Source organism: Leptonotus elevatus, chromosome 15 (assembly GCF_054856555.1).
Source record: "Leptonotus elevatus isolate MCC_2025b chromosome 15, RoL_Lele_1.0, whole genome shotgun sequence".
Taxonomy (NCBI): Eukaryota; Metazoa; Chordata; class Actinopteri; order Syngnathiformes; family Syngnathidae; genus Leptonotus; species Leptonotus elevatus.
The window spans coordinates 16,817,368-17,075,124 of record NC_141253.1 but is presented as its reverse complement, the minus strand read 5'-3'; the positions used below and the strand labels follow the sequence as shown (position 1 = coordinate 17,075,124).

The window sequence follows — 257,757 nt, the reverse complement described above, 5'->3', positions numbered from 1 at the left end:
TTCCTGGATCAGCACATTCAGCGCCTACTGTTGGTCCTCTTTAATTTTTTTCTGTCTCGGTTTTCTATGGTTCCTAAGGTTGAACTTCTTTGCAATAATTCCAGAAAATATGTTTGAAACTAACACAGAAATGCTCATCATCAAAAGAACACCATACCCACAATGAAAAATGGTGGTGAGTGACAGCGTCATGCTTTGGGCCTTGTTGCCTTAGTTCTGTAAGTATTGTTGGAAAATATTTTAATTTGTATTTGAAACTGTTAGCAATATGACATTGATGCGCTATTTCAAAAGGTGAGGCAGTTTTATTTCCATAGCACATTTCACACACAAACACCTACAAACATTAACAAACGCAAGCAAAGCAGAAAAAAAGTAGCTTGCAAAAATTACTAAAAGAACATACATTGACAACGTTAAAACACCTTAACAGATAACTTTAAAAACATTTAAGAGTAAAGAAATTAGTAGTTTTGTAAAAGAAAAGAAAAACCATGATTTAATAATGTTTAGAATACCCTAATCAAAGGTATAGGAAAAAAGCAACCTTTTTAACTTGGAATTAAAAGCATTTACACTCGGGGCTGACTTCACTTCTGTTGGCAGCTTATTCCATTTGTGTGCAGCATAACAGTTAAATGCAGCTTCACCATGTTTACTTTGAACTCCGGGTTCCACTAATAACACAAGTCTGCAGATCTCAGAGCTTTATCGGGTTTATATTCAATCAGTATTTCTTTAATGTATTCAGGACCCAAACCATTGAGGGATTTATAGATGAGTAGCAGAATTTTGAAATATATTCTACAGTTGACTGGGAGCCAGTGTAAAGCTTTCAGGACTGGAGTGATATGTTCTGATCTCTGTTTGGTCGGAACCCGAGCTGCAGCATTCTGAAGGCGCAGCAACTGTCTTTTGAGAGAGTCTAGTCAGAAGACCGTTACAGTAATCGAGTCTGCTGGAGATAAAAGCATGGAAAAGCTTCTCTTGGACTGCTTGGAGCATGCAGTCTTTCAGTCTGTTTTTCATCTGGAAAAAGTGTGATAGTGATTGATTTTATAAGATTGCTGAAAGTCACGTCTGAGTCTATTAGCACCCCAAGATTTGGAACTTGGTCTTTGGTTTCTAAAGACAGTAACTCAAGGTGTTTTCTAACAGCAATCCTCTTTTCTTTATTGCCAAAAACAATGACCTCCGTTTGTTTTTCGTTTAGCTGAAGGAAATTTTGGTTCATCCAATTGTTAATTTGCTCGACAGTGACACAGTACGTTAATTGAACTGCTGTCATTTTGAGTAATAGTGTTTCATCTGCATAAGCCATGATCGCCAACATTGCCATTCTGAAACATCTGACCCAAAAGTAGCATATACAGACTGAACAAAAGGGGGGTCCTTGGACTGACCCTTGAGGGACCCCACATGTCATGGCCATTAGATCAAATTCAAAATTGTGGGATCTTAACCATTTTAGGACCGTTCCATTTAACCCCACCCAAGTTTCCAGCCTGTTCAACAGTATTCTGATCAATCATACCAAATGCTGCATTTTGAGGTCCAATTAGACAAGTACGGATGCCTTCCCTGCATCTTATAGGGGCGGCATGGCTCAGTGGTAAAGTGGTTGTCTCCCATCCGAGAGATGGTTGGTTCGATCCTCACACCTGGTGACTATGACCTGAGTGATTGTGAGGCTTTGTAAAGTGTTTTGGGCACCATATAGTGTAGATAAAGCGCTACATAAAAAGCAGACAAATCGAATTGAACTGAACCCGAAATAGAGAATTTCTGATATAGCAGCAGCAGGAGAGTGTTGCTGAGATTGTGACGATCCACTGTTCTTTTTTCTTTTTCAAGAAGATGGATTATGAAAAAACACTTTTGCTTCTCACACAAACATGGCTGACTACCCACAGGAATGGGATCTCAAACTTGTGATCTTAGGCTATTTCAAAATCACTTAAAGCGGGATGCACCAGAGGCCTTGGTAGACTTTAGCTGCACCCTTGCGTCGCAGCCTAATGAGGCCTAATTAAAGACCAGGGGCTTTTCTATGGGCTGACTGGGAGATAATGCTTCAGATTTATATCGTGCTTTTCTGGACACTAAAAGATGCTTCACAATGAACCCATTCTTCATCCACTCACACATTCACACACTCTGGAACGTGGTAAACTACATGTGTAGCTGCCCTGGGGCAGGCTGAGGGAAAAGCCACCATTCGGATCCAGCCGTACACCAGTGTGAGTGACACTGGATGCAAGGTGGGTGAAACGTCTTGCCCACACTGTAAATACAGTTTGGTCCAAAGCAACCCAATTGTAGATTTAAAAACATTTGACTCATCCATATATTAACTTTCTGGGTTGTTTTATACAAAATGACCCTTTTTTGTTTTTACACAAGTAAGGGATCTGACCAATAACTATGAGTTGTTTTACACTAAAAGACCCACTTCTTGACTCAAATTTGGGTCAAATTGACCCAAGTAGAAGATTGGTCCATTTTTTTACCCATAGTTGGGTTATTTTTGACCCAACAGTTTTCAGAGTGCAACGACACAACTCGGGTTGCCAATCGGAATCATCCCATATTTAGAAATATAAGTGCACGTCCCATAAGCAGGGCTCTAAATTAACTTCTTTGATGACCAGCCAAAGCAAAAAAGTCTGCAGAATGAACACTTGCATCTAAAAAAAACATCTAAGTAAGGTTACTTGTATCTCAACGCACCACTGTACAGTACCAGTTATTAATTAAAAATACATACAGTATGTATGCTGCCAATAATTATATTTACAACAACAAAGATGAAGGGCACGGCTCTTGACCAAAAAAATATGCATCTGCTTAAACCAGTGGTGCCCAAGTCCGGTCCTCGAGAGCCACTATCCAGCCTGTTTTCCATATTTCACTCCTGCAGCGCAGATTAATGTAATGATCAGATAATCAGTAAGCTTTAGAAGCCTGTTAACACTGCAGCTCAATTCCAAATTTTTCACAAGTATCTGATTTTTTTCATGCAGTGTGAACGGCACAATTCCGATTTTTTTCATACCAGACCTGGGCCTTTTTCGTATTTGGATATAAATCGGATATGTATGCAATGGGTCTGCACTGTGAACGCTCATCCGCACGCATCAAACAAACAAACCTAACAGACGACCATTTTCACCACAGTCACCCTTTTCTTGTTGAATTTGAACAGCGAGAGGAGTTTTGTGCATTTTCATCTGGTAAAGATGCTCCTAAGACGAGACGGAAGACGAGATTTTCATCCGTTGCCTTGATTGGTCGAAACAAATGTGTAAAAATGCCACATTGTCCAATCAGCTCGAAGTATTGTACAGCAAGTCCCGCCTTTCACGAACGGGTCTACCGAGGGAAGTACCAGATTGATAATGTGAAGAACTCCTTCGAGTGAATCACAGTTATCAATCTGGCTGGCGAGGTCAGGGTTGCCTACCCCTGGTATAATCTGAATGCTCTTTAGTAGGGATGTACGATTGTATTTTTTGCAGGTTGATACCAGTACGAGTACTCAACTCTTGAGTAGTCACTGACCACTAGTAACTAGTAATTTTGATACATATGGTTTTCATATACAGTAGGCCTGGCATCACTTTATTGTAAAACATACACTGAAGAAACAATGACAGTTACGTAACTGTGCTGGAAGGTATTGGATCGAGTCAAAAGATTTAAGAGTAGACGTCACTTTTTATCAGCAGTTTAAATCTGATCAAAATCAAATAATTGACTTTATTGTATTAGCCGCATGTGTACAGTATATGTGTAGTGTAAGGTAACAATCAGTAGCTCTGAAATTGATGCATTATTATGAATAATTAAGAAAGGCATTTGAAGCTGGAACTTGTGGTTGAGGAGGTACGATAGATATTTCATCCAATCAGAGTACTTTGAATAATTAAACTGATCAACTTAATTAGCTTAATTAAGTTGATTTGACTACGGATCACTGCCATATGGCGCAGGGAAACAAAAAGAGAGGGGAACTAATTAAAAGTAAAATAATGAGGATTTTAATTAACTGGTTCCCCAGACATCAGCAAGTGGGGGATGCGGAGTTGTAATTAAAAAGTCCTGTTGTGCTGGCAACATTCTACCCCTCCCTGTTTTAATATCGGCAAGGGCTCCATCCATCTAATTAAATCTGTAAATGAATTAGTAACATTGAAGGTCCCTGCCTTAGTTTGGTGTCCAACCTTTGCACGCAAACCTTTAAGACATTCTGATATTCCTTTGCACACTGGAGCGGAAAGAGAAATGGAGGCGATTTAAAAAATATATATATATATATTTCCAACAAAGCAAATGTTAAACCCGGTAAGAGCAATGGGAGCAAATTTGACTCACTTGACCTTTTAATTCCACCAAATAGAGAGATGACTGTGACTAATTTTCAGGTAGACTTCATAAGTTACCTTAGCTGTTCAACACACTGTGTCAAAGGAAATTACAGCAAAGATTAATATACACTAATACAATGTAAACAGGAATGCTAATATTCTGTTGGAGAAACCATCATTTGTGAGCAAATACAGTTGTGCTTGAAAGTATGTAAACTAATGAGCGTACTTTATAGTGAAGGCTTAATGCCCATAGAATCCAAAATATTGTGGCAATTATTTTTGATGTTTTCATAGGTTGAAGTTGACATGAGACTATTCGTAGAATTTTTATGTCACTAAGTGAAGTTTAGCTTGTGTACATTTACAGTTGTCCTCATAAGTTTACATACCCCAAACGTATATAAACTATCACGCACAAAATTATATTTGTTCAATAGCTCATCTAGCTGAATATAATAAGATGCCAAAAAGTAATTTTTTTTAACTCTTTGACCGCCAAAAACGTTTAATAACGTTTAGTAAAATCCAAATGAGCGCCGCCAAAGACGTTAAAAGACGTTCACTATATATTTTTTGTTTTTGTTTTTAAAATGGGTGGAGGAAAGCCTTGGCACAAGCTGTGCTGAAAGTATCAAACAGGTCGAGTTAGTATAATGACTATTTTTGGGCACTAGATGGCAGCGATGACTCTCTTTGGACAAGATCGGGTAGGCGCCAGTAGAAGACGTGAGGCGGAGCTAGAGTGTTGAGGGGAGAATGGCTGAGGAAGCGAAAATGGCGACCGGTTGCAAGCAGCTCACGCTTGAGCATTTTTTTCAAAGACGAAAAGCATCGACCAATGCTAAAGAGCACATTGATGATGATGATGATGGTGACTCCGAGGTTGACGCCAAAGTTGGAAGCGTTGACGCCGAAGTTGGAAGCGTTGACGCAGCGGCTTCGATCGCGTCGTAAAGCCTCACCGGCTAGCGATGCTAACGGCGGAAAACGAGCACTTCTGCACAGGCAGACGTTCAATCGGACGATGAAGAGTAGCCCGAGTCCAATGCAAATTCATCGGAGGAGTGGTTACAGTCTGATCACGGAGAAGACACTGGTTCTGGACTACGATGCCACCGTGAATGGAGTGGGTAAGATGGATCAGAACATCTCTTACCACCCGGTATAGGAACTGAAGGACATGAGGAAGCCAGACGTAACACCAGGTCACCGTATCATGATCCTGAGAGTAGACTTGATGACAACATGGCCAAACACACACTGCAGTATATACCTGCTACTCCCCGGAAAAAAAAGGCCGGCAAGAAAGTGCACGCGAAGGGGCAATCGCAGTGAAACTAATCTGTGGTGAAAATCCTGCTGCGTCCCCTTACACGCAGGGGAGTTTTACACAATATACCTCACAAAAAGAAAAACTGTGTAGTTGAAACATCCACACAATTGTAAATAGTACCACAGTTGCACACATTTGTAAATAGTTTGCCAAATTGTTTTGTCAAATTGTTACACTGTTGAATGTAAATAAACATATTTTGCCATCAAAAAACACTTTTTCATTGTTGGTGATAGTGTTTTACAGAAGTAAAGCACTGTTTAGATGTTTGTGGCATCATTCATGGAAAAAAAAAAGGTGTCAAATTCACTAGAGTGCATGAAATAATATCGTTTCACTAAAAGCTTGATTTCTCCGTATTTTGGTCCAAAACAGAGCATTTGGGTGAAACTAACCAATTTTCTATTGTTGATTGCTGAAGAACTGAATAAGGTAGAAACCTTTTTTCTGATGAAAGATGAGAGTTCAATCTTTCATTTGGTAGCATCTGTGTTTCCATAGTCCAAACACAAAATTTTCTGTGGACCTTGAAAGATCAGTCAAAATGCTTAAATCAGCTGGCACCCACACATCCTCTTTTCTGAAAATGCTTGGCAGTCAAAGAGTTAAAGAAGGATTTTGTACAGTATTTTCATTATTTTATTTTGACAAAAAGTTGCGTTTAAGCATATTGCTGCCGTTGGGTCGATACCTTTTACCTCCAAAATATTCACTTTTCAGCAGACCCCTAAAACTGTTTGTTCAACCATTAACATTGCATTATCAACGAGAGCAAGCCATTTTCAACACTTAAAATTGGTCAATAATTGGTAAAAATATATAAAGAAATCATCATCATAACACACACGAGTGGATTGAGCAATAATAAAAAAATATATACGTATAAAATTTACCAAATTGTGAGTTAGGAGGTTTCGGCCCAACGGCAGCGATATGCAGTATAGGCCTATCACTCTAAAAAGAGAATTGTTGAACCAACTTAACATTACAAATTGAATTGTTGACCAACTTTTAAAAAATTGCCTCAAATGGTAACGGTAAATCATGTGTTTGTAAATGAATATCTAATAGGCTCAAACTGCACTTTGAAACATAATTAATGGAGTACTGCCAGATGCCTGAAAAAGGAACTATGCAATGTCAGCATGAGGACTGCATGCAGTGTAGAGCAGCTGTCCTATGATCCTATCATCAACTGCTGCCCATCACTTACCTCCTCTCTGTCTTCATTAGTGTGTATTTATTTCATTTTGTTTTGGACTTGTGCATAACATCACCTCCTACATGAGGCACAGGAGAAGTGTCCCCAGGACCCACTAGGAGTACAGGCTTTCATTAGCACTCTGTAATTAGGAACAGATGCAATCCGCAGCGTTGCACTCACCTTAGACAGAGGCTCACACACAAGAAACTACACGTGAATACACAAACTGTACCGCAGTCGCTGAAATACACTCATGCCGTCTAACCTCAAGCAAACTCACTAGCAAACTTATTGGGATGAAGTCCCTGCTTGGATATTTTGCACTCAGGAATGAAATGCAACTAATTGTATTTCAAACTAACTACCAGTGTAGGAGGTCTACAATGCATTCATGTAAGGGACAGATTTAAATGATTACATTATGTTATAAAGGTTTGAATGAGCAAAATACAGCACTAAAATGTAATTCATTCATTTAATAAAGTTGCGTATGGTGCAGTGCTGCATATTTATATTAAAGTACAGCCTGTATTGTGTGATGTTGTGTAGTGTAATATTCCATAGGGTGGGAAAATGGTACATTTCCATATTCGACCAACTTGGCTTCCACCTTCATCATGTGACCCTCTCATCTCTCTTCCAGTAAGTACACACGGAACACACTTAATCATACAGCAAAATCGCCGTTAGATTAACACTGAGTCTTAAATTCTAACACTAGAATTTTTTTTGTGTCCACACCAATGAGTGTAAATCTGACACATTTCAAACTGTTAGTTTTTTCGCACTAAACCAGTGTTACTCCAACACTGTATAGTGTTAAAAATGTACACTGGTAAACACTGTGCAGTGTTGAAAATACGTCACACTAGTATTAATAGTCAGGTTTTCATCCAAATGTTTCGAAATTTTTATGCAAATTTTGTGAAAATGCACAAAACGGTCATGCCACTTATGCCCGTTTCCATCCGCTCTTCTTTTGCGAATATGCACCGCGAGATGACGTTGTAGTGACGGAACTTTAGGACAATGGGGAGTTCCAGGTGGGAATGTTGGTTTTGACGGACTGAACGGAAGTAGTTTGTCTTGTTGGCTTCCCTCCCTCATGTAAGTGAAGTGTGTCGTGACATTGAAAGCTGATGATAATAAAGCCATCTAAAATTGCATTATTGTATTTTTTTCTTCAATTAATTATAAAAATAATCGTGTTTCTTCGTCTCCTCAAACACATCTTACTTTACCATCCGCCATTTATTGTGACTACAAACGTGTGTGTGACGTAGTATCAGTCAAAACGTGCGACGTATATCCGGTCTTGTAGTCGTTTATTTGAAAACCATCCATTGCCAAAATGAGAATTTTCCTTTTTTCAATACTCTTCAAAAACGTATGGACTACCAAAAATGCCAAAATTAAATAAATGAAGACACCATTAAATAAATGCCATTAATTAATTAAATGTTTCATTTATTAATTAAATATGGAATTAAATAAATCAATGTGTTCTTAAATGTGTCATTAATTAATGAAATTACCTATTATTATTTGTTAATTTATATAATTATTTCTCTATTTAATTAATTATTTCATGGTCACTGTGTTGCGGCATTTCATTAATTTATTTTATCAGTCAAACTCACACATCAAAGTTTGGTGGGCAGGTCCTAACACCTGATTGGTCACCCTGCTCGCCAAGTCAAGACAAATCTATTTCAGAATAATGAATTAATGCACAGTGAGTAGCTAGTAAACACAATTCGATAGGCAGGGTGGCGCTATTGACCTCAATAGGTGCGTTACCATTAGACTCCGATTTACGCTGTCATGAGGTGCTTTTTGAGACGTTTTGAAATGGAAGTCACTTTTTTCGCATATCCTGTAGTCATGTGACCCCGCCCGGTAAAAGGAAGAAAAGGAAGTTGGAAGTACAGGGCCACTCGCTTTTGTGTTGGAATTGCTTTCTGAGGGGACAACAAATCATATTGAGCCAAGGCTGCCGCGTCTCCATACACGCATACTATTTATTCTCGCGACGTTCATGAGGAGTCGTTAGCGTGACGTGACCGCCTACAAGAACTGCGAGATCTCGCGAGAGTCGAGGCGGGACATTACGAGAACTATGCCTCAGAAGCAAATCACTCTTCAATGGAAACACGTCAAAACTGTACTTTAGCGAAATAGTAGAAATATCGCTTTTATATTTATGTTGGTTTTGCACAATAACAAGCCTCAATCACTCTATATCAGCAAAAACAACCATCACCGTAGCCGCCATGTTTCTAATCTCTTCAAGCCGAAGTCGATTAGACAAGATTTGAGTGAATCAGCCCTGCCCACTAACTTTGACGGGCGAGTTTGACGGATAAAATGAAACGCTGCAACACAGGAACATGAAATAAATGAATACAGAAATAATTATATATATATATTTATATATGTAGGTAATTTAATTAATGACACATTTATTTAATTATTGGTTTATTTAATTCCATATTTAATTAATAAATGACACATTTAATTATTTCATGACACATTTATTTAATTATTGGTTTATTTAATTCCATATTTAATTAATATATGACACATTTAATAATTTCATGACACATTTATTTAATTATTTATTAGTGTATTCATTTATTTAATTTTGGCACTTTTGGTCCTCCATAAAAACGCCCCCTCCAAGCGTAAAAACGTTTTTGCACATTTTGGGCCTTTTGTATAAAAACGTTATAAATAAAACGTTTTTAATATTGCCATGGTCCCAAAAAACGGATTTATATGTTTCTTTTTCTTTTTTTTGTTTTTATTCATTTATTTATTTTATGCTAGAGCAGGGGTGTTGAACTCATATTAGCTCAGGGGCCGCATGGAGGAAAATCTATTACTAAGTGGGCCAGATAGGTAAAAAAATGGCATATAGCTTAAAAAACAATTACCGTCAATTATACGAATATTTTCGCTATTTGTGGGCCGGCCCTAAATTACGGAGCTCAACTGTAATCATATTGTTAAAAAAAAATTAACACTAATGCAAATGGAACACGGCAACACTTTGCCTGTTTGAGTTCCGGATGTGTTAAATCTACCTGTTTTGCATGTATACTGTTCCCAGAATGAATTGTGGGATGCAGTTCATGAAGTTATAAGGATGTTAATCCTTGTCATATGTATTTGTGCTCCCAGTAATTGATTTTGTGTTATAATTAACACGTTTATGTTGGTCTATGATGAAAAATAAAAAATTTTAACAAAATGTGACTTCAGGTTGTGTGTAAAATGATGACATTCAGAACAATACTGTGTACACGTTGCATTGCTCATCTGAGGACTGCTTGTGAAATTACGAATTTATATGTTTTGATTGTGGCCGGCTGATTAATTGGTCCAACATTACAATTTTTTTGTTACTTTCCAAAATCGTCTCACGGGCCAGATTAAACCCCTTTGTGGGCCTGATTTGGCTATCAACCGGGGCCACTTAGCTATATTCTAATGCTAATTGCTGCAAAACTGAAACAGATAGAAATATTGTGTTTATAGCAATAGAACAAAATACTCTGTGGGCCTTGCAAAATCAGTCAAAAATCCAGTAAAACAGTCAGGAGCAAAGAGGGTTGCTTCAGTGAAAATGGCTGAGAGTGAAAGAGTTCATTTATATAGCGTTTTTCCTCCTTACAAAGCGCTTTACATTTTGACTCAGCAACTGGGGGTTCAGTATCTTGCTCAAGAATACTTTGACATAGTCACACTGACCTGGGATCAGACGCACACTCTCAGGGTCGTGAGATGACCACTCTACCACTGAGCCACGCCACCCCAACAACAACTGTATGTATCGCTATTGAAATGTCGACAGCGCGCTGGAAAATTGGAACGTTTCTCCTTCACCGGAAATTAGGGTGTGATCAATTTAACACTCAAAGTAGTGCTATGCAGGTTACACCAAACATCCACCCAACACTAAAGGAAATTTACTCTGACAGTGTAACTTTTTATCCTAACAGTGTTAAAATAACACTGCTTACTGCATAATTGATCGAATACTGGAAATTTAACACTGACCGATTTGCTGTGCATAACATTTCGATTGCATTGTTTTCAATAAAAAACACAAAAATACAAAAATAAAATAATACTCTATCATTACACATGCAGAAAAAATGGTTGGAACAAAAAAAACATCTTATAATTTATCACATCTTTTCATTTATGCAGCTTTCCTCTGTGCTATCTTAGTTGTTTGATGTCAACTTGTGGGCTTGTAGCCTATTGAACTTTTACTACCCTCTTGTTTTTTCAGCATGGCAGCCATACCTGCAGAGGTGGTGGTGGAAAAGGGTACTTATATCTTCAACTTCGAAGAGCTAGAGAGACTATGGGACAGCACGTTTTGTAAATGTGTTCATCTTTGCTCTTATGTTCGCAGATTTCCCCATTACACCAAAGAAGGCATACAGATGGCCAGTGGCTCTTTGGATCGCATTTTTCACATCTCCAGAAAGAGCGCAATTGATGATGAGATTGCCGTGGTAAGAAAGATGAGATGTGTAGCAGGGTGATTGATTGATTGATTAGACTGGACCCATGGTGTCTACAGTCACCGAGAGCTTCTTTCTTGAGCATTTCGAAACCTTGTTATTGGTTGCAGCTTCAGGCAGCCAAAGGGCGGGCTAACCTCTATGTTGACTAGTTGAAGTTGGATGTGGAGCTCTGTAATAAGTTCATGGCACATTGTGGGCTGTTGGTGGTAAAGACCCTCCTACTTAAGTGTCCCCTCCGCCGTGTTAGGGATGAATATCTTGCTGTATCCCTGTACCATTGTTGGCACCTTAGATAGTATCAGTGTTGTCAGTCTGCCTGCAGGAATGACAGAGATGCCAGTAGCTATGGCTACAGTCTCTGTCCAGTTCAGGGTCAGAACGGATTAAAGGTCTTGACTTGTCCTCCTTGCCGGTTGACGAACAGAGAAAGTTTCACTGTCTTTGCAAAGTACTTTACTATCCTTTCAACTTCAACTCATGATTGAGATTTGGGATGCACTGACCTGATTGCCCTCTCTTAGATGATCTAGTGAGGCATAGTCGCATTCCTCAGAGTATGACCTTGAGAACTGCTTGAGGCCCAGGTCATCCGTGAGCGCTGCAGTCGCTCTGGTTCACCCATAGTGCTGGTTAAAAAGGAGGAATTTATCATTAGCATGTGTGTCGATTAAACCCCCGTCACTTGCCTGAGTGTGTGATTGTCACATTTATTGATGTGCATTACTATATATATATATATATATATATATTTTTTATTATTATAAAAATTTTTTTAATAGGATTCTCCCCACTCTAAGAGGCCTTGGCCACTTCGTTCCAGATTTCTGAGTGTATTTGGAGCCTTATTTTTATTATTATTTATATTATTATTATTTATTTATTTATTTATTTTTATTATTATTAATTAATTAATTAAACTTTTTGATTATTTTCAAACAAAATAATGCTCATCAGTGGATCTTGAACCTGTGTGCCTTGTGCAAGGTTGATTCCTTGGGTGCAATTCCCAAGGTGGCGTTGTGTAGACATTTTGCTGAAGTCAACACACATGGATAGAATTTTACAGACCCTAATTAAGTTAGGCAAAGTGTCATTGTTGTGCATATACTGTATGTCCAAAGCGTGTAATGTATCCAATTCCCTTGAACTTAAGGAGGAGCTTCACCTTTCAATGACCAAGGTCAACTCTCGAGGGAGTGGTCAGTTCCATCTGTCAGGCATGCAACAATATTTATTTTTTATTTTTAAATTTTGGAGGCAACGCACAATTATGAACTGATGACACACCAGCTAGTAATTGAACAGACCTACATGGAGTGCAGACTTGACACTGTATTGCAATATTTTTATCTTAATCTGAGAATCATGAGGCTATAACTTGTTACTATCACTTATCCTGAATGTTCACAACTACCAGAGGAGATCCAGCCATCTATTATCCGATATAATGTTATAATTGCTATATCAGTATAGAGATACATTTCACTCTTGTTTTTGTTTTGGTCATTAGGTATCATGAACTGGAGTAAAAAAAAATAAACAATAATAATTCAGAGAGATGTAACAAATAATGCATCGGATTTATATAGCACTTTTCTAGACACTCAAAGACGCTTTACAATGGAATGGGTACATTATTCATGTGCTCACACATTCACACTGTGGTGGCAGCAAGCTACTCCTCGCACCTTCCGTACACCAGTGTAAGTAGCACTGGAGGCAATGTGTGTAAAATGTCTTGCCCAAGGACACAACTACACATGACTTGATGAGAGCGGGTTCGAACAACCTTCTGGTTACTGAACGGCCGTCTCTACAGCCTGAGCCATGGCCGCCATGTACAGGATCCCTGACAACCTCACCACCTGCATGCAGTGCAATCAAATAAAGACTATAAAGGCTTCCGAGGACGAGGAAAGAGAGGAGAGTTCCTTGTTTTTTTGTCAGACTACACTGTAACAAATTGACTGTAGAATTTACAAGAAATAACTGGCAAAAAAGTTGTCAGCTAATTCTTGTAAAATCTCATTTAATTACTAAAAATTCAATCTATTATAGTATATTGTTGTTGTTGTTTTGTTTTTTTTACAAGTATTTACTTTATATAAATTACAGTTACTGTATTTATATGTGTTTTAAGAAAACAGATATTCACTGTAATCTAGTTCACAACTGTTTCTTGTATTCTGATTTACAGGAATTTACTGGCAACTAAAGTCGTACATTCCATAATCAGTACATAGGTAGCCAAAAATCGTGTTTGTAGAGGAATTTTGTAAAAATTACAATTCTAGAAATACTTCTTGTATAGTTTGTATATATTGATGATATTGATATATTGATTGACTTATGGTTATTAAAAGTTTGAGAATGCTGTTTTTTTAAAAGGCAAATCCTCAGGAAAAGTTTTGCAAAATTAATATTTAATATATTTAATTTTGAGAAGTGGATCAACCTTATAGTGCCAAGGAACCTAGTAAAAATGAGAGTGAAGGAATTCTTGCATTTTATAAGATAGTTTTGTATATGACAATAAAGTACCTTTAAAGTGACAGTGTGTAAATGTTCACTACTAGATGTCGCTATAGAGTCCAGTGCTGGTGTGGCTCCATTAACTTTGATCAAGTCCACAGTCATCATGGCTTTCAAACAGAAAATTTTAGAGAACTACATGCTTTCCACTGCCAACAAGCTTTTTGTATACAATGGTTTTATTTTCCAGCAGGATTTGGCACCTGCCCACAAAGCCAAAACTAACAAATGAAGGCTTGACATATTTCACTTTATGTGTGGTGAATTAATGTAACATGGGAGTTTCACTTTTTGAAACAAATTATTGAAATAAATGGACCAGCGCCTATAGTTTTAATAGACCTGCAAAATAAGAAATTTTACACCTGGGAATTTAATATCTTTCTTCTGACTAAGCATTCCTATCTTTTTAAAGAGTCCCTTCATAAGTCCAGTTTTGGAAAGTTGGGGCTGAATCATTCACACTATAATCACCCTAGAGTGAAGGGCACAACACACACACAAAACCACATCTTTTGGCATTATTTGTTGTTGCTAATGCAAGTGTTTACCTTCATTTGGTTTTCTTATGAATGCAATCACACCACAAAATATAATTGCTATTGTTTAACCTCCAAGTTCTAACGAGAACCAAGGACGCAGGATCCATTTATGAATAAAATGAGCAAACGTGGATGATCCAGAGAGACACAATTCACATTTGCAAAGGATAAAGCAACCATCTGTTGAGTAATTAAGTCTCTTCATTGGATGTGGGATAATGCAGTTTAATTTAACTTAACGTGACTGTCATCTGTGGGAAATTGCTCGTGAGCATTAAAAGCTATTGAAGCATTTTAAGAGCAAACAGAAGGTTGACCAGATGAGTCTGCAGCGTGGGAAGAGCATTCAATTTTTATCATGTTTCCCATGTCTTTGCTGATCATCGGGGTGTGAAATTTGAGTCATATTCTGTTTACGTCTCCTTGGTCCAGTTGCCATTTTCTGCAAGTATTTCTGGCTCCACAGCTACAATCATTACAACCATCAAGTCACTCCAAGTTCAGTTCAGTTCATTTTCTCAAAAAAAAAATGGTGTATTTATTACACTATATCACCACTGGGTGTTATCCTCAAACTTGTTTTCAATTGCATGTGACGCGTTGTTCATTTGTTTACACCTAAATAAAAAGTTAGGAGTACTTAAATGTGAGTTATTCTTAAGTTTTCAAGTACTTGCATTTGAGCCATAAGTTTTCAAATGCTTGAATTTGCAAGAGCGGGATTTAAAATGTAGGTGCTGTACCTGTTAATGACACCAATCTACAAAGAAGTTCAATTACAAATAACAGGTGTTGTGAAGGAGCTGCCAATGATGTACAGCACTTCTTCAGCACCCACCTCAACTGCTGAGGCTAGCGCTTTTGTTATTTAATATTTCTATCGCAACATAAATCAGATTCCATCCACCTTATTTAATTGTTCAGACAAAACAACATAAAGCGTATAACACACGATGTACTGCAATTACGCTACGTTGCATTCGCCATTCGGTGGCGCTGCGTTACAACGTTGGTGTTCAAATGGGGGTCATGTGTTCCGTCCAGCCGTCTTAGTTAAAACAGCAAAATATACTCAAAACTACAAATAATATTACTTAACGTTATTTTGAGTTAAGATTATGGTTATGTTTAGTGTTATAGTTACATTTAGGCTTATTTAAAAAAAAAATAAGACGGAATTGGAGGTGTTTCCGGTCGAGCTCCACTCGCCCATGGTCTGCAGCTAGACTCTTCTCCCAATTTTAGAGGTTCAAAAGTAATTCCGTTTATGTATGAGATTTCAGACCCTAATTGTCACTTCCATTCATTCAAACCGACGAGCACTTGAGAGTCTTACTGAGTATACATGTTTTGGGAGTAAATGTAAGTGTATTAAAAAAATCTTCACAGACAGGGCTCTACTGGACCAGTAAAGACAATGCTTGCTGTGCAGCAACTGCGCAGAGCATGTACCCCTTTATCACCAGTTTCATTTCATTTATTGAGAGCCCCTTTAGCTGCTGACACAGCTCTGTCTTCCAAATTCATTGCAATCAATTTTTAAACATATGCACTAAACAGAAAAAATAAATACTGCAATAAATGAAAGCTCAATGTCAACACAGTGTAATAACATTAAATAATACATACATAATAATTGTAATCAAATCTGAATAATAGATATGTTCCAATTTGTTTACAATTATCCCCAATTTATCAATTAGTTGATTATTCTTATTATCATTATTATCATTATTATTTAAATAATTGTATTATATGTTATGTATTTATTTATTTTTATTCATATTTGAATTACACCCTTACACATTAACTTTTCAAACAACGGATTCATCTTTTAAATACATTACAAATGTATTTATTACAACGATAACAAAGTATTTGTTTATATTCTCATATTTATCAATTATTGTGTAAACAAAATAAGTTTTAACTTATGTTCTCTATAAAACTTCTCTTGTTATTCTCTAATAACAAAAATCCATGAATTCCATGCATTCATGGCTGGCTCAAATACAGTTCACTGCTTTTGATTTGTTCTACATGAAGGCAATACACACATTGCTTCATTAACCTGGCATGTACCATATTAACATAATGATCTGAAAAAAAATTGAAACTTTGCCAAGAATAATTTTGGGTGTTTTTATTACAATAACATTCCTAATAAATGTTTTTAAGAAATATTTCAGTCTACATTTAACTGTTAACCAAGCCAAGCATTGTTAACACATTTGTTCGATATGGATATGGATTTTGAACAACCTGTAACTTATATAAATTCTGTTCACTTCAAGTTTGATCAAACCACTGATGCATAATGTAAATATTGTTGATGTAACGTGAAAAGCACTTTTCTTCTTTGTCATTTTAACTTTTATGTGATGAAATTGAATGCAGAAATCCCCCAAAATTAAAATAAATAAATAATAATATTTAATAATGCCCATACTTCTCACCATTTTTTGAAGTACATAATGTGGTCTCTCTGAGCCACTGTAGTGTCCATGCTTCGATATGCATGTGCTTCTTTTTTTTTGTTTTGTTTTTGTTTTGTTTTTATCTTTTGTTTTTCTATACATTTTTATTTTGTATGTGGGTGTGTATGTATGTGCATGTGCGTGTGTGCGTGCGTGTGAGTGTGTATGCATTAGTTCACCTAAAACCTATTAAAAAATCCCATACCGTTCACCTAAACCGAACACTTCAGAAGCCAACCAGAGTTGTGAGGCCGTCAGGAGACCCAAGGAAGGACCAAAGAAAATAAATTAAAAAAAAAATAATAATAATAAATAAATAAATAAAAGAGAGCTTTGATGATGACATGTCAAATCGGTAAAATTACCGAATGAGCTGAGCTCTCCAGAAAAATAAAGAAAAAACAAAAAAACAAAAAAAAAGATAAGCATGCGCTTCGGCAGGATTCTATGATATAGTAACAACTAGTGTCAACTATTACACACTGTCACTTAGGCAAAGATAAACTCTGACATGTCAAATGTAAAATAACATGAAATCACTGTAACTGTAAAAACACACAATGTTTCTGTTCTTTTACAATAAAAACTCCATTAGAAATAGCTACATATATTGATTGTTAAAATACATTCAAAAAGGTATCGTAATTTCCCCAAATATTTGTCTTTATTTAATAAAATAAAATGTAAAATTCAACTTTAAAAAAATAATCTATATATATATATATATATACAAACCTATATATATATACTGAGAAATTAACAGTAAATATTTGTTATTTTACCATAATTTCTTTGTGAATTTAATTTTTTTTAAGTGAAAATAACTACAATTTCTGTAATGCCCTATAGATGGTAGCATTCATTGTATTAACATTTATTTTGAACGGACATCTAACGGTGGCTGACTGGTTAGCACGTCCGCCTCCCAGTGCAGAGGACGTAAGGTCAAGTCTGGGCTGCGGCCTTCCTGGGTGGTTCTCCCGAGCATGTGTGGGTTTCCTCCCACGTGCATGCAGACATGCATGGCAGGTTAATTGAACACTAAATTGTCACTAGGTGAGATTGTGAATGTGAATGGTTCGTCTCTGTGTGCCCTGCGACCAGTTCAGGGTGTACCCCGCCTACTGCCCGAAGGTAGCTGGGATAGGCTCCAGCACCCACACACCCCTTGTGATAAATAAGCGGTCACGAAAATGGATGGATGGATCTAATGAGATATACACTGTAACAAAAAAAGTCGTAAAAAAACTGTAATTTTCCAGCAGCTGGGGCGCCAGAAAAATTCTGTGAAATAACAGAAAATTATTATATTAAAATTATTCTTTTTACAGTGTAGTTATTTTTACAGTGTAGTTATTTTTACTGCGGCTTCTGGAGACCATGAGACTCCCTCCCAGCAGCATGTTTGCCCCTCTGCATCAAGGCTACAAGTGAATCACTATCGCAAAGCTGCCACTGTTTCACAGGCATCGATTATATTTTCACTAAGACGCCAAATTACACTTTTCAATTAGTGTTCACTGTTCAGCTCTATGCATGTTGCACAAGCAGCAGGCATATTCCCAATGTTCATTAAGTCTTCCGCAAACAGGAGATTGTGATACCGTCTAGAAGATGCTGATGTCACTTGCGGTTGTTTTTGGGCTTGCTTTATAACTTCACTGTGTTTCTGTAATCCTTTTATTTATTTTATTTTTTTTATTTTTTATAAAGAGCTCAGTATTGTTCATTCGGAAATGTCATCATCATTGCTTTTTATTTTTATTTTTTATTATTATTATTTTTAATTTATTTATTTATTTATTTATTTATTTATTTTTGTGTGTGTGTGGGTGAGTATGTGTATGTGCGTGCGTGCGTGTGTGCGTGCGTGCGTGCGTGTATTTGTTAGCTCACCAAAAAACCTATTAGAAAAAATCTCATACCGTTCACCTAAACCGAACACCGCCGTCAGGAGACCCGAGGGGACCAAAGAAAACCAAGGAAGGTGAAATCCAGCACCGACCAGACACCACCCACCAGAACTCCTCCCCAACCCAAGAAACATCCAGACCCCGACAAATCCAAAAAACATAAAATCAGGGAGGCCTCAAGAGACCGAAGGAGAGACCGAGAAAAGGAAGGAAGGACAGACGAAGCCGAGTGAGATCCACAGACACCAGCCTCCACCGATTCAATGACCTGAGGAGGAAACAGATTGTGTCTGAGTTTCGGTAGATGCTGGTGTGGTGGATCTGGCATGCATGAAAATCTCCACCAAAGAGGGGAGCCGTCGACCCCCGCCGGAACAGAGCAAGCGCAACACCTCAGGGCCCCCCAGGCCGCGGCAGCGCCAAAGGACGACCCCTGGGCCCCGCCAGGGCCACCGGCCGGAGAGCAAACCCAGGAGCAGGAGCGCCCCCCGCCCCAACACGGCCCGTGTTTCTGTAATCCAATGCTACTGTTTTCCTCAATCTAGGTATTTTAGTTGGTACACCATTGGTTTCCTTCTTCATGACATTCCAAATACACTGGTCGAAAAAATAAAGGGAAGACTAAAATAATACATCTTGGATATTGATGAAGATCTTTACTAAACATAAAGGGGACTGTGTTGAGAACAATATAACATAAAAAAATATTGTATAAAATGAAATTATTATCCCACAGGATTCTGACACTTGAGCCACATGAAGCCTGGTCTATCATGCATCAGAAGGAACCCGGCCGGGGCCCATTGCACCAGCATGCAGTTTCACAATGGGTCTGGAGATCTCATCCTGGCACCTAACGGCAGCCAAGATTGTTTGTTTGCAGAGGTGGGCACTTCCTTCGCTCATTGTTTCTCATCATATTTGATGAATGCATTAACGTGAAGCCTCGAAAGAAATACATGGAATGACATGAGCAATAACAATACATTTGATTCCATTCTATTCAAAAGACAGATACAGCCTGATCAAAGTTGTAGTATAAAGACAATACTATTGTCATAGCTTGTGTAGTATTAGCACTTTTTACAAAACCATTGAAAAATCTTGGCATCAAAATGTGTGTTGACCAATGTTATTAAAAGGACAATATTAATGTGTGTAGACTGCTACAACTCAACTAGCATAAAAACGTTTTTATGCTAGTTGAGTTATTTATCCTGTATAAGTAAGATGCTGGAGGTTTATGTTCACAGCACATAGCTCCAAATTACATTCTGTATCCTGATCTATATGCTTTTCGTATGAAACACTCCACTGAACATGCTTTACTGCAACTGATTCATCTCGTCTCATCTGCATTAGATAGAAAGAAAATTGCCCTTGGTGTTTTCCTTGATCTCAGCAAAGCATTTGATACAGTCCACCACAAAATTTGCATTTTTAAATTGAGTAGGTATGGGATACTCAAGTGGTTAACTAGCTACCTTGATAACAGACAGTGTTTGTTTATTTGAATGGTGTTTCTTCAAACAAATGTAGAATTCAGTCTGGGGTACCGCAGAGATCGATCTTGGGTCCTTTACTGTTCTTAATTTATATTAATGACTTCCCAACGTCTTGCAGTTTCTGACAATACCAGTTTACTAGCTGTTGGTGATGACTTGAAATATCTTGCTGTATGCATAAACAGAGAACTTTCAGCTGTTTTTAATTGGCCTCAGATTAATAAATTATCCTGTAAAAAAAATTACTTGTAATTTGTAACTTGTAAATGTAATCTTGTGTTTTGTGTTAAGAACAAACTCCACTTAATGGAACAAGCCAAAATATTAATCAACAGAACTGAAATCTTACAAGTACTTTGTACAAACTTTTTGGGTGTTTTTTGTGGACGACTGTCTCAACTGGAAAAACTATGCCAATCTAGTAACCACAATATCAATGAAAATGCTTGGTATTTTGAAAAAGGTTTACACCCTGGTCCATCCATCCGGCCCATGTAAACCTGTATTATAGGTTGTTTTTTTTAAATCTCCATTTATGAATTATTGTAATATTGTTTGGGCTGCAACAGATTTGACATATCTGAGCAAACTACTGTCAACGCAGAAGAGATTTTTAAGAGCAATTTCTTTATCTGGCCCTCGTCATCCTTCTTCACCTCTCTTTCAAAAAGATTCCATACTACCATTTCACAATCTAAATTACTTACATGTTTGCTTATTTATGTACAAGTATGTCCACAATAAGCAAGATCTCCATGTTCTTTTTCAAAGTTTATTTGCCTTTTCATCTGATTTTCATCTGTATCCTACCAGGAATGGTCATAATTTTCATTTGCCCTTACGTCGAACATCTTGCTAACAGAACAATATTGCATTTAGAGGGTCCTTAATTTTGGAATAACTTGGATACATACATCTTTGAGAAATATATACATTGCTTTAAAAAAGTCACTGAAGCTCCATTTACTTGTGTCCTGAGTTTTCATAATTATTTTCCCTCTTTCTCCAATTACAAGGAAATGTCAAATCTACTTTTACTTTATACTTCTTATTCTTTGTTCTTTCTCGTCTCAATTCAATTAATTTTGTTCTACTGTCTTTATTGTCCATCTAGAAATATTTTAATTTGATATGACCCTTTGAATGTGGCTTTATTCCCTCATTGCACTCTTTTTAAATTGTGCTAAATAAACAAAACAAACCAATTTGACTTGCTTGCTCTGACCTAATGTGAGGACAGAAAAATGCTGACTTTATTTCCTATTAATAAATATGTACGTATCTGCCTTACTTTAACTGAGACAGATGATCCGAGGATCTGAATTGTACTGTTTCTCTTTTGTTGGCTTGAGCCTGTTTTGGGTGCAACAAATGGCATGTTGAATGTTAAAATCAATGTCTCAATGCTGGCTAAAAGCTAAAAATGCAGGAAATAAAAGGGCAGTTGTCCCATTGGCAAACCCAGCTGGCCACCAAAGGGGCACTTTTTACTGGCTTGGCTGATAGAAATCTGCACTGACATTTACCTCTCCTTTCTATCTGAAAGAGCTCTGGACTGACATTACAGTTACGAATTTCAAAGGCCCAGTGAAATTGCTCTTTTTTAAATTAACCGAGGCCAGCTCTCCTGGGACTTCTGACTGGGGGAATCATATAAAAAAAGGCATGAAAAGGTATTTCAAAACCAACATTTTCCAAAAGAGCTGAAAAATGCCGTATTACAGGAAGGAGCACATTGAGGGAAACACAAAGACTTTGAGCACAAACTACACACCAAGAGGATAACATCACAAATGTTTCAATGTTTTATAAAGAAGCATTTTGTGTGTGCATTTTATAACTACCAGATCACTTCCACATTAGGTCTGAACATGAGAACATAAAGTTGTGTATGATCCGACTTATGTTTCAGGTAACAGTATTCAAAATTACTCAATGCTGCACTCTGCTGGTAAATTCCTAAGAAGGACCAAAAGCATTTCACGTTATTACTGCCTTTGTTTTACTCGCATTACTGTAAATATTTTAGATTCATTTTAAATTAACTATTGTGAATTTCATCGTGCCAAATTCAAATTTGAATTGTAACCAGAAAAAAAGATGTTTAGCTACTTCTAAAGGAAGGAATTATACAGAATTTCTAAACAACTACAATCTCATCCATCCATCCATCCAACTTATTGGGAGGAACTTGTTTTGTCCAGTTGTGGTAATTGAGTACTAAGCTACATTTATTTTGGTGTAACACAAAAATATTACATCAAGTTAACCAAATAGTCTGGCATTGAAATGTTTGACAAGAAAATGTTAATTAAACAAGTAAAATGTTTCATTTATTTGAATACTCTAATGGCAATCAGAATGTTCACCTCTTCCAAGGACAAACACGCCTTTTATAAATTCCATTTTAAATGTACTTATTGTAATAGAATAATCCTTTTCACATGGCTTTCACGCACGCCTCAAATTGACTTTTTGTGGTTATACAGGCAAAGGAGCACGATACTCGGGAAGACAAACTCTAAACAAGCAACCAATGTCCACTCACAAATTCCTCCATGTTTTTGGTTGGCAGAATGAAATTCACATTCTGCATATAATGTACATACATTGTGTTACTTAGAAATAAAAGAACATCTTTAGGGATTACCCTGTCTGTATCTATTGTAAATTGACTATCGTTGACATTATGCACAATGAACTTGCCAGTGGAGAAAGAATATTTTGTCAAGCAGCACAAGAAAGCATCATCTATTTGTAATGTGATTGCCATACTCTATACTGTATTTGTTGCCTAGATATGTTTTACATTTATAAAAAAAAAATGGTCACTATGTCTTTATTATTCCTTTGCCGTAGGTTCCAACATAACTAAAAGGATCTATAATGTCTGCTGGTGGAGTTTTAGCAAAGGAGATAATGGATGGATGGATGTGGCATGGCTCAGCGGTAAAGTGGTTGCCAAAAGCCAATTTATGTTTGACATTATGCCAGTTGCAGACGTGGAGTTGTTGTGCACACAGCGTTGTTGCATCCCTTGTGTCAACCTCCACTTGAACATATAGATGATGTCATTTTATCATATAATTTAGTATAATAATAATAATAATAACTATAAGCATAACGCAAAATGTGGCTTATTTGTGCAGTATATTTTGTCAACATTGATTAGGTTATACTCCAATAACAAATTTTCCTACATAATGTTAAAAATATGGATATTCAGATAAATGATTCTGGAAATGGATTTCTCAGGTTGGGTTTTCTCTTCTTCTTCTTTTTTTGTCTTGTTTTTTTACATTTATGAACTTCATTGTGTTTCATCTTATGTCTGAAAATAGGCATGAATTTGTAGTGCTTCAGAATAAGATGTTAGTTAACACTCAAATATAAAACAAATATCGAACCATGACACAAAAGTATTGAACCGTGAATTTTGTGTATCGTTGCACTTGCACCCGTACTAGTATACAGCTTTACTTTACGTTGCTCACAAATGAAGGCATGCAACATTTAAAGTATAAAGTGTAGCATTTGTTCTTCATAATGCCTTTTTTTCTTTCAGCAATGTAAAATAGAGAACTCAGAGTGCACCCCAGGATTTTGACAGCCCCTGGGTGTGTGCCCTTTGATTGATGAACCCTACTGCAAATGTTTTTTCATCCAAGTCAGTGGGAGTTAAAGCGCCTTGCGCATGTTAATACCAAACAAAACATTAGCTGGAGTGGTCCCACTGCTAACTCCCTCTCGGATGATTTCATCAGTCATCTCTCTGACGCTCGGCATGACTCCAGGAGACAGACAAGGTGGGGGATAAAATGGAAGGGGAATTGGGAATTTTATACTCATGCTGTTATGGGATTTCCATAACTCTTATGGTAAATGTCATCATAGTCAATGTATCTGGAAGTTAAAGAAAAAAAATACATTTATGAATCATCTCCTAGTCTTCATAATGTAATGTGCATGTAGCAGTGAGTGATGAAGTTCAGGGGTGTTTTTTATGAACAAAAGTGTGCCGCACTGACAATTTAGTAGATCACAAGGAAAATTTGTGTATTCTCTTTTGTCTTGTAAAGCCTAGTACACGCATAAAGACAATCGGGCTGTTTTTGTCACGATTTCATGCCCGATTTTGTATCTTTATGTGTGGGGTCTGACAAAGATAAAAAAAAAAATTTAAGATATGAAAAATCCTTATGTGTGTACCAGGCTTAAGGTATTCTAAATTATGTATTGTGTGTGTGTGTGTGTGTATATATATATATATATATATATATATATATATATATATATATATATATATATATATATATATATATATATATATATATATATATATATATATATATATATATATATGTGTGTGTGATATCACTAGATGGAGCCTGTATGGGGAGAGATTTGTCTAAAAAATATTCACACAAATATATTTGTGATTTTCACGTGTTTTTGAGATCCACAAATACATTCGTGATTTTTACATGTTTTTCAGATCCACAAACATATTCAGCATTTTCACATGTTTTTCAGATCTATTTTCACGTGTTTTTCAGATCCACAAATATATATGCAATTTTCACGTCTTTTTTTAAATTTTGTGTATGCATTTTTTATTAATTTTGCTTGCGAGATGTCGAAAGTGCGTTTGTATGGCGTGCGACCTTAGTTTGTTTTTGTTTCCCTTGAGCTTGTTTTGCTTTCGCTCAAAAGACACTCTTCTTCCGCTGTTAAATTTTCTTCTTCTACACCACTAAAGCAGCAGCGGCCAAAGAAGAAGAGTGTTTTTCGAGTGAAGCTAAAACAAGCTTGAGGGAAACAAATTAAGGTCGTATTTTGTTTCCCAACTTTTGTAAAATTAACACATAATAGAGGATCAGATAACGGCTCAACTTCTGTTTGTTTTTCAATTTCCAATTTTAAACGAGAAATGGGAGACGGTTCGTTCCTCTTTGGCCGCTGCACTGATTTGTATATATTACTGGATAGCCGATAGGCCAAGAATTTTGAAGCCGTGAGGCCGCCGTATGGGGTATATACCACAGAGGAGGCGGGTTTTCCGACTTCCTGGTTTTCACACATCAGCTTTGTTTCCGTTTCCTGTTTGCGACGTGTGGGCCGCGTCCCAGATCTTGCCCCTCAGTTGCGTGTTTCCGTCGACGGGTGCGAATGTGTAGTGTGGCTGTCTCAGTTGTCCGAAGCATTTGAGAGAGTTGAGACGCCCTGCGCGCTCCCAGCGATTGGCGGGTGCGAGGGAGCGCGGGGTTGTGGGGGCGCAAGAGTGGGGGTGCAAGTGTTGGAACGCGCCCATCAGTGGCCGGAAACGACACTGATGTGTGAAACCCGGAAGTCGGAAGTCCGTGGCATCTACCCCATTACTCCTCACAAGAAACGTTTCTCCGCATATCAAAGTTGGAGAACATTTGAGACAGTACTTAGTAGAAACAGCGTGATTTATGTTTTAAATTTGTTAAACATAAACAAGGGGACTTACAGACATTATACAACTTGCCTTAAATACATGTATAAATTATATCCTTAATGATTTTTACAGGAGGAAACGTGTTTTTATTATTATTATTATTAAAGAATTCAAAAAGAAATCTATGATTGGGGTCTAATATAAATAAAAGAAAAAGGGGGACCTTCAAAGCAGCACATACCGTCCACTTGTTAAAAAAAATAGTGACCACCGCACCACAAGCCACAGTTATATACAGATCAGTGGGCCGCTGCTGCTGTAGTGGCGTAGAGGAAGAACATTTAACAGCAAATGAAAAGTGTTTCTCGAGTGAAAGCAAAACAAGCTCAAGGGAAACAAACTAAGGTCGCATTTTGTTTCCCGACTTGTGCAAAATAAACACATAATGAAGGGTCAAATAAAGACTAAATTTCTGTTTTTCAATGTCCAATTTTAAACGAGAAACAGAAACGGCTCGTTCCCATTCAACAGAGACAGTAACACTGCCTCCCCTTGGATGGTGGAGGAACGGGTCTTAGACACATGTGAATATCTGAGCGCTTGTGTGTGTGACCGTGACATCTCGAAACAGCGTGATGTTTGTCTCAAAAATAAATGCGCGTGCGCAACGATCCACAAACGCACTTTTGACAACTCGCAAGCAAAAGTCATGGAAGATGCACACACAAATTTTTTAAAAGATGTGAAAATCGCAGATATATTTGTGGATCTGAAAAACATGTGAAAATCAAGAAAATGTTTGAGGATCTGGAAAAACACATGTGAAAATCACAAATGTATTTGTGTGAATATATTTCAGACAAATCTCTCCCCATAAGCCCGGACTTGAAAAACTGACAAGCGAGTGGCCGCCATCTTGAAACTGGTATCCCGCAAATGCTCACACTTAAAAACATTCATAACTGGCTGAATTTTTAAATGTTTATTCATGTGGTTTAGTTTGTTAAAAACGTGTGGCCAAAATGTGTGCATTGAAAATGCGTCACACATAAAAAAAAAAAAATACGTTTAAGGAAAATAATAAATAAAATGGACACAACTTAGATGCATGAGAGATACATGTACTGTAATATATATCAAATATATATTATTATTATTATTAGGCGTGTCCAAACGAGTGTATTCATTTTTAGTTAATTTCAAGTTCCTATAACACCACAATTTTTTTTAATGCATGATAAATGACCGGCCCTTACTTGGAAAGCCTGTACTGGGGGAATTACAGTCGCAATGCAGCAGACATATCTACGGAAAATTTTTGCAGTAATAAATTTAATAATGATGCATATATTTGTGGAGACTGGGGTCAAGTGAAAAAATTTGCTGAATTTTCCAAGGTATTTCATGTTAAAGATTAAATAGCTCTTAATATGAAAAGAAAAAATGCACTGAGCTGTCACCAAGGTCTTACAAATGCAATTATGCCATCTAGAGGCAGAAAATTACCTCAACACAAATCAATATCATACTTGTTTTTAATACAGTACAGTAAATCTTTTTAATTTTGACTCAATCTTATGAATTATTGTGAAATTATTGTATTAATGACTAAAAGGTGCATCCATATTTCTGTTAGTTTAACATTTTTCCACTTTTATGTTCACAACAAGGGTTGCGAGTGTGCCGGAGCCTATCCCAGCGGGCTTTGGGCAGTAGGCGAGGGACACCCTGAACTGGTTATCAGCCAATCGTGGGGCACAACACAGAGACGAACAAGCATTTACACTCACAATCACACCTAGGGACAATTCAGAGCGCTCAATTAACCTGCCATGCATGTAAAAACTTACAAATGTACACTTTATTGTACATTTAGAACAGATGTAAAATTTGCGATTAATGGTGAATTAACTATTGAACTAAAGTCATGCGATTAATTATGATTAAACATTTTAATCGCCTGACACCCCTAATTATTATATATTACTAGCGTCGGGTGAAATCCTCCTACCTCCAATATCATCACTTTTCAGGAGACCCCAAAAGTAGGATGTTTGTTCAACCGTTAACACTGCATCGTCAAAGAGCGTAAGCCATTTTCAACACTTAAGATTGATAAATTAATTGTAAAAAAAAACACCCACATGCAGAGTGACCAATAGAAAAAATACATAAATAAATGAACAAAATTGTAACATACTGTAGAGCAAGCTTCGCCAATTCTGGTTCTCAAGGGCCAGAGTCCTACAACTCCAACTTTTAGTTGTTTCCGTCCTCCAACACCTGATTCTAAAGATCGAGATCATTATCAGGCTTCTGTAGAACTTGCTGATGAGCTGATTAATACTCAGCTCATCAGCAAACTCTATATATGAGTTTACGAATCTCAAGGACCAGGATTGGGGAAGCTGGCCACTTTGGACCGGGCCGTGGAAGGCCGCACAGTTGAGAGAATAAATAACTTACTGTACTTCCGGTTAATTGACAATCAGAGGCTTAAAAATATTTTACATTGAAAAGTGACTGGATTTTCTCTGTTAAAACGACGGACTCCTGACGCATGTCAAGATGCTAATTATCTCGGCGACAAGTTAGCAAAATAAGTAAAAAACAGACATATTTGGAAAGTTTCTTTGCAACAAGGAAAATGCCCAGTGCCCATTGCCGTAGTTTCCATCCAGTTAATTTTAAGCCGATGAGGTGACCGAGTGGTTAAGGTGGTTGACTGATAATCTATTGTGTTTTCTTTTGTGTGTCTTAACTTGACTGAAAACTCATGAAACTTGGCAAACACATTAGGCCTGGCAGTAAGTAAGTAATCAATATTTTAATAGTTTACTAATTAGTGACATTAACAAAAAAGGCTCAGTAATGCTCCATACAAACTTTCAAAAAAGCAGCCCCGCTTTTACGCTTCACTTAGATCTACAAGTTGGATGCATATGAAACAGCCCAACCTACCAAAAAAAGGCTCTTGGAGCCATATGTTTAACTCACCTATTTGGATTTAGTTCTAATTTTTGCCCCATTTTTGGCTGATAAGAGGTCACATTTTAAAGATCTTGTTCCACAGATTTTATCCGGTTGATTTGAATCGGTGGTTGTGTCATCTAAAGATGTTGCTAATTAAAAGCAAACATTTTTATTCTGCCCAATGCTTTTGATGTCGCTATGCGTTGTATGCCAAGACATATTTGCTGATTTGGGTGGGCCAAACACGCGTGTGTGAGGGAGCCTTCCTTTTGAACTTTTTAAGGCTGTTTCAAAAATCTGTTTGAAAAAGATGCCTGTTGTATGTGTCATGGCTGATTAGCATAATCATGGTGCTGGTTTTTGAAAAAAAAAAAATGAAGAGCTCGCAATACTGATTCCATCTCATTTGTTTGTCACCAACTCAGATGCCGAGGCCATACTCGCTTGTAAGCAGCCATTTTTTCAACAACAAAACAAAAATCTTACAGCGTGAAAATGAATTATGTTTTGAATACACGTCAGGACTGGCACAAAACAAAAAAAATCCATATGTTATGGTTATCGTGTCTTTTTTTTTTTCCAATGTACCAGTACCCCAACGTGCAAGTACACCAGTGGCCCGGACATCGTGAACTTATTTAATACTGTATGCAAGGCTGGACTGGCCATCTGGCATACAGGGCAGATGCCCGGTGGGCCGGCCTTGTTTGGGGCCAATCCAGTGCTTTTTAATTACTATTTTCCTCCATTTTACCCCAAGAGGCAGGCCCGCAATTTAGAGGGACTAGTCCGTTAATCCAGTTAGAATATTGATATCAAACTGAACCATCATCAATAAACATCTGTGGCAGAACTACATGTCAGGCTGTGGCCTAAGTCAAAATGGCAGGGTAAATTTTTTTCCGTGCCAGTCCAGCTCTGACTGTATGTAAAGTGCCTTCAAATAACTTTTGCACTAAATTATGAAACTGTGCATATGATCGACGCTCAATAAAATACATTGTGAAAATTGGAGAGATGGGGGAGGAAGGATAGATAGATAAATAAATAAATAATTTTGAAAAAAGAACTCTTCAAAAGACGTAGATAAACCCCCAATATGTGGGAGGAAAAAACTAAAAAAGGAATGAATCCACTGTATTAGTGGAAACATGTTAATAATTCCAAAAACTATTCGTTTTTTTCCCTAATTAATCAAGGAGCCACTCAGAGTGTAGGCAAAGGCCATCAATTGCCCATCACTGCATTAAATGGTTGAATGAATAGCACTGGATTGAATCGATTCATGTCAAGCAGATTTTGTGCCAATTCAATCCAAACAACTAATAAAAAAAGAACAATTCAATGCCAAGTGTTAACAATTTCCCTCAACCTTTCCCATAAAAGATGGGACTTGCTGGTGACTATTTTTTGAACTGCATCCACAAGAAATGCCAAACACCATGGGATTGCATCCCACAAAACGAATGTATTTTTTCCGGGATTCTAATCATTGTTCAGTCCTGAAGGTTGACAGTCTAAATTCATAGTGTAACATTAAAGTCAGACTTTCATCCTCTGCGGAAAGACCTTTAGTATATTCGGATAATCAACCGGGAGTTGCCATTATCTCGCCACAGCTCTGCGAGTCGCTGCAGTAAAGCTGCATCTAAAAAGTGCCTCAGGAGTGAAGCAAAGGGCTCTATTTCTACTAATGACTTAATGTGCCCCCCTGACTGAGTTCATTTCAGAGCAACCCAAGCTCATCTTCTCCCCACTGGGCACCTAATGCAATTACACCCTTGTATCTGCAGGGGGCTCTCTCTGTCTCTTCTGGCTCGTCATCAGCCTACTGCTATGACTTTGTGAGTGTGTGTGTGTGTGTGTGTGTGTGCGTTTGGTGTGAAGGAAGAGGCAGAAACCGAGACTGGTAGGTCTCATGCCCACGATACGGTTAATCAATCATCGCGCCGCCTTAATGACACCCTGCTGCTTCCCTAATGTCTTCTGGCAGAGGCAGCCTGCTGCTGGCACAGAGCTCATGCAGGCACACATATGGTTGTCTCAAATTGACTGACAGGACCCCTTTCATGTGCGCTGCCCTGCACGCCGGATGCCATCAGCCACATATAAACGCCTTTGGCTGACTGAGAGGGTTGGCGAAGGAGGGAACCAGAAAAGAAAGGGAGGGAGGAATGATGGAGTGATGCACCGAACAAAAAAAGCAATATTTCTCACCTGACTGCTCGGCCTCCATGGCTCCTAAAAGTAACTTGTCAAGAACAAAGTAGCCTACATTGCGATTAATTGATGCAAATTTTTAAGCGATCATTTTATGGATTTTCACAGTATACGGCACAGGTGTCAAACTCAAGGCCTGGAGGCAAGATCTGGCCCGCCACATCATTTTATGTGGACTGTGAAAACAAATCAAGCATGTCAAATTATATCATGTTTGCTAAAATCTGTATCAAAGCTTCAAGTTGTTTAATGTTCCTTTAATGCCACAAAAAAAATTTAAGCGCGATTAATGACCTTACTTGGAAAGTCTGTACTGGGGTAATTCTACTTGCAATGCAGCAGACACATCCACGTCAAAATTTAGCAGTAATAAATTTAATAATAATGCATATATTTGTGGAGACTAGGGTCAAGTTGTAATTTACCATTTTAAAAATGTGCAGAATTTCACAAGTTACTTCCTGTTCAAGATTAATATGAAAAGAAAATGCACCTTAGCTGTCACCAAGGTCTTACAAATGCAATTCTGCCATTTAGTGCCAGAAAAATGACCTCAACACAAGTTAACATCAAATCTTTTTTTTTACAGTACATCTTTTTTAATTAAATTTTATGAATTTTTATGAAATTACTTGATCAATGACGAAAAGATGCAGTCATATTTAAATTAGTTTAACATTTTCTACTTTTATGTTAACATTTTATTGTATATTTAGAACAGATATAAAAATGTGCGATTATTTGCGAGTTATTTATTGAAGTCATGCGATAAATTACATTTAAAGATTTAAATCGCCTGACAACATAATATAAGGCGGTAATTAAACATTGATATGATTTTAAAGTCATAATGAAACCGTAATCACAGGGTAGCCCACGAAGAAAAAAAACGAGTTTGGACCGCATGATGTACAGGAAAGTTTTTTATTTAGATGGCTCACATTCAGTGCCGGGCAGCGCTGAGCTACTGGAGGAGATGCAGTCTAATTAATAGCAATAAGAGGAGGCAGAGAAGATCACCAATTGAGCTCCGATAATTGTTAATGTTCTAACAGAGCAGAGAGAAAACATACCTGGAAGCATTGTTGTATGTGCATCCTAGTATAAGTTGGCGCCATTTAGTTGACAGCCTTCTACAATGTGGACAAGTTGTTGACTGTTTTCAGCATTTCTAGCCATGACATTCATTGAGAGAGAATATCGCTGCTTGATGTTTGCACCTTTTCGGCAGCACATCCTTGCATTAGGTCTATCATGTTTCCATTGAGGGGAATGTAAACGCTAATCTACCGTTGCTACTTATGGCTGCAGGGCACTTGTTTTTTTTGTGCCCAAGTGGGCAGCAGTTTTGCAGCAGCCCCATGTTGTTCAGCAGAAATGTCAGCGCTGCTGGATTGTCTGCGATGGTACAGCTGGATGGACGGAAGACTGGAGGAGCTGAGGATGAGGAGCGAGGAGCATCTTTGTCATGGGGCCCCAGAGGAGATAACCGACCTTGAGAATCAACAATTTAATGAGGAAACTTAGTAGAGCTTGTCAACCTCTGAACAGCAACTTTTCCTGTATTTCGTGGCCACCGTATGATTTTGTTGACTTATGTTTGTATTCAATACCTACCCTTATGCGACAAAAATATATTGTGAGTGGAAACGTATTTGTGGGAAAATCTCATAATGTACCGTCCTTTCCTGTAATGGTCAGTTGTCAACATTTCGGAGTATTTTTTGTGTGTTTGCGTGTATTTGTCATGACATCGATGAGGAGGAGAGAGGACAGTACATCGAGCTATCATTTCTCTGTATCCAGATTGACAGGTTCTAACTCTGCTTGGCTGTTGATAGTCATGGCATTTTTGGCAGTTTTAGGCAAGAGAGTTAGCTGGGGGATAACAGACTCTGTCTGAAGCTCCAACAACTCACCCATACCCAGTGTTAAACTTTCGTTCATTGAACTTGTTCATATTTTGGGTGAACGTGAACTGAACGTTGTGCATTTTTGCTTCGTGAATGTTTCTGTGAACAACCTCATTCTGGAATAAATGAACGGCATTTTTCCCCAGCTTGCCAAGTTTTCCAGAGTAAAGACACTTTAAATGGGCATTATTAGGCGGGAATGACATGATCTGGCAACCCCAACGGCGACGAACGGTCGGATGGCACATACACTACTCACAAAAAGTTTGGGATATTTTGGCTTTGGTAAAATTGATGGAAAATGTAAAAAGTTCACACTACAGTAATTTATCATTAAAGTAGGATATTTAAAAAGAAGGATGCACCGGTGATTTCCTCATCTCAAACAATTCATTGAAACAAAAGTCAACAACAATGGTGGAAACACCACAACAAAACATTTTCAACATCTCAATAACTCATCATGTGACCTTGAGCATCAATTACAGCTTAAGGACGTCTCATGCTGTTCACAAGTCGACTCATTGTCTGCTGAGGCATGGCATCCCACTCTTTTTGAAAGGCAGCCCTCTGTCATTAAGGTTCTGGGGTGCGGAGTTTTCAGCCTCTACACAGTAACTCAGCTGATCCCACAGGTTTTCGATTCAGGTCTGGAGAAAGTGCAGGCCATTCCATTTGAGGTACACCAGTCTCCAACAGCCATTCCCTGATGATGCCACCACCATGAGCTGGAGCATTGTCGTTTGAGAATTTTGCTGTTGCTGCTCCTCGTTAGAGAACAGCAACTTGTGCAAAAAGTTCAGAAACATTTAACAGTTGGACATGTGCATTCAAGAGCTTAGAGAAGGTCACATTAAGTTTACCTGTAAAGGTTTGAATGGATTTTAGGCTTGTCCTGAAATTTTACCGAAAAGCCAATTATCCCTAACTTTTTGTGAGTAGTGTACATCATCGAATTGCGACACTTGCTTGCCCGGCCGATGTAACTCAGAGCATCGCTGTGTGTAGCTTGTGTAACAAACGCGGATTCTGCCGTCCCTAAGAGTAATCCACAACAAGAAAAAATACACACATTGTATTTTTATATACAAAACCTTTTTCGTTTATAAAGCATCGCTAGCACTAATGCTAAGTCAATGGCGGATCCTATTCAATTGCTAATAGGATCAACGTCGGAAGTGTTATTCCTTCAAATAACGGCAGACTCAAATGCTTTGGAAAAACATACACACAGGTAAGATAACACTACTCAAAGGCACAATTTCTTTTCCCAAGCTGTGAAAAACGATTTGTATTAACATTAAGTAGTTAAAAAACAACTAGTTCATTTTTGGACCAATGAACTTAGTATAAAAAAATTATATTATGTTATGAACTATGAACCGAACTACTTAATTTTCAAATTTGTGATCTGAACTTTGAACTAGTTTGCGAAGACAATGGATTTTCCCAACACTGCCCGCATCACTCTGCCTCCGAAAATAGACTTCTCGATCAATTTCAATCTGGTTTGCCAATTGCAACCTCATCACAGTAAAGAGTCTGCTGATAAATGATAAGGTTGACCACTGACTCGGGAAAGGTGTGAGTTCTAGTCTTATTGGATCTCCACGTGCCATTTGATACAGTAGATTATAATATAACTTTTGAAAAAAGGTTGGAAACTTGGGTATGACAAAATGGAACAGTCCTAAATTGTTTCAGGTCCTACTTGGAGAAATTAGTTATTTTGTGATCATTGGAAGCTATGAATTTGATTGAATGGCCAAGGCATGTGGGGTGCCCCAAGGGTCAGTCCTCAGACCCCTTTTGTTCAGCCTGTATATGCTATTTTTGGGTCAAATTCTTCAGAACTCTTATGTTGGCTATCATGGTTATGCAGATGACACACAATTATATCTAGCAATGGCCCAAATGAGCCCAAACTACTGTAACTAATGAATGATTAAAAAAACAAAAATGCCCACGGCAATGACATAGCAGAAAAACATATTAATAATTTATATTGATATGTCTGTTTATTATTATATTTGTGGCAGTTATAAATGTACGAATTTAAAGCGTTGTGACTGGATGTATCAAATATGACACAAATCAAAGGTCATATGTGGAAGTTGACCCCCCCCCCACCCAAAAAAAGTTCAAAAAGACCAATAAATACTCTATTTACAAAGAATCTGAATTTTATATCTCTCATATATTTCATGGTTCCAGCTTTATAGGGTTACATTGGCTGTTTAGCTACTTGTTGTGTTTTGTACTTCATTGCCACCATAGATATCCATGGAAAAAGCCTAAATGTACAAAGAAGAAATGACATTTAGCCCAATTTAGCATGTACCTCAAGCAAATCCAAGTGTATCACAAAAAGTCATTTGGAATCATTTCCAAGTTGAAACTCCCGTGGCACAAACCTGGCATAGATGACAGCATCACTTTGCTCCAACCTCTTATCTATGCAGATACCTATGACATAGAAGAGTTGGGATCCATTTGTATGCAGGATGCTGTCGGATGCCCATCTGTCCACTGGAGCGCTCTGTAATTTATGTTAGTTGTTGTTGTCAGTGCTGTCAGCACACAGCTTCTTTCTCTATGGATGTGACAGTGGTGGAGCACTAGAATTAAAAGAGCAATCCATCATTTGAGTCGAGCTTTAGTTTGACAATTCACACAGTGAGGAGAGAGAGCTGAGGTGATTCATGACAGACATCAGAAGTCATATTAAAGTGACTTTAAAACTAAATGACTGCCTGCAATATAGACAAGCCTCGGTCAGAAAGGAGTAGGAATTTGTTTGCTTGAAAGCGCAAAGAAAAGAAGTACTGATCTGAATGACGTTTAGTTAACTGCTTTCACAGGATTTTCCCAAGCTATTATATTACATTTATTACATAAAAAATCTATCCATCCATTTTCTTAACCACTTACTCCTCACAAGGGTCGCAGGGGAGCCTATGCCAGCTGGCTTCGGACAGTAGGCGGGGTACACCCTGAACTAGTTGCCAGTCAATTCGGGTACATTAATAATATCATTGAAATTATAAAATTACATTAGTGCTGGGTGGTATAGTAATTGCAGCCAATAATACTCCATATTGAGTAGTACATGGGTGTCCTCGGTGGTGCTTTACAATGGTCACACGCCACCTGGGTCATTCTCCTTGCTTGACAAACCTTTTCTAACATGAAAAAACAAAAAAAGAATGTCAGAACTTTCCTTCATTCTTCCTGGCTGTTCCAGACGTTCAAATGATGTCACTTTCTCTTTGTGATGTCACTTAAAGCAGCAGTCAGTAATTTATAGACAAAACTAGTAGGCTAAGTGTGACGGACGGACCAGTGGTAAGATTAAACTGAGGGATGCACTCAAATGATAAAAAAAATATTACAAATAAATAAAATTACAAATTATTACAAGTAATGTTTTTATTTTTAATAAATATAGTTTATGTGACACACTTATACTCATGGAAATAATAAAAATCTTGAATCTATTTTATGATATTTTAGATGCAAATATTATGTTGGTCAATGCGGACATTTGAAAATGGCTATGTACTCATGAAAGTGATTAATGTCAGTCTAAAAAAAGACATGTTAACAACATTAAAACTTTTAAGCTCTAGAAGCACACTTTGGCATTTTTTTTTTTGCCTTATACATGTTTATCAAACGTGCACTCAAATATGACTCATCTACAGTATATGACGTCTTGTGGTTACGAACACTGCACGATGACATCGTTTGCACCTCTTTCTGTGTACAACCTATTACAGTAAGTTTGTGTTCGAAACATGTTCTGACAAAAACTGGCCTTTGACAGTGACGTAGGAAACATAGCGTAGAAAACGGAGGTTTTTCTGTACTGCACTATGTAACACCGCGTTGTAATGATGCAGTTCAACCAGTTCTGTGTCCTTCACACGTCATAGCACACTTGTGATTTCTACCATGCCGTGTCATCTCTAATAAGCCATATCATCCCACTTTCACTTTATCTCGATCTTTTTGAAAGAAACGATATATAGTCTTAGTCTATCTCTTCATATTATTTTACTGTTTATAAATGTGACACCAAAAGAGTAGCGATCGACGTCAAACCTTTCACATTGAGTAAACCACAATTCATTCATTTTGAAATACTGTTTTTTAAATATTTTAATATACAGTATTATACGAATGTGCATAAATGTATCAACCAGTATATTTATTTTTTTAGCATAGGAAGTTCCAAATGTATGGTTATACTTTCCAATATGCAACTGGTTGAAGTGTAGATGACAGAAAATAAATGTTTGTCGACTTCCAAATTGTTAAAAAAAACACGCCATCATAAAAACTTTATAAAGGCAATGTTTTCAGTAATATCTTTACCAAAAAAAAACATACAGTGATGAGGAGAAGTTAACCATCGTGCAAAACTGCTAAAAAGATCCAGCTACTGATCCGAGAAGGTTGCTGATAGGAAATGGAGAGAGAACTGGAAGGTGTTGCAGAACAATACTGCCACCTAGTGGAATTGTATACAGTTGAAAAGTTTACATTCTGTACACTATACAAAAATACATGGTGGGTGTGCGAGTATGAGAATACTGTATTGTCCTGTGTGCCACCTATCAGTCTGTCGGCAATGCTTCTAAACTCAAGATTTGTGGTTGTATTGGTCAAGTGGCCAATTGTTGGTTGTACATTATAAAACAATTTCACATTTGCAATTTAAAAAAAACTGCTGTTTGTCGAGATACTGTGGTAATTTCGTGCAAGCATTTATCTATTGTGTTTTCCGTGGCATACACTCTTACCACGTGATATTTAACTAAGTGTATTGATACTGATCAGTCTGACATTTTATTTTACTTCAGTGTTTGTATCCACCCCAAAAAGACAAAGAAAAAGCAATCGTGAGGCATTTTGTTCAATCCCGTTCCAAATTTTGACTCCTTCGGAACACTTTTCCAAAACCTGCACACAGGTTAAGTGAGTGTGCGCCGGTGGAGGCAGATGATCTCTTTTTAATTTAAAAAGAAGATGCTGTACAGTACATATTTGTTTGTGTGATGAAATGCAGGTTGTACTGTAACAAAATGTGACATATTTACATTATAAAGCAAAATTTCTCTTTTTTGGGCCGTACTACTGTAATATACGTACAGTGATATGTAACTTTTAATGTGATTGGTTAGACACTATCTTTTTCATACAAGTCACTTGATCTTTCCGAACCAAATTTTTCTAAACTTCTATTGTCAAGTATTTTTTAATGTTAAGGTTCCGTTCCGTTCCGTCTTCAATTCCGCTTATCCGGGGTCGGGTCGCGGGGGCAGCAGCTTTAGCAGGGAAGCCCAGACTTCCCTCTCCCTAGCCACTTCAGCCAGCTCCTCCGATGGGATCCCAAGTCGTTCCCAGGCCAGCCGTGAGACGTAGTCTCTCCAGCGTGTCCTGGGTAGTCCCCGGGGCCTCCTGCCGGTAGGACATGCCCGGAACACCTCCCCAGGGAGGCGCCCAGGAGGCATCCGAACCAGATGCCCCAGCCACCTCAACTGGTTCCTCTCAACGTGGAGGAGTAGCGGCTCGACGCTGAGTCCCTCCCGGATGACCGAGCTTCTCACCCTATCTCTAAGGGAGAGCCCGGCTACCCTGCGGAGGAAACTCATTTCGGCCGCTTGTATCCGGGATCTCGTTCTTTCGGTCACGACCCACAGCTCGTGACCATAGGTGAGGACAGGAACGTAGATCGACCGGTAAATCGAGAGCTTTGCCTTTCGGCTCAGCTCCTTCTTCACCACAACGGACCGATACAGCGTCCGCATCACTGCAGACGCTGCACCGATCAGTCTGTCGATCTCCCGCTCTAACCTACCCTCACTCGTGAACAAGACCCCAAGATACTTGAACTCCTCCACTTGGGGCAGGACCTCATCCCCGACCCGCAGAGAGCACTCCACCCTTTTCCGACTGAGGACCATGGTTTCGGATTTGGAGGTGCTGATCCTCATCCCAACCGCTTCACACTCGGCTGCAAACCGCTCCAGCGAGAGCTGGAGATCACGGCTTGAAGAAGCCAGCAGCACCACATCATCTGCAAAAAGCAGAGATGCAATGTTGAGGCCACCAAACCGGACCCCCTCGACACTCCGGCTGCGCCTAGAAATTCTGTCCATAAAAATTACGAACAGAATCGGTGACGAAGGGCAACCTTGGCGGAGTCCGACCCTCACAGGAAACAAATTCGACTTACTGCCGGCAATGCGGACCAAACTCTGACATCGGTCGTACAGGGACCGAATAGCCCGTATCAGGGGGCCCGGTACCCCATACTCCCGAAGCACCCCCCACAGGACTCCCCGAGGGACACGGTCAAACGCCTTCTCCAAGTCCACAAAACACATGTGGACTGGTTGGGCGAACTCCCACGCACCCTCAAGGATCCTGCTGAGGGTGTAGAGCTGGTCCACTGTTCCACGGCCGGGACGAAAACCACACTGCTCCTCCTGAATCCGAGATTCAACCTCCCGACGGATCCTCCTCTGCAGCACCCCCGAATAGACCTTACCTGGGAGGCTGAGGAGTGTGATCCCTCTAAAGTTGGAACACACCCTCCGGTCCCCCTTCTTAAAAAGAGGAACCACCACCCCGGTCTGCCAATCCAGAGGCACTGTCCCTGATGTCCACGCGATGTTGTAGAGACATGTCAACCACGACAGCCCCACTACATCCAGAGCCTTTAGGAACTCCGGCCGAACCTCATCCACCCCCGAGGCCCTGCCACCGAGAAGCTTTCCAACCACTTCAGTGACTTCGACCCCAGAGATAGGGGGGCCCACCTCAGAGTCCCCAGACCCTGCTTCCTCAAAGGAAGGCGTGTTGGTGGAATTGAGGAGGTCTTCGAAGTATTTTCCCCACCGATTCACGACGTCAACAGCACCCCATCTCCACTATACACAGTGTTAATGGCGCACTGCTTCCCCTCCTGAGACGCCGGATGGTGGACCAGAATTTCCTCGAAGCCGTCCGGAAGTCGTTCTCCATGGCCTCACCGAACTCCTCCCATGTCAGAGTTTTTGCCTCAGCGACCACCAAAGCCGCATTCCGCTTGGCCAGCCGGTACCTGTCAGCAGCCTCCGGAGTCCGACAGGCCAAAAAGGCCCAATAGGACTCCTTCTTCAGCTTGACGGCATCCCTTAACGCTGGTGTCCACCAGCGGGTTCGAGGATTGCCGCCCCGACAGGCACCAACCACCTTACGGCCACAGCTCCGATCGGCCGCTTCAACAATGGAAGCACGGAACATGGTCCATTCGGACTCAACGTCCCCCGCCTCCCCCGGGACAACGGAGAAGCTCTGCCGGAGGTGGGCGTTGAAACTCTTTCTGACAGGGGATTCTGCCAGACGTTCCCAGCAGACCCTCACAATACGTTTGGGCCTGCCTGGTCGGACCAGCATCTTACCCCGCCATCGGAGCCAACACACCACCAGGTGGTGATCAGTTGACAGCTCCGCCCCTCTCTTAACCCGAGTGTCCAACACATACGGCCGCAAATCCGATGACACGACTACAAAGTCGATCAATGTTAAGGTGTAAAATAATAATAACCACATCTGCTTGTATGTTTTAAAGTTTTGCTGATGTTCCATGATGATGGGCCCAAAATAGACCCCCCGAAAACTGTTCCCCCTCCATCTTTATGTGATTTATAATCTACACGTGACAATTTTGTGATATATGTGACACTCGAGAAGATATGCGGTTTGGAAAATTGATGAGTGGATGTCTAAACACATTTCAGGGTTTTGATTTTAATTAAAATAGACCATTTCTGTACAGAACAAAATCCACTATTTCCACAGTCCTTCTCTGTCCAAATATACATTTTGTGTATGTCACAGTTGCCCATGAGTGGAGTGTGGCTGTTCACACTTTAATCCCTCAAAACACTACCGGTGTCCAAAAATCCAGACAAGTGGGGAAATACAAAAAAAAAAGAAAAAGAAAACTCAAGACATTCTGATTTCATACTCCAACATGGCCATTGTTCAGTGAAGGTGTTCCGGAATGTTATTATCCATCTTCTCACTTGTCAACCAAGTATTATGCCAAAACATAACAGGTTGTGCAGGTTTTGGGTTGACTAAAAGTCACGATTGCCTGCAGTGAAATCATCCCAAGCAGGAAGTGGCCATGCAACAAAGCTGGAGATGTCAAAGAACAAGTAGTTTTCCTTAAAATGAGGCTGCTTGTCCTCTGTTTTCAAACCAAACAAACATATTGAGCTCATTTAAGAAAGAAAAAAAATCTGGTCTAAAACACGCGATCAAACTCAGTCTGACTGGTAGTGGCAGGATTTCTGTTCTGGTTGGGCGGCTGTTGGGGCATGTGGCCTCTCCGCCGAGGAGGAGCCAGATATTCAAACATGGAGGTGTTATGTGTGGACAGCATGTTCTTCAGGTCGGACGGCATTGGGTCCGACCAGAAAAAGTCATGGTTGAGTGCGTCGTCGCTGTCTGTACGCTGGGCTGGGTCCAAGACCAGCAGCTTGTCAATCAGGTCCAGAGCATACGGGTCCTTGACGTAAGCTTTGAGACGATCCTTCACTTTCCTCTTTTGGCCTTTGGGCAGCTCCATTTTCTGGTACAGCTCATACTTCTTGTCCACACCTGGCCACACCTTCGTGAGAGACAAAGCCAATGAAAAAACTGTGGTGCGTCGACAAACGAGTGCTCCAAGATATGAGACGTCATGATGCTGTTGATTCAAATGGACAAAAACAATCATTCAAAATGACAACACTTGTAAAGAGCATGGAGTAGAAGCTCACACTGAGCTATGTGTGTGGTAAAAGGTCTACTTGAACTTAGGCCACGCCCCTTAAAAGCATGTAAACACACAAATAATACAGTGTGTGTGGGGGGGGGGGGTGTATGCGCCAACTTTCGGCTTAATTAAATTTTATAAAAAACAGCTCAATATTTACACTTTTTTTTAAATAATTGTTTTTATACAATGGTACCTTGAGATATTAGTTTAAATCGTTGTGTAACCACGCTCAGAACAAAACACTGATAACTCAAATCATCTCTTGATGATGACGGATGATGAATAGATTTTAGCATCGGGATTAAATATAAATAGGAGACCGATTGCTGAGAATACTGCACAGATAATCGAACCCAATGTCCGCTACAAGCACAGACCGTGATCCCTTTCCAATTTAAGAACATTTGCAACGATCGAAGGCTTTTATCTGCTGTTATTGGATCGCAACGATGTTACATGCTATGCTAACGGCCATAGTGAACGCAACTGAACTCGACTCGTTGCACACTCGAATAGGAAAAGTGAAAGTATGGAAGTGGTCTTGCGATTCTAGTCGCAAAATCGTGGTGTTTGAGCAATGCTAAGTGCTAAATGGTTCCGTCACCAAATGAACGTAGTTTTATAGCGCGTGCTGTCACGAGTCTGTGTGCATACTTCCAATTGCAATCATTTTCAGGTCGCTATCCGGGCGAATGGTACTGTAAATTGAGTTCGCCCAACGCGGTTTTTAATCGCCATTGGCGAGCGCTAAAGCTCAGCCCTGAGATTAATAACTACAAAATTCCCTTTAAAATTGTCATTTCAGACTTACTGCCTGAAGCCAGCTGGGATAGTGACCCTTTGTGAGGACAAGCGGTTAAAAAATGGATGGATGTTTCAAATTAAAAAAAAAAGTAATATTGAAATTAGCTGAACAGTTTGAATCAGTCAACAAATTGGCAAATTAGAGGTAAATATTTTAGAAATCAATTTTTTTGTCTTTTATTTTTACATTTTCTAAATAAAGATTGAAATAGTTAAGAGCTGAACAGTTCAAAGTTGGAACGGTTGAATGGTTCAGACATAAGGCACACATTTTAATGGTGAGTTTTTATTTAGAAAATTTCCAACAACGAGATGGATAGAAAGTGGCAGCAAAATAAATGTCTGTCGGTTAGTGAATGTAAGACCAGTGTGGTGGCTTTTGAGAAACCGCGTCACCAAAAATAGCAGTTCCTTTTTAGAACTAAGATTTTTTTTTATAGTTGAGTGAAATCATGTTGCCCTTCTAGAAGACGTACCTCAGCTGTGATGGAGCCACAAAGCTGGCTGATGAGAGTTAGCTGGTGCTGCTCGGTGTTTCCTTGCATGATGGGACTTCTTGTCCACATCTCTGCCATGATGCAGCCTGCTCCCCACAAGTCAATTGGGGGGCCGTAGTCTCGCTCGCCTATAGGTCCACAAAACAAAGACTGTCAAGTTTTGGAGCACACCGAAATTTGTCTTGCTCCGAGAGCTTTGATGGGGTTAAGGCACTTTTGTACATGTTACTTTCAGAAAACCTGAGCGGCATATTCCAGTATGTGTGATTCTTTTCCACTTTTATTTGGGACGTCTATGAAAACAGATCAACAATAACACTGGGGAGTTATCAGACTTCTACCTCGGTTGAACTGCAAAGGGACAGTGTGGATTTTTTTTCAATGTTTATTTTAAAAACCCACTCTTATCTTCAATAATATGCAAAAATATATGTTCTATCATATGAAAGTATTTTTTTTATATTATCAAGTCATTTAATTCTATTAGTTCACCACTAGTTCAACATGATAATCTAGAAATGAAAACTATTTCTGCAACCCATCTGTGATGTATATGTTCCTGTGTTGACTCCTTACCGAGCAGCAGCTCCGGAGGTCTGTACCACAACGTGACCACACGGTTGGTGTAGCGGTTCCCCTGGCTGTTTTTGGCTAAGCTGAAAGCTCGAGCCAAACCAAAGTCAGCCAGTTTGAGGACACCATCTCTGGTGATGAGCACATTGGCTGCCTTCATGTCTCTGTGAAGGATCTGGCAATAAACCACAACATGATTATGTACTTTATTCCTGAGGTTAATAATCAAACTGGTTGACTTTACTGTCAGTGCAACAATTAACATTTGCCTTTTTTATTACCATGTGTTTCTATTTATACAAAACTTTAACATGCATATTTGTCTTACCTTGTTTCTGTGGATGTAGTACAATCCATTGAGTAACATTTGCATGACCTTCTTGATCTCTGCCAGGGTGAACTTAACATTTGTGTTGCTAAGCAGCCCGGCCAGGTCGTGCTCACAGAAGTCAAACACCAGGTAGATGCTGCCTTTGTATCGGTTGTACTGGGTAGCTAGAAGAATGATGACAAACATCAGCCAAGCAATCCAAATTTAAACAATATAACACACTTACTGTCTTATAAAAAGCATTACACTCATCCCTTAACCACTGTAGCAAGTAAGGGTGTTAAAAAAAATCGATTTGGCTATATATCACAATCTTACAGTGCGCAATTCTCAAATCGATTCAATATGCTGCCGAATCGATTTTTAAACATACATTTTGGATGGAAATATTCAACAAAACATCTTACTTAGGATTAGGGTTCACATTTAAAGCATGGAAGAATGTTCTATTGTTGGAACATTAAAGGCATAATATTTTATTTCAGGGCTGTCCAAACATGAAACAGACTGCAACCTGTTTGTTAAATACAGTGGCTTATAAACCTAAAGTTTCAGATAAATAAATACATTTTCATACAAATCACTAAAATGACTGATTAGTATTTTCTAAATCAGAGTTAAAAAAGAAAGAAAAAAATCGCAATAATCAATTTATAGATTTGTATCGGGATTAATCAGCATTGAATTGAATCGTGACCTATGAATCGTGATACGGATCGAATCGCCAGGTACTACGCAATTCACACCCCCAGTAGCAAGTAAAATGTCAAAGCTTTTTTTTTTTAAGTTGAATTAAACATAGTATGAAAAAAGGACAAAGCAGTTGTGTGACAATAAACCTTGAAAGATAGTAATGACAGTATTTTGACACTAACCTTTGGTTCTGCAGATCTCAATCAAATTCACCACATTTTCATGTTTGAGCAGCTGTAGGATCTTTATTTCTCTCAGAGCGGTGATTGGGAACTGTTACAGCAACCAGAGAGCAATTTGATATATAACTGGCCACACAATGATACATTTATAAAAAGTGTCTGAATAAATGAAACGAAATGATACACAGCACAATTTCCTATTCTATTAGGGACATCTAAAGCAGAATTTTCTTCTGGTACTCATGACACCATTATGCCATCAGAACAAGGTTTTAATTCCCTTTTCGCCAGAACCGAACTGTGCCACAGAGTTCAATTACTGTGCCAACATCTGACAAAAAAAATGCATTCAGAGGAAAACAAACTATGGTTCTAGCAGGGGTGTAAGAAAAAAATCTATTTGGCAATATATCGCGATATTACAGCGCGCAATTCTCAAATCGATTTGATATGCGGTTGAATCGATTTTTAAACATATTTTTTTAATGGGAATATTCAACAAAACGACTTACTTAGGGTTAGGATTCACACATTAAGCATGGAAGAATGTTTTATTAATGGAATATTAAGCCTTAATATTTTATTTCAGTGCTGTTCAAACATGAATCACTGCAACCTGTTTGTTAAATGCAGTGGCTCAGTTATAAGCCTGAATTTTCAGATAAATAAATACATTTTCTTTAATTGACACAATGAACGGTTACTGACTGTCATAAATATGCCAAGAGAACACCAATCTACTTGTCCACTCAACCAAACTTCCTCTCAACTGAACTTCTGTGGCAGAAGACTGCCCTTGTGTGAATTTCTCATGAGTCATTTTATATTTGTTACTGACAGTCTAGAGTGGATAAATATGTTGGCTGTGCCCACGTTTGCTGCGGCTGCCCTTTCCCCTTCACATAGCAGGGGCCAGTCTAGTGTTAAAAGTAGAGTGAAGACTTCTTACCCCTTCCTTCTCGTTTTCCATTAAAACTTTCTTCAATGCAACCTTTTTTCCAGTCTGTCTGTGTTTTGCTTTAAACACCTCCCTGTGAAAGACAGAATAAATAAGACAAGTTGTTCAGACACTCACATAAAATGATCAGGTTATTTAACTGTCAAATAATTAGTGTTTTTATTATAAACGCAACATGTAGGCTATAGGCTATATTAAATACGGAGTGGATATTTGCCGTGACTGCCAACTCGCCAAGTAGAGCTATTTTGCCGTGAATCACGCGAGAACTACGAGTACAAATTCTGTGCCTTTGAAAGTGTAAAGTGTAAACATTATTTTTACTACAATATGGTCTAAGGGTTATGGACGGTTAGTCTGGTGATCCTGATAACACCCTATGCTCTGAGGGTTAGGGTTATGGTTAGGCTGGTAATGCCTATCTTCGGTGGAAAGACAAAACGAAAACTTCGTGAAAAGACACAGAAGGGGTGAAGCGAGGCAGGAACCACGCCCAGTGCATGACAAAGTCCGTCGATTGACCAATTAGAGCCGTTCATGGCAAAATAACGCTGGCAGGAGAGTTGCCGGTCACGGCAAAATAGCCACTGTCCCTTTAATGCCATTATAACCATACACACAGTCGCAACAAATTTGCTAAACACTATCTAATTTGAAGAGGTTAATGATAGATTAGCGTGGTAACAACTGGTGAATATTTTCCATCCGTAAACACAGCCAATGGTTGTTTTGTTTAAAAATCGCTAGCGGTAAGCTTGGTACGGCTCGTTAAAGGGGGAGCAACAATTCTCTCTCAGGTATACACATACAATACTCACCCAAATGTACCTTGTCCTATTTTTGCTAGTTTTTCATATTTGGAGAACTCGTCGCAGAAAGGGAATTCCACTCCATCGTAGTATTTGGACATAATGGCGGCCTCTCGGTCAGGCCTGTAGAAGAGACATTGCGGTTGGTATTAAGATAACATTACACACACTGAACAAACCTACGTGTGCATTAAAATTACAAATAAAACACAGTAGTTTTGTGTTTTATGTAGGCAGTCTTACTTTTCAGCACTCGCGGAGTTATTGTTTTTCTCTCGCTGCATGGCTGCTTTCTCAAGTTTGCCGGTTTCACGTAAGTGTGCAGTGTAGGATCTGCTTCATTTTGTTTGGCTGAGTTTGCCAACCTGCGTTTAAGCACACCACCGCCACCTATCGGACTGGAATGTGGATTAGCAGCAAGCATTTTATTTTATTTTTTTACTTCATGGTGTACAGATTTTAACCACTCACTCATCACGTATTTACTTGCATTATCCAATCTAAAACGTGTTGGCACTGGTGGAGTTAACATTTGCACTGTATGGCATTCAGCGCCACCTTAATCAATGATACGATAGTACATTCAAATTGTATAATAATCAATAAATTATATGAATGAATAAACAAACAAACAAATAAATAAATAAAGAAACATTCTTTAACATCCTTGACCCGGTTTTGTCATAACTTTTTTTGAAAATCATATTTTCCACTTATCCCAGCTGCCATCTCTCCTACAATCAACTTCTAACCACGGACTTTACGAAGTCATATTAGTAATGTTTGATACCATTTTCTTCTTTCAGACCGATACCAGTATGAGTGCTCAACTCTTGAGTAGTCACCGATACCGATACAAAGTGCCAATACAATACCACTAGACACTAGTACATTTGATACATTAAAAAAATCCCCCCAAAACAATGATAACTTTAAAGAAAGACCTACATATATTTTTCCTTAAAAGTGCATGAAATAAAAGGAATTTTATATTCTTTTAATTTCAAATTTCTAGTTCCTGATGATAAAACGGCCACAAGAAGGCAGCCGAAGCTGGTATTGACCACCATCGCCAATACTGAAGTAACGGTTACTGTCCATTCCAAAAATAAATCCGTGCTTCGAACTCACTTCCTGATGTGTTGCTACCACTTTCCAATTACCGTCCATCCGATTTTGAAAAACTCACAACAGCTGCATTTAAAAGCACTCGGAATTCATATAATTTTTGCAAGTAATCAAAATCAAAAGTAATAGCTGAAAAATAAATACAACAATCATATTTTGCATGTTTTTAGCCAGTTATGGGCAGTTGTTTGCTAGTAATCAAAATCAAAATTAAAAGTAATTGCTGAAAAATAAATACAACAATCATATTTTGCATTTTTTTAGCCAGTTCTGGGCAGTTGTGGTGGAGGTAACACGTTGCGACGCCAAGGCCGTATTATAAATATTTATATATTGTTTGTAATTGTTTGTAAATTGATGTTTTTTTTCCCAAAGATCTTGTTCTTGTTTTGAATTTATGCATTGATTGTTTTTATTAGAAGTTTTTTAATCTCGTACTTTTTTCTTTATTGCAAAACATAGATGGTTGATCACAAATAATTCCATAATTTACTGCACAGTAAGAAACTGAATGGACAGTTTGCCTTCCGCAACGTCACCAAACACGTCACGCCCCCACACCATATTTGGTGCCGACTTCCCTTGACAGCTCAGCGTCCAATAATGGTCTGCATGTCGCGCGTGTGGAAGCCGTGTGGGTTAGCGGCAAAGCTCAGACGGCAAGTCTGGTCGTGCAGGTTGGCGGGCTTTCCAGTCCAACACTACAGCACGAAGACTGCTCCTCATATTCCGGGAATGGAGTACCAGGTGAGCGCTGTCCATACGAACCTTCCGCGGCACGCCGCTTGCTAGCTCTCCCTGGCTAGCTAGTCTGACAAGTTTTAATCGACACTTTAGAGCCGCATCAAAGTTTCCTGTCAGTCGTTAGCATGGCTGACAGCAGTACACTCCGAATAGGCCTTATTTGACTCTGTCAGCGGAACCTCATATTAGTTCAGTATGAATCTCGTGCGCCTGTGTTATCCGAAGCGTGGACGGATCGTTTGGCTCCTCTGAACTGCCACATGGAATGATTGTGACTTAGCCAAACGTCAAAGTGCAAGCAGATAGCGAACGCAACACGTGCTTATTCTGTTTACGAGTTGAATAATAAGAGCTGGCGTTAACGTTGTTATTATTATGTTTAGTAGGTCGACACTTTGATTGCGTCCCTTCAACTTGGAGTAAACGTCAAATGCTGCTGACGTCTCGCATAGCAAGCCGTGTCGCTGTCACCGTCCAGGAGTGTTTATACGTGTTTTATAGTGTATGAACGATTTTGAGAAATAATCTAAATCGATATTTTCTTTCTGTATTGCGATTTATATACCTATCTATCTATCCAAACTCAAGCAATAAATTAAACTGAACAAACATAAATTGAACAAAATATCATGAATAAACATGAAATACCGTTTACGTAGCTACTTTGGTTACAGTTGTTTACTTTGACTGACTCTTTTCGCCATTCTCTCGGACAGCTTCACAAAATTCTACCAGAAATGAAAGAAAAAGGGAAATATGTGATTTTATCGTATTAACTTTTTCATGTTTCATGAAACAATGATCAGAGGTGTCAAAATTATTAATGTCCATTACTCAAGTAGAGGTACGGACATTGCCATTTAAAAATACTTATAGTAAAAGTATCAACTCAAGCATTTGACTTAAAAGTAAAAGTGATCCAAGGGGGAACATGCATTGAAGTGGAAGTCAAGTAAAAAATGTTCAGTTTTAATATTAATTTCTCATTCGAGGAATAATAATCAACCCCACCCCAATTTTTTGCCTTAAACAAACTTAAACTTAGAAAACAAGCTTTGCAAGTATTTTTGAGCACCTGTTTGCATGCTATCTCGGTAAAAAAAAGGGACACTTTTTATGTAATATCACATTGGGGAGGTAAAAAGATTATTGTGCAGTTCTCCCAGCTGAAGTTTACTTTAAAACTGACACAAAAATTTAAAAGAGATTGGAGCATTATATATTTAAACACCAACATTTTCGACCAAACTATGTAATTTTGTTTAATGGATGTCTGTTAGCTTGTTGCTAACATATGATGCCAAACACCACAGACTGGCTAAGGTGAAATAGCACTGATGTTATGGTAATTGTAAACCTTCAAACAACTGTTACTTTAACATACACACAGGCTTTTTTGACCCAATTTTTCGGATATTGAATGTTTATCAGCGTGTTTGGGAGAATTGTTAGGGTTTAATTATTCTTTTTTCCTAATGCATTTCAATGGGCATCAATTATATGCAAATTTTGCCTATTCGTGGGTAATAGCAGGGCTCAACTGTACAGTAAATAACCAAGTTGTTTACATTACATTGATTAGCTTCTGATTGTATCGGTTACCGTTTTTTAAACTCTGATCAGTGGCCAACTCCAAAATTGTGATTGTGTAAAGACTAATACAGTTCAACTTATAGCTTTTGTTTGTATAAAAAATAAAAATAAAGTTACATGGAAAGAGAAGCTTGAAAAAGAATCGCAAAGCAGCGATGTCCCATTTGGGAAATCTCCAACTCCTTGCCCCTTAAAATAAAAAAATCATCAGCTTTTTTGCTTAATGTTTTTGTTGATTGCTTAATCAGTTATTTAATCAAATGGTACTTGTAAAACCTTCGTTCGTTGACAAAGGTGCTGCCTCACCAATGAGCAATGCCAGCTGGATTTAAATCTATAAATCAATACTCTAATCATTTACAATTGTATTACATCAGCAAGACTGAGGCCCTTGCATGATGAATTCCATAGTATTATGTTATAAAGGCTTTACTGCTTTTGTTTCAGGATGCCATTTGTACCCTCAACACGTTACAGACAAACGCCAGTGCTCTGGAGCAAGTCTGGCGAGAGCGGAGCAACCCTGAGCTTCAACTTCAAGCCATGAAAGGCTTCCTGGAACGGGCTGGCCTCACCGTGAGTACAGTACAGTTTTAAACTCAAATAGTCCAAAGGTCACATTCTATGACTAATCATTACAAAGAAAGCTATTGTTTGATGTGATCGCTTCAGTACTTACAAACTTACTTATTATGTCATTGGTTATCTTGTGTATGGTTTTCAAAGGTGAAGGAACTGGACCACCTAAACATCATTCACGTCACAGGAACAAAGGGCAAGGTGAGCTGACCTAGTGTAGATGTGAGAAGAATCGAACCAGTCTTTTTGTATGCATGCCACTTGCTAGCAGAAAAGTACTGTTAGAAAAGTGCAGTTGCTCGTTAACTTTCAAACTCGGCTTATAGCTAACGTGTGCAAAGTCATCCAGGCTGTGATTGCGAGATTACAATTTCAATCTCGCAGCCATCCACACCTATGATCCAGATGTCCTAATACTGGTCGTTGGAAATGCCAGTTTTAGGCCATTTACACACGTAGCAGGATATTTTTAAAAACTGATATTTCCTTTTCTCCCTGTGTAGAAAAAAATTGTGTCCACATTCACCCCACCATGTTTGTAGAAAAGAAAACATCCACAGCTAACCACATTAATATGTTTTTAAGTACATTCATAACAATGCCAGACTTTAAGGTGGCAACAGTCTCCAAATCCTATTCAATCAGAGTACGCTTCCATCTGGCGACGTCACTTCCACAAATTGGGCCGACAATGAGATGCATGCCAAATACAGCTCGTCTCTTGACCTCACTTCCACCATACGTCACACAAGCACGGACTGTCAGAGCACAGCAGCTTTTGTTGCCATAAGAATGTAGTTGAGTGAATAAGAAGGACTTGACAGATGTTTACACATGTTCTTTTGTGTGTGTGTGTGTTTCAGGGGTCAACGTGTGCATTCACTGAGCAGATTTTGAGAGGTTATGGTTTCCGAACAGGATTTTACAGGTAAAAGTTCAGTGTATGATTATGATATGCACACAGTTTGACACCCATGGATTTGCATATTCGCAGATTGAAAAAAAAAAAAGAAGTATTTATTAGGGTTGTTTATTTACCACCACAATCACCCCACCCCCCATTTTTTTGTGTGGGAAATGTGTATTGAATGTTTATTAGCATTTTAGAATGAGTTTGTCTTTTTTTTTTTTTTCCTCCACCGTCGTGTACTGTGCTTCATCTTTTTCTTTGTCGTCTGCTTCTGTGGTTCATGTCTTTATAACCACTACTTTCAGACACGCTATATGTTAGTAAAGAGGATTAAATTTGGAAATGGCTACAATTTCATCTGTATTCACGTAGTTTCTTTTTTTTTACTATAGCAAGAAAGGTAAAGAAAATGTATGTATTTAAAATCTCAACTTGCACAAAAATATTTAGTCTCGGTCCTGTTTGATTGTTCTTCCTTCAGGGTTTTTCCTCGTCTCTATCGGCATAACGCTTGCTTATATGTAATGTGCCTTGAGATCATCTCTGTGGATTGGCATACACACTACAAATAACAAGATTGATTTGTCATTTATTATTTGTAATGCAGTATGTTTACATTTCGAAAGCTTTCTAGGTGTTTTATTTAAAAGGAACCCCGACTGTCATGACAAGTTTGCTCTATATTATTTATTTGCTTGTTACTAATTTAACTATGAGATTCATTTCCAGTTGAATACATTTTGTAGAAACTTTATTTGGACGTACGCCGCCATTGTTATTTACGTCGCAACGCATTCAGCGTGTAGTGACGTAGAATGGCGTCGGGCTCTCTGCCGAGCAATGTGAAACGCATATAAAGAAAGCAAGGTAAGCCTCCGTAGCATTCCTAAAGGGACGATCAAAACTCTTGAATGCGTCTGGAATGACGAGAGCAGGGCGTGGGTGAGGGTGGCTAAATATAGAGCAAACCTGTCATTTCAGTCGAGGTTCCTTGTAACAATTTTTTTTGTTTGTGTGTGTGTTTTGTTGTAGTTCCCCACATTTGGTCCAAGTAAGAGAGAGGATTCGAATCAACGGACAGCCAATTGGAAAAGACCTCTTTGCTAAATATTTCTGGCATGTTTATGGACGGCTAGATGAAACAAAGGTGGGTTGTGAAGCAAGTCATACACACCTTGCAGTATTTAATTCCCCTTCATACTCTTGTTACTGAATTATTAGAAAACTTATCACAGTTATTGTAAACCGTGTTCTGTTGCATGTTAAGTGCTGGTGTGTTTTGAATGCATCTCTTGTCAGATGTGTGATGTTAGTGTCCTGTTGGATTGTGCCATACAAAATAAGGCCCGTGACATCGTGATGAACATGAGCCGCGCGTGACTGCAGTTGGGTCACATTACTTGCATTAAGTGACTCGAAATTCTTTCCTGTTGGAACTGACTTTGCTGCGGAGTACTTTTGCTTGCTATCTGACGTTTGATTTTTAAGTAAACCACTTGCAAATGTGATGCCAAGTTGCATGTGGTTTGGCTGGGGTGTAGCTTTGAAGAGGGGGGTGAGGGGTGATCCTTATTTATGGTCACTGTTAATATCCTAAAATGTGATATTTGGCTATGTACACTTAGGTCCAAAAGCATTTGAACAGGAAGTATTTTGTTTAGGATTTTACATTTGTGTATTTTAAACAGTAACTGATTTCTTTAGGCTTTTACATTTACACCCAAACATTGTTTATTTGATATAAAAACTTTCAACTCAAACAGGTTTCATAAAAATGCATTTAGTAATTAAAGCTACTTTACTCTGCATTCCTCCAGTTTCGGGGACTGCATAAAGGTCAAATCTTCTGGCCTTAACTATGAATAATGTAATTGATGTCACGTAGTCCTTCTTGTTGAAGTTATTTCATCTCCTTTTACATTTTAGGATGCTCATGATGGGACAATGCCTGCATACTTCCGCTTCCTCACCATCTTGGCCTTCCATGTCTTCCTTCAGGAGAAGGTAGGCATTCACATTACATTGTTTGGACCTTGGACCTGATCTGAATTATGATCTGACACATACTGTATCTCCCCATCACCGTAGTAAAAAGCTTGCCCCTCTAATTGTCAAACTACATTGTTCAAGATATGTAGACAAGAAGCATGAATTGTATTTAGAAGAAATCCCATCAGTGATCTACAGGGATGTTTCATCTCTGTCCTTTATTCAGGTGGATTTGGCTGTGATCGAAGTTGGGGTTGGTGGTGCATATGACTGCACCAACATTATAAGGTAAAATAAACAGTTTCCCCTGTAGTAATGAAATGCTCTATGACTAAATGATGGACAAAGACTAGTTTTGGACATTTGGACTGATGATGTAATATTTTCCTCTTTACTTGACTGCACCTCCTCAGGAGGCCATGGGTATGTGGCATCTCTTCTCTGGGGATAGATCACACGCAGATTCTTGGAGACACAATAGAGAAGATTGCATGGCAAAAGGGGGGCATTTTTAAGGTCAGTGTTGGGATCAAACATGCAATTACTGTATGATACTGCAGAGTTTTCCCCAGCGTTTGATTAACTTGGTGGGCTCTCGGCTCCGGTAGCAGTCCTCTTAAGAGGGGCCGGTCTCACTTCCACTCTGGATTTGATATCTCAGGTTCAAAGACAACCAGTAACTCATTTTCAGTTTGCCAAAACAAAAGTCATGTTATCAATATTGCAACAAAAAACTGCGAGGCTAACATTTTGGGGAGTAAAGAAAGCCCACACTGGCGACTGTCATGTCGCCATGATGCATCTTCTCTGAACATGAGGTTGCGCACATTATGACGCCACAAATGTGCAACACTACCATAGGAGAGGGGAGGGATTAAGGAGTTGGGCACAACTTGAACCACAACAGATGGACCAATGTGGCATGTCTATTATTATCGGTGGATTTCTTTACTATCTGGTTGATCTGAAGACTGTATGACATCAAATTGGTTGATAATTGCCGATTATTATCGTGCATCCCTTGTTAACTATGAAGGGTTTCCTTATTGTTTATGTGACACGAAAAGCTGCCACGGTGGGGCTGCAATGTTCTTTTTAGGCTTAACAAAATTGCATGATTTACTCCAGTTAGTAGTGGCTCCTGTGAAAGAAGTTGGTCTGCTATGGGACTGCCGCTTGAGTATCTCAAGAATACCAAATATTGAGTCTTAAGTGTGCCTAATCGCTTTGTACAAATAATTGTCACACAATTTGCACTCTGCATGGAATCAGCGAGTAGATTTACTAGAGTAAGTCTACTCGCTGCTAGCATTAAAAGTTGGAATTGGGGGGCTAGATCACCAAATGATTCCAGAGTGCGGCCCCTGCTGCTGCTCACTGCTCCCTCAGGGGATGGGTCAAATGCGGAGAACGAATTTCGCCCCACCTAGGTGGGTGTGACAATCGGTGTTACTTTAACTTTAATGTAATTCATGCAAATAGATCTGTAAATATTAACAACGGTAAACGTAAATATTCACAAGTGTGTCACTTTTAGAAAGCCATGTTCCCTTTCTTTAGCATAGATAACATGATTTTTTTTTTTTAATAAGTTGCCATTATGTTGTAATTTAGAAATAAAAATAAAAAGCGGACCGGGGGGCAAAAAAATAGTTTATTCGGTTATATTAAAATGATATATATATATATATATATATATATATATATATATATATGTATATATCTATATATATATATCTATATCTATATCTATATCTCCTGGCTATACATTTGACATGACTGGGAGTTCTGTTTATCTGCATTATTTTAAAAACTTGTTTAGAATAGCATTGGCTTGCTATCATGTAGCATATGTTTGCTTTATCTCATCTGCATGTTCTGTCTACTTTTCTTTTTTTAGCCGGGAGTCCCTGCTTTCACAGTAAAACAGCCAGAAGAGGCGATGGACGTGCTGAGGGACAGGGCCAAAAAGATCAACGTAAGCAGTAGGGGTGGGAATCTTTGAATGTCTCACGATTTGATTCGATTCCGATTTTTGGGTGTGTGATTCGATTCAGAATCGATTTTTGATTAGAAAGATTTTTTTTTAAATTCAAAATGATTTGATTGACTGATTTTTGCTTCAATTTATAGATGTTCATGGTAAAGTAATGATCTATTCCAGTCTGACCCGCTAATGCTAATTAGTGCGCTACTTGCGGCACTTTTATCTACAACTTAGCAGTGTATCAGACTGCGTGGAACCACACTGCCCCTAAGTGGCCAAATCGGGTACAACATGAACAGCGCTCCCAATAAAGGCACACTCAAAGGTAAGACGGTATAAAATAATTTAAATAAAATCGATTTTGGGACATTTAAAATCGATTCTGAATCGTACTAAATAAGAATCGTGATTCTTATGTGAATCTTTTATTTATTTATTTATTTATTTTTGGGCACACCCCTCGTAAGCAGCCATCGATTTGATGAACCTTTTTATGGAAGGCATACAATGGAAAACAAATGTTATAACCTTTAATTTAGACACTTGGAAACCGTTTTAAATTGTGTAAATAATGCACGATATGTCTCCTTTTAAATAAATTTTGTGTGACTGACTCCACCTGACCCGTTGTTGTAGTGTCCTCTGTGGGTGTGTCCGAACTTTGAGGACTATCAGGCAAACTGTGGATCTTTAAAATTGGGCTTGGCAGGACAGCACCAGTGGTCCAACGCTTCACTGGCCCTGCAGCTGAGTCACACTTGGTTGCAAAGGAGATGTCGACCAGGTAAAGGGTGGGAGGCTTGAAATTCACACACCATGTAGAAATGTACGCTTTTAATAAATTGTAAAGAATCAAGGCAGTTTTTTTTTTTAACAGATGAAAAGTTTTTGTCTACCTTTGTTGAGACCTCAAGTATACCTGAAGCAACTCCCTTCACGCCCTCGCCCATCATGAAGAAAGGTACAGCGTTTAAAAAAGTAGTATCACTGTTGATATATTTTCGAACCATAAAAGAGATGACTGTATTTGATTAATTTGTGTTACCCCCCCAAATAGAAACAAGTAATACTGTTCTGGCTCCCAATCTAGGGCTGAACAATGAATCAAATTCAAATCAACACTGCAATTTAGAAGAAAACTATTTTCAAATCGCAAAGGCAAGGAACCCCACTAGGCATGGGCTGGTATTAGATTATCTGACGTTAATATCACGGTATTAAAATGACAGCTCTAAAATTATCTCATTTGAAACACTTGGGTAAAAAACTATCTATTTTATTTTTAAACAAAATATAGAATCATGTGATATCGGTTGTCCGTGCTCGTTCAATGAGGACAAACAGCCAAATTGTGTCTGTCCCAGTGTTTAACCAGAAGATGGCGCCACAGTCATTTTTTTGTCCCAAATTCAAGCTTTCAAACAAACATGCACTAAAATGTCAAAATAATGACCAGGACCCATGTAGACAGCATTAGTAGATATTTGTTTATATAACAAAAATAAAAAAACGTGATTTGGTGTAGTGTTGCACTAGTAGTCTGGCACTTTTGCTAAAAAGTAATCTGTGTTTGCAGTGTCCTGCAACCTCACAAAAAATAATTGCATATTAAATCGCAATTTTGAGGGGGAGAAAACTCAATTGTTTTTCAAAATCGTTCAGCCCTAGTCCAAACCAAAGCAGTTAAGACGGGCATTTTATGATGATCCTGGTGCAGATGAATTGACCGAATCCACTGATTTCTGTTTTTCTTCCTGTGATGAAAGGACTGGCGGATACTGAGTGGGCCGGAAGAAATCAAACGATTAAACATGGCGCAGTCACATACTTCTTGGATGGTGCTCACACCGTGCGTAGTATGCAGGCCTGTGTAAATTGGTTCAGAGAGACTGCAGCCCAGCAAGAAGTGAACACAAGGTGAGGATCAGTCTCAGAAATCCAAATTGACGGAGGATGAATATAAGCAACAATAATTAATACAGTAATGCGAAAAAGCGTTAAAAAAAAAATTCTGATTGTAACCTGACTAATATTTTACCATGAGCCCAAACCATAATTGTAACTGTTTTATTAACTGCTCTGACTGCATTCACCTTCTGAGCAGAAGACACATGCTTTTTACAATGTGCTTTGAACTGTAAGAAATAAATAGAGCAGCACGCGTTAAGTAATTTCCTCACCTTTGAGAGGCTAGCTTAAGGTTCTGGTGTTTTCTAGTTGCTCATATTTAGCGCCATTATCCCGGCCGGCATTTGTAATGCAAAACCTTGACATGTGTTGCAGTGGACCTGTTGCAAGAATCTTGCTGTTTAATGCCACTGGAGAGAGAGACTGTGCAGCCATGCTTAAACTTCTTGTGGTGAGTAGTCTGTAGCAACCTTCTGATATAAATAGATGTTAATTTTGAAATTTGATTGCCACTTACAAATATTAAAATACACAATATTACTTAGAATGCTAATTACGACATATTGTAAAGATACTTTTTGGGTTGACATCCTCTTTAATTGGGAGTGCATTTTTAAAGGGATACTTGACTCATTTAGCCATCCAATATCAGCAATAAAAATATATTTAGTATATAATGAATGTGTTAACTTCATAATTTTTCATGTACAATTAATACCTTTAAAAGGTAACATTTTAAAGACAACCTATTTTGATTTAACAATTATTTTTATTTACAAAATCAGGCTTATGGATTTCACTTAATATAAACAAGCAACTTAAAAAATATATATAATTTTTTATATAGGTATTTCGTGTGTGGTATCAGACTATTTTGTGTCACGCGGAACGGACTCACTGCATACAATAATATTCCAATGACTCCCCTCAGAATCTCTTTGGCTCTCAACTGACTAATGATTACATACTTAGACGATTACACAATAAGTTTGCTAATTTAGTTCCTCCGAATTTGGGAAGTATTACTGTAGATTACATTTTAATAGGAACACCTGGTTTATAAATTTGTTTTTCTGTTGTTTCAGCCATGCCATTTTGATTTTGCTGTGTTTTGTCCGAACATCACAGAGACCATCACTTCTTGCAATGCAGGTGAGATCATTCAGTCCTATGGCATCTTCGTTGGCAGAAAAGGTGCTTTTGCACTCCGTCAAATCGTTTACAATGTTTTTCAATAATGTACAGACGAGTGTGAGTGTTTGTGCATGCGCTGCATTGATGGTGCGCCATACTTTCACATTGATAGGCATTCTTGTTTTTTCCCTTTTAAGCGATGGTGCGGAACAATATTTTACTCTGGTATTATTTTCTGTAAATATTTTATTGCAGATAAAACAATTGAACAGAATGATAAAAAAAAGTCCACTGAAATGATACGAGTGCAATGAGCAACAGTACTTTGCCAAATAGTAAACAATTCTTCAAAAAAAGATGCGTCAAAGTCTTTATTTCCACTCAGTTGAAATTTACTATCAAACTAAAAATAAAACTAAGTGAATTACACTTTGTGTATTTAAAACAACCACATATATTAGCCTTGAGTTTCAGTCTGCTAGTTGAATGCTAATGCTAATTAGCATCTTTGTTGCAATGCTATAATCCAAACACAAACGGTGCAGATACAGACCCACCAACCTCATGGCTAAACCTAGAAACTTACGGCATATCTGGCCAAGGTTTATTGTTGTGTGGATGTCCTTTTAATATAACTGAATAAACCTTTTTTCAGTCTTTAATTTCCTAATTATAACAGCATAATTCTACCAGGGCTACACATTGGCAGCTTATTAAAACTATACAATTTACAGTTTTAATAAACAAAACAAAAAATATATTTAACGCAATGAGTCACATAGCCTGTATGAAAAAATTAAGCTCGAACTTGCGGTATGGGTCCCTGTGGTCAGCTATCTTAGCACAGTTCTCTAAGGGCAGCTGTCCAATGTCCCCCTTTTTTCTTCTTTTTTTTTTTCCAACCACAGACCACTTTCACCTAAGAACATGTATTTATGGACCGTCAAAGCCGCGGTGCATTAGCACGGAAATAACGGTCTTGTTGGTGGCCTTCCTGCTCAGTCCATTGTGGTGCCCTAGGCAAGATTATGGCTGACGCACAACAGTGGCTACTAAGCAACATTTTGCGAGGGTCAACTTCAAAATAGAAGCAAACTAAATAATGCTGTACATCATAGGTGTCAAATTCAGGTCCTAGAGGGCCGCAGTCCTGCAGGTTTTGGAGGTTTCCCTCTTCCAACACAAGCCAATTCCAATCAGCAGGATCGTTATCAGGCTTATGCAGAGCTTGCATATGAGCTGATTATATATCAGCTGTGTTGGAGAACGGAAATATCCAAAACCTGCAGGACTGCGGCCTTCCAGGACAGGAGTTTGACACTTATGCTATATCAATTCCTTACTTAGCTTTTGTTTGAAGTTGGCCCTCAGAAGCAATCACTGCGGCTGACTTGATTTAAAATTGAGGCTAGCCTGACTGCTAAGCTGAATGACTGAGCTGCATTATTATTAAAAGTGCGATGACAGACTTGAACTGCAGCACAACTGTAACTCAATATTCAGTGCTCATGCGCACCGATTATGCACCCCTGAGACTGATTAATTGTCTTTACACTCATTTAAATGAAATGTTCTTTTTTTCTTCTTCTTTTTTTTAAAAAAAGTGTTTTTGAGATACGGGCATGATCACGGACTGAATTAATCTTGAATCTCAAGGCACCATTGTAACTGTTCTGGGAGTCACCAACCATTTTTTTTTTTAAGGAAGAGTGAGCCAGACAACATAACTGTACCCTCCCCATTTTAAATCCAAGGTTCAGAAAATACGTGTCCAGTCTCTTCTGTTGAAAATAAAAGCTGAAATCTTTAATCAAATAGTATTTTTAGTCATTGCTGAAGACACGATGAAAACAGAATCGAATGTGGTTACGTAAGGGGTATTAGGTGTTGTAGTTATGTTAAGAATTACCGTACATTTCATTTTATGTAAGTCAGTGACATGACACATATTTAAGGCAACCCAAGTAGCATTCATCTAATCTTGTAGGATATTCTTTACTGTCATTTGTTGATGCATCTTAGCAAGCGCACATATCCATAATAGGCATCAAGAGTTGAAAACATTGTTGAAAGAACAACTTGGGAGAAACATTCCAAAAAACATCCAAGGCACTGGATATAATGTGAAGTCTTGAGATTAGCAAAACCTTAATATGCCCCACTTTCAAAGTTTCCCTACACCCACAACTGCTTTGTTTTTGTTGGCTGTTTGTTAGTTAGTTAACCTACACCACCGTTCCATCAGCGAGACTGGACAATGTAAGGAACTTTCTATCTGCCGTTGGATCAACTGTCCTCCCTCTGCTTCTCAGACCAACAGAACTTCAACGTGTCAGTGGAGCACATGCTGACTCGCTGCTTGGATAACGAGAGAAGCTGGCGTCTGCACAACAGCGCGGGGAACACCAGTGGCACCCCACTACTCATTTCGGACAGCTTGTCGTTGGTCCCCGGGGAGAAAGCGGACATGCTGGTGTTTCCCTGCATTTTCAGCGCCCTTCAGTGGATCACACAGGGTAGGGATCCAGTGCTAGTGGACCCTTCCAAAAAAGTGATGGCGTTGAAACCCAGCGTGATTGCTAAAGCTGCTCCACTGTGCGATGCTGAAGAGATCCACGTCCTTATCACTGGAAGCCTCCACCTGGTGGGAGGCGCACTCAAACATCTTGTCCCTGAATCCTCCAAGTAAATGGGCTATGAATTTGAATCTGGCAAAAATTGGATTCCAATGCAGGAATATGAATGTCTATTTAAAAAATATATATTTAGGGCTACCACACTAATAAGAGTGACACTAACGATACCTGGTGTGGGTCATTTGGAGCAAGGCCGTTTCCCCACCCAGATTGGCCCCAGTGCAACAGTGCCTAACTAAAGTCTTAAGTCCCACTTGAAGTCAAATGTGTTTACATAACGGCTACATTCATCAAAACAAGATAATATGACATTGTAGTTCGCTGATTCCAAATGCTAATTATTATTATTAGTATAATTTTTTTGTATTTTCAATAAAATAAACATGTCTATATTGGAAGAACATTTTTGGGGGAATACTTGACCACCTTTTGGTCTTCTTTTTTTTTTTTTTTTTCCTGCTTTTCTTCCTCCACATTTGACTTACAGCTTTTCATGTAAATAAATAATACTATTTGCAAGAATCTAATTCTGTACACTGTCTTCCCTTTTGATTATTGTAATATTTATCCTTAACATTTTAATCGTGCAATACATGACAGTATATGTACTGTATATTCATTTATTTTATTTACTATATGTTCTTCGTGCCCCTATTAGTCTAAACACAGTATTCAGATTAATGTTGCGTTTGTGGAATATCAGTTAAGCAGCAAAATCAACCTATTTTTATCCATCCCAGGGGGCGGCCATTTTGCCATTCATTGTCGACTGAAAATGATATCACTGTTGCTCAGTTAATGACCAATCACAGCTCACCTGTTTTGAACCATTATACTCATTATACTTGTATAAACAGACTGTCAATAGCTTATCATGGCTAAGGTGGGGCAGACATCTTACGTTTCCACTTTTACTGACAATTTTTTTTTCTCACTGAAAACACTCGTGTGCGTTTTTCCGCATGTATGAAGTAATGAGAGCCTCATAAAATGCGTACTTCACTGTTTGTATCAACCTTTTAGAGTATATTATCTCATCATGAATTGTGACTCACATACGTCAGGTTTACATTTAGCAACAAACTTTCCTGATGGGCTTTGCTTTCACTTAATTGTTGATTGCTCTGATGTGATGCAGTCAAATCTTTGAGTAGCACCCAGAGAGATAACTTATAAGAGTAAATGTCGCGCTTCTCCCAGACTTATTGGTGCAAGTACAACTGTATGTCATACACGTTGGCATTTTCGCCATGGAGGCAGAAAATAATGTGAAAATGCCGTGGAGGAATCAATGTATGCAAGTTAGCCGGCCTTAGTGAATGGCAATGTAAGATGGCCGCCGGTGGCTTTACTTATTCCAATGACGAGTGTGTCTTTACGTGAGCCCTGAGAAACTAATGTTATTTTCAGTCGACACTCGACAGCAAGTAGCAAAATGGCCGCCCCCTGAGATGGATAAAAATGTGTGGATGTTACTGCTTAACTCAGTTCACAAATGCAATAATCAAATTGCTGTGGAGGCACAAACAAAGAACATTTTTGGGTTGACTTCCCTTTAAGTATCGCAGGCGTGAACAGTCACCCTGCAGAAGCCTAAATGTTAAAATTGTTTGTTTTTAAAAAACATTTACATTTAAAAACACTTGTAATTGCAGTACTGTACTGATGACTAACTCGCCTGAGATCCGAATGTATAAACAATGAAAAACATTCTTTCCTCTTTTGCAATAACCTCTAATATGAGATGCATGTGACATTATCAGTTCATCTTTGTGGCAGAATTGATTGGGAGTACGGGCTAAAACAAAAAATTATTATGGCGTTGACAAAGTTTACTTTAAGCCGTCCTTATTCCATAAACAAATGCTACTAGCCTGGAACTTAATGTACAAACACAACTTTACTCCTCATACATTTTTCATATGGAACAATAAACACATACTTTATAAACATAGGTCAATCTTTCTACAGAGGTGGTTGGACAATGATATTTTGTTGTTGAGTCAACTGTTTAACCAAAATGGACAACTTTATACTTATTCTGAATTTTTGGCTCGCTATGGTTTCCCGGTCACTCCGAAAGACTTTTCAATTGTGTTTGATGCCATTCCACCAGGTATTGTTGCACTTTACAGAACGTCCTTTGGAAAAGACACTCAACCTATGTATCGAATGTTGGATGTTATTGAAACCTATATTGGAAAAAATTGTTTTACAGGCAACTGTAAGAATAAGAACAGCTTAATTAGCATTTTTTTTCCAGCGAGACATTGTCTCCACACCCTCTGCAATTTCGTATTGGTCTTCATATGTTAATATTATAAATTGGGAAAAGGTTTGGCTTTTGCCACATACATTTTTCATTACGAACAAAGTTAAAGAAATGTCATTTAAAATGGTGCATAGATTTTACCCAACGAACGTGTATCTGCTGAAATTTAAGAAATACCTTGATGTTAAGTGCAGTTTTTGTGACGATTCAAGAAAAACATTAGTCCATTTATTCTGGCATTGTTCATACACAAAGCAATTCTGGGGCAGATTGTCACAATTTATTATAGTCCACATTTATCCAGACTTTTCCATATTTTGGAAACATGTATTATTTGGTGTATTTTAATTTGATAAAAATATCTATACGCAATTTTATTTGATAAATCTTATTTTAGCGAAATTGTATATTCACAAATCTAAATTTACATATAAGAAACCGTCCTTTATTGAATGTTTTATATACACGAGAAATTATTTTTCAGCATTGTCTGGTATGTTTCCAAAAGCAGTAAAAACGTACAATTATTGTAAACGTTATCATTTATTTGGATGATATTGTATTATTTTCTTTTTCTCTTTTTGTTATGTTATTGGTTTTATTTTGTTTAGCTTATATGTTTGTGCTGATCAATCTGCTGTTGAAAACGGATGTAGAATAGGCGCGGGGGTAAGTGACGTAAAGGTGCAAGGCGCCCTGCAGCTGGCGCTGAGTTTAAAAGTGTCCTAGTTGGAGGGTAGCAGCAGTAGTAATAGTAGTATTCTTCTCCTGTGCATGCTATTTTCTACTTTTGGCACTTTATTCCCCCGAAACGGAGGTGATGCCAGGAGACAGGTATGGTTATTTTTTATTTGTGCTCGATTTGAAATTACAGATCGGGCGATTCGTTTTGGGTATTCCATCCACCGTGAAATGAAATTGCTATCTTGGGGGTGTTCCGGTTCTTGAATGGCTAATTCTTCAATGCTTAATAAATTTCTAGTTCGCAAATGCGCAATGTTAAACGTGCATCGAGCAACACGTCCCTCTATAATTGCCAGATTACAAAATGAACAAAATTTACCCTTTGCGTGCAACCAACCGCGCTTTGTGGTCGGCGAGCCGCCCGCCCAACCTACCTGTTTCCTTAGTTTAATAAAGCTTATATTAGTGGGGAAAAAGTTGCATATAGAGTCGTTGTTAGTGTAACTTTTCCTAAAAGTTGTGTGCACGTTTGTTTTAGTATTTTAAATGACTTTTTCCTGTATTTTGCGCGGCCAAAAGTTTATCTCAACATGGCGGGTAAAGCTATCTTGCAGGAAAATCTTGTCTCCCAAACTAACTTGCGTCTTCCACAGATTTTAAACAAAAACGAACGAAATATTGTCAGACTTTATCCGCATTAAGAATCCAAACCAAAATTCCTATTAATTTATTTTCCTCCCAGTGTGCCTCTGCAGGATTTGCTCTGCCTCGACGTCCAAGGCTCCATGTTGTGCCAGGGCGAGAGGAACAACAAGCGCAAGTGGCCAGACTCCCTGACTGAGTGCCTGGACACTGAATGCACCCCGACGGAGCTCATTCAACAGTGGTCACCTGGACACATACGGCCACACGATGCATGCAAGGGCAAAGAGAATGACGGAAAGCCTTTTGCCATTTCCAGACGATCAAGGAAGAGGAAAGACTCAGTATCAGGCAAGACAGAGCTTGACTTAATCATATCTTTTGCCAACTCTTATTAATCTTTCATGTGTTGATTATGTCCGGCAGGCATTTCATGGGACTGCCTTCCGGACGAGTTGATCCTCAGGATCCTTTTTTTCCTCCCAATGCATGACCTCCTCAGGACATCAGTCATTTGCAGACGCTGGCATCGCTTGGTGTAAGTCTTGAGTTGACTACTAGATTCTTTACACGCGGCAGCAACAGGACGAAAAGATCGTTGTAGTGATGAAAAATCATACTTCTGATCATTCAATTCTGAGTGGCTGATTATTAATTAGCAATGCCAAGATTTTTTTTTTAATAAACCGTCACTGAGCTATTTGTTTTAACTTGTAGTACCTATTTGTATATACAGTACAGTAGACCAGCAGTTCACAAGTATTACACAAAGTACCACTATTCTCACATTAAGCTAATGTAGTGTAGTAAGCGTATATGTGTCAACAAAATACAAGTTGTCACTCTGTTGATAGTTTGTAAGCCACAGTAACATTATGCACAGTTTTAACATTAATTCAGTGCTTCTATTTATGGAAATTGCACATGTTACAGTGGCCTACAATTGGGGCCCGACCAGGGCTGGACTGGCCATCTGGCATAATGGCAGATGCCTGGGGGGCAGCGTCTTTTCGGGCCAATGCAGTGCTTTTAAATTATTATTTTCCTTCATTTTACTCCAAGAGACAGGCCCATAATTTAGAGGGACTAGTCCATTAATCCATCAGTCAATATCAGTGGCAACAACATAAATGTGTTACGCATTTTTTAAATTTGACACATTTTCCGGATTAACTTCCTTATTAATTTAAAGTATTGGGAAATGCAAATAAACAGTAGGTAGATATGACACGTCCGTGCCCATGGCGGCGTTAAAGCTCGTACAAGCAAAGTGTTTCATGTTTATGGACGTCATAAAAAATCAAGGATACATTTTCTTCTGTTGAGAGCACACCCTTTAGCGTTTTTAAAAAAGCTTCATGAAAACCGGTTGCGAAATGATTAACTTACTGTATAACTTATTTTCTTGCATAATTTCATTCTTATTTTCATTCATGCGTTGCCTTTGATGGGAATGTTGCCGGCACCAACGTCTCTGAGCTAGGCTGCGATTTATCACGGCAGTTGCAGCACGCATGCTTTTGTAGCAAGATATTAGCTTGCTGATCGCTAAGTGAGTCACTAGCGCTGGCATTAGCATCTAGCTTTGTTGCGGTACCGATCACCGGAGCTCAACAATGAGTCTCACACAGCCCTACAGTATTCAACATAATATCAGATTTCTTCTTTGTGCCTTTATTTTTCTTCTAAGTCATGCCATTATGCTAACTGAGACACCGCAGTTGAATTAAACGGTGCCTTAAGAACAAGATGACAAACTTATGTTGCTATAAGTCTGGTTAAATGTTCCTAAATGCTAGTTGTTGTTTTTTAAAGTTAATTTAATCAGGAAATCATTTTTTTCCTGCCAAAATCTGCATCAGACAAAAAAAAACTACATATTTTCATTGTTTGTGAACAGTTAGGCCTACTAAGCTACTCTATTTAAATGTTGGTCATTATGGTGGTACTTGAAGAGCAAAATACAATACAATTTTTTTCCCGGGTGGTACTTGGTGTGAAAAGTTTGAGAACCACTCCACTAAAGGAAGCCCACACTTTGACAATCCCTGCAGTTGATGGTCTCACTCTTCTATGTCTTCCAGCTTTGATGAGTCACTGTGGCAGAGTGTGGACCTGGAGGGGGTGACCAATATGGGTCCAGCACTGCAGCAGCTGCTGAAGACGGGGGTTCGCAGGTTACGATGCCCTCGCTCTTTCATAAACAACCTGCACTTTACGGGCATTTGGTGAGTCAATATGGTTTGTCCATCGACATTTAGTGAGTTACCAGATTGGCTGGAAAGTTAATCAGTCATTGACGTTTTTTATTTATTTTTATTATTATTACCTTGGATGTGCAAGAATGTCTCAACTATACAACAGAAGGGTAACATTTCAGGGTTACTTATTATAATAGTAATAATAAAATAAAACGTAAATGCTGAACTAATGCACACAAAGGCACAGATTGGTCAAAGATGTCATACCTGCACAGCAGCAGTATTAGTAGTAGGGCCTGACTTATTAAATCAAATAGGCTGTTTATATAAAAAAAAAAAAAAACGTTTCTGCAGCTTGGTTTGTGCTTATTTATTTTAGACATTAACAAATTTAAGCCCAGCCTAAAAAAAACTGAATCAACAGATTTTTGCCAATTTTTCACTGCTGTAACTTTAAACAAATACTAAAGGTGGAAGAAAAAAAAAACTGTTCAATGTGTGATGGGTGTAGAGACGGTCGTCCAGTAACCGGAAGGTTTGGCTGTTCGATCCCCGCTCTCACCAAGTCATGTGTCTTCGTCTCTTTGGGCAAGACACTTCACACACATTGCCTCTCGTGCTACTCACACTGGTGTTTAGAAGTAGTGGTGGTTGGAGGGCCCGTAGGCGCACACTGGCAGCCACGCTCCCGTCAGCCTGCCCCAGGACAGCTGTGGCTACTTAAGTACCTTACCGCCACCACAGTGTGAATGTGTGAGCGCACGAATAATGTATCCACTGTGAAGCGTGTTGTAAGGGCTATAGGACCAAAAAACAAGTTATTTTATTCATTTTATCTTTTTTAATTAATTGGTCTGTCTGTTAATGTGTTAATGGAATCTTATTCTGCCAAATATCGAAATCAGCATCTGCCTTTAAAAAAATAATAATTTTGGTCTGGTTCAAATAAGGAGTTGAGTAGAATTTACTTAAAATGGTGTTGCACATGATCATATATAATATTTCACAAAAGTGACGCGCACCCCTCACTACTTGTAAATATTTCATTATATATTATATTATATATTTTCATGGGACAGTTCTGATTGAAATGAAATTTTGTTATATTGTAAAATAGTCACTTTACAACTTGCATAGCAGTACATTAACTCTGCTCTCAATAACTTTATTATCTAAGCTATTGACAGCAAAATGAAAACTGTACACCTAAGAGGAAATGACCAAATTCTCAGGTTGCCACTGGCGTCCTCTTCTACTCCTCCATTACACATTTCGAGACCTTGTGCTTGCTTCTCCATCTCTTTGAGATTACTCAATAGGAGCAACTGGGGGGTTCAGTATCTTGCTGACTCTGAGTGGAATTTGTCTTGTGTCTTTTCGGCCACTGTGCTAAAGCTACCTTTCAGGGTATTGGTAATCTTCTCATCACCTGGGCCGTCTTTATGTGTCTTTTTGTTGTTGTTTTTTTGCCATTAGGCGCAATGTTGAATTTCCTTATAAGGTTTGAGATTGAGCTAAGACCCTTGAACACCACTGAGTCACATGACACTGGGGAGAGAAAATGGCTAATTGGGCTTATGTTATACTTTGTGTGATGTGTGTAGCAAAGTGTTATTCCTTCAGTGTTGTTTCATGAACAGGTACAATACAATTTTTACAATAGTTTGAGGGGTGTACTCACTTTTGTGAGATACTGTACACGTCTGTCTTCTCCAAGCCGTACTTTAATTTTATCCGGAGTTGTTTAAACTCTAGGTTTTTTCTCTCCTGCCGTTAGCACATTGCAGGTTGCTGAAATGGACCTTTCCAGCTCCACCATCACTACATCCACCCTTGAGAGCATCATCTGTAACTGTAATCAGTTAGAGTGTCTTAGTCTGGAGGGTCTGCAACTCTCTGACAACGTTATCAGGTTAGTTCTTTCCTCGCTGTAGTGTCTTGTGTAGTTTTTGGAAACGGCAGCTTGCTGCTGTTTATCGCCGTAAGAGGCAGTGCATCCATAAGATGGTTGGAATGAACAATTTGCACATGACCTTAAAGTGAGGCTGTTGATGCTTGAATTTCTCCTGCAGTAGTCTGGCCCAGAATGTGCGTCTACGGCAGCTCAACCTGAGTGGCTGCTCCGACTTCTCTGCTAACCGTCTGGCTCACATGCTGCAATCCTGCTCCAGGTCCATTCTTCATTGCAAACCCCCATCCCATGCAACAGAACACCGTCATCTTCATTTCCGTCGGTTGTCTCTTTCCTACAGAATAGAGCAGTTGAACATATCGTGGTGCCACTTCGACAGCGATCATGTGAAGAGCGTGGTTAGTCACGTCGGCCCCACTGTTGCGCACCTCAACATCAGCGGATACCGAGATTGCCTCACACTAGATGGTGAGTGCGGGAGATCTGCCTTATTCAAATTGTCATCTGTTATTTAAGATGAAGTTATCTAAGATGACTGTTTCTCTCTTTTCTAGATGTGAAGGTCTTGGTTGCAAGATGTCCTGATATTAAGACTTTAGATTTGAGGTATGTTTATGTTCATCAAGTTTTCACACCAACAACATCAAATAATGGGTCTTCTATTTGTATCTACTTTTGGATTCCAGCAGCCGCTGTCTTTTATTAGAGACATGACATGCAGTCCCATTTTCTTTACAATATGTTTATGTGCCCCAGCTAGTCTAAACACGTTCTGATTAATATTGCGTTTGTGGAATATGAATTGAGCAGCAAAATCCACCTTTTTTTTTATGCATCTCAGGGCGGCCATTTTGCCACTTGCTTTTGCTAGAAAATAACATCACAGTTGCTCAGGCAGTGATGACCAATCACGGCTCACCTGAACTGTGATTGGTCGTATACTGCATTGGAGGATGTTCTTTAGTCAGACTTTTCAGACTGCAAACCGGGAAGTGTGTACGAGGACGCCCACTTAAACTCGGAAATCCTACTTGCAAAGTCGGGAAAAAAAATAAGTACCCCGACTTCACCAACCGACTTCGATGTGACGTCACTCTACAATGGCGACCACTATGGAAACACATACTGTGAATGATAAAACGCAATTTACTGAAGTATAAAACTAGATAGCTTTCTTCATTCATAAATATTCAACATAACTCCATGTAACACAACATGTGACAGTATGCCCATATGATGAACTACTGGACTGTATGGAATGCTTATGAAATAAGATAAATACAAAAATGAAGCAAAATTGCGAGAAGGCACATTTGCTGCAGGTCAAAATATGTTTTATAAATAAAAAACAATTTATCACTATCCATCTCCCGTTTTGGTTGTTTACTTTCGCCTCAAACTCTTTTAGGTCGGAAATGGGAAAAGCCAACTGGCATATCCAACTTCTGACCTTCCTCGAATGTAGCATAAGCCTTGTGCAATCGTGATATATGATGTCAATAGCAAGTGGCAAAATGGCCGCCCTCTGAGAGGACCAGAGGGTGCTATATCAGCTTGCAGGATTGTTTCAAAAACACCAAAATCAAAACCACAGTGACTAGCCTTGTGCGTGTGAATTTTCCCGCCTGGTTGGACTGAATCATGGACTGTGGGCCACCATTTCAGACAGAAATGGATCATACAAGCATTTGCTAAGCGTCACGCTCGCTCGCGCTCTGTCTCTTCCGCCCCTCTGGCCACCACACACTAGCTGGCCGACAGTCAAGCATTACGCTCTGTCATGACTTGGTGTTAGCTTAGCTTCATACAGTCTTAGGAGGTGCAGTCAAACATAAAACGAGATCACAGAAAGTCCAAGGTTGGTCCAGAAAAGGCAATATTAAAGAAAAGGAGTGCAGCCAAATGCGCCAAACTCAAATGTTTAAATGAAATAGTCACAGAGCCCTCAAGCGCCTGATGGAATTGCCAGTTGAGCTAGCGCAATGTCAAGACACCACCAAGAAGTGCAACTCGAAACAATGTGTCAACCATGGTCTAATATCATGTTTGGCTATTGTTATTGTAAAGACAATTTTTTTTGGTTGATTTCACCTTTAAACTCTAGTGGTACAGTTCACTCAGTGGATATTTTTAGCAAGTTCTTCCTGTGTGTAATGTCATGTGCATTCCTCCACTCCAGTGACAGCACTCAGCTGATGGTCGACTGCTTCGCCGTGCTCTCCGAGCTCAAATATCTGCAGCATCTGTCCTTGAGCCGCTGCTACCACATTCACATTGCCGCACTCACGTAGGTTCCACCCGCCGTCCACGCCACTCATTTTGAGCAGTCATTCCAATTAACTTGAGGTGTGCCTGCAGTGACCTCAGGAACACATTCCACACGCTGCATTACCTGGAGGTCTTCGGCCTCGTTAATGACAGCCACTTGTCCTCATTGAGGACGGAAAACCCCGGCATTTGCATGAACTCCTTGCCGTTCTCCGCCATCGCCAGACCCACGCCTGCCAGCATCATGGGCACTTGTGGCGGCCACAGCATGTGGAACAGGACAAGTCGACTCAGGTTCAAGATATAGCGATGTTTACAGTTGGCCCCAAAATGCACACAGTGCATGAATGAGTTTGTTGGTATTAATGGTCTAAGTCAAGATGTTCTAAATAAGAAACAAACGTTTGTAGGTTGTTGAGGAAAGTTTTTAAATCTACTTACCGGTATGTTAGGAAAGTTTTAATGATTCTGTGCACAGGTTAATGTAAACCTGTTGGAATAAAGTGTGGGGTCAAATGGGACCATTGCATGTCTTTCAATATTGGCGTTTGTCTTTAACCTGTATTCTATTCAGTGTTATTGGTGTTAAAATTATATTTTTCTACAAGGAACGTCAGTATAGGCATATGTCTTGGTCAAATAAACATTTCATAAAATGAAACATGCAGCAAAAATGTGTTCACAACTGACCCAGGTCTCTGTAAGCCGCCACAAGGCCATCAAGTTGGTACCTCATACTTTTCTCGGTACATTTCCTGTTTGTAGTTTTGATTCAAATTGACTTTATATGTGAAATTGTCTTACATCTGTTCATAAAAAAATTTAACTGTGCCAAAACCTTTACTTGAGCTAATTAGCTTTTTAGTTCAATGTGCTAACTCTTGACTATTTTTCTTTATATGCGCCAAGTAAAAATTAGTTCAAGAGTTTAGATTAAGCACCAAAAATACATTTTATTGTAGATGTCAGAATGATGCAAATGAAATGAAACGGGCAATGTTTGGAAACCATTTATGTCAATTAAAAACATTCAAATAAAAGTCCCCATGGCACATTGCATATCACAGTTTAATGGCTTTATACTTAAAAGCCTTCCCAGTTTAAATTCGCACCTTAAATGTATCAGCACTCACGTGATTCTGGATCGTAAAAAATGACACCATAATGAATAAAAAACTGCAGGGCTCCAGACTGCCCCCAAACGGTGACATTTTGCCAGTGTTGCCAATTTGGCGACTTTCTCGCTAAATTTGGCATCTTTCCAAAGCGTTTTTCTTTCGTTAAAAGCTACTAGAAACAAATCTAGCGACGTTATTCCTCCCTCCTACAGCATTCATTCCTATTACAAGCAAATTGTCAATTACGCAAATTTGGCAATGCCATTTAGTGACTTCGAGCTTGACAGCCTACTTTCCTTACTGGGGAGTTGGCAACACTGCACTTTGCCCCTAAAATTTGAAAAATGTGTATACACACACTATCGAATTTTTATTTTTTTGGGTTGCTGCCAAACTTCTGCTCCACTCTTAAGTCCATTTCTCTGCCATATAGTGAAAATGAGTGGGATATTTCCTTTGAAAGTACAGACTGCCCCTAAAATATCAGGTTGAAGGCCACTGTGCTCCCAATTAAAAAAAAAAAAAGTTAGTCTGGAGCCTTGCCACTGTCCACAATTAAACCTTTTCAAATGCAATTCTGCTTATAAAGTCATCTCGGAATCATAACATATTGCTTTTTCTACTAAACGTTTGACCTAAGACGAGGAGCATAAAGCTGCTCTTGGTGTTAAATTCTCTTTAGTGCACTCTTAAAGCAGCGAGACTACAAAAATATATTTTCAAAATAATCTGTGTGCTTTTCCTCTTCTAAAAAGAAAACAGGGATAGATGAAATAAATAGGAACACCCATTTGGCTGAATACTGAAATGAAATAACACGCACAAACATAATTCCCACTCAGCTCAATGTCTAGTTTGTGTCTATTCTTTTGGGGTCCATTCAGTCAAGTGTTGCATGGCATGACCTAACTGACTGTGGGATAAAGACTAAAATGCAAGTAGGGAGAAAAAAAAAAATTACGGTACACAAAACATTTTGTTCCAGGCATTACAAAAAGTATATCCCTTTAACCACACGTTTCTGTAGTGGTTTACTCATTTTAGGAAAATCCAGTCTCATATGCCTTTCCTCAGTTATGCAGAACAACCGTACGGAGCTGATCGTCGTCAGTCATGCTGATTGTTGCAATGGCGCCGTCGTTGAACTCAAATGAGCTCCCGCCGTCCACCACCATGCAGGCGTCCCAGCACCGAGAGCGAACGCACACCCTAAAAGAGAGCAGAGTTCAGAGAGGGAACATTTGGACCCCACGTGGGAATGTCAGCGACGGACTTGCTGGCGAAGCCTCTCTGCCGGCTGCTGGAGAAAACCCGGTTTACGATGGGCTCTCGGATGCTGAAGAACAAGCGTCTGTCCTCGGGGCTGAACACCAGTGACTCGTTGTACTCGTCAGTAACTAAGCACACAAAGATAATTGTTGAGAACCAGACGTCTTCTTGCTGTGCTTCAATTTCTTCAATGGACTTTCGCACTATTTCTAGTTAATAATGTTTAGTATCACAAACTGTACATTTTTGCCCATTTGGCATCCATTGCAGCCGGTACATCCTGGAAGGGGATTACCACATTTGCGGTTTCTTCTCAAGGGTTCTCATTTTTTGCCTGTTTTTTTTTTATATAGTTTTTCCTCGCCCTCTTGTGGTTTGATTATGGGATGTTGTTGATATTTGTCAACTGCGGGCATGTGAAGCCCTTTGGGACTCTTGTGTGATTAAGGGCTATATAAATAAACTTGACTTGAGAAAAGAAACTATGAATAATAGTGTTTTATAAACTCACTTTTCTCAATAAATTCAAGGTTTAGTGGAATAGCAAGGCCGGTTTGACATTTTCCTAAAAAGAAGAAGAGGAGAAGTTACCAATTAGCCAGAGGTTTAATGTACGCATATTTTGGCGTCAAAGACTTTAAAATGATGATGCACCTATTTTTAGGATCTCATTCACCGCTTGCTCAGCAAGTTTGTTGATGTTATATGACCTGTAGACAGCAAATGGGGAAAAAAGTAAATCAATTACAACTACAAATTGCACAGGCTGCACTATTAATCAAATTGGATCCCTGTCATTTATTTCACAGGCTCCAGAATGTCTTGATAGTTTTGAAATTTCATAGTACATTCACATTCAAGACGGCTTGTGCTGGATTTAGCAAAGCAGCACCAAAACTTGAGCCTGCTGTTTATTCACAGTAGGTACAGTATATTATTTTCTTTGCCCACATGATGCAAGCCAAATTGTTTTGTTGAAGAAGGGAAAAACTCACTATTGTCAATGAAACAACACAAACGCGTAAATGGGACTACCATGCTTTGGATCCCGTTCCTGTGCAAATACTGAGCCCCGAACTCTTCTGCTTTTCCCATGGCCCGTCATCCACTGAGATTTCATAGTATGACGCCCTGAAAGAACAGAAAGTTATAGTGATTGAGATTGAGAGCTCATGAGATAAACAATGTAGCAGGTGGGCGAGTGTACCTGGACGACAGAGATTCTCCGATGAAGATTTCATTCAGGCTCCTGACAGGGAGAAGACTGGGATTGGAAAAGCTTTCGTTCAGTGTTCCAGTTTCTGTGAAGCAAGTCAAACAACCCCCCCCCCCCAAAAAAGAAGTGTAAACATGTAGTTAGGGTCACAGAACGCAGACAAAGGCTCACTCTGCTGGTGGTCCATGGTGGTGATTCGGTGGGCTTGGCTATGCTGCTCCAGGCTCAGCTGCTGTTCATGTAAGTCTAGCGGAGTGGGATTTATTCCGGTGCCCTCAAGGTGCAGCCGAAGCCTCTGACGCCACTGCCACCTGAATGGGATGCAGAGAAGGTGAACACTGATTTATTTGCTCACTCTCCATCAACACGGTGAATTCGGAATGCTTTCACAACATAGGAACTTGCAAACACGCACAACCCCATTTGGCACATTGTTTTCATGATTGTGAGCCAAAACCCATGTCAAAAATCATAATTACGTTTCGATGAATTTCCCATTCCTACTGCTTATCATGTTCAGGATTGTCCGTGAAATGTTTGCAGCATGACTGCAGCCGGGCACACACGATACAAGTGACAATTACAAAGCCCAGCTGTGGTTATATGTGTAGCACTGGTTAGAAAGTGTAAAATGATATGAAGAATAATGAGTGAACTGATATTCATTTAGCCTCCCAAAAAGTTCAATTTGAACGCCCATCTCAAATAATCTTTTCCCAGTGAAATGAATAAAAACGCCATAGATCTGCCCCATAAAAAAAGAAAACATTCTAACGTGTATTTAATGCGGAAAGTAGAACTCTATAATACTATACTTTACAAAAACATAATAGTGGCATTATTAAATAGAATTAAACCGTTTTTGTCACACTGCATCAGCTAAATGCAGCTACTTCTAATGTGCCAGACTTGGCCAGCTGGGGGCAGTATAAGACACACGGATAAACTGAGGCAAACCATATTATGAATTCCATTTTAAAGCTGCAGGCTTCCTTGCCAGTTATATTGCAGCAGTGCAGGTCCTTGCCAAGATTTCCAGTGGGGTTTATAACAACATCATCTAAACCATAAGTGTCAAACTCTGGTCCTGGAGGGCTGCAGTCCTGCAGGTTTTGGATGTTTCCCTTCTCCAACACAGCTGATATATTATCAGCAAGCTTTGCATAAGCCTGATAACGATCTTGCTGATATGAATCAGCTTGTGTTGGAAGAGGGAAACCTGCAAAACCTGCAGGACCAGAGTTGATGCTGATTTCCATTAACTATGGCATTTATGTTAGCATTAAGCTTCTGGACTTTCGTTATTACAGTGCCTATATAAAATCATCACAATACACCCTGTGAAAAACATGAGCTTTTGACTATTTACACCCTGGAAATTATAAATTAAACCAAACTTATTTAACTGTGTGCACATAATCTTGATCATTAAAGTGAAAATTACAAATATTTTAAAACATTCTGTACAATTATTAAAATTGTGTACGGTAAATGAAATACCTGATTTTGCTAAGTCAGGAGTGCGCAAGTCCGGTCCTCGAGAGCCCCTATGCAGCCTGTTTTCCATGTTTCTCTCCACCAACACACCTGATTCATGATCGGGGTCATTATCAGGCTTCTTCAAAGCTTGCTGATTAGCTGACCATTGGATTCAGCTGGGTTGGAGGAGGGAGACATGGAAAACAAGCTGTACAGGGGCTCTCGAGGACCGGACGTGGGCACCTGTGTGGCTAAGTGATCAGCCCCCAAATGTATACCATTATAAACTTACGCAGGTGCAACAAATCAATTTACAGATATAACACCAGACTAAATGCCCCCCACCTGAAATGAATTACAGTGGTTTTGTTGATTACTCTAGAACAGGGGTGCCCAAGTTCGGTCCTCTAGAGCCCTTATCCAGCCTGTTTTCCATGTTTCTCTCCAGCAACACACCCGATTCATGATCAGGATCGATAGCTGGCTTCTGCAAAGCTTGCTGATGAGCTGATCATTACATTCAGCTGCGTTGAGGGAGGGAGACATGAAAAACAGGCTGGATAGGGGCTCTCGAGGGCCGGACTTGGCCACCACTGCTCTAGAATAAAACCAGTTGTTACAGCAACTACACTAGGTCAAACTACGTAGGAAGTGCGCTGAAGACGCAACTTCCGCTCTCCGCTGATTGGTTCTTGCTACGCTCTGTTTGGTTGTTTCCTCAGAAATGCACTCTATGTCCAGACTCATTCACTCGCTAGTACAGCGATGAGTCTGGTTTCCAGAATACAGCTTCACGGCTCTGCGTCAAAAAACAGGAGAGCCGTGATTGGTTGTTAGCCCTAAGCAACAGTGATGTCGTTTTTAGATGACAGAAAGTGGGGAAATGGCCGCCCATGGATAATGAGAGATGGATAAAAAAAAAAAAAGGTAGACTTTGCTGCTAAACTAATTTTCCACAAACACAATACCAATCAGAATACAATCTTAAGATAAGTGAAGCTGCATAGAACATATTATTGTCAAGAAATTTTGGGGGTTAACTTCCTCTTCAAATGGAGTTTGACTTCAGGTTGTATGCCAAAAAAAAGTAACTATTTCAAAGATGTTTTTCAATAGGAATTGTATATCATTTAATTTGTGTTTAAAAGTACAATGTTGAATTATTTTTGTTTTATGGGTCTGTTTCACAGTAAACTTCGACTAGGAGTGACAAATAACCAGCTTGAGGCAAGCACACATTTTATTTGGACAACTGGCTGAGTCAGTCAATTTCTTGACTGTGAAAAAGTGAGAACAGTTGCTTTAGTTGAAAAGTGTTTTAATAAGTGAGTTTTACTTCGTTTAAACTAGGGGTGGCAAAATTATAAAGTTAATATTACGTTATTTAAAGTTTCTTTAACTCCACAAATTTTTTTTAACGCTCAATTAACGACCGCTCCCTTATTTGGAAAGCCTCTACTGAAGGGAATTCCAGTCACGGCGCAGCAGAAACATCCACGTCGAAATTACCCAATAGAAATGCACTGTACTGCACTGGAGCTAAAACACACCATGTTTAAGGGGCAGAATGTTAGCGTGGAGGAGCCATTTGGACTGTGTAGCACTACCGCCGGTTCTCTGCTCGGTTAGCCGTTAGCACCGAGCTAGGTTACTAAAGCTGTGAGAGCCAAGAGCCGAATGGATGCCGTCTTATTACTTGGAGTGACTCTAAGCTACTTGATCTTTAGATGTGAGGCGTATTTTATTCAGCAACTCCACAAAATAGCTCGTAAGTGTTAAAGTGTAACACATCGATGTGTTCTTTCTGGTTGGCTTTCAGTAAAGCGACGTCACTTTACAATGCGCATCTGAGAACTTACAAAATAGAAGTGTTCAGACGTCGTGAAAAGGAGTCACTATAACGCAATAGAGCAGTAATAAATTAAATAATAATGCATATATTTGTGGAGACTGGCGTCAAGTCATGTATTTTACAATTTTAAAAATGTGCAGAAGTTCGCAAGTTATGCAAGGTGGAAAAGTGCTATATAAATGAAGTACCATTTAGTTCATGTTAAAAATTAGAACAGTCTTAATATAAAAATAACACATCAAACGTTTTTGGTTCGTTCGTAGTAAAGTTGCGTCATTTTTAGTGCTGTCAAAGTTAAAGCATTAACTGATTAATTAATCACAAAAAATATTGCATTAATCATGAATTAACACAGATTAAGCGCACTATTAATTTTGACCATAGATTAACCTTTGGCGTGTGGATCAAAAAAATGTTGAAGACGACCTCATAACATTAAATCTAAAATGTGATTAGTCTGATTTAAAATTTTTATCGTTTGACAATTCTAGTCATTTTACAACGCGCATCCGTATCGAACTTAACAAAATAAAAGCATTCAACGTCATTCAAAGGAGTCACTGTAACACAATTTAGCAGTAATAAATTTAATAACAATGCGTATGTTTGTGGGGACTGGGGTCAAGTTGTATTTTACAATTTTAAAAATGTGCAGAAGTTCACAAGTTACTTTATGTTAAAAATTAGTCAGCTCTAGAAAAGAAAAATGCACGGAGCTGTCACCATTGTCTTACAAACGCAATTATGCCATGTAGTGACAGAAAAATGATTAACACAAATCAATGTCACACTTGTTTTTTTTTGTTTTTTTTACAGCACAGTACACTTTTTTTTAAAGAATTGTTATGAAATTACTGTATCATTGACTAAAAAATGCAACCAGATTTCTATTAGGTTAACAATTCTTCCCACTTTTATGTTAACAAGATTATGAAAAATTAGAAGACAAAATGTACATTTTATTGTAAATTTAGATATAAAATGTGTGATTAATTTGCGATTACTTGTGAGTTAATTATTGAAGTAATGCGATTAAAAGTTTTAATTGGCTGACACCTAATTTAAACAGATTTTAACCTATCACAGGTGGATGGGTGAATGGATACCCACGCCAAGCTCACAATGAATGAGCGTATCGCATTGGCAGATACCGAATATGAATCACACTTATCTGCATTAAAAAAAGAGACCTTATTCCGATCTAAGCCTATCCTTCTTTTTCTACGCTGCTGTGTAAAGGTGGTATCATACGATGAATTATTGAATTAACAGTTCACCCAAAGCCTCGGAATATATTTGAGTAAATACGCACCTGAACTCACCGCGGCAGAGTTTCCCCAATGCCTCTGGGAATTTGCGAGTATACTTTACAGGCAAGCACAGATGACCCTCAGACCTTTATTGGAGAACCAAATACAATTTGTCATTTTTTGAAAGAGGGGTATGAGGCAACAACACCTTGTAGCATAAACATAAAAGAAGAAACACCATGTTGTAATTGTGTTTAACATTCACAATTAGTTCTCAAGTGAAACTCAAAACATGTTTGTGTTGTACCTCTCAGGGTCTGTGTTTACGCCAACAACTGGTTTGTCCTTGCTCAAAACCTTACTGGCAACAAGCAGCATTGTTCCATCACCTAACAAAACAAACTGCAGTTACAGACCATGTATTGTTTATTGTACAAGTTAACTGAAACCTTTGTATGTGTGACTGTTTTGAGCCTTTCTGTTTACTTGCCCAGAACAAAAAAAATATCTCATTGTTAATCACCCCCCCCCCCCCCTTAATTGGATAGATATAATTTAAAATCATTTTAATGAAAGACCTATACATTTTCCTTAAGATTGCTTTAAATCAATGGCAATTTGCCTTTCTTCTTATTTATAGTTCCTAATCACAAAACATCCACAAGACCTTGGCCGGTACCTGGTATCGGTACTTGCCCATCGCTAGAACCATCTTTAAACACCAACCATTCTTACCTCCAGCAGATATGATGGCATTTGCCCACTGCACTACTTCGGTGTCATATTCACCCCTTTTCACCACTTTCACTTCAATTCCTTCTTTCCTTGAAACACATATTTCAAAACAGCTTTACACACATACACACAAACTGTAATAGCAACAAAGCCAAAATGCAATTCTATGTAGACGAATGCAGCTGTGATTATAATTCTCTCTTTGGGTGGTATCTTACTGAAGGCTTTTCACGACATGCTCCACGTTACTCGTGTGGATGTTGTGTCTTTCCAGCAGGCCACTGTAGCTGGAGCCCTTCATAGCAAGCTGCGAATCACATTCAAAGAAGTCATGTAGGACGTTTTTTTTTCAATTAGCAGTTAGCATCAAGTAAGAACATAACATAGACTCACCAGCTGCTTTAGATCCTCCTCGGAGAGTCCTGCATAGCGATAACGTTGCTGCTCGAACTCATATCGGGTAGTCTTGGTAACTACGGCTACTTTTTCCGGTTGGAATCCATATTTTGGTTTGGTTGAAAAGTTGCATGAGGACGTGTGAATTGGGAGAAGTGGGCTTCCGCGTAGGGAGGTTAGACTCGCCACGTGATTCCCAAGACACATCAACTTCGTCACAGAACGGCAAGGCATACTTTAGAAGTGCAAAAATACAAAACTAAAAGTCCCGCAAGATGTGCTGAATGACGCTCCCGTTCGGTGTTACTAGTACAGAACGCGTCATGTCAAGCCATTAATCGTCTGTAGTGGCGATCGAGTGTCTATTCAAGAAGTGGGAGTAGACACACAAAGTCTGAAAGGTCACAGTCATAGATTAAATGTTCACAGCCGATTTTAATAGTTATCCAATCGCTTCGCTAACATGTAACAGTGGACTACAATCTAATTTAGCAATCGAAGTAGTTCTCGTGCCCACTTGTATGTTATTATGGGCACAAGCTAGCCTTACGTGAATAGTTGAAAGCTAGCACGTTGCTTCAAAAACGTAAACAAGAAGCTCCATGATTGATGTACCAACTGGATTCAATCTTATCGCAAGTTGCATTAAATCTGCGTCCTACATACACTCTCAACTGGCTCTTAATACACGACGTAAAACGTCCAATCCCGAAACAAGGGCAGACCTAATGCCTGCTTGCAGTGCTTGATTCAACCATGGGGTTCCCGGACAGTCCTCACAAAAACTCCCACGTATTTATTTTACGTAATTGCGTAACGCACTCTTATTGGCTACGTAGAAGGTGAGGTCGGATTGGTGGGTGTGTTCTGTTAGTAGAGTTATTGAGCCTGTGGTGCGTTCATGAAAATACGCTTATTGGTAGACTAAATAAATTGCCGTTGGTCATTAGTATCATCTTATATTGATGAGTAAAAAATAATTGACTAAAACCTTGTAATTTAGTAATGAAATTTATTTGGTAACAAATACATTTGTTCAACGTGTAAATTATGTTTTCTTACATATTAAAAATTCAATGAAACTGAAAAGTTTTTAAAATACTAGATACATTAAATTATCATGACCCCTGCACTTAACGTATGAAAGTCACTCCTGCCATAAGTGATATCTACAGCTCTAGTTTCTTGAATCCTTAAGAGGAAGCATTGCATATTGTATATTCAACATGATTAAAAATAACAGCATCAACACCATGTCATATCTCCTGCAAACCATTTTTTAATTTAGTGTTTGTGGAGGTTTGTAGGCTATGGATTGGATTTTTAGGGAATGTACATGTGGATTTATGAATTGTGTTTATGAAATCAAAACAATGACAATTTGGCAAAACAATGAAACAACACTAAGAAACAGGATTGTTCTATTTTTACTTTTAGAATTTATTGGCCCCCACATTGAGGAAATGTATTGGTTGTAGGCTGATAATGGCCTTTAATGCAACCTCTTTTTGTTCTTTATTTCTGTGTTTCTCCATTCAGTCTTTTCTTCAAGAGGTAAATTGCATGCTCTATGGGGTTAAGGTCCAGTGATACACTTGGCGAGTCCAAGAGACCTTCCACTTTCCAACCTGATGAAGTCCTTTGTTGTATTGGTAGTGTGTTTTGGGTTATTGTCTTGTTGCATGATGAAGCTTTTCCCAGTTAGTTTGGATGCATTTTTCTGTACATTTCCAGTGTGCCATCTGCCTTCTGGGGGAGCACTTATGCATGTTGTGTCCAAGGTTCCCCTAGAGCAGGGGTGGGCACACTCGGGCCGGAGTCCTGTAGGTTTTGGATGTTTCTCTTCTCCAACACAGCTGATATTTGATCAGCTCATCAGCAAACTCTGCATAAGCTTGGTAACCATCCTGTTGATTGGAATCAGCTGCATGCAGCAGGGAAACCTCCAAAACCTGCAGGACGCTGACTCTTGAGGACCGAGTTTTCCCACCACTGCCCTAGAGTCTAGGGGTAGGCAAGTTCGGTCCTTGAGAGCCACAATCCTGCATGTTTTTTTATGTCTCCCTCCTCAAACACAACTGAGAGGCTCCTGGAGAACGTAATTATGAGCTGATGATTTGAAACACCTGGGTTGGAGGCAGGAGACACCGAAAACATGCAGGACTGCGGCTCACTAGGACCGAACTTGCCTATCCCTGCCATAGACTGGGACATACAACTCACCAGTCATGAACCCCATCGCACGTCAATGCCCAAAACACAACTAAAAACACCCAAGAATTACTTACAGCAAAACATCGCACTATTCTGAAGTGGTCTTCTATAAGCCCTGATCTAAATCCAATTGAGCTCATACCACTCACATTGTTGAGAGGTTGTTATCATACTGCATATCTTATTGTGCAAACTCATGTTTAAATATTGAAAAGAAAAAGCAACCGCTTGATTTTAGGGGTGTTCTACTCCAATTGTTCTTTACTTCATCAGGGACAATTTTTTTTCCACAGAGTGAGGTCATGACGGCAGAAGCTCTGCTTTTTTGCAGCTAATTGTGAAGTTGCATGTCCTCTGTGAAAATGGCTCAAACTATAACATGTCCCCAGTGATGCGATGTGTATCCTTCAGAACTGTGTTTTTATTTTCTGTTGTAGAAATGGCTACATCAAAGCAAGCAGCGTAAACACAAAGGATGGAGAAAAAGAGTCGAGTGGAGGATGAAATGACACAACTACGTTTTGCCTGAAAATGTGTCACCGGAATAAGCAGCCATTTATAATTTGTCTTCTTCAGTGTCCCGCCCTGTCTCTTTTGCTCTCCCCCCTCCCAATTATAATATGAGTAGGAGAGCACCGTCCCTCCTCATATTCTATGTTCAGCAGTTCATCACTCTGTTCTCCTGAATCCTAAAAGAACCCAAGCGGCTTTTCTCATCACGCTTCTAAGGTAACCCTCAGCTGAGAAGAACCAAATTTTCAGAGGTATGTGACAACCATCATTTGTGCTGGCTTACATGGTGGAAATTGCATTAATAGGTGTATATATATATATATATTTACAAATTATTGAACAATAGTGTTGTAGTGTCTAAAGTTTTAAAAATGGATCTCTTTGATGATTTAATGTTAATGGGTGAACAAACATGCCGTTTTTGGGGGTCTCCTGAAAAGTGACCATTTTGCAGGTATAAGGTTTCAGCGATGCCTGCGATATGAATCATAGGCAAGGCAGTGTATTCTAGTTTCTTCCTGCATTCGAAAAACATGCATATTATGTCAATTGCTGACTCTAGATTGTCTATAGGTGCGAATGTGAGTGTGGCTTATCTTCTTGGGTGGCCATCAGTTCAGGGTGTATTTCGTTCCTCGGCCACAGTCAACTTCGATAGGCTCCGACTCATCATTCGTGACCCCGAACATACATACTCACATTCAGACCTGTGCGAAATTTTTAATATTCTGTTGACCTAACATGTACGTTTTTAGAATGAGACTAACCTAAGTTGGAACTAAAGCAGTAGTGAGTAATCAATACATGCACTATCCAGTTCCATTTGTCAACATCACTGACTATATATTTGTGTATTACTGTAGCAGGATGCAGCGTTTTAGAGAAGGCATCCATATACGCACCATGAAGGCCAAGAGGAAAGTGGAGGAGATCTCCAAAGAGGACATCCAGACTTTCCTAAAAAAGAACGCCTTTGTTCTGTTCACGGTTGGTGCAGTAATTGTAGGTATGTATGCCTCATTACACCAAATAGAAAAGTAAATACGTATTTAATCAGTCATGTCCCGCACTTTCATTGTATTTATAGGAATTATTCTGGGATTTGCATTGCGACCCTATAAGATGTCCTATCGAGAGGTGAAGTACTTCTCTTTCCCTGGAGAACTACTGATGAGAATGCTGCAGATGCTTGTTCTACCCTTACTGGTCTCCAGTCTCATAACAGGTAAATATTCACAGTCTTGGTCACAAATCTGTCAGTGGATAACATACAAACAGACCATAATTTGGCGTGTTTTGAACAGATCTGTGGAATTTCAAGATTTGTGAAAGGGGCTAATGTGTTAAATTAGGGGTGTGAAACATATGGCCCGTGAGGACAGAACACAAACTGTAGATGTTCATTAAAATTATTAGTAGTTGCAAAAAAAAAAATCCACTCGAGGGTGCACTGACAACCACTTACATGACATTCTGAAATTTGGCTGTCACTCAGAATTTGATGCAAAAACTTTTTGTTAAAAAATGTCAGTTTACTCTGTGGTATTATAATAATAAATGGGAATAGTTACATAAAGTACTTGTAATTATTTGCACACAAAAAAACAGGAAATGTTTTGACCTGTGGTTATTTATAGCTTATTAGGCCACGGACATACTGGTTTTGCCCACTAGAGATCTAATTTAGATGAAAGTAGCCCCTGAATTAAAATGAGTTTGACACCCCTGTGTTAAGTACTGTTGTATATATTTTGGGACAGTTTAAAATGCTTGATGTAACAGGAAAACAATCTTAACACCGCTTTAAAAAAAATTTTAGTCAGTCTTCACAACAAAATATGTGGACACTTCTACTTATAGCCACTTCAACCTTTGAAAATATCATACTGATTGCCCTGATATTTTGGATTTATTGAACATTAAGCATTTTTGTCTCCTAAGAGTCTCACTATAGAGAAAATAATTTCTTAATGTGAGAAAACAGCAATAAATTGTCACCAACTTTAATGTGCACATCTGTATTGTATTGACTCATTATTTTTTATTTTATGGTCATTAAGCGTTTTCCTCATTAATGTTTGTAATGGAGTTTGTCACTTTTTTTTCAGTTTCCATCCCAATTGTGTCCTACGGTAGCGAACACAACACTACACATGTGAGGGAATGAGTATGACATCACCCTTCACCACTCCAGCCCTCCTAAGAAACCGTGGAGTGTTTGCCCCACAGACACAAGTTGATAGGTGCAGTCGCAGTTAAAAAAGTCAAGGCTCTATGTACTCATCTGTGCATAGGTGGAACATGCAATATGAAGAAAAAGCTTTAATAATAACATTTTAAACTCCACAATGCAACTTTAAGTGACAATAAGCTGTAGTGAGCGCCTATGGAGATGAATACATTAATGTCCATGAAATCCAATTTTTTGGGGGGGCAATCATTCTACTATTTGCACCAGTAGAAGTTGCCATAAGTAGAAATGTCCACTTCACATAAATGTTGGTGATGCTTGATCACCGTTTTCTGACATCAAGTGACTAAACTTTTTCTATGGAGGGGAAAGACTTACCGGCCATAAAAAATATATATATATTGGTGTGATCATTCTAATATTTTAAGGGGTTGAAGAACACACTAGTAGAGATGTGCACATGAATTTCGATGACCATTGATTGCAGTTTTCTGAGAATAAGCGGGTAAGCTTTTTTCCCCTTTCTAGCACTGTAGGATTTGTAGACGACTTGTTTGCATGTCGGGAATGTTTAGAGGTTGTGGATTCAAATCTGGGCTGCAGGGCAAAGAGAGGGGGGTTAGCAAGGGCTGGGTGTGTTCCAAATATTTCCAGAAATTCTTGTATAAGGCTACAGGCAGAAATGCTCAGGTCTGGTTGTTGACAGAGAACTGTTTCTTCCTTGTCACACTCGGAAGGAACATCTTACTGCCTCATGCTCATTTTTTATTTACTCACCTGTGTTTATTCCTTTAGTCAGAAACTAATGGTGGTCCCACTGAAACATAGGAAAATTAAATAGATTACAACAGAAAGAAGATTTAAAAACATTTATGTTTCTTTGTTTTCTACTGTTGAATTCACTGTGAACTACTTTTATAGGGTCCTGCTGCTATGATTTGTTTGGGTGATATACTGTACCTCATGGTGTTATATATACATACCTGGGCAGCTAAAGAAATGTGCAGCTTGTATTTGGCATTGGCATTTGTTGTTTGACATCTTATGGACACAAAGATTCCATGAAAATCCATGACAGGAACCAACAATTACCAAAACTACAGTATTTCACCATCTTGTAAAATGGTTAAATAACTGCAAATCCAAGACAATTGAACAATTGAAATAACATTTACTGTCCTGTAAAATCATGGCCATAATAAGATCATAAGATGAGTGCACAGTATTATTTAAAAGGAAAAAAAAACTTGCCAGTATTTTCTTTGTGTACCAAGGGACCCATACCCTAATTGGGTCATTTTATCAATGAGGTCAAGTGATGTGAAACGGTTATCATGCACAAATGTGAAGAACATTTGACTGTTCATCCAAACACTGGGGCCCTGCCCCAAGACAGTTTGTGGCATAAGTGTGTACAGTATATATTCTTCCAGGGTTTGTCTGGGTTGTGTGGAGCTTTCGTGTGCAGATTCTCAAATACTGTATTGTTTTCCACACTTGTGTGCTTTAGGAATGGCAGCGCTGGACAGCAAAGCCTCGGGGAAAATGGGCATGAGAGCTGTGATTTACTACATGACCACTACCTTTATTGCAGTCTTTATTGGTATCCTCATTGTCCTGATCATCCACCCAGGAAAAGGATCTAAAGAAGAGTTTGGAAAGCAACAGATGATCGAGCAAGTCAGTCCTGCAGATGCCTTTTTGGATCTGATCAGGTAGCGAGTGGCAACAGGAGACGATTAGAGAATGCGTGAAATATTCTTGCTTGCTTAGTTCAAGCATCTCTAACTGCCTTTTCATTTCAGAAATATGTTCCCTCCAAACTTGGTCCAAGCCTGCACACAACAGGTGAGCCACCAAATTAATGATCCATTCATCCATCCATTTTCTTCCACTTGGGTCGTGAGAGCAGCAGCTTTAGCAGGGAAGCCCAGACTTCCCTCTACCCAGACACTTCATCCATTCTGGGGGAATCCCAAGACATTCCCAGCATGACCTGGGTCGTCCCCGGGTCCTTCTCCCTGTGGGACGTGCACGGAACACCTCGCCAGGGAGGTGTCCTCTAGTGTAGACATCTAACCCACATGCCAGGGCCACCATGAGGGTTGGAACATAGATTGACCGGTAAATCGAGAGCTTTGCCTTTCAGCTAAGCTCCTTCGTCACCACGACAGACTGATACAGAATCCGTAAATCAGTAAGGTGGCAAATACTTTTTCACGCCACTGAATGTCAACGCAATTTGAGAAAATGGTTAGGATAGTGGATGGATTTGATCATAATGTGTGCAACTGTGGTGAGCTTGCCCATCTAACCAAACTCCTTCATCATTTCCTTTTCCAGTTCAAAACCAAATATGGAAAACGAGTCATTCATGTGACCATGACAGTTAACGACACCCTCTTTAATACAACCAATGGCACCCAGGAGGTCATGGAGATCACCCGAGAGGAAGTGATACCAGTGCCTGGTCAGGTGAATGGAGTTAATGCACTGGGGTTGGTGGTCTTCTCTATGTGTTTCGGGCTGATAATTGGCAACATGAAGGAGCACGGCCAAATCCTGAGGGATTTCTTTGACAGCCTCAATGAAGCGATCATGCAGCTGGTTGCTATCATCATGTGGTAGGACTTTTCACTTCCTGTTAAATTCGCCTTTCAACCACATTTCTCTTAACGTTACCTCCTTCTGCTGTCAGGTATGCTCCTATTGGTATCCTGTTCCTTATCGCAGGAAAAATAGTGGAGATGGATGATCTTACACAAATGGGTGGCCAGTTGGGCATGTATACCATCACAGTTATCATTGGTCTAATGATCCATGCCATTCTCATTCTTCCCACCCTGTATTTTGTCATCACTCGGCAGAACCCTTTCATTTTCATTGCTGGGCTTCTGCAAGCTCTGGTCACTGCGTTGGGCACCTCTTCCAGGTGAGGCCTGAATCTAGCAAACTCATTGTAACAATCTTTAATATTCCAAGCTGAGGTCTGCTTTGGAGTAATTGTGTGTCATTTCTATGCTGTTGTCTCCCAGCTCAGCCACCCTCCCTGTCACATTCAAATGTCTGGAGGAGAACAACAAAATAGACAAGCGAATTACTCGTTTTGTGTTGCCTGTGGGTGCCACCATCAACATGGATGGCACGGCTCTCTATGAAGCGCTGGCGGCCATTTTTATTGCCCAAGTCAACAACATGGAGATGAACTTTGGTCAGATCCTTACCATTAGGTAAGAATGAACAAAGGAGGACTACAGTAAAGTATAAAATATGCCGTATTTTCGGACTATAAGTTGCACTTTTTTGTCATAGTTTGGCTCTTCCTGCGACTTATACACTTGTACATATTATAAATAGAGCTCTGACTCGCACCCAAAATCCTCATTCCCTAATCGTGTTGACAGCAGTAAACAATATCTGCTTGGATTCAAAACGTTTGCTTCTAACTACAGAAAGGTTTTTCTATTTAGTTTAAAATGGTTTACCTTAAGGTGAAGGTGTCAGTAATGCACCTAAAGTATTTGCCAACCACAAAAAGAAAATAGAAGAAGAAATGGAAGAAGAAGAAAAATAAGTCAAAGAAAGCAGTCATGGCAACTGATGTGTGACTGTCACTATAGCCTACAGCAAGCTAGCTAAATTAGCATGCGGTGTCCGCCGCCACTAGGATTTACAAAGGCACAATAACTGACCAGTTAACACAACACATAATTCTAGTTAAGGTAAGCCATTTTAAACTAAAAAGAAAAACTCTTCCATAGTTAGAAGCGGAAGTTTCGGATCCGACCGGAACTCGTGTGCTACTGACTAAAGGATTAGGGAACGGGGATTTTGGGTCTGGGCTCTACTGTTTTTGTAAACTACATTTCCACCCAAAATTTAACTTAAAGTCCAGTGCGACTTGTAGGCTATGTTTTTTCTTTTTCACCTTCGACTTATTATCCGGAGCGACTTATAGTCCAAAAACTACGGTATCTACAAGTTGATTGTCTGTCTTTTGATCAAGTATTACAGCAACTGCAGCTAGTATCGGAGCTGCCGGAATCCCACAAGCAGGCCTGGTCACTATGGTGATTGTATTGACCTCTGTTGGACTTCCTACTGATGACATCACTCTAATCATTGCAGTTGATTGGTTCCTGTGAGTATGCTGTGTCTTAAAAAATATAATCATGTGACACAGTGAAGAGCAGAGACTGCGTTCACATGTGGACATGAATCATCTTTGTCATTTTAAAGGTAAAAAATATCCCCATCTCTACTACCACCTAGTGACACACTTTTCCATTCTCCCTGAAGTCCTGCTCTACATCTTTCCCTTTGTGTTGAATATTTTCTGGAGTGGGTTTTAACATAGAAACATAATTAGGTTTCCCAAATTAATAATTCCAATTAGAAGACCCTTCTCAGTTAACTGGGGCAATGTGGAAAAATCCCTCTCTCCTCAACTAGGATAGTCCAAATATGAACTTTTTATAGTGCATAGTACAACAGAATAATATAGAACATTATTTACCACAGGGCAGTTTGTTTGTAAATCAGACTTAAAACTGGGTAACGGGTAAACCATGATTAAGCACATTACCACCACTAAAATGAAAGATTCATATTGTTTGATTTTCAAATATAAATCAATGTTCTTCAACATCCTCTTTCTCTTGTGTGACAGCGATCGTCTGCGTACCACCACCAATGTTTTGGGGGATTCAATCGGAGCTGGCATCATAGAGTTCCTCTCGCGGAACGAGCTTCGCAGTAGGGATGTGGAGATGGGAAACTCTGTGCTGGAGGAGAAAGAGAGGAAGAAACCATACAAGCTCATCTCACAGGATAGTGATTTGGAAAATGACAAACGTGGTCACAACGAATCAAGCATGTAGTTCTCCCTAACTATCTGCTCCAGCTTTTAATCGTGTGCAACCAACTGATGCTGTTTTGTTTTGAGAGGTGTTGCTCTTCCCTTTGATTTCACACTACCATTGGTTTTATCTTGTTCAACAAGTGATGATTTTAATACATTCCTCTTCCATCCAAAATAACAAAGACTCCTTTATTTACATAGGACTGGTGGTTTTGTATATTTATTACTTGAATGAATGTACATTAATTTAATATCTTATTATCTTCATGCAAGAATTGTGTGTGTAGCTTTGTGTGCAATTAGATAATTGAAGTACAGTACTGTATTTTTAAAATAAAGCCAAAAACACTCAAAAAAGAAGGCTGCAGGCTAAAACAGTGTCAAACCATGAGTATTATAATTATTTTTTTCCCACCAATTCTTTTTACTATATTGCTTAAAAATATTGAATGTAACGTCCTAAATCTGTATATTCGGCTTCTATTCCCACTATTAATAATATTAAAAATACATGTGGACATTGGCGTTTTTAATCACTACGATTCATTTAAGGTGTGAGAAAATAACCACTATATAGGAGGTAAATACTGTTGGAAACCCTAACTATTAAAATTTATCAGTGAAATAAAAATATTTTTGCATTGTATTCATTATCTACCTGTGTTTATGGCCTGTACTCTAGATTTCTCCCATTGATGGTCATTATGCATGTTAGGTCATTGAATATTCTAAACTGGCCATAGATGTGAATGTGAGTGGGAATGGTTGTCATTTCTCTATGTTTTAGTACTGTAATGTGATTGGCTGGTCATCAATTCAGGGTTTACACCACTGCCCACTAATACAGCAAGGATAGGATCCACCTTCCTCTTGGCACAGGATTATCATTATACGGGTTATTACAATGGAGGGTTGGCGTGCTCCTCAGTGAGTCCACAGTTTGAATTGAAGCAGTTACAGTAGCTGTTCACTGCTTTGCAGAAGAACAAACCTCTCACTCATTCATACAGCTTTGATGTGCAGTGGTCTTCCAGACTTCTAGACCTCTTCCACTAGAGCTGTCCATGATTGGCTTTAGCTTGAAGATGGGTATGTTCAAGGAGAGATGTGGGGCGGCATGGCTCAGTGGTAGAGTGGCCGTCTCCCAACCGATAGAATGTGGATTCGATCCTCACCCCTGGTGACCATTTCGAAGTGCCCTTGAGCAAGACACTGAGCGCAAATGTACTCCCAGTGGACTTGGCAGCACCCTGCATGGCAGCAGCTGACCACTACTGGTGTATGAATGGGTGAATGTGAGGCTTTGTAAAGCACTTTGGGCACCATATGGTGTAGATAAAGTGCTATATAAAAAAAAGAAGTCCAGTCCAAGATTCTGCATAGTGAAATATATCAGATTGAATGGCAAATTGAATTGAATGAGGTGAACGTTTGAATTAGGAATAGGAACAATGCGGAATTTCTAATAGGAAGGATATGAACCAAGGTCTTGAAAATTTTTGAATTTTGGGAAATACTGTGAAAGTTAGGAATGAGAGAGAAATCAATACTCCCTGAACCGTGATTTTTTTGGAACACATTGAAGTTGGAATGGTTTAAATTTGTCTAGAAATTTAGTTAAAGGACAAAAAAGGCATAATAATAATAATAATAACAAGAACACAGATAGAATAACGTGTGAATGCTTTTTGTATTCGCGTGATGTTAAGTCTTTCCAAAAATCTATTCTGACCAAACAGCAGATAATCTAGTTTGAAAAATCTAAAAATGTCACTAAACATTATCAGGAGATGTTTTATTTAAGATGACATGCAAAGCAATTTATTGGTAGAAAGGTTCATTGGTTAATGTCGGCAGGCACCTGCAAGCTGCATGTAGTACACGATGTGCCACAACATATACAAAATTGCTTGATAGTTTGTCGAGTTTACACAATCAAAAGTAGCGAATGCAATGTAGCACAAGAAAACACTCAAGAAAATGTAGCGCATTAATCACATCCTGTTTTATCAAATCATTAAAATAAAGGGGTCTACATAAGTGGCCCTAGTAATACCCTCAAGTCCATCAAAGGTTTCCAAGGTTTTCAGGCATGCTTAGTTTATGTTTGTACAGTGAGGCCGCCACCACGTCTATTTGTGTGCTGAGATGCCCACCAAGCGGAATGCCTCCATGAATTCATTGATATCGATGACCCCGTCCTTGTTGAAATCGATGCTCTGAGCTAAGTCTGCCACGGACTTGTCGCTGATCTCCATCTTGAGGTGAGAGCTCAGCAGTTTCCAGGTTTGATGGAATTCCTCCAGTGAGATCAGACCTGGAAGGAGAATGAGATGAGATTATATGAAGGAATCGAATACAGTGGAGGGTTACCAATGCTACAGACCGGAATGATCTGTGTCTATGATCCGGAAGATGGTTTCGATACTGGAGTGGTTCTTGTACATGATCTCCAGGATGCTGGTGTCCGAGATCTTTCAGAAAGATAAGGAAATCCTTCAATTGCACATTTACAGTACAACCATCAAAATCTGCCTACAGAAACATCTGAAATGGTGAGTAAAGAGGGAGTCAACCCAAAAATGTTTTTTATAATAATAAATTCTATGCGTCCCCACTAGTCTAATCATGGCATTCTGCTTATTGGAAAATTGTTTGTGAAATATAAATTAGGCAGCAACATCAACTCGTTTTCATCCATCTCAGGGGGCGTCCATTTTGCCACTCACTGGCGACTGAAAATGACATCCCAGTTACTCAGAGCTCAGGCAACACCCAATCATGGCTTGTAAATGTCACATGACCAAACTCAGAAAACAGGTGAGCCATGATTGGTCGTCACCTGAGTCCTGATCAACTGTGATGTGATTTTAAGTCGACAGCAAGTGGCAAAATGGCCGCCCACTGAGATTGATCAAAACTGAGAGATTTTTCTGCTTTACTCATATCCCATAAATGCAACATTAATCGAAATACCGTGTTAAGACAAGGCTGCATAGAACATATTGTTGTAATGAAAATTGTTGGGTTGACTTCCCCTTAACGGATGGGGCCTGTTACCAAAGGAACCTAGCCAGAAAAGGCACTCACTGTTCAAATGCCCATAACCCACCCAATTGTTACTATCACTCCCATATCTGTTAGAATTGACCACTAAAGTGACAAAAAAAGGGTTTTAATCTTCAAGATGCACCTCCAAGTGAGGTTCTGTGAGGGAGAGCTCCCTAATCCAGTGCTGGTATTCCACCATGCCGTGATGGGTGCTGCTCAAAAGCTGAGGGCGCAGAACCCTCCAGGGTAGACCCAACTTTAGAACGCTCTCTGTGGCACTGGCCCAGTCTCTCATGGATATCAACCCTGGTGACACAGAGCAGCTGTCGTGGAACGATTCTGCCACCAGGTGGTGTTAAACTACCACGTTGTTGTACTGTATATATAGGACGGTGAAATTGCACTTTTCAGCGAGTACCTGTTCTGTTTGGATCAAACTCCTGAAAGGCACTGCTGAGATCTGACTTGTGGAAGAACAGCTGTTGCCGGAGAGCTTGCAAGGCTGACCTCTCTGTCCAGGAGACACTGACAAGAATACAACTTTAGTTACACTCTAAAATCAGGTGGGTCCAAAATAACCCAATTTGGGTCAAAATGAGACCGACTCGTTACTTGGGTCAATTTGACCCAACTTTCTGGATCATTTTGTACAAAGCAACCCAGAAAGTTGGGTTAAATTAACCAAACTAGATTGTAGACCCTAAAAACAATTGGGTAAAAAAAATCTTTCTGGGTTGCTTTGTACAAAATGACCCAATTTTGGAGGGTGGGGGCAGGTGTGGGTGTTTTGAAAAAAAAAAAAAAGACCCGGAAAGTTGGGTTAAATTGACCCAAGTAGCGGTCCCATTTTGTCCCCAAATTGGGTTATTTTTGACCCAACTGTTTTTAGAGTGTGAGAGGGCTCTTGTAACGAAGGGGTTTCAACACCATTCTAAATATAACTTGCCCCAGGGGATCAATGGATGGTTGATTTGGATCCACATTAGGTTTCTCCATCCTTAGAAGAAGTCTGTGCTCTACTCAGTGCCAATCTCTAGTGTTCGGTTTCTGCAGCAGCAGACGTAGCCTTGGAGCAAGCAATGACCACAGATGAAGTGTGGTCCACCATACCTTTGTCGCAGGGTTAGATCTCTGCACGCCCGGCTGGCTTGATACTGGACCAAGTGAGGGTTCAGATTGGTGCCCATCCTGATGTAGGCTCCTCTGTTGCTGCCCACGTCGTAGTAGTTGGAAGCTGAAAATATGGTCAACACCTGCATGGAAAAGATCTGTGCTCAAATTCAGTTGTCGACTTTCCCCTCGTGGTGCCCTCACCCGACGATTGTGGTGGAATTCGTAGCCGTCCTGTTTGCACTCGTGAGAGCGGATGAGGAGCTGCAGGTTGTGACGTCTGAGAACATCCTCCGTGACGTTGGGGCCCCAGTAGCAGCCGCCGCCTCGCACTTCGTTTGGGAAGCAGCCATTCTGGGGCATGGGGTCGCTCCACAACACATCCACTATCTGGTTTGAATTTCTTCTGTCAGGCAACCCATCAAATGAGTGCATACACTGTTGATATAATTGTACATGTGTTCTTACTTGTTTCCACTCAAGGTCGACTGTTCTGCTGTCCCCGGGTTCTGGAGAAGAGTCATAGTCTGACATCTTCATATCACCATACGACTGGTAGTTTTGGAGCGAGCGGCGCGGGATATCGAGCCTCAGGCTCCGGCTCGTCAGGGAGCAAACCCGACGTCGACTTTGCGTCAGACCATCACAGTCTGCCATCTTAAAGCTGCTACTGGCAGTGTGAACGCTTTGTTTGGGAGGCCTCAGAGTGGAAACATACTGCGACAAAACAAAAGTTAGTAGCGATCAGAACCTATAGTCTGTTGAATGTCCCAGTTAGTTTGATATTGTTGGCCTATCTTACTTTGTGTCTGTCCAGTCTGGCTATTATATTAAGATCTGTGGATTCAGAGATGCCTCCATGCACAATGAGCACTTTGTCATCCACCACGGTTGCCAGTGGTAACCAGCTGAAAATCTTCTGGAGGAGCTTGAGGATCTTTTTGCCATGCACCTGCAACCCAATCCATAATTGAATTACTTATTTAGGAGACTGCTGCTCCTGCTGATGCACAAGAAAAGGAGTTAAGGTTCTTTCTCTGCTTTGTTAAGGGACGAGAGCCAGAATGATTATTTTTGCTTTTTGGTTTGGATACACACTTAAGATGATGTGAAACATATCAGCATGATTTGTAAGGCCCGGCAGAGCATGCAACAAGGATGAATCAGCTTAATTTTGGAAAAAGAAATGTTTTATTTTTTATTGACCTTGCTAGCTACTCCCTTCTTGTCCAGTCTAGCTCAAATTTTTCTACCCAAAAAGGCCCTCTTCACAGAGACCACCCACACACTTCTCAAATGCACTTCCCCACTTATTCCTAACCTTGACTTGTTTTGCATTGAGTATATTTCCACTAGTTGAGATGAAAGCAACATGATCTCAGGACATACCCTGTATTTTCCCAGCACTTCTTTGGTGAATCCATACCTGGAAGAACACACAAACAAAAGAGTGTCAGCAACATCTGTACTCTCTTTGACTGAAACGTGAATTCGCCTTGACATTGCACTTGTACCTCAAGTTAACTATGTGGTCCTCATGATTTCCCCTGTTCAGATGGACATTGTTGGGGTAGACCAGCAGGAACCCAAACAGGATGAGCAGGATTTCTAACGAGTTCTTGCCTCGATCCACAAAGTCTCCGTTGAACACGTACGGTTTCTCAGGGGAAGGCAATCCATTCTGGACACAATTGAGACATTTGTGACAGAACGTCGAGTTGACTGGGTGGCCTTAGCAAGTACCTTGTAGAATATCAGTAATAGATCTTCAAGGTGTCCATGTAAATCACCTGTGAATGCAAACATAATGTCCTCAGTGTTCTTGCAGCAATTTGGGTTCCTCTTAGAATTGTCTGTTTGGGAGGCTTCAACCTCGTGGAAAACATTTAAAAAAAAAATTCAGTTGGTTGTATCTTGGTGAAATTGTATATTGATATATTTTAGTGGTCCTGGACATGACCTTCCAAAACTCACTCAGCAGCACCCACTGGGGGATCCCCCCCCCCCCCCCCCCACCACACACACACACACTCCCACACCAGTTTCACCGATTGCTCCAAAATTCTCAGAGGCCTAAACAGTGAACCGTAAATCCCAAGGTGTGTAATGTGACAAAAACTTACTAGGGAAGATAAGTAATGCTGAATTATTATTATTATTATTTGCTGCTAAGTCCAAGACTGTTAGCTCACAAGCTAGCTAGTGTCTAGGGCATCTCGTCACTGCGTAGAACACGAATGGTCCAGCCACTCGAAGTTTTAAGCCAATATTAATATCATTACGGGATGTGTTTTCCATTTTCCAGGTGGTAGTAGTTGTCTTTTATTGACAGTTGAGAGTCAACTGAGGCACTAAGCCACTGCTGCTAACAAGCTAATGGAAGCACAAGCAAAAACTTGCCACTTCATGAACTTTTAACTTTTGTTCAGCCTTTGGGAAGGTCGCTCATTGTCAATGTGAAGCTTAGGGCTACCTACCGCATATGGTTAGCTCCTTCATATGGCACACGGTGACGTGGTTGATATTTGGCAGAATTCGCAACAGCCTCCAAGTCTCTCCAAGAAGCTGCAGAACATAGCGAGCATGGAGCTGCTACTGGTAGGGAAAAATCGGTCAAACCATCCCATCTGTGGCCTCTTTCTCTTCACAATCGTGTGTCTTTTATATTGATATTGCTTCATGTGCCTACTTGTCTCTGCTTGAAGGCTTCCACCAGCTTGGACACACCACAGAAGGTCAATGGAAAGGTTAACCGTGGGCCTGTGTAGCTGCCGGGCACCTGAATACTCTTGTAGCAAAAGTACAGCTCCCATTCCGTATCAAGACAGATGTCGCTCTCACGGAAGATGTGCGATATCAGATTTCCTGAATCAAAAGTTCGGCACACGGGAGGCGCATTTTGTAAGAGAAAATTACATTTTCACCAGATAAGCTGGCTGTAGCCGTCTTACGCTCGCTGCTGGCTGGGGTGAAATGGTCCATCAGGAAGCCAAAGAAATTGTACAGCTGCAAGGATGAAAGACAATGTGAAGGTTGTGGTTTGATTATCACAAATGACCTCACAAATAGCTTGGAAACCAGTTAAACTAGGTGACGTCTTGAATCAGTAAAACTACAATGACTCCAAACACACACACACACACACACACGCACACCCCCCCCACACACACGCACGCACGCACGCACGCACGCACGCACGCACGCACGCACACACACACACACACACACCCACACACACACCCACACACACACCCCCACCCACACACACGCACACACGCGCATACCCCCACGCACACACACCCCCACACGCACACACAATTGGGGAAAATGCATGAGAGACCATTTAAATAAACATGATTTTAGGATGTTTAATGCAAGAGTACAATTGAAAAGCCTGCCTTTACAAATATGACATCAGGTTTGTTTGACACTAGCATAGCATAGCTAAAACTGGATAGCAAAATTGCCACCTCTACGAATGATGTGATGTTTGGCCCCCAAAGGAATGAATGCAATGTCTTTTTTTTTTGTCCTCACCTTGTTTTGGTCTTGCTCTCCGGCGTATTCAATAGACTGGAAGATGTTCCAAGTGCATCTGCGTCTCATCTCCAGCTGAGCAACATACTGACGGTACCAGCGTTGGATCAACAGAGCTGCTCTGATAGCTGCAATAAAAAAAAATTTAAAAAATGAAACTAATCTTTTGAGGGAATCACATTTATTATTTGGTAGAAACACTCACCGGTAGCAGCTTCACAGTCCGCGTAAAGTTTAACAAAATTGAATATTAAACACAGTTTAACAAAGATGCAATGGAATTAATTAATTATTTACCTGGAACAGAAATACTTACTGGGAAAGACAGAAAGAACACAAATCAATGCCATTAATCTTTTTAAAATGATTTAAAAAAAATGCTATAACTGGAGCCAACCCCAAAATTTTATTTACAATATTATGCTGATTCTGTTGAATGTGCTCCCACTAGTTTAAAACAGCACTCAATAATATTGTGTTTTTGAATATGAGTTAAGCAACACCCATTTTTATCCATCTGAGGGGACGGCCATTTTGCCATTTGCTGGCAACTTAAAAGGACATCACAGTTGCTCAGAGCTCAGTTAACAACCAATCACAGCTCACTTGTTTTCTAAAGCTGAGCAAAATGAGCAAAATTGTATAGTGTATTGTGCGAAGCAACTCCGGTTGTATGTTTCAGCAAGATCTACAAAAGGAAGAAATTAAGGAGCCCAAGACATAAAGAAAAAGTCTCTTGAAGCCGTTTGCTAAAATAAACAGGAAGTGATTTGAAGTCTCCCACCTCCAACACAGATGATTCAAATGATCAGCTCATCAGCAAGTTGAGAAACCTGATAGCAACTAATCACGGCTCACCTGTTTTATGGTCTCCCCCTCAAATGGATAAAAGCGGCTGGATTTTGCTGCAAAGTTCATGTTCCACACACACTATATTTATCAGAATACTGTGTTTAGACTAGTGGGGCTGCATAGAACATATTATTGTTAAAAAAAATGGGGTTGACTTCCTCTTCAAATACAAGTGTCACCTCTGTCACATTGCTTCGGGCGCAGTTTTCCCATGCTGCATCCCATGATCCTTTGCGCTTTTCCCTATCCCAAGAAAGACAAGCAGTCTGTTTAATATGTGACAGCATTGTTTGTTATGAAGCTGAGAAAAAAGAGCTCAGAACGTTCCGAGATTGTCCAACTGAAAGTGATTTAACTGATGGTTATTTAACATTTTACTTTCTAAAATAACACAGAAAATTTTGTGTTTCATGTTCAAATCATAATCAATTGAAAAGACTCCAATAGATTTTACCTTGCCAAGACAGGCCAGTTTGAATCCTCCCCACTTTCTCACAGTAGCCACATTTTCTCCATGAAACTTTCCATTTTCTCGGCCCAGCTGCAACTGGATTCTTCCCCCTTCCTGTGCAGTCACACAGCTATTGCCAGCGCTAATAGCTTTGCAAAGTGTCTCGCTATCGCTTCAAATAAAAACAAGATACAAAAGGATTAGGATTAAAACTTGCTGTGCACACGGATGAAGGCTTCGATAAATGCCAGCAGCTGTCATTGTGATAATATCTTAACCTTCACTGAGCCGAGGCACCAAAATGTTCATTAGAAAAATCTCACAAACCACCAAACAAAAATGGCATAAAAAAACATGCAGTGTATGCTGAACCCTCCTGTGATGTATTCAAGATGATGTAAAAAATATTCTTAGTGATCATTGTTACTATGTTTGTTTAATCAACTGCAGACATCTATTTGTGCATTTTTGAAAATATATATTTTAAACAATGTCATACAGTGTGTGTCATTTGAAACAAGAATGGAAAACAAAATATTCTGTTTCCTTGTCTTGGGAGGTACTACTGTTTGAGTTAGCAACGGTTCAAATGCGCTCAGCAATGAACATTTTAATATATGGACTGAAGCAAATAAAGTTGCCACTAACTTTATTTGCTGAAAACTATTTTTACGCCTTTCTTTTGAGGGAAAACGCCATCTTTTGAAGGATGGGAGACCAACGCCTTAGCTACCGGATCTTCAGCAAAGTACGGGACAAAGAATTATTCGTACCTTTCACAAAGAATGGTGTAAAAGGAAAGATTGGCTTTGTGGTTTCACTTTACATGGTGTTTGGCATTGCTATTGCTAGCTTGATTTTGTGAGGAATTAGGCTGTTTTACAGGGAGATGTTCACTTTATTACATTCTTTCCGGGCGTCCGGGCGGGTTTGAAATTGTCCGTTTTTCGTTGTGCGACAAATGGGAGGTAGAGTGCACTGTAACGTTTACTGTGGCTGGCAGACTGCGCACTGGCTGATGGTGGCCCAGAACTTTAGCGGAGTGCCAAGTGTTGAGCTGCCGCAGCGGAGGCGATGGGTACGAACCCCGCTCGAAGTAAAACATTTTTAAAAAGCACTGTATCAAAAGCACTAGTAGTATCAGTACTTGGTATCAGTGTCAGTGACAAATCAAGAATTGAGTAATCATACCGGCATCGGTCTGAAAAACAATTGGTATCAAACATCCTTACTTTTTAGTATAGTATTGTCACATATGAATTTTGTTATGATACTAAACATCATAAACCATGTCCTTGTGTCACTTCTAAATAAACAATACATAAAAATTCTGTTTTTGAATGATTTTGGGCCCAACTGTACTTATGTGAATTGGTCACTTCATTAGGTACACCCACATCTAATGAGATCCAATACCAAGAGCTGCTTAGAAAAAATCCTCAGCAAATATCAAAACGTTTTTTTGTGGGGGTTTTTTAACTATTAAATGGTGTATTAGGATTCACTTGTGCACAAAATAGAGTGTGCACTCAGTGAGATAACAGCAAATGTCTACAACCATTCTTCTGCCCTGAAACCAAGCAAATTTACAAATGTGGTCTTACAGTTACGGAAGGCACCGCTTGTCATTTCCTCTGCCACCTAAACTCATCACTGCTTTCCCAGGCATGCGGTCATGGAGGAATTCACATGCTGCCTTTCGAGATCACGTCATTAAAATTACTCCTTTTTTTTTTGTCTGCCTTAGAACGTGCTTCTGAAATGTGCTTTATTGTTAAGTGATGAAATATTTGAACTCGGGTTACATTCTCCACATTTGCTCATTACTGGTACGACAAGGAAGTAGTATGAAATGTTCCTCTTTCAAGGACTCTAGTGTTGATGGATGGTCTCCTGTGATCTCAAGTGTGTGCATTTTCAATATGTGTGTTCTTGCATGCTTGTTATTGTTGGATCACAAATTAAAACGTTTTCTTTTTTTAATTATCATCTTTATTTGTTATTATCATCTTTATTTGTCATATACATGAAATGCGTTCGCCTGTGAATAACTGGAGGGGTTACTGTACCACGTTTGTTTAAGCAAAGGGAAAATATGACAAATATCTGTAATTACTTGGATATTGCATCTTAAAATAAAGCAACGTTAAGAACTAGGAACATTGTGAAAAGTTCACTACCTATTTGTACCTTTGTGAAGTGAAACAGCAGTACCCGCTGATGCCTGTAAACAGTCTCTTGTGGATGAATGAAGATGTGGAGACTTACTGCATGTTATAAAAATGCCCTAACAACTGGTAAAAGTACTTAAAAAATACTACTCTGTATTATAGGTGATTAAGAAGAAAAAAACACATACACAAAACTCCCACGGCAAAAAGGTGGAGGCCACACTAACATTAACCTTTGATGTCTAGTAGGGGCCACAACAAATGAAAATAGAAGACCCTTAGCCGTCAGTTTGAGATCACGAGCTGACTTGACTGCAAAAAAAAATAAAAATAAAAAAATAAAATAAAAAGTCAATTTTAGCAAAGTAAGGAGTTCAAAAAATGATTGCACCTGAAAAATCTACTTTTATGTACAGCAGTCCCTGTAAATGTGGTCACTCCACAATACCGTGTGCATCCATGTTTGTTTATGTTCTGCCCAGTGTGTGCATGCTACACCGCTAACGTTGGTTAACATTATTCACAAAATGTGTTTGTATGAGTGAAGGCCTCTCCCCCTTATGGGAACCACATTGGTGCAACCATGACTTTTTTTTTTGTCTTAACTCGCAATTGTTTCAACAATGTTCAAGCACGAACTTCCCACATTGGTTGATACATACCGCAGGTGTGCTTGCATGCTTGGATACCTTGAGTGGAAATCTTCAATCCATGTGTGGCTGTGCTGAAGAATTCCACCCGCTTGTCTGCACCAGCGTTAAACCCCCATCTCCCCCTTCTGCCCCCGGTGTTCCGTCCTTCCACACGGCGGGGGGTGGGGTGGGCGCGGCTGCCCTCTCCGCTCCGCTGTCCGGCCCCTCTTCGGCGCCGGTGCCTGGGTGCGGGTGGTCCCCGGGGGCTGGGGGTCGGGGGTTGGGGGGCTGCCGGTTGGTCGGGGTGGGGTCGGGGGGGGGGGGGCGGCTTTGTTGGGGGGGGGGCGGTGGTGGGGGTTGCGGGGTGGGGGGTGCTGGGGGTGGGGGGTGTCTGGGGGATTGGGGGCATGGGGGCGGCTGGGGCTGGGTTGGGGTGGGTGGCGGGGGTGGATGGGGGCGGGGGGTTGTGGGGGGGGCGGGGGTTGGGGGCCGGTGGGGTGCCTGGTGGGCCTGCAGTGCCCCGTCCTGCTGCGTTGGGCCGGGGGCGCGGGCCGTGTTGGGGCGGGGGGCGCTCCTGCTCCTGGGTTTGCTCTCCGGCCGGTGGCCCTGGTGGGGCCCGGGGGTCGTCCTTTGGCGCTGCCGCGGCCTGGGGGTGTTGCGCTTGCTCTGTTCCGGCGGGGGTCGACGGCTCCCCTCTTTGGTGGAGATTTTCATGCATGCCAGATCCACCACACCAGCATCTACCGAAACTCAGACACAATCTGTTTCCTCCTCAGGTTATTGAATCGGTGGAGGCTGGTGTCTCGGATCTCACGCGGCTTCGTCTGTCCTTCCTTCCTTTTCTCGGTCTCTCCGTTGGTCTCTTGAGGCCTCCCTGATTTTATGTTTTTTGGATTTGTTGGGGTCTGGATGTTTCTTGGGCTGGGGAGGAGTTCTGGTGGGGGGTGCCTGGTCGGTGCTGGATTTCACCTTCCTTGGTTTTCTTCGGTCCCCTCGGGTCTCCTGGTGTTCGATTTAGGTGAACGGTATGAGATTTTTTTTTTCTAATAGGTTTTCTGGTGAGCTAACAAACACACGCACGCACGCACGCACACACACATACTCACCCACACACACAAAAAAAAAAATGTATGTATGTATGTATGTATATATGTATATATGTATGTATATATGTGTATATATATATATATATATATATTTAAAAAAAAAAAGAATAAAAAAAAAAAAGAGCAATGATGATGACATTTCCGAATGAACAATACTGAGCTCTTAAAGAAAAAAAAAAAAAATAAAAATAAAAAAAAAACAACAATGTATGTTTGACTCCAGTAACCAGATTTTTTTTATCGTCACCATTTATTTTGTTGGATCTCCATGCTGTCGGATATTAGCACCGCATACCAGCGGCACCTCTTTTTGCCAGGTGTTCTATTTCTTCCCTCTGCATATCGTCCTTGAGCGTCACCTGCAGAGGGCAATAATATTGTTTGAATTTATCACTGCAGTTTTCTTTCCAGAAAGTCTCCAAACACATTTATGTCCAAATATGCAAAATTTCAATTTATAGTTTAATTTAGTTTTCTGAATGCATCTAAAACACATGTGAGTGTACTACTTGTTATTCTGAATGAAGTATTTAAAGTGGCAAATCCTCAACATACGCTAATAGTCTTGGGTGTGTTCTCTACCAGTTTTGAGCTTTCATATTTCTCACAGCCGTTTCCTCTGTGTGCCGTGCACTCTCACTGGTGGCTCACACACCACCCAACAAAAATGGCATAAAAAACATGCAGTGTATGAACCCTCCCGTGATGTATTCAAGATGATGTAAAAAATATTCTTAGTGATCATTGTTACTATGTTTTTTTTAATCAACTGCAGAATTTTATTTGTGCATTTTTAAAAATATATATTTTAAACAATGTCATACAGTGTGTGTCAATTGAAACAAGAATGGGAAACAAAATATTCTGTTTCCCTGTCTTGGTAATTGCTGCTGTTCGAGTTGGCAACGGTTCAAATGCGCTCAGCAAAAGTTGTCACTCCCCCGCTTGTCATTTCCTCTGCCACCTAAACTCATCACTGCTTTCCCAGGCATGCGGTCATGGAGGAATTCACATGCTGCCTTTTCGAGGTCACACCATTCAAATTACTCCTTTTTGTCTGCCTTGGAACATGCTTCTGAAATGTGCTTTATTGTAAAGTGATGAAATATTTGAACTCGGGTTACGTCCTCCACATTTGCTCATTACTGGCACGACAAGGAAGTAGTATGAAATGTTCCTCTTTCAAGGACTCAAGTGTTGATGGATGGCCTCCTGTGATCTCAAGTGTGTGGATTTTCAATATGTGTGTTCTTGTATGCTTGTTATTGTTGGATCACAAATGAAAAGTTTTTTTTTTAAATTATCATATTTTTTTGTTATTATCATTTTGGTTTGTCATATACATGAAATCCGTCCTCTGTATTAGTGTGGCGCATGCTGGAGCAGAGGGCAACTAGAACAGTACAAAATTGGTTAATTGTTAGCTTGCAGTTGCAAATTTTTATCCCTGTCAATTTCTGTGAACAAGCAGTTTTCTTTCCATTTACATCTGAATTGGATATTGCATTTTTATGTCAAGGTGTGTGGGGTGTGTGTGTGTGTGGGGGGGGGGGGGGGGGGGCTACCAGAAACAAAGAATGACTCACATGCAAGAAAAAACATTTGTTTAAAAAAATACAAATAAACAACGGGATGTCTTCTGAATAGGAGCTGCGCGAGGACGAGGCTAACATAATTTTGTGACCACAATTCTGTACCACAATTGTGACTCACAATTGTGTAGTCAATGGCTCGGCCCAACTATGTGATGACCACACACATTTATGAATTTTAACCCGACCATTTTCTGGTAGATCAGGGCAAAAAATATATCTTAACAAACCCAAGATCACAGGATTATAATTATTTAGGATTATCTATGGATCTTTCAGAGATATCAGATAATTGGGCCTTTACTCATTTAGATAACAAGGGAGGGAAAATGTTCAAATTTGACCCGACTGTTAGTGTGCTTGTAGTCAGTGTACACTCAGGGTTCGCGGATCTTTTTGGTAACCTATTATTCATTGAAAAACTAAAGAACTTGTTGTTTTTGCGCCCTTCTGAAATTCCTCAAGATTGCAGAAAAGTCGTTTTTGGTGCTGCCTTGGCATCTTGCTTCACATTTGTGCAATTTTGTGGTAAAGTTCGCCTGTGAATAACTGGAGGGGTTACTGTACCATGTTTGTTTAAGCAAGGGGAAAATATGACAAATATCTGTAATTACTTGGATATTGCATCTTAAAATAAAGCAACGTTAAGAACTAGGAACATTGTGAAAAGTTCACTACCTATTTGAACCTTTGTGAAGTGAAACAGCAGTACCCGCTGATGCCTGTAAACAGTCTCTTGTGGATGAATGAAGATGTGGAGACTTACTGCATGTTATAAAAATGCCCTAACAACTGGTAAAAGTACTTAAAAAAATACTACTCTGTATTATAGGTGATTAAGAAGAAAAAAACACATACACAAAACTCCCACGGCAAAAAGGTGGAGGCCACACTAACATTAACCTTTGATGTCTAGTAGGGGCCACAACATATGAAAATAGAAGACCCTTAGCCGTCAGTTTGAGATCACTAGCTGACTTGACTGCAAAAAATAAAATAAAAAATAAAATAAAAAGTCAATTTTAGCAAAGTAAGGAGTTAAAAAAATAATTGCACCTGAAAAATCTACTTTTATGTACAGCAGTCCCTGTAAATGTGGTCACTCCACAATACCGTGTGCATCCATGTTTGTTTATGTTCTGCCCAGTGTGTGCATGCTACACCGCTAACGTTGGTTAACATTATTCACAAAATGTGTTTGTATGAGTGAAGGCCTCTCCCCTTTATGGGAACCACATTGGTGCAACCATGACTTTTTTTTTGTCTTAACTCACAATTGTTTCAACAATGTTCAAGCACGAACTTCCCACATTGGTTGATACATACCGCAGGTGTGCTTGCATGCTTGGATACCGTGAGTGGAAATCTTCAATCCATGTGTGGCTGTGCTGAAGAATTCCACCCGCTTATCTGCACCAGCGTTAAACCAGCAATGTCTTTTTGGCTCCAGTAACCAGATTTTTTTATCGTCATCATTTATTTTGTGGGATCTCCGTGCTGTCGGATATTAGCACCGCATACCAGCACCTCTTTTTGCCAGGTGTTCTATTTCTTCCCTCTGCATATCGTCCTTGAGCGTCACCTGCAGAAGGCAATAATAATAAAGAAACGGCCTTTATGAGGGCTTTCCCACACTAAAAGTCATCAATTGCGTTCATCCTGGTGGATATTGACATCTGGTTAGAGAGACAAACTTTAGGAAACATATGGACTTTGGTAAGCATGTCTATCATAAGTAGACCCACAAAAAAAGTTTCAAAAAGCAGTGCCCAAAAAGACACAGCAATCTGCCCTTTTGGTTGGCTAATTTAGACTTACAGTTGGGAAGGTTTATAAATGGCTGCGTTTTTAGGTGGATAGAAAAATAATAAAGTAGAGGGATTTTTGGTGAGCTACCATTTTACCAAGGAAACAGCTGGACTAACTGTCAACCACTGGCTGTGACAAAAATGCTCTGCAAGCAGTATTTTTCTTTTTCAGTATACTGTTGTCTGTTTCCTTGTCTTGTTTGCCTATATAGCTCCATTAATTTGGTCTGCAAGTTTTTTTCAAAGGAGGAAAAGGAAGAGCTTCTTTGCTGTGTCATCATAACATAGTCAGAAGTTAAAAAGTAACGTTAGGCTAACGTTTTTTTGCTATCTAGCAACAATGCAACATTTAATCACCCGTTGAAACAGACTCGGTGTCCTGACATTACAATGTCTGATTAGAGCTAATCTTATATCAAATTAAACCTTGTTGGCATGTTGGCGCAACCCAACCTTAATTTTCTACAGCTGTTGAAGATGAGAATATCGCTTGCAGTGACGTTTGTTGAGTAAACTAGTTGCTAAAGCTACACCACCCTTCCTGTCGCTTATTTATTATGTTCCATGTGGGAACTTGGTACGCCTCTGTGTAGAAGAAAATTTTGAATAAGTATACATTTAACTTTTTACTAGGTGTCTGTGAACAATTTATAATGTTTCCGCGGGACATTTTTGGGTTCTGACTCCCAACCCACCAGTTATAGATACCATGTTAGGAATCCTCCAGGGGTCTGCAACCTGCGGTTCTGAAGCCACATGTGGCTTTTTAGTCCCTCTCCTGTGGGTCCCTGTGGATGTTTGAAAACAATTAGTAGAAATTAGTAAAAGAAAAAGAAAAAGCACATATATATTTAAAATGTTTAGATAAGATATTATTTTAAGTCCAAATTTGTACATTGTCAGAAATAGAAAGACAAAACATAGATGACATAATAATAATAATAATTATTATTATTATAATAATAATAATAATAATATTAATAATAATAATAATAATAATAATAATAATAATAATAATAATAATAATAATAATAATAATAATAATAATAATAATAATAATAATAATAAATCCTAAACATTTCCAAAATTTACACATATAATGTGGGGGGAAAATATAAGAGGAAAAGCAAAAAATGACTGTATAATGTACACAAAATTGCCCCAAAAATTCAGAGAATTTATTTTGGAAAAAAAAGGCAGAAAAGAAAACGTTTAAAAACCCACTATATAAATCGAATGCATTATTAAGTTAGAAATAATGAATCTCTATGTATTGGATGCTGCATATTTTTTCTTATGATGCATTTCTAATGAGCTCTTGGGCCTTCAGTACATTAGACTAACACTAACACACTGTTTCGTTCATCATAATGTTCAAATGTTGGCAGCTCCAGACGGATTTATTTATTTATTTATTTGGCCTAAAATGGTTCATCTGACAGTAAAGGTCGCTGACCCCTGACATAGGCCCCTTGCCTTACTAGCTGTTGCTGGCTGGTGACAAGATGAATAGAGATGCCTGATATCGATCCATATCAACGACATAACTGCATCCAAAGACACGTCGAGATTTGCTAACTCTGGTACTTTCAGGTGTTTTAGTCATTGCGAATTTGATAACCTGCCATAATACGCAAAATTTATGAAAAGTAAACTCAACATGTTAACAAGTTAAAGGGGTAGTCAACCCAATTTTTTTCTTTACAATATGTTCAATGTTCCCCCGGTCTAATCATATCATACTGATTAATATCGTGTTTGTGGAATATGAGTTAAGCAGCAGCAGTCATCCATTCTTATCCATCTCAGGGAGTGGCAATTTTGCCACTTGTTGACGACTGAACATGACATCACATTTACTCGGGACTCAGGTAACAACCCATCACCACCTGTTTTTTGAATTAGGTTGTGACATCCACAATCTGAGCCGTGATTGGTTGTTTGGGTCCCCTTTAAACACCGTGGCAAGGGCTGATGGCTAGCCATTGGTTCATTCACAAATGACGACAGAAAATTATGTGTAAACATAAACAAAAACGCAAACAAATCTCTTCTACTTTTCATATTTCATGAAACAAGTACTGAACATCTTAAAGGGAAGTCAATCCCCAATTTTTTGGGGGGGACAATAATATATTCTATGCAGCCCCACTAGTCTAAATACGATATTCTGGTTAATATTGCGTTAGTGGAATATTAAGTTAAGCAGAAAAATCCAGCTGTTTTTATCAGTATCAGAAGGCGGCCATTTTTCCACTTGCTGTCGAGTGAACATGATATCACAGTTGCTCAGGTCTCAGGTAACAACCAATCACAGTGCAGCTTCAGAAAACAGCTGAGCTCTGATTGGTTGTTGCCTGAGTCCTGAGCAACGTTGATGTCAGCTTCAGTCGACAGTAAGTGACAAAATGGCCGCCCCCTGAGAACAGCTGGATTTTGCTTCATAACTCATATTCCAAAAATGTAATATTAGTCAGAATGTCATGTTTAGACTAGTGGGGTCACATATAACATATTATTGTCAAGAAATGTTTAAGGTTGACTTCTACTTTAAATACTGAATTTCTCACGACTATATTTAAATGAATACAATTAAGTAGGCCACCTAAAGTGATATGGCGGGAGTGTTTGGCCTTGAGTTTGACACCGATGTTGTAATGAGTTATTTTGATGTTGTTTTATTGGGGTTTCTTGGTGCATTACAGAGCACGTGGGTGGCTTTGCACCTTCCACTACCTGCCTGTTAATCTATTCCTTTCTGTCTTTGGGTGTGTGTGCTGGCTCATCATTTACGCTTTCTTTCACACAGACCAGGGGACAGGATAACAATGTTAAGCATCTCAAGGCCAAGTAGGGGTACAGGAAGATAAAAAGCCAGCTTTCCCAGACACTGACAGCCAATGCCTTGTGCAGCATCCTCCCTTCTGGTCACTCCTACTGCCGCCTGCCATCGCAAGAAGCCGCCACCGGCCACCACTCTTGTCAAGTTCGCCCGCCGCCGTCCATCCATCCAAAGACCTGAAATGCAGTCCTTTGCCTCCGTCACCGTGATGGCACTGATGTGCTCTTCTGTGGTGATTGCGTTTATCCTACAGCCCTCCAAGCAAGAAGATGCGATGGCACAAGACTCCAACAGCAGGTAAGTTGATGCTCTTAATGATGAGCAATGTTATTTTCTATGTATTATTTTTATAATCATTGGTGGGTTGAATGTTGTTTCCCCTTGAGGTGTTGTGTTCTTAGAGTTGCACGACGGGACACTTATGCTCTTTCAGGGCCATTTTGGCGCACAGGCCGCAGGTGTCCCACCCATGCTTTACAGAATGTGTCCAGAATCAGTTGACATAATAGCAAATTACATTTTATGAATGAAAAAGCCTCTAATCTCCACTTTTTAACATTATGTTGTTGTATCTAAATTTTGGTAAATGGGAACACAAAGACAAAAAGTTAGCTAACATAGTTTTTCACAAGATTAAAAATAAATACATTTATTAAATATATAAAATTGTATTTGTGTGTTTGTTAATATATTTGGAATATTTTGTGAATAAATTAATGACATGGCAGACAGAGAAGTGTATGTATAAATGATGTATAAATGAATATTGAACATTATTTTTTTTCATATTATGTATTATAATTTTCTTTTGTTTGTTAATATTTTATTTACGTTTTAATGTTTTCTCAACTTTGTATTCATATTTTATTAATAATATTACAGTATATTAATATAATTACTTTCCCTTTTTTCTTATTTGATTTTTTACATAAAGTTGTATTTTATTGTATTTAGTGTGAAGGGATGTTTTTTTATTTTAAGTTACTAGTGATTTTTTTTATTAGAAGTCATTTGTTAGAAGTAGAACACTATGTTAATCTAAAGTTACATGTTAAACATTTCCACGCAAATCATTTTGAAGTTATTGTTGCTGTTTGCGTGCAGGTGCAATGGTGAGTCCCTGAAGTCCATCCGAAAGGAAGTCCTGGCTGCCCTCAACCTGCAGGCCGAACCTCGGGTGTCAGAAGACGCCAGGGAGAAGTGGAGTGGAATGGAGTGGAGTGGAATCGCCCAGCGGCTCAAGGCTGTGGCGGGTAGAACTGGACTGCACATGTTAAGAATTAGAATCTCTGGAACTTTGACGCACAATTTCCCCCCTACTTGCGTAGGTTCGTCCGTCTCCTCCTCTGATGATGGCCAGGACACCTCAGGATGCTGTGCCAAGACCTCAGAGGTTTCCATGAAAGGTACACTTTCACGTATACCCTTATCTCCACTATCGTGACTTTCTGTTTAAAATAAAATAAAAGTAATATAACGGCAATGGCGAAATATAATTTATGATTCAAGCGTTTGAGTAAAACACAGATGTTCACTGTGTTAATTAATCTCACGTTTTTCCTTCAGATTTGGGCTGGGACAATTGGATGATTTATCCCGAGCGCATCACCTTGGTGCACTGCGCCCCCTGTGGCCAAAGCACGTCATGCAGGCCCCAGCCCAACGTCCCCCAATGGGACGACTTGCAGGTGTGTTTGCCGCAGATAAGTTTGATTTGTTGCCTCCTGACTTTTTGTTTTTGTTTTCAAAGTTCAAGCACCTGCCAATAGATAAACCACAGTGTTGCCAACATAAATGTTGGAGTGCTGCAAGTCTTGGCGCTTCCCAACCTCAAATGAATTCAACCTGACAGCACAAGTAGTTCGGCAAAGGCTGCCCTGTTTTTATTCTTTAACCTTGTTTTGGAATTGCAACAGTATTTGTTTTAATTAAGTTGCAATATCAATCAATTAATTATAAAAAAAATAAGTATGTTAATGATGAATAAACTTGAATGACAAATATTGATATCAACTTATTTTTTCAATATTTAATATATATAAGTGTAATGTTGATCAAGTTGGTTCAACTTGACTTAATTTTTTTGTTTTTAAATTTAGACTTAATCAGCTATCTTTTTTTCTCAATCAAGTTGACTAAAAATATTGAATTAATTTGATCCAAAATTAACTCTAGTTTTTAAATATTAACACTGATGAATAACATTATTTTTTAAATTAATGTGATTCTATATTAGCTTAATATTTTTACCCAATTAAATTGTTCAATTTTTCAGAAGTTTTTTTTTTTTTTTTAATCTATGTTGTTGTTGTTGTTTTTTACAAGTCAAATTATGTTTTAAAATTAAATGTATTCAACATTCTATTTTAGGTCCTGTTATGTCACTTCGTCATTCACAAGACATTCATTATTTGTTGTATCGTTCTTGAATAGCTAAATAACTGAAAAAATGTGGTTGCCCAAGTGTGCACACCCTTGTAGAGATAGATTATTGGTCACATTAATGGTGTGGATTTTTTTTTTTAAGTGATTTGTCTTGGGTTCATTATTTTTTTTATTACAAAAACCTGGCATTTAAAAGGGTTGTGTAGACTTATTACATCCACCGGAGAGCAATAAGTAAAAAAGCTTCATGTATTATTGTTGATTCTCAGTGTTGTCGTCAACCCTCTTGTGTGTTCCTGTTTCTGCAGGTTCAGGCACCATCATGTTGCCAGCCCACCGCCCAGGAAGCAGTGCCCGTCATGTACATGGACGAGTGGAGCACCGTGGTCATGACCTCCATGCACCTGACCCGCCGCTGCGGCTGCCCCGTCACCCTGCAGCCTTCCCAGGAGTAACGGTTCTAGCTCACTACAGTTCATAAACGTAAAAAAACTCTACAATAACTTCTGTACTGCTGTAATATTGCACTGTCAAAAAAAGGCCCTTTGCCAAGAAATTGATAATCAATAAAACAGATCAGAGCATTTAGAAAAACTGGCCCATTTTGGCAACCCTGCTACCTTCGATTCGGTTTTACCTGATTGAATCTACTTAGAGAAAATGATATACAATATATACGATAATACAATATTTAACAATACATAATAACCAGGCCCATACACTTACCACTTGTGATATATTTGAAGGCGAGACATGCTGCTACTGCCCCTTAATATATTTAACTTGGGAGCGTCGAACCTCAGAAATCTTCTTTGAAAGTCTGCATTCCACCATAACAGCAGATGGCATTTCATACTATCACATTCGCGTTCCGAAAAATCAAATCCAAATTATGCTCTTCTAGAAATTACCATTTGACATCACATACTAAATTGACACGCTCTAGATTTATTGCTGCTCGTTTTATTCTTGGTCAAATCTCCATGCCGTCGGGTGCAGCAGGTGCGGTACTGAGTGTTTCCTTCAAAAATGTCCAAGTGTCCCAGAGCCAAACACTCTGCTTCTCTCTGCTCAAAAGTATTCTCCTCTTATGGAGAAAGAAGTCTGTTTGGTCAAGTGAATGCTTAACAATCTTAGCAATTTACATCCATACAGAAGTAAATTTGTTGTTTTTATGTTCAAACTTGTAAGGGAGCTGTAGTCATCCTTTTTTAATTATGTTTTTTGTTTGTTTTTAATATAACAAATGTGTGCTTTTATAGATCAGCACTGTCCAATGAAAAGTATGGATTTCCTTTTTTGTCTTTACGGTTAACCCCCCCCCCCCCCCCCAAATACAAGATAAGCACATTAGCCGTGATAACGATACAAAATACAGTAAATAAGGGTTAGGTTTAGTATATTACGACAACTTTGAAACCTCTCATTCACTTAATATGACCACTAGGAGGGGCTAAATATTTGAAGACTTTTTGCAATAATATTGCTAATATTTTATGGGGGGGTTAAATTAAAAATTTAGTTATTCAATTTGGAAAATCTAATTTAACACTTTTTAGGTTCAGGTTTAAGACCTCAGTCAGTAAATAAGATTATATATGACGATGTTGAGAAATGTTGTACTATCATGTACATGATCAATTATAAAGCATAATTAAGGCCTTTATTGACATTGAATACATTTAGAGAGCTTTTTAAACTCGCTTTTATCAAATTTAAAACTTTTTTCTTCACTAATTTTTTGTCTTTTTTTTTTAAAGACAAATTTGATCAAATTAAGACCTCGCATGTGTGATGAGGCCGGGTCCTAACCTTGCCAGCAAGATGAATTATCACAGTATTTGTGAGTTCACAAACGCCGGAGAATACATCTTTTTTTTCTTTCTTTTTTATCACTCACACAAACATGGTCTCCCAGGCGGGGAAGCTAACCCACATTGAAGACAAGTGACGGTTCCGCTCCGCCACCTGGAGTCCAGAGACTACATCTTGTACCGCTCCCGCTGATGTTTGACGTTTGCAGCGTTGTTTAGGCAGGACGAAACAAATAAGCGCCGATGGCAGGAGGAAACAAACAAACCTAACAGACGAATATATGCTGCAATTATTTATGTTCTCACAGAATTACTCAGCGAGAGGAATTTCGTGAATTTTTATTTGGTAAAGCATACTTTTAATAACCTTCTTGAATTTCTTTGAATTTCGGGTGAAAAGAAAAAAAAGGCGATACATGCTTCTTAATAGACAGTGACCGTATAACCGATATGTTAAAGTTCTCTTTACAGTACTGAGTGCTGAACCAAGTTGTTGTTGTGTTGTTTTTTTTTACTTTGGTTCTAGTTATCCTCTCACTTTTTTGTTTTTACATGGTTACCTCACATGAGTATTTTTTCGATGACTTATTATAATGTTGCATGTTTATGTATTCATAGCACCTCAACTCATGTATGCTGGTGAGACATCTCTCACTGACTTCATAATTCACGGCTGCCATTACTTGTTTAATAAAGGCTATTAAAAAAAGCTTCTCATGATGTGTTTGTGCAGTCTTTGTGGATTATTTATACGAGTTTCGAACAGGCGTTCAGGATTTCACGGCTGCCAAACTGTTTGATGCGCAATCTCAGTGGGAAGGAAAATAGCCAAGGTATGAATGTTGGCGACAGCGCCATTCACCAGGAAACGTAAAACCAGCTGCTCCCCAGAGCAAGCGCAACATGTTGCACACTTCGGGATCTTCAGCACTTTTGCCATTTGCGTGTTTCGGTATAAAAAAAAAATTCCTATCCTGACTGCGCTTTAAGACAGATATTGATCTTGTAGTGAGGCAACGAACCTTGCGAGAGGACAACGGCCCGAGTTTTCTGACTGATAGCAAACGGAATAATGACGGGATATTTGGCCGTGAGGATTTCTTTCTGCGTGCTGTCCTCGTTTTTTCTGACCTCACGCTCGAGTGCTCAAGCAAGGAAACGGTGCTCCAACCTCTCCCCAGCGTCTTGCTGCAGCTGACAGACTGCTTGAGGAGGGAGTGCACTGAGATGACGTTCGCCAGGCAAGTAGAGCTGCAGGACAATCGAAGTATACGGATACAAGACTCCACTAAAGGTAAGCAGCCTGTCTGTCATTTTGGCTGGATCGAGGTTACATTTTGGGGCGAATTCAAGGAGAGGCATAGCTATCATAGCTGTGAGGCTATATAATGTTCCATTTTAGGGTTAGAGTTAGGAGGTCGGGGTTAAAGGGTAGGTAGAGTAGGGGTATGAATTTGCATATTATAGAGACAGGTTGCAGCCTCCAAAGACAGCATGTTCCAAAAATAGCTTACTATTGTAATTTTCTAGGAAATTAGAACATTTGAACAATGGAAATTAGATAAGGATACTGTTTCAAACAGGGGTGATAAACATGGTGCATGAGTAGCAATAGTAGTAGTTTTAAAAATAGCTTAGCAGTGAGATGGGTCTATTTTTTGTTGCTATTATGATTAAAAAACAAAAAACAAAAGCTGCATCTAACTTTTTTCATTGCTATTCTTTCTTAAAATGGACCCAAAGATTTTCTTTACAATATGTTCTAAGCAGCCCAACTAGAATAAACATGCTATTCTGATTAATATTGCATAAGTTAAACAGCAAAATGCACTCATCTTTTTCCTCTATATATGGGGTGGCCATTTTGTCACTTGAAAATGACATTACAGTTGCTCAGGTAACGACCAATCATGACTTACCTGTATTTTTTAAGCTGAGCTGTGATTGGTTGTTACTCGAACTCTAAGTAACTATGGTGTCATTTTCAGTTGACAGCATTGACAAAATGGTCACCATATTCCATAAACAACACATTAATCAGAAGCATATTTGGACTAGTGGGGACACATACAATATATTATTGTAAAGAAAATGTTTGATTTGAGGTCTCCTTTAAATAACAATTGCATTGGTACAAATTTGGAAATTACAAAATTATATGTTTAAAGTGCATGACCAAACCGTAGTGTTTATAGAGTTTAAAGCTGCAATATGGAACTTTTTTTCCCCAAAATAACTTTACAATAAGCTTTTTATTTGACCATTTATGACTGAAATGCCTTCTAATTAGGATAGATTAACACCTTATTTGGGGCCATAAATAAGGGGCTTATTCTCCCCCTACTAAGGGCAAATTTAATTTAAACACACCAGACACATTTATAGAAAAAAGAGAATTGGCCCTTTGGTACCATTAATCCCCCCACCTGAAAGGAGGGTGGGAGAAGAGGCGACGGGGGTTTGGGTCCTAAACCAAGACCCCCAAGTAAAGGCCAGGGAAATCCAAATATGTAGCTCCAAATACAACATATGACTCTACACGGCTGGGGTCGGATGAGGTGGTTTGAAGAGCTCCCCCTGGTGGTTGTATAGGAAGCTACAAACAGGAAGACGTCCATCCGTGCCTCTTGGAGGCTGTAATCAGGTTTGCCGGTTCCAATGTTGTTGTTTTTTACATCCACACACAAATAAACGCGGTCTCCGGACAGGAAGTGAACCCGCGCCGCCTGCACTGAGCGCAACGACGGCACCACCTCACCACCCATGCAGAGCCCTGCAGATTCCAATAATGTTGTAGGCTACTCCCGGAAATACATCAAAGGATTTTATTTATTTTTGCATTTGACAAATGCTGTTTCTTCCCAAAACCACATAGGCCTATACAAATGTGAGTGCAAATTTCTTACCCATTGCCGTTCCTTCTATATTTGTCGCTAATATTTATCATGTAATTCAAAATCATTTCTGGTCAGTATCAGTTCCAATAATTGTAGTATGCCGTAGTAGTAGTAGTGTCCAAACTTGATCCTGGAGGGCTGTATTCCTGCAGGTTTTGGATGTTTCCCTGCTCTAACACACCTGATGAACAGGATCGTTATCAGGCTTATGCAGAGCTTGCAGGTGTGCTGGAGAAGGGAAACCTGCAAAACCTGAAGGACTCCGGCCCTTCAGGACCGAGATTGGACACCACTGCCCAAGGAGTTTTGGTTCAGGGTATTTTTGAAAAGCTTGTTTAATTTAATTGCTTCAATAGACCTACTGTTTCAATATTAGTGTGCGATGAGTCAATAACAGACAAAAGAAAGGCATTCACAAGTGCATTGATCAATTTTATTTTATTTTCTAAGTTGTGTGTGTCCTTTATGTGTTAGGAATACATCTGGTGTTAGTGGGAGGTCAGACGCCGGAGTTAGGTTGAGAGCAGGGGTGGGCAACTCCGGTTCTTAAATTTTATGGTTCCCTCCTCCAACCCAGCTGATTCAAATCATTATTAGGCTTCTACAGAGCTTGCAGATGAGAGGATGATTTGAATCAGGTGTGTTAGAGGAGGGACACATCTAAAACATGGAGGATAGTGACCCTCGAGGACCAGAGTTGCCAACACACATAGGCTGGCCAATGGCCATGCATGAGGATGAGTGGAATGCTGCAGCATTTTCTTATCCGCCATCCCTCTTCCCAGGAGACCTCGACGAATACTGCTGGTCCACCAAAATCAATTGCAACGTGGGGGAGGGTTTTCAGCACGCCTTTGTGGTGCTGCCCATCCACACGTCGGCCGCTGCTCTGGAGCCCTTGGAGGTGAGGTGGGCGGGTAACGCCATGCAGGCGCACACTGCTCCCATCACCGTCCCAAACACCTGCGGCCTCCGCTACGATGTCAGCGAGCACTTCGACCCTGGCAGGAGGGTCGACTCATTCTGTGTGGAGGTTGTCGGCCAGCAGGACGGCCCCGTCTTGAAGTGTCCCCCGTATCTGGTCACATTCTGGCAGAGAAGTCCGACTTCCATATGAAACAAGGGATGCTCCAGCAATGTTGATAATAAGCCAGTGGTGAGCGGTGCGTTTGGTGGCCTTCAGCAGGGATTTACCTGAATGAATCCAGCCCTATTCCCTTCATACCACCAGTATTATGTCACAATTATAGAAACCATGAATACTATACAAAAAATGAAATGTAATAGCACACAAAAAAACCCAAGGGTTTGTGCTTGGTCCAAAACTACTCATACTGTAAAGAATAGCATGTTTTGTTTTTATTTTGGGATACATTACTTTTGATGAAAAAAAACCCACATACTAGTGTATTAACATTATGTGAGTAACAATATATAGAGAACAAGGGTTCGTTTTCTGTACTTCCTCCTACTCACTTTACATGTCATAGTACAGTGCAGTTGGCATATTTTGCTCTTTCCTTTTCTTTACATTATTATATCTTGTTATGCATTTATATGTTCAATAAATCATTCAGTCACTACTCACCAGAGACGCTGATTATTAAATGTATTCATGTGTGCAGATTGTTATACAGACACAGTTTTGCTTGAACTTGGCTGGAACAAATTTTGCTCTGACCAACAAATCAGAGGACGGAAGAATGCTGACGTCAACGAGGGCCAGCGTTCTGTCCCTGTGAGGACAAATTTGCAAACTAAAGAAAAAAGGACCCTGACTTCAATGTCACGTCACTCCCCTATAGAAACACTGACCGTAGTAAAGTAATAATAAAACACAATTTACTCAAGTATAAAGACATAGATAGCTTTCTTCATTCATCAATATTCGACATAACTTCACGTAATATAACATTTGTGACATTATGCCGCTATCTGCCTGCATTAAATTATACGGTGTACTACTGAACTGTATGGAATGCTTATGAAATAAGATAAATACATAAATAAAGCAAAATTGCGAGAAGGCAAGTTTGCTGGAGGTCAAAATGTGTTTTGAGGACCAAAACAAAAAACTATTTATCAATATCAGTTATCCGTCATTTTGGTTGTTTACTTTCACATCAAACACTTTCAGGTCGGAATTATGGGTAAAGCCAACTGGGAAAAAATCGGACTTCCGACCTTCCTTGAATGCAGCATAAAATACAATAAGCATTCAGATGGTTGGGAATAATCACAGGAAACTTCAAATTAAAGGTTTGTGTTACATTTAATACTTTTAATTGCAACTCGGTTGAGAAAGCAGCCACTTTAATGCACCATGAGTGTTTAAAAAAAATTATAATCTTGTTTTCCTTTCGGCTTTTCCCTTCAGGGGTCGCCACAGCAAATCAGTTGCCTCCATCTAAATCTCTCCTTAGCATCCTCTGCTCTCACACCAACTTCCTTCATGTCCTCTTTAACTACATCCATAAACCTCCTCTTTGGTCTTCCTCTAAACCTCCTGCCTGGCATTTGGAAACTCAGCATCCTTCTACCAATATATTCACTATCTCTCCTCTGGACATGTACAAACCATCTCAGTCTGGCCTTTCTCACTTTATCTCCAAAGCCTCTAACATGTGCCGTTCCACTGATGTACTCATTCCTGATTCTATCCATCCTGGTTACCCCCAAAGAGAAGCTCAGTTTCTTCATCTCTGCTCTCTCTTTATTTATCTCCGTTCCAGGGCAAACCTCCACGCCTCTAGCTTCTCCTCCACCTGTTCCCTGCTCTCACTAAAAATCACAATGTCATCTGCGAACATCATAGTCCATGGAGATTCCGGTCTAACCTCGTCTGTCATCGTAAGCCCCTTGTTTGGCCTTTGAACTTCTACTACTTTCCCCTTAAGCTGCATTTCCATATACTCCTGTCTACTTTCTTCAGTTCTCTCAGTGTCCCACTTCTTTTTAGCTAACCTCTTTCTCTGTAAATAATTTTATTTATACATTATATTATATTATATAATATAATTTAATAAATAATTAAATAATAATAATATTAAAAAATTCAGACCAATCAATCAGTAATTTGTGCAAAATGTAGTTTAAGTGTACACTATTGACCAGTTACAATAAAGTCTGTTCAACTCAATTACAGAGATGATTTTTCCTTCTGTACATACTAGTTAGGTTTAAGAATACAATTATTTTTATTTACAATAATTTCTCAATTACATCATATTTGTAAAATTATTATTTTAATCCCCAAGAGGAAAAGTTTGCTTTGCCTGCAAAGGACAGTCAAAATCAACAAATGACATAAGACTGCCCTCTAACGGTTCAACCAAGACAGTGCTTTTTATTTATTCAAAATGTGTGTTTCCATAGACGGCATACATTATATACATTACACACACACGCACGCGCGCGCGCGCACGCACCAGGTATATACACACAGCTGTGCTTGAAAATTTATATATCCATAGGGTATAGAGTATAAGCGCACTGGATAGTGAGAAAAAGGCTTAATGCCCCTAGAATCCAAAACACTGCAGGATTTATCCCCCGATATTTTCAGAGGTTGATGCTAACATGAGTCAAGATGTGCATATGAATTTTAGCATTTTTTGTCATTAAGCGATGTTTAGCTTTTGTACATTTACAGTTGTGCGTATCGTCAACATTGCACCCACATGTTCACCTGTGGGATGTTCCAAGCAGGTGTTTGATGAGCATTCCTCAACTTTCCCATTCTTTTTTGCCACCTGTCACATTTTTGGGGGAATATATTGCAGCCATAAAATTTTAAATTAATGATTATATGCTAAAAGGGATCAAGTTTATCAGTTTGAACATGTACTATCTTGTCTTTGTAGTTTATTTAATTAAATATAGGTTGAACATGATTTGCAAGTCATTATACCTGTATTCTGTTTGTATTTATGTTTAACACAACGTCACAATTTTATTTGAATTGGGTGTGTACATAAGCAACTTTTCAAACTACATATTTACTTCAAATATAAGGGGTGGGCGGGTGTATACTTGTGACAGACCAATCACGATTGTTGTTGCATCTGCATAGTTCAAGGTCTCTGCAGGTTTCAACAAGCTAATTTTAGACTTGACTCCTTTAAGACCATAACGAATACAATTTAAGACCCATTTCAAATTGATAATGGCGAAGTAAAAAAGACGAAGGAAAATTGGAGGCCAGGGATTTAATCACAGCCCTTTCCACACTGGAATGCAAAACCCTTAACATAACTAAAAACACCAGAAACCTCTCATTGTAAATCAAGATTTGTTTTGAAGTAAGAATAAATTAGAATAAATGAATAAATAATAGGTAAACTCTACAGCACAGGTGTATGTATGTAGCCGGAATGGTCCACATTGATAGATTTGGATCCAGAGTTGGGATTTATTTATGATAGATAGATAGATTACTGTGGTCCTGTACTACTTTATGTTTCACTTATTAATCACTCGATTTTTATTTGGGTCCATTTATGCTGCTATTTTTTGGTCCCTTTTTGTATTATTTGAGTAAATAAAAACAGCTTCTTCTTTCATTCAAAACAATTTGTTAGATTTTTAAACAAAATATACGTTTTGAAAAATGTTGACATTTTTCTTTGAACACTCTTTACACTCCAAGATTAGAAATCAATAGGCCAATATTAGCAATCACTTGACTGGCCACAAAGTGGGCGGGGCCAAGAAAAGAGCCACTCGCTTGTTACATAACCTGATAAACCATAAACCACAAACATTGCTAACATTGTGTCACCACCTGAATAGGCTATTATTCGGGTTTTTACCCGAATAAGACCCCTTTCATAACTCGAATACTTGCTCATAGAAACGCATTCTGAATACCTCCATTGAACGACGCATTGTTTTTCCGCTGTGCGCATGCTCTCTATGTTCTTCTTCGTCTTCTTTTTTTATTTGAATAGGAATCTTAATCTTTGCAGTAACGACTTGAATGCACAGCTCCGTCCTATTCGCTAAAGGATTTCTCTGCTGCGTTTTCACATTATTTTGTGTCTCTACGGCAAAAACGCCACTGTTTGTGCCTATACAGTGTTCCCTCGCTGTAATGCGGTTCACTTTTTGCAGCCTCGCTGTCTTGCGGATTTTTTTGTAGTGCAATTTTGTATACATCTTTTTTTACATTAATGTATCTTTTCCAGAGGTGGGAGTAAGTCACAGTTGTTTTGGCCATTACAATATATATATATATATATATATATATATATATATATATATATATATATATATATATATATATATATAAACTTAAAATTCTCACCGCCCCGGATTTAGAGCGTCAGCCCGGTCTTGCTTCAGATAAAACCCTTATTGAGTACCCAATTCAAAATAAAGATAAAGTCTAAACACACTCTTTTTATAGCGGCTCCTCCTCTAATAATCGGTTGCACTTGTTAAGACCTAAATAAGTTTAGCTGGTTTTATTAAACCCGCTCAAGCTTGTTATCCTAATCTAAAATAAAACAAAGTAACTTTAAAGATTCAGGGATTAGCAGTTAACGATGGTATAGTTATTCGTTCGCTAAAAGTGGTTGTTATAAGTATGACTATAATATAATTTAAAGTTAGAAAAAGATTCAAAGTAATAAGCCGAATTGGGATACTTTGCTTGCTCTTACTGTTTACTTAAATTACCTAAAAATAATAGTGAAAGGAGTATTGATACCTCAGCGCATCTATTACTACGCTAATCCACAAAAGAATTGTAATAACCGTGTTTGAATTAAATTCAAGAAATAAGTAACACTTTTGCTAATTAGTTAAAAGATCTAAAATGTCAATAAAATCTGATATTTTAGGAACTCAGATGATATAGAGTTATATCTATCAAAACCAAATAAACTCCAACTGACACTAAGAAATATATTAAGTTACGCAAGTAATTCTTAATTCAAGCGCTAGGTCCATTATAAATGGGTCGAAATACTTTAACCTAGGTAATCCTAAATCTAGATAGAATCTCTAATTGCTACTGTTAATAGTCATCCCTCTAACTATAACAGTAAAATTAATCAAAAGAACCTATACCTTTAGCAGCGGAATAATATCAAAATTATTTAGAATTTTTCAAAGGTTTATTACAATTTAATTATAGTACCGGTAATTAAACGAGTGAGTTGGATAACTAACAATAAAATGCTTAATTCGTGAGGTTTAGAAACAAAAATAAAATGAAATTACAGTCAAAAGCTTCAAAAATAAATTCAAAATCATAAGAATCAGAAATAAAAATAAAGTAAAATAAAAGTCAAAAAGTTTTTTTTTTTTTTTTTAAATAACAAATTAACAATAAAAAGATTCAGGAATAAAAGTAATATAAATTCAAAATCAAAAGAATCAAAATTAAAAAAGTAAACTAAAAGTCAAACAGCAGTACTCCTAAAATTGGAAAAGTATACAAATAATGTAATTGTATTTGTTAGAAAGAGTGAAACGCAGATAAATGACAGAAATGTTGGAGAAGGACCCCTTTTTAGTAAAAAATAGTCAAATTATATAATTTAGAATTTCCAATATAAGGCGTAGTTCAGCTATCTTTTCTACACTTAAAAACAGCCAATATTACCATGCCTTTTCTTACTTTACGAGTAGGATAAGCTATCTCCCCAAAGGTTGTCGGAAAAAGACCCGAAATTAGCCCGTCTCCTCCTTATATACCCGATAGTTCGATAAGGAGGAGTTTTTGTCGGAGACCCTCCTACTAAGAGCGTTAGTATGAAGGTTTCAGCCACAGATGGCACCCTTTTTCCATCTTACGAGTCGCAAGATATTTTTATAGCTAGCGCAGCTGCAAGCAATCCCACGCTTTAGGTCAAGATGACCGATTACCTCCTTCCTTTCTCATAGCAATCCCACGTTTTAGGTCAAGCTGACTGGTTACCTCCTCCCTTTCCCATCCTGCAACGGATGTCAACCATTCCAATATACATCCCTCCCTCCCACTTGCTTCCGCAGCAAATTGACGTTACCATGAGGGTGCAACGGCTGTACCTACTCCACATCTCAACACGGAAATGTGTGGTAGTAGAAAACTAGCATTTTCTTTTCTTTATTTTTTAAGGGCGCCTCACATTGACTGCACCCTGAGCGGTCGCCCACATTGACCATAGCAAAAACTGTTGCTGAATGTATATTAAAAATGTGATTTCTCAACTTCTGATTTGAGGGGGCAAGACATTTATTTGAGGGAGCGGTGCCTCCTCTTGCCCCTGCGTGTAGCTCCAGGTCCACAATATTGAAAACAATAAGAAAAGCAAGCTCAACCAAGCAACAGCTGTCAAACTAAGGTTGCAGCACCCGATGCTAATGCTAACAGTTAGCTACTAGCCACGAATGCCGGAGACTTGTACCATATCGTGCAATGACGGCGTAATTAACTTGCGGTTTCTTCGCGTCTTAAATGAACTATTTAATATACTTTCGGGGTGGCATTGTGATAATGGTGGTAGAAAATATGTAATTTCAATAAAAACTGTGTTTCTTAAAATACTTACCTTCATGGAAGGGAGGGGGGGTTACTGTTGTGGTTGTGGGCTTGTCTGTTCCCTCACTCTCCTTCTCTCAGCCAGGGCAGTACACTAAGGCGGGGCGCAGAGCTCATTTACAGCCACACCTGCATGCAGTCAGCAATCAGCCGGCTTCTTAAACCGGCTCCAACTCCTGTCCTGTGCCAGATGATTTTTGCTTTCATGGTTGCATCACATGTCTTTGCTCTCCAGTAATTTTCCAGCGTGTCTTGTTCTAATTTTAGTGAGTTTTTCCCGTTGTGGTGTTTTTGTCTTTTCTTAGTTGAACTTTTTACCTATGAGGTGATTTTTTGTTTCCTGTGTGCAATAAACTTGTCATCAATTCTGCACCTGGTCCGTGCCTTCTAATAACACCCTCAACACCTTATTTTCTGAAACGGAAAATGCAGAGTTTTTCTCATTTAATGGTTAACAGACTCAGGGTTCTCACAAGACCTGCTTTGTGAAATGGACCACTGGACTATAAAAATTATTTATTTAGGATTTTGTATCTGTTATATTCACTGATTATAATAAGAATCTATGCAAGTACCAGGATGTATTTTTTTTCCACTATGAAAACAGTGTAGCACTACATGTAGACTCATAATATAACAACTCAAACAGACATTCTATTATATTATCCTATTGTAATTATCCTCTGCAAAGCTCTACTAATATTACTGACTGACTGAACTTAGTTGTGACATCTCCATGTACTGTAAACCTGTATGTCTATATTATACCACCCCTAGGTGGCCCAAATACACGCGTGGCCAGAAGGAGCCGCACAATAGCCATTGAACAGAAGTAAATAATTGGACAAAAACTGTCTGACGCTTTACATTGTTCTAATTTGTCATTACTGTATGTCTTCTTAATAAAATTTTAGAGTGACAAAATAAAAAAGGAGAAAAAAAATCAATAAAAAATTTGCCGTAGACTCCATATCAGATTTAAAAAGCAGATTCTATAGAAGAAGCTCGATTTAGACTTAATCTCAGGGTCGTGGTTTTGAGCCCCAGATTGGGCGGTAGTGTGTTTTGTGGGATATTTTGTCTTGTTTTGAGCATAACTAGACCCCATACCAGATTTAAAGACACAGAACTGAGGAAATCTCTTAAACTCAGAGTCCTGGGTTCGAGCCCCACATTGGGCTGTAATTTGTTTTGTGGGATGTTTTGTCTTGTTTAGGCTTATTCTAGACTCCAAATCAGATTTAAAGACACAGTAGTAAACAAGTTGAAGCCTGGTTAGCTCAGTCGGTAGAGCATGAGACTCTTAATCTCAGGGTCGTGGTTTCGAGCACCACATTTGGCGGTAGTTTCTTTTGTAGGATTTTTTGTTTTAAGGCATAATCTAGACAAACCAGATTTAAAAACACAGTATGGAACAAGTAGAAGCCTGGTTTGCTCAGTCAGTAGAACATGAGACTATTAATCTCTGGGTCATGGGTTCCATCCCCACAAAGGATGATCATTTATTTTATGGAAAGTTTTGTCTGTATTTAGGCCTATTCGAGACTCCATACCAGATTTAAAGACACAGTACTGAACATGTACAATCCTGGTTAGCTCAGTCAGTAGAGCATGAGACTCTTAATCTCAGGGTCGTGGGTTTAAACCCCACATTGGATGATCGTTTTTTAATGGAAATTTTGTCTGTAGTTAGGCCTATTCTAGACTCCATACCAGATTAAGAGACACAGTACTGAGCTACTTAACCCCTGGTTAGCTCAGTCGGTAGAGCATGGGTTTCCTAATCTCATGGCCATGGGTTCGAGCCCCACATTGGAAGGTCGTTTGTTTCATGTAAAGTTTTGTCTGTATTTAGGCCTATTTTAGACTCCATACCAAATTTAAAGACACAGTACTAAACTACTTAACGCCTGGTTAGCTCAGTCGGTAGAGCATGAGACTCTTAATCTCTGGTTCGTGGGTTCGTGCCCCACTTTGGCCGGTAGTTTGTTTTGTCTTAAGTCTTAGGTGTATTCTACACTCCAAACCAGATTTAAAGACACAGTACTGAACAAGAAGATGCCCAGTTAGCTCAGTCGGTAGAGCATGAGACTCTTAATCGCAGGGTCGTGGGTTCGAGCGGCACTCTGTTTTGTGGGATGTTTTGTCTTAAGTCTTAAGTATATTTTAGACTCCAAACCAAATTTAAAGACACAGTACTGAACAAGGAGAACCCTGGTTAGCTCAGTTGGTAGAGCATGAGACTCTTAATCTCAGGGTAGTGGGTTCGAGCCCCACATTGGGCAGTAGTTTGGTTTATGGGATGTTTTGTTTAGGAATATTCTAGACGTCATACCAGATTTAAAGACACAATAGCAAACAAAATGGAGCCTGGTTAGCTCAGTCGGTAAAGCATGAGTTTCTTAATCTCATGGTCATGGGTTCGAGCCCCACATTGGAAGGTAGTTTGTTTCATGTAAAGTTTTGTCTGTACTTAGGCCTATTTTAGACTCCATACCAGATTTAAAGACACAGTACTGAACTAGTTAATGCACGGTTAGCTCATTTGGTAGAGCATGAGAGTCTTAATTTTAGGTTGTTTGTTCGAGCCCCACTTTGGAAGGTAGTTTGTTTTGTCTTAAGTCTTAGGTGTATTCTCGACTCCAAACCAGATTTAAAGACACAGTACTGAACTAGTTGATACCCAGTTAGCTCAGTCGGTAGAGCATTAGACTCTTTATCTCAGGGTCATGGGTTCAAACCCCACATTGGATGATCGTTTGTTTCATGGAACGTTTTGTCTGTACTTAGGCCTATTCTAGACTCCATACGAGATTTAAAGACACAGTACTGAACTAGTTAACGCATGGTTAGCTCAGTTGGTAGATTATGAGAGTCTTAATTTTAGGTTGTTTGTTCGAGCCCCACTTTGGAAGGTAGTTTGTTATGTCTTAAATCTTAGGTGTATTCTAGACTCCAAACCAGATTTAAAGACACAGTACTGAACTAATTGGTACCCAGTTAGCTCAGTCAGTAGAGCATGAGACTCTTAATCATAGGGCCGTGGGTTCAAGCCCCACATTGGACGGTTGTTTGTTTCATGTAAAATTTTGTCTGTTTAGGCCTATTCTAGACTCCATACTAGGTTTAAAGACACAGTACTGAACTAATTAACGCCCTGTTAGCTCAGTTGGTAGAGAATGAGACTCTCAGTCTCAGGTTCGTGTGTTCGAGCCCTGCTTTAGAAGGTAGTTTGTTTTGTCTTAACTCTTAGGTGTATTCTAGACTCCAAACCAGATTTAAAGACACAGTACGGAACTAGTTGATACCCAGTAAACTCAGTCAGTAGAGCACGAGACTCTTAATCTCAGGGTCATGGGTTCGAGCCCCACATTGAGCGGGGGTTTGTTTTGTGGGATGTTTTGTTTAGGCATATTCTACACGTCATACCAGATTTAAAGACACAATAGTAAGCAAAAAAGAGCCTGGTTAGCTCAGTCGGTAGAGCATGATTTTCTTAATCTCATGGTCATGGGTTCGAAACCCACATCGGAAGGTAGAATGTTTTGTATGTACTTAGGTGTATTCTAGACTCCATACCAGATTTAAAGACACAATAGTAAACAAAAAAGAGCCTTGTTAGCTCAGTCGGTAGAGCATGAGTTTCTTAATCTAATGGTCATGGGTTCGAGCCCCACATTGGAAGTTAGTGTTTTTCATGGAATGTTTTGTATGTACTTAGTTGTATTCTCGACTCCATACCAGATATAAAGACACAGTACTAAACTAGTTAGGGCCCAGTTAGCTCAGTCGCTAGAGCATGAGACTCTTAATCTCACGTTCATGTGTTTGAGCCCCACTTCAGAAGGTAGTTTGCTTTGTCTTAAGTCTTAGGTGTATTCTAGACTCCAAACCAGATTTTAAATCATTGTACTGAAAAAGTACAATCCTGGTTAGCTCAGTCGGTAGAGCATGAGACTCTTTATCTCAGGGTCATGGTTTCAAGCCCCACATTGGATGATCGTTTCTTTCATGGAACGTTTTGTCTGTACTTAGGCCTATTCTAGACTCCATACCAGATTTAAAGACACAGTACTGGACTAGTTAACGCACGGTTATCTCAGATGGTAGAGCAAGAGAGTCTTAATTTTAGGTTGTTTGTTCGAGCCCCACTTTGGAAGGTAGTTTGTTTTGTCTTAAGTCTTAGGTGTATTCTAGACTCCAAACCAGATTTAAAGACACAGTACTGAACTACTTGATACCCAGTTAGCTCAGTCGGTAGAGCATTAGACTCTTTATCTCAGGGTCATGGGTTCAAGCCCCACTTTGGATGGTTGTTTGTTTCATGTAAAGTTTTGTCTGTATTTAGGCCTATTCTAGACTCCATACTAGGTTTAAAGACACAGTACTGAAGTAGTTAACGCCGTGTTAGCTCAGTTGGTAGAGCATGAGACTCGTAATCTCAAATTCGTGTGTTTGAGCCCACTTTGGCTGGTAGTTTGTTTTGTCTTAAATCTTAGGTGTATTCTACACTCCAAACCAGATTTAAAGACACAGTACTGAACAAGAAGAAGCCCGGTTAGCTCAGTCGGTAGAGCATGAGACTCTTAATCTCAGGGTCGTGGGTTCGAGCCCCACATTGGGCGGCAGTTTGTTTTGTGGGATGTTTTGTCTTGTTTTAGGCATATTCTAGACTCCAAACCAGATTTTAAATCATTGTACAGAACAAGTACAATCCTGGTTAGCTCAGTCGGTAGAGCATGAACTCTTAATCTCAGGCTCGTTGGTTAGATCCCCACATTGGGCGGCAGTTTGCTTTGTGGGATGTTTTGTCTTGTTTTAGGCATATTCTAGACTCCAAACCAGATTTTAAATCATTGTACTGAACAAGTACAATCCTGGTTTGCTCAGTCGGTAGAGCATGAGACTCTTAATCTCAGGCTCGTTGGTTCGATCCCCACATTGGGCGGCGGTTTGTTTTGTGGGATGTTTTGTCTTGTTTTAGGCCTATTCTAGACTCCATACCAGATTTAAAGACACAGTACTGAACGAGAAGAAGCTCAGTCGGTAGAGCATGAGACTCTTAATCTCAGGGTCGTGGGTTCGAGCTCCACATTGGGCGGCAGTTTGTTTTGTGGGATGTTTTGTCTTGTTTTAGGCATATTCTAGACTCCAAACCAGATTTTAAATCATTGTACTGAACAAGTACAATCCTGGTTAGCTCAGTCGGTAGAGCATGAGACTCTTAATCTCTGGCTCGTTGGTTCGATCCCCACATTGGACGGCAGTTTGTTTTGTGGAATGTTTTGTCTTGTTTTAGGCATATTCTAGACTCCAAACCAGATTTTAAAACCATTGTACTGAACAAGTACAATCCTGGTTAGCTCAGTCGGTAGAGCATGAGACTCTTAATCTCAGGCTCGTTGGTTCGATCCCCACATTGGGCGGCGGTTTGTTTTGTGGGATGTTTTGTCTTGTTTTAGGCCTATTCTAGACTCCATACCAGATTTAAAGACACAGTACTGAACAAGAAGAAGCCCGGTTAGCTCAGTCGGTAGAGCATGAGACTCTTAATCTCAGGGTCGTGGGTTCGAGCCCCACATTGGGCGGCAGTTTGTTTTGTGGGATGTTTTGTCTTGTTTTAGGCATATTCTAGACTCCAAACCAGATTTTAAATCATTGTACTGAACAAGTACAATCCTGGTTAGCTCAGTCGGTAGAGCATGAGACTCTTTATCTCAGGGTCATGGTTTCAAGCACCAAATTGGATGATCGTTTGTTTCATGGAACGTTTTGTCTGTACTTAGGCCGATTCTAGACTCCATACCAGATTTAAAGACACAGTACTGGACTAGTTAACCTACAGTTATCTCAGTTGGTAGAGCACGAGAGTCTTAATTTTAGGTTGTTTGTTCAAGCCCCACTTTGGAAGGTAGTTTGTTTTGTCTTAAGTCTTGGGTGTATTCTAGACTCCAAACCAGATTTAAAGACACAGTACTAAACTAGTTGATACCCAGTTATCTCAGTCAGTAGAGCGTGGGACTCTTAATCTCAGGGTCGTGGGTTTAAGCCCCACATTGGAGGGTTGTTTGTTTCAAGTAAAGTTTTGTCTGTATTTAGGCCTATTGTAGACTCCATACTAGGTTTAAAGACACAGTACTGAACTAGTTAATGCCATGTTAGCTCAGTTTGGTAGAGCATGAGACTCTTAATCTCAGAATCGTGTGTTCGAGCCCTCTTTGGCTGGTAGTTTGTTTTGTCTTAAATCTTAGGTGTATTCTACACTCCAAACCAGATTTAAAGACACAGTACTGAACAAGAAGATGCCCGGTTAGCTCAGTCGGTAGAGCATGAGACTCTTAATCTCAGGGTCGTGGGTTAGAGCCCCACATTGGGTGGCAGTTTGTTTTGTGGGATGTTTTGTCTTGTTTTAGGCATATTCTATACTCCGAACCAGATTTTAAATCATTGTACTGAACGAGTACAATCCTGGTTAGCTCAGTCGGTAGAGCATGAGACTCTTAATCTCATGGACGTGGGTTAGACCCCCACATTGGGCGGCAGTTTGTTTTGTGGGATGTTTTGTCTTGTTTTAGGTATATTCTTGACTCCAAACCAGATTTAAAATCATTGTACTGTACAAATACAATCCTGGTTAGCTCAGTCAGTAGAGCATGAGACTCTTACCCTCATGGTCTTGGGTTCAGGCCCCACATTGGACGGTCGTTTGTTTCATTTAAAGTTTTGTCTGTATTTAGGCCTATTCTAGACTCCATACTAGGTTTAAAGACACAGTACTGAACCAGTTAACGCCGTGTTAGCTCAGTTGGTAGAGCATGAGACTCTTAATCTCAAATTCGTGTGTTCGAGCACACTTTGGCTGGTAGTTTGTTTTGTCTTAAGTCTTAGGTGTATTCTACACTCCAAGCCAGATTTAAAGACACAGTACTGAACTACTTGATACCCAGTTAGCTCAGTCAGTAGAGCATGGGACTCTTAATCTCAGGGTCGTGGGTTCAAGCCCCGCATTGGACGGTTGTTTGTTTCATGTAAAGCTTTGTCTGTATTTAGGCCTATTCTAGACTCCATACTAGGTTTAAAGACACAGTACTGAACTAGTTATCGCCGTGTTAGCTCAGTTGGTAGCGCATGGGACTCTTAATCTCAAATTCGTGTGTTTGAGCCCACTTTGGCTGGTAGTTTGTTTTGTCTTAAATTTTAGGTGTATTCTACACTCCAAACCAGATTTAAAGACACAGTACTGAACAAGAAGATGCCCGGTTAGTTTAGTCGGTAGAGCATGAGACTCTTAATTTCAGGGTCGTGGGTTCGAGCCCCACATTGGGTGGCAGTTTGTTTTGTGGGATGTTTTGTCTTCTTTTAGGCATATTCTAGACTCCAAACCAGATTTTAAATCATTGTACAGAACAAGTTCAATCCTGGTTAGCTCAGTCGGTAGAGCATGAGACTCTTAATCTCAAGGTCGTTGGTTAGATCCCCACATTGGGCGACGGTTTGTTTTGTGGGATGTTTTGTCTTGTTTTAGGCATATTCTTGACTCCAAACCAGATTTAAAATCATTGTACTGTACAAGTACAATCCTGGTTAGCTCAGTCAGTAGAGCATGAGACTCTTTATCTCAGGGTCATGGGTTCAAGACCCAAATTGGATGATCGTTTGTTTCATGGAACGTTTTGTCTGTACTTAGGCCTATTCTAGACTCCATACCAGATTTAAAGAAACAGTACTGGACTAGTTAATGCACGGTTATCTCAGTTGGTAGAGCATGAGAGTCTTAATCTTAGGTTGTTTGTTCGAGCCCCACTTTGGAAGGTAGTTTTTTTTGTCTTAAGTTTTAGGTGTATTCGAGACTCCAAACCAGATTTAAAGACACAGTACTGAACTAGCTAATACCCAGTTACTTCAGTCAGTAAAGCATGAGACTCTTAATCTCATGGTCGTGGTTTCAAGCCCCACATTGGACGGTCGTTTGTTTCATGTAAAGTTTTGTTTGTATTTAGGCCTATTCTTGACTCCATACTAGGTTTAAAGACACATTACTGAACTTGTTAACGCCGTGTTAGCTCAATTGGTAGAGCATGAGACTCTTAATCTCAAATTCCAGTGTTCGAGCCCACTTTGGCTGGTAGTTTGTTTTGTCTTAAGTCTTAGGTGTATTCTACACTCCAAACCAGATTTAAAGACAGTACTGAAGAAGAAGCTGCCCGGTTAGCTCAGTCGGTAGAGCATGAGACTCTTAATCTCAGGGTCGTGGGTTTGAGTCCCACATTGGGCGGCAGTTTGTTTTGTCTTGTTTTAGGCATATTCTAGACTCCAAACCAGATTTTAAATCATTGTACTGAACAAGTACAATCCTGGTTAGCTCAGTCGGTAGAGCATGAGACTCTTTATCTCAGGGTCATGGGTTTAAACCCCAAATTGGATGATCGTTTTTTTCATGGAACGTTTTGTCTGTACTTAGGCCGATTGTAGACTCCATACCAGATTTAAAGACACAGTACTGAACAAGAAGATGCCAGGTTAGCTCAGTCGGTAGAGCATGTGACTCTTAACTCTTTGACTGCCAGACGTTTTCAGAAAAGGGATGCCGTCAGTGCCAGCCGATTTAAGCATTTTGACTGATCTTTCAAGGTCCACAGAAAATGTTCTGTTTGGACTATGGAAACACACATACTACCAAATGAAAGATTGAACTTTCATCTGTCATCTTGGGATCTTTCTACCTTATTCCGTTGTTAAGTAATCAACAATAGAAAATGGTTAGTTTCATACGATTTCGCTTGTTTTGGACCCAAATACGGAGAAATCAAGCTTTTAGTGAAACGATATTATTTCTGCACTCAAGTGAATTTTACACTTCTTTTTGTCCATGAATGATGCCACAAACACCTAAATAGTGCTTTACTTCTATAAAACACTACCACCAAGAATGAAAAAGTGTTTTTTGATAGCAAAATACGTTTATTTACATTCAACAGTGTAACAATTTGACAACAATTTGGCAAACTATTTACAAATGTGTGCAACTGTGGTGCTATTTACAAATATGTGGATGTTTCAACGACAGTTTTTCTTTTTGTGTAACATTCTCCTTCGTGCAAGGAGACGCAACAGCATTTGCACAACAGATTGCCTCTTCGCGTGCAAAAGCTACACTTTCTTGCCGGCCGTTTTTTTCCGGGGAATAGCAAGTATATACTGCAGTGTGTGTTGCCATCAAGTCTACTATCAGGATCATGTTACGGTTACGTTACGGTGGTGTTACGTCTGGCTTCCTCATGTCCTTCAGTTGCTATACCGGGTGGTAAGAGATGTTCTGATCCATCTTATCCACTCCATTCATGGTGGCATCGTAGTCCAGAAACAGTGTCTTCTCCGTGATCAGACTGTACCCGCTCCTCCGATGAATATGCATTGGACTCGGGGTACTCTTCATTGTCCGACAAAATGTCCGCATGTGCAGCTCCGGCGTTAGCAGCGCTAGCCGGTGATGCTTTATGACGTGAGAATAAAGGCCGCGTCCAACTGTGGCGTCCAACTGTGGCGTCAACCTCGGGATTCACCATCATAATCAATGTGCATTGGTCGATGCTTTTCGACAACTCTCCATCGCCCGATCGAATGTCCGATTGTGTAGAAGTACCCGGTCGGTTATTGTGCGCGTTTTCCGGCGTTAGCAGCGCTAGCCGCGCTTAGCCGGTGAGGCTTACTACGTGATCATAACGGTCGCATCAAGGCTTCAAACTTTGGCGTCAAGCTCGGAGTCATCATCATCGTCGACATCAATGCGCTTTTTAGTATTGATCGATGCTTTCCGTCTTTGAAAAAAATGCTCAAGCGTGAGCTGCTTGCAACCGGTCGCCATTGTGGCTTCATCAGCCATTGTCTCCTCAACACTCTAGCTCCGCCTCACGTCTTCTACTGACGCCCACGGTGGGCGGCCCATTCAACCTTGTGCAAAGAGAGTCATCGCTGCCATCTAGGGGCCAAAACGAGTCATTATACTAACCAGATCTGCTTGATACTTTCAGCACAGCTGCCCAAGGCTTTCCTCCACCCGTTTCCAAAAAAAACAAAAAATAACATAGTGAACGTCTTTTAACGTCCTCGGCGCCCTTCCGTAGGTTTTTACTAAACGTTTTATAACGTTTATGGCGGTCAAAGAGTTAATCTCAGGGTTGTGGGTTCGAGCCCCACATTGGGCGGCAGTTTGTTTTGTGGGATGTTTTGTCTTGTTTTAGGCATATTCTAGACTCCAAACCAGATTTTAAATCATTGTACTAAACACGTACAATTCTGGTTAGCTCAGTCAGTAGAGCATGAGACTCTTAATCTCATGGTCGTGGGTTCAAAGCCCACATTGGACGGTCGTTTGTTTCATGTAAAGTTTTGTCTGTATTTAGGCCTATTCTAGACTCCATACTAGGTTTAAAGACACAGTACTGAACCAGTTAACGCCGTGTTAGCTCAGTTGGTAGAGCATGAGACTCTTAATCTCAAATTCGTGTGTTTGAGCCCACTTTGGCTGGTAGTTTGTTTTTTCTGAACTCTTAGGTGTATTCTACACTCCAAACCAGATTTAAAGACAGTACTTAACAAGAAGACGCCCGGTTAGCTCAGTCGGTAGAGCATGAGACTCTTAATCTCAGGGTCGTGGGTTTGAGCCCCACATTGGGCGGCAGATTGTTTTGTCTTGTTTTAGGCATATTCTAGACTCCAAACCAGATTTTAAATCATTGAACTGAACAAGTACAATCCTGGTTAGCTCAGTCGCTTGAGCATGAGACTCTTTATCTCAGGGTCATGGGTTCAAGCCCAAAATTGGATGGTTGTTTGTTTCATGTAAAGTTTTGTCTGTATTTAGGCCTATTCTAGACTCCATACTAGGTTTAAAGACACAGTACTGAACCAGTTAACGCCGTGTTAGCTCAGTTGGTAGAGCATGAGACTATTAATCTCAAATTCGTGTGTTTGAGCCCACTTTGGCTGGTAGTTTGTTTTTTCTGAACTCTTAGGTGTATTCTACACTCCAAACCAGATTTAAAGACACAGTACTTAACAAGAAGACGCCCGGTTAGCTCAGTCGGTAGAGCATGAGACTCTTAATCTCAGGGCCGTGGGTTCGAGCCCCAAATTGGGCGTCAGTTTGTTTTGTGCGATGTTTTGTCTTGTTTTAGGTATATTCTTGACTCCAAACCAGATTTAAAATCATTGTACTTGTTAGATTATTAACATTGTTTTTCAGTTTCAATTTATATTTTAACCGTTTTGGATATTAGTTATAAAGATATAAATATAAGACAACAGTTAATTCATATGTTAAGCCAATCTATAGTCCTTTGTTCTCTTGCCTGGGAAAGAGAAGGGTAACAGGTTTCTTTTCTATAATATCTAAAGGGAGTATAGTTGGTACCAGTCTCTGTCCGGTTGAAGAGAGTCCAAGGACAGGCTGATTTATTATTGTTCAAGTCTAATCTGATTTGTACCCATGGGAACTTGCTTATGGGAGGGGAGAGGGATTTTTTCGTATGCACTGACTTTGAATAAATAACTGTGTGGGCGGCAGTTTGTTTTGTGGGATGTTTTGTCTTGTTTTAGGCATATTCTAGACTCCAAACCAGATTTTAAATCATTGTGCTGAACAAGTACAATCCTGGTTAGCTCAGTCGGTAGTGCATGAGACTCTTTATCTCAGGGTCATGGGTTCAAGCCCCAAATTGGATGATCGTTTGTTTCATGGAAGGTTTTGTCTGTACTTAGGCTGATTCTAGACTCCATACCAGATTTAAAGACACAGTACTGGACTAGTTAACGCACGGTTATCTCAGTTGGTAGAGCATGAGAGTCTTAATTTTTGGTTGTTTGTTCGAGCCCCACTTTGGAAGGTAGTTTGTTTTGTCTTAAGTCTTAGGTGTATTCTACACTCCAAACCAGATTTAAAGACACAGTACTGAACAACAAGACTGTGGTTCAAACCCCACATTGGACGGTCGTTTGTTTCATGTAAAGTTTTGTCTGTATTTAGGCCTATTCTAGACTCCATACTAGGTTTAAAGACACAGTACTGAACTAGTTAACGCCGTGTTAGCTCAGTTGGTAGAGAATGAAACTCTTACTCTCAAATTCGTGTGTTCGAGCCCACTTTGGCTGGTAGTTCATTTTGTCTTAAGTCTTAGAAGTATTCTACACTCCAAACCAGATTTAAAGACACAGTACTGAACAAGAAGATGCCCGGTTAGCTCAGTCGGTAGAGCATGAGACTCTTAATCTCAGGGTTGTGGGTTCGAGCCCCACATTGGGCAGCAGTTTGTTTTGTGGGATGTTTTGTTTTGTTTTAGGCATATTCTAGACTCCAAACCAGATTTTAAATCATTGTACTGAACAAGTACAATCCTGGTTAGTTCAGTCGCTAGAGCATGAGACTCTTTATCTCAGGGTCATGGGTTCAAGCCCAAAATTGGATGATCGTTTGTTTCATGGAACGTTTTGTCTGTACTTAGGCCGATTATAGACTCCATACCAGATTTAAAGACACAGTACTGGACTAGTTAACGCACAGTTATCTCAGTTGGTAGAGCATGAGAGTCTTAATTTTAGGTTGTTTTTTCGAGCCCCACTTAGGAAGGTAGTTTGTTTTGTCTTAAATCTTAGGTGTATTCTAGACTCCAAACCAGATTTAAAGACACAGTACTGAACTAGCTAATACCCAGTTAGCTCAGTTAGTAGAGCATGGGACTCTTAATCTCAGGGTCGTTGGTTCAAGCCCCACATTGGACGGTTGTTTGTTTCATGTAAATTTTGTCTGTATTTAGGCCTATTCTTGACTCCATACTAGGTTTAAAGACACAGTACTGAACTAGTTAATGCCGTGTTAGCTCAGTTTGTAGAGCATGAGACTCTTAATCTCAAATTCGTGTGTTCGAGCCCACTTTGGCTGGTAGTTTGTTTTGTCTTAAATCTTAGGTGTATTCTACACTCAAAACCAGATTTAAAGACACAGTACTGAACAAGAAGACTCCTGGTTAGCTCAGTCGGTAGAGCATGAGACTCTTAATCTCAGGGTCGTGGGTTCGAGCCCCACATTGGGCGGCAGTTTGTTTTGTGGGATGTTTTGTCTTGTTTTAGGCATATTCTAGACTCCAAACCAGATTTTAAATCATTATACTGTACAAGTATAATCCTGGTTAGCTCAGTCAGTAGAGCATGAGACTCTTAATCTCATGGTCGTGGGTTCAAGCCCCACATTGGACGGTTGTTTGTTTCATGTAAAGTTTTGTCTGTATTTAGGCCTATTCTAGACTCCATACTAGGTTTAAAGACACAGTACTGAACTATTTAACGCAGTGTTAGCTCAGTTGGTAGAGAATGAGACTCTTACTCTCAAATTCGTGTGTTCGAGCCCACTTTGGCTGGTAGTTCGTTTTGTCTTAAGTCTTAGGTGTATTCTAAACTCCAAACCAGATTTAAAGACACAGTACTAAACAAGAAGACGCCCGGTTAGCTCAGTCGGTAGAGCATGCGACTCTTAATCTCAAATTCGTGTGTTCGAGCCCATTTGGCTGGTAGTTTGTTTTGTCTAAAATCTTAGGTGTATTCTAAACTCCAAACCAGATTTAAAGACACAGTACTAAACAAGAAGGCGCCCGGTTAGCTCAGTCGGTAGAGCATGAGACTCTTAATCTCAGGGTCGTGGGTTCGAGCCCCACATTGGGCGGCAGTTTGTTTTGTGGGATGTTTTGTCTTGTTTTAGGCATATTCTAGACTCCAAACCAGATTTTAAATCATTATACTGTACAAGTATAATCCTGGTTAGCTCAGTCAGTAGAGCATGAGACTCTTAATCTCATGGTCGTGGGTTCAAGCCCCACATTGGACGGTCGTTTGTTTCATGTAAAGTTTTGTCTGTATTTAGGCCTATTCTAGACTCCATACTAGCTTTAAAGACACAGTACTGAACTATTTAACGCCGTGTTAGCTCAGTTGGTAGAGAATGAGACTCTTACTCTCAAATTCGTGTGTTCGAGCCCACTTTGGCTGGTAGTTCGTTTTGTCTTAAGTCTTAGGTGTATTCTAAACTCCAAACCAGATTTAAAGACACAGTACTAAACAAGAAGACGCCCGGTTAGCTCAGTCGGTAGAGCATGAGACTCTTAATCTCACTTTCGTGTGTTCGAGCCCATTTGGCTGGTAGTTTGTTTTGTCTAAAATCTTAGGTGTATTCTAAACTCCAAACCAGATTTAAAGACAGTACTAAACAAGAAGGCGCCCGGTTAGCTCAGTCGGTAGAGCATGAGACTCTTAATCTCAGGGTCGTGGGTTCGAGCCCCACATTGGGCGGCAGTTTGTTTTGTGGGATGTTTTGTCTTGTTTTAGGCATATTCTAGACTCCAAACCAGATTTTAAATCATTGTACTGAACAAGTACAATCCTGGTTAGCTCAGTCGGTAGAGCATGAGACTATTTATCTCAGGGTCATGGTTTCAAGCACCAAATTGGATGATCGTTTGTTTCATGGAACGTTTTGTCTGTACTTAGGCCGATTCTAGACTCCATACCAGATTTAAAGACACAGTACTGGACTAGTTAACCTACAGTTATCTCAGTTGGTAGAGCATGAGAGTCTTAATTTTAGGTTGTTTGTTCGAGCCCCACTTTGGAAGGTAGTTTGTTTTGTCTTAAGTCTTGGGTGTATTCTAGACTCCAAACCAGTTTTAAAGACACAGTACTAAACTAGTTGATACCCAGTTATCTCAGTCAGTAGAGCGTGGGACTCTTAATCTCAGGGTCGTGGGTTTAAGCCCCACATTGGACTGTTGTTTGTTTCATTTAAATTTTGTCTGTATTTAGGCCTATTCTAGACTCCAACCAACCTAGTAGGTTTAAAGACACAGTATTGAACTAATTAACGCCATGTTAGCTCAGTTGGTAGAGCATGAGACTCTCAATCTCAAATTCGTGTGTTCGAGCCCACTTTGGCTGGTAGTTTGTTTTGTCTTAAGTCTTAGGTGTATTCTACACTCCAAACCAGATTTAAAGACACAGTACTGAACAAGAAGACGCCTGGTTAGCTCACTCCGTAGAGCATGAGACTCTTAATCTCAGGGTCATGGGTTCTAACCCCACATTGGGCGGCAGTTTCTTTTGTGGGATGTTTTGTCTTGTTTTAGGCATATTCTAGACTCCAAACCAGATTTTAAATCATTGTACTGAACAAGTACAATCCTGGTTAGCTCAGTCGGTAGAGCATGAGACTCTTAATCTCAAATTCGTGTGTTCGAGTCAATTTGGCTCGTAGTTTGTTTTGTCTAAAATCTTAGGTGTATTCTAAACTCCAAACCAGATTTAAAGACACAGTACTGAACAAGAAGAAGCCCGGTTAGCTCAGTCGGTAGAGCATGAGACTCTTAATCTCAGGGTCGTGGGTTTGAGCCCCACATTGGGTGGCAGTTTGTTTTGTGGGATGTTTTGTCTTGTTTTAGGCATATTCTAGACTCCAAACCAGATTTTAAATCATTGTACTGAACAAGTACAATCCTGGTTAGCTCAGTCGCTTGAGCATGAGACTCTTTATCTCAGGGTCATGGGTTCAAGCCCAAAATTGGATGATCGTTTGTTTCATGGAACGTTTTGTCTGTACTTAGGCCGATTATAGACTCCATACCAGATTTAAAGACACAGTACTGGACTAGTTAACGCACAGTTATCTCAGTTGGTAGAGCATGAGAGTCTTAATTTTAGGTTGTTTGTTCGAGCCCCACTTTGGAAGGTAGTTTGTTTTGTCTTAAGCCTTAGGTGTATTCTACACTCCAAACCAGATTTAAAGACACAGTACTGAACAACAAGACTGTGGTTCAAACCCCACATTGGACGGTTGTTTGTTTCATGTAATTTTTGTCTGTATTTAGGCCTATTCTAGAATCCATACTAGGTTTAAAGACACAGTACTGAACTAGTTAACTCCGTGTTAGCTCATATTGGTAGAGCATGAGACTCTTAATCTCAAATTCGTGTGTTCGAGAACCTCTTTGGCTGGTAGTTTGTTTTGTCTTAAGTCTTAGGTGTATTCTTCACTCCAAACCAGATTTAAAGACACAGTACTGAACAACAAGATGCCTGGTTAGCTCAGTCGGTAGAGCATGAGACTCTTAATCTCAGGGTCGTGTGTTCGAGCCCCACATTGGGCGGCAGTTTGTTTTGTGGGATGTTTTGTCTTGTTTTAGGCATATTCTAGACTCCAAACCAGATTTTAAATCATTGTACTGAACATGTACAATTCTGGTTAGCTCAGTCAGTAGAGCATGAGACTCTTAATCTCATGGTCGTGGGTTCAAGCCCCACATTGGGTGGTCGTTTGTTTCATGTAAAGTTTTGTCTGTATTTAGGCCTATTCTCGACGCCATACTAGGTTTAAAGACACAGTACTGAACCAGTTAACGCCGTGTTAGCTCAGTTGGTAGAGCATGAGACTCTTAATCTCAAAATTCGTGTGTTTGAGCCCACTTTGGCTGTTAGTTTGTTTTGTCTGAACTCTTAGGTGTATTCTACACTCCAAACCAGATTTAAAGACACAGTACTTAACAAGAAGACACCCGGTTAGCTCAGTCGGTAGAGCATGAGACTCTTAATCTCAGGGTCGTGGGTTCGAGCCCCACATTGGGCGGCAGTTTGTTTTGTGCGATGTTTTGTCTTGTTTTAGGTATATTCTTGACTCCAAACCAGATTTAAAATCATTGAACTGTACAAGTACAATCCTGGTTAGCTCAGCCAGTAGAGCATGAGAGTCTTTATCTCAGGGTCATGGGTTCAAGCCCCAAATTGAATGATTGTTTGTTTCATGGAACGTTTTGTCTCTACTTAGGCCTATTCTAGACTCCATTACAGATTTAAAGACACAGTACTGGACTAGTTAACGCACGGTTATCTCAGTTGGTAGAGCATGAGAGTCTTAATTTTTGGTTGTTTGTTCGAGCCCCACTTTGGAAGGTAGTTTGTTTTGTCTTAAGTCTTAGATGTATTCTACACTCCAAACCAGATTTAAAGACACAGTACTGAACAAGAAGAAGCCCGGTTAGCTCAGTCGGTAGAGCATGAGACTCTTAATCTCAGGGTCGTGTGTTCGAGCCCCAAATTGGGCGGCAGTGTTTTTTGTGGGATGTTTTGTCTTGTTTTAGGCATATTCTAGACTCCAAACCAGATTTTAAATCATTGTACTGAACAAGTACAATCCTGGTTAGCTCAGTCGTTAGTGCATGAGACTCTTTATCTCAGGGTCATGGGTTAAAGCCCCAAATTAGATGATCGTTTGTTTCATGGAACGTTCTGTCTGTATTTAGGCCTATTCTAGACTACATTCCAGATTTAAAGACACAGTACTGGACTAGTTAACGCACGGTTATCTCAGTTGGTAGAGCATGATGGTCTTAATTTTTGGTTGTTTGTTCGAGCCCCACTTTGGAAGGTAGTTTGTTTTGTCTTAAGTCTTAGGTGTTGTTAGAGTAGGCAATATTAAGTATTGTACTCTTTGCGTGTTCAATTAACTGAATGGTGAGATTCTGGTGAAGAAGTCCCTTTGCAAAGGTATCAAAAGCTTTTGATGACAACAATTGAACTCACTCAAACAGTGGTCTGTTCAGATTGTGTGTCCTTCTCCTCCGGCACATCATTATTTATTGAAAAGTGGGTGAATACGAAAAGTCTCCTCCCATCAGCAAGTTCCCAGGAATACAAATCAGATTAGAGAAAAACAATACATCAGCCTGTGCCTCCCCTCTTCCGACCGGCTGAGACCGGTACTAGACTAAACTCCCTTCAAGATAGCAAATGGAAGAAACCCGTTGCCCTTCTTCTGAGAGTGAGACAGATAAGAATACAATTCTATTCATTGAGCCATACTGCTATAACTAAATCCAAAACGGCTAAAATATAAATTGAAACTGAAAAACAATGTTAATAACTTAACATTCCCTCATTTGAGCTCATGAGAGCTCAACACATTAAAACATTTTTTTTTCAATGGTTGTGTGGTGGAAATAATTATCATTAAAACATCCCTTTAGCAGGAGAGGAGGTAGTTTAGCAATCATATGACATTAAAAAACAATTTGATACATGTAAAAGATTTTTAGTGGAATAAGCATAGCATATGTGAGGCTTAACATAAAATGTTGTTCATTAAAAGTGTCGCAATGTATCAGCAGACGAATATGTGTTCTTTGAAGCCATCTCGTGATGAAGTTCTTTGTTGAATGAAAAGATGTCGTTGTCATCTTTTTTGCAGAACCCCAGAATAGATTGCCTGCAAATGTGATTCTCGTGATGATTGCCCAGGAAAAGGCACTTGACTTGATCCGTTGAATGATGTCAAAACGATGTCGAATGATGTCGAAACGGCCGCTCCAGAACCGAACACTGGGTCAGCTGACGTGGCTCCCAGGTCGGAGGTGATAAGATTGATGATCATCAGTTGATGAGATAGCCGGCAGCCTTGTAGACCAGTTGTGGAATTTCATCTCTCCTTTCCGTTATCAACCTGAGAGCGGAATATGTTTTTAGTCTTCTCATAAACCCACATAAATTTTATTTGGAGGAAAAACCCTGATAGTTTTTGTTAGTTGGGATTAGTAAATGTTATTTGGTTAAGATCCGTAGGTCCTGTGCTGTTGGAACAGGAAAATATCTATTTTTTTTTACATTGAAATAGAGCCCAGCCTTTGATTGAGTTGAATCACATTCGCATTCATTAATATAAGACAGAGCTTGTAAATATTTATTTTTCAAATAGGTTTTGTTTAATAATACGTAATTTTTTTTTTTTACCACGACTAAATTTGTTCTAAATTTGCATAACTGTGCCTTTCACCATCCTGAAAGGAATCATTTTACTAGCATATCATATATTCTCTTCCCAGAATCCCACGACCGATCGAATCGTGATGATCCTGGAAAAAGCTCACATATTCATATTATCTATACTCTTTTGCAAACACTGGGCTCCAAACATTACATTTTTCTAAAATAAAAGATATAATATAATATAATTACCTTCATCCGGCGAATATGCATTATTGTCCTTGCTTGCTTCAGACTTACTTTGCTGCTCGATTTCCTCTGGTAGATTTCTTCATATTCAAACTGTGGATTATCACTTCAAAACCTTTTCATTTTTCAAACTGTGGATTATCACTTCAAAACCTTTTCATTTTTCAAACTGTGGATTATCACTTCAAAACCTTTTCATTTTTCAAACTGTGGATTATCACTTCAAAACCTTTTAATTTTTCAAACTGTGGATTATCACTTCAAAACCTTTTCATTTTTTAATCTACTAATTCGTCTACATTGGTTAATTTCTTAAACATAAACTCCCTCATTTTGACAAAGATCCACTGACTTCGTCAATGTGGGATGTTTTGTCTTGTTTTAGGCATATTCTAGACTCCAAACCAGATTTTAAATCATTATACTGTACAAATACAATCCTGGTTAGCTCAGTCAGTCGAGCATGAGACTCTTAATCTCGAGGTCGTGGGTTCAAGCCCCACATTGGACGGTCGTTTGTTTCATGTAAAGTTTTGTCTGTATTTAGGCCTATTCTAGACTCCATACTAGGTTTAAAGACACAGTACTGAACTAGTTAACGCCGTGTTAGCTCAGTTGGTAGAGAATGAGACTCTTACTCTCGAATTCGTGTGTTAGAGCCCACTTTGGCTGGTAGTTCATTTTGTCTTAAGTCTTAGAAGTATTCTACACTCCAAACCAGATTTAAAGACACAGTACTGAACAAGGAGATGCCCGGTTAGCTCAGTCGGTAGAGCATGAGACTCTTAATCTCAGGGTCGTGGGTTCGAGCCCCACATTGGGCGGCAGTTTGTTTTGTGGGATGTTTTGTCTTGTTTTAGGCATATTCTAGACTCCAAACCAGATTTTAAATCATTGTACTGAACAAGTACAATCCTGGTTAGCTCAGTCGCTAGAGCATGAGACTCTTCATCTCAGGGTCATGGGTTCAAGCCCAAAATTGGATGATCGTTTGTTTCATGGAACATTTTGTCTGTACTTAGGCCGATTTTAGACTCCATACCAGATTTAAAGACACAGTACTGGACTAGTTAACGCACAGTTATCTCAGTTGGTAGAGCATGAGAGTCTTAATTTTAGGTTGTTTTTTCGAGCCCCATTTAGGAAGGTAGTTTGTTTTGTCTTAAGTCTTAGGTGTATTCTAGACTCCAAACCAGATTTAAAGACACAGTACTGAACTAGCTGATACCCAGTTAGCTCAGTCAGTAGAGCATGGGACTCTTAATCTCAGGGTCGTGTGTTCAAGCCCTACATTGGACGGTTGTTTGTTTCATGTAAATTTTGTCTGTATTTAGGCCTATTCTCGACTCCATACTAGGTTTAAAGACCCAGTACTGAACTAGTTAACGCCGTGTTAGCTCAGTTGGTAGAGCATGAGATTCTTAATCTCAAATTCGTGTGTTGGAGCCCACTTTGGCTGGTAGTTTGTTTTGTCTTAAGTGTATTCTACACTCCAAACCAGATTTAAAGACACAGTACTGAACAAGAAGACGCCTGGTTAGCTCAGTCGGTAGAGCATGAGACTCTTAATCTCAGTGTCATGGGTTCTAACCCCACATTGGGCCGCAGTTTCTTTTGTGGGATGTTTTGTCTTGTTTTAGGCATATTCTAGACTCCAAACCAGATTTTAAATCATTGTACTGAACAAGTGCAATCCTGGTTAGCTCAGTCGGTAGAGCATGAGACTCTTAATCTCAAATTCGTGTGTTCGAGCCCATTTGGCTGGTAGTTTGTTTTGTCTAAAATCTTAGGTGTATTCTAAACTCCAAACCAGATTTAAAGACACAGTACTGAACAAGAAGACGCCCGGTTAGCTCAGTCGGTAGAGCATGAGACTCTTAATCTCAGGGTCGTGGGTTGGAGCCCCACATTGGGTGGCAGTTTGTTTTGTGGGATGTTTTGTCTTGTTTTAGGCATATCCTAGACTCCAAACCAGATTTTAAATCATTGGACTGAACAAGTACAATCCTGGTTAGCTCAGTCGGTAGAGCATGAGACTCTTTATCTCAGGGTCATGGGTTCAAGCCCCAAATTGGATGATCGTTTGTTTCATGGAATGTTTTGTCTGTACTTTGGCCTATTCTCGACTCCATACCAGATTTAAAGACACAGTACTGGACTAGTTAACGCACGGTTATCTCAGTTGGTAGAGCATGAGAGTCTAAATTTTAGGTTGTTTGTTAGAGCCCCACTTTGGAAGGTAGTTTGTTTTGTCTTAAGTTTTAGGTGTATTCTAGACTCCAAACCAGATTTAAAGACACAGTACTGAACTAGCTGATACACAGTTAGCTCAATCAGTAGAGCATGGGACTCTTAATCTCAGGGTCGTTGGTTCAAGCCCCACATTGGACTGCTGTTTGTTTCATTTAAATTTTGTCTGTATTTAGGCCTATTCTAGACTCCATACTAGGTTTAAAGACAAAGTACTGAACTAGTTAACGCCGTGTTAGCTCAGTTGGTAGAGCATGAGACTCTTAATCTCAAATTCATGTGTTTGAGCCCCACTTTGTAAGGTAGTTTGTTTTGTCTTAATTTTTAGGTGTATTATAGACTCCAAACCAGATTTAAAGACACAGTACTGAACTAGCTGATACCCAGTTTGCTCAGTCAGTAGAGCATGGGACTCTTAATTTCAGGGTCGTGGGTTCGTGCCCCACATTGGACGGTTGTTGGTTTCATGTAAAATTTGTCTGTATTTAGGCCTATTCCAGACTCCATACTAGGTTTAAAGACACAGTACTGAACTAGTTAACGCCGTGTTAGCTAAGTTGGTAGAGAATGAGACTCTTACTCTCAAATTCGTTTGTTCGAGCCCACTTTGGCTGGTAGTTCATTTTGTCTTAAGTCTTAGAAGTATTCTACACTCCAAACCAGATTTAAAGACACAGTACTGAACAAGTAGATGCCCGGTTAGCTCAGTCAGTAGAGCATGAGACTCTTAATCTCAGGGTCGTGGGTTCGAGCCCCACATTGGGTGGCAGTTTGTTTTGTGGGATGTTTTGTCTTGTTTTAGGCATATTCTAGACTCCAAACCAGATTTTAAATCATTGTACTGAACAAGTACAATCCTGGTTAGCTCAGTCGCTTGAGCATGAGACTCTTTATCTCAGGGTCATGGGTTCAAGCCCAAAATTGGATGATCGTTTGTTTCATGGAACGTTTTGTCTGTACTTAGGCCGATTATAGACTCCATACCAGATTTAAAGACACAGTACTGGACTAGTTAACGCACAGTTATCTCAGTTGGTAGAGCATGAGAGTTTTAATTTTAGGTTGTTTTTTCGAGCCCCACTTTGGAAGGTAGTTTCTTTTGTCTTAAGTCTTAGGTGTATTCTAGACTCCAAACCAGATTTAAAGACACAGTACTGAACTAGCTGATACTCAGTTAGCTCAGTCAGTAGAGCATGGGACTCTAAATCTCAGGGTCGTGGGTTCAAGCCCCACATTGGACGGTTGTTTGTTTCATGTAAATTTTGTCTGTATTTAGGCCTATTCTCGACTCCATACTAGGTTTAAAGACACAGTACTGAACTAGTTAACGCCGTGTTAGCTCAGTTGGTAGAGCATGAGACTCTTAATCTCAAATTCGTGTGTTCGAGCCCACTTTGGCTGGTAGTTTGTTTTGTCTTAAGTCTTAGGTGTATTCTACACTCCAAACCAGATTTAAAGACACAGTACTGAACAAGAAGATGCCCGGTTAGCTCAGTCGGTAGAGCATGAGACTCTTAATCTCAGGGTCGTGGGTTTGAGCCCCACATTGGGCGGCAGTTTGTTTTGTGGGATGTTTTTTCTTGTTTTAGGCATATTCTAGACTCCAAACCAGATTTAAATCATTGTACTGATCAAGTACAATCCTGGTTAGCTCAGTCGCTTGAGCATGAGACTTTTTATCTCAGGGTCATGGGTTCAAGCCCAAAATTGGATGATCGTTTGTTTCATGAAACGTTTTGTCTGTACTTAGGCCGATTATAGACTACATACCAGATTTAAAGACACAGTACTGGACTAGTTAACGCACAATTATCTCAGTTGGTAGAGCATTAGAGTCTTAATTTTAGGTTGTTTTTTCGAGCCCCACTTTGGAAGGTAGTTTGTTTTGTCTTAAATCTTAGGTGTATTCTAGACTCCAAACCAGATTTAAAGACACAGTACTGAACTAGCTGATACCCAGTTAGCTCAGTCAGTAGAGCATGGGACTCTTAATCTCAGGGTCGTGGGTTCAAGCCCCACATTGGACGGTTGTTTGTTTCATGTAAATTTTGTCTGTATTTAGGCCTATTCTCGACTCCATACTAGTTTTAAAGACACAGTACTGAACTAGTTAACACCGTGTTAGCTCAGTTGGTAGAGAATGAGACTCTTACTCTCAAATTCGTGTGTTTGAGTCCACTTTGGCTGGTAGTTTGTTTTGTCTTAAGTCTTAGAAGTATTCTACACTCCAAACCAGATTTAAAGACACAGTACTGAACAAGAAGATGCCTGGTTAGCTCAGTCGGTAGAGCATGAGACTCTTAATCTCAGGGTCGTGGGTTCGAGCCCCACATTGGGCGGCAGTTTGTTTTGTGTGATGTTTTGTCTTGTTTTAGGCATATTCTAGACTCAAAACCAGATTTTAAATCATTGTACTGAACAAGTACAATCCTGGTTAGCTCAGTCGTTAGTGCATGAGACTCTTAATCTCATGGTTGTGGGTTCAAGCCCCACATTGGACGGTTGTTTGTTTCATGTAAATTTTGTCTGTATTTAGGCCTATTCTCGACTCCATACTAGGTTTAAAGACACAGTACTGAACTAGTTAATGCCGTGTTAGCTCAGTTGGTAGAGCATGAGACTCTTAATCTCAAATTCGTGTGTTCGAGCCCACTTTGGCTGGTAGTTTGTTTTGTCTTAAGTCTTAGGTGTATTCTCCACTCCAAACCAGATTTAAAGACACAGTGCTGAACAAGGAGATGCCCGGTTAGCTCAGTCGGTAGAGCATGAGACTCTTAATCTCAGGGTCGTGGGTTCGAGCCCCACATTGGGCGGCAGTTTCTTTTGTGGGATGTTTTGTCTTGTTTTTGGCATATTCTAGACTCCAAACCAGATTTTAAATCATTGTACTGAACAAGTACAATCCTGGTTAGCTCATTCGTTAGTGCATGAGACTCTTAATCTCATGGTTGTGGGTTCAAGCCCCACATTGGACGGTTGTTTGTTTCATGTAAATTTTGTCTGTATTTAGGCCTATTCTCGACTCCATACTAGGTTTAAAGACACAGTACTGAACTAGTTAATGCCGTGTTAGCTCAGTTGGTAGAGCATGAGACTCTTAATCTCAAATTCGTGTGTTCGAGCCCACTTTGGCTGGTAGTTTGTTTTGTCTTAAGTCTTAGGTGTATTCTCCACTCCAAACCAGATTTAAAGACACAGTGCTGAACAAGGAGATGCCCGGTTAGCTCAGTCGGTAGAGCATGAGACTCTTAATCTCAGGGTCGTGGGTTCGAGCCCCACATTGGGCGGCAGTTTCTTTTGTGGGATGTTTTGTCTTGTTTTTGGCATATTCTAGACTCCAAACCAGATTTTAAATCATTGTACTGAACAAGTACAATCCTGGTTAGCTCAGTCGCTAGTGCATGAGACTCTTTATCTCAGGGTCATGGGTTCAAGCCCCAAATTGGAAGATTGTTTGTTTCATGGAACATTTTGTCTGTACTTAGGCCTATTCTAGACTCCATTCCAGATTTAAAGACACAGTACTGGACCTAGTTAACGCACGGTTATCTCAGTTGGTAGAGCATGAGAGTCTTAATGTTTGGTTGTTTGTTCGAGTCCCACTTTGGAAGTTAGTTTGTTTTGTCTTAAGTCTTAGGTGTATTCTAGACTCCAAACCAGATTTTAAATCATTATACTGTACAAGTACAATCCTGGTTAGCTCAGTCAGTCGAGCATGAGACTCTTAATCTCATGGTCGTGGGTTCAAGCCCCACATTGGGCGGCAGTTTGTTTTGTCTTGTTTTAGGCATATTCTAGACTCAAAACCAGATTTAAAGACACAGTACTGAACTAGCTGATACCCAGTTAGCTCAGTCAGTAGAGCATGGGACTCTAAATCTCAGGGTCGTGGGTTCAAGCCCCACATTGGACGGTTGTTTGTTTCATGTAAATTTTGTCTGTATTTAGGCCTATTCTCGACTCCATACTAGGTTTAAAGACACAGTACTGAACTAGTTAACGCCGTGTTAGCTCAGTTGGTAGAGCATGAGACTCTTAATCTCAAATTCGTGTGTTCGAGCCCACTTTGGCTGGTAGTTTGTTTTGTCTTAAGTCTTAGGTGTATTCTACACTCCAAACCAGATTTAAAGACACAGTACTGAACAAGAAGACGCCCGGTTAGCTCAGTCAGTAGAGCATGAGACTCTTAATCTCATGGTTGTGGGTTCAAGCCCCACATTGGACGGTTGCTTGTTTCATGTAAATTTTGTCTGTATTTAGGCCTATTCTCGACTCCATACTAGGTTTAAAGACACAGTACTGAACTAGTTAATGCTGTGTTAGCTCAGTTGGTAGAGAATGAGACTCTTACTCTCAAATTCGTGTGTTCGAGCCCACTTTGGCTGGTAGTTCCTTTTGTCTTAAGTCTTAGAAGTATTCTACACTCCAAACCAGATTTAAAGACACATTACTGGACTAGTTAACGCACAGTTATCTCAGTTGGTAGAGCATGAGAGTTTTAATTTTAGGTTGTTTTTTCGAGCCCCACTTTGGAAGGTAGTTTCTTTTGTCTTAAGTCTTAGGTGTATTCTAGACTCCAAACCAGATTTAAAGACACAGTACTGAACTAGCTGATACCCAGTTAGCTCAGTCAGTTGAGCATGGGACTCTAAATCTCAGGGTCGTGGGTTCAAGCCCCACATTGGACGGTTGTTTGTTTCATGTAAATTTTGTCTGTATTTAGGCCTATTCTCGACTCCATACTAGGTTTAAAGACACAGTACTAAACTAGTTAACGCCGTGTTAGCTCAGTTGGTAGAGCATGAGACTCTTAATCTCAAATTCGTGTGTTCGAGCCCACTTTGGCTAGTAGTTTGTTTTGTCTTAAGTCTTAGGTGTATTCTACACTCCAAACCAGATTTAAAGACACAGTACTGAACAAGAAGATGCCCGGTTAGCTCAGTCGGTAGAGCATGAGACTCTTAATCTCAGGGTCGTGGGTTCGAACCCCACATTGGGCGGCAGTTTGTTTTGTGGGATGTTTTGTCTTGTTTTAGGCATATTCTAGACTCCAAACCAGATTTAAATCATTGTACTGATCAAGTACAATCCTGGTTAGCTCAGTCGCTTGAGCATGAGACTCTTTATCTCAGGGTCATGGGTTCAAGCCCAAAATTGGATGATCGTTTGTTTCATGGAATGTTTTGTCTGTACTTAGGCCGATTATAGACTCCATACCAGATTTAAAGACACAGTACTGGATTAGTTAACGCACAATTATCTCAGTTGGTAGAGCATCAGAGTCTTAATTTTAGGTTGTTTTTTCGAGCCCCACTTTGGAAGGTAGTTTGTTTTGTCTTAAGTCTTAGGTGTATTCTAGACTCCAAACCAGATTTAAAGACACAGTACTGAACTAGCTGATACCCAGTTAGCTCAGTCAGTAGAGCATGGGACTCTTAATCTCGGGGTCGTGGGTTCAAGCCCCACATTGGACGGTTGTTTGTTTCATGTAAATTTTGTCTGTATTTAGGCCTATTCTCGACTCCATACAAGGTTTAAAGACACAGTACTGAACTAGTTAACACCGTGTTAGCTCAGTTGGTAGAGAATGAGACTCTTACTCTCAAATTCGTGTGTTCGAGTCCACTTTGGCTGGTAGTTCGTTTTGTCTTAAGTCTTAGAAGTATTCTACACTCCAAACCAGATTTAAAGACACAGTACTGAACAAGAAGATGCCTGGTTAGCTCAGTCGGTAGAGCATGAGACTCTTAATCTCAGGGTCGTGGGTTCGAGCCCCACATTGGGCGGCAGTTTGTTTTGTCTTGTTTTAGGCATATTCTAGACTCAAAACCAGATTTTAAATCATTGTACTGAACAAGTGCAATCCTGGTTAGCTCAGTCGTTAGTGCATGAGACTCTTAATCTCATGGTTGTGGGTTCAAGCCCCACATTGGACGGTTGTTTGTTTCATGTAAATTTTGTCTGTATTTAGGCCTATTCTCGACTCCATACTAGGTTTAAAGACACAGTACTGAACTAGTTAATGCCGTGTTAGCTCAGTTGGTAGAGAATGAGACTCTTACTCTCAAATTCGTGTGTTCGAGCCCACTTTGGCGGGTAGTTTGTTTTGTCTTAAGTCTTAGGTGTATTCTCCACTCCAAACCAGATTTAAAGACACAGTACTGAACAAGGAGATGCCCGGTTAGCTCAGTCGGTAGAGCATGAGACTCTTAATCTCAGGGTCGTGGGTTCGAGCCCCACATTGGGCGGCAGTTTCTTTTGTGGGATGTTTTGTCTTGTTTTTGGCATATTCTAGACTCCAAACCAGATTTTAAATCATTGTACTGAACAAGTACAATCCTGGTTAGCTCAGTCGTTAGTGCATGAGACTCTTTATCTCAGGGTCATGGGTTCAAGCCCCAAATTGGAAGATTGTTTGTTTCATGGAAAGTTTTGTCTGTACTTAGGCCTATTCTAGACTCCATTCCAGATTTAAAGACACAGTACTGGACCTAGTTAACGCACGGTTATCTCAGTTGGTAGAGCATGAGAGTCTTAATTTTTGGTTGTTTGTTCGAGCCCCACTTTGGAAGTTAGTTTGTTTTGTCTTAAGTCTTAGATGTATTCTACACTCCAAACCAGATTTAATGACACAGTACTGAACAAGAAGATGCCCGGTTAGCTCAGTCGGTAGAGCATGAGACTCTTAATCTCAGGGTCGTGGGTTCGAACCCCACATTGGGCGGCAGTTTGTTTTGTGGGATGTTTTGTCTTGTTTTAGGCATATTCTAGACTCCAAACCAGATTTAAATCATTGTACTGATCAAGTACAATCCTGGTTAGCTCAGTCGCTTGAGCATGAGACTCTTTATCTCAGGGTCATGGGTTCAAGCCCAAAATTGGATGATCGTTTGTTTCATGGAATGTTTTGTCTGTACTTAGGCCGATTATAGACTCCATACCAGATTTAAAGACACAGTACTGGATTAGTTAACGCACAATTATCTCAGTTGGTAGAGCATCAGAGTCTTAATTTTAGGTTGTTTTTTCGAGCCCCACTTTGGAAGGTAGTTTGTTTTGTCTTAAGTCTTAGGTGTATTCTAGACTCCAAACCAGATTTAAAGACACAGTACTGAACAAGAAGATGCCTGGTTAGCTCAGTCGGTAGAGCATGAGACTCTTAATCTCAGGGTCGTGGGTTCGAGCCCCACATTGGGCGGCAGTTTGTTTTGTCTTGTTTTAGGCATATTCTAGACTCAAAACCAGATTTTAAATCATTGTACTGAACAAGTGCAATCCTGGTTAGCTCAGTCGTTAGTGCATGAGACTCTTAATCTCATGGTTGTGGGTTCAAGCCCCACATTGGACGGTTGTTTGTTTCATGTAAATTTTGTCTGTATTTAGGCCTATTCTCGACTCCATACTAGGTTTAAAGACACAGTACTGAACTAGTTAATGCCGTGTTAGCTCAGTTGGTAGAGAATGAGACTCTTACTCTCAAATTCGTGTGTTCGAGCCCACTTTGGCTGGTAGTTTGTTTTGTCTTAAGTCTTAGGTGTATTCTCCACTCCAAACCAGATTTAAAGACACAGTACTGAACAAGGAGATGCCCGGTTAGCTCAGTCGGTAGAGCATGAGACTCTTAATCTCAGGGTCGTGGGTTCGAGCCCCACATTGGGCGGCAGTTTCTTTTGTGGGATGTTTTGTCTTGTTTTTGGCATATTCTAGACTCCAAACCAGATTTTAAATCATTGTACTGAACAAGTACAATCCTGGTTAGCTCAGTCGTTAGTGCATGAGACTCTTTATCTCAGGGTCATGGGTTCAAGCCCCAAATTGGAAGATTGTTTGTTTCATGGAAAGTTTTGTCTGTACTTAGGCCTATTCTAGACTCCATTCCAGATTTAAAGACACAGTACTGGACCTAGTTAACGCACGGTTATCTCAGTTGGTAGAGCATGAGAGTCTTAATTTTTGGTTGTTTGTTCGAGCCCCACTTTGGAAGTTAGTTTGTTTTGTCTTAAGTCTTAGATGTATTCTACACTCCAAACCAGATTTAATGACACAGTACTGAACAAGAAGACGGCCGGTTAGCTCAGTCGGTAGAGCATGAGACTCTTAATCTCAGGGTCGTGTGTTCGAGCCCCACATTGGGCGGCAGTTTGTTTTGTGTGATGTTTTGTCTTGTTTTAGGCATATTCTAGACTCAAAACCAGATTTTAAATCATTGTACTGAACAAGTACAATCCTGGTTAGCTCAGTCGTTAGTGCATGAGACTCTTAATCTCATGGTTGTGGGTTCAAGCCCCACATTGGACGGTTGCTTGTTTCATGTAAATTTTGTCTGTATTTAGGCCTATTCTCGACTCCATACTAGGTTTAAAGACACAGTACTGAACTAGTTAATGCCGTGTTAGCTCAGTTGGTAGAGAATGAGACTCTTACTCTCAAATTCGTGTGTTCGAGCCCACTTTGGCTGGTAGTTTGTTTTGTCTTAAGTCTTAGGTGTATTCTCCACTCCAAACCAGATTTAAAGACACAGTACTGAACAAGGAGATGCCCGGTTAGCTCAGTCGGTAGAGCATGAGACTCTTAATCTCAGGGTCGTGGGTTCGAGCCCCACATTGGGCGGCAGTTTCTTTTGTGGGATGTTTTGTCTTGTTTTTGGCATATTCTAGACTCCAAACCAGATTTTAAATCAATGTACTGAACAAGTACAATCCTGGTTAGCTCAGTCGTTAGTGCATGAGACTCTTAATCTCAGGGTCGTGGGTTCAAGCCCCACATTGGATGGTTGTTTGTTTCATGTAAATTGTGTCTGTATTTAGGCCTATTCTCGACTCCATACTAGGTTTAAAGACACAGTACTGAACTAGTTAACGCCGTGTTAGCTCAGTTGGTAGAGCATGAGACTCTTAATCTCAAATTCGTGTGTTCAAGCCCACTTTGGCTGGTAGTTTGTTTTGTCTTAAGTCTTAGGTGTATTCTCCACTCCAAACCAGATTTAAAGACACAGTACTGAACAAGAAGACGCCCGGTTAGCTCAGTCGGTAGAGTATGAGACTCTTAATCTCAGGGTCGTGGGTTCAAGCCCCACATTGGACGGTTGTTTGTTTCATGTAAATTTTGTCTGTATTTAGGCCTATTCTCGACTCCATACAAGGTTTAAAGACACAGTACTGAACTAGTTAACACCGTGTTAGCTCAGTTGGTAGAGAATGAGACTCTTACTCTCAAATTCGTGTGTTCGAGTCCACTTTGGCTGGTAGTTCGTTTTGTCTTAAGTCTTAGAAGTATTCTACACTCCAAACCAGATTTAAAGACACAGTACTGAACAAGAAGATGCCTGGTTAGCTCAGTCGGTAGAGCATGAGACTCTTAATCTCAGGGGCGTGGGTTCGAGCCCCACATTGGGCGGCAGTTTGTTTTGTCTTGTTTTAGGCATATTCTAGACTCATAACCAGATTTTAAATCATTGTACTGATCAAGTGCAATCCTGGTTAGCTCAGTCGTTAGTGCATGAGACTCTTAATCTCATGGTTGTGGGTTCAAGCCCCACATTGGACGGTTGTTTGTTTCATGTAAATTTTGTCTGTATTTAGGCCTATTCTCGACTCCATACTAGGTTTAAAGACACAGTACTGAACTAGTTAATGCCGTGTTAGCTCAGTTGGTAGAGAATGAGACTCTTACTCTCAAATTCGTGTGTTCGAGCCCACTTTGGCTGGTAGTTTGTTTTGTCTTAAGTCTTAGGTGTATTCTCCACTCCAAACCAGATTTAAAGACACAGTACTGAACAAGGAGATGCCCGGTTAGCTCAGTCGGTAGAGCATGAGACTCTTAATCTCAGGGTTGTGGGTTCGAGCCCCACATTAAGCGGCAGTTTCTTTTGTGGGATGTTTTGTCTTGTTTTTGGCATATTCTAGACTCCAAACCAGATTTTAAATCATTGTACTGAACAAGTACAATCCTGGTTAGCTCAGTCGTTAGTGCATGAGACTCTTTATCTCAGGGTCATGGGTTCAAGCCCCAAATTGGAAGATTGTTTGTTTCATGGAAAGTTTTGTCTGTACTTAGGCCTATTCTAGACTCCATTCCAGATTTAAAGACACAGTACTGGACCTAGTTAACGCACGGTTATCTCAGTTGGTAGAGCATGAGAGTCTTAATTTTTGGTTGTTTGTTCGAGCCCCACTTTGGAAGTTAGTTTGTTTTGTCTTAAGTCTTAGATGTATTCTACACTCCAAACCAGATTTAAAGACACAGTACTGAACAAGAAGACGGCCGGTTAGCTCAGTCGGTAGAGCATGAGACTCTTAATCTCATGGTTGTGGGTTCAAGCCCCACATTGGACGGTTGCTTGTTTCATGTAAATTTTGTCTGTATTTAGGCCTATTCTAGACTCCATACTAGGTTTAAAGACACAGTACTGAACTAGTTAACGCCGTGTTAGCTCAGTTGGTAGAGAATGAGACTCTTACTCTCAAATTCGTGTGTTCGAGCCCACTTTGGCTGGTAGTTCATTTTGTCTTAAGTCTTAGAAGTATTCTACACTCCAAACCAGATTTAAAGACACAGTACTGAACAAGGAGATGCCCGGTTAGCTCAGTCGGTAGAGCATGAGACTCTTAATCTCAGGGTCGTGTGTTCGAGCCCCACATTGGGTGGCAGTTTCTTTTGTGGGATGTTTTGTCTTGTTTTTGGCATATTCTAGACTCCAAACCAGATTTTAAATCATTGTACTGAACAAGTACAATCCTGGTTAGCTCAGTCGCTTGAGCATGAGACTCTTTATCTCAGGGTCATGGGTTCAAGCCCAAAATTGGATGATCGTTTGTTTCATGGAACATTTTGTCTGTACTTAGGCCGATTATAGACTCCATACCAGATTTAAAGACACAGTACTGGACTAGTTAACGCACAGTTATCTCAGTTGGTAGAGCATGAGAGTTTTAATTTTAGGTTGTTTTTTCGAGCCCCACTTTGGAAGGTAGTTTCTTTTGTCTTAAGTCTTAGGTGTATTCTAGACTCCAAACCAGATTTAAAGACACAGTACTGAACTAGCTGATACCCAGTTAGCTCAGTCAGTTGAGCATGGGACTCTAAATCTCAGGGTCGTGGGTTCAAGCCCCACATTGGACGGTTGTTTGTTTCATGTAAATTTTGTCTGTATTTAGGCCTATTCTCGACTCCATACTAGGTTTAAAGACACAGTACTAAACTAGTTAAGGCCGTGTTAGCTCAGTTGGTAGAGCATGAGACTCTTAATCTCAAATTCGTGTGTTCGAGCCCACTTTGGCTGGTAGTTTGTTTTGTCTTAAGTCTTAGGTGTATTCTACACTCCAAACCAGATTTAAAGACACAGTACTGAACAAGAAGATGCCCGGTTAGCTCAGTCGGTAGAGCATGAGACTCTTAATCTCAGGGTCGTGGGTTCGAACCCCACATTGGGCGGCAGTTTGTTTTGTGGGAAGTTTTGTCTTGTTTTAGGCATATTCTAGACTCCAAACCAGATTTAAATCATTGTACTGATCAAGTACAATCCTGGTTAGCTCAGTCGCTTGAGCATGAGACTCTTTATCTCAGGGTCATGGGTTCAAGCCCAAAATTGGATGATTGTTTGTTTCATGGAATGTTTTGTCTGTACTTAGGCCGATTATAGACTCCATACCAGATTTAAAGACACAGTACTGGATTAGTTAACGCACAATTATCTCAGTTGGTAGAGCATGAGAGTCTTAATTTTAGGTTGTTTTTTCGAGCCCCACTTTGGAAGGTAGTTTCTTTTGTCTTAAGTCTTAGGTGTATTCTAGACTCCAAACCAGATTTAAAGACACAGTACTGAACTAGCTGATACCCAGTTAGCTCAGTCAGTAGAGCATGGGACTCTTAATCTCAGGGTCGTGGGTTCAAGCCCCACATTGGACGGTTGTTTGTTTCATGTAAATTTTGTCTGTATTTAGGCCTATTCTCGACTCCATACAAGGTTTAAAGACACAGTACTGAACTAGTTAACACCGTGTTAGCTCAGTTGGTAGAGAATGAGACTCTTACTCTCAAATTCGTGTGTTCGAGTCCACTTTGGCTGGTAGTTCGTTTTGTCTTAAGTCTTAGAAGTATTCTACACTCCAAACCAGATTTAAAGACACAGTACTGAACAAGAAGATGCCTGGTTAGCTCAGTCGGTAGAGCATGAGACTCTTAATCTCAGGGTCGTGGGTTCGAGCCCCACATTGGGCGGCAGTTTGTTTTGTCTTGTTTTAGGCATATTCTAGACTCAAAACCAGATTTTAAATCATTGTACTGAACAAGTGCAATCCTGGTTAGCCCAGTCGTTAGTGCATGAGACTCTTAATCTCATGGTTGTGGGTTCAAGCCCCACATTGGACGGTTGTTTGTTTCATGTAAATTTTGTCTGTATTTAGGCCTATTCTCGACTCCATACTAGGTTTAAAGACACAGTACTGAACTAGTTAATGCCGTGTTAGCTCAGTTGGTAGAGAATGAGACTCTTACTCTCAAATTCGTGTGTTCGAGCCCACTTTGGCTGGTAGTTTGTTTTGTCTTAAGTCTTAGGTGTATTCTCCACTCCAAACCAGATTTAAAGACACAGTACTGAACAAGGAGATGCCCGGTTAGCTCAGTCGGTAGAGTATGAGACTCTTAATCTCAGGGTCGTGGGTTCGAGCCCCACATTGGGCGGCAGTTTATTTTGTCTTGTTTTAGGCATATTCTAGACTCAAAACCAGATTTTAAATCATTGTACTGAACAAGTGCAATCCTGGTTAGCTCAGTCGTTAGTGCATGAGACTCTTAATCTCATGGTTGTGGGTTCAAGCCCCACATTGGACGGTTGTTTGTTTCATGTAAATTTTGTCTGTATTTAGGCCTATTCTCGACTCCATACTAGGTTTAAAGACACAGTACTGAACTAGTTAATGCCGTGTTAGCTCAGTTGGTAGGGAATGAGACTCTTACTCTCAAATTCGTGTGTTCGAGCCCACTTTGGCTGGTAGTTTGTTTTGTCTTAAGTCTTAGGTGTATTCTCCACTCCAAACCAGATTTAAAGACACAGTACTGAACAAGGAGATGCCCGGTTAGCTCAGTCGGTAGAGCATGAGACTCTTAATCTCAGGGTCGTGGGTTCGAGCCCCACATTGGGCGGCAGTTTCTTTTGTGGGATGTTTTGTCTTGTTTTTGGCATATTCTAGACTCCAAACCAGATTTTAAATCATTGTACTGAACAAGTACAATCCTGGTTAGCTCAGTCGTTAGTGCATGAGCCTCTTTATCTCAGGGTCATGGGTTCAAGCCCCAAATTGGAAGATTGTTTGTTTCATGGAAAGTTTTGTCTGTATTTAGGCCTATTCTAGACTCCATTCCAGATTTAAAGACACAGTACTGGACCTAGTTAACGCACGGTTATCTCAGTTGGTAGAGCATGAGAGTCTTAATTTTTGGTTGTTTGTTCGAGCCCCACTTTGGAAGTTAGTTAGTTTTGTCTTAAGTCTTAGATGTATTCTACACTCCAAACCAGATTTAAAGACACAGTACTGAACAAGAAGACGGCCGGTTAGCTCAGTCGGTAGAGCATGAGACTCTTAATCTCAGGGTCGTGGGTTAGAGCCCCACATTGGGTGGCAGTTTGTTTTGTGAAATGTTTTGTCTTGTTTTAGGCATATTCTAGACTCCAAACCAGATTTTAAATCATTGTACTGAACAAGTACAATCCTGGTTAGCTCAGTCGCTTGAGCATGAGACTCTTTATCTCAGGGTCATGGGTTCAAGCCCAAAATTGGATGATCGTTTGTTTCATGGAACGTTGTGTCTGTACTTAGGCCGATTATAGACTCCATACCAGATTTAAAGACACAGTACTGGACTAGTTAACGCACAGTTATCTCAGTTGGTAGAGCATGAGAGTTTTAATTTTAGGTTGTTTTTTCGAGCCCCACTTTGGAAGGTAGTTTCTTTTGTCTTAAGTCTTAGGTGTATTCTAGACTCCAAACCAGATTTAAAGACACAGTACTGAACTAGCTGATACCCAGTTAGCTCAGTCAGTAGAGCATGGGACTCTAAATCTCAGGGTCGTGGGTTCAAGCCCCACATTGGACGGTTGTTTGTTTCATGTAAATTTTGTCTGTATTTAGGCCTATTCTCGACTCCATACTAGGTTTAAAGACACAGTACTGAACTAGTTAACGCCGTGTTAGCTCAGTTGGTAGAGCATGAGACTCTTAATCTCAAATTCGTGTGTTCGAGCCCACTTTGGCTGGTAGTTTGTTTTGTCTTAAGTCTTAGGTGTATTCTACACTCCAAACCAGATTTAAAGACACAGTACTGAACAAGAAGACGCCCGGTTAGCTCAGTCGGTAGAGCATGAGACTCTTAACCTCAGGGTCGTGGGTTCGAGCCCCACATTGGGCGGCAGTTTCTTTTGTGGGATGTTTTGTCTTGTTTTTGGCATATTCTAGACTCTAAACCAGATTTTAAATCATTGTACTGAACAAGTACAATCCTGGTCAGCTCAGTCGCTAGTGCATGAGACTCTTTATCTCAGGGTCATGGGTTCAAGCCCCAAATTGGATGATTGTTTGTTTCATGGAACGTTTTGTCTGTACTTAGGCCTATTCTAGACTCCATTCCAGATTTAAAGACACAGTACTGGACTAGTTAACGCACAATTATCTCAGTTGGTAGAGCATGAGAGTCTTAATTTTAGGTTGTTTTTTCGAGCCCCACTTTGGAAGGTAGTTTGTTTTGTCTTAAGTCTTAGATGTATTCTACACTCCAAACCAGATTTAAAGACACAGTACTGAACAAGAAGATGCCCGGTTAGCTCAGTCGGTAGAGCATGAGACTCTTAATCTCAGGGTCGTGGGTTTGAGCCCCACATTGGGCGGCAGTTTATTTTGTGGGATGTTTTTTCTTGTTTTAGGCATATTCTAGACTCCAAACCAGATTTAAATCATTGTACTGATCAAGTACAATCCTGGTTAGCTCAGTCGCTTGAGCATGAGACTTTTTATCTCAGGGTCATGGGTTCAAGCCCAAAATTGGATGATCGTTTGTTTCATGAAATGTTTTGTCTGTACTTAGGCCGATTATAGACTCCATACCAGATTTAAAGACACAGTACTGGACTAGTTACCGCACAATTATCTCAGTTGGTAGAGCATGAGAGTCTTAATTTTAGGTTGTTTTTTCGAGCCCCACTTTGGAAGGTAGTTTGTTTTGTCTTAAGTCTTAGAAGTATTCTACACTCCAAACCAGATTTAAAGACACAGTACTGAACAAGAAGATGCCTGGTTAGCTCAGTCGGTAGAGCATGAGACTCTTAATCTCAGGGTCGTGGGTTCAAGCCCAAAATTGGATGATCGTTTGTTTCATGGAAAGTTTTGTCTGTACTTAGGCCGATTATAGACTCCATACCAGATTTAAAGACACAGTACTGGACTAGTTAACGCACGGTTATCTCAGTTGGTAGAGCATGAGAGTCTTAATTTTAGGTTGTTTGTTCGAGCCCCACATTGGGCGGCAGTTTGTTTTGTCTTGTTTTAGGCATATTCTAGACTCCAAACCAGATTTTAAATCATTGTACTGAACAAGTACAATCCTGGTTAGCTCAGTCGCTTGAGCATGAGACTCTTAATCTCATGGTTGTGGGTTCAAGCCCCACATTGGACGGTTGTTTGTTTCATGTAAATTTTGTCTGTATTTAGGCCTATTCTCGACTCCATACTAGGTTTAAAGACACAGTACTGAACTAGTTAATGCCGTGTTAGCTCAGTTGGTAGAGCATGAGACTCTTAATCTCAAATTCGTGTGTTCGAGCCCATTTTGGCTGGTAGTTTGTTTTGTCTTAAGTCTTAGGTGTATTCTCCACTCCAAACCAGATTTAAAGACACAGTGCTGAACAAGGAGATGCCCGGTTAGCTCAGTCGGTAGAGCATGAGACTCTTAATCTCAGGGTCGTGGGTTCGAGCCCCACATTGGGCGGCAGTTTGTTTTGTGGGATGTTTTGTCTTGTTTTTGGCATATTCTAGACTCCAAACCAGATTTTAAATCATTGTACTGAACAAGTACAATCCTGGTTAGCTCAGTCGCTAGTGCATGAGACTCTTTATCTCAGGGGGTCATGGGTTCAAGCCCCAAATTGGAAGATTGTTTGTTTCATGGAACATTTTGTCTGTACTTAGGCCTATTCTAGACTCCATTCCAGATTTAAAGACACAGTACTGGACCTAGTTAACGCACGGTTATCTCAGTTGGTAGAGCATGAGAGTCTTAATTTTTGGTTGCTTGTTCGAGTCCCACTTTGGAAGTTAGTTTGTTTTGTCTTAAGTCTTAGGTGTATTCTAGACTCCAAACCAGATTTTAAATCATTATACTGTACAAGTACAATCCTGGTTAGCTCAGTCAGTCGAGCATGAGACTCTTAATCTCATGGTCGTGGGTTCAAGCCCCACATTGGACGGTCGTTTGTTTCATGTAAAGTTTTGTCTGTATTTAGGCCTATTCTAGACTCCATACTAGGTTTAAAGACACAGTACTGAACTAGTTAACGCCGTGTTAGCTCAGTTGGTAGAGAATGAGACTCTTACTCTCAAATTCGTGTGTTCGAGCCCACTTTGGCTGGTAGTTCGTTTTGTCTTAAGTCTTAGAAGTATTCTACACTCCAAACCAGATTTAAAGACACATTACTGAACAAGTAGATGCCCGGTTAGCTCAGTCGGTAGAGCATGAGACTCTTAATCTCAGGGTCGTGTGTTCGAGCCCCACATTGGGTGGCAGTTTGTTTTGTGGATGTTTTGTCTTGTTTTAGGCATATTCTAGACTCCAAACCAGATTTTAAATCATTGTACTGAACAAGTACAATCCTGGTTAGCTCAGTCGCTTGAGCATGAGATTCTTTATCTCAGGGTCATGGGTTCAAGCCCAAAATTGGATGATCGTTTGTTTCATGGAACGTTTTGTCTGTACTTAGGCCGATTATAGACTCCATACCAGATTTAAAGACACAGTACTGGACTAGTTAACGCACAGTTATCTCAGTTGGTAGAGCATGAGAGTTTTAATTTTAGGTTGTTTTTTCGAGCCCCACTTTGGAAGGTAGTTTCTTTTGTCTTAAGTCTTAGGTGTATTCTAGACTCCAAACCAGATTTAAAGACACAGTACTGAACTAGCTGATACCCAGTTAGCTCAGTCAGTTGAGCATGGGACTCTAAATCTCAGGGTCGTGGGTTCAAGCCCCACATTGGACGGTTGTTTGTTTCATGTAAATTTTGTCTGTATTTAGGCCTATTCTCGACTCCATACTAGGCTTAAAGACACAGTACTAAACTAGTTAACGCCGTGTTAGCTCAGTTGGTAGAGCATGAGACTCTTAATCTCAAATTCGTGTGTTCGAGCCCACTTTGGCTGGTAGTTTGTTTTGTCTTAAGTCTTAGGTGTATTCTACACTCCAAACCAGATTTAAATACACAGTACTGAACAAGAAGATGCCCGGTTAGCTCAGTCGGTAGAGCATGAGACTCTTAATCTCAGGGTTGTGGGTTCGAACCCCACATTGGGCGGCAGTTTGTTTTGTGGGATGTTTTGTCTTGTTTTAGGCATATTCTAGACTCCAAACCAGATTTAAATCATTGTACTGATCAAGTACAATCCTGGTTAGCTCAGTCGCTTGAGCATGAGACTCTTTATCTCAGGGTCATGGGTTCAAGCCCAAAATTGGATGATCGTTTGTTTCATGGAATGTTTTGTCTGTACTTAGGCCGATTATAGACTCCATACCAGATTTAAAGACACAGTACTGGATTAGTTAACGCACAATTATCTCAGTTGGTAGAGCATCAGAGTCTTAATTTTAGGTTGTTTTTTCGAGCCCCACTTTGGAAGGTAGTTTGTTTTGTCTTAAGTCTTAGGTGTATTCTAGACTCCAAACCAGATTTAAAGACACAGTACTGAACTAGCTGATACCCAGTTAGCTCAGTCAGTAGAGCATGGGACTCTTAATCTCGGGGTCGTGGGTTCAAGCCCCACATTGGACGGTTGTTTGTTTCATGTAAATTTTGTCTGTATTTAGGCCTATTCTCGACTCCATACTAGGTTTAAAGACACAGTACTGAACTAGTTAACGCCGTGTTAGCTCAGTTGGTAGAGCATGAGACTCTTAATCTCAAATTCGTGTGTTCGAGCCCACTTTGGCTGGTAGTTTGTTTTGTCTTAAGTCTTAGGTGTATTCTACACTCCAAACCAGATTTAAAGACACAGTACTGAACAAGAAGACGCCCGGTTAGCTCAGTCGGTAGAGCATGAGACTCTTAATCTCAGGGTCGTGGGTTCGAGCCCCACATTGGGCGGCAGTTTCTTTTGTGGGATGTTTTGTCTTGTTTTTGGCATATTCTAGACTCTAAACCAGATTTTAAATCATTGTACTGAACAAGTACAATCCTGGTCAGCTCAGTCGCTAGTGCATGAGACTCTTTATCTCAGGGTCATGGGTTCAAGCCCCAAATTGGATGATTGTTTGTTTCATGGAACGTTTTGTCTGTACTTAGGCCTATTCTAGACTCCATTCCAGATTTAAAGACACAGTACTGGACTAGTTAACGCACGGTTATCTCAGTTAGTAGAGCATGAGAGTCTTAATTTTTGGTTTTTTGTTCGAGCCCCACTTTGGAAGGTAGTTTGTTTTGTCTTAAGTCTTAGATGTATTCTACACTCCAAACCAGATTTAAAGACACAGTACTGAACAAGAAGATGCCCGGTTAGCTCAGTCGGTAGAGCATGAGACTCTTAATCTCAGGGTCGTGGGTTTGAGCCCCACATTGGGCGGCAGTTTGTTTTGTGGGATGTTTTTTCTTGTTTTAGGCATATTCTAGACTCCAAACCAGATTTAAATCATTGTACTGATCAAGTACAATCCTGGTTAGCTCAGTCGCTTGAGCATGAGACTTTTTATCTCAGGGTCATGGGTTCAAGCCCAAAATTGGATGATCGTTTGTTTCATGAAACGTTTTGTCTGTACTTAGGCCGATTATAGACTCCATACCAGATTTAAAGACACAGTACTGGACTAGTTAACGCACAATTATCTCAGTTGGTAGAGCATGAGAGTCTTAATTTTAGGTTGTTTTTTCGAGCCCCACTTTGGAAGGTAGTTTGTTTTGTCTTAAGTCTTAGGTGTATTCTAGACTCCAAACCAGATTTAAAGACACAGTACTGAACTAGCTGATACCCAGTTAGCTCAGTCAGTAGAGCATGGGACTCTTAATATCAGGGTCGTGGGTTCAAGCCCCACATTGGACGGTTGTTTGTTTCATGTAAATTTTGTCTGTATTTAGGCCTATTCTCGACTCCATACTAGGTTTAAAGACACAGTACTGAACTAGTTAACACCGTGTTAGCTCAGTTGGTAGAGAATGAGACTCTTACTCTCAAATTCGTGTGTTCGAGTCCACTTTGGCTGGTAAGTTGTTTTGTCTTAAGTCTTAGAAGTATTCTACACTCCAAACCAGATTTAAAGACACAGTACTGAACAAGAAGATGCCTGGTTAGCTCAGTCGGTAGAGCATGAGACTCTTAATCTCAGGGTCGTGGGTTCGAGCCCCACATTGGGCGGCAGTTTGTTTTGTCTTGTTTTAGGCATATTCTAGACTCCAAACCAGATTTTAAATCATTGTACTGAACAAGTACAATCCTGGTTAGCTCAGTCGCTTGAGCATGAGACTCTTTATCTCAGGGTCATGGGTTCAAGCCCAAAATTGGATGATCGTTTGTTTCATGGAAAGTTTTGTCTGTACTTAGGCCGATTATAGACTCCATACCAGATTTAAAGACACAGTACTGGACTAGTTAACGCACGGTTATCTCAGTTGGTAGAGCATGAGAGTCTTAATTTTAGGTTGTTTGTTCGAGCCCCACTTTGGAAGGTAGTTTGTTTTGTCTTAAGTCTTAGATGTATTCTACACTCCAAACCAGATTTAAAGACACAGTACTGAACAAGAAGACGCCCGGTTAGCTCAGTCGGTAGAGCATGAGACTCTTAATCTCAGGGTCGTGTGTTCGAGCCCCACATTGGGCGGCAGGTTGTTTTGTGTGATGTTTTGTCTTGTTTTAGGCATATTCTAGACTCAAAACCAGATTTTAAATCATTGTACTGAACAAGTACAGTCGTTAGTGCATGAGACTCTTAATCTCATGGTTGTGGGTTCAAGCCCCACATTGGACGGTTTTTTGTTTCATGTAAATTTTGTCTGTATTTAGGCCTATTCTCGACTCCATACTAGGTTTAAAGACACAGTACTGAACTAGTTAATGCCGTGTTAGCTCAGTTGGTAGAGCATGAGACTCTTAATCTCAAATTCGTGTGTTCGAGCCCACTTTGGCTGGTAGTTTGTTTTGTCTTAAGTCTTAGGTGTATTCTCCACTCCAAACCAGATTTAAAGACACAGTGCTGAACAAGGAGATGCCCGGTTAGCTCAGTCGGTAGAGCATGAGACTCTTAATCTCAGGGTCGTGGGTTCGAGCCCCACATTGGGCGGCAGTTTGTTTTGTGGGATGTTTTGTCTTGTTTTTGGCATATTCTAGACTCCAAACCAGATTTTAAATCATTGTACTGAACAAGTACAATCCTGGTTAGCTCAGTCGCTAGTGCATGAGACTCTTTATCTCAGGGTCATGGGTTCAAGCCCCAAATTGGAAGATTGTTTGTTTCATGGAACATTTTGTCTGTACTTAAGCCTATTCTAGACTCCATTCCAGATTTAAAGACACAGTACTGGACCTAGTTAACGCACGGTTATCTCAGTTGGTAGAGCATGAGAGTCTTAATTTTTGGTTGCTTGTTCGAGTCCCACTTTGGAAGTTAGTTTGTTTTGTCTTAAGTCTTAGGTGTATTCTAGACTCCAAACCAGATTTTAAATCATTATACTGTACAAGTACAATCCTGGTTAGCTCAGTCAGTCGAGCATGAGACTCTTAATCTCATGGTCGTGGGTTCAAGCCCCACATTGGACGGTCGTTTGTTTCATGTAAAGTTTTGTCTGTATTTAGGCCTATTCTAGACTCCATACTAGGTTTAAAGACACAGTACTGAACTAGTTAACGCCGTGTTAGCTCAGTTGGTAGAGAATGAGACTCTTACTCTCAAATTCGCGTGTTCGAGCCCACTTTGGCTGGTAGTTTGTTTTGTCTTAAGTCTTAGAAGTATTCTACACTCCAAACCAGATTTAAAGACACATTACTGAACAAGTAGATGCCCGGTTAGCTCAGTCGGTAGAGCATGAGACTCTTAATCTCAGGGTCGTGTGTTCGAGCCCCACATTGGGTGGCAGTTTGTTTTGTGGGATGTTTTGTCTTGTTTTAGGCATATTCTAGACTCCAAACCAGATTTTAAATCATTGTACTGAACAAGTACAATCCTGGTTAGCTCAGTCGCTTGAGCATGAGACTCTTTATCTCAGGGTCATGGGTTCAAGCCCAAAATTGGATGATCGTTTGTTTCATGGAACGTTTTGTCTGTACTTAGGCCGATTATAGACTCCATACCAGATTTAAAGACACAGTACTGGAATAGTTAACGCACAGTTATCTCAGTTGGTAGAGCATGAGAGTTTTAATTTTAGGTTGTTTTTTCGAGCCCCACTTTGGAAGGTAGTTTCTTTTGTCTTAAGTCTTAGGTGTATTCTAGACTCCAAACCAGATTTAAAGACACAGTACTGAACTAGCTGATACCCAGTTAGCTCAGTCAGTTGAGCATGGGACTCTAAATCTCAGGGTCGTGGGTTCAAGCCCCACATTGGACGGTTGTTTGTTTCATGTAAATTTTGTCTGTATTTAGGCCTATTCTCGACTCCATACTAGGTTTAAAGACACAGTACTGAACTAGTTAATGCCGTGTTAGCTCAGTTGGTAGAGAATGAGACTCTTACTCTCAAATTCGTGTGTTCGAGCCCACTTTGGCTGGTAGTTTGTTTTGTCTTAAGTCTTAGGTGTATTCTCCACTCCAAACCAGATTTAAAGACACAGTACTGAACAAGGAGATGCCCGGTTAGCTCAGTCGGTAGAGCATGAGACTCTTAATCTCAGGGTCGTGGGTTCGAGCCCCACATTGGGCGGCAGTTTCTTTTGTGGGATGTTTTGTCTTGTTTTTGGCATATTCTAGACTCCAAACCAGATTTTAAATCATTGTACTGAACAAGTACAATCCTGGTTAGCTCAGTCGTTAGTGCATGAGACTCTTTATCTCAGGGTCATGGGTTCAAGCCCCAAATTGGAAGATTGTTTGTTTCATGGAAAGTTTTGTCTGTACTTAGGCCTATTCTAGACTCCATTCCAGATTTAAAGACACAGTACTGGACCTAGTTAACGCACGGTTATCTCAGTTGGTAGAGCATGAGAGTCTTAATTTTTGGTTGTTTGTTCGAGCCCCACTTTGGAAGTTAGTTTGTTTTGTCTTAAGTCTTAGATGTATTCTACACTCCAAACCAGATTTAAAGACACAGTACTGAACAAGAAGACGGCCGGTTAGCTCAGTAGGTAGAGCATGAGACTCTTAATCTCAGGGTCGTGTGTTCGAGCCCCACATTGGGCGGCAGTTTGTTTTGTGTGATGTTTTGTCTTGTTTTAGGCATATTCTAGACTCAAAACCAGATTTTAAATCATTGTACTGAACAAGTACAATCCTGGTTAGCTCAGTCGTTAGTGCATGAGACTCTTAATCTCATGGTTGTGGGTTCAAGCCCCACATTGGACGGTTGCTTGTTTCATGTAAATTTTGTCTGTAATTAGGCCTATTCTCGACTCCATACTAGGTTTAAAGACACAGTACTAAACTAGTTAACGCCGTGTTAGCTCAGTTGGTAGAGCATGAGACTCTTAATCTCAAATTCGTGTGTTCAAGCCCACTTTGGCTGGTAGTTTGTTTTGTCTTAAGTCTTAGGTGTATTCTCCACTCCAAACCAGATTTAAAGACACAGTCCTGAACAAGAAGACGCCCGGTTAGCTCAGTAGGTAGAGCATGAGACTCTTAATCTCAGGGTCGTGGGTTCAAGCCCCACATTGGACGGTTGTTTGTTTCATGTAAATTTTGTCTGTATTTAGGCCTATTCTCGACTCCATACAAGGTTTAAAGACACAGTACTGAACTAGTTAACACCGTGTTAGCTCAGTTGGTAGAGAATGAGACTCTTACTCTCAAATTCGTGTGTTCGAGTCCACTTTGGCTGGTAGTTCGTTTTGTCTTAAGTCTTAGAAGTATTCTACACTCCAAACCAGATTTAAAGACACAGTACTGAACAAGAAGATGCCTGGTTAGCTCAGTCGGTAGAGCATGAGACTCTTAATCTCAGGGTCGTGGGTTCGAGCCCCACATTGGGCGGCAGTTTGTTTTGTCTTGTTTTAGGCATATTCTAGACTCAAAACCAGATTTTAAATCATTGTACTGAACAAGTACAATCCTGGTTAGCTCAGTCGCTTGAGCATGAGACTCTTTATCTCAGGGTCATGGGTTCAAGCCCAAAATTGGATGATCGTTTGTTTCATGGAACGTTTTGTCTGTACTTAGGCCGATTATAGACTCCATACCAGATTTAAAGACACAGTACTGGACTAGTTAACGCACAGTTATCTCAGTTGGTAGAGCATGAGAGTTTTAATTTTAGGTAGTTTTTTCGAGCCCCACTTTGGAAGGTAGTTTCTTTTGTCTTAAGTCTTAGGTGTATTCTAGACTCCAAACCAGATTTAAAGACACAGTACTGAACTAGCTGATACCCAGTTAACTCAGTCAGTAGAGCATGGGACTCTAAATCTCAGGGTCGTGGGTTTAAGCCCCACATTGGACGGTTGTTTGTTTCATGTAAATTTTGTCTGTATTTAGGCCTATTCTCGACTCCATACTAGGTTTAAAGACACAGTACTGAACTAGTTAACGCCGTGTTAGCTCAGTTGGTAGAGCATGAGACTCTTAATCTCAAATTCGTGTGTTCGAGCCCACTTTGGCTGGTAGTTTGTTTTGTCTTAAGTCTCAGGTGTATTCTACACTCCAAACCAGATTTAATGACACAGTACTGAACAAGAAGACGCCCGGTTAGCTCAGTCGGTAGAGCATGAGACTCTTAATCTCAGGGTTGTGGGTTTTCGAGCCCCACATTGGGCGGCAGTTTCTTTTGTGGGATGTTTTGTCTTGTTTTTGGCATATTCTAGACTCTAAACCAGATTTTAAATCATTGTACTGAACAAGTATAATCCTGGTCAGCTCAGTCGCTAGTGCATGAGACTCTTTATCTCAGGGTCATGGGTTCAAGCCCCAAATTGGATGATTGTTTGTTTCATGGAACATTTTGTCTGTACTTAGGCCTATTCTAGACTCCATTCCAGATTTAAAGACACAGTACTGGACTAGTTAACGCACAATTATCTCAGTTGGTAGAGCATGAGAGTCTTAATTTTAGGTTGTTTTTTCGAGCCCCACTTTGGAAGGTAGTTTGTTTTGTCTTAAGTTTTAGGTGTATTCTAGACTCCAAACCAGATTTAAAGACACAGTACTGAACTAGCTGATACCCAGTTAGCTCAGTCAGTAGAGCATGGGACTCTTAATCTCAGGGTCGTGGGTTCAAGCCCCACATTGGACGGTTGTTTGTTTCATGTAAAATTTGTCTGTATTTAGGCCTATTCTCGACTCCATACAAGGTTTAAAGACACAGTACTGAACTAGTTAACACCGTGTTAGCTCAGTTGGTAGAGAATGAGACTCTTACTCTCAAATTCGTGTGTTCGAGTCTACTTTGGCTGGTAGTTCGTTTTGTCTTAAGTCTTAGAAGTATTCTACACTCCAAACCAGATTTAAAGACACAGTACTGAACAAGAAGATGCCTGGTTAGCTCAGTCGGTAGAGCATGAGACTCTTAATCTCAGGGTCGTGGGTTCGAGCCCCACATTGGGCGGCAGTTTGTTTTGTCTTTTTTTAGGCATATTCTAGACTCAAAACCAGATTTTAAATCATTGTACTGAACAAGTACAATCCTGGTTAGCTCAGTCGCTAGTGCATGAGACTCTTTATCTCAGGGTCATGGGTTCAAGCCCCAAATTGGAAGATTGTTTGTTTCATGGAACGTTTTGTCTGTACTTAGGCCTATTCTAGACTCCATTCCAGATTTAAAGACACAGTACTGGACCTAGTTAACGCACGGTTATCTCAGTTGGTAGAGCATGAGAGTCTTAATTTTTGGTTGTTTGTTCGAGCCCCACTTTGGAAGTTAGTTTGTTTTGTCTTAAGTCTTAGATGTATTCTACACTCCAAACCAGATTTAAAGACACAGTACTGAACAAGAAGACGACCGGTTAGCTCAGTCGGTAGAGCATGAGACTCTTAATCTCAGGGTCGTGTGTTCGAGCCCCACATTGGGCGGCAATTTGTTTTGTGTGATGTTTTGTCTTGTTTTAGGCATATTCTAGACTCAAAACCAGATTTTAAATCATTGTACTGAACAAGTACAATCCTGGTTAGCTCAGTCGTTAGTGCATGAGACTCTTAATCTCATGGTTGTGGGTTCAAGCCCCACATTGGACGGTTGTTTGTTTCATGTAAATTTTGTCTGTATTTAGGCCTATTCTCGACTCCATACTAGGTTTAAAGACACAGTACTGAACTAGTTAATGCCGTGTTAGCTCAGTTGGTAGAGAATGAGACTCTTACTCTCAAATTCGTGTGTTTGAGCCCACTTTGGCTGGTAGTTTGTTTTGTCTTAAGTCTTAGGTGTATTCTCGACTCCAAACCAGATTTAAAGACACAGTACTGAACAAGGAGATGCCCGGTTAGCTCAGTCGGTAGAGCATGAGACTCTTAATCTCAGGGTCGTGGGTTTGAGCCCCACATTGGGCGGCAGTTTGTTTTGTGGGATGTTTTGTCTTGTTTTTGGCATATTCTAGACTCCAAACCAGATTTAAAATCATTGTACTGAACCAGTACAATCCTGGTTAGCTCAGTCAGTAGAGCGTGAGACTCTTAATCTCATTGTCGTGGATTCAAGCCCCACATTGGACGGTCGTTTGTTTCATGTAAAGTTTTGTCTGTATTTAGGCCTATTCTAGACTCCATACTAGGTTTAAAGACACAGTATTGAACTAGTTAACTCCGTGTTAGCTCAGTTGGTAGAGCATGAGACTCTTAATCTCAAATTCGTGTGTTCGAGCCCACTTTGGCTGGTAGTTTGTTTTGTCTAAAATCTTAGGTGTATTCTAAACTCCAAACCAGATTTAAAGACACAGTACTGAACAAGAAGACGCCCGGTTAGCTCAGTCGGTAGAGCATGAGACCTTTAATCTCAGGGTCGTGTGTTCGAGCCCCACATTGGGCGGCAGTTTGTTTTGTGGGATGTTTTGTCTTGTTTTAGGCATATTCTAGACTCAAAACCAGATTTTAAATCATTGTACTGAACAAGTACAATCCTGGTTAGCTCAGTCGTTAGTGCATGAGACTCTTAATCTCAGGGTTGTGGGTTCAAGCCCCACATTGGACGGTTGTTTGTTTCATGTAAATTTTGTCTGTATTTAGGCCTATTCTCGACTCCATACTAGGTTTAAAGACACAGTACTGAACTAGTTAACGCCGTGTTAGCTCAGTTGGTAGAGCATGAGACTCTTAATCTCAAATTCGTGTGTTCGAGCCCACTTTGGCTGGTAGTTTGTTTTGTCTTAAATCTTAGGTGTATTCTCCACTCCAAACCAGATTTAAAGACACAGTACTGAACAAGAAGACGCCCGGTTAGCTCAGTCGGTAGAGCATGAGACTCTTAATCTCAGGGTCGTGGGTTCGAGCCCCACCTTGGGCGGCAGTTTCTTTTGTGGGATGTTTTGTCTTGTTTTTGGCATATTCTAGACTCTAAACCAGATTTTAAATCATTGTACTGAACAAGTACAATCCTGGTTAGCTCAGTCGCTAGTGCATGAGACTCTTTATCTCAGGGTCATGGGTTCAAGCCCCAAATTGGATGATTGTTTGTTTCATGGAACGTTTTGTCTGTACTTAGGCCTATTCTAGACTCCATTCCAGATTTAAAGACACAGTACTGAACTAGTTAACGCACGGTTATCTCAGTTAGTAGAGCATGAGAGTCTTAATTTTTGGTTGTTTGTTCGAGCCCCACTTTGGAAGGTAGTTTGTTTTGTCTTAAGTCTTAGATGTATTCTACACTCCAAACCAGATTTAAAGACACAGTACTGAATAAGAAGACCCCAGGTTAGCTCAGTCGGTAGAGCATGAGACTCTTAATGTCAGGGTCGTGTGTTCGAGCCCCACATTGGGCGGCAGTTTGTTTTGTGGGATGTTTTGTCTTGTTTTAGGCATATTCTAGACTCAAAACCAGATTTTAAATCATTGTACTGAACAAGTAGAATCCTGGTTAGCTCAGTCGTTAGTGCATGAGACTCTTTATCTCAGGGTCATGGGTTAAAGCCCCAAATTGGATGATCGTTTGTTTCATGGAACGTTTTGTCTGTACTTAGGCCTATTCTAGACTCCATTCCAGATTTAAAGACACAGTACTGGACTAGTTAACGCACGGTTATCTCATTTGGTAGAGCATGAGAGTCTTAATTTTTGGTTGTTTGTTCGAGCCCCACTTTGGAAGGTAGTTTGTTAAAGACACAGTACTGAACTAATTGGTACCCAGTTAGCTCAGTCAGTAGAGCATGAGACTCTTAATCATAGGGCCGTGGGGTCAAGCCCCACATTGGACGGTTGTTTGTTTCATGTAAAATTTTGTCTGTTTAGGCCTATTCTAGACTCCATACTAGGTTTAAAGACACAGTACTGAAGTAGTTAACGCCCTGTTAGCTCAGTTGGTAGAGAATGAGACTCTCAGTCTCAGGTTCGTGTGTTCGAGCCCTGCTTTAGAAGGTAGTTTGTTTTGTCTTGAGTCTTGTGTATTCTAGACTCCAAACCAGATTTAAAGACACAGTACTGAATTAGCTGATACCCAGTTAGCTCTGTCAGTAGAGCATGGGACTCTTAATCTTATGGTCGTGGTTTCGAGCCCAACATTGGGCGGCAGTTTGTTTTGTGGGATGTTTTGTCTTTTTTTAGGCATATTCTCGACTCCAAACCAGATTTTAAATCATTGTACTGCACAAGTACAATCCTGGTTAGCTCCGTCGGTAGAGCATGAGACTCTTAATCTCAGGGTTGTGGGTTCGAGCCCCACATTGGGTGGTGGTTTTTTTAATGGGATGTTTTGTCTTGTTTTAGGTGTATTCTTGATTCCACACCAGATTTAAAATCATTGTACTGTACAAGTACAATCCTGGTTAGCTCAGTCAGTAGAGCGTGAGACTCTTAATCTCATTGTCGTGGGTTCAAGCCCCACATTGGACGGTTGTTTGTTTCATGTAAAGTTTTGTCTGTATTTAGGCCTATTCTAGACTCCATACTAGGTTTAAAGACACAGTATTGAACTAGTTAACTCCGTGTTAGCTCAGTTGGTAGAGCATGAGACTCTTAATCTCAAATTCGTGTGTTCGAGCCCACTTTGGCTGGTAGTTTGTTTTGTCTAAAATCTTAGGTGTATTCTAAACTCCAAACCAGATTTAAAGACACAGTATTGAACAAGAAGACGCCCGGTTAGCTCAGTCGGTAGAGCATGAGACTCTTAATCTCAGGGTCGTGGGTTCGAGCCCCACATTGGGTGGCAGTTTGTTTTGTGGGATGTTTTGTCTTGTTTTAGGCATATTCTAGACTCCAAACCAGATTTTAAATCATTGTACTGAACAAGTACAATCCTGGTTAGCTCAGTCGCTTGAGCATGAGACTCTTTATCTCAGGGTCATGGGTTCAAGCCCCAAATTGGATGATTGTTTGTTTCATGGAACATTTTGTCTGTACTTAGGCCTATTCTAGACTCCATTCCAGATTTAAAGACACAGTACTGGACTAGTTAACGCACGGTTATCTCAGTTAGTAGAGCATGAGAGTCTTAATTTTTGGTTGTTTGTTCGAGCCCCACTTTGGAAGGTAGTTTGTTTTGTCTTAAGTCTTAGATGTATTCTACACTCCAAACCAGATTTAAAGACACAGTACTGAACAAGAAGACGCCCGGTTAGCTCAGTCGGTAGAGCATGAGACCTTTAATCTCAGGGTCGTGTGTTCGAGCCCCACATTGGGCGGCAGTTTGTTTTGTGGGATGTTTTGTCTTGTTTTAGGCATATTCTAGACTCAAAACCAGATTTTAAATCATTGTACTGAACAAGTACAATCCTGGTTAGCTCAGTCGTTAGTGCATGAGACTCTTAATCTCAGGGTTGTGGGTTCAAGCCCCACATTGGACGGTTGTTTGTTTCATGTAAATTTTGTCTGTATTTAGGCCTATTCTCGACTCCATACTAGGTTTAAAGACACAGTACTGAACTAGTTAACGCCGTGTTAGCTCAGTTGGTAGAGCATGAGACTCTTAATCTCAAATTCGTGTGTTCGAGCCCACTTTGGCTGGTAGTTTGTTTTGTCTTAAATCTTAGGTGTATTCTCCACTCCAAACCAGATTTAAAGACACAGTACTGAACAAGAAGACGCCCGGTTAGCTCAGTCGGTAGAGCATGAGACTCTTAATCTCAGGGTCGTGGGTTCGAGCCCCACCTTGGGCGGCAGTTTCTTTTGTGGGATGTTTTGTCTTGTTTTTGGCATATTCTAGACTCTAAACCAGATTTTAAATCATTGTACTGAACAAGTACAATCCTGGTTAGCTCAGTCGCTAGTGCATGAGACTCTTTATCTCAGGGTCATGGGTTCAAGCCCCAAATTGGATGATTGTTTGTTTCATGGAACGTTTTGTCTGTACTTAGGCCTATTCTAGACTCCATTCCAGATTTAAAGACACAGTACTGAACTAGTTAACGCACGGTTATCTCAGTTAGTAGAGCATGAGAGTCTTAATTTTTGGTTGTTTGTTCGAGCCCCACTTTGGAAGGTAGTTTGTTTTGTCTTAAGTCTTAGATGTATTCTACACTCCAAACCAGATTTAAAGACACAGTACTGAATAAGAAGACCCCAGGTTAGCTCAGTCGGTAGAGCATGAGACTCTTAATGTCAGGGTCGTGTGTTCGAGCCCCACATTGGGCGGCAGTTTGTTTTGTGGGATGTTTTGTCTTGTTTTAGGCATATTCTAGACTCAAAACCAGATTTTAAATCATTGTACTGAACAAGTAGAATCCTGGTTAGCTCAGTCGTTAGTGCATGAGACTCTTTATCTCAGGGTCATGGGTTAAAGCCCCAAATTGGATGATCGTTTGTTTCATGGAACGTTTTGTCTGTACTTAGGCCTATTCTAGACTCCATTCCAGATTTAAAGACACAGTACTGGACTAGTTAACGCACGGTTATCTCATTTGGTAGAGCATGAGAGTCTTAATTTTTGGTTGTTTGTTCGAGCCCCACTTTGGAAGGTAGTTTGTTAAAGACACAGTACTGAACTAATTGGTACCCAGTTAGCTCAGTCAGTAGAGCATGAGACTCTTAATCATAGGGCCGTGGGTTCAAGCCCCACATTGGACGGTTGTTTGTTTCATGTAAAATTTTGTCTGTTTAGGCCTATTCTAGACTCCATACTAGGTTTAAAGACACAGTACTGAAGTAGTTAACGCCCTGTTAGCTCAGTTGGTAGAGAATGAGACTCTCAGTCTCAGGTTCGTGTGTTCGAGCCCTGCTTTAGAAGGTAGTTTGTTTTGTCTTGAGTCTTGTGTATTCTAGACTCCAAACCAGATTTAAAGACACAGTACTGAATTAGCTGATACCCAGTTAGCTCTGTCAGTAGAGCATGGGACTCTTAATCTTATGGTCGTGGTTTCGAGCCCAACATTGGGCGGCAGTTTGTTTTGTGGGATGTTTTGTCTTTTTTTAGGCATATTCTCGACTCCAAACCAGATTTTAAATCATTGTACTGCACAAGTACAATCCTGGTTAGCTCCGTCGGTAGAGCATGAGACTCTTAATCTCAGGGTTGTGGGTTCGAGCCCCACATTGGGTGGTGGTTTTTTTAATGGGATGTTTTGTCTTGTTTTAGGTGTATTCTTGATTCCACACCAGATTTAAAATCATTGTACTGTACAAGTACAATCCTGGTTAGCTCAGTCAGTAGAGCGTGAGACTCTTAATCTCATTGTCGTGGGTTCAAGCCCCACATTGGATGGTCGTTTGTTTCATGTAAAGTTTTGTCTGTATTTAGGCCTATTCTAGACTCCATACTAGGTTTAAAGACACAGTATTGAACTAGTTAACTCCGTGTTAGCTCAGTTGGTAGAGCATGAGACTCTTAATCTCAAATTCGTGTGTTCGAGCCCACTTTGGCTGGTAGTTTGTTTTGTCTAAAATCTTAGGTGTATTCTAAACTCCAAACCAGATTTAAAGACACAGTATTGAACAAGAAGACGCCCGGTTAGCTCAGTCGGTAGAGCATGAGACTCTTAATCTCAGGGTCGTGGGTTCGAGCCCCACATTGGGTGGCAGTTTGTTTTGTGGGATGTTTTGTCTTGTTTTAGGCATATTCTAGACTCCAAACCAGATTTTAAATCATTGTACTGAAAAAGTACAATCCTGGTTAGCTCAGTCGCTTGAGCATGAGACTCTTTATCTCAGGGTCATGGGTTCAAGCCCCAAATTGGATGATTGTTTGTTTCATGGAACATTTTGTCTGTACTTAGGCCTATTCTAGACTCCATTCCAGATTTAAAGACACAGTACTGGACTAGTTAACGCACGGTTATCTCAGTTAGTAGAGCATGAGAGTCTTAATTTTTGGTTGTTTGTTCGAGCCCCACTTTGGAAGGTAGTTTGTTTTGTCTTAAGTCTTAGATGTATTCTACACTCCAAACCAGATTTAAAGACACAGTACTGAACAAGAAGACGCCCGGTTAGCTCAGTCGGTAGAGCATGAGACCTTTAATCTCAGGGTCGTGTGTTTGAGCCCCACATTGGGCAGCAGTTTGTTTTGTGGGATGTTTTGTCTTGTTTTAGGCATATTCTAGACTCAAAACCAGATTTTAAATCATTGTACTGAACAAGTACAATCCTGGTTAGCTCAGTCGTTAGTGCATGAGACTCTTAATCTCAGGGTTGTGGGTTCAAGCCCCACATTGGACGGTTGTTTGTTTCATGTAAATTTTGTCTGTATTTAGGCCTATTCTCGACTCCATACTAGGTTTAAAGACACAGTACTGAACTAGTTAACGCTGTGTTAGCTCAGTTGGTAGAGCATGAGACTCTTAATCTCAAATTCGTGTGTTCGAGCCCACTTTGGCTGGTAGTTTGTTTTGTCTTAAGTCTTAGGTGTATTCTCCACTCCAAACCAGATTTAAAGACACAGTACTGAACAAGAAGATACCCGGTTAGCTCAGTCGGTAGAGCATGAGACTCTTAATCTCAGGGTCGTGGGTTCGAGCCCCACCTTGGGCGGCAGTTTCTTTTGTGGGATGTTTTGTCTTGTTTTTGGCATATTCTAGACTCTAAACCAGATTTTAAATCATTGTACTGAACAAGTACAATCCTGGTTAGCTCAGTCGCTAGTGCATGAGACTCTTTATCTCAGGGTCATGGGTTCAAGCCCCAAATTGGATGATTGTTTGTTTCATGGAACGTTTTGTCTGTACTTAGGCCTATTCTAGACTCCATTCCAGATTTAAAGACACAGTACTGGACTAGTTAACGCACGGTTATCTCAGTTAGTAGAGCATGAGAGTCTTAATTTTTGGTTGGTTGTTTGTTCGAGCCCCACTTTGGAAGGTAGTTTGTTTTGTCTTAAGTCTTAGATGTATTCTACACTCCAAACCAGATTTAAAGACACAGTACTGAATAAGAAGTCCCCAGGTTAGCTCAGTCGGTAGAGCATGAGACTCTTAATGTCAGGGTCGTGTGTTCGAGCCCCACATTGGGCGGCAGTTTGTTTTGTGGGATGTTTTGTCTTGTTTTAGGCATATTCTAGACTCAAAACCAGATTTTAAATCATTGTACTGAACAAGTAGAATCCTGGTTAGCTCAGTCGTTAGTGCATGAGACTCTTTATCTCAGGGTCATGGGTTAAAGCCCCAAATTGGATGATCGTTTGTTTCATGGAACGTTTTGTCTGTACTTAGGCCTATTCTAGACTCCATTCCAGATTTAAAGACACAGTACTGGACTAGTTAACGCACGGTTATCTCATTTGGTAGAGCATGAGAGTCTTAATTTTTGGTTGTTTGTTCGAGCCCCACTTTGGAAGGTAGTTTGTTAAAGACACAGTACTGAACTAATTGGTACCCAGTTAGCTCAGTCAGTAGAGCATGAGACTCTTAATCATAGGGCCGTGGGTTCAAGCCCCACATTGGACGGTTGTTTGTTTCATGTAAAATTTTGTCTGTTTAGGCCTATTCTAGACTCCATACTAGGTTTAAAGACACAGTACTGAAGTAGTTAACGCCCTGTTAGCTCAGTTGGTAGAGAATGAGACTCCCAGTCTCAGGTTCGTGTGTTCGAGCCCTGCTTTAGAAGGTAGTTTGTTTTGTCTTGAGTCTTGTGTATTCTAGACTCCAAACCAGATTTAAAGACACAGTACTGAATTAGCTGATACCCAGTTAGCTCTGTCAGTAGAGCATGGGACTCTTAATCTTATGGTCGTGGTTTCGAGCCCAACATTGGGCGGCAGTTTGTTTTGTGGGATGTTTTGTCTTTTTTTAGGCATATTCTCGACTCCAAACCAGATTTTAAATCATTGTACTGCACAAGTACAATCCTGGTTAGCTCCGTCGGTAGAGCATGAGACTCTTAATCACAGGGTCGTGGGTTCGAGCCCCACATTGCGTGGTGGTTTTTTTAATGGGATGTTTTGTCTTGTTTTAGGTGTATTCTTGATTCCACACCAGATTTAAAATCATTGTACTGTACAAGTACAATCCTGGTTAGCTCAGTCAGTAGAGCGTGAGACTCTTAATCTCATTGTCGTGGGTTCAAGCCCCACATTGGACGGTCGTTTGTTTCATGTAAAGTTTTGTCTGTATTTAGGCCTATTCTAGACTTCATACTAGGTTTAAAGACACAGTATTGAACTAGTTAACTCCGTGTTAGCTCAGTTGGTAGAGCATGAGACTCTTAATCTCAAATTCGTGTGTTCGAGCCCACTTTGGCTGGTAGTTTGTTTTGTCTAAAATCTTAGGTGTATTCTAAACTCCAAACCAGATTTAAAGACACAGTATTGAACAAGAAGACGCCCGGTTAGCTCAGTCGGTAGAGCATGAGACTCTTAATCTCAGGGTCGTGGGTTCGAGCCCCACATTGGGTGGCAGTTTGTTTTGTGGGATGTTTTGTCTTGTTTTAGGCATATTCTAGACTCCAAACCAGATTTTAAATCATTGTACTGAACAAGTACAATCCTGGTTAGCTCAGTCGCTTGAGCATGAGACTCTTTATCTCAGGGTCATGGGTTCAAGCCCCAAATTGGATGATTGTTTGTTTCATGGAAAGTTTTGTCTGTACTTAGGCCTATTCTAGACTCCATTCCAGATTTAAAGACACAGTACTGGACCTAGTTAACGCACGGTTATCTCAGTTGGTAGAGCATGAGAGTCTTAATTTTTGGTTGTTTGTTCGAGCCCCACTTTGGAAGTTAGTTTGTTTTGTCTTAAGTCTTAGATGTATTCTACACTCCAAACCAGATTTAAAGACACAGTACTGAACAAGAAGACGGCCGGTTAGCTCAGTCGGTAGAGCATGAGACTCTTAATCTCAGGGTCGTGTGTTCGAGCCCCACATTGGGCGGCAGTTTGTTTTGTGTGATGTTTTGTCTTGTTTTAGGCATATTCTAGACTCAAAACCAGATTTTAAATCATTGTACTGAATAAGTACAATCCTGGTTAGCTCAGTCGTTAGTGCATGAGACTCTTAATCTCAGGGTTGTGGGTTCAAGCCCCACATTGGACGGTTGTTTGTTTCATGTAAATTTTGTCTGTATTTAGGCCTATTCTCGACTCCATACTAGGTTTAAAGACACAGTACTGAACTAGTTAACGCCGTGTTAGCTCAGTTGGTAGAGCATGAGACTCTTAATCTCAAATTCGTGTGTTCGAGCCCACTTTGGCTGGTAGTTTGTTTTGTCTTAAGTCTTAGGTGTATTCTACACTCCAAACCAGATTTAATGACACAGTACTGAACAAGAAGACGCCCGGTTAGCTCAGTCGGTAGAGCATGAGACTCTTAATCTCAGGGTTGTGGGTTTTCGAGCCCCACATTGGGCGGCAGTTTCTTTTGTGGGATGTTTTGTCTTGTTTTTGGCATATTCTAGACTCTAAACCAGATTTTAAATCATTGTACTGAACAAGTACAATCCTGGTCAGCTCAGTCGCTAGTGCATGAGACTCTTTATCTCAGGGTCATGGGTTCAAGCCCCAAATTGGATGATTGTTTGTTTCATGGAACATTTTGTCTGTACTTAGGCCTATTCTAGACTCCATTCCAGATTTAAAGACACAGTACTGGACTAGTTAACGCACGGTTATCTCAGTTAGTAGAGCATGAGAGTCTTAATTTTTGGTTGTTTGTTCGAGCCCCACTTTGGAAGGTAGTTTGTTTTGTCTTAAGTCTTAGATGTATTCTACACTCCAAACCAGATTTAAAGACACAGTACTGAACAAGAAGACGCCCGGTTAGCTCAGTCGGTAGAGCATGAGACCTTTAATCTCAGGGTCGTGTGTTCGAGCCCCACATTGGGCGGCAGTTTGTTTTGTGGGATGTTTTGTCTTGTTTTAGGCATATTCTAGACTCAAAACCAGATTTTAAATCATTGTACTGAACAAGTACAATCCTGGTTAGCTCAGTCGTTAGTGCATGAGACTCTTAATCTCAGGGTTGTGGGTTCAAGCCCCACATTGGACGGTTGTTTGTTTCATGTAAATTTTGTCTGTATTTAGGCTTATTCTCGACTCCATACTAGGTTTAAAGACACAGTACTGAACTAGTTAACGCCGTGTTAGCTCAGTTGGTAGAGCATGAGACTCTTAATCTCAAATTCGTGTGTTCGAGCCCTCTTTGGCTGGTAGTTTGTTTTGTCTTAAGTCTTAGGTGTATTCTCCACTCCAAACCAGATTTAAAGACACAGTACTGAACAAGAAGATGCCCGGTTAGCTCAGTCAGTCGAGCATGAGACTCTTAATCTCAGGGTCGTGGGTTCGAGCCCCACATTGGGCGGCAGTTTCTTTTGTGGGATGTTTTGTCTTGTTTTTGGCATATTCTAGACTCTAAACCAGATTTTAAATCATTGTACTGAACAAGTACAATCCTGGTTAGCTCAGTCGCTAGTGCATGAGACTCTTTATCTCAGGGTCATGGGTTCAAGCCCCAAATTGGATGATTGTTTGTTTCATGGAACGTTTTGTCTGTACTTAGGCCTATTCTAGACTCCATTCCAGATTTAAAGACACAGTACTGGACTAGTTAACGCACGGTTATCTCAGTTGGTAGAGCATGAGAGTCTTAATTTTTGGTTGTTTGTTAAAGCCCCACTTTGGAAGGTAGTTTGTTTTGTCTTAAGTCTTAGATGTATTCTACACTCCAAACCAGATTTAAAGACACAGTACTGAATAAGAAGACCCCCGGTTAGCTCAGTCGGTAGAGCATGAGACTCTTAATCTCAGGGTCGTGTGTTCGAGCCCCACATTGGGCGGCAGTTTGTTTTGTGGGATGTTTTGTCTTGTTTTAGGCATATTCTAGACTCAAAACCAGATTTTAAATCATTGTACTGAACAAGTAGAATCCTGGTTAGCTCAGTCGTTAGTGCATGAGACTCTTTATCTCAGGGTCATGGGTTAAAGCCCCAAATTGGATGATCGTTTGTTTCATGGAACGTTTTGTCTGTACTTAGGCCTATTCTAGACTCCATTCCAGATTTAAAGACACAGTACTGGACTAGTTAACGCACGGTTATCTCAGTTGGTAGAGCATGAGAGTCTTAATTTTTGGTTGTTTTTTCGAGCCCCACTTTGGAAGGTAGTTTGTTAAAGACACAGTACTGAACTAATTGGTACCCAGTTAGCTCAGTCAGTAGAGCATGAGACTCTTAATCTCAAATTCGTGTGTTTGAGCCCCACTTTGGAAGGTAGTTTGTTTTGTCTTAAGTTTTAGGTGTATTATAGACTCCAAACCATATTTAAAGACACAGTACTGAACTTGCTGATATCCAGTTTGCTCAGTCAGTAGAGCATGGGACTCTTAATTTCAGGGTCGTGGGTTCAAGCCCCACATTGGACGGTTGTTTGTTTCATGTAAAATTTGTCTGTATTTAGGCGTATTCCAGACTCCATACTAGGTTTAAAGACACAGTGCTGAACTAGTTAACGCCGTGTTAGCTCAGTTGGTAGAGCATGAGACTCTCAATCTCAAATTTGTGTGTTCGAGCCCACTTTGGCTGGTAGTTTGTTTTGTCTTAAGTCTTAGGTGTATTCTTCACTCCAAACCAGATTTAAAGACACAGTACTGAACAAGTAGACGCCACGTTAGCTCAGTCGGTAGAGCATGAGACTCTTAATGTCAGGGTCGTGGGTTTGAGCCCCACATTGGGCGGCAGTTTCTTTTGTGGGATGTTTTGTCTTGTTTTTGGCATATTCTAGACTCCAAACCAGATTTTAAATCATTGTACTGAACAAGTACAATCCTGGTTAGCTCAGTCGCTAGTGCATGAGACTCTTTATCTCAGGGTCATGGGTTAAAGCCCCAAATTGGATGATCGTTTGTTTCATGGAAGGTTTTGTCTGTACTTAGGCCTATTCTAGACTCCATTCCAGATTTAAAGACACAGTACTGAACTAGTTAACGCCGTGTTAGCTCAGTTGGTAGAGAATGAGACTGTTACTCTCAAATTCGTGTGTTCGAGCCCACTTTGGCTGGTAGTTCGTTTTGTCTTAAGTCTTAGAAGTATTCTACACTCCAAACAAGATTTAAAGACACAGTACAGAACAAGAAGATGCCCGGTTAGCTCAGTCGGTAGAGCATGAGACTCTTAATCTCAGGGTCGTGTGTTCGAGCCCCACATTGGGCGGCAGTTTGTTTTGTGTGATGTTTTGTCTTGTTTTAGGCATATTCTAGACTCAAAACCAGATTTTAAATCATTGTACTGAATAAGTACAATCCTGGTTAGCTCAGTCGTTAGTGCATGAGACTCTTAATCTCAGGGTTGTGGGTTCAAGCCCCACATTGGACGGTTGTTTGTTTCATGTAAATTTTGTCTGTATTTAGGCCTATTCTGGACTCCATACTAGGTTTAAAGACACAGTACTGAACTAGTTAACGCCGTGTTAGCTCAGTTGGTAGAGCATGAGACTCTTAATCTCAAATTCGTGTGTTCGAGCCCACTTTGGCTGGTAGTTTGTTTTGTCTTAAGTCTTAGGTGTATTCTACACTCCAAACCAGATTTAATGACACAGTACTGAACAAGAAGACGCCCGGTTAGCTCAGTCGGTAGAGCATGAGACTCTTAATCTCAGGGTTGTGGGTTTTCGAGCCCCACATTGGGCGGCAGTTTCTTTTGTGGGATGTTTTTTCTTGTTTTTGGCATATTCTAGACTCTAAACCAGATTTTAAATCATTGTACTGAACAAGTACAATCCTGGTCAGCTCAGTCGCTAGTGCATGAGACTCTTTATCTCAGGGTCATGGGTTCAAGCCCCAAATTGGATGATTGTTTGTTTCATGGAACATTTTGTCTGTACTTAGGCCTATTCTAGACTCCATTCCAGATTTAAAGACACAGTACTGGACTAGTTAACGCACGGTTATCTCAGTTAGTAGAGCATGAGAGTCTTAATTTTTGGTTGTTTGTTCGAGCCCCACTTTGGAAGGTAGTTTGTTTTGTCTTAAGTCTTAGATGTATTCTACACTCCAAACCAGATTTAAAGACACAGTACTGAACAAGAAGACGCCCGGTTAGCTCAGTCGGTAGAGCATGAGACCTTTAATCTCAGGGTCGTGTGTTCGAGCCCCACATTGGGCGGCAGTTTGTTTTGTGGGATGTTTTGTCTTGTTTTAGGCATATTCTAGACTCAAAACCAGATTTTAAATCATTGTACTGAACAAGTACAATCCTGGTTAGCTCAGTCGTTAGTGCATGAGACTCTTAATCTCAGGGTTGTGGGTTCAAGCCCCACATTGGACGGTTGTTTGTTTCATGTAAATTTTGTCTGTATTTAGGCTTATTCTCGACTCCATACTAGGTTTAAAGACACAGTACTGAACTAGTTAACGCCGTGTTAGCTCAGTTGGTAGAGCATGAGACTCTTAATCTCAAATTCGTGTGTTCGAGCCCTCTTTGGCTGGTAGTTTGTTTTGTCTTAAGTCTTAGGTGTATTCTCCACTCCAAACCAGATTTAAAGACACAGTACTGAACAAGAAGACGCCCGGTTAGCTCAGTCAGTAGAGCATGAGACTCTTAATCTCAGGGTCGTGGGTTCGAGCCCCACATTGGGCGGCAGTTTCTTTTGTGGGATGTTTTGTCTTGTTTTTGGCATATTCTAGACTCTAAACCAGATTTTAAATCATTGTACTGAACAAGTACAATCCTGGTTAGCTCAGTCGCTAGTGCATGAGACTCTTTATCTCAGGGTCATGGGTTCAAGCCCCAAATTGGATGATTGTTTGTTTCATGGAACGTTTTGTCTGTACTTAGGCCTATTCTAGACTCCATTCCAGATTTAAAGACACAGTACTGGACTAGTTAACGCACGGTTATCTCAGTTGGTAGAGCATGAGAGTCTTAATTTTTGGTTGTTTTTTCGAGCCCCACTTTGGAAGGTAGTTTGTTAAAGACACAGTACTGAACTAATTGGTACCCAGTTAGCTCAGTCAGTAGAGCATGAGACTCTTAATCTCAAATTCGTGTGTTTGAGCCCCACTTTGGAAGGTAGTTTGTTTTGTCTTAAGTTTTAGGTGTATTATAGACTCCAAACCATATTTAAAGACACAGTACTGAACTTGCTGATATCCAGTTTGCTCAGTCAGTAGAGCATGGGACTCTTAATTTCAGGGTCGTGGGTTCAAGCCCCACATTGGACGGTTGTTTGTTTCATGTAAAATTTGTCTGTATTTAGGCGTATTCCAGACTCCATACTAGGTTTAAAGACACAGTGCTGAACTAGTTAACGCCGTGTTAGCTCAGTTGGTAGAGCATGAGACTCTCAATCTCAAATTTGTGTGTTCGAGCCCACTTTGGCTGGTAGTTTGTTTTGTCTTAAGTCTTAGATGTATTCTACACTCCAAACCAGATTTAAAGACACAGTACTGAACAAGAAGACGCCCGGTTAGCTCAGTCGGTAGAGCATGAGACCTTTAATCTCAGGGTCGTGTGTTCGAGCCCCACATTGGGCGGCAGTTTGTTTTGTGGGATGTTTTGTCTTGTTTTAGGCATATTCTAGACTCAAAACCAGATTTTAAATCATTGTACTGAACAAGTACAATCCTGGTTAGCTCAGTCGTTAGTGCATGAGACTCTTAATCTCAGGGTTGTGGGTTCAAGCCCCACATTGGACGGTTGTTTGTTTCATGTAAATTTTGTCTGTATTTAGGCTTATTCTCGACTCCATACTAGGTTTAAAGACACAGTACTGAACTAGTTAACGCCGTGTTAGCTCAGTTGGTAGAGCATGAGACTCTTAATCTCAAATTCGTGTGTTCGAGCCCTCTTTGGCTGGTAGTTTGTTTTGTCTTAAGTCTTAGGTGTATTCTCCACTCCAAACCAGATTTAAAGACACAGTACTGAACAAGAAGACGCCCGGTTAGCTCAGTCAGTAGAGCATGAGACTCTTAATCTCAGGGTCGTGGGTTCGAGCCCCACATTGGGCGGCAGTTTCTTTTGTGGGATGTTTTGTCTTGTTTTTGGCATATTCTAGACTCTAAACCAGATTTTAAATCATTGTACTGAACAAGTACAATCCTGGTTAGCTCAGTCGCTAGTGCATGAGACTCTTTATCTCAGGGTCATGGGTTCAAGCCCCAAATTGGATGATTGTTTGTTTCATGGAACGTTTTGTCTGTACTTAGGCCTATTCTAGACTCCATTCCAGATTTAAAGACACAGTACTGGACTAGTTAACGCACGGTTATCTCAGTTGGTAGAGCATGAGAGTCTTAATTTTTGGTTGTTTTTTCGAGCCCCACTTTGGAAGGTAGTTTGTTAAAGACACAGTACTGAACTAATTGGTACCCAGTTAGCTCAGTCAGTAGAGCATGAGACTCTTAATCTCAAATTCGTGTGTTTGAGCCCCACTTTGGAAGGTAGTTTGTTTTGTCTTAAGTTTTAGGTGTATTATAGACTCCAAACCATATTTAAAGACACAGTACTGAACTTGCTGATATCCAGTTTGCTCAGTCAGTAGAGCATGGGACTCTTAATTTCAGGGTCGTGGGTTCAAGCCCCACATTGGACGGTTGTTTGTTTCATGTAAAATTTGTCTGTATTTAGGCGTATTCCAGACTCCATACTAGGTTTAAAGACACAGTGCTGAACTAGTTAACGCCGTGTTAGCTCAGTTGGTAGAGCATGAGACTCTCAATCTCAAATTTGTGTGTTCGAGCCCACTTTGGCTGGTAGTTTGTTTTGTCTTAAGTCTTAGGTGTATTCTTCACTCCAAACCAGATTTAAAGACACAGTACTGAACAAGAAGACGCCACGTTAGCTCAGTCGGTAGAGCATGAGACTCTTAATCTCAGGGTCGTGGGTTTGAGCCCCACATTGGGCGGCAGTTTCTTTTGTGGGATGTTTTGTCTTGTTTTTGGCATATTCTAGACTCCAAACCAGATTTTAAATCATTGTACTGAACAAGTACAATCCTGGTTAGCTCAGTCGCTAGTGCATGAGACTCTTTATCTCAGGGTCATGGGTTAAAGCCCCAAATTGGATGATCGTTTGTTTCATGGAAGGTTTTGTCTGTACTTAGGCCTATTCTAGACTCCATTCCAGATTTAAAGACACAGTACTGAACTAGTTAACGCCGTGTTAGCTCAGTTGGTAGAGAATGAGACTGTTACTCTCAAATTCGTGTGTTCGAGCCCACTTTGGCTGGTAGTTCGTTTTGTCTTAAGTCTTAGAAGTATTCTACACTCCAAACAAGATTTAAAGACACAGTACAGAACAAGAAGATGCCCGGTTAGCTCAGTCGGTAGAGCATGAGACTCTTAATCTCAGGGTCGTGGGTTCGAGCCCCACATTGGGCGGCAGTTTCTTTTGTGGGATGTTTTGTCTTGTTTGAGGCATATTCTAGACTCCAAACCAGATTTTAAATCATTGTACTGAACAAGTACAATCCTGGTTAGCTCAGTCGCTTGAGCATGAGACTCTTTATCTCAGGGTCATGGTTTCAAGCCCAAAATTGGATGATCGTTTGTTTCATGGAACGTTTTGTCTGTACTGAGGCCGATTATAGACTCCATACCAGATTTAAAGACACACTACTGGACTAGTTAACGCACAGTTATCTCAGTTGGTAGAGCATGAGAGTCTTAATTTTAGGTTGTTTTTTCGAGCCCCACTTTGGAAGGTAGTTTGTTTTGTCTTAAGTCTTAGGTGTATTCTAGACTCCAAACCAGATTTAAAGACACAGTACTGAACTAGCTGATACCCAGTTAGCTCAGTCAGTAGAGCATGGGACTCTTAATCTCAGGGTCGTGGGTTCAAGCCCCACATTGGACGATTGTTTGTTTCATGTAAATTTTGTCTGTATTTAGGCCTATTCTCGACTCCATACTAGGTTTAATGACACAGTACTGAACTAGTTAACGCCGTGTTAGCTCAGTTGGTAGAGCATGAGACTCTTAATCTCAAATTCGTGTGTTAGAGGCCAATTTGGCTGGTAGTTTTTTTTGTCTTAAGTCTTAGGTGTATTCTACACTCCAAACCAGATTTAAAGACACAGTACTGAACAAGAAGGCGCCCGGTTAGCTCAGTCGGTAGAGCATGAGACTCTTAATCTCAGGGTCATGGGTTCTAGCCCCACATTGGGCGGCAGTTTCTTTTGTGGGATGTTTTGTCTTGTTTTAGGCATATTCTAGACTCCAAACCAGATTTTAAATCATTGTACTGAACAAGTACAATCCTGGTTAGCTCAGTCGGTAGAGCATGAGACTCTTTATCTCAGGGTCATGGGTTCAAGCCCCAAATTGGATGATTGTTTGTTTCATGGAATGTTTTGTCTGTACTTAGGCCTATTCTCGACTCCATACCAGATTTAAAGACACAGTACTGGACTAGTTAACGCACGGTTATCTCAGTTGGTAGAGCATGAAAGTCTAAATTTTAGGTTGTTTGTTCGAGCCCCACTTTGGAAGGTAGTTTGTTTTGTCTTAAGTCTTAGGTGTATTCTAGACTCCAAACCAGATTTAAAGACACAGTACTGAACTAGCTGATACCCAGTTAGCTCAATCAGTAGATCATGGGACTCTTAATCTCAGGGTCGTTGGTTCAAGCCCAGTTGGTAGAGAATGAGACTGTTACTCTCAAATTCGTGTGTTCGAGCCCACTTTGGCTGGTAGTTCGTTTTGTCTTAAGTCTTAGAAGTAATCTACACTCCAAACCAGATTTAAAGACACAGTACTGAACAAGAAGATGCCCGGTTAGCTCAGTCGGTAGAGCATGAGACTCTTAATCTCAGGGTCATGGGTTGGAGCCCCACATTGGGTGGCAGTTTTTTTTGTGGCATGTTTTGTCTTGTTTTAGGCATATCCTAGACTCTGTTGGATTATTAACATTGTTTTTCTGTTTCAATATATATTCTTCAAAGTGTTTTTGATTTTAGTTAGATAAATACAACTGTTACCCATATGGTAGTTAGAATGTGGTCTGTTTTCTTTCCCCCTAAGGAAGTGAGGTGTCTGACTTAATCTGAATAAGGGGTGTCGGAATCTACAGGGCAGATATGCGGGAATCTCTGGTGCGAAGCTGCTACAGAGTTCAATTGTTTATCTAGGAAGCCAATAATTTACCTCACATCTGTTAAGGACTGAAAGAACTCAATGGGAGATGGCCTGATTGTATTTCTCTTTGCTGACAAAACAAGATCAAAGTCTCTCTTTCATCCCTTGGGGGGCTATGCTCTATCTGGGGTGTTAGGGGGGTTTCTGGTACAGAGGAAGTGTTTGCTCCATGTCCTGAGATAAGGAGAGGGGGTGTGTAGACTTGTTTTGACAGGAAATGTCACATGTTCTGATAGACCAAATGGTACTTTTTTTCCAATGACAGGGGGTGGGGGTACACTTGTGTATATATGCATGCATGAACTTTGAGAAGAACACATTTGTGGGTGAGCTGCATGATTGAGCAGTAACTCCAAGTGGCTTTCAGAATCTGAAATAAAGCTGGCAAACTTGTTCACAGATTTCAACTTTGAATTTATTTGAACACGCAGAAATCAGAGAAATGATTTCCAACAGTAGAGAATGAGACTCTTACTCTCAAATTCGTGTGTTCGAGCCCACTTTGGCTGGTAGTTCGTTTTGTCTTAAGTCTTAGAAGTATGCTACACTCCAAACCAGATTTAAAGACACAGTACTGATCAAGAAGATGCCCGGTTAGCTCAGTCGGTAGAGCATGAGACTCTTAATCTCAGGGTCGTAGGTTCGAGCCCCACATTGGGCGGCAGTTTGTTTTGTGGGATGTTTTGTCTTGTTTTAGGTATATTCTAGACTCCAAACCAGATTTTAAATCATTGTACTGAACAAGTACAATCCTGGTTAGCTCAGTCGCTTGAGCATGGCACTCTTAATCTCAGGGTTGTGGGTTCAAGCCCCACATTGGACGGTTGTTTGTTTCATGTAAATTTTGTCTGTATTTAGGCCTATTCTCGACTCCATACTAGGTTTAAAGACACAGTACTGAACTAGTTAATGCCGTGTTAGCTCAGTTGGTAGAGCATGAGACTCTTAATCTCAAATTCGTGTGTTCGAGCCCACTTTGGCTGGTAGTTCGTTTTGTCTTAAGTCTTAGGTGTATTCTACACTCCAAACCAGATTTAAAGACACAGTACTGAACAAGAAGATGCCCGGTTAGCTCAGTCGGTAGAGCATGAGACTCTTAATATCAGGGTCATGGGTTCTAGCCCCACATTGGGCGGCAGTTTCTTTTGTGGGATGTTTTGTCTTGTTTTAGGCATATTCTAGACTCCAAACCAGATTTTAAATCATTGTACTGAACAAGTACAATCCTGGTTAGCTCAGTCGGTAGAGCATGAGACTCTTAATCTCAAATTCGTGTGTTCGAGTCCATTTGGCTGGTAGTTTGTTTTGTCTAAAATCTTAGGTGTATTCTAAACTCCAAACCAGATTTAAAGACACAGTACTGAACAAGAAGACGCCCGGTTAGCTCAGTCGGTAGAGCATGAGACTCTTAATCTCAGGGTCGTGGGTTCGAGCCCCACATTGGGCGGCAGTTTGTTTTGTGGGATGTTTTGTCTTGTTTTAGGCATATTCTAGACTCCAAACCAGATTTTAAATCATTGTACTGAACAAGTACAATCCTGGTTAGCTCAGTCGGTAGAGCATGAGACTCTTTATCTCAGGGTCATGGGTTCAAGCTCCAAATCTTTTGTTTCATGGAACGTTTTGTCTGTACTTAGGCCTATTCTCGACTCCATACCAGATTTAAAGACACAGTACTGGACTAGTTAACGCACGGTTATCTCAGTTGGTAGAGCATGAGAGTCTAAATTTTAGGTTGTTTGTTCCAGCCCCACTTTGGAAGGTAGTTTGTTTTGTCTTAGGTGTATTCTAGACTCCAAACCAGATTTAAAGACACAGTACTGAACAAGAAGACGCCCGGTTAGCTCAGTCGGTAGAGCATGAGACTCTTAATCTCAGGGTCGTGGGTTAGAGCCCCACATTGGGCGGCAGTTTGTTTTGTGGGATGTTTTGTCTTGTTTTAGGCATATTGTAGACTCCAAACCAGATTTCAAAATCATTGTACTGAACAAGTACAATCCTGGTTAGCTCAGTCGCTAGAGCATGAGACTCTTTATCTCAGGGTCATGGGTTCAAGCCCAAAATTGGATGATCGTTTGTTGCATGGAACGTTTTGTCTGTACTTAGGCCGATTATAGACTCCATACCAGATTTAAAGACACAGTACTGGACTAGTTAACGCACAGTTATCTCAGTTGGTAGAGCATGAGAGTCTTAATTTTAGGTTGTTTTTTCGAGCCCCACTTTGGAAGGTAGTTTGTTTTGTCTCAAGTCTTGTGTATTCTAGACTCCAAACCAGATTTAAAGACACAGTACTGAACTAGCTGATACCCAGTTAGCTCAGTCAGTAGAGCATGGGACTCTTAATCTCAGGGTCGTTGGTTCAAGCCCCACATTGGACTGTTTTTTGTTTCATTTAAATTTTGTCTGTATTTAGGTCTATTCTAGACTCTATATTAGGTTTAAAGACACAGTACTCAACTAGTTAACGCCGTGTTAGCTCAGTTGGTAGAGCATGAGACTCTAAATCTCAAATTCGCGTGTTCGAGCCTGCTTTGGCTGGTAGTTTGTTTTGTCTTAAGTCTTAGGTGTATTTTACACTCCAAACCAGATTTAAAGACACAGTACTGAACAAGAAGACCCCCGTTTAGCTCAGTCGGTAGAGCATGAGACTCTTAATCTCAGGGTCATGGGTTCGAGCCCCACATTGGGTGGCAGTTACTTTTGTGGGATGTTTTGTCTTGTTTTAGGCATATTCTAGACTCCAAACCAGATTTTAAATCATTGTACTGAACAAGTACAATCCTGGTTAGCTCAATCGGTAGAGCATGAGACTCTTAATCTCAGGGTCGTGGGTTTGAGCCCCACGTTGGGCGGTAGTTTCTTTTATGGGATGTTTTGTTTAGGCATATCCTTGACTTCATACCAGATTTAAAGACACAATAGTAAGCAAAAAAGAGCCTGTTTAGCTCAGTCGGTAGAGCATGAGTTTCTTAATCTCATTGTCATGAGTTTGAGCCCCACATTGGAAGGTAGTATGTTTCATGGAATGTTTTGTCTGTACTTAGGCCTATTCGAGACTCCATACCAGATTTAAAGACACAGTACTGAACTAGTTAGCTCAGTTTGTAGAGCATGCGACTTTTAATCTCAGGTTCGTGTGTTCGAGCCCCACTTTGGAAGGTAGTTTGTTTTGTCTTAAGTCTTAGGTGTATTCTAGACTCCAAACCAGATTTAAAGACACAGTACTGAACAAGAAGACCCCATGGCCCGCGATTGCAGACAGCGACCTCAAGCGTCTGGGTGGAAAGGCAGAGGCCAACAAACTGCACGCCGCAGCAACAACATTCCCCTGTGCCAAACCAACAGTATCTGCCTCTATCTGGTGGACAGTTTCCACAATGATGGTGCCCTGAATCCACATGCTCAGTGACTGTTCAATGTTTTTTCACGGACTCTTTTGCATTCTTTTGTGTTTGCACCTAACTGTCCAGTCAATCTTTTGGGCAGAAATCTCCTCATCGCCACATGCCCTCTCAGCAAATGCAACCCTGATGGATTTATCCTGGAATTTCCGGATGATAACACCTACTGCTGTTCTGTCTCCAGTGCCACCTCCCAGTTCCTGCTTGTTGAACAATGCCCTATGGCATGCGCCACTGCCAACATCTACTGGGCAAGAGTGGATATTGACTCCAGTTGTTGGCTCGAAGCTGAGCACTTCTGAGCTCTCTGGTCACCTTGGGTTCGTAACATCAGATCTTATGATATGGTAACTGATTGTATGCATTGCACTCTGTACTATAACAGATCAGGGGATGAGATCTATAGCGAGGCATTTCAGGAAATTGAAAACAATTTATGGAAATTGAACATGGGATGATTGGCAGAATTTATTTCACTCTTAATTGCTCTATTTCCCGTCACTTGATGCTTATTGGATTCAGTTTAACACATTTTTACCCACTTCCGTTTTGGAGCACCAGCTTCTGGATTGGCACCATGGACGTGAAACAACCGACAGCGACTTTGCTGTTTATCTTTTTGATTTTTTCCCCCCCACATCGCTGTGGTCCATGGATCTCACTGATGTTGATCTCTGTAACGTCTCACCTGTTGTGTTTCAGATGAAACCAGGACAAATATATGTTCCCCAATACTCTGTAAAAGAGGCTGGGATGATTGGCATTTCGGAAACAATTGACGGTTTGCTCAAAGCAGGAGTGTTGTGTGAAATTTCCGGCTCTGATTATAACATGCCTATTTTACCCGTTGAGAAGAAAGATATTGGAAAGTTTCGTATGATTTATGACCTGCGAGAGATTAATGCGGCCGTCTTAACTCCTATTTTTTCTGTCTCAAATTGCATCAACCCACACTCATTTCACTTGCATTGATCTTGCTAATGCATTCTTTTGCATTCCTCTTGACCCGTCCATGCAGAAGTATTTTGCATTTAGGTGGAAGAATGAATGTTACTCCTATACTCGACACAGTACTGAACTAGTTGATACTGTTGGAAATCATTTCTTTGATTTCTGCGTGTTCAAATAAAACTCAAAGTTGAAGTCTCGTGGAGAAGTTTGCCAGCTTTATTTCAGAGTCTGAAAGACATCTTAGAACCTGGCTCAAACAGCTCTGGTCCAAAAGTGTAACATTCTCAAAATACACTCACTCATTTATACAAAAACAGTTCCCTCCCCCTCTCTTCCTGCAAAGACAAGAGTCTACGAGTCTAGACATCCTGTCAGCAGAGTGAAATACAATTAGGTTATCTCACTCCAGTTGGGGGTAAACCATTTGCCCCCAGCGCCTCCTGGCACCAGGGATTCACGCAGACGGCCTTTTGGTCAGACACCTCTCATTTTACCTTACTTCAATTGAGGGAAAAGAACAAAGACTATAGATTAACTCCCATGTGAATAAACTGTTGGTCTCCTCAATACACATCTTTAACTAATATCAAAAACAATTTAAAAAATATAAATTGAAACAGAAAAACAATGCTAATAATCCAGCAGTACCCAGTTAGCTCAGTCAGTAGAGCATGAGACTCTTAATCTCAGGGTCATGGGTTCAAGCCCCACATTGGACGGTCGTTTGTTTCATGGAACTTTTTGCCTGTACTTAGGCCAATTCTAGACTCCATACCAGATTTAAAGACACAGTACTGAATAAGAAGATGCCCAGTTAGCTCAGTCGGTAGAGCATTAGTCTCTTAATCTCAGCGTCAGGGGTTCAAGCCCCACATTGGCTGGTAGTTTTTTTTTTTGTGGGATGTTTTGTCCTGTTTTAGGCATATTCTACACTTCAAACCAGATTTAAAGACACAGTAATGAATAAGTAAAAGCCCGGCTACCTCAGGGTCGTAGGTTCGAGCCCCACATTGGCCAGTAGTTTGTTTCGTCAAAGGTTTTCTCTTAAGTGTTAGGTGTATTCCAGACTCCAAACCAGATTTAAAGATACAGTATTTAACAAGAAGAAGCTTAGTTAGCTCAGTCAGTAGAGCGTGAGACTCTTAATCTCAGTGTCGTGGGTTCGAGCCCCACATTGGGTGTTAGTTTGTTTTGTGGAATGTTTTGTCTTGTTTTAGGCATATTCTAGACTCCAAACCATATTTAAACACACTGTACAGAACAAGTAGAAGCCCGATTAGCTCAGTCGGTAGAGCATGAGACTCTTAATCACAGGGTCGTGGGTTTGAGCCCCACATTGGGCGGTCGGTTGTTTCTTTGGATGTTTGGACTTAAGTTTTAGGTGTATTCTAGACTCCAAACCAGATTTAAAGACACAATAGTGAGCAAATAGAGAACCCTGGTTAGCTCAGTCAGTAGAGCATGAGACTCTTAATCTCAGGGTTGTGGATTTTATATATATATATATATATACATATATATATATATATATATTGCAAAATAAATACAATAAAAATTAGATTTTAAAAATAACTATATAAATATATCAAATAATAAATATCAATCAATAAATAAAAACGCTCAGCTCTCACATTTATTCATTTCATTCTGCAGATATTCTGTCAGGTCGAAATGTTATTCAAATGAGGGGGCGGTTGTAAGCGTTTTATTGTTACAATTTTTAAATGTTTTTTGGGTAGGTTTGATCACATTAATGCAATTTCCATTCATTTCAAAGGAAAAAAGATGATTGGAGAGTATTTCTGAGTAAAGTCTGTGGCCATTGAACAAATCAAACTCCTTTTTCAAGGCATGACTATAATTTAATCTACAGGTATGTCAAGATGAAAATTATTTGTTTGATCTGTTTCGTTCTTATTCTTTTTTTAAAGCTCGTGATGTAATGTCTTTGCATGTGGTGAAGGATGACACAGTCACTGATGAATTTCAATGACTTTATTAACACGAATCCACAAGTGACAACAGAATGCATATTTGTGCGAAAATTTATAGGCTACAAGTCACGTCCAAACATTCCACACTCATACTAACTCTTACACACCCTAACTGACTGGTTGTGCATCTGTTCATGCGTGTCGGTGACTCCGTGGGATTGGGTTACTTCAGTTTCTTTGCTTGTATTTTGTGAAGCACTTTGTGCTACATTTTAAGGGCTTGAGTGATTGAACTCGAACCAATAGAGAATATGAAATGCCTCTTAGATCTTTCACCTTTATGTCACACACAATCGCCAGGCCTGTTTCAACCACGACTGGGTTTTTGTTGCTTTGAAGAAAAAGGACATTTTGTTTTGAATACTAGATTAAGTAATTTCTGGAGATTAAATGAGGGGAATGTTTGGAATTTTGAATAAGAACAATCCAGATTTTCTCATAGAAACGATACAAACCTTATAAATCCTAACCCTCACCAAACCACCTACCCTAAAAAATTCTGATGCTGAAAAATATGCAATATTTATTGGGAAAATTGGGACTTTTGGGGGGAATACTGAAAATGTATCCAAAATAAATTGGATGAGCTGAAGAGTTTAAAATTCTAATGGGAGTGAATTGTTGAATGTGAATTTATGGGGTGAAAATGTTGAATTGAAAAAATTGTTTTCGATCAGCATTCACACAATAATAAAAATAAAGTTAGTAACATGTGGGAACGTTTTCAGCATTCACACAATAAAACAAGTATATTAATATATATTATTTACTAATAATCATAAATTAGGGTTATGTGCAGCAGCCAGTGTTCTCCCCCCCCCTGAAATGTCATAGCTATAAATTACAATGCATGGTAAAATCTGTTTTGGTAAACCATGGTAAAAGATTTCATACTTAAAAACTAAATATATATATTCCTAATGTGCTTGAAAAAAGTAAAGAATGTTTTTCTAAATCAGCATAAAAAATACATAAATGCATCTCTGATGAAAATGAATAAATAAATTATGAATAAATAAATAAATAAAATTCTGTTGACCAGTGTTATTTTCAAATAACATATCTTGTAGTCTCTTTTAACACCCTTTCTATTGCACAAATGGATGTTAGTGTGACTCTTACTTGGGCGTGATCATAAGTTTGTTTCTTCATGTGACATTGTAAAATGATCTGTGTCAAAGTAGCGTGAAACCGAGAGATGGCGATAGGGCAACAAGTGGTGGCGAGCCACGCCTATTAAATAAAAGAAGAAGAGCCACAAGCAAGCGTAGCGAGCTGACAACCAGGCAAATCGTTTGTTTCTACCACGTCACTGTAGTACTCCTTGCACTACACTGCGCAGCAGAGAGAATGGAGCAGCTTGGCCGAGTTCTGTGCATCATCACCGGGGCCTCCAGAGGTTTTGGCTGGACTGTTGCGAAGGAGATGGCCCGGCTGGTGAAGCCCAGGTCGGTTTTCGTCCTGGTAGCCCGATCCGGTAACGAGCTGCGGACTCTTCAGGCAGAGCTGGCCGAGTCCGACATGGAGGCCCGCTGCGTGGTGGTGGATCTGTCCCTGATGGAAGCACCGGAGATGGTCGTCCGGACCGCGAAAGAGGCCTTTTCACCGGACATAGAACACCTTATTCTGGTTAATAACGCAGGTAAGGTCACACTTGGGCACCAACTGTTTTGCAGATACTGTTTTGGAATACTTCATGAATTGGTTTGGTTTGGTTTATTGAACATGTAAAGGCAATACAAATTATGAAGTAAAAGGTAAAAGAAAGAAGATAAAGGAAAATAATTATTAGTAAAGTAAGAATTTACATGTTCAAAGGGAGTAGGAAAATGTATAGCCCTAACTTATATCGTGATAATGGACAATAAGTTATTATATTTAATAATATATCATAAAAATAGGAAATATAGCAAATGAAGAAAAAATGAATAATGAAAAATAAACATGTTGCAGCTGCTCTCCGCGGAGCTGACTATTTGATTTTTTGTGCTCTGATCACCAATCGCGTCGGATTTGATCAACTATTGACTTTCTGTCTGCACGCTGATTGAACGAGAAAAAGTTGGCTTGAGGTTTGATATTCACTACTACCGTCTAATTTAGGGACCGTCTACAAATTACATTCTCCAGGGTGACGTATCATCAAATCACCATAAAGGTTTATTTTATTTTATTTTTATTCTGACTGCTGTTGTAACTGGCAATGATAAGCAACTACCTACTACAGCTCCAATATTTATCATATCTCTCATTTTGGACAATTTGGGGACATTTAAGGGACAAAAATTACCAATGTTCCAAAATATTCACCAAAAACCAACAAAAACAAATTTTTTCATTCTGATTGCTGTAGTAGATAGCATTGGTATGCAACTAACTACTACAGCTCCAATATTTATCATATCTTTCATTGTGGACAATTTGAAGACATTTAAGGGACAAAAATATTCCAAAATATTCACCAAAAATCAACAAAAACACATTTTCTTATTCTGATTGATTTAGTAGCTTGCATTGGCGAGCAACAAACTACTACAGCTCCAATATTTATCATATCTATCATTATGGACAAGTTGGGGACATTCAAGGGACTAAAAGGACCATAAATGATCACAAATATTCACCAAAAATTAACAAAAGCACATTTTGTCATTCTGATCACTTTAGTAGATAGCATTGGTATGCAACTAACTACTACAGCTCCAATATTCACCATATATTTCATTATGGACAATTTGAGGACATTTAAGGGACAAAATGTTCTAAAATATTCACCAAAAATCAACAAAAACTATTTTTCTCATTCTGATTGCTGTAGTAGCTTTCATTGGCAAGCAACAAACTACTACAGCTCCAATATTTATCATATCTCTCATTATGGACAAGTTTTTTTCCGAGAATATAAAGACATCTGCTCTTACTGTGGACTGAAAGTTCCTCTTAGCTCCCAAGGCCAAAATGCACACATTCTTTGGGTGAGCTGTGAGTTACACTCGAGTGCATGGGAAATGTAGAATTGAAATTATTTTTCATGTACTTTATGGTTTCTAAAGATTGAATGTGAGAAATGCAAAAGATGGTTCCATGCAAGTTTACGGGGAATGACAGATGACACTATTCCATCAAAAGGCACAATGTGGCTATGTGACATTTGCATATAGATACATGTATTTACTGTATGTATATTTGTATAAATTATGTTCAGTAATTGTTAATATTTCTGAGATTTTGTTGCATCCAATTTTTTCACAATGAGAAATTTAAGCTCATTCTACACGTGTTGTAAGTATTGGCCCGCCACTTCAAAAGACTATATCCATCTGAATAAAGGTGCATTTTCATAGATTAATTTTTTGGTATCTTAAATGTCTCCTACTTCAACACAATAACTGTTTTGATAATATTTTGTGGTGTTGTAAGTAATGGCCTACCATTGTTCACTGCTACAGCAATCAGAACGACAAAAAGGTACAATGTTCTGTTCATTTCCTGCTCAAACTTTTATTTGGAATTTAACTTGCAATTTTCACCCATATTTTGGATTGTGGACCACTGCATCTCCCTTCTGGCAAATCACTGAGCACCTATTTATATATTTACTCGCATATCTGCCTTTAGTATCTATTCCAGTCTTCTTGCTTGCCTCAAACACTTGGTTGGTTTTGTAAGGAAGCCTCATACTATACTTATTTCTGAGTAAAAAAATAAATAAATCATTGTTATTATTATTACACTCCTTAACATGTCATGACTTCAAATTAATTTGTAATGTCCTCTTAGAAGCTCCAGCATCCAAGTGGGTCCCTCCGTCGGTCAAGGATTTACTGATAAATTTTCGCACAATAAAAACAGTTTCCCTGGTCTTGCCGTCTTGTCAATTGAGTCCATACTACTAATGGTATCCTTGAAACTGTAGTAGTTAGTTGCATACCAATATAATCTACTACAGCAATAAGAATGAGAAAATGTGTTTTTGTTGATTTTGGGTGAATATTTTGGAACATTTTTGTCCCTTAAATGTCCTCAAATTGTCCATAATGAAAGATATGATAAATATTGGAGCTGTAGTAGTTAGTAGCATACCAATGCTATCTACTACAGCAATCAGAATGAGAAAATATGTTGTTGTTGTTTTTTGGTGAATATTTTGGAACATTGGTAATTTTTGTCCCTTAAATGTCCCCAAATTGTCCAAAATAAGAGATATGATAAATATTGGAGCTGTAGTAGGTAGTTGCTTATCATTGCCAGTTTCAACAGCATTCAGAATAAAAAAATATATAACCTTTATGGTGATTTGATGATACGACACACCGGAGAATGTAATTTGTAGATGTTCCCTAAATTAGACAGTAGGAGTGAATATCAAACATCGAACGTCATGCCAACTTTTTCTCGCTTTCCGATTGTCGCTGGATTTGACTCGCCTGGATTTTATCTGTTATCTCGCGCTGGTCTACCTCTGATTGCCACCCGTCTATCTTGACGCGGGGCCATGCTGACTGTCAAGACCATGATTTACTGCAGGGGTCCCCAAACTTTTCCCTGTGAGCTCCACATAACTTTTCCCTCTGATAGGGGTCAGTTTGTAACAGAAAAAAGTGTGACGATTGCAGGGGTACCTAAACGTAAACATTTATTGTTTTCTAGAAAGCCACATATAACCAAATATTAATAATCCTTTCCGGGATCTTCACAGAAGAAAAGTCCATGGAACTTTTTATTGTGCCGTGCACAATCTTAACAGGTAAAAGTTCAACTTGTCAAAGCAGAACCTCTCTGGCAGGTAGTCCAAGATCCTCAGTTACTACCCCAAAAAGTAACATCAGTGGATACATGGGCATTTTTACCCCAAGTACAACAGAAAGTGCGTCGCAAATACCACACCAATAATGTTGTATCCTGGGCAATACCAGAACATGTATATTAATGTAGCATCAGTCAATTTACATCGGTCACATGTGTAAATGCTTGCTAGTTTAACCATCTGAAGATTAACCCTGTACACCACCTTGAACTGGACAAGAACATTGAGGATGAATGAATTTTCCTTAACACTTCAGACCAGACTGTCTCACTGATAGAGATTTGCCGATCCTGCTCCTAAGCCTCTTTAATACTAGACACGGTGGAGAAACGTAAGTTACAAATCAAACTTAACATTTTAGAAATGGTGTTTTTCTTTGTCGGGTCGAAAGATAACAAATCACCAATTACATTATCAGGAGGTTTATTTGGGAACCCTGTGATGGAGCCTGAAACAAAATGCCTTACTTGTAAATATCGAAAAAAGTTAGAAGCAGGTAAATTATATCTTTCAGCCAGCTGTTGAAAAGAAGCAAATTTATCTTCCACAAATAAATCTTTAAATGTTTTCAGCCCCCTTCTTTGTTTGCCACACTTGAAATGTAGAGTTCTGCATTGACTGAGGGGAAAAAAATATTTGCTGCTATTAGGCTCAACAAACTCATGTGTTGTAAATCAAAGTACTTTCTGAATTTCAAATAGATTTTAACAGAGTTAAAAACTATAGGGTTTTGACGTGGCGTATTCTGAGACAAGGGAACTGATGCACCAATTATAACTAGCAGGAATAAAGGACCACAAGAAGAGCTCTCTATCTCTACCCATTTAGGTCGAGCCCCATCATAACCATGATGCACCCAAAAAGATATGCAGCAAAGATTAGCAGCCCAGTAGTAATAACGAAAATTAGGAAGCGCTAAACCGCCATCTTTTTAAAATTTCTGTAAATGTTCTTTACGCAAATGTGGTCTTTTACTCACTCCAAATGAAAGATGAGATAAAAGAGTCCAGTTTCTTAAAATAAGCCCCAAGGACGAAAACGGGGATGGCCTGAAAGAAATATAAGAATTTGGGTAATACAGACATTTTCACAATATTCACTCTTCCAACTAGAGATAATGGAAGTAAGAGAAGGGTCATAAAAGTGTTGAAATGTATCATTAATTCCTTGCTGGTTTGTCACAGTCTTACCATTCTGGGCTCTCACACCATTAATATTTGCTTAGCTCTGGCACTTTTAAGTTGATTTGCAAGTAAATCCCCTGCCCGTTCGCCATGGTCATAGAAATTACTCTTTTTTTATTTTTTTATTTTTTATTTTTTTCTAGAAGCAGATAATCAATTGAATGTGATGTAAGTCTGTCATATTCTGCATTAAGCCTTAATCGTTCTTTGCATAGATTTGGGGAAAGGGATTGTGCATTTCTGTTATCTATATCAGCTATTTGCCCTTCAAGCTACCTTTACTTAACCTGTGAGTCCCTCCTCCTGCCAGCCACAAAATATATCACCTGCCCTCTCAGATATGCCTTCAGGGCCTCCCTTACAGTCGAGACAGAGACATCTGATGTCATGTTGATGTCTAAAAATAAGAGAATTTGCTCAGACATGAAATCCCCAAAAATTTCATCTGATAACAAAAGAGAATTAAACCTCCACAGTCGCCTGGAAGCCATAGCAACAGACATCCTGAGTTTAAGTAAAATATGTGCATGGTCCGATACTACTATAGGTTGATATTCACATAATAAAATTTCAGATGTCAATTTGTTATCAATGAAAAAATAATCAATTCGACTGTATGTTTGATGAAGGTGTGAAAAAAATTAATATTACTTATCCTGTGTTTGTAAAAAACGCCAAATATCCAAAACCCCACAAGTTGACAGAAAGGACCGCATATAATATAGCTACGCTTCTGGCCTTACCCTGAAAAGTTGAGTGGAATAGTTGTCCCACCTATCCACATTTCAACCGGACAGTGTCAACATTTTTAAGATGTGTTTCTTTGATAAATGCTATTCCAGCACCTAGATTTTTCAAGTGTGTAAGGGCCTTTTTCATCTTGACAGGATGGTTCATGCCTTTAACATTCCATGTAACATTGTTAAGTGAACTAGCCATATATTAAATATAAGTTTAAAAAATACACAAGAAGGTCTACACATCACATTCGGTATATTGTTAAAGGCCCAAATTGCTCTAACAGAATACCAATAGATCAGCAGAAAATAAATAAAAATAAAATAAAACACTTTGGTCTATTAATAGTGATAGTGAGAGAAATAAACCAGTTTTTCACAGCAATCCTCCACTTTAACCAAGCGTTGATGTAGCAATTCGGCATTATCTTCCAGGGAATTCAAACGCTCGTCATGACTGTTGACCGTCTTTTGGAGCCCATCCAGCTTCCCATTCACTTTGTCAAAATACTTTTTGAGCTCCGTGAGCAGGGACGCTTGGAGCTCGGCTAACGAGGCAGCTATATCGCTAATGCATTGCTAATGTTCGTGGCGGCAGCCTCCGACTCGTGCTTTTCACTCACTTTAGAAAGTTTCGGTGCCATCATGAGCCAGGGTACTAGTAAGTTACAAAGAAACAGGAAAGTGTGGGTTCAAGTATCACAAAAACAGTTAAAACGGTGGGTTGTATAGTTAAGTAGCTTGAGCTAAATGCAGCCTACTCCATGCTCGCCAAAACTGGAAGTCCCGTTAACAGTAATTTTGACTTGATGTTTAATTTGTCTAGTACTGAAGATTACAAACTTTGTTTTGTCTAGATTTAAAGATTTTTTTTTTTTTGTATATTAAGCTCGTTTTCCATAGTACTAAGAAGCTGCCCGAGATTTTTTCTAGAGCAATATAGAGTTGTGTCATCAGCGAATGGAATAGTTTTTTTGTTTTAAAGCTTTACATACAGAGCAAATATTATTCATATTTAATATAAATAATTTAGGACAAAGCACAGGCCCTTGGTTTGAATTTGTTAATACTGATATCCATCTTCTAGGTACTACTTAGAAGTGTTAATAAGCTTTAGTCCATTTTGATGAAAGACCTATTTTGCTGTATCTTTCCAGTTTTTCCATTAATATGTAATGATTTATCATATCAAAGGCTTTTTTTTAAGTCTATAAAAATCCCAACTGTAAATTCTTTGTTGTCTCGTGGCAATTTCTTCCACAAGCTCCATTACTGCCCTAGAGGTGGATATTTTTTCTCTGAAACCATATTGACTTTGAGTTAGCAGATTATGTTTCTCAATAAAATTATCTAGTCTCTGTGAGAATAGTTTTTCTAGAATTTTTAAGAACTGTGTAAGTAATGAAATAGGTCTATAGTTGGTAAATAGATGACGTTTCTCTCCACTTTTATATATTAGAATAACTTTTGCAGTTTTCATTTTAGTTGGGATTTAAGTCAGTGTTGGGAAAGGTAATTTTTTACGTGAACTAGTTCAAAGTTCAGCTCACAAATTTAAAAATTAACTAGTTCAGTTCGTGGTTCATTATCGAACAAGTTCATCAGTCCAAAAATGAACTTCATAGTGTGTTTCTCCCCCCTCGCACCACCCCAATGTGTTTCTGCAGTTAACCCGTTTGGACGATGATGGAAAAAATTATAATCACAACTATTTTAATTGAGATTAAAATCACAATTAATAATATCATTAATCAATTATTTCCAAACTTAGTTTTAGAAGTATTTATTCAACTGCTAAAACTCAGCTACTCAAAACTATTATCATAGGCCTTTGTTTTTTCTTTTTTAAGACAAAAAAGTTAGTTTTTATGTTTTACCTTGACTAGTTTTGGTGTTGACTGCAACCTTCCTCCGAAACTGTCAAACTGACAGTTGTGACGTCTCCTCTTATCAGCTGATGTTCCTGGGCATAGCCGAAACTAGTCAAGGTAAAACAAAAAAAAACTTTTTTATCTTAAAAAATAAATAACAAAGGACTATATAGATTTGAAGACAAGAATAACTTTTTAAACTATTATTATAGCCTAATGCATATGCATCCCTGCATGTTGAACACTTTCTTCTTGAACACTACTCTTTTTCTCAAGTACAAAATGACAAAAAAATTCATTTTCAAGCATTACATAACCTTTTTCTCTTTATCGTATTTATTTTATCTAATTTTCACAAGTTTTAGGACTTAGTGGGCTAATTAGCTGGGACCTTAGGAATTGTATTTTTGTGCAGTGTCATGTGGAAATGTATGACAATAAAAGCCCCGTGAATTTTAAGGAATGGAACATTCCTTGATTCCTTGAAAATTGAACTTTATAACTTTAAAAGGACATTGAGAAATTAAATTAGTAAGGAAGTAAATTAAGAATACTGTATAGCTATTAAAATAATTGCAATTTTAAAATACAAATCAAATACAACTGTTTCTTCCGCGTGGTGGCCTCTTAGGGGTAGTTTGGCAATGAGATGCTGCATTTGAATTATATAACTCGTTTTTCACAGATTTGGGGAACATTTTTACCTTTGTAGTAGTAGTAGTAGTAGTAGTAGTGTTATCTTACCTGTGTGTATGTGCATCCACAGAGCTTATTGTGAATATTAGTTATTTGAAGGAATATCACTCCTGAAGTTGATGCTAATTTACCATTAGCATTCGAATGCGATCCTCCTTGACTGTAGGCACTGGCGTAGCAACATTCCCCAGGGGCCCCAAGCAAGAAGGGATTGGGTGCGGCCATTCGTAGTATACATAGTAAGTAATTTTAAAATTGCACATCTGCTTCTTCAATAAACAATCACCATTAATTGTGCTTCATTCAAAGTGACTTGTTTTGTTTAAGTTGAGCAAAAATCCTTCTAAGTGAGTCAGAAAACAACGTTGTTTGAAAACAAACACCATGGTCGTTTAAAAACAAAACAAAAAACACCTTACTCTATGTGGTCTTTTTTTCTTTTTTTCTTTTTGGTTTATACATGGTGGTTTAAAAAAAACAACTTACGGTCGTTTTGAATAAAGGTCTTTTTCTTTTTAAATAAAAGTTTTACTACTTTTCATGATCATTTACAAAAAAGAAAAAATAATCAGCCTTACTATACGTGGTTGTTGTTGTTTTTTAAGGTCATGTCGCAAGATAGAGTTTTCGCAGATTTGCGACCTGTCCATTATACAATTCTTAAAACGTGTGGGTGAAAAATATGGTTATTTTACCACTCCAATTTGCGTCAATATTGCGACATGCACCTTTAAGAAAAAAGAAAAACACCTGTTTCAGGGAATTTGAGATGGTCAATTGTCATTGCTGCACTGCTAATGTAAAGGATATGCGGTTTGTGTCAAATCTGTTGGCCCTCTGGGGGGCCCTACTGGCTAAGGGGCCCCAAGCAATTGCCCGCCTTGCCTAATGGCAAATTACGCCTCTGACTGTAGCGTTAGCAATGTTTAATTAAGTGTGTAATTATTTTTATTGTACGTTTAGTTCCACAGTAACCTCAGACGGTAATGTAATTAAACAGCTGAAAGTATGCTTCTGAACAACAGAATTACATACGTTCTGCGTTTGCTACGCAAACAGCACACAGATCACTGCTGTGTTTACATCGGGCAAGCACACATCGAATTTTGATGACGTATGAACCTTGTGACTCTTTGTTGGTCTCTGGGGTTTACCTTTCCCGCCTAATTCAGGTTCGCTCGCAGTGTAATTTTTCTTGTTGTAGTCTAACAAGAGCAAACCTTGAACAAAAATGAACTGCGTTCAAAACTATTCATTGGCCCTAGGATGAATTCGTTCACAAAAACGTTTATGGAGCAGAGATACGCATTCAGTTCACGTTTGAACTCGTTCAGGTACAACACTGATTAAGGCTTACCTTTATGTAAAACATACTCAAATTGTACAACAGGTTTCTGATTATCCTTGCAAACCACAGTTATGTACCCTTGTTTAAATGAATATATAGTGAGCAACTGAGCCTTAGCATATATTTTCAAAGCAGTGAAGTGTATACATTTTAATTGACTCTGTTAGAGAGGCTTCCGTGTAACAATATTTCTACTCATGTAGCAGTTATTTTGTTTTTCCATTATCTTTTGATGTTTGGATGATTTAAATTAATCAATAAACATTCAACACTGTAAAATTTGCATTTCTTTTTTTTTATGCACAAAAAAAGTGTGAACTTGGAGTTCACCATATACGTGAAATATAAGGAAGACTATGGTTACAGTCATGTTTGTTAGGGTAGTTATGTTAGGGTAGCTACCAGTTAGGGTATGGCAAATTAAGTATTTATTTTCAAAAAACATGTTGCAAAATACAAAATTATCAAAGAGGAAAGCACAGGAAATAATAAATTCATTGCAAAAGGAAACATGACTAAATTAATGTGACAGCAAAAACTAACCAACAAAGACTAAAAGAAACCAGGGAACTGAGGCCATGTCCACACGGAAACGGAGCCAGCTTCGTTCCTCCCAAAACAATTGTACACATGTAAACGCTTCAAGACTTGTGTGTGTCCATAAGAAGTCCCTTAACAGCTGTAATGCATATGCCAATTCTGAAATGGCGCTGTAGTGCAGCCACAGAAAGTCCCCAGAAAACATACAAGAACCAGAGCATTAAAGAAGAAGAATCAGCAATGAAGAGTTGGTTATTTCAACACAATCATGGACGGAAAGTTGAATTTGGAAGCATGACGAGGTGAAGCTTTTGCTTCGCGTAATCACGCAGTTATCATTTGAGATGGGCGAGTATTGACCTTTTGCACGTGCCGTCACAACTACGGGACGCTGGACGGCAAAAGAGCCACTTGCCTGTATTGTAACCATTGAATTTCGTACAGCGTAGAATCCTTTATCTAATAGATTATCTTATAAAATGGTCATATCTTGCTGTGTGGTCGGTTGTACAGACAGACAAAAGAGAAAACCAAATGTTGCTTTTTATCGCATACCTACTAATGAAGACAAAAGACGTCGATTGATAGCAGCAATCAACAGAAAGGACTGGCAGCTCATAAAGTATTCACGGATTTGCAGCGATAATTTTTTGCGAGGTTAGTAGATAAATGTTGTAATTAGTAGATAAATGTTCATACATTTTACTAATAAACATACACTCTAACAAAGATTGTAACAAAGGTGTCGAATTGCGTGTTTCAAATCACATTAACGAGCCAGATAGTTAGCGTCCACTCCAACTGCACGAACACACAGCTTAGTTTTAAAATTTACCTTTTTCAAAATTATTAAGTGCATTTGACTGTTTAATAATGGGGGATTTCGTCTTTGTGCTTGGAGTTTTTCACTCTGGAGCCGGAGTCATATTCATGAAATTACTGCATAGCTTGCCACTACGATAGTCATTTGTTCCATGATAGTAAACATAGTAACATAACATCATCACTATGTAAAAATAAGTCAGTTAGCATGATAAACAAGTTTTACCTTTGCATTACGAGGTATATTGTCCCCTGGTGTGAGCATAGCATCTCATCCCAGAGAATCAGTCCCGGTGTAAGGAGAAAAGACGGCCTTGACTACATAATGATATAGGTCGTGCGCTGTGAATTCCGGCAAAGTCGGCGATTTGATTAACTTGTTAAAAACAGCAGGCAACAGAAGGTAAAGGGCTGTTTTCAAACCAGCGATCTCCAACTTAAGTGAATATTGCGCTCTGAGTCCCGACTAAATGTGCAACTTCGACTGACAGGCGAACTTCGGTTGAAGTAGTAGATTCCATGGCTCTATGGGCAATAATAACTTTTAATTTATAAAATAGCAGTCGCTAAGTCGCTGTGGGTCACGTCCACTTCCGTTCAACAATCATTTCCTTTCGCCGTCCGTCATAGGGCAGTCACGTGATCACGTGACGTCGGTGCAAATGGTCAATAGCATGAAGGCTTTTCTTCATATTGTGCTGAAATAGATTTGGAGCTTTGTTGCTTCAGTGAAACAGGGTTCCCGCGGGGTCTAAAAAAAGTTTTAAAAAGTCTCAAATTAAGAAACTTTCATTTTAGGCCTTAAAAGTCTTTAAAAAACACCAATATTTTCATCCCAGGTCTAAAATTAAATTTACCCAAGTCTTAAATTCTTATATCCGCTCCGTCCATTCTAAGAACTTTCTGTAGGAGAAAAAAAATGTGCTTGTTGCGTTGCTGTTTCTACTGTCTGCTTCCTGAAAAACTTCCACACAAAAAGCCAAGGGGGGAATTTGAGGGGGGTTGTTTGTATTGTAGTTCGGCCGGGCGGGTAGTTCGTAGCAGTTAGCATAGCAGTTAGCTTGTTGTGTTCAGATCACGGCAAATAAAAGCCTTCGATCGCCGCAAATAGTTTGAAATTAGTTGGAGGTCGCTGTCTCTGCCTGTAGCGGACATTGAGTTTGATGATCTGTGCAGCATTCTCAGCAATTATTCAAAGTTAGCACATAACCCTAAAGAATCTCTTCGTGGCTCTCTTCTTCGGCTGTCTATGAAGTACAACATTATGTGGGTGGGACCCAGTGTGCCACCAAGTGTACAATTTGTGTGGAAACCGGTTAAATGGGAGCTACTCTGGGACACTATTGTATTGAATTTGAATTATTTGCACATATTTTGAATGGGACTTTTATTGCCACTAGATATTTTTCCTTTTCTTTTATTTACGCATTTAGTTTTTAAAATTTATTTTATTGTGTATTGTGTAGGGTGTCTGATCATCAGTAAAAATACAAATAGCCCTAGAAATTTGATCAATAAATGTGATGAAATCAACACTTTAATATATAATATACAATGTTTTAGTGTTATGTTTTACTAATTGTAAATTACTTTATATCTTATTAGGAATCATTACATTATTTATTCTGTATGGAAGTGTCTAGGAGAGGTAGTAGTAGAATTTCTGACTGGGTTGTTCAACAGGATCTTAGATAGTGAGAAGATACCTGAGGAATGGAGGAGAAGTGTGCTGGTGTCCATTTTTAAGAACAAGGGAGATGTGGCACTACAGAGGAATAAAGCTGATGAGCCACACAATTAAGCTACGGGAAAGAGTAGTTGAAGCTCGACTGAGGGCAGAGGTGAACATTTGTGAGCAGCAGTTTGGGTTCATGCCAAAAAAAAAAAAAAAAGAGTACCACAGATGCAGTATTTGCTTTGAGGATGTTGATAGAAAAGTACTAAGAAGGTCAGAAGGAGCTGCATTGTGTCTTTGTAGATCTGGAGAAAGCTTATGACAAGGTGCCCAGAAAGGAACTGTGGTTTTGTATGAGGAAGTCTGGAGTGGCAGAGAAGTATGTTCAAGTGGTGCAGGACATGTATGAGGACTGTAAGACAGTGGTGAGGTGTGCTGTAGGTGTGATGGAGGAGTTCGAAGTGGAAGTGGGACTACATCAGGGATCAGCTCTGAGCCCCTTCTTTGCTATTGTAATAGACAGGATGACAGACGAGGTTAGACAGGAATCTCCATGGACTATGATGTTTGCAGATGACATTGTGATCTATAGTGAGAGCAGGGAACAGGTGGAGGAGAAGCTAAAGGCGTGGAGTTTTGCCCTGGAAAGGAGGGGAATGAAGGTTAGCCGTAGCAAGACAGAGTATCTTTGTGTGAATGGGAGGGACCCAAGTGGAATAGTGAAGTTACAGGGAGAAGAGACCAATGGAGAGTGTGGAAAAGAAGTGAAGAACTGTGTGCAGGCAGGCTTGAACGGGTGGAGAAAAGTATCAGGTGTGATAGAAGAGTTTCAGCTCAAATGACAGACGAATTTGATTGGCTGGCATGTTTTTGGCCAGAGCCGAATCGCTGTCTATGGACGCCTGTCCAGACCCACTTGCTCTTTCAAGAAAGTGGATGTGACTTGCCAGGCTAGCTGGTTCTGGCAGGGCCACCACCCGAAAAGGCTTAACGTAGAACCCGGCATTCGCTACAGCATTATAGCACAGTGTTGGCCACTTGATTGCAATGTTGAAACTTTTTTTTTCTGAGAGGAGTTTTGCCGTAGTGTAAGTGGCTGCGATAAGTGAAGCAAAGCAAAGCCCCTCTCTCCGGTGTGCGCAAATGAAGCGCCCGTGTACACTCCAGCAGTGAAACGCTAGTGAGTAAAGCGAAGCGAAACGCTCCCTATGCTTTTGGTGTGAATGTGGCCACTACCGCGTAACATACCTTTCAAGTTTTCGTTTCCACCAAGTTTATGCAATTAGTCAGAATGGGGAGTGTGGACAATGTGTTTCTGTAAATTGGCTAAAGGTCAGTTTACCAAGAATTGGCTTGAAAGTAGAGTTTTCCAACTGGTTGGAAGATGTAGCAGGCGATAGACACTCAGTTCGTTGCAAAGTATGCAAAAAAATAGATAAAATTGGTGACTTTGGGCATGAAGGCCCTTGAGTCGCACGCGAAAGCCGTAAAGCACCAGCTTGCTATGACTTGAAGTTGGTCTAAAACATTTCTCATAATGGTCTAAAAAAATGTCTAAAATATGATTTAGTGATTCCTGCAAGAACCCTGGTGAAAGCGGAACATCTAGTGGACGAAAGAAGTCAACGCAACCTATGTCACTAAAGAGTGAAACATTCACTCACTCTTCTTATATTTCAGCAATAATAGTGAAATAATTATGATACCAATCAATGTATTATTTAAATAAGACTGTGCTAATTAAAATAGAAAAAGTTGGCATAAAGAGTATTTTTTTCATATATAGAATATCAGTTGTGCATCTTGGGAGTACGAGAAAACAGAAACAACAAAAGAACACAGGGATGTATTTAAAAGTTTCAATTCAAAAATAAAAACTAGGGGGGAGACGAGTTTGAGTAATTCAACTACCTCGGTTAAAAGAAATGCTTGAGGCATTTTTTTCCCGGTCTCATACATGCTTATTAACAGGAAGAAGTTGTCAAGCAAAATGCAGCAACAATTGTACATGCTATGCAGGATTGAAACTAATGCGGTGAGAGATTTGTCTCAAAATTATTTACACAAATAAATTTGTGATTTTCACGTTTTTCAGATCCACAAACATTTTCTCGGTTTTCACGTGTTTCAGATCCACAAACATATTCGTAATTTTCACGTGTTTTTCAGATCCACAAACATTTTTACGATTTTCGCATCTTTTTTAATTTTGTGTGTGCATTTTCTCCATGACTTATGCTTGCGTGTTATCGAATGTGCGTTTTTGGATCGTTATGCACGTGCATTTATTTTTTAGACAAACATCACGCTGTTTTGAGATATTCACACACACACACACAAGTCCTCAGGTATTCACGTGTCCTGCGGAGAATGTGTTGCTGTCTCCACTGAACGGGAACGAGCCATTTCTTTAAAATTGTAAATTGTAAATCGGAAAATGAGCCTGATGTGTTTATTTTACACAAGTCTGGAAACAATTTGCAACCTTAATTTGTTTCCCTTAAGCATCTTTTGCCTTCACTCGAAAGACACTCTTCTTCTACTGTTTAAATGTTCTTCTTCTACTGAGCTAAAGCAACAGCGGCCAAAAAGGTAACAATAGAAGAAGAGTGTAAAACAAGCTCAAGGGAAACAAACCGGATGAATGGAGACAGCAATGCTTGCCTCCGCGTTGACAGAGAAGAAATGGGCCTTAGACACGTGAATATCTGAGGACTTGTGTGTGTGAATATCTCGAAACAGCGTATTTGTCTAAATGCGCATGCGCAACGATCCACAAACGCACATTTGACAACTCGCCATAAGCAATGGAAAATGCACACACAAAATGCACACAAAAAGACGTGAAAATCGTGGATATATTGGTGGATCTGAAAAACACTTGAAAATTGTGAAAATGTTTGTGGATGTGAAAAACACATGTGAAAATCACAAATGTATTTGTGTGAATAATTTTGAGACAAATCTCTCCACATAGTGTGAAGGCCAAAAAAACACCATACCTTAACAAAAATAATTGCCTTGTTACTCTTTTATTTTGAAGTTGGGGCGGCTAATGGCTGACTTGACTCATCTTTGTGTTTGGGGCGTTTAAATTGATGTCACAAACTGTTGCAACTGAAGTCAACAACACATTGTCGTCCTGATATCACTTTCAATAGCCAATTAAAAAAAGACATAATTAAGCTGACGTGTTGTACGGGCCCACGCCTGTTACCAGCATTTAGCGTCGGCTCCAGCGCTAGCGGCTAGCAGCGCTTGGCTGACGCAAGCCATCGAATTTCTTTTCAAAGGCAGTTCAATAGACTTAAATGACTTTGCACACTTTGATGCCGACAGCCTGTCACAGTTTCCGTTCCTACTGATCACTTTTTATTATTTTTTTAACAAACCCACCATACTTAAATGTGCCGTTTAGCTGGCAAAATCACTACTGTGCTTCTGACGCCACTTCATCTTATAGACCAAAATCATATGTGATCGAGAGATTTGTCTAAAATCGTATTTATATTACTAGAGAGGAAAGCACTTTGCTCCTTAGCACAGTTTACATTTTAAATGAAAAACTGTTGATTATTAAGTGGAAAAGTGTTGTTGTTGTTTTTACATAATTGTGTGACCAAGCAAAAATATATATATATTGTTTGTTTTTTCCTGAATATTTGATAGAAAAAGTCCTTGTGACCCAAAACAGGACATTCAATTAGGGAGAATTGATGGATGGATGTTTTTTCTTTTATTTTTTATTTTTCTTACGTATCTAGTTGTCAAGTTCAATATTCAATGTAGCAACTTCCTCACTCTGTCTTCTCAGCCACACTAGGTGACGTGTCCCGTTTCACCAGAAGCTTCACCAGCATGGCCGAGGTGAACTCCTACCTATCTTGCAACGTCAGCTCTGCTTTGTGCCTTACTGCCAGCATGCTGCAGGCCTTTCCAAAGCAGTCAGGTCTGCGCCGCTGCGTGATCAACATCTCCTCACTGTGCGCCCTGAAGCCATTTGGCTCCTGGGTGCTCTACTGTACTGGCAAGGCGGCCCGAGATATGATGTTCAAGGTTCTGGCAGAAGAGGAGCCAGACCTGCGTGTGCTCAACTATGCTCCAGGTGAGGGCTTGTTTACATTCATGTATATGTATTTATTTTTTATTTATACATTTTCTTAAATGTGTTTTCTCTCTTTTTTTGCATTTAACCAGGTCCTTTGGACACAGATATGCAGTTAATAGCCAGGACACAAACGGGGGAATTGGGCTTAAGGAAGTCATTTTCAGACAAGTTTGACAAAGGCCAGCTACTCACATGTGAGGCCTCGTGTGCCAAGATGATGAAGCTGCTGCTGGAAGACAAATACACATCAGGAGATCACGTTGATTTCTACGACGTATAGACCCGAGGAAACTCAGAGCTTTTTATATGCTTTGAAAACATATGTTATATTGTTCCACTTCTATATCTATACAATTGAAGTTGCATTTATTTTGATAAAATCAATGGTACATATTTGCAAAGTTATTTCTAAACACATTAGTTGCTCAAACTTTTTAAGCAATGATCTTTTTTTCTTTTTTTTTCCAATGCCAACGTGCTGAATACATTCCGTAGCCTTTTATGTATTAAAATAACATTGATTTTGTGGCCTTAAATCTGTCATGTCTATTGATTCAAATGTAATTTAAAAAATTCCGATGTAGTTTGTTCTGATTTTTAGTTATGAATCAGCTTTTACCTTAATGAGGACCACACATGTACAATCACTTCTTTGTATTTTAAGCTTAATTGAAAAATGGACCAAAGTCTTAATGTCTTTGAGATTTTCCTCTCCTGTTGTACTGCATGTCTCATAATGATACCATTCCATTCGACAAATCAGGAAATATGAAGAAAGTTTTTTTCGTGATACTTTTGTGTATTGTATTATTACTACATATATATATATATATATATCTCCCAAAATCAATAAAATTATAGTAAAAAACATAAGAGTAATCTCTTGTTCACTGGATGCAACCTCCTCTTGTTTGACACAGGTCGACATTCCAATCTTGAGTGAAACTAGTTTAGCATTTAACCAGCCCCTTACCATTTGTCGTAGCATGAAGCAGCATCTACGGCGCACAAACGATGCTCAGGGATTGCAGCCACTTCAACACTTTTGTTTGTACTTCCATTTGCATGAGCTGAACTCAAAGCTCTAAGACTTTTTACATGTACACAAAAGGATTCAAAAAATTGTTGACAAATCTGTTGAACTTTGTGTTAGTGAGCACTTCTCCTTTGCCGTGATAATTCATCCACCTCAGGTGCGGCATATCAAGATGCTGATTAGGTAGCACTCACACTGCAGTTCTGAAAATTTAACAAACAGGCTAATAAACTTTATGCACGGTATATTGGCTAATATAACGAAAACAATAATGAGAGTTATGGAATAAATATGTCTCATAAAATATTTATGTAAGTTTATGTGTGAGTGAAGTCATTAAACTGAAGAGAGAGAAAAAACTTATGGTGCCACAAAAGAATGTACAAGAAATAAAAGATTACACAAACAAGAACATAACAATGATAAAACGTAATCAATCTTTTGCCCACATACATCTTGCCTATTGGTTGTTTACCACGCATGAAATCGAAACAAATGGGAGTGACTCGCTTTTCATGTGCCTGTAATGAAAGGCGACAGCTGCGCGGACAAAAATAAATAGGGGGGAAGCAACCCAACAAGGGAACGACTCCCACCTTTGGCATCTCAGACCCTCTCACCTCCCTCTGCTGCTTCTTCGTCCCACACTTGGGACATGGAGCCCCCCTTAGAGAAGGTGAATGTATTTTTGGCCATGGCAGGGGTCGGGCCAAGGAGCCAGCGCCCCTTAACGTGTCTGAGAATTCTGTCAGAACCGAGCACTTCCCTGTAGCTTTTCTAGGCCTTCCCACCTTCTGCTACCGTTCTCTTCCCGTCTGCCTCCTTTTTGTTTTGTTTAGCCCGCACAATGACGGTGGGAAATATGGATAGTGTTGAGCTGTTTGATGCTGGGCAGAAAGGTCGCGGCCTAAGAGCTAGCAGAGACCTCAGCACCGGGGAGGTGATCTTTGCAGAGGCCAGCATTGCCGCTGTGGTCTTTGACAGGTAGGAGGATCCGTTTATTGTTCTATTAGACAGACTAAAGCAACAAGAGTTTGTTGTTGTTTTGACTGAAGGTGCCTCCACCAGCCTTGTCTACGATGTGAGCTCATTTCTAAATTCTCCAACTGTCATGACATCAGCGAAACGAGATACAGTAGCTGACAAGGTGTCTTTTAAACCTGCACATGACTTTATTTTGGACTTGCTTGTATTATTTGCGTGACCTTCGGATCCTAATTGAAAACAATTACTTTTATGGTCTTTAAAAAAAAAACTGCCTACTTGTTGTAGTTACTTGAACAGTCGACGCTGCAATATCAATGTAAAGTAGCATCTGACTTTCAAAATATAATTTAGTTTTTAGTTCCATATCATTAAAAAATTAGTGATTGACAAATAAAAGACACTTGTAAAGCATTGTGCAAAAACAAAAAAAGAAGTTATATTAATACTATATCACAAGTATTTACACAGTGCAATAAATTCACAGTAAAAGTATCTTCTGACTTTTAAAAACATAATTTATTTTTTAGTTCCATATCATTAAAATATGATTGCGTGACAAATATTGAGACACTTGTGCACCATTATGCAAACAAACAAATAAAAACTTATCACAAGTATTCACACTGCAATACATTCACTGTGTGAGCTATACATGCAATATAATGAAAATAAATCATTTTAATTTGCTGTACTTGGAGAACAAACTTAGATTCAATTTCTTTATATCCAAATTAAAGCAAAAATGTATCAACTAAAACAGGGATGTCCAATTTTTTTCCTTTGAGGGCCACATACAGAATTTTTTTTGACATTGAAACACACTAAAACCAATCACCTAATCCATTATAGAGTTATTTTAGCTGTTAAATGTGTTAAGGGAACCAGTTTGGGACTATTCATGAGTTTGGGGTGCCAACAGCCCTATATCCCACTAGAATAGATCCACCCCTGCCCTGTGCAGATCCCCACATCCAGAATCAAAACAAGAGTAATTGATAATAAGATGACACTTTTTAAAGCGATGTTTACTTGAGGATCTTAATCAGTCATGTGATATGTTCACAAATCAGGCACTGTCGGCATTAAGTGGATGAAACAATTTTTGCTTGTGAAACGGAAATACAGGATCTTAATTCATAAGGCATTATTTTGTTACTATTTTAGTTGCAAATAGTTTAATTGCACATCAAGTTTATTATTATTAGTTGTCAGGTGAACCCAATAGAGTTGCAGACCGTGTCATAAGTTACTTGTTATACTGTATATGCAGAGAGCTGCTAGAAAATGGATGGTGGGCCACAATTGACCCGCAGGCCGTAGTTTGGACACTACTGCTCTAAATGAAGATGCTCTCAAGGCTCATTTGATGCTTTTGGTGTAATGTGTCATAAAACATTTACAGACTTTATTATTCTACACTCTCTCAGCATGTTCATGGACGTGTGCCACAGCTGCTTCCGTCAGCAGGCCAAACTACACCGCTGCGCCCAATGCCAATTTGCCTTCTACTGCAACCGCACCTGCCAGACTGCATGCTGGGATGAACATAAGAGGGAGTGTGCAGCCATCAAGAAAGTTGGCAAACCACCCAATGAAAATGTTCGGTAAGAAAGATCCAGTCCACTTTTAAGATGAGTGAAAACGGGATTGATTGTGTCTGAAGACTCATATTTCCTTTTACTATGTCACAACTAAAACAGGGCTGAACCCAAACGTGCAACTTTAAAAGCAGATGCCAAAAAGCTCAAATGATTAATTGTTTTTTTTTGTTTATTTGTTTTTTTAAAGTTAAACAGAAAATCAGCAAATGTAGACTGCTGGGACAAGCAATGCCTTTTTTGTTTATATTTTTTCATTTTTATGGCCTATACATTTTTAATCTGAATGGATTTTGGATAATAGATTGGATCAATTCTTGATAATGGGTTGTTACAACAAAAAAACGGATTCTGAAATCAGAGGAAATCACTTATTCCAATTAAGATTTTAATCTGGATCAAACCCAGTTTGTGTTTAAAATGTTTTAGCAGGATTGGGGCAACTTCACTACATTCAAGCAGTACATAATTTCAAATTGGCAGTGCGGAAAATGTACAAGATAAATTGACTATGAATCTGTTATTAGTTTGGTTCATAACATGTCTTAAAATCAGTGAAAATGTTAAACGTGTTTGCTAGTACATTCAAACATATTTGCCAGTGAAAAATGTTTACTCCACATTGGCAGTTCCACACAGATCCCAAAGCCAAATTCTAATTGACCTGCCAAATTGTATATCAGATATCAGTTCAAAACTATTCCTTAAAGGGGATGTCAACCCCCAAAAATGTTCTATGCAGCCCCAAGAGTCTAAATATAATGTTCAGTTAATATTGAGTTAGTGGAATATGAGTTAAGCATCAAAATCCAGCCGTTTTTATCCATCTTAAGAAATGTTTAAGGTTGACTTCCACTTTAAAAGGAAATAATTCCCATTTGGGTTCTAATGTTATTAACAAGCTTTTACCCCTGCTCTCTGTCATCTTGTTTAATGTTGTTCAAGTAGGGTCAAAGAAGATTCAAAATCACTCCAGAGGCAGTGCATCAGAATAACAATAATGCGGTTTACTGTTTGACTTGTCCTGATGCAGATTGGAGCAGTTTTGTGCATCATGTGCTGCAACATTATTATGTTCTCTCTTGAAGATGACACTAGCCTCTTTGATTGTCTAGAATAAAACAAGCCATTTTGTTTTTTAAGAATTTATCATTCTCTCCCGCTGCTTTTATTTCGCCTGCAGTCTTGCTGCTCGTGTGCTGTGGCGTCTTCACAAGGATACAGGCATTGTGTCAGACAGTCAGTTGATCTCAGTGGAACAGCTGGACGACCATGTGTCTGACCTGCCTGAGAAGAACCTTCAACAGCTCGAGACCGACGTTCAGAGTTTCCTTCAATATTGGTCCTATGGAAGGAAACAACACTCAGTCGACTACATCTCACACATCTTTGGCATTGTAACGTTGAACAATCAGATCCGTTACTTTCACTTCTGGTATTACCACATTCATCTTGACATGCCTCCTCTTTGTGCATGCAGATTATGTGTAATGGCTTCACAATGAGAGACCAGAAAGGTCTGCAAGCTGTCGGTGTGGGGCTTTTCCCCAACCTGAGTCTGGTCAACCATGACTGCTTGCCCAACTGCTCTGTTGCCCTCAACCATGGCAAGTATGTATCACATATAACCATATAACCACTTGCTTCACATTTTAGCAGAGAGAATTATGTAGCTGGTTTATTTTATTGCTCTATCATATTAATAAAGGGTGCTTGGTGCATCCTATATAAATGTTGAATTTTCCATTTTCTTTTGCAGCCAAACTGCTGTGAGCTCTGCTCTCCATTCTCAGAGGAGGTATGTGTTTATCAAAAGAAATGCTATAATTAAATCACTGAAATGGGAAGTCAACCCAACATTGTCTTTACAATAGTATGTTCTATGCAGCCATACTATACTATACTATACTGTGTAGTGTCTTCTGATGAACATTGTGTCTGTGGAATATGAGGAATAAGAATTAAGCAGCAAAATCCACCCATTTTTATCCATCCCAGGGTGTGGACATTTTGCCATTTGTTGTCCTTACCCATCTGAGGGCGTAGCCATGTTCCCACTTACTATCACGGACGATATCATAGTTGCTCAGGTTTCAGGTAACGACCAATCACGGCTCACCTGTTTTCTGAAGCTGACCCGTGATCGGTCGTTACCTGTGCCCTGAGCAACTATGATGTCATTTTCAGTGGACAGCAAGTGACACAATGGTCACCCCCTCAGATGAATACAAACTGGTGGATTTAGCTGCTTAACTCATATTCCACAAACACAATATTAATCAGAATGCTGTGTTTAGACTAGTGGGGGCACATACAACATATTATTGTAAAGAAAATCTTTGGGTTGACTGAAAGTAAGCAGATATGAAAATAGAAACATATAATATATAATAAGAACTATATGAAGAGGTAAACAAACACTGTGCAGTATCCACATTCAGGGTCAGATCTGGATAAAAATTGGTTTGAGTGTTTGGGGGTGGAAGAGTTGAATAGTTTGATCTCAATCTCTCACCATGAGCCAAGTTCAATTCATATTTACGTATGTAGGACTACCTATGGATAAAATAGTGAAGCGTGTATAGTTTCAGCAGCCAAAATGCATACAAGTAGAGGGAATCAGAAAATATCCACACTCTCCACTCTCTCCAGTATATAGATAGGGATTTAAAACAATACTTAACAAAATTCATAATTATACTGTATATTGGCATACAAATGGGTGAAGTAGAGAAGCCTACAGGCTGTAGTCTTAGTGGCCAAAATGCATGCAAGTATTGCGTCATTGGGTGATTAAGGCAGCAGCTTAAAAATAACCCATACTCTTGACTCCCCAATATAAGCAGTAGATAATATGATTTAAAAAAAATACTTAACAAAATTCATAATTCTCTAAATGCATGTGAGTATGCAGCGCACAATGCACATTGAATAGGGGTGATCAAATGTGCACAGCCAGGCTAAGAGGAGCAAAGGTGACTGATCAATTGGATAACACTCAAAATATTGAATATTAGATATTTAAAAAAAGCAAGAATGTGTCTTGGAAAAAATGAAACCTCTCACCCTTGGCAGAGCAAACAAACGATGAAAACAAAACCTCCATAGTGGCAATAAAAAATGTTTGCTTTTGTCATTTGCCCTCTTTGACATGATAACTACAATAGTTTGGTCTTTCCTATCAGGATCGAGCTGCGAGCTTTAGGCAAAATCCCTGAGGGTCAGGAGTTGACTGTCAGCTACGTCGACTTCCTAAACCTGTCAGGTGACCGCAAGAAGCAGCTGATGGAACGTTACCACTTTGAGTGCATGTGTCAACACTGTAGCCAGCACCTCAAGGATGACCTGATGATGGCTGCCGCAGAGGGCAAAGTGAGATGGGGCGGGGGGTATTTGAGTCTAGAAGTTTGATTGGAAGAGTCACACATAATACAGGTGCCTCATGATTGTGTGTTCCTCATAGCCATCTGCTGAGAAGCTGAAAGAAGTGACTGACTTCAGTAAAAAGTATCTGGAGAAGATCGAGAGGTACCGTTCTGAGAAAGACTTCCATGAGGTGCGTTTTCTTCTCTTTTGTCTCATCTTGTCTCTGAACCCAAATGCACAAATCATCACTACAACATAAGTTTAAAGTGGAAGTCAACCTTAAACATTTCTTGACAATATGTTATATGTGACCTCACTGAGTACACATGACATTCTGATTCATATTACATTTGTGGAATATGAGTTATGAAGCAAAATCTAGCCGTTTTGTCATCTTAGGGGCGGCCATTTTGTCACTTGCTGTCGACTGAAGATGGTATAAATGTTGCTCAGGACTCTGGCTACGACCAATCATAGCTTACCTGTTTTCTGAAGCTGAGCTGTGATTGGTTGTTACCTGGGACCTGAGCAACATTGATGTCATCTTCAGTTGACAGCAAGTGGCAAAATGGCCGCCCCTGAGATGGATAAAAATGGCTGGATTTTGCTGCTTAACTAATTTTTCCACAAATGTAATATTAATCAGAATGTCATGTTTAGACTAGTGCTGTCACATATAACATTATTGTCAAGAATTTTTGGGGTGGTTGACTTCCCCTTTTAAAGTCTTGAGTAATAACTTGGAGAATGCAATAGCAGCTGGGCTCAAGTGGTGGATAGAGTTACTAAGAGGACAGCACAGGTGAATGCAATAGAGTGGCAAATTAGTTCTACTCACAGGAGTTAGTTGTTCTAAGCCCCCGTGAAATGGTATACGTATGGCACGGTGGCATGAGGCACAAAGTTACTGACTGAGGAAAGCAGGTGGGCTGGAGGAGACTCCAAAGCAGGGGTAGGGAACCCTGGTCCTCAACAGCCACTGTCCTGCCCGTTTTCCATGTCATCCTCCTCCAGCACAGCTGACTCAAACAATCAGCTCATCAGCAAGCTATGTAGAAGCCTGATAACAATCTAGTTCATCGAATCAGGTGTGTTGGTGGAGGTCGAGACATGGAGACTGTTAGGACAGTGGTTGCCGAGGATGAACATGAGAGCCTCACTTATTTTCTGACCAACCGACATGGCCATGGCCACGGGTCTTTGCTCTAACTGGCCTATTGTGCTCTTAGGTGGTGAAGCTGTGTGTTGAGTGTTTGGAGAAGCAGGAGAATGTCCTGGCTGACACTCACCTGAACAAACTGCGAGTGCTCAGTGTAGCCAGCGAAGTGCTTTCATACCAGCGGTTGTTTTCTGAAGCTGCAGTGTACGCCCAGAGGATGGTGGATGGATACATGTAAGGCATGCCTCACTACATACCAGAACAACACATTACACTCCAGCACTGCCCCCCCCTGTTCTGAACACAAGACAACACAAATCTGTTATATAGCCTACTATTAACACAAACAAATACGGACATTTTAAAACCACGTTTTTTTTCTATAATTATTTACATATAGCACAGTAGTGTTAATTTCGGTAACAAAACATAAGCAAAAATATTTCCGTCAAACACACATTTTTCATCGGACGAAAACTATACTATACTAAAAACCTAATTAAAACAAAATAATGGGACTTAATCAGTATGTATTTTCGTTGTCTAATGAAGACGAGATGAGAATGTACTACACTTAATAAAAACTGGACCAAAATCTATGGACATTTAACTTCATAAACAAAGACGAGATGGAAATTTGATTTTTGAAAAATCCTGTTTTTGCTAATCTGTCACTGACATTGTCATGTGACACCCAGTGACACACCCCCTTTCAAATCTGCAGCTATAGCAAGTGCAACATGCGACAGACAGGAGGTGGATTCATGGTGAAAGATTTTTTATTTATTTATTTTTTAAAGAGTAAATTTTAGTGATAATGTAACATTAATCCAAGGGCTAAAACGTTCCAACAGTAATGTTAATCCGACCTCTAACTAATGCTGGCTAACTTACTAGCTCGTAGCATGGAGCCATAGTAGCCACTTGTTGATTGTAAGTGTGTGTGAAGTTGTTTTTCCATTAAAAAGATGAGAGAACATTTTATGTGTACGTTTTAGATCCGAAATGTTCAACAGTATCTGCTGACAAAAAAATATACAGGGAAAAAAATATACAGGGGTAAAATGATTGTCCTGACTAAAACATTCACAGTTTTTGTTGACTAAAACTAGACGAAATAAATACTGTGTGAAGTTGAGTAATTATGATAAAAACTAACAAGCTTGATTGAAACTGGACTAAAATTAGGACTAAATTTTCAAATGTCAGATATAATTTTAACACTATAGCACAGTGACCAAGTGCTTAGCTTTTCTGCCCTACCGTTCTGAGGTTTCTCACATTTGACTCCCTGTGTGAATGTTCTCCTTGCGCTTGCGTGGGTACTATGGTTTCCTTCCACATTCCCCAAAAAAATGCATGTTTGATTAGCTGAAGACTCTAAATCAACCATTGGTGTGAATGTGAGTGGTATTGGTGTTTTTTCTATATGCTTGTGATCAGTCCAGTGTGCCCCACCTCTTACCCGAGGAGGGCAAGAAGTATACATACCGGTACTCAAACACCCTCCAGTGTTGAAGAATTAAAACAATTGTGCAAGGAAGAGTTGAACAAAAATATTTCCACAGAGATGTGAACGATTCATTGACAGTTTTAGAGAACGCTTGATTTCAGGTGTTGCTGCTGAGAGGGGCCCAACCAGTTATTAGGTTTAGTTTGACATTTTCACTCAGTGCCAGATAGTTTGGAACTGTCCCCCCCCCCCCCCCCCCCCATTTAATTAAAATCATAATTTCAAAACTGCAGTTTATGTTTATTTGGATTATCTTTGTCTGATATTTACATTTGCTTGATGATCTTAAACATTGAAGTGGACAAACAAAACAAGAATTTGAGAAAATCGCAAATAAATGTTCCACATCATGGTAAATATGATCGTTGTATTTGACGGAGGAATACACAGTGCATGTAATGGGTGCGGTCGTAACAATATTGTTACGTTGTGTGCCATGTGTGCACATAAGCAGATCATTTACACGGTATTAAACATAAAATACGTATTACAAATGAATATATAGTGTTACAACCTGAGAAAATATAAACCCCACTGCCCTCATCAACAGGAAGTTGTATCCCCACAACAACGCCCAGCTGGGCTTGGCCATCATGCGTGCAGGCGTCCTACACTGGCAGTCGGGGCAGACTGAGCTGGGCCATAGCATGATCTGCAAAGCTTACGGCATTCTCTTGGTCACCCACGGACCCAACCATGCTATCACCAAAGACTTGGAGGTACAGTGATATAATAAAGAAGATATAGTGGATTTTTGCAGTACAATGTGGTGGACTTATCTTCCCACATTAATCGTTGTGTAATACTATTTTTAATGTGGGTGTGTAGAGGACTGTGGACAGGTGAAAAATATGTGAGAGTCTAAGGTTGCATTTTCTAGCAAAGTCTTGGTTTAGTACAAAAAACACTGCATATTCCCAGAACACCACCATGTTCACTTTGAGGCATGGTAATGGTAATATTATGCTTTGGGGCTGTTTTTCTTTAAATGGAACAAAGGCTTTAGTCAAAGTGGAGAGAGAGTTCAAAATAACAGTACATTTTTGGCCCTTGCCGTCAAATGATTTGAAACAATACAACAAAATAATGGATACACCAGAACATGTAGGAATGGCCTAGCAAGAAACTTATTCTAATTGTAAAAATAATTACCAACAATCAGATGTCAATGTTTGGTTATGTAAATTACATGGACTGAAATCCTTTGTTGTTGGGTTTGTTCCACGCCAGAAATGTTAAATGTTGTTTTTTTGTTTTTTTTTGGACTGTTGTATTAAGGGTCACATTAAGTTTTCATCCAAAAAAACACCACATTTTCTTTGCGATATAACAACTGTATTCTTGTGCCGTTATATATTTTTTCGACAATATTATTTGTGTATCTTTTGAGCTTTTATCACACTTTTTCCCCTTTTCTTTGTAGCCCTAACAGGGGTACTACCAGGGATTTGGGGGGCTGTACAAAATAACTTTGTGCCCAAGCACTAACGATACCACAAATTGGAGAGAAAAAACCCCCACTGCACTCATGTTAGTCATGGGTTCTTAGAATCGTTATCATCCCATTTCATCTCCCCTAAAGCACTCCAAGCACTTCTAAACTACTGAATATTGGGCATCAAAAAAGTACACATTTTCAGGCGGATACAATTTATGCTACTTTTGTACAATTGATTTACTGTGGTCTCATTAACAAAAAAATCCTGGTAGTTTGGTAATTTGCCATAATTGTCCCTCTGCATCCCTCTGCCTACCTTTAGTCCATGCGCATGCAGACTGAGATGGAGTTGAAGAAGAAGAAGGAGGAGATGTCACCCTGAGCTACAATGACTTGAATGAAGAAGCAGCTTCTCTGTGGCTACAGGTAGCCTAACTGGGTCACCGGAAGTTAAAAAATAAATAAAAAGGCTGCTCAAGTGCAGCCGCAGTAAGACTGATTGTTCAAAGTAACTTGAACACATGTGACATATGATGTGTACAGCAACTACAATAAAACCAAATGTACAGCATTTGTGGTGATCACTTATTCACTATCGAGAAATATTGTAATTCCAGGCTATACATTCAAGAATCATCTAAATATGTACAGTACATTCCATATCACCCAACCAAAATGTCATTTAAATGGGTAAGCTTTTTCTAGCTAGTTATCAGCTATAAAAAAAAAATATGTTTTAATCATTTTTCAAAAACACTTTCACTTATGGCCAAACTACCCTGAGAACGCCTGATCTCGTCCCATCATGGAAGCTAAACAGACTTGGATGGGAGACCACCTGGAAATTGTCAGCTAGCAAAGACCCGAGTGTTACTACCACTCCTCGTCCATACAGTATATTTTCAACACTTTTCTTTTGTGATTTAAGGCTATATAAATAAACTTGACTTGACTGGACTTATCAATTTTATGTTTTGTGCCATGGCAGATTTGCAAAAACAAGCGTGCATGGAGGACAGTAATCTTTGCTCCTATTGTGGCCTGAGGGTCAGTGAAATGGAGTGGAGTTCTTGCGAACCTGGGTTCAAAACCCAGACGCATCCCATGCAATATCAAAAGTGAGCTCAGAATGCAGGGGCTGTATGATCTGGGAGGGGGGGTCAGAACAGGGCAAGCTAAAGAGGGTGTGTCAGAACAGACTAAGCTAGGGAAGAGGTGGATCAGGACAGGCTATGCTAGAGATAGCCAAACTGTGGTTCAAAGCCACCTTGAGAGAAGTGGGGGAGTATAAAAGATGATGGGAGGGAGTATAGGAGAGGTAGAGGGGGAATATGTGAGTTGAAGGGGGGGAGGGGAGTGGAGGATGAGAGAGGTGAAATGGAGGGGGGTTGGAGTATGGGAGGAGTGGCATTTGGGGGAGTGATGTGGGGTAAAGGGGGTAGTGGGGTAGGGTACTTCATATTGTAGGGTAGGGTAACTGTAATGGAGGCATTCAAATAATCAGTGAGTGTCAATAAACAATATAACGGGGCGGTTGAATAAAGGGCTGCAGCTATAGGATATTTCGGTCTTTGAAAAATTATACCGGATAATCATGTATCATAATCATAATTTGTTTCCTTTTTTATAAAGTCAAAATATTTTATTTCTTAAATCTACACTGTGCGTAACAGCAAACTATTTTATTGTCTACAAACATTTTCTCTGGGGCAATTTCAAATTAATATAATTTTATAGTTCAACTTTGCATTTCTTGTATCAAAAACACAAGACAAATCTAAAAAGGCTTTTAGTGGCCTTTGTGCAACTTCACTTGAGCAGTTAGCATTTAGCATGCAACATAATAATACAGGAGGTTGAGGGCTATGCGTTTGACCTTAGAGCGAGTGGACTCCCACCAATGTGAACTGTGCTGTGTGTGTTCCCTGTCTCGTTCCCAAATGGCAACTTCAGCCACCTCACGTCCCTGTTCCTGCGGCTGCTACCTGTTCTTGTCATGCAGCAGCAAAGTTGCCATCCCTGCTCTAGCTTCCCATGATTCTGAACACGACAAACGGTATGCAAAATTGAAGGATGGATGGATGGATAATGTAAATTCTAACCAAACCAAATAAACACCTCTGAAGCCTGTTGTGAACCTTTTGTGGGTGAATGCTTATGTGTCTATATGCACACTACATCACTGGAGCCTTACCAGATATTCATTATTTTGTTATTTGCTTTCATTTCAACAAATCTCATGGAGCCAAAGGTCAGCGTGATGCTTCTGGGGTGTGGCTGCTGTGACAAAGTAAAGTCAAAGAGGATCTCAGGGGCCATGGCAATATTTAGTAAAAAAAAAAAAAAAAACACGCACTGACAAGACTTTGTTCGTTTCATTCCCTTTATTGAGAATCCATTCGTAATGTTAGGGAGAACAATGCTCTCACGTATACATTACAGCTCATGATGATACATTATTTCATTGGCAATGAAACGTTCTCCATCCAGCTTGTTTCAAATGTAGCATCTGTGCCACTCACACTTTTGTCTGCATGCTTCTTTGAAGAACTAATTTTCTAAATTAGATGAACGCGGGACAAAACAAGATTTGATCATGCGTTTTTATTGTCTATAGATATCTTTTGTTGAAATTGTTACACAGGGCAGCTATAATAATTGAAATAAATTCATAGCATTTTAGGGACAAGCTTTCTGACCTCAGATATGGCACAGCACTCCAAATCTTTATATTGTATATTTCACTGAAGTTTCGAGTGTTAAAAGTCATATAAGTTTAACTTTGGCCTCCTCACGCCATGGATCTCCATGAAGCCATCTGAGCACTTCTCATAAGGATACTGCTCTGTCCAATTCCCCGTGTGGAACCTCCAGGCCTCCAGCCACTCGTTAAGAGACGGTGTATCATGATGGAATTCCGTTTCTGACACCATCCAGGCTGCCTGCCAGTCAGAATTTGAATTAGTCTTCCTACAGCGTGTATATGAATGTGTAGGGCGGTAGGAAGTTTCGGTTGCCCCACTCCAGGTGTTAAGTGCGTAACTCTGCCGGGTTTGCGGATACTCGTGCTGCCTTGAAGTCCTGCAGGAGTCGAGCCAATTTTGTGCCGTGGTTGCTCCGTTCTTGGCCGGAAGCACGGGTTCAAATAAATTCTGGGCTTTCAACCTATTTACTCTTATTTGGGGTGCTAAAAGCCAAGCCTGCTGCCACATCTCAGGCTCTTGACGTTGGCGTTTTATTTTCCATGAGCCTTTCCACTCTGAGGCAACAGGATTCATGTTACCTCCATTCGTAGCGTCTCCAAAGCGGCTTGATGTGTCTCGTCTCATTCTTCGCTTGTCAATCTTCCTTTTATGTTTCACCATCTTCCAGGATTCTTTCCAATCAGTTGAAACAGCTTTGATAACTAGAAGTTGTTCCAGAAGAAGTCTCAAATGAGAAATATCGGCCTTTGGGTGATATATCTCCTCTGATGGCAAAATCTTCAAAACCTTCTCCAGTTTTTCACCTGATTTTGAGTCGTTTTTGACCATCTGCCAGGACCTGTTCCATTCAGAAAAAATATCTATTTTTTTGCCGTGTTGAATGTACAAATCTGTGAACTTCTCTTCAGTAGACTTAAGCATACGTTTGTTGGGATGCAAGGCTTTCTTTTGGCAACAGTCATCCATAGTACAATCCTGTTCATGAGAGGTACAAACATTCTTGTAGTTATCAACAATGATCAACATTCCATTGTAGTTCATTTCACCTCCATTGTCTTGATTTATATCAATCAATGTATCCATTGCAGAATGATTGAACTTGGGATTGTTCAGACAACTTGTGTGCTTGATGGATTTCCATGAATCCATCCACCCTGATGAGAACAATCCTGTGTCATGTTGTTTCTTTTCCAATAACACTAACAATTTTGATTTGGGCCTATTATGTCCCAGGAGGGGAAATGTATCTTCCTTATTCTTGCATTCATTTGTCTTTCTCAGCCACTCATCAGAGTGACGAGAAATCCAGGTTGCTGACTCCATCACATTGTAGTAAGGTCTCCCAGACAGATGAAAGCTGTGACGATTCATCCTGTCAAGCTCATACGATAAAACTCAGCAATCCCAGAGAAGTGTTTCCCAGTTACAGAGGTCCAGCATTGACCCCAGTCTGATCCAACAGTGCCCTCTGGTGGTGATGGCAAATCCTTCGTGTACTGCCATGCCTTGCCCCTGTCCACAGTAGAGGGTTGATTCCCTGCGATAAGCATCAGGGAATTTTCAAACCTGCAGTTGTTGACAGCAGGAGTAGATGAGCCTGTATTTTTGTTTTCTCGCCTCACTAGCAGAAAAGAATCTTTGACAGTAGGTAGACTAGGGACGTGTTTGTTCTTCCAAATATTATTGTTGTCTCTTTGAGCCCCATCCACCATTTTAGTCTTCATTTCAAATGTTTTCTTGTTTTCCCTCTTGTTTGTGAGACGATTATCCCAGTCCACATTAATGCTGTTGAAATAAGAAGGCAGGGAAGACAAAGTTAAAAAACACATGTTTAGGACAGTCTTTCACAAAACCTACATGTTCAAATATAGACGTTGATTGTCAGTGTAAAGTGTTGTGAATATTATTGATTGTTAAGCAGCTGTATTTTCTGGATTTGTCATCACATAATATATTTTAAATTAAAGCCACACATAGGAAAAATAATAACTTGTAGTTGTTAATGTGCATTCATCAGAATAATGCATATGCAAAGCACACAACTCTAAACGTTAGCATTACTATTGAGTATTATTCACAGTCTTAAATAAAGTACTTGAAGGTGATACTTGAGTAAAAGTATCATAACAAGAAATACCTTTGGAAGGAGTTAAGCTCAGCTTGCAGAATATTACTTGACTAAGTCTTAAAGCGTCTGCTATATGTTGTACTTACGTATAAAATATTAGTTGTTGGGAGTAAATGTAAAAGTTTTTGTTTTGTTTTAAACTAGTAATTAGAATTTTGATAGTTTTAACTTACTGTTAATTGCATTTTTATTTTGTTTATGTGAATGGTTTGCAGTAGTTAAAGGTCTGTATGTTGGCTAATACCTGCAGTTCATAAGACCATCATGCGACACTAGCATCTGCTGGCCTCAAGCCATAAGGAAGGAAAGGCACAGATAGAGAGAGACAGAAAGAGACAACCGGTGCGCCCATACAATAATTTCCTGATTCCCTGCATTTCATTTTCATGACCTCTCCCAAGCAGCACCATGATTCAAGCATTACGTCAGGGAGCAATTTCGTCTGACTTTATTTTGTAGGAATAACTAACGGAGATGTTTAGGGAAAATGTAGGTTACTAGAGAAAAATGTATAGGCTATGTTTTTACAAGCCTATACAATACAAGTAACGAAGTACTATACAGATACATGTAGACTTGAACTTTAGGGGATGTCACACAAGTTGCAAAAATGTAATTAATTAAACAACATTCCCTCACCAACACTAAAATTATTTTGAAACCATAAAATAATTGTTTAAAGAACATTAATAATGATATGCGCTGCTCACAGACAGCCGTTTTCTCCTCCTCGAATCGCAATTGAGTTACAAGATCGCTTTCAAAATCAGCTAAAGTCTGCTATCCAAACTAAATAAAATAAATAGTGAATGAATAATTGTATACTTTACTAAAGGAAACATTTAATTCATATTTTTAGTTTTTGGCTGGACCATTTAGTTAATGAAACCCAAGATAAAGAAATGGTAGGTAGAGTCAACCTCACTCAACATAAAAAGTCAGATTAATACAGTACTTGGTCTTTTGCTTCATGTAGCGTCAATATCAAATGTGGTCCATATAATATTTAACGAAACATTACAACTGCAATTAAGCTTCTCATCATTATTTTTCTACCTAAAAGATGTAACAAATGTCAACAAATTGTATGATTGACAAAAAAGTGCGTGTATTTGATCTTTTTAACAGGCACATTGTGTGTAAATGCAAACAATTAGCAGTTCTTACGAGGGCAGGGCACTGTTCTGGAGCCGTTTCTGCTCCTGATGCAGTTTATGTCCATAATCTCGCTCTCTAATTTTCCAGATGTTCTTCATTATGTCAGTATTAGAGCTGACCACCTGAAGGTTCTTCTCCGTGGACATGTTGCAACTGTTTCAAATTCCCTGCAAATATCAAGAAAATGTGTCCATGATCATACATTATATATAGAATTGTACAACCTTACTATTAAATGCCTTTCTCTTTTTGTGCATGCTGATGTTAATCATTTTAGAGGAGATGATGTACCTTATATGAAGAATTGCAGTTCTGTGTGGATACACTGCTCTCCAGCTATATATACTGTCATTCTGAGACTCAACTATCATTACTTAAATGATTAAGTGGCTGTCCTGGCTAAATATATCACACTGTACAAAGATACATTAAGTGAAACAGCAATAAAGATTGTGTTGAGTTTAACAGCTTGTAAGGGCATGGTACTCAGTGCTTCATTCATTCAGTCGCTCAATGATGAAGTGATGATAACATGAAAAACAATGAATGAATCAAAATGTTTGTTGGGTTTAGCCAGGGTTGAGAATATCTGTAGATGGCTGTCTGCCATGAGCATTTATGTGATATACGAATGGCTATTTCAATGGTGTTATTTCTACAAATTACTTTCCAATCTAAAGTGTGGGAAATGGCTTACTCTCTTTGAGGATGCAATTTTAATGGTTTCACAAAAAATAGGGGTCTCCTGAAAAGTAACTATTTGGGAGGTACAAGGTTTCAGCCCGACACCAGTGATATGCATTTGATTTTGGTGTTCCTGGCATACATACAGGTAGTACATGTTACAGGGGATACAAATAGATGTGTACAGTCAGTACTCGTGTCTCATCTAGCAAATGCTTCGTGAACCAACATTTGATACAGCTCATATTTCAGACACTAAATGAAAATGCACTACAAAAAAATGATATAAATTAATGCTGGAATTGTTTCCAAGGGAACTTAAATTTATTTGAAGGCAGATGGAGTGACTGAGCGCTCAAATGGGGTTCAAAAGTCAGAGGCACACTGTAGTCTGTAAAAAGTCCTTTATTGAGCATGGACTTCCGACGCGTATCAACATTAGCATGTCTTGATCAGAGCAAAGTAAAACTAAAGTGTGTGTAAGTTGGGGAGTTGTATCACTTTTTATACTTTTATATATTGTAATCAATACATTATATATAAACAAAATGTATACCAGATGAAAGACCAAGGTCTTAGGTTTTTTTTGTTGTTGTATTCATGTCATTTTCATACTGTGTGTCAGTGCAGAGTTATGAGCCATCAAATAGAGGGAGTGAACATGTAACGTGTTACCCCACCAATGGGTAAGTTGTCGCACTATTTGGGGTAGGATGTCACAATAAAACCAGGACAAAATGATCCTTGATATTATGAAAGAGATTAAAGTCCTTAGGAACTGCTGGTATATAGGTCAGAGCAGATCTCAGCATCAAATGCCTGTTTTGCTTCCCCTTAAACTGGAAATTTGATATTAAATTGAATTTTAAAAAATAAAGCATTTTGGTTAATGAATAGATGGTTCATCATTAAACTTAAACCAGTTCTGACATGTGGTCATACTGAAGTCCCAACAACTGGAACATCTATTTTTAAACAATGAAAGAGATCATGGCAAATTCATGTCCTCACTCTTCAGACTCTATCTATCATCTGAAGAACAATTCTGGCATATGTAAACCGAGTTGCATTTTTCATTGGTCCATTCTTTGCATATGTGACAACAAATCCAATGTTGCCCCAAATTACCATGTTGGGTAATACTTGCTCTAATTTAAAGTTAACTTAAAACAGAGCAGTGACTGAGGCATGACAAGATGCCTGAATCTCTTCTCTAACGAGTACACATGATTAGCTGCTAGAATTGGTCTATGTACGACGCCTGTTTTAAAAAAATGTTTTTAAAAAAATTACTTTGGGTTGTGCAAAACATATAACTGGCACTCCTGTCAGCTCACGATGTGCTATTCTCAGAACAGTGCACAACCCCTGACCAACAGTAGCGCCCTCTGGTGGAAAACACAATTGCAACGTGACAACTTACCCATGATACAAGTCTCCCCTACCAATTACTCACGTGATGATGTACGCCACCTAACCCAATTTTTCTAATTCTTACTTGGTCCTTCAGGTGCCATAACTTTTTTTAATTATTAGCCAAAAGCACCTCTGTAACTCTATTTTGAGCTGAAGAATGTAGCCTCTTGCCTTTCTGCTGCAGTGATCCTATACATTTTTAATTTTCATCATTCATACTCATGATATTTTGCTGTGTATTGTTGTTTTACTCCTATAGAAAGTGTTTCTTTGCTATTCATAAATAGGTGTTCATGTATGGATGTGTCTGCCATATTTGTAGTTGACATCTTGTTTGCCACATGACCAATTTGTACTTATGCCCACCAGCTAGTGATTTTTTTTTATGTGCGCATTGTGTACGTGAAGAAGTGAGTGTGTAGTTTAATTTTTCATAGTGATTCGAAATGAAATTTTCTGCGTTGGGAAGCCTTAAGTAAAAAATGTATTCATGCTAATATTTAAATTTTAAAACTTAAATCAAAACCTGACAATCATTTTCAGGGTTAGAGTTGGAGGCTTAGGGTGAGGGTTCTAATTTTGAAAGATGCCAAGAGGACATAGGACAGAAATAACCTACTTTGCACAACCTGAGCGCAAACATTATTTTAAAAAAAAGTTACATTAAAAGGCAAAATTGTTCTGCTCATATTTTCGAAATTATACAATTGTGTTAAATTTGATGGTGACTGTTGACAATGCAGCAGAAAAACAAGCGATTTAAACAAGTCTGAGAAATTTGGAGCAGGAAGCTTGAATGTATTGAATGGTTATTGTGAGACCAGTTTAACAAAGTGTTAATCTATGATTGTATGTTGCCTTTCAAAACTTGAAAAGAAAAGAGCCAGCGCTTATCTCACCATGCAGATAAAGGTGCCGGTAGTGTTGAGAGGAGCAGACAGAGGGGTGCAAGAGGATAATTCACTGGACTGCCACTTAGTGTATCATCAAGTAGCTGGTCGATCCCTTTGTCCCAATCTTGTCAGCTAGTTAATGCAAAACAACTGCACAGGTTTTCCTCAGCCTTTAAATGGTCAGTCTAGTTTAGTACGCTTCAGAATTCTGGGGAAGGCTGCTGACTTGATGGTTGTTCAGAACACCACCATTGACACACTCCACAAGGAGAAAAGGTCTTATAAAGAAATTGAAAAAGAAGATGGATGCTCACAAAGTGCGGTATCAAAGTACATGAACAGATATTAAGAGGAAGGGGGAATAAGGCCGGAGAAGGTGCACAGCTGACAAGGATGGAGAGGACGTCAACAGCGATTCAAAAATCTGAGGGAGTTTCATAAGGAGTGACATGCAGCTAATGTAAGAAGGTGATACTTGAGTTGTTGTGAGTGTAAGTATGGAGAGTGTGGAGAGGGATTGCGAATGAGGGTGATATCCTATAAACGTGGTTGGATGCGGCTGACTGGGGGTGTGAGGTACTGAGAAGCAGAACAAGGTACAGCAGATATGAAGGTAGGAAAGCAGCTGCATCTCATACGCGGATGTGGTTAAGATAAGATGAAGGGACATGCAAAAGCTAGAAAGAGACAGACTCACTAAGATTTGAAATCGGCGCTCAAAGGGGGTGTTGCCTGGAGGACTGTTGGGTTGCGAATGGGGAGAGGGTTGGGCGTGATCTGGCTATGATTGACAACAGCGACTCGCTAAGAAGCCGTTTAAAGGATAACTCAACACTAAATCAATTTTGCTGATAAACTGTATAAACTGGTGTCTACAAATGTGGTTTGCATGCCCTGGTCATTACTTTGAGATTTTAGTGCATGTTTGTTGAAAGCTTAAATTTGGGGCAAAAACCATGTGTTTGGCGCCATCTTCAGGTAACATACTGGGATAAACTAAATTTGGCTGGTTGTCCTTTCATTACACGAGACGATACATACTACGTCACTAGTTCCGCATGACATAGTCACCCCCGCCACCCACCGGCTCATTCTCGTACACGTCTCCTTAAATGGCTTCTTCGTGAGTTGCTGCTGTCAATCACAGCCTGACTACGCCCAGCCCCCTCCCCATTCGCAACCCAACGGTCCTCAAGGCAACACCCCCTTTGAGCGCCGATTTAAAATTTTAGTGGGGTGGAGCACGAGTCTCACTTCCTGTTGAGTTATCCTTTATTTATGTTTAGGGTTGAAAACTAAGTTATAAGACGGAATATTGTTGTCAGTTCAACATGTTTCATTGAAACAAATAATAAAGACATTAATGTATTAAATGTGTCTTGCATGTTAAATTACGGTTACAAATAGGTGTGTTATAATTTTCTGTATAAAAGTTGAAATGTATGCTGAAGGAAAATAATTTAGTCGACTAAAATTGCTCTTTATTTCGTCGACTAAAATGTATCTTTATTTTCGTCAACTAAATTTGGATTCAAACTAAACAGACATCACCATCTCCTGATTGTGTACATCATCCTAAAAATACCAGTACACAGTATTATAAACATTGAAGACAACAGTGCACAGTGCTTATTCTGGATGCTTTCCGGGCACTTTACTGTTGAGAAGTCAACATTTAGCCCCAGCACCAAGTAAAAAGCGCACTATAATAAGCCAGAGAAATCATCAATCTGTTCAAGTTCTGAAAAATCTAATCATCACAACACGCACATGATGCAGATATGTCCCTTATTACAATTATTGCACGGTATCCACAGAAAATATGGAACAGAATATAAGCTAAACATCAGCGGTTTACAATATTTTACACCTTGTAAGTTATCGAGTGACTACATACAGTACCTGCATGCAGACAAAATTCAATTATACCATTATAATGAAGATCTCACAGCCATTGCCACCTTCTTGTCTTGGGAGATCCTAAAATACATAAATACACAAGAAAAAGTACAACTCAGAAACAATTGTGGACCGATGCAAATGACATTGTGTCTTTATGCAAACGTCATCCCGTGACTCCATATTTTTTTAATTCACCTGCTAACATGATACGCTAATGTTAGCTAATATTATCAAAAGTCTACATTTGTGGAGCTACGTTTGCAGAATGACCCGACTTACCCGCGACTCCATATTGTTATTTTAATTCAGCCGCTAATATGATACGCTATTGTTAGATCACAACATTATCTAAAGTCTACTTTTGTAGATAGGCTTTTGCATCATAATGTAACTTACCTGTGACCTCCTCCTCCTTCTTCTTCTTCTTCTTTTTCTTCTTGTTCTTCTTGTTCTTCTTCTTTATTGGCTCTCGTTAATTTTTAATTATTTTGAAAAATAAATATAGCTTTTTTTTCTTTTTCTTTTTTACTAAGCAGTTATACACAAACAAATAAGGCAAACGTGTATCATCGAATGACAAATTACTTGACAAAGATCGAGCAAAAGCATTCTAATAATATAATTGAACATATAAAATAAAAACAAAATAAATAAATAAATAAATAAACAACAGAAACTACATTTGTAAAAGGACGATAACAAATCAAATCTTTCCAATAAAAAAAACTAAATGAGGGGCTTTCCTGTCCATAAACAATTTAAAAGACTTACAAAATAATAGAAAGTTACTTTTCCAGTGTAGTAAACATAGTTTTTGTTTTAAAATATCTGCATTTATGAATAAAAAAATTCCCTTAAAGCAACAAAACATTCCAAACAAATTCTAATTTTTTGTCTCTTTCTGAAATACACCAAACAAAATAGACTCTTCTGTCAGGGTGATCAATGTTTTTTTATTGTAACCAAGTCTTTAAATTAGTCCAGAAGGAATGTACTACATTGCATTCAGAAAAAAAACACGGTTCAAGTTTTCTACATCCAAATCACAGAACACACAATTATTTACATCCAAATCAAACCTCAGTCTTAAAAACTCCTTCATCGGGTAAATTTCGTTCAAAATTTTGAATTGGACCTCTTTTGCTTTGGGAGGTACTAGAAATGATATATCATTCTTTCTTGTTCTTTTAATTTTGTCAGTCTCAAATTGTTTCCAAATAAATGACCTCTTAATTGGATTAGGCTCAAATTCATCTAAGAGCACTTTCCTGATAACCTTGTTATTACACTTATAACCATAAAAATCCAGTCCCCCAATGCACAATTGTCTCAAACTTTGATTGACTTCAGAATATCAAATATCTTCTTTCACCATCGCTCTTAAAGAAATCGGAATTGCATTTGTTATCTTTGTGTATTCTGTTAAACTACATTTTATATGGTATTTTTTAACAAAAGTCTTCATGCAACAACAGGTTCCCATTTTTGTCTAACAAGTGCGCTACAGCCCATATTCCTTTTGAATTCCACTCTGCCTTAAAAACTGATTTCCTGTTAAGCAATGTGTATCGATTATTCCAGATTTGGTATTGTGAGGAGTAAAATAACAATACAGTAATTTCTAATAGAGAAGGGCTTGTTGATGAAAATCAGACAGTTTAACCGGTAGTGATCTACACTCAAAGTCACATCGCAACAGAAGTTCTATATCCCCCACTTTTTTGAAAATTACATTAGGAACAATAAACCAAAATGAATCCTGATTCGTAACAAAACATTTCAGTCATTTTAACTTCAAGACTCCATTCATAACATCAAAATCAATGGCATTTATACCGCCTTCTTCATACCCTTTGACCATGTCATTTTTCCTTATGTACTGGCATCTGTTCCTCCATATGAATCTAAAATTTATAGTGTTTATTATCTTAATCATTTTAGTCGAAATTGGTAAAGAAAATGCAGGGTAGATGACTCTTGACAGGGTCTCCATCTTTGTTAATAAAACCCTTCCAAAAATGGAAACATCTCTTTAAAGCCATCTGTTTAAAACAGATGTGTCCACAGTTTCACAGATATAAATATATATATATATATATATATATATATATATATATATATATATATATATATATATATATATATATATATATATATATATATATATATATATATATATCCGGCTTCAACAACTTCCGTTCATCGCGCTTCCGCTATTGCAGTCGCATAAACGAGGCGGTCTCCAGGCTTTTGCACGTGATGTCACAGCCCTCATGGGAATGCCCCCTACAGGATGCTAGACGGCAAAAGAGCCACTTGCCTGTATTGTAACGATTGAATCTCGTACAGCATAAAGTCCTTTATCTAATCGATTATTTTATAAAATGGTCATATCTTGCTGTGCGGTCGGTTGTACAGACAGACATAGGAGTAAACCAAATGTTGCTTTTTATCACATACCTACTAATGAAGACAAAAGACGTCGATTGATAGCAGCAATAAACAGAAAAGACTGGCAGCCCACAAAGTATTCACGAATTTGCAGCAATCATTTTTTGCAAGGTTAGTGGATAAATGTTGTAATTAGTTGATAAATGTTCATACATTTTACTAGTAAACGTACACTCTAACGAGCCAGATAGTTAGCGTCCACTCCAACTGCACAAACACACAGCTTAGTTTTAAAATGCACCTTCTTCAAAACTATTAAGTGCATTTGACTGTTTAATAATGGGGGATTTTGTCTTTGTGCTAGGAGTTTTTAACTCTGGAGCCGGAGTCATGAAATTACCGCATAGCTTGCCACTACGATAGTCATTTATTCCATGCTAGTAAACATAGTAACATAACATCATCACAGCGTTTCCACATAGAACTGACTGTGTAAAAATAAGTCAGTTAGCATGATAAACAAGTTTTTCCTTTGCATTACGAGTATATTGTCCCCTGGTGTGAGCGTAGCATCTCGTCCCAGAGACTCAGCCAGCGACAAGCTTTTGAATCAGCCCCGGTGTAAGGAGAAGAGAAGGCATTGACTACATAATGATATAGGTCGTGCGCTGTGAATTCCGGCAAAGTCGTGATTTGATTAACTTGTTAAAAACAGCAGGCAACAGATGGTAAAGGGTTGTTTTCAAACTAGCGATCTCTCTCCAACTTAAGTAAATATTGCGCTCTATGAGTCCCGACTAAATGTGCAACTTCGACTGACAGGCGACCTTCGGTTGAAGTAGTAGATTCCATGGCTCTATGGGCAATAATAACTTTTAATTTGTAAAATAACAGTCGCTAAGTCACGAAGTCCACTTTCATTCAACAATCATTTCCTTCCGCCGTCCGTCAAAGACAGGCTGATTCAGCCTGTTCCACTGTCACCATTACAATGTGCTGATAAAATAGATAAATAAATGCATACCCTGACTGTTCTCATTGACCATTCATGGCTTTATTTTACTTTTTATAAATGACTTCATCTGGTGCAGTATGTATGCCTTGTATTGGTGCTACTAACTGTAATTTTTTGTCCTCCCTTTTTATGTGGCGATTGCTGAAGATGATATGAATCCACCTGCTAAGGACAGGTGTGCATGGCTTGCTTGCGTCAAGCTATCATGTTGCTGATTCCACTGGACCTGTGCTCACTTCTGTCCTGTCCTCCCTGTGGGACCTTCATAATAGCTTTTCCTTAGACCGTCTGCTGTCCTTATCCATCATTGTCGTAAGATTTTTAAATAATAAAAACTAAATCATCATTATTATTATTTTTTTATGTTTCTCATGTGTCAACAATAATGATGAACACCCTTATAAAAAAAAAACTCCTTGTGCAGGTTCGCTATGAAACCCTTGATATGTAAAAGGGTTTTCAATGGAACTTTCTGTGAAGGTTCTTGATGAAACCCTTGCAATATAAAAGGGATGGTTGTGGCTCTTGCGGAGAAGGTTTTAGATGAAAGCATTGAAATACAAAAGGATTCTCAGTGGAACTCCCTGTGTGAGATTTAGATGAAACCCTTAACTCTTTGACTGCCAGACGTTTTCAGAAAAGGGATGCCGCCAGTGCCAGCCGATTTAAGCATTTTGACTGATTTTCAAGGTCCACAGAAAATGTTCTGTTTGGACTATGGAAACACACGTACTACCAAAGGAAAGATTGGACTTTCATCTTTGATCAGAAAAAAAAAGTTTGTTTCTACCTTATTCCGTTCTTTAGTAATCAACAATAGAAAATGGTTAGTTTGACCCAATTTCGCCTGTGTAAAAATACGGAGAAATCAAGCTTTTAGTGAAACGATATTATTTCATGCATTCTAGTGAATTTGACACTTCTTTTTGTCCATGAATGATGCCACAAACACCTAAATAGTGCTTTACTTCTATAAAACACTACCACCAAGAATGAAAAAGTGTTTTTTGATAGCAAAATACGTTTATTTACATTCAACAGTGTAACAATTTGACAACAATTTGGCAAACTATTTACAAATGTGTGCAACTGTGGTGCTATTTACAAATATGTGGATGTTTCAACGACAGTTTTTCTTTTTGTAACACTCTCCTGCGTGCAAAGAGACGCAACAGCATTTGCACAACAGATTGCCTCTTCGCGTGCGCCACTTTCTTGCCGGCCGTTTTTTTCCGGGGAATAGCAAGTATATACTGCAGTGTGTCATCAAGTCTAATATCAGGATCATGCTACGGTTACGTTACGGTGGTGTTACGTCTCGCTTCCCCGTGTCCTTCAGTTGCTATACCGGGTGGTAGGAGATGTTCTGATCCATTTTATCCACTCCATTCATGGTGGCATCGTAGTCCAGAAACAGTGTCTTCTCCGTGATCAGACTGTACCCGCTCCTCCGATGAATATGCATTGGACTCGGGGTACTCTTCATTGTCCGATCGAATGTCCGCTTGTGCAGCTCCGCGTTTTCCGGCCTTAGCAGCGCTAGCCGCGCTAGCCGCGCTTTGCCGGTGAGGCTTACTACTTGTTCATAACAGTCACGCCAAAGCTTCCAACTTTGGCGTAGAGCTCGTTGTCATCATCATCGTTGACATCAATGCGCTTTTTAGTATTGATTGATGCTTTCCGTCTTTGAAAAAAATGCTCAAGCTGAGCTGCTTGTAACCGGTTGCTTGGTCAAGCCATTGTGGCTTGGATCAGCCATTGTCTCCTCAACACTCTAGCTCCGCCTCACGTCTTCTACTGACGCCCACGGTGGGCGGCCCATCCAACCTTGTGCAAAGAGAGTCATCGCTGCCCTCTAGGGGCCAAAACGAGTCTTTGACTAATCAGATCTGCCTGATACTTTCAGCACAGCTGCCCAAGGCTTTCCTGCACCCGTTTTTGAAAAAAAAAACAAAAAACATAGGGGACGTCTTTTAACGTCCTCGGCGCCCTTCCCTAGGTTTATGCTAAACGTTTTATAACGTTTATGGCAGTCAAAGAGTTAAAGGGTTCTCTGTTGAACCTCTCATACAGGGTTCTGTATGGAACCTTTCATACATGGTTCTGGGAATAACCTGCTATGCTCTGAAGTGTGTCTTCTGCCCAGATTTAGTCATAACTGTTTTAATTTCCTCAGTAGAGCTTTGTTCTGCAGATATATCCTTGAGTGATATCGCTATCTCTGCCAGGTGTAGTCATGACTGCATAACTTCCTCTATTCCTCAAATGATCTTTGTTCTGTGTCTGGATAGTGTCCTTGAATGTTATCGTGCACGTCCGGTTAACTTTGTTGAACTGTTTACTGGAAACTTTGCGATACCGCCCTTCAAGATAGTATAAGAATGTTGTAAGTCCTCTGTAACTTCGCACTTGTGAGAAGCTACAGCCATTGTCTGTAACTCATTTGTGCCTGGAATATTCCGTAGAATTAAAAGCTTTGAAGGAACTGTTCATCGTCTCCAGCCTGTATTCAGATAACCAACATTCTCACTACCCGAAAAAAAATGAACACGCGGAGGAAAAAGCTTATCCTCTAACAGTTCTCAGTAGAACCCTTTGAAAGGGTTCCAGGTGGAACTTTCATAAACAGTTCTAACAGGAAGCAAAAAAGGGTTCTCCTATGAGGACAAGCTGGTGAACCTAAAAATTTTCTTTTTTTTGTGCGTTAAAATGTGTGTGTGTGTGTGTGTGTGTGTGTGCGTGCGTGCGTGCGTGCGTGCGTGCGTGCTGAAATGTATCTTCTGCCCAGATTTAGTCATAACTGTTTTAATTTCCTCATTTCATCAGTAGAGCTTTGTTCTGCGGATGTATCCTTGAGAATGTTATCGCAATTTCTGCCAGGTGCAGTCATGACTGAATAACCTCCTCTATTCCTCAAATGGGCTTTGTTCTGTGTTTGAATGATGTCCTTGAGTTTTATCTCATGTCCGGTCAACTTTGTGAACTGTTTACTGGAAACTGTGTGAAACCGTCCTTCAAGATAGTATAAGAATATTGTAAATCCTCTGTAATCTTCGCGCTTGTGAGAGGCTACAGCCATTGTCTGTAACTCACTTGTGCCCGGAATATTCTGTAAAAATAAAAGCTTTGAAGGAACTGTTCATCGATCTCCAGCCTGTATTCAGATAACCAACATTGTCACTACCTGTTACAGTCACGGAGTGAAGGACCCAAATGCAGGAAGGTAAGAGAGCCACGGCAGGGATGCTGATAACTTAGTTTTAATCAAAAACAAGGAAACACAAGATCACGCCCGAGGGCGGATACAACAGCGAGTAGCGTGGGGTACAGAGTAGATCCACGGAGAAATGCTACTAGTCAAAGCACTCGTAGTGTCCACAGCACCTGGAAAGATTGCACCAAGAACGGTAGCAGAATCAGAACGTCAGGTCTGGTGAGTGGCGTCACGGAGTAATAACCCGACACTCCTTGCTGTTTCTGCCAGGCTTTTATCTTGGCCAGATGAGCTAATGGGCAGCAGGTGTGTTTGGCGGGATACGCCCTCCACCTGTTTCCCCAGCAACTGCAAGGGAAAACAGAAACAGCTGACCCCAATCATGACACTACCCGAAAGAAAACGAACACGCGGAGGAAAAGATCTACTCCACAACAGTGCGTGCGTGCGTGCGTGTGTGTATGTGTGTGTGTGCATAAGTGCGTGCGTGTGAAATTGTGCTCATTAATTCACCTGAAACCTATTTAAAATCCCATACCCTTCACCTAAACCGAATACTTCAGAATCCCGCTAGAGTCATGAAGTTGTCAGGAGACCCGAGGAAATATCAAAGAAAAGAAAGAAAAGAGAAATCCAGCACCGACCAGACACCACCTACTACCCACAGTGTTACAAACGAGAATCTTTCACCAACCCCGGAAACATCAAAATTCCAACAAATTAGGGAGACCTAAAGAGACCAAAGGAAAGCCTGAAGAAAGGAAGGAAGGATAGATGAAGCAGAGTGAGGTCCACAGACATCAGCCTCCACCAATTCAGCGACCAGAGGAAGAAGCAGATTGTGTTTGAATTTCGGTAGATGCTGGTGTGGTGAATCTGGCATGCATGAAAACCTCCACCAAAGAAGGGAGCCGTCGACCCGGCCAGGACAGGGTAAGCACAACCCTCCAGGGCCCCCCAGGACGCGGCAGCGCCAGGGTATATCCCCCGGCCCCCGCGGGGGCCACCGGCCGGAGAGCAAATCCAGGAGCCCGGAGCGCCCCCCCACCCCAACACGGCCCGCGCCCCAAGCCCAACGCAGCAGAATGGGGCACGGCAGTGACGGACACCTGTTTTGTTGATGATTAATGAATGATGGTAAACTTTTTTTTTTTTAACTGATGGACTATGCATTGTCGGAAGTGGGTTTTCATCCGTCAATGTAATCGTAAATCAAATCGTCGATGACAGAATGCCCCATTTTGCTGACGAATGGCAGAACAGAAACATTGACGGATACCCATTTCTCTGAGGGATGACGAATTACTGATGATGACAGGGTGGTTGGGCCTGATATATTGACAGATCGACGATAATGGAAGGATGTCCCGACTGTTGGCGAATGATAGACGCTTAAAATTTGTTCACGCGCCCACCTCTCCCTTGGTACATCATCATGACTTTGGTAGACCTACACGCAGGAACGCCAGCGAGGATGGTACAGGAAGTAGTAGAGGCACAACAATCTTACGCATCTTTAATAATATGATATATTTAAATTGTCAACAGTGACCAGATCCTGAAATGTTGATGTGACGAGGATTTTTTAAGAACACTAACATTGCCTTTTCACTGATTATGATTAATAGATTTTATATTTAGTGATTTACAGTATGTCAATTTAGCTACAACACTAATTACTGGAGACCAACTATCAGAAATCTGCAAACTCTTGCACAGCAATTATATACATTCTGAAGCCTCTTTAATGGCCATCTAAGCCAGTATTTTTCCAATATCACTGTCCACTTTATAAGGGACCGAGGCATAATGGAGGGTTGGCTTCCAACATCAAACTTAAAAAACAACAAAAACAACATTAAAAAAGTCACTATTTTGGTTTTAAACTTTACTGCATAACAGCTTGTAATATAATTTTAAAATGTAATTTTGTGGTTCTAAGTTAGCTTTAGTTTATCAGCTGAGGCCCATATGTAGAATTGTGATTTTTTTTTTTCCCACTGTGGTTGCCTGGGATTTTTCTGGGATTTCCCTCCACAGTCCAAAAACATGTATGGCAGGTTAACCGAAGACACTATTCTGCGTCATTCTGGTTTCAGATTTTTTTCAAATTTTATTATTATTATTATTATTTTAATCTGAACAAAGTTGGCCAACTTGGTAGACCGGTTTGGTCGGGCCGGCGCAACAAGGAGTATCGTTTGATATGCGTCTGGCAGAGTGACAATATGGTTTAAATATGGTTTAAATACAGTACTCTCTCTCTCTCTCTCTCTCTCTCTCTCTCTCTCTCTCTCTCTCTCTCTCTCTCTCTCTCTCTCTCTCTCTCTCTCTCTCTCTCTCTCTCTCGCTCTCGCTCTCGCTCTCTCTCTCTCTCTCTCTCAAACTTAAAAAACAACATTAAAAAAGTCACTATTTTGGTTTCAAACTTTACTGCATAACAGCTTGTAATATAATTTTAAAATGTAATTTAGTGGTTCTGAGTTAGCTTTAGTTTATCAGCTGAGGCCCTCATATGTAGAATTTTGATATATATATTTTTTGCCCCCTGTGATTGCCTGGGATTTTTCTGGGATTTCCCTCCACAGTCCAAAAACATGTATGGCAGGTTAACCGAAGACTCTATTCTGCGTCATTCTGGTTTCAGATTTTTTCTAATTTTATTATTATTATTATTTTAATCCGAACAAAGTTGGCCAACTTGGTAGACCGGTTTGGTCTCTCTCTCTCTCTCTCTCTCTCTCTCTCTCTCTCTCTCTCTCTCTCTCTCTCTCTCTCTCTCTCTCTCTCTCTCTCTCTCTCTCTCTCTCTCTCTCATAAAACTTGTCCATGTTTTCTCTCCGACTGCATGACGTCCTCAACAGGCGCCATTAAGATTCAATGTCACAAATAATCTCATATAAACAGGAAGTGAAATTATGCTTGTGTTTAATAAATTATCGAATATTATAGAATAATCAACAGCAATAAATTTATAATGATCTACACAACAATGTGTCATAAATAATGAAATATTTTATCATTAAATTCAGAGATTCAAATGAAACATTCAATTATACTAAAAACTTTCAATTCAATTTTAACCTTATCTTGCTTCTTTTTGTCCTTCCTTTTTAGTGCACAGTTTTCTAAATATAATGATGTTATGCACTTACATCCACTGCGGACTCTGTATCAGTCGAGGGAGCCGAGCCGGAAGCTTTCCATTTATCGGTCGATCTACGTTACTATCCTCATTTATGGAGAGTATCGTGTGGCGTCCATCTCTCTCTCAATAAAAACAAAAACAAAAAAAGTTTATAAAACACATGTTCTTTAAATAGTTTTGTTACTAGAAAAACAATGAATATAAATGTTCAAACTGATCGGTAAATATTTATTCATACATTTAAAAATATTCCTGTTCTGAATTATTTTTATTTTTTTTATGTTCTGTAAATAGTTCCTTTACTATTATAATCAAAAACACTGAATCTCAATTTTCAGACTGTTCTGTGAGTATTCATTCATACACATACATTTTCTGAGTTTATAAAAACTTGTTGAAACTTGAAAAAATTGTCCTTTTGTGATCAAAAGCATTAATTTGAATCTTAATTAGGCTCTTTTGTCAATCATTTTTAAAATAAACAAAAAAATAGAGCAACTTTTGATCAATCCATATCAAATTCAAACTTTTTTTTGTTTTGTTTTTCAGTTTTACCCATTTTCGGTTAAACCATGGACACTTATGGTTTAGGCCCCGCCTCCTCCAAATACCGGTTCAGATACAGATAATTTAGACTGTTAAACAGACACAGATAATGCTGTTCTTGTTCATCCCTACTGGGATAGACCCCGAGCGAGATTAGGTGGCATTGGTAAAGATGCCCACTTGGTGCCCTTGGGTCTGTCAAGATCAAGCCTCCGGATTGTCTCTTCTGCCTCCTCAAATATATTTTCAGTAAAGTGTTTGCCTCCGTTTGCTGCCACAATGTCATCGATCTTCTGAATCAGCTTCACCACCTGAGCTCTGTTGCAGGTTTCCTTGTTGTTGAGGACATGGAAGCGGCCACCACATCTGTAGATCAGCTCTTGGAGTTTTGGATGGGCATTTGTCACTGTATGTTTTTTCCTTTCAGCTCGTCGCCTCGTGTGAATAAAACGATCATGTAGCAGGATGCCTCAAGACCAAACAGTTTCTCCAAAGCTCCCACGCTTTTTTCCTCTTCCTCCGTAAACCTGCCTATCTGCACGACCAGCAGGAAGACGTGGGGACCGGGAGAGGTCATTTGGATGCATTTGGCAATCTCTCTCCAAACATTTTCAGGATCTTTAAATGTGTTTAGAATCCCGGGGGTATCCACAATATGAGTCTTTCGCCGACACTGAGCCCGCTCCACCTCACAGTGTTTTGCCACTGACTGTGTTCCTGTTGAAGAGCGGAAGACTTTTTCCCCACGATGGCGTTCCCGACCGCACTCTTTCCAACTCCAGTTCTTCCAATCATCACGATCCTCAGGGGATCACCTGCTGACAGAAATGCCCTTGTTACACTGTGAGAAGAACACAAAAGAGAGAAAAGTGCAGAAAGTCTTGAAAACGGTCAACTTCACCATCAGGGATTGAGTACATGTTCCCCATCTTGCTCTGAAAACTCTGACAAAGAAGCTGACTTTTGTATTCTTTAAAACAACCTGCTAAACAGGCTCTTCAAAATTAATCCACATTTAAACCCACAAACAACAACAAGGGCACGTTTGCATTGTTTGTATACTTATTCAACCTGTTTCAGTCTCATTTTAGCAAACTAGTTTTATCACTCTTCACCCCTGAAATAACAGCAAAAGCACATGTTTGTAGCAGCTCTTCATAATGTCACATGAAATGACAGATGACTAGAGTGAGTGTGTATGTGTGAGTGGCTAAGCATATGGTCTATGGCCATTATAACTGGAGGTCAGGCAGTTATCATCCAGCTGACAGCTTTTCCAGCGACCTTGCAAGATGGCCATAATTGAGAAAGAGAGAAACCTGATCTAACACTTTGTCAAATATAAAGAAGTTAAACAAAATAAAACAATAAAAACGAGGCATGCAAATTGCTGTATTATAACAAGTGCAGAGAAGACGTGTGCGCGCCACAGGAAATCAGAGAAAACTGAAGTTTACAACTAATTCAGCAAATTATTCTTTAGTACCTGGCTGAGAAGGGAACGAGGTTCGTATTGGAGCAATGTTTCATTGTGTAACTAATGTTGCTATATTTCATGTTCATTGTGTAATTTACTTAATAGTAAAACGTTACCGTTTTCGTCCACTGGAGTGTGCTAACGCTCCTTGGTAAATATTTAGCAATGCTACTGCTCAAGATTCTGTTTTATTGACAATGAATCTGTATTTCTGTATGGTTTATTTTTGTCTAAAGGTATTTATAAAGGCAACAGGCAAGGTTAAAATGTTTCTTTAGAATATTAATTGTACTCAAGAGATTGTCAAGGCTATAAAAGGTAATAATTTAAGGCAATTAATTTATAGTATATGGTGGGGTGACCAAATGTGTCCTCCTATGGAATCATTTTCCTACGTCCTGTTGGGGCGTCAGGGTTTTTTATAAATTCATGAAAATGTCTGGTTGGCATTGAGTGACTAATAAGAGGTGAAGTATACTGTGTAACTGCAACTGGTACCACAAGGGGGCAAGTGTCCTGTTTTTTTGGAAATGGGAATATGGTCACTCTAGTATATGGCTTAAATACGGTAAAAGGATAAACAAAACATACCGTTTGAGTTATTAATGGCAATTTTTGTTTATTTATATTGTAGCTCGTACAGTGTGTTCACACAAAGGAAGGTTTAATAAAAGTTGTAAACCATCAGTTGGAGAGACCACCTTTATTTCAACCGAGGATGTTACAAAATGTTATGGAGCATATATATTTGATTTGTTTTACATTACTACATTACATTATTTATATACGTTTTATTATACCGCATATATATTTTATAGAATAATTATTTTATTACTTCTAGTCCAAATAAATATGAGATCATGACCTAGCACCCTGAATCTGGCCTGCTGCTGTTTACAGTGAAACGTAGGGGGAGGGGTCGCGCATCATCTCAGAGTGTTAGCGCTTTTGATAGATGGATGGCTGTTGTCTATACATCAAAAACCTTTACAATGAAAAGGTCCAAGCCCTCAGGTACTGCATTAAGAAAGCGGCAAAAGGAGGAGGAAAAACGGGCCCTGGGTAGAGGCATGCATTTCAGTCAATCAGAATTGTCTATAAAAATAAACATCAAAATAGCGTTAATTTTTCCCGTCAATTGTTAACAAAATGGGCGCCCGTCATTGACCTCATTATATGTATCTTATACAAATATATTGTACGTAGTTTGAAAACATTGTGTAGTTAATGTCAGCACAAATTGCACTAAACAGTTGTATTGCACTGTACTTATGCTAATTATTTGTATTACTTGTGTCAGCCAGAACCTTTTCTGAGATTTTAAGATTGCCAATTGCCATTGCAAATGTGAAGGATAATTTATTGCTTTGAATTCATTTGGACAGAATGTTTACTGATAAAGGCAACTTTTGTCATTATTCCATGAAGGTCTCAGAGAAAGTGGGTGTGCATTTAGTCCGCAGAGGTAGTGCGGGGGTGGGTCCGCTCCTAATGACGTCAAAGAGTGCAAAAAGCTCGTTTTCTCAAGTTGCGAGGGGCTGGTATTTGGAGAGCAGATTGACCTAGAATTTCTCATAGGAGTGGTGAACGAGGAAAACACCACTTTGGTGAGGAATTAGCATTTTAACATGGCTAAAAGCGCTACAAAAGTAGATTTTTCACATTGCTGTCCCTTTAAGACCAGTTGAAACATAGCTAGAATTTACCTTTTGCATATTTGGATCTTAATGAGGCTTTAAATAGAGCTACAATATACAAAAGTAAGAAAGGGGACTGTGACAAAAAAGCACTTTAAAAAGTAATTTATTGAAAACAACTCAACTAATGTCTGGTCGGTGCTGGATTTCACTTTTCTTTGATCCTTCCTCGGGTCTTCTGAAAACTTCATGACGAGCTGGATTCTGAAGTATTCGGTTTAGGTGAACGGTATGGGATTTTTAATAGGTTTTAAGTGAATTAATAAGCACAAACAAAAAATAAAAAATAAATAAATAAGAAAGCAAGAGCAATGATGACGACATGACAAATCGGTAAGATTACCAAATGAACAATACTGAGCTCTCAGGAAAAAAAAGGGGTGGAAAAAAAGAAAACTCAACTGAAATGGGCTTTTTATCAGCTGATCAAAAGTTTAAGACGATGAGTGCACATACTGATCACGGAAGTAACAGTAACAAAATGAGCTTGCCACAACAGAGGAAAGAAACAACAGTTTAAAAAAAAAAAAATCACTAAACTATGGTAATTACAAAAATGAGGTGAGGCAGGAGGAATAAGACAAGATGTGGTACTAGAGCTAGAAATCGTTACTATTATTGGGCTATCGTAGAAAGCAAGTGAATAGTCCGACACCGACTGCTGCTTTAGCTACAGCTGCCTCTATATAGGCAGGCTAATTGCAAATGGGTGGCAGGTGTGTGTGTCATCACAGCGCCACCCAGCTGTCAGGCTGCTGCTGCAAAATAAAAACAAACAATGCCTGAAAGCACAGCCTGAGAGACCAGAACATGACAAGAGCAAACATTATTTAAAAAGTGCATTCAAAGTGAAATCGTTCTGCTCATATTATTGAAAGGGTAAAATTGTGTCGAATTTTGTGTCTAATGCTGCGTTCGAGGATGGTCGTAAGTCGGACTTTTCCGACTTCAAACCAGGAAGTGTGTACTTGCAAAGTCGGGGGGAAAAAGTACCCCGATTTCACCGACGGACTACAATGTGACGTCACTCTACAATGGCGACCCCTTTAGAAACACAGATTGTGAATGGTAAAACACAATTTACTCGAGTATAAAACTAGATAGCTTTTTTTATTTACTGTATAAATATTCTACATAACTCCACGTAACACAACGTACGTGACAGTATGCCGCGATCTCCCTGCATGAAATTATACGGTGAACTACTGAATTGTATTTTACTGCGAGTGGATCTTTAAGCGCTACAGGTATTTTAACCTCAACCCTTTATCCTCTGTATTTAATCATTTTATTTTAAATATTACAGTTTATTGATAAATGTCAGTATTTTTGCAATGTATGCTTTGCAAACAGTTAAAATAAAAGGCTCTTACACTTTTAAACATACACATTTGCTTTCAACACTGAAGCCAAATAAAAATAATGCAAATAGGAATGTTTATAAACAATGTCTGTGTCTATCAAGATGTGACAAAATCTTCGTTTTTTTTCTGGCTAACAAGTTAAAGCTAAACATTTAACTGATTATGTATAATATCAGTGGCTGTATTTTGATAATGACCCAGCTAGGAAGCTATGATTATTTTTTATTGTATGAGTATGCTGACCCAACCATTCTGTTTGCACAGATGCCAGCATGCAGTCAATCAAAGCTACTTCTTGATCCATCTCTAGACGGTGGCACATGGTGTGACATCAAACCTGCTTCAAAGTGGCTGTGAAGTCCAACAAATGAGAATCCTTGATACACTGGTTACTGTTCTGAGAGAATTTCACTGCAATCACCTTTGGGAAAGTGAAGAAATTATGCTTTCTAAATGTCTTCCAATTTTGAGTTTGAAATGTTGCAGGAGTACAATTTAATCCATATTGAGAGTTATTTGAAATAGTCAGATCAAATAACAACATGTATCATTCAATAAACAAGATTGTGCATCATTTGAAATGTTTTATTTGATGTCCAAAAGAGCCATTTCTGCATCCATCCAAGACGAGAACAGTATTCTTCTCACAAACAGAACAAAAGTTATTAATAGAGCTGTATGAGGAATTCAAGACTCATTAAAAAAGGCAATACTGCTGCTATCACTAAGACGAGGGAAATATCATTGGCAAAAAAAAAAAAAAAAGCAGACAGACTAAATATGTTATAATTGTTTCATGTTAGATGTGTATTTCACATTAATCGTGTTATTAATTATTGATTTAATGTAAAGCACTTCAAATTGACCTACATATTCATTCTTCACTGTTACATCTCAACAGTAGCCAAAAGCGACCATGGCAACAAGTCGGCAAGTAGCCTATAACAATATATATAAAAAATAAGACTAAATAGGTGTTGAGCTGTAAATAATAATATATGTTGCCCATTATTGTAGCCACCAGAAAAAAAGACTGACCACTGCCACAGGTGGGGGAGGGGACCACAGCCTGCTACATTCACATCAGCAGAAGATCTGCAAACTAATTTTCCATAATCCGGCTTGATGGAATACTCCCAGGTGTCATCTCCTGTCTCTTGGCTGCTTGCTGATGGAGTGGGTCATCCTTTTCACTGATGCTTAAGCAGTGTCTCCAGCAGTTGTCTCCACCTTTTGAGCAAGATTTTGAAACTTATGAGATTCTCATTTAATTAAAAATAAATAAACTAACATTTGACCTAGTTAAAAACGTTTTGTTTTCAGTTTATTATGATAATAAGAGTACAGATGCTTAAATATAATGTTAGTCAAATACAAGTAGCTGAGTACTGTCCACTTTTGGTTATAAGTTTAGGTTATCTTGTAAAACATTCAAGCTCTATAGTAATTTTCACATCTAAACACTAAGCAGCAGTTTATGAGGTATTTTTTTTACAGGTACAAGCTATTGATCGTATGTTTACACTGGTAGGCTTCAAATCTTGAAATAAAAATCGTGACTTCAATGTGTTCAGTTTTCGTGACAACAACATGAGATGAGCGAGCTAGCTAGCACCGGATTACGAGCTATGTTTGTACAATAAATCTTACCTTCATACTAAAACTTCTTTCTTTCTGCCCACTTGGAGTGCTCTGCATGTCAACCAACATTTAAGCTGTTCCACACGGTGTTTGTATATTGAACCATGTTGAAATGTTCACGCCTGGGACGTCCTCTTCTTCCAAAATGACGCGTAAACTAGTGTGGCTACTCTGTTTGTTCGGAATTGCGGACTTGTGCATGGGCGTCATTTGAGTTCAACCCACTGTCGTTCGCTCAACCAATGAGGTTGATCTTTAGCCCGCCCAAATCCTCCAGAGCCCGCCCTCTTCTTCTACGAGTACAAATCACAGCGCTCTACAAGTACGAATCAGTTTTGCACCTTTTGTAGCGAGATATATGGTGCAAAACTCACCACTGGACAGCAGCAGAAAAACCACTTCTGACACCTAGTGGCGACTTCTTTGACTACAAGTTGTCATTTCTACGGGTACAAATCACAACTTTTACAGATACAAATTTACACTTTTTGTACAGGTACAAATCATGACTTTTACAGGTACAAATTTGTTTTTACAGATACAAATTTGTTTTACACATACACATTTTTCTTTTTACAGGTACAAATTTATTTTACAGACACAATTTTTTTTTTACAGGTACACATTTCTTTTACAGACACAATTTTTTTTTTTACAGGCACACATTTTTTTTACAGATACAAATCACGACTTTTACAGATACAAATTTAGACTTTTTTCTACAGGTACACATTTTTTGCACAAGTTAGTTTTGCACCAAATTTACCTCCATAATCAACTGCTCAGGATGAATGAACAGACAGATGCACAGTGCAACAAACGTGTGTCAAGTTGCTGAACTAGCCGATATTTTAAGAGTGAAAAAAAGAAGAAGCTTAAGAGTGCAAGAGTGCTGCTGCAGCAGCTGCATATTGTATTTGATTCAAATCTTGGTCCAGAAAAACAGGTTAGGTACATAAATAGTGAACTCCATTGAAATTGTTAATGAACTCTTGATAACCTGTTTTTTGTTGTTATTGTTTTTTGTGGTTTAAGCCTGGTTCACACGGCAGGAGAATAGGCCCGATTTCCGTCCCGAATTCCCCCGGCCCGACAATCGCAAGGACGTGCCGACACACAAACGATACCACACAGGGCGCATCTCGATATCGGTGCTCGGAAGGACCTCCGACTTGAAATCTGGGATATTCAACAAGTTGGATTATTTTGGCCCGATTTCGCTCCGTGTGCGGTGTGCCCCGAGGAAAAACTACCCCGCAACCGATTGACAGTAACGTGCAGCCAATCAGAAAGCGAGCCGGCGAGGAAGCCGGTGGGGAAAATCAAAACAGTCATCACGCAGCAGAAAGTCCGTACACAACGTGGTCTCCGGATGGGACGCGAACCCGCGCTGCCGCCCAGAGCCTATTTACACTCCTTTAAACAACGCCTTTTCTTTTCATGCTACTTTTTCGGCTGTAAACCAGGAAGTATCGAGGTTTAATCTCGAGAGGTTTTGCGAGATTTCCCGTCACATTTATGAATGAACTCGGCTCGTGTGTGGTGTGTTGATTGTGCAGTGTGGCTACACGCCACACACGGCATGTTCAAAACTGTTATTCCCGTGATTTTTTCTCTTCACGTGTGGTGTGTCTCAGAGTTTGGAAATCGAGCCGACAATTTTAAAATCTTGCCGTGTGAACCAGGATTTAGAAGCATAGGTCTCAGACTCCGGTCCTCGAGGGCCGTAATACTGCAGGTTTTGGAGGTTATCCTCTTTCAACACAAGCTTTCCCACATCCACTACTCCTACTCCTGATTCAAATGATCAGCTCATCAGTAAACTGCACAAATTTGATAATGATCCTGATTATTTGATTCAGATGTGTTAGGAGAGGGAAACCTCCAAATTAAGCAGAACTGCAGCCCTCAATGACCTGAGCTTGAGAACTTGAGCATAGAGATGGAATAAATTAATTACTCTTAACAAACACTCTCCACTGTTTTACTTGAGAGAGTAGCTGAGAGTAAAATAAATTAATTTATTCATTTGTATTCTGAAGACAAGCTATTTGTTAAGGTGTATCATTGGCAAAACCTGGTAGTGCACCTTTGATGAGCTAAACTTGGTTTGTATGCAATGGCAAGCCTTCCTCTAGACTCTAGAGTCTAGAGTGTCAGCTTTGGCCAGATACAGTATTCGTACAAACCTGTTGAGCATTTAATAGATGCAGGTTGGTAGATGTAATTTTCATGTGCGTACCAACATGCCGTTGCTTTATATTTGTCTGACAGTACACAATACGCATTCAAAGTCACACCAGATTGTTTGACTGAAGAATGTCCCCAAATGTAATCGTTATATGTATGAGCAATGTACATTAAACACAGTACCAAAAAAAAAGACACCCTTTATTTTACAAATTATTTTTTAAAATGTATAGTAGTACAGTGAAGTCTAGAAAGGCATCAGTTGAATGTGCCAGACTGCTTTATAATCAATAGTTGAAATATGTCCTCAAAGGTTATATTTGGTAAATGATGTCATCTATATTTGGAGCCAGCTAGAATTTGTTCCTGTGAATGGTAAACAGTAACCGCTAAGAACTGATGGACATTTTAGATAATGTCAACGTTTCAACTAATCTGTGATTTGCTGTATGGATGTGAAAACAATGTACACCAATAAAATATCATGATTAAAAATTTAAATGTTTGCTTTTGTGGCTACTATTTTCTATATTAGTGTAAAAAATAAACACTGGTAAATGTCCAGTTCCTGTTCACTACTTCTTCTAATTTTTTATAGTTGTTTGAAACTTGACATAAATAATTGCAGAATCAAGCTGAGAACCACTGACGTACTGTACAATCTGCGCACTGGCATCCTACGTATTTCGTCCGAGGCATAGCTATCTATGGTTTGTCCTAGTGTAGTTGCCGTAGCAAACTATCAAAGATGCCCGACCTGTTGCGCATGCGCGCATGCACCGCAGATTGTGCCTTGACAGCCACCGGTCGTCGTGGAGATGGCTACGCCAGCGGAGCTCTACCGTGAAAGTGGTGGTGGGTCCGCAGTGCGGTGTTGGTGGTGGCTCTCCGCGCTATTGTTGTCCACGTCCTCACTGCCGGCGGCCTGGGCGCTTGTGGAGGGTCTGTACTGCGGCACGGAGGTCTGCTATGATGTGCTCAGGGTCACACGGGAGGCCTCCAAGACCGAGATCGGTCGGGCTTACCGGCAGCTGGCCCGTCGCTACCACCCGGACCGGTTCAGACCTGGAGATCCAGGGTCGGAGGGAGAGACTCTGGAGTCAATCCATCAGAAGTTCCTGCTCGTTGCTACAGCGTACGAGACTTTAAAGGTCGGTTCAGTTCCTCCGTTATTTTGCAACACATGTTCAGTCGCCTCACTTCGCCTCGGCCGATATGTTTTCAGATATATTACAATTGGTTTGATTGTTTTCTTAAACTGTAGTTTGGCTCAACCGCAACACCTGTCATAATATGGGATGCTTCTTCCGAAGAATATATTAAAATAGCAATGCTCAGTTAGTTAGTTTGGTTTGCATTGCCATTGTTTTGTTTGTCATTATCTATGTTGGATCTCGTTGGTGTACAAGTGAAATGTTGACTTGAAAGTTTAGTGACTGTAAGCAGCTGTGATTTGTTTAAATATTTTAGCGTGGGAACAGGAAGATAGTCACGTGTTATTTGCAAAGAAAAAGATGAATGATGTGAAAAAGGCAATCTAGAATTAAACAGTCAGTTGATCGTAGATGTGTGTTTGTTTGGCAACACAGTAGTTGCAAAACTAGATTCAGTTCGAAGCCTGTCCAGTAGGAAAGTGCCACATGGGCAGACTAGCATACAGTACATGTGGCATGGACCTGAACATAACATTACTACTACTACATACACTATTTGAAATAAATTACCTTTGCAAACGGAACAGAAACACTTGTTATATCACAAATCGTCAAATAAAGTCAAATTTAATTTCGTTATTACCTGTTGTTAAATTACTCAAGTCAAAGTGTCTAGAAAAAATTTAAACGTGTCTACACTACATTATACTTAACACTAGGGATGAAGCAGTTTACTGATACATAGCCAGTTGCTGATGTGTTTAGCATCAAAGTAATTGTTATTATGAAAAAAAAATGGCAACTTTGCTCATTTTTATGTTATTTGTGCTGCGCTATTTTATCATGAGTCTCTAGTCTAGCCAACCTACTTCCTGTTTACAGTCTTGTGACCAATGAGAAAAGAGCTCATTGTCAGGTGGTTTGTTGTGACAATTTTGGATCTTGCATGCATGAAAATTGAATTCATTGTAGTTCAATCGTTCTTGCAACTAATAATGAGTGAAACGTGCATCAGGATGCTTTCAGCAATATTATGATAATAGTAATTCTACCAATAACTGTGAGAACTGGTCACTAATCATGATGTGGATTTTTTATATATATAGTTTTTAATCTCTGGTAGACACCAGCCACATTATTTCTACCTCCGGCATATGTAATGAGACACAATAATAGGGCTGCAAATATTTATTATTTTAATAATTAATTACACTGTCAATATATATTTTCGATGAATTGGATAAATACAACTTTTTAATTGCCACCCGTTAATTCAAAGACAGGTCATTATGTCTAATAGTGTATGGGTGCAGAAAATTATATTTATATTATATATAGGATTGAGATAGTGGTTTGGTCTGCAACATGTCAGTAAATAGGCAAAAATGTTGATTCCAAAGTAAAAGACAATGTTTGCAAATGTCTTATTTTGGTTATACAAAATCTGAGACTATTTGCTGTTAAGAGTAAGGATGTTTGATACTGCCCCCCCCCCCCCCCATACACACACCGATACCTATACGAGTACTGAACTCTTGAATAGTCGCTGATATCGATCCCTAGTACTGATACCACTAGTACTTTAACTTTTAAAATATTTTTATTGACGTGTGTATCAAAAGCAAAACATTCCAGACATATGTAAAGGCTTACAATACAACAGTCATATACACTACCATTTTTTTACTTGCTAATTTACCAATTAAACAAAAAAAAATACAACAATAATAATAAAACTGTAACTACACGCACACACACACATTTTAAATAAGTACAACATAAATGGGGAGGGGGTGATGGGGGGTGGTTGAGGATTAACCTTGAAGAAGTCCATAAAAGGTTGCCACTTGTTAAAGAATTTGGTCAAAGTACCACTTTTTGAATATCTTAAAGGATAAGTTCAAAAAGGATATGACATCGTTGACCCACTGGGTGTGTGAAGGGGCAGTTGTAGATTTCCAGTTGAGGAGGAGGTGTCGTTTGGCGACGACAGAGGTGAAAGCTATAACCTCCAGTTCCCTAGCTGAATAACGACAATAATCGCCAGGGAGACCAAAAATTCCAACATGAGATGATATGGTTATGGTTCTGGAAAGAACCTTAGACACAGCATCAAAACAAATTTGCCAGAAGTTTAGCCAAGGCTGGACAGAAAAAAAAAACCACATGTGCAAGATCATAGGGTAAAATTCCACACTTATCACCAACATCTGTAATAGGAAAAATCGTGACAGCCTGGTCTTAGAATAATGACATCTACAACTTTAAATTGAATCAGTGTCAAACGAGCACAGGTAGAAGTTGTATGAATAACCCTCAGTGCACAGTCCTACCAGTGCTCATCAAAAAACAAACCCAATTCATGTTGTAATGCTTCCTATTAAAAGATTGTATAGAATCATACATTTTAGAAATTAAAGCTTTTCGTGATGGGGCATGTTGTAAAAGTTCACCCCACGGTTGTTCAGGTGGAAGTTGAGGGAAGTTAGGAAACAAAAGC

General features: G+C 39.6%; 12 protein-coding genes, 2 long non-coding RNA genes and 78 other non-coding genes across 98 annotated transcripts in view; 87 read left to right on the top strand and 5 right to left on the bottom strand.

Moving 5' to 3' along the window:
• Positions 1-40,725: 40,725 nt before the first annotated feature.
• Positions 40,726-46,990, bottom strand: cdk9 (cyclin-dependent kinase 9 (CDC2-related kinase)). Its single transcript, XM_086097442.1, has 8 exons — positions 46,854-46,990; positions 46,620-46,733; positions 45,793-45,874; positions 44,844-44,934; positions 43,966-44,132; positions 43,641-43,812; positions 43,044-43,192; positions 40,726-41,613 (listed from the first exon to the last, which is right to left on the bottom strand). Exons 1-8 carry the CDS (start codon positions 46,892-46,894, stop codon positions 41,248-41,250), a joined length of 1,182 nt encoding a protein of 393 aa, XP_085953568.1. The 5' UTR covers positions 46,895-46,990; the 3' UTR covers positions 40,726-41,247.
• Positions 46,991-48,313: 1,323 nt separating this feature from the next.
• Positions 48,314-61,740, top strand: fpgs (folylpolyglutamate synthase). The gene is made up of 15 exons (XM_086097438.1): positions 48,314-48,485; positions 50,523-50,651; positions 50,802-50,855; positions 51,518-51,582; positions 52,597-52,711; positions 53,491-53,568; positions 53,780-53,841; positions 53,967-54,069; positions 55,454-55,531; positions 56,177-56,324; positions 56,418-56,501; positions 57,307-57,457; positions 57,824-57,899; positions 58,534-58,600; positions 60,895-61,740. The coding sequence occupies exons 1-15, from the start codon at positions 48,342-48,344 to the stop codon at positions 61,269-61,271; spliced, it is 1,731 nt and encodes a 576-aa protein (XP_085953564.1). The 5' UTR covers positions 48,314-48,341; the 3' UTR covers positions 61,272-61,740.
• Positions 61,741-64,179: 2,439 nt separating this feature from the next.
• On the top strand, positions 64,180-72,346 carry skp2 (S-phase kinase-associated protein 2, E3 ubiquitin protein ligase). The gene is made up of 10 exons (XM_086097441.1): positions 64,180-64,324; positions 64,917-65,167; positions 65,243-65,354; positions 66,901-67,044; positions 68,795-68,929; positions 69,090-69,188; positions 69,270-69,397; positions 69,484-69,535; positions 71,109-71,216; positions 71,288-72,346. Exons 1-10 carry the CDS (start codon positions 64,311-64,313, stop codon positions 71,502-71,504), a joined length of 1,260 nt encoding a protein of 419 aa, XP_085953567.1. The 5' UTR covers positions 64,180-64,310; the 3' UTR covers positions 71,505-72,346.
• On the bottom strand, positions 72,195-81,287 carry nadk2 (NAD kinase 2, mitochondrial). Its single transcript, XM_086097440.1, has 12 exons — positions 80,510-81,287; positions 80,335-80,423; positions 80,117-80,205; positions 79,689-79,770; positions 79,444-79,527; positions 74,972-75,111; positions 74,792-74,885; positions 74,620-74,715; positions 74,239-74,294; positions 74,096-74,149; positions 73,589-73,712; positions 72,195-73,524 (listed from the first exon to the last, which is right to left on the bottom strand). The coding sequence occupies exons 1-12, from the start codon at positions 80,744-80,746 to the stop codon at positions 73,386-73,388; spliced, it is 1,284 nt and encodes a 427-aa protein (XP_085953566.1). The 5' UTR covers positions 80,747-81,287; the 3' UTR covers positions 72,195-73,385.
• Positions 81,288-83,239: 1,952 nt separating this feature from the next.
• Positions 83,240-90,847, top strand: LOC147162269 (excitatory amino acid transporter 1-like). Its single transcript, XM_086097439.1, has 10 exons — positions 83,240-83,490; positions 84,103-84,245; positions 84,327-84,464; positions 86,941-87,145; positions 87,236-87,278; positions 87,774-88,054; positions 88,129-88,362; positions 88,466-88,660; positions 89,437-89,571; positions 90,100-90,847. The coding sequence occupies exons 2-10, from the start codon at positions 84,107-84,109 to the stop codon at positions 90,308-90,310; spliced, it is 1,581 nt and encodes a 526-aa protein (XP_085953565.1). The 5' UTR covers positions 83,240-83,490; positions 84,103-84,106; the 3' UTR covers positions 90,311-90,847.
• Positions 90,848-92,071: 1,224 nt separating this feature from the next.
• LOC147162268 (serine/threonine-protein phosphatase with EF-hands 2-like) lies at positions 92,072-99,363 on the bottom strand. 7 transcript variants are annotated; one of them, XM_086097428.1, is made up of 17 exons: positions 99,296-99,363; positions 99,021-99,084; positions 97,990-98,110; positions 97,404-97,458; positions 97,142-97,317; positions 96,930-97,044; positions 96,196-96,242; positions 95,967-96,133; positions 95,842-95,878; positions 95,255-95,404; positions 94,921-95,169; positions 94,657-94,842; positions 94,453-94,595; positions 93,761-93,867; positions 93,485-93,648; positions 92,678-92,765; positions 92,072-92,608 (listed from the first exon to the last, which is right to left on the bottom strand). In XM_086097428.1, the coding sequence occupies exons 3-17, from the start codon at positions 98,056-98,058 to the stop codon at positions 92,424-92,426; spliced, it is 1,938 nt and encodes a 645-aa protein (XP_085953554.1). In that variant the 5' UTR covers positions 98,059-98,110; positions 99,021-99,084; positions 99,296-99,363; the 3' UTR covers positions 92,072-92,423. The 7 variants fall into 7 exon arrangements, with proteins under 7 accessions (XP_085953554.1, XP_085953555.1, XP_085953553.1 ...); XM_086097429.1 differs by lacking the exons at positions 99,021-99,084; positions 99,296-99,363 and adding an exon at positions 98,195-98,997 and having other exon boundaries at positions 94,453-94,576; positions 94,657-94,858; positions 97,990-98,117; XM_086097427.1 differs by lacking the exons at positions 99,021-99,084; positions 99,296-99,363 and adding an exon at positions 98,195-98,997 and having other exon boundaries at positions 97,990-98,117.
• A 10,161-nt stretch (positions 99,364-109,524) lies between these two features.
• LOC147162267 (bone morphogenetic protein 7-like) lies at positions 109,525-114,362 on the top strand. The gene is made up of 5 exons (XM_086096746.1): positions 109,525-109,740; positions 110,548-110,696; positions 110,772-110,849; positions 111,010-111,131; positions 112,137-114,362. The coding sequence occupies exons 1-5, from the start codon at positions 109,625-109,627 to the stop codon at positions 112,281-112,283; spliced, it is 612 nt and encodes a 203-aa protein (XP_085952872.1). The 5' UTR covers positions 109,525-109,624; the 3' UTR covers positions 112,284-114,362.
• Positions 114,363-114,493: 131 nt separating this feature from the next.
• Positions 114,494-118,122, top strand: LOC147162266 (uncharacterized). Its single transcript, XM_086095921.1, has 2 exons — positions 114,494-114,936; positions 117,325-118,122. The coding sequence occupies exons 1-2, from the start codon at positions 114,870-114,872 to the stop codon at positions 117,654-117,656; spliced, it is 399 nt and encodes a 132-aa protein (XP_085952047.1). The 5' UTR covers positions 114,494-114,869; the 3' UTR covers positions 117,657-118,122.
• A 7,691-nt stretch (positions 118,123-125,813) lies between these two features.
• trnar-ccu (transfer RNA arginine (anticodon CCU)) lies at positions 125,814-125,888 on the top strand. The gene has a single exon. It is a non-coding gene; the product is annotated as a tRNA-Arg (tRNA).
• Positions 125,889-128,619: 2,731 nt separating this feature from the next.
• Positions 128,620-128,692, top strand: trnak-cuu (transfer RNA lysine (anticodon CUU)). The gene has a single exon. It is a non-coding gene; the product is annotated as a tRNA-Lys (tRNA).
• An 890-nt stretch (positions 128,693-129,582) lies between these two features.
• trnak-cuu (transfer RNA lysine (anticodon CUU)) lies at positions 129,583-129,655 on the top strand. The gene has a single exon. It is a non-coding gene; the product is annotated as a tRNA-Lys (tRNA).
• A 716-nt stretch (positions 129,656-130,371) lies between these two features.
• Positions 130,372-130,444, top strand: trnak-cuu (transfer RNA lysine (anticodon CUU)). The gene has a single exon. It is a non-coding gene; the product is annotated as a tRNA-Lys (tRNA).
• Positions 130,445-132,269: 1,825 nt separating this feature from the next.
• On the top strand, positions 132,270-132,342 carry trnak-cuu (transfer RNA lysine (anticodon CUU)). Its single transcript has one exon. It is a non-coding gene; the product is annotated as a tRNA-Lys (tRNA).
• Positions 132,343-134,672: 2,330 nt separating this feature from the next.
• Positions 134,673-134,745, top strand: trnak-cuu (transfer RNA lysine (anticodon CUU)). The gene has a single exon. It is a non-coding gene; the product is annotated as a tRNA-Lys (tRNA).
• A 390-nt stretch (positions 134,746-135,135) lies between these two features.
• On the top strand, positions 135,136-135,208 carry trnak-cuu (transfer RNA lysine (anticodon CUU)). Its single transcript has one exon. It is a non-coding gene; the product is annotated as a tRNA-Lys (tRNA).
• Positions 135,209-136,296: 1,088 nt separating this feature from the next.
• On the top strand, positions 136,297-136,369 carry trnak-cuu (transfer RNA lysine (anticodon CUU)). Its single transcript has one exon. It is a non-coding gene; the product is annotated as a tRNA-Lys (tRNA).
• A 714-nt stretch (positions 136,370-137,083) lies between these two features.
• On the top strand, positions 137,084-137,156 carry trnak-cuu (transfer RNA lysine (anticodon CUU)). Its single transcript has one exon. It is a non-coding gene; the product is annotated as a tRNA-Lys (tRNA).
• Positions 137,157-137,708: 552 nt separating this feature from the next.
• trnak-cuu (transfer RNA lysine (anticodon CUU)) lies at positions 137,709-137,781 on the top strand. The gene has a single exon. It is a non-coding gene; the product is annotated as a tRNA-Lys (tRNA).
• Positions 137,782-138,331: 550 nt separating this feature from the next.
• Positions 138,332-138,404, top strand: trnak-cuu (transfer RNA lysine (anticodon CUU)). The gene has a single exon. It is a non-coding gene; the product is annotated as a tRNA-Lys (tRNA).
• Positions 138,405-139,437: 1,033 nt separating this feature from the next.
• On the top strand, positions 139,438-139,510 carry trnak-cuu (transfer RNA lysine (anticodon CUU)). The gene has a single exon. It is a non-coding gene; the product is annotated as a tRNA-Lys (tRNA).
• A 668-nt stretch (positions 139,511-140,178) lies between these two features.
• On the top strand, positions 140,179-140,251 carry trnak-cuu (transfer RNA lysine (anticodon CUU)). The gene has a single exon. It is a non-coding gene; the product is annotated as a tRNA-Lys (tRNA).
• A 403-nt stretch (positions 140,252-140,654) lies between these two features.
• Positions 140,655-140,727, top strand: trnak-cuu (transfer RNA lysine (anticodon CUU)). The gene has a single exon. It is a non-coding gene; the product is annotated as a tRNA-Lys (tRNA).
• Positions 140,728-143,856: 3,129 nt separating this feature from the next.
• Positions 143,857-143,929, top strand: trnak-cuu (transfer RNA lysine (anticodon CUU)). The gene has a single exon. It is a non-coding gene; the product is annotated as a tRNA-Lys (tRNA).
• A 1,019-nt stretch (positions 143,930-144,948) lies between these two features.
• Positions 144,949-145,021, top strand: trnak-cuu (transfer RNA lysine (anticodon CUU)). Its single transcript has one exon. It is a non-coding gene; the product is annotated as a tRNA-Lys (tRNA).
• Positions 145,022-146,048: 1,027 nt separating this feature from the next.
• On the top strand, positions 146,049-146,121 carry trnak-cuu (transfer RNA lysine (anticodon CUU)). Its single transcript has one exon. It is a non-coding gene; the product is annotated as a tRNA-Lys (tRNA).
• Positions 146,122-146,835: 714 nt separating this feature from the next.
• trnak-cuu (transfer RNA lysine (anticodon CUU)) lies at positions 146,836-146,908 on the top strand. Its single transcript has one exon. It is a non-coding gene; the product is annotated as a tRNA-Lys (tRNA).
• A 713-nt stretch (positions 146,909-147,621) lies between these two features.
• On the top strand, positions 147,622-147,694 carry trnak-cuu (transfer RNA lysine (anticodon CUU)). The gene has a single exon. It is a non-coding gene; the product is annotated as a tRNA-Lys (tRNA).
• Positions 147,695-148,095: 401 nt separating this feature from the next.
• trnak-cuu (transfer RNA lysine (anticodon CUU)) lies at positions 148,096-148,168 on the top strand. The gene has a single exon. It is a non-coding gene; the product is annotated as a tRNA-Lys (tRNA).
• Positions 148,169-148,569: 401 nt separating this feature from the next.
• Positions 148,570-148,642, top strand: trnak-cuu (transfer RNA lysine (anticodon CUU)). The gene has a single exon. It is a non-coding gene; the product is annotated as a tRNA-Lys (tRNA).
• Positions 148,643-149,507: 865 nt separating this feature from the next.
• Positions 149,508-149,580, top strand: trnak-cuu (transfer RNA lysine (anticodon CUU)). The gene has a single exon. It is a non-coding gene; the product is annotated as a tRNA-Lys (tRNA).
• Positions 149,581-150,282: 702 nt separating this feature from the next.
• On the top strand, positions 150,283-150,355 carry trnak-cuu (transfer RNA lysine (anticodon CUU)). Its single transcript has one exon. It is a non-coding gene; the product is annotated as a tRNA-Lys (tRNA).
• Positions 150,356-151,068: 713 nt separating this feature from the next.
• On the top strand, positions 151,069-151,141 carry trnak-cuu (transfer RNA lysine (anticodon CUU)). Its single transcript has one exon. It is a non-coding gene; the product is annotated as a tRNA-Lys (tRNA).
• A 389-nt stretch (positions 151,142-151,530) lies between these two features.
• trnak-cuu (transfer RNA lysine (anticodon CUU)) lies at positions 151,531-151,603 on the top strand. The gene has a single exon. It is a non-coding gene; the product is annotated as a tRNA-Lys (tRNA).
• A 403-nt stretch (positions 151,604-152,006) lies between these two features.
• Positions 152,007-152,079, top strand: trnak-cuu (transfer RNA lysine (anticodon CUU)). Its single transcript has one exon. It is a non-coding gene; the product is annotated as a tRNA-Lys (tRNA).
• Positions 152,080-152,480: 401 nt separating this feature from the next.
• trnak-cuu (transfer RNA lysine (anticodon CUU)) lies at positions 152,481-152,553 on the top strand. The gene has a single exon. It is a non-coding gene; the product is annotated as a tRNA-Lys (tRNA).
• A 389-nt stretch (positions 152,554-152,942) lies between these two features.
• On the top strand, positions 152,943-153,015 carry trnak-cuu (transfer RNA lysine (anticodon CUU)). Its single transcript has one exon. It is a non-coding gene; the product is annotated as a tRNA-Lys (tRNA).
• An 877-nt stretch (positions 153,016-153,892) lies between these two features.
• Positions 153,893-153,965, top strand: trnak-cuu (transfer RNA lysine (anticodon CUU)). Its single transcript has one exon. It is a non-coding gene; the product is annotated as a tRNA-Lys (tRNA).
• A 401-nt stretch (positions 153,966-154,366) lies between these two features.
• On the top strand, positions 154,367-154,439 carry trnak-cuu (transfer RNA lysine (anticodon CUU)). The gene has a single exon. It is a non-coding gene; the product is annotated as a tRNA-Lys (tRNA).
• A 239-nt stretch (positions 154,440-154,678) lies between these two features.
• Positions 154,679-154,751, top strand: trnak-cuu (transfer RNA lysine (anticodon CUU)). The gene has a single exon. It is a non-coding gene; the product is annotated as a tRNA-Lys (tRNA).
• A 389-nt stretch (positions 154,752-155,140) lies between these two features.
• trnak-cuu (transfer RNA lysine (anticodon CUU)) lies at positions 155,141-155,213 on the top strand. Its single transcript has one exon. It is a non-coding gene; the product is annotated as a tRNA-Lys (tRNA).
• Positions 155,214-155,616: 403 nt separating this feature from the next.
• Positions 155,617-155,689, top strand: trnak-cuu (transfer RNA lysine (anticodon CUU)). The gene has a single exon. It is a non-coding gene; the product is annotated as a tRNA-Lys (tRNA).
• A 239-nt stretch (positions 155,690-155,928) lies between these two features.
• Positions 155,929-156,001, top strand: trnak-cuu (transfer RNA lysine (anticodon CUU)). The gene has a single exon. It is a non-coding gene; the product is annotated as a tRNA-Lys (tRNA).
• A 714-nt stretch (positions 156,002-156,715) lies between these two features.
• Positions 156,716-156,788, top strand: trnak-cuu (transfer RNA lysine (anticodon CUU)). Its single transcript has one exon. It is a non-coding gene; the product is annotated as a tRNA-Lys (tRNA).
• Positions 156,789-157,501: 713 nt separating this feature from the next.
• trnak-cuu (transfer RNA lysine (anticodon CUU)) lies at positions 157,502-157,574 on the top strand. The gene has a single exon. It is a non-coding gene; the product is annotated as a tRNA-Lys (tRNA).
• Positions 157,575-157,963: 389 nt separating this feature from the next.
• On the top strand, positions 157,964-158,036 carry trnak-cuu (transfer RNA lysine (anticodon CUU)). Its single transcript has one exon. It is a non-coding gene; the product is annotated as a tRNA-Lys (tRNA).
• Positions 158,037-158,425: 389 nt separating this feature from the next.
• Positions 158,426-158,498, top strand: trnak-cuu (transfer RNA lysine (anticodon CUU)). Its single transcript has one exon. It is a non-coding gene; the product is annotated as a tRNA-Lys (tRNA).
• Positions 158,499-159,688: 1,190 nt separating this feature from the next.
• On the top strand, positions 159,689-159,761 carry trnak-cuu (transfer RNA lysine (anticodon CUU)). The gene has a single exon. It is a non-coding gene; the product is annotated as a tRNA-Lys (tRNA).
• A 402-nt stretch (positions 159,762-160,163) lies between these two features.
• trnak-cuu (transfer RNA lysine (anticodon CUU)) lies at positions 160,164-160,236 on the top strand. Its single transcript has one exon. It is a non-coding gene; the product is annotated as a tRNA-Lys (tRNA).
• Positions 160,237-161,260: 1,024 nt separating this feature from the next.
• On the top strand, positions 161,261-161,333 carry trnak-cuu (transfer RNA lysine (anticodon CUU)). The gene has a single exon. It is a non-coding gene; the product is annotated as a tRNA-Lys (tRNA).
• A 718-nt stretch (positions 161,334-162,051) lies between these two features.
• trnak-cuu (transfer RNA lysine (anticodon CUU)) lies at positions 162,052-162,124 on the top strand. The gene has a single exon. It is a non-coding gene; the product is annotated as a tRNA-Lys (tRNA).
• A 713-nt stretch (positions 162,125-162,837) lies between these two features.
• On the top strand, positions 162,838-162,910 carry trnak-cuu (transfer RNA lysine (anticodon CUU)). Its single transcript has one exon. It is a non-coding gene; the product is annotated as a tRNA-Lys (tRNA).
• Positions 162,911-163,623: 713 nt separating this feature from the next.
• On the top strand, positions 163,624-163,696 carry trnak-cuu (transfer RNA lysine (anticodon CUU)). Its single transcript has one exon. It is a non-coding gene; the product is annotated as a tRNA-Lys (tRNA).
• A 402-nt stretch (positions 163,697-164,098) lies between these two features.
• On the top strand, positions 164,099-164,171 carry trnak-cuu (transfer RNA lysine (anticodon CUU)). The gene has a single exon. It is a non-coding gene; the product is annotated as a tRNA-Lys (tRNA).
• Positions 164,172-164,884: 713 nt separating this feature from the next.
• trnak-cuu (transfer RNA lysine (anticodon CUU)) lies at positions 164,885-164,957 on the top strand. Its single transcript has one exon. It is a non-coding gene; the product is annotated as a tRNA-Lys (tRNA).
• A 390-nt stretch (positions 164,958-165,347) lies between these two features.
• On the top strand, positions 165,348-165,420 carry trnak-cuu (transfer RNA lysine (anticodon CUU)). Its single transcript has one exon. It is a non-coding gene; the product is annotated as a tRNA-Lys (tRNA).
• A 386-nt stretch (positions 165,421-165,806) lies between these two features.
• Positions 165,807-165,879, top strand: trnak-cuu (transfer RNA lysine (anticodon CUU)). The gene has a single exon. It is a non-coding gene; the product is annotated as a tRNA-Lys (tRNA).
• Positions 165,880-166,595: 716 nt separating this feature from the next.
• trnak-cuu (transfer RNA lysine (anticodon CUU)) lies at positions 166,596-166,668 on the top strand. Its single transcript has one exon. It is a non-coding gene; the product is annotated as a tRNA-Lys (tRNA).
• A 714-nt stretch (positions 166,669-167,382) lies between these two features.
• Positions 167,383-167,455, top strand: trnak-cuu (transfer RNA lysine (anticodon CUU)). Its single transcript has one exon. It is a non-coding gene; the product is annotated as a tRNA-Lys (tRNA).
• An 877-nt stretch (positions 167,456-168,332) lies between these two features.
• Positions 168,333-168,405, top strand: trnak-cuu (transfer RNA lysine (anticodon CUU)). Its single transcript has one exon. It is a non-coding gene; the product is annotated as a tRNA-Lys (tRNA).
• A 239-nt stretch (positions 168,406-168,644) lies between these two features.
• On the top strand, positions 168,645-168,717 carry trnak-cuu (transfer RNA lysine (anticodon CUU)). Its single transcript has one exon. It is a non-coding gene; the product is annotated as a tRNA-Lys (tRNA).
• Positions 168,718-169,419: 702 nt separating this feature from the next.
• Positions 169,420-169,494, top strand: trnak-cuu (transfer RNA lysine (anticodon CUU)). Its single transcript has one exon. It is a non-coding gene; the product is annotated as a tRNA-Lys (tRNA).
• A 714-nt stretch (positions 169,495-170,208) lies between these two features.
• trnak-cuu (transfer RNA lysine (anticodon CUU)) lies at positions 170,209-170,281 on the top strand. The gene has a single exon. It is a non-coding gene; the product is annotated as a tRNA-Lys (tRNA).
• An 865-nt stretch (positions 170,282-171,146) lies between these two features.
• trnak-cuu (transfer RNA lysine (anticodon CUU)) lies at positions 171,147-171,219 on the top strand. Its single transcript has one exon. It is a non-coding gene; the product is annotated as a tRNA-Lys (tRNA).
• Positions 171,220-171,621: 402 nt separating this feature from the next.
• On the top strand, positions 171,622-171,694 carry trnak-uuu (transfer RNA lysine (anticodon UUU)). Its single transcript has one exon. It is a non-coding gene; the product is annotated as a tRNA-Lys (tRNA).
• A 401-nt stretch (positions 171,695-172,095) lies between these two features.
• On the top strand, positions 172,096-172,168 carry trnak-cuu (transfer RNA lysine (anticodon CUU)). Its single transcript has one exon. It is a non-coding gene; the product is annotated as a tRNA-Lys (tRNA).
• Positions 172,169-173,949: 1,781 nt separating this feature from the next.
• trnak-cuu (transfer RNA lysine (anticodon CUU)) lies at positions 173,950-174,022 on the top strand. Its single transcript has one exon. It is a non-coding gene; the product is annotated as a tRNA-Lys (tRNA).
• A 402-nt stretch (positions 174,023-174,424) lies between these two features.
• trnak-uuu (transfer RNA lysine (anticodon UUU)) lies at positions 174,425-174,497 on the top strand. Its single transcript has one exon. It is a non-coding gene; the product is annotated as a tRNA-Lys (tRNA).
• A 401-nt stretch (positions 174,498-174,898) lies between these two features.
• On the top strand, positions 174,899-174,971 carry trnak-cuu (transfer RNA lysine (anticodon CUU)). The gene has a single exon. It is a non-coding gene; the product is annotated as a tRNA-Lys (tRNA).
• Positions 174,972-176,752: 1,781 nt separating this feature from the next.
• On the top strand, positions 176,753-176,825 carry trnak-cuu (transfer RNA lysine (anticodon CUU)). Its single transcript has one exon. It is a non-coding gene; the product is annotated as a tRNA-Lys (tRNA).
• An 876-nt stretch (positions 176,826-177,701) lies between these two features.
• On the top strand, positions 177,702-177,774 carry trnak-cuu (transfer RNA lysine (anticodon CUU)). The gene has a single exon. It is a non-coding gene; the product is annotated as a tRNA-Lys (tRNA).
• A 1,785-nt stretch (positions 177,775-179,559) lies between these two features.
• On the top strand, positions 179,560-179,632 carry trnak-cuu (transfer RNA lysine (anticodon CUU)). Its single transcript has one exon. It is a non-coding gene; the product is annotated as a tRNA-Lys (tRNA).
• Positions 179,633-180,509: 877 nt separating this feature from the next.
• On the top strand, positions 180,510-180,584 carry trnak-cuu (transfer RNA lysine (anticodon CUU)). The gene has a single exon. It is a non-coding gene; the product is annotated as a tRNA-Lys (tRNA).
• A 402-nt stretch (positions 180,585-180,986) lies between these two features.
• On the top strand, positions 180,987-181,059 carry trnak-uuu (transfer RNA lysine (anticodon UUU)). Its single transcript has one exon. It is a non-coding gene; the product is annotated as a tRNA-Lys (tRNA).
• Positions 181,060-181,460: 401 nt separating this feature from the next.
• On the top strand, positions 181,461-181,533 carry trnak-cuu (transfer RNA lysine (anticodon CUU)). Its single transcript has one exon. It is a non-coding gene; the product is annotated as a tRNA-Lys (tRNA).
• A 1,773-nt stretch (positions 181,534-183,306) lies between these two features.
• On the top strand, positions 183,307-183,379 carry trnak-cuu (transfer RNA lysine (anticodon CUU)). Its single transcript has one exon. It is a non-coding gene; the product is annotated as a tRNA-Lys (tRNA).
• Positions 183,380-183,780: 401 nt separating this feature from the next.
• On the top strand, positions 183,781-183,855 carry trnak-cuu (transfer RNA lysine (anticodon CUU)). Its single transcript has one exon. It is a non-coding gene; the product is annotated as a tRNA-Lys (tRNA).
• A 402-nt stretch (positions 183,856-184,257) lies between these two features.
• Positions 184,258-184,330, top strand: trnak-uuu (transfer RNA lysine (anticodon UUU)). The gene has a single exon. It is a non-coding gene; the product is annotated as a tRNA-Lys (tRNA).
• Positions 184,331-184,731: 401 nt separating this feature from the next.
• Positions 184,732-184,804, top strand: trnak-cuu (transfer RNA lysine (anticodon CUU)). The gene has a single exon. It is a non-coding gene; the product is annotated as a tRNA-Lys (tRNA).
• An 823-nt stretch (positions 184,805-185,627) lies between these two features.
• trnak-uuu (transfer RNA lysine (anticodon UUU)) lies at positions 185,628-185,700 on the top strand. Its single transcript has one exon. It is a non-coding gene; the product is annotated as a tRNA-Lys (tRNA).
• Positions 185,701-186,101: 401 nt separating this feature from the next.
• trnak-cuu (transfer RNA lysine (anticodon CUU)) lies at positions 186,102-186,174 on the top strand. The gene has a single exon. It is a non-coding gene; the product is annotated as a tRNA-Lys (tRNA).
• Positions 186,175-187,472: 1,298 nt separating this feature from the next.
• On the top strand, positions 187,473-187,545 carry trnak-cuu (transfer RNA lysine (anticodon CUU)). Its single transcript has one exon. It is a non-coding gene; the product is annotated as a tRNA-Lys (tRNA).
• Positions 187,546-188,259: 714 nt separating this feature from the next.
• Positions 188,260-188,332, top strand: trnak-cuu (transfer RNA lysine (anticodon CUU)). Its single transcript has one exon. It is a non-coding gene; the product is annotated as a tRNA-Lys (tRNA).
• A 1,556-nt stretch (positions 188,333-189,888) lies between these two features.
• On the top strand, positions 189,889-189,961 carry trnak-cuu (transfer RNA lysine (anticodon CUU)). The gene has a single exon. It is a non-coding gene; the product is annotated as a tRNA-Lys (tRNA).
• A 713-nt stretch (positions 189,962-190,674) lies between these two features.
• On the top strand, positions 190,675-190,747 carry trnak-cuu (transfer RNA lysine (anticodon CUU)). Its single transcript has one exon. It is a non-coding gene; the product is annotated as a tRNA-Lys (tRNA).
• A 387-nt stretch (positions 190,748-191,134) lies between these two features.
• trnak-cuu (transfer RNA lysine (anticodon CUU)) lies at positions 191,135-191,207 on the top strand. Its single transcript has one exon. It is a non-coding gene; the product is annotated as a tRNA-Lys (tRNA).
• A 3,718-nt stretch (positions 191,208-194,925) lies between these two features.
• Positions 194,926-194,998, top strand: trnak-cuu (transfer RNA lysine (anticodon CUU)). The gene has a single exon. It is a non-coding gene; the product is annotated as a tRNA-Lys (tRNA).
• Positions 194,999-196,907: 1,909 nt separating this feature from the next.
• LOC147162187 (sepiapterin reductase-like) lies at positions 196,908-214,310 on the top strand. The gene is made up of 3 exons (XM_086097355.1): positions 196,908-197,291; positions 213,144-213,434; positions 213,527-214,310. The coding sequence occupies exons 1-3, from the start codon at positions 197,000-197,002 to the stop codon at positions 213,715-213,717; spliced, it is 774 nt and encodes a 257-aa protein (XP_085953481.1). The 5' UTR covers positions 196,908-196,999; the 3' UTR covers positions 213,718-214,310.
• A 742-nt stretch (positions 214,311-215,052) lies between these two features.
• LOC147162186 (histone-lysine N-methyltransferase Smyd1-like) lies at positions 215,053-225,091 on the top strand. Its single transcript, XM_086096754.1, has 10 exons — positions 215,053-215,457; positions 216,888-217,064; positions 218,242-218,455; positions 218,539-218,669; positions 218,818-218,856; positions 220,244-220,430; positions 220,522-220,614; positions 221,654-221,817; positions 223,647-223,815; positions 224,857-225,091. Exons 1-10 carry the CDS (start codon positions 215,321-215,323, stop codon positions 224,914-224,916), a joined length of 1,371 nt encoding a protein of 456 aa, XP_085952880.1. The 5' UTR covers positions 215,053-215,320; the 3' UTR covers positions 224,917-225,091.
• Positions 225,092-245,862: 20,771 nt separating this feature from the next.
• Positions 245,863-246,663, bottom strand: LOC147162185 (GTPase IMAP family member 4-like). The gene is given in 4 exon segments (XM_086097330.1): positions 245,863-246,143; positions 246,146-246,469; positions 246,472-246,549; positions 246,636-246,663. Coding segments are annotated over 4 exon segments (711 nt in total).
• A 3,268-nt stretch (positions 246,664-249,931) lies between these two features.
• LOC147162184 (uncharacterized) lies at positions 249,932-250,846 on the top strand. Its single transcript, XR_015097286.1, has 2 exons — positions 249,932-250,155; positions 250,537-250,846. It is a non-coding gene; the product is annotated as an uncharacterized LOC147162184 (long non-coding RNA).
• Positions 250,843-252,141, bottom strand: LOC147162183 (uncharacterized). The gene is made up of 2 exons (XR_015097285.1): positions 251,923-252,141; positions 250,843-251,502 (listed from the first exon to the last, which is right to left on the bottom strand). It is a non-coding gene; the product is annotated as an uncharacterized LOC147162183 (long non-coding RNA).
• Positions 252,142-254,885: 2,744 nt separating this feature from the next.
• The window catches only part of dnajc25 (DnaJ (Hsp40) homolog, subfamily C, member 25), a 7,632-nt gene continuing 4,760 nt past the window's right edge, over positions 254,886-257,757 (top strand). Inside the window, exon 1 of the mRNA XM_086096975.1 lies at positions 254,886-255,254. Within this exon, the coding sequence (XP_085953101.1) occupies positions 254,922-255,254 (333 nt within the window). The 5' untranslated portion in view covers positions 254,886-254,921. The remainder of the gene's footprint in view (positions 255,255-257,757) is intronic.

Excerpts from the sequence above, each read along its gene's own strand:
- LOC147162269 (XM_086097439.1), top strand. The coding sequence starts at position 84,107 with ATGCAGCGTTTTAGAGAAGGCATCCATATACGCACCATGAAGGCCAAG. Across the intron at positions 87,146-87,235 it reads GCCTTTTTGGATCTGATCAG|AAATATGTTCCCTCCAAACT; the intron begins GTAGCGAGTGGC and ends TTTTCATTTCAG. Across the intron at positions 87,279-87,773 it reads TCCAAGCCTGCACACAACAG|TTCAAAACCAAATATGGAAA; the intron begins GTGAGCCACCAA and ends TTCCTTTTCCAG.
- LOC147162268 (XM_086097432.1), bottom strand. The coding sequence starts at position 98,058 with ATGAGACGCAGATGCACTTGGAACATCTTCCAGTCTATTGAATACGCC. Across the intron at positions 97,459-97,989 it reads GAGAGCAAGACCAAAACAAG|CTGTACAATTTCTTTGGCTT; the intron begins GTGAGGACAAAA and ends TCATCCTTGCAG. Across the intron at positions 95,405-95,841 it reads AAGTGCTGGGAAAATACAGG|GTGCATGGCAAAAAGATCCT; the intron begins GTATGTCCTGAG and ends ATTGGGTTGCAG.
- fpgs (XM_086097438.1), top strand. The coding sequence starts at position 48,342 with ATGGTCTGCATGTCGCGCGTGTGGAAGCCGTGTGGGTTAGCGGCAAAG. Across the intron at positions 51,583-52,596 it reads TTCCGAACAGGATTTTACAG|TTCCCCACATTTGGTCCAAG; the intron begins GTAAAAGTTCAG and ends GTTTTGTTGTAG. Across the intron at positions 52,712-53,490 it reads GACGGCTAGATGAAACAAAG|GATGCTCATGATGGGACAAT; the intron begins GTGGGTTGTGAA and ends TTTACATTTTAG.
- LOC147162267 (XM_086096746.1), top strand. The coding sequence starts at position 109,625 with ATGCAGTCCTTTGCCTCCGTCACCGTGATGGCACTGATGTGCTCTTCT. Across the intron at positions 109,741-110,547 it reads GCACAAGACTCCAACAGCAG|GTGCAATGGTGAGTCCCTGA; the intron begins GTAAGTTGATGC and ends GTTTGCGTGCAG. Across the intron at positions 110,850-111,009 it reads CTCAGAGGTTTCCATGAAAG|ATTTGGGCTGGGACAATTGG; the intron begins GTACACTTTCAC and ends TTTTTCCTTCAG.
- skp2 (XM_086097441.1), top strand. Across the intron at positions 67,045-68,794 it reads CTGCACTTTACGGGCATTTG|CACATTGCAGGTTGCTGAAA; the intron begins GTGAGTCAATAT and ends TCCTGCCGTTAG. Across the intron at positions 69,189-69,269 it reads ATGCTGCAATCCTGCTCCAG|AATAGAGCAGTTGAACATAT; the intron begins GTCCATTCTTCA and ends TCTTTCCTACAG.
- LOC147162187 (XM_086097355.1), top strand. The coding sequence starts at position 197,000 with ATGGAGCAGCTTGGCCGAGTTCTGTGCATCATCACCGGGGCCTCCAGA. Across the intron at positions 197,292-213,143 it reads TATTCTGGTTAATAACGCAG|CCACACTAGGTGACGTGTCC; the intron begins GTAAGGTCACAC and ends CTGTCTTCTCAG. Across the intron at positions 213,435-213,526 it reads TGTGCTCAACTATGCTCCAG|GTCCTTTGGACACAGATATG; the intron begins GTGAGGGCTTGT and ends GCATTTAACCAG.
- LOC147162186 (XM_086096754.1), top strand. The coding sequence starts at position 215,321 with ATGACGGTGGGAAATATGGATAGTGTTGAGCTGTTTGATGCTGGGCAG. Across the intron at positions 217,065-218,241 it reads CCACCCAATGAAAATGTTCG|TCTTGCTGCTCGTGTGCTGT; the intron begins GTAAGAAAGATC and ends TTTCGCCTGCAG. Across the intron at positions 218,670-218,817 it reads GTTGCCCTCAACCATGGCAA|CCAAACTGCTGTGAGCTCTG; the intron begins GTATGTATCACA and ends TTTCTTTTGCAG.
- cdk9 (XM_086097442.1), bottom strand. The coding sequence starts at position 46,894 with ATGCAGCGAGAGAAAAACAATAACTCCGCGAGTGCTGAAAA. Across the intron at positions 46,734-46,853 it reads AACTCCGCGAGTGCTGAAAA|GCCTGACCGAGAGGCCGCCA; the intron begins GTAAGACTGCCT and ends TCTCTTCTACAG. Across the intron at positions 45,875-46,619 it reads ATAGGACAAGGTACATTTGG|GGAGGTGTTTAAAGCAAAAC; the intron begins GTGAGTATTGTA and ends TGTCTTTCACAG.
- LOC147162266 (XM_086095921.1), top strand. The coding sequence starts at position 114,870 with ATGACGTTCGCCAGGCAAGTAGAGCTGCAGGACAATCGAAGTATACGG. Across the intron at positions 114,937-117,324 it reads GATACAAGACTCCACTAAAG|GAGACCTCGACGAATACTGC; the intron begins GTAAGCAGCCTG and ends CCCTCTTCCCAG.
- nadk2 (XM_086097440.1), bottom strand. The coding sequence starts at position 80,746 with ATGCCTTGCCGTTCTGTGACGAAGTTGATGTGTCTTGGGAATCACGTG. Across the intron at positions 79,771-80,116 it reads TGCCATCATATCTGCTGGAG|GTGATGGAACAATGCTGCTT; the intron begins GTAAGAATGGTT and ends TTGTTTTGTTAG. Across the intron at positions 74,886-74,971 it reads CACCATGGACCACCAGCAGA|AAACTGGAACACTGAACGAA; the intron begins GTGAGCCTTTGT and ends CTTGCTTCACAG.